General features: G+C 51.1%; 2 protein-coding genes and 2 long non-coding RNA genes across 10 annotated transcripts; all 4 read right to left on the reverse strand.

Moving 5' to 3' along the window:
* Positions 1 to 13794: 13794 nt before the first annotated feature.
* LOC142931008 (uncharacterized) lies at positions 13795 to 24605 on the reverse strand. Its single transcript, XR_012947005.1, has 2 exons — positions 24131 to 24605; positions 13795 to 17277 (listed from the first exon to the last, which is right to left on the reverse strand). It is a non-coding gene; the product is annotated as an uncharacterized LOC142931008 (long non-coding RNA).
* A 36423-nt stretch (positions 24606 to 61028) lies between these two features.
* Positions 61029 to 63711, reverse strand: LOC142931010 (uncharacterized). Its single transcript, XR_012947007.1, has 2 exons — positions 63307 to 63711; positions 61029 to 61246 (listed from the first exon to the last, which is right to left on the reverse strand). It is a non-coding gene; the product is annotated as an uncharacterized LOC142931010 (long non-coding RNA).
* A 4580-nt stretch (positions 63712 to 68291) lies between these two features.
* RPN1 (ribophorin I) lies at positions 68292 to 81887 on the reverse strand. Its single transcript, XM_032971387.2, has 10 exons — positions 81538 to 81887; positions 78224 to 78288; positions 76722 to 77028; positions 75600 to 75809; positions 74185 to 74377; positions 73807 to 73906; positions 73185 to 73323; positions 71855 to 71974; positions 71296 to 71541; positions 68292 to 69150 (listed from the first exon to the last, which is right to left on the reverse strand). The coding sequence occupies exons 1-10, from the start codon at positions 81784 to 81786 to the stop codon at positions 68968 to 68970; spliced, it is 1812 nt and encodes a 603-aa protein (XP_032827278.1). The 5' UTR covers positions 81787 to 81887; the 3' UTR covers positions 68292 to 68967.
* Positions 81888 to 84296: 2409 nt separating this feature from the next.
* Positions 84297 to 199737, reverse strand: LOC116952362 (protein kinase C delta type-like). 7 transcript variants are annotated; one of them, XM_076074243.1, is made up of 20 exons: positions 199572 to 199736; positions 198023 to 198065; positions 184587 to 184641; positions 131036 to 131176; positions 125195 to 125394; positions 124341 to 124401; positions 116581 to 116731; positions 115213 to 115244; positions 114352 to 114437; positions 112079 to 112208; positions 108522 to 108631; positions 105399 to 105486; positions 103404 to 103558; positions 102180 to 102353; positions 100537 to 100628; positions 99434 to 99496; positions 98379 to 98517; positions 95425 to 95613; positions 93032 to 93160; positions 84297 to 91933 (listed from the first exon to the last, which is right to left on the reverse strand). In XM_076074243.1, exons 4-20 carry the CDS (start codon positions 131145 to 131147, stop codon positions 91778 to 91780), a joined length of 2067 nt encoding a protein of 688 aa, XP_075930358.1. In that variant the 5' UTR covers positions 131148 to 131176; positions 184587 to 184641; positions 198023 to 198065; positions 199572 to 199736; the 3' UTR covers positions 84297 to 91777. The 7 variants fall into 7 exon arrangements, with proteins under 7 accessions (XP_075930358.1, XP_032827532.1, XP_032827535.1 ...); XM_032971641.2 differs by lacking the exon at positions 198023 to 198065 and having other exon boundaries at positions 199577 to 199736; XM_032971644.2 differs by lacking the exon at positions 198023 to 198065 and having other exon boundaries at positions 103404 to 103555.
* Between the last annotated feature and the right edge of the window lie 4420 nt (positions 199738 to 204157).

Genomic DNA, 204157 nt, shown 5'->3' on the forward strand with positions numbered 1-204157 from the left:
ACAACAACAACAAAAAAACGCCACTCCCTCGACCATCGAAGGCCGCCCCGGACTTCGGCGAGGGCAAAATCCCGCGCAATGAAAAGAAACACGATGCACGTTGCGGGGAAAATGTGCGCGCTTGAGAAATTCCCAACATCCCGAGCGGAGAGCCGCCCTTTGTTTGGGAGAAGCGGCGTGAACGCCAAAACCCGCGCGCGACAAACGGCGATGCTCAAGAGGCTGAGCACGGAACTCGTCGCCTCGCTTCCCTAGGCAGAGCGGGCGGGGGGATGAAGAGATAATTTTGCTCGTCGCCGCGAGCCACTGGCGCCTCGCTCGTATCAAGTTCCGTCCTTCCTCGGCGCCGTTCGGTGCATTCGCAGGCAGCGGCGGCTGCCTCGAGTGGCCCCGCTGGCTCCAGATCCCGGATTCTAATCCCGGTTCTGGGAGGTAAACCTCGTTCCCGAGTGGCGGTGAGTTGACGTTCGCAGCCCCGGTCACCGATGACCGAACACAAGCAGCAGCGAAAAAACCCACGTCACGTCGATTATGGTCCTACGCTCGCTTTGGCTAAGTTCCAGCGCTCAGTGAAAAATATTGCTCTTGGCGGCAGAGTGTACGAGGCAGCTCTGCACACGACTGTGTTGACCACACGAAGGGTCACTTGAAGGTAGCTCTGCGATATCCACTTCCCGTGGGACGCTGACCGACTGCCGCGCGAGACTTCCCGGACGGATCCTTCATCTCACGGCGCGAGGGTCGACGGCGCAATTCGGGATAATTTGGCGAAATAAAAAGGGGTCCCGCCGGTCAGGAGTTGCACGGCGACACAGCGAGAGCGATAAACAAAAACACGAAGCTCCAAACGGAGGCTTGAACTGCCGCGGCGGTGGCGTGCGCTCCTATTGGTGGAGGTTTGCGAGCGACAGATTAATGCCCAGCGCCAGAGTGCCACACTCATCACGCGGCTCGGAGATGGAGGCTGCTGCTGCTGATGCATTGTGGGAATCCCCACGCATCGCCCCAATGCGGTTAAGAGGTTCCTGTTGCTCTAGCGCGGTGCTTCTCAAAAACGCATTCACTCATCTCTCTCTAAATACACTAAACGATTCGGAATTAACGTGACGTAATATATATTTTTTTTTACTCAGCTATGAGGTGTTTTTTTTTGTTAGGGATGGGCGGGTGGGCATTTAGATCGTAGGGTTAAGGTACTTTAAGGTACTTACCTCACTAAATTTGTTAAATTAAATATCATAAGTAAAGGTATAAATATTGTCATTATTGTGACCCGGGACCACACTCTGAGAATCACCACTTTAGTGTTACATTAAGTCCCCTCGTGTAGCCTGTAACAGACTGTTGGGGCAAGTGCTGTTAGCGAGCGCCTATGAAGGCCGGCACGGCACACGAGGGGGTGGGTGGCCAGCACCACGCCCGGCCGTCTTTGTCTCCCTAGTGGCGATGTTTAGACGCCGTACCAGGTACTCATTTGAGGCGGAGTCCACCTAGGGGAGGCCCAGGACCGGTTCAGATAATCGTCACCGGTGTTGGCCGTGAGCGGGAATCGAACTCGGGTCGCCAGTTTCGTAGCGCAGCGTAGCGCTAACCGCTGCACCACCGCTCCCCACATCACGCGCACACACAAAGACAAAGACAAAGATCCCCCGTATAGCCTTAACAGACTGTAGGGGCAAGTGCTGTTAGCGAGCACCTATGAAGGCCGGAACGGTACACGAGGGGGTGGGTGGCCAGCACCACGCCCGACCGCCTTTGTCTCTCTAGTGGCAATGTTTACACACCGCACCAGGTACTCATTTGAGGCTGAGTCGACCTAGGGGAGGCCCGGGACCGGTTCAGATAATCGTCACTGGTGTTGGCCGTGAGCGGGAATCGAACCCGGGTGGCCAGGTTCATAGCGCAGCGCGCTAACCGCTACACTACCGCTCCCCCACACACAGTCACACACACACACCGCCACATACACTCGCTCACACAAAACAACAACACGAGCGAATACGCTAGAGAGCCAATGCGATACTGACCCCCCCCCCCCCCCCCCGGCCTAACGGGCCACGACAGCTTGATTTATCATAATTTAGACTTTCCCCCCCCCCCCCCCCCAGCAGATCGATACACAAATCGCTGACTTTGCGCAAACGTCGATTTGGCAGCGGCAGATGCTGATGATGAAAACGTTTCACGAGTGCGCACCCACGAGGCACTTGGATCCCTCCCTCTCCATCGCGCGCCAGGCGCTGGGAAGACTGATTTACCGTCACGGCGACAACGGGCCCTTTCGGTTGATAACTGAGAGGATTCCTCCGGCCGAAAGTAAAGAATCTGATTCTCGCGACATCATCCTCGCGGGGTAGACGGAAGAAGTACGGACGAGAGGAGACGCAGTGGCGATAGAGAGAGACCAAGGTAAACTACTATTAAGCTAAATTTGTTTTATTTTACCAGGCAAGGCCAACTGAGCTATGATGGATCTTTTTCAGAAACGACCTGAACACAAATGATAGCTCAATGAAGTGGCTTATCGTGTGGAAATGTATAGCAGCCAAATACTCAAAACGCGTCTTTCTAAATGTGGAGGGAAAAACTGGAAGACCCGGAGAAAATCCACACGACCACGGGGAAAGAGACACGCAAACTCCAAATATACAGGCATCAGGATCAGGATCGAATCCACGACCTCTCCTGCATACCAGGCGAGGGAGATAACATCTGATGGAGAGAGGGTAGAGAGACAGAGATATAAAGATGAGAAATATGAATTGCCCAGTATTTATTCTTCTTTGGTTGATTCATTCGGATTTTTCTAACGGAGGCCAATGTACAACGCCCGATGCCCCTCGAACTGCTCGAGAGGCCTCCACACGCGTGCCCCACGTTTGCTGGCTACCTTGATAGAAACCCATCACCGGTGTTGGTGGTGAGTGAGCGGGAACCCATCCCGGGGCGCAGGGGTTCGTAGCGCAACGCGCTAACCGCTACACCACCGCTCCACGCACGCGCAAACCACACACTCGCACCGCCACTCATACACTCGCTCGCACACAACAACAACAACGCGAGCGAATGCGCTAGAGGGGCAGTGCGTTGCTGGTACTAAAACGAGCGGTGCAAAGATGGGGGGGGAGGGAAAATGGGAGCTCGCCCTTTTTTATTTTTAAATCACCCCAAGAAGATTTATTTTTTAAACCGACGTTCCTCTCTCCGTACCGCATTTTTACGGTTGTCCTGGCACGCAGGCGGTCACGGGATGGCTCTTCTTGTCCTCGTGGAACGTCGGGAAACCTGAACGGCATTCGTTTTTTGGACAGGCAGCACGCTGCCGATGGCGAGCTGAGGGACATGACGGAAGGAAAAAGGCGGGGAGGGGGGAGAGGTCCAAAGTTTCAAAACCCAGCGTAGTTGGAGGCTTCCACGTGCGCAGCGCTCACGAGAACATGTGAGCACAGCGCACGTGTTCCTCATGCGCTGCGCTCACGAGAACACGTGAGCACAGTGCACGTGTTCCTCATGCGCTGCGCTCACGAGAACACGTGAGCACAGCGCACGTGTTCCTCATGCGCTGCGCTCACGAGAACACGTGCGGAAACCTGGGTTCACGCGTCGGCAAGAATCGGACATTTTACTGTACGGCACGTACGGGTTTAAATATAAAAAATATATATATACACTAGAAGGACAAGTTACTATTCCGCAATGAATAATACTTATTGGCTAGTGCATTTTAGATAAGACTCATTCCAAATGCCCATAGAACGATGGACCAAAATATTGTTCTAAAATTGATCCTGATCTTGTTATATTATTAGTATGAATATGATTACCCACAATCCACCTGGGCTGTGCACAATTAATTCCGTACAATGTTGTTGCGCTCTCTCTCTTCGTAAGATGCCCCCCCCCCCACCCCCCCCCCCCCCCATGGTACTCGGGGAGTGCTCTCGCCGAGTGCAAACAGGCGGCTCGGCGGCGTTCGTTCAACAGGCTACAACACCGCTGATGAGACTCAGAGAAGCCGAAGCCGGTCTAGGGATTTGCTTCATAAACCGATGCTGCCGTGAAGCGTGCGTGTGTGAAGCGTGCGTGTGTGAATTACACCGTCTTTGTTTTGTTATACTCAGGGGTGGGGAACGTGTCCGGCCCGCGGGCCGTATGAGGCCCCGCGAAATCATTTGGTCTCTGGCCCTGCCTAGGCAACCGCAGGCGAGACTCGAAATTCAATAAATCTAGGAGAGCAAACCTGGAAAAGCAGTTGCGAGTAGCACAACCATCAATACCAGCTAACATCATCACACGCCTCACCAAAGAGAAGCAGTTCCAGCCATCATCACACTAGGGGTGAGTTAATTACGGTAAATGTTTGACCAAACATAACAGGCTAATTTTGAAGTTGATACTTTTGTACGGCCCGCGAATGCTGTTATAAATATCCAAATGGCCCTTGGCAGGAAAAAAAGGTTCCCCACCCCTGTCTTACAGGGGACGCGTCTTCGCTAACGGTCCGTTTCGCGGACTCGTGCAACAAACACAAGCCAGGTTCCTGCGTAGGTGTCTCGGGGCTTGCGCCGCTGCTGCTGTTGCTCGGCTCTCCGGTACGCCTTCAGGGTTCGTACCACGCGTAGGTTTCGATGCGACGTCCGACGTTTCGCCGCACGTGCGGGCGTCGCGCCGAGCAACCCCGAAGAACGGGGGAGACGCGTCGGAGGGCTGAAAAAAACCGAGTCGGTGGCGGAACGCGTGGAATTCGCGAGGCCCCCAACGCTCTCCCCATCGCTCCCGCCCGCTCGTTCGCTCCCAGACTGCGGCTGCGCCGATAAAAAAATACAATTACCGTCGAGAAATCCAAAATTTGTCGGCCGGTGCTTACAGCTCCGACCTCCACCCCCCCCCCCCCCCCCCCCCCCCCACCATCGCGCTCGTTATTTCCGTTGGCGATTTCGAGCCCGCTTAGATGCAGCGCTTTCGTCTCTTCGTTGAGAGTTGGGGTGAGCCGGAAGCCTGACCGTGCCTGTGGGTGGGGTGGGGGTGGGGTTGCCACCTCCGCAGTAAAACCGGGACGCATCGCGGGGCACGGGAGGGGGATGAGAATATCTCACGACCCTGGAAGAGGGGGGGGGGGAGAACGACGCGTGACTGCGTTGTCGTATGTCGTGAACGTACCCTTATTTTTTACGCAACTGACAGAAAGCGAAGACTTTTAACGTCCCTCGAAGACGATGGCTTTCCCATGACAGCCGCTACCGGAATGAGAGGACCTTCCCGCGGGAGGAAAAAACCTGGGACAGGTGGCCAACCTTGTTGCATGACTCCGGTGCGAAAGTGTTGGTTTGTTGGACTTGTGTTGTAAACAGCTGTTGAACGCGAACGAATGAGGCGAGAACACAACATTTAGTCAAATGAAAATTTCATTGGGCAAGTTCATATATATACACACACGTAAAATACAAAATACAGGCAGAGTGGTGGCGCAGTGGTTAGCGCACTGCGCTGTGATAACCCGGCGACCTGAGTTTGAATCACGGCCGAGGTCGGTGGGGAGGGACACCTGAACTGGTCGTGGCGCGTCCCTTCCCCTCGACAAATCCACCAATCCACGTGCTGACCAGCGCGGTGAAGTATGGTCAAATACGCGAACACAACTCGCCACGACCAGCATCGCGTGGAAGTCTTCGTTGGGCTGTAGATTGTTAAAGGGCTGTAAATTATCATCACGACTCGTAATATTATTTTGAATTACTTTCTAAGAAAACACACATCAAACCCCATCGTCACGTCATTATTTTCATTACGCTGCATGATAGTATGCCACGCGGCTGAGTACTATCTGTATACCTAAAATAAATATATATAATGTACTGTATTATATGAACACGAGCTGCACAACACCGATGTAATATTCAATTGTAAGATGGCATTGACTGATGTGAAACAAGGACTCACAATAAGGTCGATTTGACAATGTTACCGCGTTCGCGTGTCGCTTTCAATGAACAACGTACGTTTTGTGTGTGTGTGTGTGGGGGGAAGCTGCCGAGTGAAACGTGGAACATTGTTGGGCCAACCGACCGGCTAACGTTGAGCCAACGTTGAATCTGCGTGGGGGATCCAACCGTTTCCCAGCCGCGTGCCAACGTTGGCACGCTTACAGCTGTCCCCTTTGGTTATGTATGAACCGTATTTATGTCCATGTACGTACTTCCTTTATGTTGTTGATGGACGTCGCCACCCATGCATTCATTCAAACGGTGGAATTGTAGGCGCGTCGTGTGTGTTTACCGTCCAGAATCGCTGACTGGTACGTTATTTATTTTTTTCCCATTCTTTGTTCGCCTAGATTTAAGAATGAACAAGTACTTTCGATGAGATAATCAAATATGGAAATTATTGATTCGGGATTCGCAATCGCACCCCACTGAAGGAGGACACATATCTTTAGCAAATGAAGAAAGTACTAAAGATGATTTTGAGGTACTTTATGTGCGTGGTAGTATTTCTTTGCAACGCATAAACGCGCCCATTTCACGCCGATCACCATAATTATGTCACTGCCATCAATCACTCTAAATAGAATTTCCATTACCTGTGCTACATTTTTATTGGAAATATTCATCACCATCGTAACGATGTCGCCATGAGAAAAGCGTGCTCATTTATCCATAGCTTTTTTGTTGTTAAATCCTTCACTTTTCATATTTTATTTCCTTAACTTTACACCACAAAGCTTCGGGCCTCAAATTTACGGGAAAAAAGAGGTGGAGACCTAAATGTAAACTCCAAATTCAAATACTAATAAACAAGGCCAATTAATCTTTTTCATCCCGACAAGAAACATAAAAAAAACGTATTTATCAGGTAGTCAACTGAGCTATTAGCTCTTTTTCAGAAGGGACATGACCATAATTATTGCTTAATGAAGTGGCTTATCACCTGTGGCAAGTTATAGTAGCAGCCACATAATCTAAACCCATGCTTCTCTCTTTCCCTCGCTCTGTCTTCTCTAAACCTTGTATTTCACGAGAACGCACCCCTGTCTCGTCTGTATCTCTCATCTCACCGTATATCTTGTTGCTTGTGTTGGCATTCACCTACGCTTCTGCGCACCTGCCATTTGCACGTTTGGCTACGTGTGGTGCGTAAGAAGTTCAACACACACACACACAGATGCATCTCTTCACTCTCAACTCGCTACGTCTCTATCTATTTTCAACATCTTTTTGGTCATCTCACTAGGAGTTTATAAATCGAAAAGGGGTCGCGGGGGGGGGTTGGATGCCAAAATTAATTATGCTTAGGGCCCCCAAATAGATCAGACACCACCACTGATCAACATCACCAAACCCATTGCTCGTTTGAAGCCGGTTGGACGGATTATTTCAATGGGGGGGGGGGGGGGGTGGTGAAACTGGGGGGGCCGATAAATCATCACCGACGTTGCCACCGCCGTCAACACCACCCAGGCGAATCGGAGCGGAGTGTAGTACAGTACAGGGTTTTTGTTTGCTAAGGAATTGTCGCCACCTTTTGTTTGTGTTGCATGCCGATTGCGAATGTATTTATCACAATTACGATCCAATGTCGAGTTTTGTTTTTTTACACTTCCGCACGCACGCACGCAGACACACACGACGTCCTGTTGGTTGTTCGCTTTTAATCCACGTCGGCTCTGTCCAATGTCCCCGTTTCCCCCAACAATTAGCACTGTCGCACTCGATCCCGCGTCCGATGTTCGTGCCGCCGTGTTACTGTGTGTGTGTGTGTTTTTTGACTCCGTAGGCCGAACGTCGCCACTTCTGCACAAACCCCCCCCCACTGCGACGCAGTGGGGAAACTTCGAGCGCTTCAGATAACGCGGCGGTTCCGGGAGGTTGGTCGCCCGACTTTGATGGCGCGCTACGAATGAAGTTTAGCGGTGCACATCGCTGACCGAGACATCCCCACGTAGGCCCCCCCCACTAAAGATCACGCGACCCGCCTTTCACCCACCCGCCCATGCGCGTGAAATATAACATTTATTTTCCAGGATGAATAACTGAAGTCTTGCGGAATTTTCACGAATACCGTTCGATCTGGAATTCTAACTTGAACGGCCTAACGCATTAACCAGAGCCTTACATTTTGCAACTGCAATATAACTTCGAGCTACTGGACTCTCAAAACGCTTGGTCCCAGTAAACGTTTTGCTGACTTTTTGCTCTTGCAAAGCCAAGAAAGTTCCTCAATGTGAATCTTTAAAAAAATTTATTCGTCTTTATTCCAAAATAAACCTAGAGTACGCCGTGTAGTTTAGCGGGGAATGCATTTTTGAATCGTTCGGCCGGTCCATCGCCGCACGTTTCAATTTTTATTTTCCGCCGTGCGGACTCGAACCCAGCGGCAAATTCACCGCACGTATCATCGCTTATTGAACGTATATTTATTATTTTTTATTTAAAGCTTTCGTGACTGCAGGGATTCATATTCTTGGTCCTTTTGGTAAAGTCACGTAGAAGGGAAACAATAAAATAATAAAAATATAAAACAATACAATTCTCACGACGTTTCGACTGCAACACAAGCAATCATCATCAGGTGTGAAAACCACAGCAAGAAATTTTGAAAAAAGTGGCGGGTTTTTTTCCGAACAAACTGTCAAATCGCTCTCCGTGGTGCTAACGTTAAAAAAACCGCCACTTTTTTCAAATTTTCTTGCTGTGGTTTTCACACCTGATGATGATTGCTTGTGTTGCAGTCGAAACGTCGTGAGAATTTTATTTTATATTTTTATTATTTTATTGTTTCCCTTCTAACGTGACTTTACCGAAAGAACCAAGAATATGTATATTTACTAAGCAAATACTTCACGTTATTTACTTTTCTTTGTACTTTTTACGTGTAGAATGTCTCACCTAGGCAAGTGCTGGAGGAACTCGAGCTGCCGTCATTCAGAGACAGACCTGAGCCGTCAACCCATGCGGTTTACCCGTGCTCTTGTACAGAGCAACCGAGTTTCCAGGGCGTACGGACATAGCAAAAATCGTGTCTATTTGTTGGTGTTTCTCCCTTGTTATGAGACTGTGTAGGATGAACGTTGAGATTTGTAAGGGGCACGGGGGTGAGCACTAAGGTCTGAATTGGTCTGTAATAAGGTAGGGCACTGATAAGGGGTTGACAGGTATGCAAAGACTCTCCGAACTCGACTCACCTCGTCAGTAGCCACGAGTGTGTTAGTACACTAACACGTACTCGGTTCTTAAAATATACATCACTGACTCGTGACCAACATTTGAACGTTTTCGTTTTTGTCGTCCGTTCAACGTCCCCTTTGTGACGTCACACCACGTGGTCATCGTCGTCGTCGTTATCTGGAGCGCTGGGTAAAAAAAAAAAACACGATGTGATCGGACCCCGGTATACGGAACGCAATGTGAACTAGCCACCGCATCCCTACTGTGTGTCACACGGCGATACAATTTGCAACGAGCTGATGAGAAATAAACTCTGTAAAATGACACCGTTCATTTTGGAGCGGCGTGTGTGTGTGTGTGCGCGCGTTTGTGTGGTCGTCAAAGTGGACATGGGGAGCGGTAGTGTAGTAGCGGTTAGCGCGCTACGAACCTGGTTACCCGAATTCGATTCCAGCCCCCGGCCGACACCGATGACGATTTATCTGAACCCGTTGCTGGGCCTTTCCTAGGTCGACTCAGCCTCAAATGAGTACTTGGTACAGTGTGTAAACATTCGCCACTGGGAAGACAAAGGTGGTCGGCCGTGGTGCTGGCCACCTATCCTCGTGTGTTGTGCCGGCCTTCGTCGGTGTTCACTAAAAACACTTGCCCCAACAGTCTGTTACGGGCTATACGGGGGATACTATTTGTTACGGGCTATATGGGGGATACTATTTGTTACGGGCTACATGGGGGATACTATTTGTTACGGGCTATACGGGGGATACTCTTTAGTCCTTACGGTAAAGTCACGTAGGTATAAAATAAATCACGACGTTTCGGGCGCAACACAAGCGTCCATCATCAGGTGGGAAAGCATGGCCTGCTGCTGAGGCAGACTGTTTGAAAAGTTTTGAAATGTGTGTAGCCCAAGGGTCATGCAGAAGTGGCCGGGGCTAGTGACGTTAATGCGAGAAATTAGCATGATGGTAATGTGAGAAATTAGAATGTAACTGTAAGATAGGAGAGCGGCCTCCTTGACGAGGGCACGGAAGTGGCTATGTTCATGTGAGGGATAAGCATGTTAATGTCAGATCGAAGATTGGTGCAATCCAAAGGACATGTGAGCATGAGAGTGCAATGCAAAGCACATGTGAGCATGAGAGTGCAATGCAAAGCACATGTGAGCATGAGGGATCTAAGAGAGGAGGCATAGTGATGTTAATGTGAGAAATTAGAATGTAACTGTAAGAACGGAAAGCGCCTCCTAGATTTTTTAATTTATACCTACGTGACTTTGCCGAAAGAACCAAAGAGACTACGAATACCCGCAGTCACGAAAGCTTCAAATCAAGATTGATACGGGGGATCTTTGTCAAAGTGTAAACTTGCGGCGGGTAAAAAAAAATAACAATGATCGGCGATGCAAAGGATCGTCTCGTTATTTTGTAAGGCAAAGGCGCAGCACTGCAATTGCTCTTCTCACGTGCACTGCTGCTGACAGAAGGGGCCCTCCGCTGGAGAAAGCTCAAGAGAGCCCCCCCCCCACTCCTCTCGAGGTTTAATTGGCCTACTCTTCCACGCAGGCCAGCCGTCTAGAGAAGAGGTTGGGAGTACCCACGCTTTGGCCCATCACAAGCGACCCGCCTAACTGCCGCGGCGTTAGCTGCCCAACTGGCACGGCTGGGTTGGCAAAGCCGGGCGAGATCTCAAGAGGTTTTGCCCCGCTGTCACGACAGCCGCGCCGGGAGGAGCTTGAATCGAACCCGGCGAACGCTGGATTTGCAAGTCCGGTGCGCCTGCTAAACGTCTCGAACAATGGCACCGTCCATAATGTTTTGTTAAAAAAAAAAATTCCCAAAAAGAATTTGAACTAAATAACTTTTTTTTTTATTTTACCAGGTAAGGCTGACTGGGCTATGTAGCAAAAACATTTTTCAGAAGCGACCTGGCCATCACAAAGTGTAGCTCAACAAAGTGGCTGATCATGTGAACATTCATAGCAGCCAAATGCTCGAAAACGCGGGGTGATGTTGATTCTAAATGTGGAGGGGAAAAACGGGAGAACACGGAGAAAAAAATCCACGCGACCACGGGGAGAGAGACACGCAAACTCAAAATATACAGCAGGCGTCAGGGTCGGGATCGAACCAACAACCTCTTGTATACTAGGCGAGGTAGTTAACATCTCTGTGACCGTAAACCCAAATCGCCGACGACGAACTGACCCGGACGAACCACACCGATTGTTTGTGTCATACACTTGATGTGCGGCGTGATTTCCTGGTAAGATTTTTATGGTTTTGTGGCGGCACGTTCGTGCTGGTGTTTTGCCCATGGAGATCAGGTGACCTTTGGTTTTTTGTGAGGGGGTGGGGGGCAGAAGGTGGTGGTCGGGGGGGGGGTATCATCAGGGTGGGTGAGTGGTTGTGAGCTGCAGTGTGGTGGGTGGGTGAGTGGTCGTGACCTGCAGTGTGGTGGGTGGGTGAGTGGTTGTGACCTACAGTGTGGTGGGTGGGTGAGTAGTTGTGACCTGCAGTGTGGTGGGTGGGTGAGTAGTTGTGACCTGCAGTGTGGTGGGTGGGTGAGTGGTTGTGAGCTGCAGTGTGGTAGGTGGGTGAGTGGTTGTAAGCTGCAGTGGTGTGGGTGGGTGAGTGGTTGTAAGCTGCAGTGGTGTGGGTGGGTGAGTGGTTGTGACCTGCAGTGTGGTGGGTGGGTAAGTAGTTGTGACCTGCAGTGTGGTGGGTGGGTGAGTGCTTGTGAGCTGCAGTGTGGTGAGTGGGTGAGTGGTCGTGACCTGCAGTGTGGTGGGTGGGTGGCTGAGTGAGTGAATTTCTGTGCCCTGCATTGTGGTTAGCGGTGGTTGAACACATTAAGGATGCTACCGAGTCCTCAACATGGCTGGAGGAATCAACGAGTGAAGTTCACGGGGAACAGTAACCATGGGAGCAGCGATAGAAGAGCGATCGGGAGGCGATTGACTGATTGGTGAGCGAGTGAACGGAGACAATCAGCGAGTGCTGGATCATCGATCGCCCTGACTGGCCCATGTTGAATTCAATAAAGCGAAGTGAGGTAGCAAATGGGAGCCACTCCAGTCATCATCGCAGCAGCAGCGGTAGCGGCTTTTGGCTCGGCCATCGAACAAAGACGGTGGTTACCGCATCGCGCGACGCTTCAGATGCGCCTCTGCGGCCGTCTGGAACGCTCTTCCTTCCGATATTAGGAGGCCACTGGAGCGACGCACTTTTACATCGAAATTGAAAACTCATTTGCTTAGAAATGCTTTTTGCCTTTAGTTCGATGTCCTTCCCCCCGCACCCGCGATTAGCACGGTTGCCTACGTACGTACGGTGCGAAAGAAGTTCAACATACAGACACACATACATTGCAATCATCACACCCTACTGGCAGACTAACGCCCGCTGGCAGGCCAGGTGCTGAGTCACGTTGTCTCACAGCTGCCACCAGGGCGACTCGAGGCTCGACCACGCAGCAATCATCGCAGCCAATTCCCCACTCAGAGGCCAGTTGGCCGAGTCGCCAGGTGCCACACAGGGACAGCTGCCAGCGGGGGGTGCCCTTTAAAATGTTTTGAGTTGAGAGGCGATGTAAAGCACTCGGAGGTGCCTCGGCGTACGGGAGGGTGCGAGCTCAAAACAAATGATTTTTAAAAATATGTTTCTACTTGACGAATGTCCATCACGGGCAGAGGAGAAGAGGAAAGTATGAGAGCGTGGACTAGAAGAGGGCCAACAGGGCGCCGACAGCACAGACGGCTGGGGGAAGGCCGTTCCAGACACCAGGGACAGCAGAGGAAGACGAGCGACCTCCCACGGCGCGGACCTTGATTGGGGGCTTGGGCAGGAGGTTGCTGGAGGGGGAAGTAGAGTGGGAAGAGAGGAGAGTGCGTGGAGGGGGAGTGGAGCGAGATGCGAGGGGAGAGGTAGGAGAGTGCGTGGAGAGAAAGTAGAGAGTGAGAAGAGAGGGGAGGGGTAGGCAGGGCAGAATCCATGCAGGATCTTCAGTTTCTTGTAAGCGTGTATAATTATATGGACACAGGAACTGACACAGGATCCATGTACTCTGTACAGATATATGTTGCATATTAAACGCTGCAAATCACACGCGCGCCTGATGCATGCTGCTGCGACGCGAACAAGTGGATACCGACCTGCGGACACACCACACCCCGCTAATTGATACACGATGCAGTTTACGCAGTGAATAATCTTTTTTTTTTTAAACAGAGAGGCAATCTCATTTTCCAGACGTGCGTTTAAGGAAAAGAATTGAAGATCCAATTTAACGCGACGTTTTCCCGGGAGCCTACAGCGGTCCATTTTCGTGTCTCGTTATATTCACCCAAATTTAATTTCAAAACCCACTTTTTTTACCCCCTTCTCAAATTACGCGGGAGGGATTTTTTATTCTTCTTCCGGGGAAATAAAATGGGAAATTAAATTATACTCGACAACCGCCAATGTGTAAAAGCACTTAAAGTCCACGGTATATTTTTTGTTGTTCTTGCCATCTGTTGTTCAATGCACAACGGGTTTTACAGATCTATACACATACACAGCGTGTACTTCGTATAAGAGGCTTAATGTGCAACAAGTGATGCGATAACACTCACCCACCCCTCTATCGATGTCAGTCATAAAATCCTTTAATGCTTTGGCACTACCACAGACCACTGTCAGCAAAAGCGCTGCGTCGCGATCCGCAGTGGAGGCCATCACCGAGGCCACGCGATCTCGCAACTGGAAGTCAAATTTAATATTTCCTGCCCTCCGCGCTCTCAACAACGCGAGCCGTGTAGGCCGAAACGCCGGACTACGCGCGTGCGTGTGTGTGTGTGTGTCGGACACTTCTTTGGCGGCCGTGCGTTATGAGAATTGCGTTGACGAGCGAGTACGGCGAGCTTAACACGTAGGAGGCTTTCGCGACCAATATCATCCATAATATAGGGGGGGGGGGGGGGTTTGGGTGTTAGAGCGCATAAATATATGTGTCGTTAAACCCGCCACCACCCGACACAGCCAATTAGTAAGGTTTGTCACGTAAACAGAACATGCCAATCCGCTACTAGTACAACACACCGGTGTGCTGTACTAGTAACGAATTGGCATGTAAACAGAACATGCCAATCCACTACTAGTACAACACACCGGTGTGCTGTACTAATAACGAATTGGCATGTAAACAGAACATGACAATCCTCTACTAGTACAACACTCCGGTGTGCTGTACTAGTAACGAATTGGCATGTAAACAGAACATGCCAATCCGCTACTAGTACAACACACCGGTGTGCTGTACTAATAACGAATTGGCATGTAAACAGAACATGCCAATCCGCTACTAGTACAACACTCCGGTGTGCTGTACTAATAACGAATTGGCATGTAAACAGAACATGCCAATTCGCTACTAGTACAACACACCGGTGTGCTGTACTAATAACGAATTGGCATGTAAACGGAACATGCCAATCCTCTACTAGTACAACACACCGGTGTGCTGTACTAGTAACGAATTGGCATGTAAACAGAACATGGCAATCCACTAGTACAACACACCGGTGTGCTGTACTAGTAACGAATTGGCATGTAAACAGAACATGCCAATTCGCTACTAGTGGTGGCGGGTTTAACGACACATTTATAATCACGCGATCCAACCCTAAAAACTTTATTATGGATGAGTAGGGCGAGTTACAATTTTTCCCCGAATTAATTTTGGAAGAAAATCAAGAAACCTTTTCTCGGAGAAATACCGATGAGCTACAAAGCTATCTTTTTTTTTCACCGTCGGTCCAGTTGTGGGCACGGGGTAAAGACGCGACAACAACAACAACCAGTACACAAAGACGCGATCGTAGTCCACAGTGTAAGATAAAGAAATCACCCGAATCAAATGAAGGGGGCGTGCGTGTCAAATCATCACTCGATCCACAGATCGATCGGCAATGAATGGACACGGACATTAACCCGCAAATTTACGATGAACCCGCAACATTTTTTTTGACGTTTGTTTGTTACATATTTTGTACGCCCGTTGATTTTGTTTGTATTAATGACGAACATTGGATCCGTTGTTTTATGGTAAACTTGATTCGACGAATGCACGGTTGGCTACGTACGGTGCGAAAAAAGTTCAACATACATATTTCCACAACACCTCCGATTAATGCGGTTGTCTAGGAGGTGCGGGGCACCTCCTATTAGCATGGTCGGCTATGTACGGTGCGAAAGAAGTTCACACACACATTGCAAAAAAAAACCCTTCAGGTGGCCTCTTTAGTCTTTACCCTTTCCTGGAACACTTCCCCGTGGCTATGAAGTCGCTGTTGCTTCCCTGTTGCTTCCCTGTTGCTTCCCTGTTGCTTCCCTGTTGCTTCCCTGTTGCTTCCCTCGGTGATGCCGATCGTTGCTGCTGCTGCCGCCGCCGCCGCCGCCGCACCGCCCTCGTCTCCATCCCGGCCGATGACGCGGCAGGAGCCGTCTTCCCACCGGACGGCAGCTTCGCAACGAGTCGAGGTCGTCCCCCGCCCGCTCCAACCCACGGGCGATCCTACGTACGTACGTCCGTCCGTACGTACGTACGCAGGCAACGAACGTTGAACTTCTTTCGCACCGTGCGTAGTAGCCAATCGCGCGGATCGGAGGCGCGGGGCGAAGGACAACAAACTACACACGCGCAACAAAAAAAAAAAGCAGTTCTTAAGAAATGATCTTTCAGTCTCGATTATTTGAAAGTGCAGAGCTCCCAGTGGCTTCCTAATATCGGAGGGAAGAGCGTTCCAGACGGCCGCGGAAGCACACCTTAAAGGGCGCGATGCGGTAACCGTTCTTGTTCGATGGCCGAGCCAAAAGCCGCCGCCGCCGCTGCTGCTGCTGCGAGAATGACCGCCGGAGTTCACGTGACAGTTCGTGCTCCTTGGCCGAATCAGCAGCGAGGTGTCGTGGTTCATTGTGCGGCAAGCGCTCTGCGCGTGCACCGAGCGCGACCTTGCAACGACGTATTCGTTCAGCAACCGGAAGCCGATGCAAGCTCGACGAGCACACTTGGACGGCGGCGGTCACGGTCTGGCCTTGTACGGCAACCGTGCGAGCCTCCAGGGTTGGATCCCAGCCCGGTTGGACCGCTGAGTGGCGGGGTAAACAACCCACGAGCGTTGTGGAAGCAGCTCGTACGGCGGAGGTGCCTTTAGAAAAAGAGTAATTAGATTTTATTTTATTTTATAGATGCCTGCAGAACCGTGGAAATCCATTTACTTATTGTGAAGCCACAATTCCAATATCAACTCGATCATGGTATACATCCGAAGCGGGTGGAGTGGTGGCGCAGGGGTTAGCGCGATGCACCACAAGACCCCGAGTTTCGATTGCCGGCCACGACGAACATCGGTGGCGGGCGATGCCCGAGGTGGCGAGCGATGCCCGAGGTGGCGAGCGATGCCCGAGGTGGCGAGCGATGCCCGAGGTGGCGAGCGATGTCTGCTTTGCTCCTGGGCCTCCCGCCTCCTCCCCACACCTTTACCAATACGAACTGACCAGCGTGGTGAAGTATGGACAAACAACCCTCACGACTGACAAGGCGTGGATATGCCTACATCCGCGCATGTGCTGAACTTCGTTGGCACCGTACGTAGCGAACCGTGCTAATTGGAGGTTCGGGGGAGGGACAAGAAACGAAACACATGACAGCAGTTCATCCGACAGCAGATGGAGAATAGTGGGAATTTTATATCACTTTTACCACTCTCCCAATAGGGCAGTGCTGTGGTGCAGTGACAATGCACTGCGCCAAATAATCCTGGTGAAACCCAAGGCTCGATTCCTGACCGTGGCTAACACACACACAGGTGGCAGCAAGCGACGTCTGATCCCCTTCCCACCCCTTCCCACTTCACCGACGAGCGGTGAAGCACGGCCAGTCCAACCTCCACGGCAGACTTTGGGAGGTTGCAGTGGAGGCCTTCATCTCGGGGTCACCGCTCTGGTCGCACGTGCTGCATTTAAAAATGGAGGCTTCCAGCAGGGGCCGAGTGAATGTTGACTCCGGGCTGTCTCCGAGGCCTCGCTCCACCGAACATCCATTTGGTGGAGCGCGACCGAAGCCGAGCGATCTGCCGGAGGCAAACAACAAAAAAGACAGCGGGGAGGGGGGGACGACGACGACTTTCGCCCGTACCGCAGTTTCATCTTCAAAGAGCGAGCGAGAGGAGAGCGAGAGATAGAGGAGTGGAGACTTGAAAGCAAGAGACGGATTTGGGGTGACTCTGACGTGACCTTCACTCGCCCAAACCCCCCCCCCCCCACTCAACCCCCACCCCCAGCTCGTTCGGCGCACTCCGCAAAAACCCATTTTCCGCGTCAATCCCCGCGGGCCGCCCTCACTCCACTTCAATCCCTTTTAATTTATCTCGCTGTAAAGCCGACACCGGAACAAATGTCAATTGGAACGATTTCAAAGTCATCCCCCCCCCCACCCCCCCCTTGAGTCATCAGCGCCGTCACTGCCACCGCCACAGCTGCCAACCACCACCACCGCCACTGCTACCGCTGCCACCACCACCACCACCGCCACCTCATGTAATCATCCTCATCTTCCTCATCATCCTCATGAGCAGCTGTTGCTTGAGTTATGGTGCCTCACACGAGTGCATAGCAAGTCCCGAAGCCTCATTCAAGTCTCACGCTCTCCGTCAGCCCGAAGGCGTCCGCACACCCTCTCTGCTTATGAGGCTTGTTCTGGCCATACTTCACCACACTGGTCAGCGCGAGTTGGTGAAGGGGCCAAGCGGCGGGGGTGGAGGGGGGGGGGGGTGCACGAGCAGGAGGATAGGCCCAGAACGAGTGCAGATATCACTCGCCACCGATGTTTGCCGTGCCTGGGGAATCGAACTCAGAAGGCCGGGCTCGCAGGGCAATGGGCTTGCTGCCAAACAAACACCTCAATTCCCTCTACCGCTTCTGTCTCTTCTGTCTCTTCTGTCTCCTCCACCCCCTCCACCGCCTACAGCCTACAGCCTACAGCCGCCCAACCCTCAAACACGACCATTAAGGTTTCACCTTCACAATGCCGTCTCCCCGAGCCGCAAGGGCACGAACGCAAGGACGGGGGATGGGGATGGGGGCCCCGAGCGTCTCGCTAAACAACAACGAGGCCCCGGTGAACGGGAGCGGTGGCTGCGATGTTAACTACCTCGCCTGGTGCGCAGGAGGTCCGTGGGTTCGGTCCCGAGCCTGACCGCCTGCTTGTTTGGGGTTTGCGGTGTCGTCGTTCTCCCCGCGGTGGTCGCGTGGATTTTTCTCCGGCTCCTCCGGTTGTTTCCCCCCCACCCCCCCTCCACATTTTGGAATCGACATCGCGCTCGGAGTTATTCGGCTGCGGCTGCTATTACGTTTCCACGTGATAGGCCGCTTCATTGATCCATCATTTGTGGCCAGGTCACATTCTGGAAGAGAGCTACGTAGCTCAGTGGGTCTTACGTGGTAAAATAACATAAAGGTTTTTTTAACACGTAGTAGGCTTTCACGACCAATATCATCCATAAGAGGGGTTTTTTGGGGGGGGTCAGATCACGTAAATATATAAATGTTGTGTCGTTAAAACCTGCCACCACCCGACACAGCCAACTAGTAAGGGTTGGCACGTAAACAGAACGACGCCAATTTGTCACTAGTACAGCACTAGTATATAGTGCAATGTATAGTGTAGTATATAGTGTAGTGTATAGTAGTGTATAGTGTAATATATAGTAGTGTATAGTGTAGTGTATAGTGTAGTGTATAGTGTAGTGTATAGTGTAGTGCATAGTGTAGTGTATAGTGTAGTGTATAGTGTAGTGTATAGTAGTATAGTGTAGTGTATAGTGTAGTGTATAGTAGTATAGTGTAGTGTGTAGTATAGTGTAGTGTATAGTGTAGTAGTGTATAGTGTAGTAGTGTATAGTGTAGTAGTGTATAGTGTAGTAGTGTATAGTTAGTGTATAGTGTAGTGTATAGTGTAGTATACTAGTACAGCACACAGGTGTGTTGGAGAGCCAAGCCACAACAATCACAATCCGAGTACGACGTTTCGCCAATAATTACAACTAGCTTCTTCAGGCGACAGCCACATCTAACCCAAAAAAACCCTCTATTATGGAGTCTAATTTTTGGTTTAGACTTCTGCCCATCAAGCAAAAAACCTGCCCCCATCTGCTTCCCGTTCACCGTGTTGTGTCGAGCGCTGCAACGCTCACAACGTGACGCCAGCTCACAAGATTGCTCCCCAACGGGGCCCCACCTGAGTTCAATCCAACATTGACGCCTGTTGTATCTTTGGAGTTTGCATGTTCTCCCCGTGGTCGTGTTTTTTTTTCCTCCGAGTCCTCCGGTTTTCCCCGCCACATTTAGAAACATGCGTTTAGAGTATTTGACTGATATCAATTTCCACACGATAAGCCACTTGGTTGAACGATCATGTGGCCAGGCCGTTTCTGAAGAGCCATATAGCTCAATGGGCCTTACCTTGTAAAATAAAAACACGTTTTTTTTATTCGAAATGTTCCGCAAAGGATGGGGGGGGGGGAGCTGAGATTCAGCACAAATATATAGTTGAGTCCGTGCGTATAACCAGAAAAGTCCAAGTGGCTGGGTGGGTCAAAGGTCAGAGCGCCGATCTGGCATCGTGGAGACCCTGAATTTAAATCCAGGGTGTTGGACACCTGTAATTATATTGGGTTCACAAATGCAGCGAGTCAATGGTCTCAGCCTGGTCTTGTCATGAGTGCACAGAAAAACGATCACGTTATCAGTGTCCTGCACTTAATTTGGCAAAATTCCAGCACCGAGAATGAAAATATCGGGTTGACCGTCATATGAAGAACGTCGCTCTCATACGCAGAGTGGGTGGGAAAGTGCTACCTTCTACCGTGTGTGAATCAGTTTACTTGAAGGGATCTCAGAGGTAGCTCTGTGTTGTCCACCTCTGTGAGCCATTCTATAAGTTTAAGGGTCGCACTGTTCTCCAAGCGGTCCGTGTGAATGCTTCGTGACGTCAATAGTACAATCGATAACAAAGTTGGTCAAATTCCCATTTTATTTTTTACATTTTGGGTATCCAAAAATGTATCATATAATTTTTGTTCGTTTTTAAACCTAGACCTACGAACGCTTGTATCTGAAGGGTTTGAAGGGTGCTGAATCAAAGCATGACATCAGATTTTCTTGTTTTACTTTTAAAAAGTAGCAGTTGGCACTCAACGCTCCGAATCCAGCCACCCCAGTTTGACTCCCGGCCACAGGCAACATCAGCAGCCAGCGACATCCGAACCGGTCCCTTCCCCAACCATGACCAAATCCGCACTTACCAGTGCGGTGAAGTATGGCGCATCAACCTAAACGTGGGCGGAAGCTTTCATTCAGCAGTAGATTGATGAAGTGAAAAAGTGTGACGTTAAAGCTTACACTGTATAAGAACGTTTGCAAAATGGTATATTATTACAAAGCCATAAGTTGACGTGTGCGTGCCGCGTCGCCAAAGGTCACGCAGATGGGGACTTCCAGCGCAGAGACGGGGCGATACAGTCAGCTCGTGTAGCCGTGCTAGATGGATTCTTAACATCGTAGGAGATGGGGCGGCCTTCACCCGACAGCAGATTCATCATGGCTGATGATGATGATCGTGGCGACGGAGGGAGTACATGAAAGTGCTGTATGAAGGGTATTATTTTACAATCAGTTGTAACAACGTTTTGCGAGATTGAATGAATGGGCCACACGATTAGTCACAGCCGAGTTTACGTTAGTGCAGTGCTGCCGGTGGTGTAATGGGGTGGCACAAACGACACCCGCCGCTGTCAACCCAGCGGTTATGAATGCGGGGGGGGGGGGGGGGGTAGCGCGACAATTAGTCGAGGGGCAGGTCGCGTCCGGTGGGTTAAAGTGTGGGTAACTCCCACGTCTTACCAAGATATCTGGCCAACGTAGAAAGGCCAAAATGACCCCAGGAGAGGAGGACCCTTCCACCAGCAGTGGCGTGAGGGGGGCAATTGCAGGGCTGTGCCATCAGCTGTTTCATCAGCCGAGGCCATAAATTAGAATGTTCTAGCGCCGTTCGTGTTATTTTCAATGAGCGTTAGCGGCTAAAAGCTACGTTTGTACACATTACAGGCGTACAAACGTCTATTTTTGTGCCCATTAAAATTATGTATGTTCAGAGTCAATAAATAGAAACGGAGCCACAACAACACACCGTTGCATGAATAAAACACAAAATTTCGCCGTATTCATTGACGCGTTGCCTTTAAAAAAATAAATTTACAAACTGCAGCCGGCGCGGAGGAACGACGGAGTGTTTCATTTTTGCTCATCCGCGAGAAGACACGGGGACAGATGATAATAATAATATATTTATAAACATCCGAATTAATCAACGGGGCCAGATCCATTTAATTGATGGATCAAGGCGTCGCCAATTAGGCCAAAGGAAATCCCTGCGGCCGACAAAAATGGAATCCAGGACACGCACGGAGGGGCCCCCAGCGGCGACGCGGCACCGGCCCAGCCGGCCGGGGCGCTGCGTTCGCCGCTCGTATTCGGAGGGTTCCCGGTTCGAACCCAGCGGCCACCCCATGGTTAATACCGCGGAAATATAACGCGCCCGTCTGCTCGTCCCTAACGGATCCCCCCGGTGGCATCGTTCGCAGCGGTGGGACGTCGCGCGCCACCAGTCTGAACTTGACAAAAAAAATGCATGACCTGCAAATTACTCATTTCAGATTATGGATAGCAACCTTAGCTACATCCCCCCGCCCACCCTGCCTCCTCCTGCGAAAACTTTGCAGGATCCCCCCCCCCATGAAAAAAAGATTGGATTCGAGCGTATCTATTTTTCTATCGATCGGCAAGATAATTATCCGTTAGCCCACCGCATCACCTGCACACAGGGGCGGTGTAATAAACTAGTACAAGCGATTCTGCACGTGGTCGTAGGGTCAGGGCTGAATTTATGCATCTGGGTTTCTCCCAGGACACCGGAGCAGAATAGGCCCCTTCAACCGCCCTCTCCTTGCTCCCCTTACATCAATCAAGGTACTCGAAGGTACAGGCTGTATTGGTTCATAACGTTCTCATTGACTCAAAGTGTTAGCGAGCAGCGCCCCGGGGCAGCCTGTGTCTCTCTCGTGATGCCGTTTTTTTTTTAACCATCCGCACCAGGTACTCATTTAAAAAAGGCGGAGTCGACCTCGGACAGTCCTAGAACCGGCTCAAGATAATCGCCGCTTGGGCGAGTGTCGGTGTCCGTGAGCGGGAAGCGACCTCAGGTGGCCCCGGGGAGGTTTGGAGGCGTCAGCGTGATTAAAAAAAAATCACCACGTCACCACCGCTCCAACCGCTCTCCGCTACACAACGGACGAGCGAGCGAGCGGTGTTAGATTTCGGGGCGTGCGACCGGGCCATATTTGTGCAAGCAGGAGAGCGAGACAAGGTACACAGAGGGCGCGGCCTTAAATCACCGTGGCAGGGGAGGCAACAGGCGACCACGCGGTATCCTGTTACTGCCATCACCGCCGCTGCTGCTGCTGCTTGCTCGCTTGCCGCTGCTGCCCGTTGTCGCACCGACTGGATGGCTACACACCTGAGTAACGCATCTAGCGGGGTGTCCCACAAGACATTGCTGCAGTGGGGGGGGGGGGGGGGGGGGGGGGGGGGGGTTACTCTCCAACACACCGCTGGTGCTGATCCAGTAACGAATTGGCAAGCTCTTTTTTATTTTGTTTTACGCGATAAAACATTACTAATTGTCCGTGTCGGGTGGTGGCGGGTTTGGCGTCGCATTTAGATTTCCGCGATCCAACCTATCCAGAAAGAACTTCGATTATGGAAAATCAAGTTTGTTTCCGGGACCAGCTGCTGCCGTTACTAACTACAGCAATACGGAACGATACTCTACGATAATCGCGATATCTAAATACCGTTCGCTGCGCTACGAACGTAGAGTTCAGGTTGCCCAGCCTGTTGTCGGCCCGCGGCGAGGCCTTCAAATTAGTAAAAAAAACAAATAAAAAGCAGCAACTGTCAACGCGTCCGTCAATAACACTCCGTGTTAAGGTATCGTGCGAGTAATGGTATCATTCCCAGTCTGAGAGCATGCGCATTATAGTCGTCACACGGCTTGATGTAATGATCGCAACGGATAACGAAAACAACTCGGCACACACTGGTCAATAGCACCATAGGCCTTTAAAGGGAAGATATAATAGGCGACGTTTCGAGCAATGGGTCTTCTTCATAGCACGCGATGGACCATTGCCTCGGAAACCTTGCCTAGTACTATATATATATGTCGGCACATGAACAAGGGACATTGCCCAAAACGTTGCCCATTACATATTTTCCCTTTAAAGGCTACAGGGTTATGAGCAAATGTTTATAGAGTTTTTATTATCTGTCCTAATCATTACACATCCTATAACACTTATAATGTATAGGTCATCATAATAATAACGTCACACACCCAATTAGGTGTGTGTTTATATATTTTGTCGAGTTGGTATAGATTGTAATACATGAATCGATGCGTGCCCCGTGTAAAACTCTTGTTTTTAGATATAAAATCTACAGACCAGTGTTGGTCTATCCACTGCTTTTGGTTCTAGCCGACTTCAAGGCTCACCTTTAATTCCGCCACTATTTTTATCTTTAATCAGCCAAGTCACGCGCGTGTATACCGCGGGTCGAGTCTAACCAGAGTGATGGACGTCTACACTGCAGGCGATTTCAGGAGTGTTGGTTTCTTCTTTAAATGTTGACACAAGCTCCCCCGTCTGCCTTCACACCACGGTGCGCTAACACTACACCCCAGGATGCCCCTTTTGTCCCCACACACACACACACACCTGAGGCTACGCTTCCGCGAACACCACACACACACTTAATGCACGTTTAGCCTTAGCTGGCGTTAACCACCCACTGTTTGGCTACATTCACCAGAAAGCCTCGACGTCGCTCGCCCTGGGCCACCCCCGGCCTGCCGCCGTGGGGCCGAAGAAGGGTCCCGGCAGGCCGCTGGCTCCGCTCCACAACAGGGGGGGCAGCGTCAGAGGCAGCCCTCACTGCGCGCTCTTGTGCCCCCGTCCCCTGCTAGCCCCACCGGGCGTCCAAGCTGCGACGCTCGGAGGTTTTCGGGGACCGCTCTCTGTTCCCTGCTGGCCGGCGCTCGCGAGCAGATCGAGCTGGGGTCCTCCTCATCCATTCCGCCTCCGCTATGCGGGTCGCGTGCTGGTCCCTATTTATAGGAAGCCGGCCGCGCTAATGGTGATTGGCACCTTGTTTGCTGCAGGTGTCTCTCCTTTTCATCACCCGCTTTCCCTGTTGCAGGTGGATGCCACAATCCATTGTGATCTTGCCTTTACACTAATTGGTGCCATGTGACACCTTTTTGCAACCATACTTCACCACGCTACTAGACAGCGTGGGTTGGTTCGGCTCGGGCGTCAGCACCGACTGTTGTGGTTATCGTTCGCCGCCGATGTCCGCCGTGTCCGAAAAATCAAACTCAGGTTGCCAAGGTGACATCACAGTTGCCCTAACCACTGTGCCACCACTCCCCCCTTCCCACACAATCACAGTCGCACTGGTTCACCCCAACAGTTGTAGGGAACAAGTAGAAAGGAAATGAATCGATATACTCTTCACTCCAACTTGATCACTATGCAGGGATACGGTCCCTGTGCAGCCACAGTTGCACACGCCTGGAATCGAACACAAGGACATCTCCCGGGGTTACAATCCCTGCCTACACCACACAACTCGCGCGCTTTCCTTCCTCTGCCCACTCTACACATGAGCAATCAACGGATCACACCTCTCTCTCTCTCATCCCCCCACCCCCCTACCCACGTGCGCACACTGAAGACCACGCCACGAGAGTGATGTCTCATTAGTGTCGATCAATCTACGCAAGACAGCAGTAACACAACCGACTGGCATTAAACCACGCGTTTATAATTAGCTCGCCGTCGGGGGGGGGGGGGGAAGGTTAAAAATCTGCGACTGGAGTATCGTAGTCAAGTGATGCATTCTCAACACAGCCACACACATTCTGCACGGGTGACCCATGAATAACCAGGCACCTGGGAGCCGACAAGCGCCCACTGCTGCCCTCTTAGACCGGAGCCTGCATCGCCACCGTCCTAGATCTTTCGCGATTCAACTCACCGCTGATTTATAAACCGGCTTTCCCACTCGCCGGTCATCGCGTTCCACGATGGAAGTGTTTTTGCACGAATGTGTGACCGCGCCGTGTTAAATAAACCGTTCTCGTCAACGCAATTAGCGCCCTGCCTCGGTCTCGTCGTGAGAAAGTCACCCATTAGATCCCCCCTCCGATTCCCATTGATCTGGCTTCAGCCCGGTACAGCAGTCCGTGTATGGGCACTGTACGAGCGAAACACGTGGGATTGATGGCCCTTATTTATGGCCAGCTAAAGAGCCCATTGGATGCTACCGCGTCGCTGTGATGGTCAGCACACAGGACTTGCAATGCAGGGCGGGGGCGGGGGGTGTCGCCGGTTCAACCTCTCGGTGCAGAGGGCCATTGTTGTAAAGCGGCTTACGGTCAAATGCGTCTCTTATTGCCCACGTTCACAAATATAATTACATCAGTTGTTGAAAAAATGGGCCCACCGCGTCCGCGACGAACGCGAAGACCACCGGCACAGCGTGGGTGCACGCCCCAACCCTTCCAAAGACGTCTGGCCGGCGCGGAAGAGTAGGCCAAAACACAGCGGATTTCGAGAGGGTCCTCCACTCGATGCTTCCTCCGGGGGAGAATGCTGCAGCCAGCAGTGGAGCGAAAGAGTACATTGCAGGCCTGCACCAATTTCCCTCTTCCTCGTCTTCTTTAAGATCTTTAAGATCCCCATCCCGCCACTCATGCGTTGACAATCACCATATCGAGTGTCACGCCATAAAGGGTCGTCTCAAAACAAACGCAGCACGTTTTAACACGCAGTGGGCTTTCGAAACCAATATTATTCCTAATAAAGATTTTTGAGGCCTTCATCCAGCAGTGGAATGACCATGGTCGACGAGGGCGACACTGATGAGGATGATAATGACACAAGGATGAATTCATCACGGTGCGTCCAGTCGACACAAACCCTGTCGCGCAGCTCGTGTTGATTTCGATTTTGAAAGCCAGTTTCGGAAATCGACAAGAGTCAATTTGGATGATGAATACTCACTCGGAGTGACCATCTGGCCAAACCCTGGCAGAAAAATATAAATAAATAAAACCTTCTATGTGTACGTTGAACTTCGTTTGCGCCGTACGTAGCCAACCGTGCTAGTCGAAAGTGCAGTGTTGAGTCTATGGGCAGTCTTGAGTCTGTGGACAGTTTGGAGTATATGGGTAATGTTAGTCTATGAGCAGTATGTGTCTGTGGATCTTCTTTCGTGCCGTACGTAGCCAACCGTGCTTACTGGAGGTGCGGTTGATGATCCCAGCCCAGTAACCAATCACTCCGCGTGAAAAAAACACCAACCCATCCCATTACATTTTGTTCTGAACTTATCTTTGGCTACATTCCAGAACGCCGGGAATTAAAACCATCGGCTTTGACTTGTAGGGCGACAATAAATGATTCCCAGCGGAAGGCGAGCAAGTGGCGACCTCAATCGATCAATCTTTACTCTGCGTGGCAATATCGCCTTCAATAAAACGGTGCATCGGTGCACATTACAGCAGAACGGGAACGGTACGGGGGGGGGGGGCACGGAGCAACAGGAATGAGAAGAGGTACCCGTCACGACCTCAGCGGCTAACACCGACTGAGCAGAGTGAATTGCAATTCGCACGCGATATACAGTGCAACCGCGCGCAACGGAGTAGCATAAGGCAACTAGTTAAAAAAAACTAAATAATACGTACATTTACATTATTATTTTAGTTTTTTACGGGCAGGCATGTCTGCATAGCTGCTGAATGTTTGAATAGGGGCCACTTGAAATGGATTTAAGAGGTAGCTCTGTGGGATTCGCTTCTGTGGGCCGTTCTCGAACACAAATGAACATGCCGCTGTGCGAGATGGAATTCTATGCTGTGAAGGGATTTCTCGTGGCAAGACGCCCGCAAGTAAACTAAAAAGAGGCGGCTATCTTTTGAGAAAAAAAATTAATATTGCAGTTGGGCTGCGGATAGGAGAAGGGCAAACGGAGACTCAATTAATGGGGTGGGGGATAGGAGGAGGAGGGGGGGGGGTGGTGGCAGTGTCTCTGCGCTTGAGACACAGCCGCACTTCCGCACTCCCTACGTGGAGGTAATTTCAACGCAGTACCGCCAAGCGCCCAAAAAAGCAGGACACTGCGGAATTCATTCCGCGGGGTTTTTGCGGCCGTGTGTGGAGTCGCGGCCGTGCCGCGACAGCACGGGGGGGGGGGAGGGGGTGAGGGGGGTGCTGCTTTGCTCGTCTTATTTCTTGCTTTGCTTTCTGCAAGCATGGAATGTCACGTGATGTTTTGGAAGTCTCACTCGGGCAGCGTTCGAGTGCACGGCGACGATGTGAATCCATTACGGGCGTCAGTTAATCCGCGGATTGTCGAGTGCGGTCGAAACGATTTTGCCGGATGAATCGACGCAACGTTAGGATGCCGGCTTACATAATGCGCACACGATAACATCCCTCTGGCCAATCCGCTGCTGGATGAAAGCATCAACCCACAATGCCGTGTGGGTCACGAGAGTTGCTTGTTCGTACTTCTCGCTACGCTCGGTAGTGTGACCTTGACATTATTTAAGCATTTTTTATATATTTTTTTTTATTTTACCCACTGAGTTGCGTAGCTCTTTTTTTTCCCAGAAGCGACCTGGCCACAAATGATAGCCCAACGAAGCGGCTTATCACGTGGACATTTACAGCAGCCCAATACTCTAAACGCACGTTCATTCTAAATGTGGAGGGAAAAACCGGGGGACCCGGAGAAAAAATCCACGCGACCGCGAGGAGAGAGACACGCAAACTCCAAATATACAGCAGCAGCAGCAAGCGTCAGGGTTGGGATCGAGCCCACGACCTCCTGTATACCAGGCGCGGTAGTTAACATCTCGCCACCCAAGAACCGCTTTAGATATCACTCGCCACTGATGTTAGCCGTGGCCGAGAATTCAAGTTAGGTCAGCTGGGTTCGTCGCGCAGTGCGCTAATCCACTGTGCCGCCACTCACAGAGTGTTTGAAATGTTCATAGTAAATACGAATTAGTTTTCATTTAGTGGATTTAAATTGTGATTTATTATGATAGCAGATGACTATAATGCTGAAAAACTGTCTGTAATATATTTCACACTGTGAGGTCGGGTGCGGACTAAACTACTCCAACTCCCGCTTCCAAAAATTGGCTCCAAATTAATAATTTATATTATTATTTAATGAGTATTATGAACGAGCCTCTCGAGGTGTTATAACACACGTTGTGCTCTCGCGTCCTGATCTATCACAATTTATGGGTTTATTTTGTTACTCACCTAGGTTATCACTGCAAATTAGCCATGCAGGGTGCATTTAGGGTTGATAAGCATCAATGGCGAGACAATGCGAAGACGTAACGACGTCTGCAATGGGAATTGGGGAAGAAGTGGAAGTGGGAGTTAAGGGGGAATGGGTTCAGCTATCACTAGCCACTGATGTTAGCCATCGCCTGCAATTGAACTCACGTGCCCGGGTTCATAGTGCAACGTCTGAATACTACCACGCCATGTTTCGTTATTATAATGATTATGATTGTTTTGAAAAGCCGTATTTTAAGTAGCGTTAATATATTCCACACTCCGCGGTTCCACTTTATCGTAAGAGTGCGTGGGTTGTTTTCATTCACCTTCGTTATCACGGCAATTAGCCATTAAACACCTTGGCAAGGTGCAATGGGGGTGATAAGCGCGAGCGAGAGAGACAGAGAGAGAGAGGAAGAGAGAGGCGATGACCGAGACGCAGAATCCGCGGTGAACCCGACCGACCGACCAAGAGAGAAAATTCGGGATCGTGCGGTGATAAAAAAATATATATATATTTTTTAAATACCCCCTCCCCCCGCCCTACACCCACCGCAACGCATCTCACAATCCCCCATTCGAGGGGCTCGGAATAGAGGCACCGCCAGACGCGCGTCTTCCGCTGATGTTTAACCAGAAAACAGCCGGGGAACGAATGGGGGAGGGGGGAGGGGGGCAATGCATCTTTGTTTCTGACGTGCGCGTTCTGGCTTCGGGCGTCGTTAACGAGAGTTACCGGCTGCTGCTGCTGCTCAAAATGCACGCGCACGGCGGAGAGAGCGGGGTGGCGGCGTCGGCGGCGGTACATAAAATGAAATGGAACCGTGGGGACGGGGAGGGGAGCCGGGGTTACGATATAAATACTGATGAGTGTGCTAGTTAAGGTCCTTGGGTTTCGGATAATTGGCAAGGGTTAAAAGGAACAGCAAGCGGCCACGGTATAAATGACGGGTAACACTGGCTTATTTTTGGTCATTCGCTGGCATCGGTTGTCCGCTGATGGACGTGCCTGGGGTCGTTTGGTCGAGGCAGCTGAAGCAACGGTCAAAGTTTCTGAAATCAGCCCCGCCGGTTCTGTCCACCCAGCGGAATCAATAAATGGGTGGTACAGCAGTTAGTCGACGGGCAGCAGGGTCGCGTGCGGTGGCATTAAAGTGTGGGTCACCGACAACTTTTTTTTTATTGCTCAGACGTTCTGTCCAGCGTCGTTGATTCGGCAAAACGCGACCCTCTCTCTTTTTTTTTACGATCAGAGGAAACAAGAAGATGCTCGGTGTAGTCGGCACTTTGTTTCGTTCATCATTTCGGTTTTTTTTTCCAATGCTTTGCTTTATGTGCCCCTACCCTGTTTAAACTGATTAAATGAAAGATTTCACGAAATATTTCTACCTCTGCTTTCCTCCTTCTTACCCCTTCCCTCTCTCTCTCTCTAGAACAGTGGTTCTTCTTCTTCTTAACCTGGGGTGCACGCACCCACTGGGGGTGAGAGATGCCCTTTCTGGGGGTGCGAGATGCGGCCAGATTTTTCTTTCGGAAGGTAAATCATCGCAACACAAATAAATCACGGGCACGTAAGTAACAACTACTTTATATTCTTGGTTCTTTCGGTAAAGCACATAGAAGGGAAACAATAAAATAATAAAAATATAAAACAATAAAATTCTCACGACGTTTCGATTGCAACACAAGCAATCATCATCAGGTAAGAAATGTATTGTTTTATATTTTTATTATTTTATTGTTTCCCTTCTACGTGAATTTACCGAAAGGACCAAGAATATGAATCCCTGCAGTCACGAAAGCTTTAAATCAAAATTTAACAACTACTTTGTTTCATAAAACCCTTTGTATTTATTAACATTACAATTTTTGTTTTTACGATTGAGAACCAAAGGGGTGGAAGGCTGTAGTAAAAGTTAAGAGCCACTGGTCTAGAGTTTCTCTCTCGTGGAGGCTCTTCCGCCAGCAAGAAATGTCCGCAGGGCTGCCCCGCTACCTCTCCTCAACGAACGCTCGCACGACGAACCGGCGAGGCAGAGAGAGAGAGAGAACATCTTCAGGGGCTGGTCAAAGTGCTCGTCGGCTACACCAAGCTCGCCATATACAGGGCGATGAAGGTGGCCATGGAGGGGAAACGTCCGGCCAGCAGCCTGGGCATCTTCCACGCTCTGGTCAGAGCCAGGGTGTGTGGGCTGGAGTTCCGCCATGCGCGGCTGACCCACGCCGTGCCGGCCTTCAAGGAGCAGTGGGCGCTGGAGGAGGCCATGTGCTCGGTGACAGAAGACGGAGAGCTCTGCATGCAGATCTGAGCTACCCATCGGAGGCCGTAGGACTGCGAGAAGGGCTGGGTGCAGATGCAGCACTTGTCATAGTAAAAATTTTTTTTACAAATATTATATAGAAAACAGGGGGAACATAGACATCTAGTAGGGAGAGAGGGGGTAGAGAGAGGGGGTAGAGAGAGGGGGTAGAGAGAGGGAGTAGAGAGAGGGGTAGAGAGAGGGAAAGGGTAAGAAGGAGGAGAGCAGAGCGTGAATTTTTTTAATTTAAAAAGGGGGGAGGGGCGTCACATAAAGCAAAGCATTGAAAAAAAACCCGAAATGATGAACGAAGCAAAGTGCCGAGTACACCGAGCATCATCTTTCTTGTTTCCTCTGATCGTAAAAAAGGAAAAAAAAGGAGAGAGACCACCACAGTAGGGAAACCATTTTTCCACCTTCAAGATCCATTCCCCGCACGGCCGCAACCGAATGAATCCGCTTCGGAAAGCAGGCACTAAACCGCGGGCAGCGTCCCTTGATTCGAGTTCATTCGTGGCAGCGGCCCCGGTTTGTTGCCACCGCTCGAATGGCCCCGCTCGCTCGTAAACGTGCATCGATCGACCATCACTGCCGCCGGTACCGGGAATCGCTGACGCATGGCGTTTAGTTGCGCACTCCTCCGCCCCTCTCTTATTTTTGTTTACGATCAGAGGAAACAAGAAGGTGCTCGGTGCAGTCGGCACTTTGCTTCGTTCATCATTTCGGTTTTTTTTAATGATTTGCTGTATGTAAACCCCCCCCCCTTTTTTTAAATGAAAAATTTAACAAAATATTTCTCGCTCTGCTCTCCTTACCCCTTCCCTCTCTCTTTTCCCTTCCTCTCTGCCCCCCCCCCCCCCTCTCTCTACCCCCTCTCTTCCTTCTCCATGTCGCTCTCTCTCTCTCTCGGTCTCTCTCTCTCGCTCTCTCTCTCTTTTTTTTGCACTACGACAAGTGCTGCATCTGCACGCAGCCCTTCCCACAGTCAAACGGCCGCAGACGGGTAGCTCAGATCTGCATGCAGAGCTCTCCGTCATCTGCCACCGAGCATACGGCCTCCTCCAGCGCCCACTGCTCCTTGAAGGCCGGCACGGCGTGAGTCAGCCGCGCATGGCGGAGCTGCAGCCACACCCTGGCTCCGACCAGAGCGCGGAAGAAGCCCAGGCTGCTGGCCGGACATATCTCCTCCAGGGCCACCTTCCTCACCCTGTATATGGCGAGCTTGGCGTAGCCGACGAGCACGTTGACCAGCCCCTGAAGATGTTGGGGTCCGTCGCCTTTCGGGTATCCAAAGATGAGGACCGTCGGGGAGAAGTGGAGGCTGAACCTTAGGAGGATGTTTCTCAGGACCTTGAACAACGAGTCCAGGCTCTTGCACTCCACGTATTGGTGCGCCACCGTCTCCACTTTACCGCAGAACCGGCACTCCGGGGATGTGTCGGTGAAGCGCGCCAGGGAGGCATTGGTGGTGACGGTGCCATGGGCGATGCTCCAACTGAGGTCGCCGATGCGGTTGTACGTCGGGCTGGAGTAGAGTTGCCTCCAGCGAGGCCTCTCTGGAGAGATGCAGGGCAGAGCTTTCCTCCAGGCATGGTCCTTGTGGCTCCTCAGGGTGTCCTGTTGGTGGGACCGGACCATGTAGGAGTAGAGCACCTTCCTCTTTACATTTGCGAAGGCCACCTCTGGCAGGTCTTCCAGCCGGCACAGGTTGTGATCCGCCTTCGTTTGTCGGCATTGGCGATGCAGTGGCATGACTGAGAGCTCCAGTGGAGGGAGACGGAGAAGGGCCTCGTCATCCCCAACGCCGATGGGGGGCGTTCTCCCCGCTGCCTCTGAGAAGGCCCCCTTGGCTTCGGCTAGGATCCGGGCAGCCACCCGGAGCGACTGCAGCCCCCCTGTCTTTGCGGCCATGTCTGCTGGTCCGAGCCACCGGCCCCGTGTTCCAGGCTCCATCATATCTCCCAACTTGGTGAGCCGCGCGTTGGCGGGGCGCCTCCCCATGCCGGGGGTGGTGGTGGTGGTGGATGGCAGCTTTGTCGGTGGGTTCCTGAGGATCGGTTCGAAGACCAGATCCTCGGCCGATCGCGGCTGGTTCAGCCTCCTGACTGCGAGGGAGCTCCATGTCTGCAGGACGCTCCTGTAAAAAGGTGGCAGCTGTCCCAGTTGGAGGCCCTGCAGGTCTATGTAGAATAGTTGTTTGGAGCACTGCAGATCCTCCAGCTGTTCCAGGAGGAAGGAGGCCGTGACGCTCCAGGCCAGTGCAGGGGCAGCGTGCAGGAACTTTTGCGCGGCCTGCAGTCGGAAGGTGGCCAGCTGACTCCGCACGCACTCCAGCCCGTGACCGCCCTCATCCAGTGGCAGGGCCAGGACCCCAGCCGCGACCCGGTGTCCTCCGCCCGACCAGAAGAAGTCGAGGACTCGCTTCTCAAAGTGCGTTGACGAGGCTCATGGGAGGGGTGCAGGTAGAAGAGCCGGTGCCACAGCATGGACGTCACCAGCTGGTTCACCACCAACGTCTTTGTCCTGAAGGTGAGGAACTTGCACAGGCGACTCCAGGTGCCCAGCCGCTCCTTCACCTTTTTCTCCAGCTCGACCCAGTTCCTCTGCGGTGGTTCCTCCTCTGGTCCGAGGAACACCCCCAGGTGGTGCAGCGATGTTGTGCTCCAATTGATGGCTTTTGCCTTCTCGGGACACTTGGTCATATCCCACGCTCCAACCAGCAGGCCGCTGCACTTTTGCCAGTACATTTTTGATGAGGAGGCCTTCGAAAAGACCTCCTGGCACTCGTGCAGCAGGGCAACATCATCCAGGGAACGCGGCATGAGGAGGACGTCGTCTGCATATGCCGTCAGGACCAACTTGACGCTTGGTTCCCTGAGCACCAGGCCGCTGAGTCTCCGCCTTATGAGACTCAGGAAAGGCTCTAATGCCAGGGCATAAAGTTGGCCCGACAATGGGCATCCCTGTCTCACTCCTCGTTCGAATTTGACAGGGGCAGTGAGGGCGCCGTTGATCTTGATCATGCACTCCGCCTTGGTGTAGAGTAGGCAGATTGTTTGGACAAAGGCATCCCCAAAACCAAAGGTCTTGAGGGTTCCCAGCAGGTATTTGTGGTCCACTCTGTCAAAAGCCTTTTCCTGGTCAAGGGCCAGAAACGCGATTGGGATGCCCAACCTCTGGGACACCGCGATTATGTCCCTGACCAGGAAGATGCCGTCGTGGATGGTTCGTCCGTGGATGGTGTAGGACTGGTCCCTGTTTACGACTTGTGCAATCACCCCTTTCAGTCGCAGGGAGAGAGCCTTCTTCAATATTTGTAGTCTGTGTTCAGGAGGGACACCGGACGCCTGTTTTGTAGGTGCCTCAGGTCTCCATTCTTGGGAAGCAGAGTGAGCACCGCCCTCCTCCAAGACTGAGGCATCACCCCGGTGACAGAGGCTTCCTCCAGTACCTCTCTGTAGTCCTCCCGTAGGGATGGCCAAAAAGCGGCGTAAAACTCCCCTGTTAGGCCGTCTGACCCTGGGGATATATTTGGGGCCAGTCCTCTTATAGCTGCGTCAAGGTCATTCCTGGTGAGCTTTTGCTCTAGCAGCTCTTTCCCGTCTTCCCCCAGGGTGGGTAGACCACTCCATGCCTCCGCCTGGGCCGCTCCCAATGGTTCTTCAGGGGAGAACAGGCTGCCGTAGAAGTCTCTGATGGTCGACTTCTGCTGGAGTTCGTGCGCCAGGCCACCGTCACCATCAAAGAGGCACCTCATGGATTTGCGCTTCCTATTCTGCCTCCCGAGGGAGTAGAAAAGCGGGGATCCCGTGTCGAGGTTGGTGATGAGCTTAACTCGGGATTGCACAAACGCCCCCCTCATCTGCTCCTCCTGTAGCCCTTTGAGATGCTCCGTCTTCTCCTCGTATTCTTGGAGAAGAGCAGGGTCGCTGTCCTCGGCAAAGCGACCCTCCAAATCGAGGACTCGGGCTTCCATGTCGGTGATGTCCACGTTCTTTTGTATGGTGCTCCCCCAGGTGTATTGTTGGCACAGCAGCCTGGTGTGCACTTTTACCATATCCCACCACTGGGCCAGAGAGTCGAACTGCGTTTTGGTTTTTCGCCACGCTTCCCAGAAATCCTCGAACATTTCTATGAAGGCGCCATCCTCCAGCAGCGAGTTGTTAAAATGCCAGTGGGACGCGCCCTCGCGGGCCCTCTCCAGCCTGACACGGAGCACGATGAGGTTGTGGTCCGTGAAGGGTACCGCCCTGATGCCAGACGTTATGGAGCACGTCACAAAGCTCTTAGAGATGTAAAATCTGTCGAGCCATCGCGCCTCGTGTACGTGAACTGGCGTGGGCCCGGGTGATGTATGCGCCACACATCCACCAAGGCGGCGTCCTCCAGGAGTCCCTGCATTTCCCTCTTCGGCCCAACTCCACCCGGCTGCCTCCCCGAACGATCCAGGGTGCCGAGTGTGCAGTTGTGGTCGCCACCCACAATCACGCACTCGTCGTCCGGGATCCCGGCCAGGTGCCTCCTTATGAGGTGTAGAAACGGGATCTTCTCCTTGTTGATCACCGGCGCGTACACGTTCAGTAGGTGGGCGGTGACATCGCCCACCCTGACGCTCCCTTCCTCCTTACCCCCCTCGCTCCCTCTCTACCCCCCTCGCTCCCTCACTACCCCCCTCGCTCCCTCCCTACCCCTCTTGCTCCCTCCCTACCCCCCTCGCTCCCTCCCTACCCCCCTCGCTCCCTCCCTACCCCCCTCGCTCCCTCACTACCTTCATCGCTTCCTCCCTACACCTCTCGCTCCCTCACTACCTCCCTCGCTCCCTCACTACCTCGCTCCCTCCCTAACCCCCTCGCTCCCTCCCTACCCCCCTCGCTCGCTCCCTACCCCCCTCGCTCCCTTCCTACCCCCCTCGCTCCCTCCCTACCCCCCTCGCTCCCTCCCTACCCCCCTCGCTCCCTCTCTAGCTCCCTCACTCCCTCCCTACCCCCCTCGCTCCCTCTCTACCCCCCTCGCTCCCTCTCTACCCCCCTCGCTCCCTCCCTACCCCCCTCGCTCCCTTCCTAACCCCCCTCGCTCCCTCCCTACCCCCCTCGCTCCCTCACTACCTCCATCGCTCCCTCCCTACCCCCCTCGCTCCCTCCCTACCCCCCTCGCTCCCTCCCTACCCCCTCGCTCCCTCTCTACCCCCCTTGCTCCCTCCCTACCCCCCTCGCTCCCTCCCTACCCCCCTCGCTCCCTCCCTACCCCCCTCGCTCCCTCTCTAGCTCCCTCACTCCCTCCACCACCGCCATCCCATCTCCACTTCTGCCCGGGATGGCTGATCTTCCTCCGCTCAGAGAGTGCGAGAGGGATAGGCCCAGGTGCATTTCGATCAAAAAATAAAATGAGCAAAATCAATTATTCAGACGCGGGGAGCAGACGGTGGGGGGGGGGGGGTGGAATCGACGGCCTCGCGATATCAACAAGAGAGCGACGCGGGCCCGTTCGGACCGAGTCGATGGTAGTCGGTTGAAGATTGTAATCGGCTACTTTTGTTTTTAATTAAGCAAAATGTTTCACGCGCTGCTGCTGCGTTGGCAGTGGTGCAACAGGCACAGTTAACATTACAAAAAAACTAATTTCAACACATTCGTCAAGAGCACGGTGGTCTTACGAGGGAAAACAATTAATATACAAACATTTGAGGCAATGGCCCTTTTTATCTCAGCGCAGACTGCCTCTACACGCGGGAATACGCTTTACTGTGCTGTTTTGTCCAGCCCATCTGGTATCCGCCACACGAAGCCATTCATAGAATTGACCAAATATCTCAATGGTGAGCAGTGACAAATAAAAGTCCGGAAACTCAGGGAGACTTTTCTGGTTAAATAATAATGGCACTTTTTTGTCAGTTCTACTGCTATTATTATTATAGCTGCGCATGTATGTGTTGGACTTCTTTCAGCCCCGTGCGTAGCCAACCGCGCTAATCGGCGATGCGGAAGCACCAAGTCAACACCCGTGGCACGCTCCACGGCAAAGGGGGGGGACGCATGGGAGTCGAGGATGGCGTTCGTGGGCGAGCAAAAAGGAACGCGGGGAGGAGGGAAAGAGACAAGATAACGCGTGGGGAAAATGCGAGAAAAAGGGATGGGAAAGAAACGAGGGGAAAAAATAGGACCGGGGCGGGGGGGGGGGAGTTGGGGAGTTGGGGAGATGGGGAGATGAGGATAGCAGGAGGCTGCATCTACGCTGCTTGAAGGAAGCCGGCGTTTGTTCTCGCAGGGGGCGGGGTGAGGGGAGGGACTCGGAGTGGGGGAGGGAGGGGCCGGGCCACGGAGACGTCACGTGGTTTACGGAGGGCTTCAGCGGATGATGATTGGCCGGTGGTCAACGTTGACTTTGGGAGTGGCGGCCAAAGGAGGAGGGGGTGGGGTGGGGGGTGGTGACCGAGACTGCATCCATAGCGGAGGACGTGGAGGCATCGTCTACATCGGCGAGTGCGGATTGCCAACGTCGCAGGACCGTGAGAGAGATAGGGTGGTGGTGGTGGTGGTAGGCGTCGGGGGAAGCCTTCAGCCATCCAGCAGTGGAATGATCTTGGCTGCGGAACGACGGTGAATGTTTATTCGGCGCCGGGCCGAAGCGGACCGATGGTCACGATGACGATTATAATCGTTTCATTATAATTATCATTTATTCAGTGCCTCTCCGTCGAGCCGGCGATTAGTTTTGGGTCCGAGGTGACGTTGGGGAGCGGTGGTGCGCCGGTTAGCGCCACGCCGCGCTACCCGCTCACGGCCACCAACATCGGTGACGATTCTCTGAACCGGTCCATCCTGGGCCTCCCCCTAGGTCGACTCGGCCTCAAATGAGTACCTGGCGCCGCGTGTGTTAACATCGCCACTGGGAAGACAAAGGCGGCCGGGCGTGTGTTGCTGGCCGTCCACCCCCTCGTGCGCCGCGCCGGCCTTCACAGGGTGCTCCTCGCTCACGGCACTTGCCCCGACAGCCCTGTTATAAGGCTACACGGGGGATCTTTGTCTTGTTTTGGTGGGGGGGGGAGGGGGCGAGACGAGGCCTTCCCATAAAACCTTCATCGATTTGCCGTCAGCGAGCAGTAGCACGCGGCCGAGTGCCTCGCGGGGCCAGAGAGGAGAGGGGACGTGTAAAGTGGATGCGGCTCTCTTGCAAGGCCCCCCCCCCCCCCCAACAAAACCCCCTCCACAGAACCCCCGGGACGAGAACGCGCGGCACTGCTCGCATTGGTCACTGTCCGGAAGCCTGCAAAAGGTCACGGTCTCTCTGGGGGGGGGGGGGGCGGGCGAATTCCTTCAAAATAGTTGCCCTGCTCAAACGAGCGTGGCACGGCGCTGCTGAAAGCGCCGGTGGTGGAAACTCCACATTCCTGTGGCGGGGGTGGGGGGGGGTTTGCCAGGGTAGGGGGCAGGGCGAGTCCTCATTCCGTAGCAGAGCCGACGACTCGTGACGAAGTGGGACTAAGTGCTTGTTTTTCATTCATTCCGCGGCATTTCGTGCTTCGACGTCGCATCCCACTCTGTGTGGCTCATGAACCCTGGGCCACCTTGCAGAACGGCAGCCGCTCCAAAGGTTCTGCTCCTCCCTGAAGGCGAGAAACCCCCACCCCCCGCCCACCCACCACCGACCCCGCCATACGCGGATTACTTCGCCAAGTCACGGGCCGTGACCTCCCGTCCAGCGGCACACGTGGGAACCGAGCTGAGACTCTGCTACCAAAGTGGCCCAACGCGAGGACGTCACTACTGGTCGCAGGAGTAAGCGAGCAATGACGTGATGTCTGACCGTGCCGTGCCAAAAAGAAGACGTCAATATACAGGGCGCCTCGAAGATTTGTGAACACGTCCGAGAATTTGGCAACAACGCCTTAATAAAGGCGCTTCCCCGGGCACTGGAGACCACCTGGAGAAGGTTCCAGGCCACGCGTCGACAACGATGGCGAGCAAGTGGGAGACTCTTTGACTTGTTGAAGCGATTAACGTTACATTTGTTATAACGTCGTAGTGTGTTATGTTTTTTTATATACATTAAAAACGATAGTCCCATGTAAATGTTTTTTTGAAGCACCTTGTACAGACATTGGCATCTCCTTTAAGTCGTGTGTCTCTGTACGTCTCTAAGTCGTGTGTCTCTAAGTCGTGTGTCTAAGTCGTGTGTCTCTAAGTCGTGTGTCTTTGTACGTCTCTAAGTCGTGTGTCTCTGTACGTCTCTAAGTCGTGTGTCTGTGTACGTCTCTAAGTCGTGTGTCTAAGTCGTGTGTCTCTAAGTCGTGTGTCTAAGTCGTGTGTCTCTAAGTCGTGTGTCTCTAAGTCGTGTGTCTAAGTCGTGTGTCTCTAAGTCGTGTATCTAAGTCGTGTGTCTCTAAGTTGTGTGTCTCTAAGTCGTGTGTCTAAGTCGTGTGTCTAAGTCGTGTATCTAAGTCGTGTGTCTCTGTACGTCTCAAAGTCGTGTGTCTCTGCACGTCTCTAAGTCGTGTGTCTAAGTCGTGTGTCTCTAAGTCGTGTGTCTAAGTCGTGTGTCTAAGTCGTGTGTCTAAGTCGAGTGTCTCTAAGTCGTGTGTCTAAGTCGTGTGTCTAAGTCGTGTGTCTCTATGTCGTGTGTCTCTAAGTCGTGTGTCTAAGTCGCGTGTCTAAGTCGTGTGTCTCTAAGTTGTGTGTATCTAAGTCGTGTGTCTAAGTCGTGTGTCTAAGTCGTGTATCTAAGTCGTGTGTCTCTGTACGTCTCAAAGTCGTGTGTCTCTGCACGTCTCTAAGTCGTGTGTCTAAGTCGTGTGTCTCTAAGTCGTGTGTCTAAGTCGTGTGTCTAAGTCGTGTGTCTAAGTCGAGTGTCTCTAAGTCGTGTGTCTAAGTCGTGTGTCTAAGTCGTGTGTCTCTATGTCGTGTGTCTCTAAGTCGTGTGTCTAAGTCGTGTGTCTAAGTCGTGTGTCTCTAAGTTGTGTGTATCTAAGTCGTGTGTCTAAGTCGTGTGTCTAAGTCGTGTATCTAAGTCGTGTGTCTCTGTACGTCTCAAAGTCGTGTGTCTCTGCACGTCTCTAAGTCGTGTGTCTAAGTCGTGTGTCTCTAAGTCGTGTGTCTAAGTCGAGTGTGTCTAAGTCGTGTGTCTAAGTCGTGTATCTAAGTCGTGTGTCTCTGTACGTCTCAAAGTCGTGTGTCTATGCACGTCTCTAAGTCGTGTGTCTAAGTCGTGTGTCTAAGTCGTGTGTCTAAGTCGTGTGTCTAAGTCGTGTGTCTCTGCACGACCACCAGAGCCGTCCCTAGGGGGCGACCGCCCCAGGCCCCGTGCTTGGAGGGGGGGGGGCGCTTCACGTCACGTTGTCAGATGTAACACTGGCGTTGGGGGGGCCAGCACACCCCCCATGGAAGATCCTGACTACCACTGTTATAACGAACAATAACTTATGTATAAATACACAGCAGCAGATAATAGATTCTCCTAGGAGAAAGGAACGCGGGAGAAGAGAAGAGAGAAGTTCGAATGGGGGGGGGGGGAGGGGGCAAAAAACCGAGAGAAAAAATTATGGGAGATGAACGGAAAAGAATGAGACGGGGGAAGCGATGGGTCGGGAGAGATGAGGGAGAGGTTGCGCATCAGGGCGCTCGAGAGAGAGAGGGTGGGGAGAGAATTCTTCGGCACAAACCGAGCGGGGTTTTTGGGGGAAAAAAGATTAAACAGCCGTTACATGGGTAAGGTTTTGAAAAGCACATTTTTTTTTTGTTTCTCTCTGTTTTAATCTTTCGTCCGCAGGCCGTATATTAAAACAGTTTTTAGTCCTAGGGTGCAAGTCTCGAAACGTCACCCTCTTTCACCCAGCCCGACCCACCCCGCCTCTGTTAAACGATCGCACCACGGTGACCAGCAGTGTGTCTCGTATCGTGGGGGTCAAGCGTGGGTAACTCCCGCCTCTTAACAAAAAATACACGTGCCCAGCATGGAAAAGTAGGCCAAATACCCTCTCCCAAACGAGCTCTCTCTTAAGACTTCACTGGAGTCGAGGTCCATCTGACAGCAGTGGCGTGAGCGAGCAACTTCGGGGCTGCGCCTTTACATTGTTCACGGTTTACTTGACTGCGGGCGTGTGCGCGGTTGGGTTTGGCAGATGCACCCTGAAATTCCGCAGCGCTGGAAATTCCACGTGTCTATGGCGGGCATCGGTATGCACAAGTGACCGCCACCGTTGGCATTTTTCACACAAAGCCGTAGGCGTTTTATCGACCCCCAGAGGGAAGTTAGACTGATTGTACTCCCGATCATTATTGGAACTCATAAATCCTTCGTTGTTTTGGGTCGAATTTTATATTTAAGGGCAGACCACTCTGGCCAGACCGCTACTCGTTTACAGGTAAGTTAATAATATATTTGCTGTACTGTCTCCTAAAAACATAAATATAGAGCACACGTTATATTCCGTGCCATAAAGACAAAGATCCCCCGTAAAGCCTTAAGAAACTGTTAGGGCAAGTGCTGTTAGCAAGCACATATGAAGGCCGGCACAGCACACGAGGGGGTTGGTGGCCAACACCACGCCCGGCCGGCTTTGTGTCCCCGGCGGCGATGTTTACACGTCGCACCAGGTTCTCATTTGAGGCTGAGTCGACCTAGGGGAGGCCCAGGACAGGCTCAGACAATCGTCGCCGGTGTTGGTGGCCGTGAGCGGGAATTGAACTCGGGTCGCCGGGTTCGTAGCGCGGCGTAGCGCTAACCGCTACACTGCTACACACCAACACCACCACCACTCCTTCCGCAAATATCGTCTGGTGCTGTGCGGTTTTTTTGTTTACACCGAGCGAGCGACAACCAACATTCTCAGGGCAGATCTGTGCTGACAGAAGCCTCGAGGCGCACAGGGGATGAGAGAGACTGTGGGGTGGGAGTGAGAGAGAGAGAGAGGCGAGAGAAAGGCAGAGAAGAGAGGACAAGCGGGGAGCAGATAGAGACACAGAACAAGAGAAAGCCACACACACAAAAACAATGCAGCACGGTGCAGGGAGCGGCTACAGACATGGGGAAGGGTGGTGGGAGCAAAGAGGGGGGAAGGGGAAGCAGGAGACGAAGCAAATGTTTATTACCGTAGGGTCATTTCCTTAGAGGTCACCTGAATACAAAAGCAAAGATCCACCTACATAGCCTTAAACAGACTACTCGCGGCAAGTGCTGTTGTTGAACACCGATGAAGGCCGGCACGGCGCACGAGGCGGTGTGGGGTGGCTAGCATCACGCCCGGCCGCCTTTGTCTCCCCAAGCGGTGATGTTTACACACCTGCACCAGGTACTCATTTGAGGCTGAGTCGACCTAGGGGAGGCCTAGGACCTGTTCAGATATTTTACCGCTGTTGGCCGTGAGCTGCGACGAACTCGGCTCGCCGGGTTCGTGACGCAATGCGCTAACCACGACACCGACCGCCACTAACACAACCACACACGCACACAGATTCCCCTTGTTAGCCATGCAGCAAAGATGAGTGCTGTTCATAATTATTAATTGTCAAGATTTACAGCACCTTCATCAATAACCTGCTGGATATGGGCCTCAAGCATGCCAGACCACACTCTCTGGTGCAGCGGCGGTGTAGCGGTGTGCGCGCTGCGCTACGAGCCCGGCGGCCCCAGCTCGATTTCCCGCTCACGGTCAACACCGGTGCTGGGGCTCCCTTAGGTCGACTCAGCCTCGAATGAGTCGCTGGCGCGGCGCGTAAACATCGCCTCTGTGGAAACAAAGGCGGCCGGGCGTGGTGCTGGCCACCCACCCCTTTCGTGCGTTCTGCCGGCCGTCGCAGGTGCTGCTCCCTGGATTGGAAGACGGCAGCAGCCCACAACGCTCTGTTCGGTGACAAATCGCGACGAATGCCGTCAACGCGATGCCCCAACATCGACATTCGATCTCCCCCGGGTCTCCAGAGCGACGCCAACGCCACCCCCCCCCCCCCCTTTTCCTCCCCAAACAACGACAGCGCGCCAGAGAGGCCCCGGGCCCAAGGATCCTCCAACTGAACAATGAGGGGGGCCTTTCGCGGGCGAAGTGCGAGCATCTGGCGATCGTGGCCCAGGTGTCCTGACGCTGACACAAAACCCACGACTTGGATGTCCCCTGCATGCCAGTCGCGACCACATCCATGGATACGACCTCATGACGAAGCCGCTAACACCCGCAATATGGCGCTTTGGCCACGCACGCGAAGAACACCATCACACACGCGTGCCACACCTTCCCACCGACTGATAAAGAAGCCACCTACAAAACAACGAGGAACTGTTGCCCATCACCGACGTGTTACACAGACAACCGACGACCCGGCAAGCTATAGGTCGACATCACTCCTGTGCACAACCTATAAACTCCTGGAACGCATCATTCCGTACAGACCCCAGTGGCCCCACGGCCCTCTGGGAGTAAGTCATTTCGGCAGCATTGATTCAACACAAACAAAACTCTGCACCAGTTTCGACGCGGTTAATAAGATGATTTTGGGTGGCCGCGGGAGATCAATTCCAGTCGACTCCTTATTCACGGATGACTGTGAATCATAGGATTTATGTGCTGCCAATCCTGAGTTCTGTCAAACTTACCCTCAAGTTTGGCAGGAAAATCACAGGAGAAAAAAAAAAACCTCACATGGCACTTTCAGGATTGATCCGAAACAACAATTCTCTTTATAAATAAAGAGCTTAGGAAAACTAAAAAATATCCGCCCACGTTCACACAGCAAAGGGAAACGAGGCGCGAGGAAGACACCGATCGTGCCTGGTGGGGGGACTGGGGGTTCACTCGCGGGATGAGAAAGAAGAATTCGCCAACCTCCGTGGACCGCCGGGAGCGAGGGAGGGAGCGAGGGAGGGAGAGCGCGACCTGGAGCGTCACGGCCTCCTTCCTCCTGAAACAGCTGGGGGGTCTGCAGTGCTCCAAGCAACTATTCTACATGGACCTGCAGGGCCTCCCACTGGGACAGCTGCCACCTTTCTACAGGAGCGTCCTGCAGACATGGAGCTCCCTCGCCGTCAGGAGGCTGAACCAGCCGCGATCGGCCGAGGATCTGGTCTTCGAACCGATCCTCAGGAACCCACAGACAAAGCTGCCATCCACCACCGCCACCCCAGGCATGGAGAAGCGCCTCGCCAACGCGCGGCTCACCAGGAAGGGAGATCTGGTGGAGCCTGAAACACGGGGCCGGTGGCTCGGACCAGCAGACATGGCTACAAAGACAGGGCTGCAGTTGCTCCGGGTGGCTGCCCGGATCCTAGCCGAAGCCAAGGGGGCCTTCTCAGCGGCAGCGGGGAGAACGCCCCCCATCGGCGTTGGGGATGACGAGGCCCCTCTCGTTCCCCCTCCACCGGAGCTCCCAGTCGTGCCACTGCATCGCCAATGCCGACAAACGAAGGTGGATCACAACCTGTGCCGGCTGCAAGACCTACCGGAGGTGGCCTTCGCAAATGTAAAGAGGAAGGTGCTCTACTACAACATGGTCCGGTTCCACCAACAGGACACCCTGAGGAGCCACGAGGACCATGCCTGGAGGAGAGCCCTGCCCTGCGTCTCTCCGGAGAGGCCTCGCTGGAGGCAACTCTACTCCAGCCCGACGTACAACCGCATCGGCGACCTCAGCTGGAGCATCGCCCATGGCACCGTCACCACCAACGCCTCCCTGGCGCGCTTCACCGACACGTCCCCGGAGTGCCGGTTCTGCGGTAAAGTGGAGACGGTGGCGCACCAATACGTGGAGTTCAAGAGCCTGGACTCGTTGTTCAAGGTCCTGAGAAACATCCTCCTAAGGTTCAGCATCCACTTCTCCCCCGACGGTCCTCATCTTTGGATACCCGAAGGGCGACGGACCCCAACATCTTCAGGGGCTGGTCAACGTGCTCGCTGACTATGCCAAGCTCGCCATATACAGGGTGAGGAAGGTGGCCCTGGAGGGGAAACGTCTGGCCAGCAGTCTGGGCATCTTCCGCGCTCTGGTCGGAGCCAGGGTGTGGCTGGAGTTCCGCCATGCGTGGCTGACCCACGCCGTGCCGGCCTTCAAGAATCAGTGGACGCTGGAAGAGGCCGTGTGCTCGGTGGCAGACGACGGAGAGCTCTGCATGCAGATATAAGCTACCCGTCGGAGGCCGATGGACTGCAAGAAGGGCTGGGTGCAGATGCAGCACTTAGTTAACATTTTTTAAAAGAGAGAGAGAGCGAGAGGGAGAGGGAGAGCGAGAGCGCGACATGGAGTAGGAAGAGAGGGGGTAGAGAGAGGGGGGGCAGAGAGGGGGGTAGAGAGAGAGGGAAGGGGTAATGAGAGCAGAGCGAGAAATCTTTGGTGAAATCTTTCATTTAAAAAGGGGGGGGGGGTTTACATAAACCAAAGCATAAAAAAATGATGAACGAAGCAAAGTGCCGACTACACCGAGTATCTTCTTGTTTCCTCTGATCGTAAAAAAGGGAGGGAGGGAGGGAGCGATGAGGGAGCGGGGGAGGTAGGGAGTGGGGGAGCGAGGAAGGGAGCGAGGGAGGGAGCGAGGGAGGTAGCGAGGGAGGGAGCGGGGAAGGGAGCGAGGGAGGTAGCGAGGGAGGGAGCGGGGAAGGGAGCGAGGGAGGTAGGGAGTGGGGGAGCGAGGAAGGGAGCGAGGGAGGGAGCGAAGGAGGGAGCGGGGGAGGGAGCGAGGGAGGTGGGGAGCGAGGGAGGGAGCGAGGGAGGGAGCGAGGGAGGGAGGGAGTGGGGGAGGGAGCGAGGGAGGGAGGGAGCGGGGGAGGGAGCGAGGGAGGGAGCGAGGGAGGGAGCAGGGAAGGGAGCGGGGGAGGGAGGGAGGGGTGCGATCACCCTGTGGTGAATCCAGCGAGGGAGCGTTGCCGTCACATCGAATCAGTCACCGTGCCGCCAAGTTCGTGAAACATTTCCCCACCATCCATTACTCTGCCGTAAAAGAAAATCGCTTGGTCGTAAAAGCGATCGGTCACTCCGTTGCGAGCGATTCAATGCCATTTATTGCCCAGCCACGTTAAGGAACCAGACTTTGTATATATATTTAAAATGTCTAGAGGCATTAAATTGAAGCTGGTTCTGTCACCGGCATTGCTCTATAGAAAACATTACAATCATAAAAGTATCGGCGGAGCCCCGCAAATGCTCGCTCACACCACTGCTGATGGAAGAGGCCCCCACTTGACTGCTTATCTCATCCGCCCTGTGTTCAATGACCGCATTTCAATTCACGACAATACATTCACTCGCTCACTCACAAAACCCACCAGCTCACTCACCCACACATTAACCCACTCGCTAACCCACCCACTCACTCACCCACCCACTCACTCACCCACACATTCACCCACTCACACACACATTCACCCACTCACACACCCACTCACTCACCCACACATTCACTCACCCACACATTCACTCACCCACACATTCACTAACCCCACTCACTCACCCACTCACACAAAGATAAAGACAAAGATCCCCCGTATAGCCTTAACAGACTGTCGGGGCAAGTGCTGTTAGCGAGCACCTATGAAGGCCGGAACGATACACGAGGGGGTGGGTGGCCAGCACTACGCCCGACCGCCTTTGTCTCTCCAGTGGTGATGTTTACACACCGCACCAGGTACTCATTAGAGGCTGAGTCGACGTAGGGGAAGCCCAGGACCGGTTCAGATAAATGCCACTGGTGTTGGCCGTGAGTGGGAATCGCACCCAGTCACCGGGTTCATAGCGCAAAGCGCTAACTGCTACACTACCGCTCCCCACTCACCCACTCACTCACACACACACACATTCACTCACCCACTCACTCACCCACACATTCACTCACCCACTCATTCACCCACTCACACACCCACACATTCACTCATCCACTCACTCACCCACACATTCACTCACCCACTCATTTACCCACTCACACACCCACACATTCACTCACCCACTCACTCACCCACACATTCACTCACCCACTCATTCACCCACTCACACACCCACACATTCACTCACCCACTCACTCACCCACACATTCACTCACCCTCTCACACACCCACACATTCACTCACCCACTCACTCACCCACACATTCACTCACCCACTCATTCACCCACTCACACACCCACACATTCACTCATCCACTCACTCACCCACACATTCACTCACCCACTCATTCACCCACTCACACACCCACACATTCACTCACCCACTCACTCACCCACACATTCACTCACCCACTCATTCACCCACTCACACACCCACACATTCACTCACCCACTCACTCACCCACACATTCACTCACCCTCTCACACACCCACACATTCACTCACCCACTCACACACCCACTCATTCACTCACCCACTCACACACCCACACATTCACTCACCCACTCATTCACCCACTCACTCATCCACACATTCACTCACCCACTAACTCACCCACACATTCACTCACCCACTCATTCACCCACTCACACACCCACTCACTCACCCACACATTCACTCACCCTCTCACACACCCACACATTCACTCACCCACTCATTCACCCACTCACACACCCACACATTCACTCACACACCCACACATTCACTCATCCACTCATGCACCCACTCACTCATCCACACATTCACTCACTCACCCACACATTCACTCACCCACTCATTCACCCACTCACACACCCACTCACTCACCCACACATTCACTCACCCACTCATTCACCCACTCACACATTCACTCACCCACTCACTCACCCACACATTCACTCACCCACTCATTCACCCACTCACACACCCACTCACTCACCCACACATTCACTCACCCACTCATTCACCCACTCACACATTCACTCACCCACTCACTCACCCACACATTCACTCACCCACTCATTCACCCACTCACACACCCACACATTCACTCACCCACTCACTCACCCACACATTCACTCACCCACTCATTCACCCACTCACACACCCACACATTCACTCACCCACTCACTCACCCACACATTCACTCACCCTCTCACACACCCACACATTCACTCACCCACTCACACACCCACTCATTCACTCACCCACTCACACACCCACACATTCACTCACCCACTCATTCACCCACTCACTCATCCACACATTCACTCACCCACTAACTCACCCACACATTCACTCACCCACTCATTCACCCACTCACACACCCACTCACTCACCCACACATTCACTCACCCTCTCACACACCCACACATTCACTCACCCACTCATTCACCCACTCACACACCCACACATTCACTCACACACCCACACATTCACTCATCCACTCATGCACCCACTCACTCATCCACACATTCACTCATTCACCCACACATTCACTCACCCACTCATTCACCCACTCACACACCCACTCACTCACCCACACATTCACTCACCCACTCATTCACCCACTCACACACCCACTCACTCATCCACACATTCACTCACCCACTCACACACCCACACATTCACTCAACCACTCACTCACCCACACATTCACTCACCCACTCATTCACCCACTCACACACCCACTCACTCATCCACACATTCACTGCTCAACTCTGGAATTCGCTTCCATTGTCTCTCATCCCAACGTCTAAACACGAATAACCTTGCTCAGTTCAACTTTGATTCGAGCCGCTTGTTGCTGGCCGCTTGACGTTTTAGGCCTCTTTCTTGAGCCTGTACTGTTTAAATAAAACAAGGCACGCCACTTAACAAGTCCAACCGTGCGATTTTAATGCCATCAAGGTCTGATGAGATTGCAATTCGAGATTGAATTCAGCAAAGGGATTTTCAGAAATTAATCCTTCTCCTGCTGCTACTGCCATTATATTAAAACAAAAAAAATTCGCTCTATTTGCGACAGACGGGTCGGTTTAAAAAAAAAGCAAAATCACGACTGCTCATCGCTGAAAATGTTTGAGGCAGCTTAGCCGTGTGGACTTAGTGTCGGCCCACCAAGGCCCTCGCTTCAAGTTGCGGCTCAGCCTTCATCGGCTTTAGAGGGGATCTAGCCCCGGTGCCACGGTCCCAGCACGCCGGGCTGACGTGGCATGGGGAGACCTTCACACAGCAGTGGATCGACAGAGAGAGCGCTGTGTTATTTCTTGAAACGTAAATGCGGCCAACCCTTCGCTCAACGGTCGCACGTTTGGGCGGTCACCCCGTCGTGCAATTTCCGGACTCGCTTCTGCGACCGTCTGGAACGCTCTTCCTTTCCATATTAAGAAGCCACTGGAGCTACGCACTTTTAAATAATCGAGATTGAAAACTCATTTCTTTAGAACTGCTCTTTAGTGTTTAGTTTGTTGCTCTCCTTCCCCCGCACATCCGATTAGCACGGTCGGCTACGTACGGTGCGAAAGAAGTTCCACATGCATGCGTACATTCTCCTCTGCTGCCCGGTGTCTGGAACTCCCCCCTCCCCCAGCAGTCTATGCTGTCGGCTCCCTTGCCCCTGGTTCAAGTCCAGGCTCTCCACCTTTCTCTTCCGATGACCGCAACCGCCCCCCCCCACCCCCATCTCAATTCCAACATCAATCCTCCACCCCTTCCGCACAGCATCTCGAGACGCAGTCGCAATCAGACGCGACGCGAGTCCAAGCGTCGTGTTGTCACTCAATCAGCTCGCATGCAGGTGCCAGGTGGGGCTTTTGTGCCGCAGGATCGCGAGAGGCGGTGACCGCGTGGGGGAGACGCGGAACGCCGTCATCCAGCAGTGAACTGATCATGCCCAACGACGATTATGATGATCTGCTGCGTTGCGTAACTGTACAACGCCCAACGATGAACGCTGTGCGGCCAGTCCTCGACTTACGCAATTCGTCCCCGAGACCTGTTCGTAAGTCGAAACGTTTTCGTAAGTCGAAACGGGTTCGTAAGTCGGGGCACTACGATGCACCGTATTGAAATTCCCATACAGGGCAGTGTTATGAAGTGTGTTACGGTTCAACAAAAAAGGGCAGCATTGTTAAACTCATAAAAAATAAATATTGTACATGTGCATCTAATACTGCGTGGTAAATAAAACATCAAATAAAGTCACGTAAATTGAAGGGAGAAAAAAAATCTGTTTTATTTTCACTTACCTTGAGTCCTGATGCTGGCTTGCTTGTGAGAAGTGTCGTAATGAGTCACCACAATTGCACACACACAGACACACACACACATACACGGGGCACGCGTGCACGCACAAAGGCACACACACACACACACCAACGATAACGATCCCCTGTATAACCTTAAGAGACTGTTGGGGCAAGTGCTGTTAACGAGCAACGCCTATGAAGGCCGTAACGACAGACGAGGGGGTGGGTGGCCAGCACCACTCCCGGCTGCCTTTGTCTCCCCAGTGGTTTATGTTTACACACCGCACCAGGTACTCATTTGAGGCTGAGTCGACCTAGGGGAGGCTGACTCATTACATCTCACGGAGGATCGCTCTGCTGAACAAAATAGATCCAAGTCCCTACATAGAGACCCACAGACTCACACATGGAGAACCAAGTACCTACATAGAGACCCACAGACCCACACATGGAGACCCGAGTACCTACATAGAGACCCACAGATTCATACATGTACAGTACTGAGTTGTGATTCAACTGGGTTCTCAAGCGTATCGTGAGATTGTTTTTGATAATTTTAATACAAACATTTCATCTGGATAACACCTTGGGGATGGGAAATCTCATTTGCAAGGGTGTCCTGGGTGTTGATTTGACGCACGCATAGCCAACACATAATGGCACGCGTACACACACATTTTCGATCGGTAATGATTTCCACCTGGTCACCGATGACTGCAAAAAAAAAACACCATCATGTTGAGAGTTGGTTCTTCACTTAATATAGCTAAATTTACAGCTCTGAGAATAAAAAAAAATCGGGTTGGCTGTCGTGCAACGGACATGTTGCAGCGCTCATTGTTTTTAAAGATATTGCACTCACCGCAGAGAACTGTCGCGACACCACAGGCGCACTTTATAATAGCTGGCGCCAAACTGTGCCACACGCCCTCCCTGCGTGACCTTTTTCTTTCGACTCCGTTCTGATGATGTACACACACGTCACGTGCACGTACGTCATCGGAACGCATACGTCACGTACGTCATCGGGACGCATGTCATGTACACGTACGTCATCGGAACGGAATCGGAAGAAAAGCTGATGACGTACAAATATGTACGTCGTCGGATTGGGAAAGGTTAATTGGCTGGAGGGGCGGGTGCGGGGGGGGGGGATTTTCTGCAGGCTCAGTGTCTGGCTGCTGCTGCCTTCCTGCCCATTTGGTTCCTCCTCATGCCGCTGAGTCGTCCCCTTCTCGTCGAGGGTGAGCCAATACCACATGGTGCGTTACAAGTCGAACGATTAATATTATTATTCACTTCGACTGAATTGTCATTGAACCAACTAACTGCTGGTTGCCGCTCAGTCGCTAATGACCGCACAGCAACAATAAAAATAGATCATGTTACATCCCATTTTCATCTCAATTTGGAAAACGATTTCAATTATCAGAGGGCAAACATTTGCTTTGACATGTGACGAACGCTATTTCCAGGGCATGTAAAAATATTCTCCTGCGGTGGATAGAGAGCCTCATTGAAGTGGCTTCAAAAGTAGTTCTGCAACATCATCTTCTGGGGGCCATTCTCTCCCAAGTGAAATTGTATTCGTCCCATCGATGCCAAGATGTTCAGAGCGCAGTTTGAACATAATTGGGTTACGAAGATATATTTTTTTAAAAACATAGTACAGACATTGAGTTCTTGTAATTGAGATCTGAGTGGCCCTCAGATGATAAAGTGAGAATATAATTCCGCACTTTATCAATGTTAAAGATAAGAACAATAACTTATATGTACTATTTTATGGACCAGGTGAAGCCCACTGAGCTAATAGCTCGGTTTTTTTCAGAGGTGACCTGGCCACAAGTAATGATGGCTCATCAAAGTGACTTTCATCGCCGCGCGTGGGAATTTAAAGTGGCCGACGCGGAGTTGGGGGGTGGGGCGGGGACAAAAACTGGAGGACTCGGAATAAAAATCCACGCGACCACCACGGGGTCACCTTGGGTCACGATGGATGGTGACAACAACAACAACAATCGATTCCCTGGCTACGCACCGCCTGAGATGTGATTTCAAGCAGTGACGCATCGACGCATCCGCGTGCCCGGCTAAGCGGGCCACCGACGCGCCTGCTTAGCGGCCGAGATATCCAACGACGAGCGACTCGGGTGCACCGTGCCGACAGATTGGTTCGCAGTGGCCGCGATTGGCGCGCGTGCGAAGAGATTTGCGAAAGATCTTTAGTAAATATACAGCGGCGTGTTTACGCGTCACTCCTGAGAGCACTCGATAGCGACGGTGTTTTCCTCGCGTGCTTCGATGCACATTCCTTTTCAGAGGGGAATGAATAAATCGGTGCACGGCTGGAGAGAGGCAGACAAGCGAACGGGCAGACGCAATTACTGTCCCGTCAAATCTTAATTATCCGGAGTAATGCGGGGGGGCGGGGGGGGGGGTAAGGTTGGGTGGCCTGGATAAAAACAAACACACGTACGATACAAAACATAACGATAATTGGGCCGCAGAAAAAAACCTCTCTCCGTTGTTTTGTCCTCCGATGGTCGTCTCTGTGAGACCAACGTGGGGGCACGAAGATGGGGCGACGTGCGCGGCCGTCGCCGTCAATGGCGACCGGCGACGTGAAGAGGAGGAAGAAGAAGAAGAGGAGGAGGAGGAGGAGGGAAGAAGAAGAAGAGGAGGAGGAGGAGGAAGAATAAGAATAAGAAGAAGAAGAAGAGGAGGAGGAGGAGGAGGAGGAGGAGGAGGAGGAGGAGGAGGAGGAGGAAGAAGAAGAAGAAGAAAAATAAGAGGAGGAGGAGGAGGAAAAAGAATAAGAAGAAGAAGAGGAAGAAGAGGAGGAGGAGGAAGAGGAGGAAGAAGAAGAGGAAGAAGAGGAAAAGGAAGAAGAAGACGAAGAAGAAGCAGAAATCGAGGGGGGGGGGTGGAGGTGAAATGAAAGCGGTGCGCGATCATGAATCAATATTAATTAAATAAATATAGCTTCCTTTTTCTTTTAATTTCAGCAATGACAAATGTTGGCTCGGACAAATTACTTTTGAAAAGGGCGTTCAGGAATTATAAGATAAAGTAAAAATGATTCCGTTACCGCAACATCGTCGGGAGATTTCTGGTGGTCGTCGCGTGTAAAACCGAGGCGGACAAATCCTCAAATTATGACAATATAACAAGAGGTGTCTTACCCTTTCTGGTGATGAAACAGGAGGCGTTGAGATGTTCACACGCCAAATAGAAACCTTTTTTTACTGGTAGGAACCTCCTGGTTACACCACCAGCCCACAGGGGATTATTGTGTCCGTCCGTCCGTCGTGCATCCAAAAATGGGAGGGGTGGGGCTGGGTGGAGAGGGGATGGGGAGGGGCTGGGTGGGGAGGGGAGGGTGCAGAGGGGCTGGGTGGGGAGGGGCTGGTCACCCCGTGGTGCCCTTATAAAACTCAACGTTTAACCTACTCACGCCGGCTTGTGCCCACCTTCACAGTCGGGCATATTTGCGGAATACACCACGTGGTGCCGCCATTGACCCTGGCCATTGACCGATTAACCCAACGTTCCTACCAGCTCCCTCCGCAGGAATGTGTCTGTTGCAAAGAATCCAGTTACTGCCTTAACGACACACTGCAATTGTGGTGAACATGCAAACAAAAACGCTCTGATAATATCTGGCACTGTTTTGGCCTCCACCAGACAGCCGACTTCTTTAGGGCCCAGTCTCACCGGCGTCAGGCCAGAGGAAAACGCCAAAAGGCGAACAGTAACAAAGCCATCTTCTTAGTTCTTTCGGTAAAGTCACGTAGAATGAGAATAAAACAAAATAAGACAATAAAATTCTCACGACGTTTCGGCCACAACACAAGTAGCCTTCTTCAGGTGAACTGTCGTCCCGACAGTTCTGTTCCTTCACCTGAAGAAGGCTACTTGTCTTCTTTGGTTCTTTCAGTAAAGTCACGTAGAATGAGAATAAAATAATAAATTGATAAAATAAAATAACACAATAATATTCTCACGACGTTTCGGCCACAACACAAGCGGCCTTCATCAGGTGAAGGGACGAGACTGTCTGGAGGACAGCGCTATTTGATTTTATCAATTTATTATTTTATTCTCATTCTACGTGACTTTACCGAAATAACCAAAGAAGATGAATCCTTGCAGTCACGAAAGCTTTAAATCGAAATTTAAGGCTACTTGTGTTGTGGCCGAAACGTCGTGAGAATTTTATTGTCTTATTTTGTTTTATTGTTTTATTCTCATTCTACGTGACTTTACCGAAATAACCAAGAAGATGCATCCTTGCAGTCACGAAAGCTTTAAATCGAAAAGAAACAAAGACAATCGGACCATCTATAAGCTCAAATCCATTCCTCTCCCGGAGAACGGAAACTGGGAGTAAAGTCGCAGAATGCCACCGACGTTTCTATCGCTTCTGTGACCTCAAATAAACCCACCAGGTAAGGGTCCCGCTGAGCTTTTAAGCTCTTTTTTATTTCAGAACCGATCTGGTCACAAATGATCGTCTCAAACGAAGCAGCTCATCGTCACGTGGACATTTGTAGCAGCCATAAAACACAACCCCTAAACGCGTGGATGTTGATTTCAAATGTGGAGAGGGGCGGGAGAAAAACACCCAGAGGACCCCGGAGAAAAATCCACGCGACCCACGGGGGGAGTGAGAGATGCAGCACTTGTCGTAGTAAAACAAAATAACATAGAAAACAGGGGGAACATAGACACAGAGCAGGGAGAGAGGGGGTAAAAAGAAGAGAGGGGGGGTAGAGAGAGGGGGTCGAGAGAGAGGGAAGGAGTAAGAAAGAGGACAGCAGAGCGTGAAATCTTTCGTGAAATCTTTCATTAAAAAAAGGGGGGGGGGCTAAAAAACCGAAGTGATGAACGAAGCAAAGTGCCGACCACACCGAGAATCTTCTTGTTTCCTCTGATCGTAAAAAAGAAAGAGAGAGAGAGGGGGAGGAGAGAAACGGACGAGACGCAACTGCAGTGCTTGGCGAGCGGAAAATTTGGGAACAATTAATCGGAACGGGCGGGCGGGCGGGCGGGGGGTGGGATCAGACATCTCTGCCGTTGACCGCGGCACATTCGCGGTCATCGTGGTCGTCGTCAGCCATGGTCAATCCACCGCTGGACGAAAAACGCCTCCGCGCGCCGTGCCGTGTCACGGAGGTCGTTTGGCCGTGCGTCGCCCGCAACTCGTCGGCGTGGTGGCGACGGTGAATTTGGAGAGAGCGGGGGGTGGGGTGGGGTGGGGGCAGTCGGTCGTGGTCTGGAATGAAATCGGGGAGAGTGGATTAGTAACTCAGCGCGCTGCGCTGCCGCTCCCCGCCCCACGGCAAAGACAAAGACCCCCCGTGTAGCCTTAACAGATTGTTGGGGCAAGTGGTGTCAGCGAGCAACTACGAAGGGCGGCAAGGCGCACAAGGGGGGGAGGGGGGTGGATGGTCAGCACCACGCCCGGACCGCCTTTGTCTTCCCCCAGTGGCGACGTTTACACACACCGCGCCAGGGTACTCAATTGAGGCTGAGTCGACCTAGGGGAGGCTCATGACCGATTTCAGGTCATCGTCACCGGTGTTGGGTGGCCGTGAGCGGGAGTCGAACTCGGATCGCCGGGTTCGCTACACCACCGCTCCCCGTAACGCACGCAAGCACCGCGCGTCACAGCACCCAGAGACTCAGGGGAGCGAGACGGAGCGCGCGTGCGCGTGTGCACGACTCGCTGGGATGACGTTGGACAGAAAAGGTCACTCGACTATGATCTGTAATTAACGCCATTCCTGACGCCGTCAATCTAACACCCCCCCCCACCCCCGCTCCTCTCTCCATCCCTCCACCGCCCCCTCCTTCCCTCCCACGTTGCTGAGCTCAGCCTCCGTATCCCCTCCCTTGCCTCTCGCCCTGCCTCCCCTCCTCACGCGCTGAATTCCCAACGCTCCCGTACCACCACCACCACCACTCCGATCTCCGCCCTCACCCCCCGCCCCCCGCCGCCTGGGTTGTGCGAGACCACATTAACGAGTTGTCCTGCAGCTCATCTCAAGTGGAAGATGCCATTCCTTCCGAATGGTGTTGCGTAACCGCAAAATTCGCTGCGATTCACAGTGCCGTGTGTGTGCGTACGTGCGCGTGGGGAGCGGTAGTGTAGCGGTTAGCGCGCTGCGCTACGAACCTGGCGACACGGATTCGATTCCCGCTCACGGCCAACAACCTGTTACAATGATCTGAACCGGTCCCGGGCCTCTCCTAGGTCGATTCAGCCTCAAATGAGTACCTGGTGCGATGTGTAAACATCGTCACTAGGGAGACAAAGGCGGTCGGGCGTGGTGTTGGCCACCCACCCCCTCGCGTTGTGCGCCGGTCTTCATCGGTGCTCGCTAACAGCACTTGCCCCTACAGTCTGTTAAGGCTATACGGGGGATCTTTGTCTTTGTGCTAACGCAGCGCGCTGCCGTACGCCGTGGTGTTTAAGGCTCAGCGAGCTGGGACCTTCCGATCCAGAGGGTCGCCGATGAAACAACGGTGCTATTTTCTTAAATTCCTCGTCTCCTTACGGTTGTTGTTTATTTTTTTATGTTTAGTTTTTATATTTGTTAATTTTTTTATTTTATACATTTGTATCCTTATTTTGTATCTTTATTTTTATTATTATTTAATTCCCCGTCTCCTTACGCCCCCCTCCTTCCCCACCACCTCTGTCCCCAACCCAGCAGCATGAATGGGGACAACCACGGGCTCGTCCATCGGCTAGGTCGCGTGTGGTGGGGTATGGAGTGGGCACTCCCACATGTATGTACAATGTATGTTGAACTCCTTTCGCCACGCTCGCTCATCGGAGGTGCGGGGGAAGGACAACAAACTGATCCCAAAAAGCAGTTCTAAAGAAATTAGTTTTCAATCTAGATTATTGAAAAGTGCATCGCTCCAGTGGCTTCCTAATATCGGAAGGAAGAGCGTTCCAGACGGACGTGATAAAAGGGCGCCGAGACAGCGTACCGAGTGAATACGCGGTACGAGCCGAAAACGCATCGGCAAACGTATCGTAACCCTCCACGCTACAAACGCCGATCGTAACCCTCCACGCTACGAACGCCGATCATAACCCTCCACGTTACGAACGCCCATTGTAACCCTCAGTGCTACGAACGCCGATCGTAACGCTCCGTGCTACGAACGTCCATCGAAACCCTCCACGCTACGAACGCCGATCGTCCGTTACCTGCCGCTGGTCTCGGTTCCTCTTAAAATCCCTGAACAATGTTAATTCCCCGCGGTGCAACCGCTCGGCTAAAGAGGATTTCTGGACGATGGCGCGGGAGTTCGTGAGATTGACGACGGACCGAAGGATAAGCCGCGCCGCTGCATTTAATCGGCGGGGCTAAAGCGCCGACTCGCAATTTATTTTCTGACGGGATAGGTTTTTTTCCCCTTCATTTGCACGGGGCTGCAATCGACAACGGACGCTCAAACACGCAGCGCGTAAGTTCAAACAAAAGTAACCTATTTATTTTTATTTTATTTTACCAGGTCAGCCCCACTGAACTGTCTGGCTCTTTTTCAGAAGCGACCTGTGTCAAACGAAGTGGATTATTATTATCATTTGGATAATTTAAAGCAGCCAAATACTCGAAACGCGTGATGTTCATTCTAAATGTGGAGAGAAAACCCAGGAGGACCGGGAGAAAAATCCACGCGACCATGGGGAGAGAGACACGCAAACTCCAAATACACAGCAGGTGTCAGGGTCGGGATCGAACCGACGACCTCCTGCATACCGGGCGAGGTAGTTAACATCTCCTAGCCACCGTGATGATGATGATGAGAGAGAGACACGCAAACTCCAAATATAGAGCAGCAGGCGTCAGGGTCTGGATAAAACCCCCGACCTCCTGTATACCAGGCGAGGTAGTTAACATCTCACATTTGCCGTGCGGCGTAGCAGTCGGTCGAACGCGGTTGCTTGAGAATTCGAGACAACAGCTCTCAACAGCACGCTGCCAAATCCACCTCAAATCTTGTAACTCAATTTTAACCGATTTCCCAATGCGCTATCGACCGCAAACTTGGTATACGTATGTCATACTGGTGACAATACTATATTCTATTGGGTCTAATTGTCCACGCTCAACTAACGTTGGCTGTAAATCACCAGTCCCTTACGTTGTGGCAAGCTTCGGGGCCACTTCCTGGAGTCGTGGAGTTCTGCCATTACTCGTATGGTACATTTCATTAAAGCGTGTTTTTTAAAAGTATTTTTAAATATTACTTGTTGTTGTTACTCACAGCCAGCTGTTGTGACACACGCAAAACACGTTTTCAGTATGTTACCGTATTACATGCATGTGACGGGAAAGCCTCATTAAATGTCGCTGCCATGTGGCGATTCGCATGTTAGTTGGGACAAGAGGTTTTAGACATTCCAGTTCACGTTCTTTTGCATGTTCCGCGAACACAGGTGAGCAACGATCTCATTACATTAGCAGCTGCCTCGTCGATAATGTGATCAGGACCTATCTTCACGTTTTCCCAGTCGCCTTTCCCCAATCGCATGCCCGATGTACGATCGGCGTCGAGTTACGAGACAGAGAATCCATTCGGAAATCTTCCGGCAGCAACGAGATTCTTCCCCCCACGTCTCCCAAGAACGGCCGCTCGACAATAATTCAGTTGGCGACGATTTCGGGCAACGCACGTGGTGTGCTGTGACGAAGCACCATCGTCCGAAACGTCGCATTTGATCATTTTAAGGCCACAGTGTTAATGACGAATGTGTTGTGTTTTTGTTGTTGCTGTAGTTGTTGTTATTTGTGTTTGTGCACCACTGCTAATGGAGGAGCATCATCAAATGATTTGTTATATTTATAATTTGTTAGATTTATAATTTGTAAGATTTATAATTTGTTAGATTCATACTTTGTTGGATAATTTGTAAGATTTATAATGAGTTAGATTTATAATTTGTTAGATTTATAATTTGTTAGATAATTTGTAAGATTTATAATTTGTTAGATTCACAATTTGTTGGATAATTTGTAAGATTTATAATTAGTTAGATTAATAATTTGTTAGATTTATAATTTGTTAGATAATTTGTAAGATTTATAATTAGTTAGATTAATAATTTGTTAGATTTAGAATTTGTTAGATTCAGAATTTGTTAGATTTATAATTTTTAAGATAATTTGTAAGATTTATAATTTGTTATATTTATAATTTGTTGGATAATTTGTAAGATTTATAATTAGTTAGATCCATAATTTGTTAGATTTAAAATTTTGTTAGATCATTTGTAATATTTATAATTAGTTAGATTAATAATTTGTTAGATTAATCATTTGTTAGATTCATCATTTGTTAGATTCATAATTTGTTCGATTTATAATTTGTTGGATAATTTGTAAGATTTCTAATTTGTAAGATTTCTAATTTGTTAAGATTAATAATTTGTTAAATTTATAATTTGTTAGATTTTTCACTGAATTTCTTCAAAAGACTCTGCCGCCACCCGCTATGCCAAAGTTGTTTGTCACGTGACAACATGATCTTATTTACTGCTGGACTACAGCAAAAATTTAAATTAATTATGATCGGGGTTTTTTTATTTTATTTTGTGCAGTTATCGTTGACCGGGCTCAGACCATCAACACTGTGTCCACACACCACACTGCAGGTCACGACCGCACACTCGCTCACCCACTTACACAAAGATCCCCCGTGTAGCCTTAACATGCTATTGGGGCAAGTGCTGTTAGCGAGCACTTATGAAGGCCGTCACGGTACACGAGGGGATGGGTGGCCAGCACCACGCCCGGCCCTCCCCAGTGGCGATGTTTACACACCGCATAAGGTAAACATTTGAGGCTGAGTCGACCTAGGGGAGGCCCAGGACCGGTTCAGATAATCGACACCGGTGTTGGCCGTGAGCGGGAATCGAACTCGGGTCACCGGGTTCGTAGTACAGCGCACTAACCGTGACACAACCGCTCCCCCACATGCACGTTCACTCACACACACAGACACACACACACATCCACTCATCCACTTACTCCCTCCTACATTCTCATCTCTTAGGTTAATACAACTTTTATCAATTCAAGAAACGTATTTACCCTTATCCATTAACCCCTCTAATCGTCCAATCGTGGCCGTTTGTTGCTAGCCGCTTGGTGTTTTTTTTACCTTTGGGGGCCTGTGCTCAGTAATCCTGATGATAATAACAATCATCATTCAAAGACCCAAACATCATCACGCCTCCTGACTTTGACATTCCTCGAAGACACCCTGCTGGTGTAGCCATCGACCGCATCAGAACATCAACATTGTCCGATGTGCACGCAACATCTTCTTCATCAAATGGAAATGTTAAGGAAGCCAGACAGTTGTGCGACTGTGAAAAACTGCAGTGGTTTCTGGGCTCCTACGATGGGAGGAGGCGGAAACAGCAAAACGACACGAACATGAAGCCCTCTCTGGTCGTGGCGAGCGGACCTCGACATTTGATTAGCACGGTCGGCAACCCAGTGCCGGATTAAGCTAGTGTGGGGGCCTGTAGCATATGTTATAAAGGGGCCCTAATAAAAAAAAACCCCATCAATATTAAAACACGCAAATGTTTAACTTGTACAGTAAAGTAATTGCATTTTTGCATTAGCTATACAGCCAGATAATACGACAAATCGCTAACCTTAAACACAAAGTCGTTCATAAAAGTTTAAGGCAGTATAGTACTATAGTAATAGAGCAAGTGCAGAATCATTGAACCGAAATTGATAGCTTGAAAATATTTAGCACGGGGCCCTTGAAAGTGCGGGGCCCGTAGCATATGTAGCTACTTGTACTACTGGAATAATCCGGCACTGCATATACCTACGGTGTGAAAGAAGTTTAAAGTACGCACTTTTAACATTGGCATTTAGCGCCCATAACATACAGCTGCCATACGCAAGAATACAATTTTCGTGTTTAATATATACGTTGATAAGTGCAAAGTGGGATATAATTTAGGGGGAAAAGAACAAAATAAATAAATGAGACGACAAATTTCGCTGTTAGCCGAGGCCGCTCAGCACAGAATCGTCAGGGGAGCCTCCGTCAGCGGTCCGCTCGCTTTCTGTCCTCCGCTCTCTCCCCGTCCCTCCGCTCTCTCCTCCGCCCCTCTCTTTTTTTCTACGATCAGAGGAAACAAGAAGATGCTCGGTGTAGTCGGCACTTTGCTTCGTTCATCATTTCGGGTTTTTTTTTTCCCCCAATGCTTTGCTTTATGCGTCGAAGGCTCTCGCTGCTGACAGGAGGAGGTCACGGCACAGACCCAGGTTGGCCATGGGTTGGCTGACTGAGATCCCCTTGACATGGGGACTTTGTAGGATGGACGTTGAGATTTATAAGGGGCACGGGGTGACCATCAAGGTCTGATATCGGTCTGTAATAAGGTAGGGCACTGATAAGGGGTTGACGGGCATGAAAACATTGCAAACAAACATGCTGTATGAAAATAAAAGGCGTTTTGCCCTTTCTGGTAATAAAACACGTGTTAAGATGTTCAAACACCAGGTAAGATACCCTTTTTGCAAGGAAACCCCCTTATCTACGTGAACCTGAGGTCACTTAAAATGACATTTCACAAGCAGCTCCGTGATGTCCACTTGTGCGGGCCGGTCGCCAACACAACAGGGGGTGGGGTGAGTGGACAACTCCCATCTCGTGACACCATCGCCAAACTGACTGCGATCGCTCGCCACTTATCATTGTCCACGAGACACAAACAACAACAACAACACACAACCCGGCACGCGGTGGTACGACCGAGCTCGACGGCAGTGCACTACCGCGAAGACAGAGAGAAACATTTTTAAAATAAAACAAATCGCTGCCAAACGAACGAACGCAGTCGCCAGTTCGCGGGACTGTAGCACAATGCGGGGGATAAATAACGCTGATTGATCCGTAATACAACAACGGGGGTTTTTTTGCGTGGGTGATATCGGTCGCGAAAGCCTACGCGTGAAACGCTGATTGAGTAAATAACACTTGAGATCAAAACATTCTTAAGAGAAACAAAGACATAGCGACACGGCTATTGTAAACAACAGCGCGCGTCAACAGCACGTGACGGGCGTTTAGGGGTGGGGGGGGGTGGGGAAGAACGTCGATTCGTTTGATCCTCGCGACCAACGGTGCTGACAGTCCTGTCGTCAAGGCAACGGGGCTAAGAGTCTTGTCGTCAACGGCAACGGGGTGGGTGGGGTCGAGGGAGGTGGGGGAGTGGGTAGGGGAACCCAGAGGGCGTCATGGCAACGGGGTGGGTGGAGGGAGGGGGGGAACCCAGCGGGCGTCATGGCAACGACGCGGCGTTTCCTCCCCGCCGGAAGCATTCCCCACCCCCCACGACCCTCCCTGGGGACCTGCCCCGGAGTCCGGGGGGTGGAGACACAACAGCAGCGAGTGCTCAACGCGCTCTCTCTCTCGCTCTCTCGCTCGCTCGCTCGCTCCCACCGATTCACAACGCCGCCGTCCCCACGGCGCTCCGCTCGCCGGACGCGGGCAGCCCTTCGGATGCGCCGGACCCGCGGCTGCGTCGGCAGCTGGCGATCTCTCGGCACGGCGCTGCGCTGCGCGGATCCCCTTGGCGACGAGCCGAGTGTCGTTTCCCGCTCGAGGTCATACACCGGTTGACGATTGTCTGAAGTTGTCCTGGGCTTTCCCCTAAGACTCAGCGGCGGGGGAACCTTTTTTTTCTGCCAAGGGCCATTTGGATATTTATAACATCGTTCGCGGGCCGTACACAATTATCAACTTAAAAATGTGCCTGTTATATATTTGGTCAAACATTTAATTAACTCGCCCCTAATGCGATGGCTGGAACTGCTTCTCTTTGGCGATGCGTGTGGTGATGTTAGCCGGTATTGACGATGATGTTGCTACTCGCAACTGCTTTTCCAGGTTTGCTCCTAGATTTGTTGAATTTCGAGTCCCGCCTGCGGTTGCCTTGGCAGGGCCAGAGACCAAATGATTTCGCGGGCCTTATACGGCCCGCGGGCCGGACACGTTCCCCACCTCTGATCTAAGTCGACTCAGTCTCGAATGATGGGGGGGGGGGGGGTCCTCCTGGCCACGGACTCACGGAGTGTGCTGTGCCAGCCTTCATAGGTGCTCGCTGACAGCACTTGTCCCAACGGTCTATTAAGGACATACGGGGAGGGGGGGGAATCTTTATCTTTGTTACTTACCACATCCGGCAGTCATCTCAGGCAAGCCAAAACACCTGCGTCTGCCCCGTGATCTCCTGTCAGCAGAGAGCCTTCGGTGGTCCACGTGGCCTCAAAGTGCACCCTGCCTGGCACATCGCTGTGGTGGCGTCACCGCCACCGAGTGGAAGACGGCGGTTGTCATTAATGCGGCAAAGACAAAGATCCCCCGTGTAGCCTCAACAGACCGTTGGGGCAAGTGCCGTTAGCGAGCACCTATCAAGGCCGGATTAAGCCACGGCCTCCTGTACACCGGGCGAGGTAGTCAACATTTCGCCCAGGGCTTTCCAGAAGGCGATACAGCTAAATGTGGACCCCCACCTGTTCCCGTCTGTATGGGATGTGGGGGTGCTTCCCCCACGTACGCGTGCCCCCCCCCCCCCAGATGTGAACACATACTTGATACATCTCAATATGTAGAGGCCCGCGGAGCTTGGCTAATTATTGCCGTCCGGCTTGCCGCTCGTTCCGTGCCTTCCTCCTCGCGCCTCCCGAGTCGTTACAGGCTGTAATTGTTATTTCAACCGGCATTGGATCAATAAAAATATTTAATATATTTACCGTGTACTGTGTAAATAATATCAGCACTATACAGGGTGGTGCCGATGTCTTGTGACCCCCCCCCCCCCAAATTAATTGGACCCCTAAACAAATTTTTTTCCCATCGCGTATTTGTTTTTTTTTAAACCTACCTTACTTTAAATACATATATTACGTTTTAAAGGAATTAAATGTAGGGTCACAAGACATCTGGACCACCCTGTCGACAGCCAAGGTTCATCAATCACTGCACGTTGTACATATGTCGTAATGCGGCGGCCAGCGCAAAAGGTTTACCCTCGTAGAAGGGGTGTCTGTAAGGGGAGGAGGGATCAGGGGTTGGGGGTAGGGTGGGGGCGAGTTGATTTTATTTTATTTTTTACCATTAAAAAAACCTCATTAATCTTGGCGGGAAGCGTTGCTCAAGTGGTTTTCCCACCCAGAGTGCGTCGATTTAAATTGTGCCCAATGTGCGATTGATGGTTTAATTGGGACACAACGCCGCAACTGATTTAACACCGCACTAATGAAATTGGACAAATCCCGCCCACCCCCGCCGCCGCCCTACAGCCGAGTCTGAACGCGTGCCAGCAACTGCGTCATAGGGGACCCCCAGAGGGCCCCGTTAAAAAAAAAAACACAAAGAGATGATCCAATTGTGAATACGAGACTCTGGTGTTAAGCTATGGTAAACAATGACGCGTGTAACTAATTATACGGCGATGCTGCTGCTGGGTTTTGCAGTGGTGCACAATGCACAAATAATAAAGCGAAATTAAAACTCGAGATGTTTGTTTTACTGAAACCAGGTAAAGCCCAATAAGCAATTACCTCTTTTTCAGAAGCGACCTGGCCACAAATGATAGCTCAACGAAGCGGCTCATGTGGGAATGTCTAGCAGCCAAATACTCGAAACGCGTGATGTTGATTCTAAATGTGGACGGAAATACCGGACGACCCGGAGAAAAAAATCCACGCGATCACGGGGAGAGATACACACATGCGCGCGCGAACTCCAAATATACAGCAGGCGTCAGGGTCGAGATCTAACCCATGGCATCCCGCATAGCAGGTGATTGCTATGGTGAGCATCAGCATCGTGCACCTGTCTTGAACCCAGGATATGCGAAACAGAGCTTCTGTCGTCTCTGCAAAAAGACACCGCAGGACACTTCTCCCGTCGCACGATGCGGTGCAATTCAGAGATTCATTTCGCAAAAGCCATCACCGTGGCGGTCATGAATCGCCACGCGATGCCTGCCGGGATATTTTTTTTTATTAAAACGCATTACCACGTCGCTCCAGGTAGCGGAGACGCGAGAGCACCGCAATATCCCCATCTGCAGCATTTACGACGTCTTCAAACCACTTGCCTGCAGACTCCTCTGGCTAGGAACCCCTGCACGGCAGTCCATAAGGCACGAGTCTGTGTCTATGAGCGAGAAACGCACGCGATATCAGGCGCCGACCTTTTCATTTGTTTACGTAAGACCTCCCACCCCCGACTTCAATTCCATAAAATTGACAACGGAACAGACAACAAAAGTATCATTGGGATGAACGATGGTGATACGGACGTTTGGCAGGAAACAACCTCTGTTGGGTTTAAATGTTCTTCTCCACGTGGGGTAAAGGGAACACTCAATGATCGGCAACTGGTGAACGATCGATGCCCAAATCTTGACTTCAAAGCAGCCTCGCAACGAAACGCAATGCAGATAAAATGGGCCGCGGTCAGCTGACGGCGGAGTCACACCACTGGTTGAGTATGGGTCCTGATAAAAATACTGGGTGAAAAAAAATATCCGTCTTAACCCATCCTTTGTAATTAAACCGGGCTCTCGAGTGGAGAGTTGGTGGTCTCGGCCTCGTCACCGATGGCCGCGCGCGAAAAAAAAAGCATCATTATATTTGGATTTTCAGTGAATGCATGAAAATTCCAGCTGTGATGATGGATATATACAAATTTCAGTTCGACTTCCACGTGACGAACATCTACAGGGCAGGGGGTGTGTCGGAAAGTGCAGCGCCCCCTCCCTCGTGTGGAGATGATCCGTCGAGTGCATCTCAGATGTAGTTGTGACAGCTCCTTCCGGAAGCCCTTCTGGATTACGGGAGTGGAGGCACTGCTCTGCTCGAGTGCCGAATTGAGGTATTTTTTTCGTTCCAATGACGTGATGCCAACAAACTGCACAATTGGAAGAGAACTGGGGAAAATACAAAAAAATCAAGACGTCCAATCGGGCATGGGACAGTCACGATCACAAGAGTTTTGGTTAATAAACATTCACACTTTGGTTAAGAATTCCAAAAACGAATTTAACAAAAAAAACACAAAAATTATTTTGAAAAATCTGTAGCTGCATACACAGCGCAGTTGAAATGGTGCAGTGAAAAATAATAAAAACTAGTAAAAGCTGAACTACACACGTTTTAAATTGAAGGAGCCCGTATCGGCGGGATGCGAAGTACTTTTGATTGTAGCAAGTCAAGAAACGGCTTTCAATAGTTCGTCTATCAGCTGTTTATTTAGAAAAATTTAGCCCGAATTGTCGGGAGAGAACGCTGCGTTGAGACGAGTGCTTTAAACGATGCGAACGCAACACCAACGTTTAATTCCCGCGACAACAAAACATCTACGGAAATTTCTCCTCGTGAGCCACCTCGTTATTGTGCATGCACTTGGCAAGCGGGGGACAAAGCGGTGCTTTGGTAATGACCAGGGGGGGGTCGCGGCAACCTGCGGATCCGGAGCTGTATGCGGCGGCGCTTTAAAAGGCCTGCTGCTTCGCGACATCATTTAGAAAGGAGCCACCGTTTCGTATTTACCACACACTGCATCGCCGGCGCAACGCGTTAGCTCAGCACGTACAAAAGAAAAGAGACCAACATCCAATATTGTGCTCGCGATACGTGCGAGAACTCTTCCCCGCACCATGGGGGTGGAGTGGTGGTGCAGTCGTTAGCCCACTGTGCTACGGACCTGGCAACCCAAGTTCGAATCCCACCCAGCCTATGGCTGTGTTGGAGAGCCAAGCCACAACACACCGGTGTGCTGAACTCGTGCCGAATTGGCCACGTTCTGTTTACGTGACAACCCTCACTAGTTGGCAATGTCGGGTGGTGGCGGGTTTAACGACACATTAATATATTACGCGCTCTAACTCAAAAATATTCTTATGGATATTGGTCGTGTTAAAACTGGTGTATGGTCAATCGGCCCCTCCTGGCCCGACACGGCATTTGACTGCCTCCATTCACACCAAGGGCTGGTCACGAGGGTATTTTTGGGTTAGATCGGGTAAATATGAATGTCGTTAAACCCACCACCACCACCCGACACAAGACAATTAAATAAGGTTTGTCACGTAAACAAAACATGGACAATTCGTTACTAATTCGGCACTAACCGGTGTTTTTGAAAAAAAAACTATTATCTCTATTATGGATGTTGGTCGCTAAAGCCTACATATGTTAACGGGCTGGTCATCGTCTAAAACAGGCTGCGCGACTGAAACATGTGAACCCTGCAGCCAATAGGAGGGCTTGTGTACACACACACGCGCACAATGACAATAAGAATCGATTCTTTAATCCAATTGTGACAATACCTTGACAAATCATCGAGTCGCTGAAGTGGTGGTGTGGGAGGGGGTAAAGGAAGGGGGGGGGGGGCGCGCTGCAACCAACACACACCTGTTACACCGCTCGCCGCCTCGCACGAGAAAAACTTGGGCGTGTGCGACATTCACCGCGAAGACCGTAACGCCGTGGCGCGCCCGGGTAACGAGACGAAAACGACTCTCGTGGCAAGTGAAAAGTGCGGCTCTACGAGACCCCGTCGCTCGTGCGGCAGCGCACAACGACGGCCGGCGGCGGCAGCGTTGTTGTTTTCCCCGGGCGGTGGACGTCAAACGAAAGGGCGATGATTTTTTTTTGGTTTCTTTTTCAAACGGTACCTTTTGTGCGCATTCGAAAAAGGCGAGAAAGCGAGGAGGTAACGGCGTCGACGGCCAACGGTGGTTCGGTCAACAGGGCGTGGTTGAGCTGGAGCACTGAGGCACAACTGCTGGCTCCACGTGTTTTAGTTTGGGGGGGGGGGGGCGGGGGGAAGCGAAAGGTGAGTTATGGAAAGATACAGTGAGAAACTTCACACGTGACCAATATAGAAACAAGCACGCACGCCTCTGTTGCAGGAGTCCGAAAAAAAATATTCCGCCGTGCCACTAGTTAACTCGCGCAAACGAGACGCACCCTGGTCTCGAGTTCACTCGATCAAGCAAGACTAAACGTGAGTGAACGTGGATAAAAAAAAGAGCTTAATAAACAGAAGTTCTCCGACGTCATCTTGCGGGGCGGGGTAGGGGGGGGGGTCATTCTCTGACACAGGGTGATGCACCGCTCGCTGCAAGAGATCAGAACGGATATTTCTTGGTATCGTTACAAGGTTTATTCGTCTCGTGGTTACGATGCCAACGGCACAATCATAACACAATTGTGGGAAAGGATACAAAAAAAATATTTTCAAGAAAACTAAAATAAAAAAAAACAAATCCAGAATCACGCCCCCACACGCTCACCATCTCGTCACTGCACCTCGTGACGACTTAACCGGCCTTCGACGCAGAGATGGGCAACGTACATTCAAACCGCAAATGAGCGAAGTACCTCATCGTGGACTCAAACGACCGATGAAACTGCGCCTCGTGCAATTTGGATACGAATTTCACCACGTTAAAATAATCGCTCGCAAAGGAAAGAACGTAACGACATCGCAAATTTAAAGCGCTCGCAATTCAGACGCCTGGCCCCCATTCCCCCCCCCACACGCCCGCGTAAAGAAACGTTCCCCTTGTGTACGCCGCCGTTTCGGAGAAAGCCGGCAGGCAAGCGGTGCGACGCTCTGCCAAAACGAGGGACCTCTGAACAAAACACACCCACGCCCCCCTCCCCCCCCGTTAACCATGAGCACCGCGTCGACCGGCAAGCGAGCGAGCGAGCGAGCGGGCGAGCAAAGAGACGCGAGGACTTGAGGGCCGGACCGGCTCCCGCGAGTCAAGCGAGAGGTGGGGTGGGGGGTGGGGGGAAAGCGGAGTGACATCATCACAGCGCGTCCAGGATTCCGTCGATTTTGAGCACCACCTCCTGGCGCTTGGCCGTGTTCAGCTTCTCGGCCTCCAGGTACGGCTGCTTTGCGAGCTTGGACTGCACGAGGCGCTCTGCGTCCTGGCCCGCTTTGTTGACGAGCTCGCGCAAGCTCGAGTCCAAGCGCTGCAGCTCCGCCACCTGGGGGGTGGGCGGGGAGGTAACGCGCCGGGCAAATGTTACGTCCGATGTCACCCTCGCCTCCCCCCCCCACCTCGCTCGTGCGATCTCGCTTACCATACGGGGCAAGACCTCTGTCTACCCACCAAACAAAATGGCGATATTATGCGGTTTGAATTCACTCTACGTGCAGTTATGAGGTAGGGACGCGGAACAATGTTGTGTGTGCGTGTACCGTGTGCGCGTGTACCGTGTGCGCGTGTACCGTGTGTGCGTGTGTACCGTGTGTGCGCGTGTACCGTGTGTGCGCGCATGTACCGTGTGTGCGTGTACCGTGTGTGCGTGTGTACCGTGTGCGCGCGTGTACCGTGTGTGCGCGTGTACCGTGTGTGCGTGTGTACCGTGTGTGCGTGTGTACCGTGTGTGCGCGTGTACCGTGTGTGCGTGTGTACTGTGTGTGCGCGTGTACCGTGTGTGCGTGTGTACCGTGTGTACCATGTGTGCGTGTGTACCGTGTGTGCGTGTGTACCGTGTGTGCGTGTGTACCGTGTGTGCGTGTGTACCGTGTGTACCGTGTGTGCGTGTGCACCGTGTGCGCGTGTACCGTGTGTGCGTGTGTACTGTGTGTGCGTGTGTACTGTGCGCGCTACTCAGCAGGCAGCCGTCACTCTGTGCGGTTTCGCTTTGTGCGTTCGTTTTTTTTGGAACTCATCTACAACCACTGCCACCACCACCGCCGCCGCATAGAGCGGTGCTATGAAGAAGCTCCATCGCCCAAAACCGTCACCGACTTCCACACGGTTTTCCTTGAAAGCCGCGTTCGCGACGAATGCGTCGCGTTTTGTTGTCGCCGTTGTGAACCGCGCGCCACCGACAGCGGTAGCGCCGCCACGTGACTCACAAAGCCGGGTTGAGATCGAATTCCTACAACGTCGCGAAACAACCCGAATTAACAACAACCCCGCGCTATCAAACACACCGCCGGGTGGACGCCTAATCACCGCTCTGGATTCTGTTCCCTTTAAAAAAAAAAAATCACCCGACTGTTACGAGCAATTACTCACTCAAAAGGTCCTTGTCTAATTAAAGCACCAAAACCTGTACACTCTCTTCATACGCACACACGCAAGGGGTAGGGGGGGTCCCCTAGTGTCGAGGCACAGAGGGCCCATCTCCATGGTCTAATTACGCGAAGACCTTTTCAACGCTCCGCACGATTACCCATTACACATCGGCCGGGTGGCTCTCCGAAAGCGGTGCGGGGTGGTGGTGGGTGGGGGTGGGAAGAATCTCAGCACGATTCACGTAAAGAGAGAGCAACGCGGCTGCCGAGGAAACACTCCAGAGAGGTTTCCTCTCCATCTCTCTCTCTCGATGCCAGTCGAACCGCATGCGCACGCAGATGTGGAGCGCCTTCACATACGAATCGAAAAAACTTCCAACTGAAACCAGGCGAGAGCCCCCATTTTAACCGACTCCTTTTCTTGCCAAGGGAGACCCTGGGGAGAATAAAGGATTAAGATTCGAATAACAATAATTTGTCATCCTTTGTAATAAGGTGCTTAGTTTCTTGGGGTAAACATCGCCAAGGTCAGAACAGGCCTCCATTCGTGTGTGTTCGAATTCGTGCAATGTGAATGTTGTCATTCTCTAGGACAACTTTGCATAGATTTGACATGTATCCTTGCTTGTGTACACACATCAGAAACATAGCACGTTGGGGATGGCCCCCATCTAGCGGCGGATCGACTCAAAGGGCTGTCCATGAACAACACCAACTATCGACCTACCTAACCCACAACAAGGTGACGAAGAGCCACTCAAGCGTTGCGCTTCTTACAGGAAGACTAATGGCATCGCTGCCGGCGCAGTGCTGTGACCCAGAGTCTGTTATAGGGGGGGGGGCTTGGGTCATCCCGGCGGTCAGGCGGAAAAAAAAAACTATCGATACTCGTACTATTTTAGACAGGTCCACCGTAGCCCGACGGCATAACGACGTTCAACTCGGCGCGCTCACTCAGCGAAGCTTTCGGTCGCGTGGGACTGCGGGGCATCGTCACCACCCGCCGGCAACGCGTCGATCGTGGCGGGGAGGCGGGGGGGTGGTGGGGGTGGCGGTGGGGGTGCAAGTCGCTCGTCCGTATTTCGCCGCGCGGGCCGACGCACCTTTTCGGCGGCGTCGGAGCCCTCGGTCTTGAGGCGGGACTGCAGGCCGGCGATCTCGTTGGTGAGCGAGCGGTGCTCGGCGTCCAGCTGCTTGCGCGCGGCCGCCAGCACGGCCGTCTCCTTGGCCGACTTGTAGCGGCTCACGGCCTCGTCGAAGGTGCGGTAGGCGGCGAGGCGGCGCGACACCAGCCCCACCGTCTGCTCCACGATCGACGCCACCTTCATGCGCGTCTCCACCGCCGGGTCCTGCGCGGCAGCGCCGTTGGGGGGTGGTGGGGGGTGGTGGGGGTGGTGGAGGGGGGGGGAGCGGGAAGGCCGGAAATAAACAAGAAAAAAAGAACATTGACGGATGACGAAGCAGGAGCCGGCCAGCCCCCTATACGTTAAAAAAGGTCAAGGTGCAGCCCGGCAAGTGCTTGGCTGGCACCACTCCGGGCGCAACGGCCTCCACTGTTGGGTGCTCGAGATCCTCTCTAAGAGAGGGCGGGCGGGGTAGCGGGGGGCAGGTAGCCCACCCCTGCCTCCCCCCCCCGTGGCACTGGGGCATTTGGGCCGTCACCTTGGTGATGGAGAAGTCGAGACGCACGTAGACGATGACCGTGAAGAAGAGGATGTAGAACGCGGCGACGACTAGCAGTGGCTCCTGCAGCATGAGCACCTTGTTGAAGGTGTAGTAGAGCTGTGGACACGCAGGGAGGGACGGGCACACGCCAGCACCACCGCCGTGTTGGTTCGATCGGCGGTTTAGACGACCGGGCTAAATCAAAACTATTTTTTCAGAACCAGACTCTTTTATTTATCCTGGAGAAATCCGACGAGCTATGAAGCTCTTTTTCACAGATGTCCGGTAGAAGCGGGTCAGACTGTTACAAGAAACAATACAACAAAATTATACGAGTACAGGAAAGGAAAACAAATCACAAAACCTAAACTAATTTTTACTTTACCAGGTAAGGCCCATTTAGCTATATAGCTATTTTTCAGAACCAACCTGGCCACAAATGATTGCTCAAAGTTGATTATCACGTGGAAATGTATAGCAGCCAAATGATCTAAACGCGTGATGTTGATTCTAAACGGGGAGGGGAAAACCCGGGGGACCCGGAGAAAAATCCACGCGACCACGGGGAGAACATGCACACTCCAAATATACGGGATTTAAGCCACGATCTCCTGTACAGCAGGCGAGGCAGTTAAGCTGAAAATATCCTACGGAAGTTTAAGTCAACGTCCAAGCCTGCCGATTCCACAATGAGGCCTGTTATCCTTAGCCACGCACACGGTCAGGCTCATGCCTGGCTCTCGGACTAAAGGCTGAAAGCCACCATGCCGAACCGGAGCCGACCCTCTGAGCGTGGTGCCAGCCCCGGTCAAGATTTACGTGACGCCGAGCTGCTGCTCATTCTTGACATCTTTGGGAGCAAACCTGGCGGCTCAAGACTGAGCTCAGCCCGAGTGGTGGAGGCTCGGCCTCCACCATTCTGAAACACTGAAAAGTGTGCGACGTTGTCATTTGACTTGACCGACATTAAGTGTTTGACCTGCGGTGTGGTCAGTGGGTGGGCGAGCAGGCGGTTGAGTGAGCGGATGATCAAGTGAGTGAAGGGGTGGGTGAGTGGGTGGGTCACAGTGTGTGAGCGAGCTGTTGTGGGCGTGCAGCGTGGTGGTGGTGGTTGAACGCAGCATGGACGAGATGAAAGAGCCGGTCTAGCATACCGAGTCTGCAACGTGTTCGTACGTTGAACTTCTTTCGTACCGTACGTAGCCAACCGCAAGTGAAGTTCACGGTAACGGTAAGCACGGCCACAAATCCGGATAACATTCGCAGACTGATGATTTTTTTATTTTTACAAAAAAAAAAAGGGTGGACCCGGGCAGGCGTAACGCACCACAAAGTCCTGGATGTGGTTCTCCACCAGATTGCTCTTGTGGGCCACGATGACGGGCCGCCCGAACGTGTCCAGGTAGGTGAAGTGCTGCTCGTCGGGCGAGCGCGACACGGCGTACGGCGGCTGCACCTCGATGTTCCTGCGCGCCCCACGGTGCGGACGTGATGCGCGCGTTTCACGCGGCGCGCCCCTCCTCTCCCTCGGCGAGGCATCGATCCCCTCGATCATCATTCGCAACTCCAAATAAACATCAGGCGTCAGGGTCGGGATCGAACCCGCGGCTTCCAGTAATACCAGGCGAGGTAGTTAACATCTCCCAGCCGTCGGCGGCACCCAGACGGAAAAGACTGGCGGAGCCCCCACGGAGTTTGAACCGTAGCGGCGACCTCGGGATTCGCAAGTCGAGCGTGCCGTCCGTTAACATCACACGGGGCAGCGGCAGCAACCCTCCATGTCCTGGAGGGGGCTCTAGCTAACTGCTGCCCGCATGCGTGATGGGGGAGGGGGGGGGGGGAGTCTCGTAGCAGCTGCGCTCGCGGAGGAAAACGACGGGCGCATGCGACTTTGACGGACACAGAGAGAGAGAGAGAGAAATATATATTAAATATCAAACGCAACGTACTTGGCCCCCTCGGGCAGGATGATCTTGACCGTCAGATCATCGATCACTTGGTCGTCGAAGACGTGGTCGACAAAGCGCATCTTGAGCGCGTACTGCTCGCCTGGGGGACGAGCAGAGGGGGGGGGGGGGTGGTGGGGGGTGTGTGGGCGGTAAGTGGGGGGGGGGGAGATGACGATGAGCGGTCGTTACAGACGGGGAGGGGGCAGTGGAGAGGGGGGGGGGGGGTACCCGCCAGCCCGCTGGTATTTTACCGATCCCGTGACGTTGCTCAAAAAGGGGTAGGCCACGCGTGTGTGGGGCCACAAGTGTGGCGAACCCCATTTTCGTGCTAGGGAGTGGGTTGCCGGGGGGGGGGGGGGGTTGTGGGCACCATCGTACCGTGGTGGAAGAGGTACTCGTAGCTGGGCAGGTTGTAACCGATGTAGTAGTGAGTCTTCCAGCCGCCGAACAGCGGGAAGCGAGGCCGCACCTCCATCTCCACCGAATCGTCCAGCACCAGCAGGTTGCTCGTCGAGATGTTTCCGATCTCGTCGCGGTAGTAGACGTCTTGGGCAGCCGCGGGGAGGATCGTCTGCCAAGGCAACGGCGGTCGTCATCATCGTCGTCGTCATCGTCGCCTTCTTCAAATCCAGAAGCCCGATTGTTACATGCTCATTCTCTCTCTCCATGTACTTCTATTCCACACCACTTGCCTAGTCACAACCACTGTCTTCACACAGAAACTTCACAGGCCAACGTAGAGACCCACAGATTCGCGTTCGCTTACATGATCCACAGGCTAACACATCTCGGTTTAATGTGGATTTCTACGCGAGTCTATGGGTCTCTAATCTCCATAGCCCCCCTCATTGGATCTTCTTAATCTCTTCTCAAAACAATCCCAAACCATCTAAGTTTAACCTCCCTTACCTTCTGGACATTATTAGTAACTTCAACGACGAGTCTTAACGTCTTCATTGCCTCTCCTCCTTTCCCTAAAAAGAGATTTCCCAACATCCACCTTTGGCGTTCTCATCTCCGCCCTTTCCAACACCTCGTTCTTCTCGCCTCCTTCTCCGATAGTTCCCACATCTCCGCTCACCATCACTGAATGTCAACACCGAGCCTCCCGTGCAGTACATGTTGGGACGCCCAATGGCAGTCTAACCAAGGGGCACTCGCCGGTGGAAGCGGACATTATTTCCGCGCTGTCCGATTTAGTCGAGTAACCAAACCGATGACCGGTAGAGTGATCGATAACCATTACAACACGGAACGGACACTGGTGCAATGCGGAACAGGCACCGTTACAATGCGGAACAGGCACAATTACAACGCAGAATGGGCACTGTTACAATCCAGAACGGGCACCGGTAGAGCGCCGAACAGGCGCTGTTACATCGCGGAATGGTCGCCGTTACATCGCGGAATGGGAACCGTTACAACGTGGAATGCGCGCCGTTACAACCCGTCGTTACAACGCGGTTTCTGAGCGGCCAACAACAAACTACTTTCTTGAGCGGTGCGACCGAGTGGCACAGTGATACAGTAACGCAGAATGATACAGTAATGCGGAGGGGCGTATACGGCATTATTTGTCCCGCCATCTTACGGCGTGTGCGTAGTAGTACACCGTATGTCGCTAAACTTTACCGTTAACGTTATTTACGGTTAAAATGTTTCTGCCCAACGCGCTGTTCGCCCAACGCGGCGTCTCCACTACTAACGCGTTAAAACGGGATCCTTCTTGTAATCAGGAAGGCCCAACTCTACTCCGTCCCACGCGTCGTAACTTGAATGCGTGGGGGCGGCACCTTGAAGGACTTGATGGAGGAGACGCCGCTGTCGGGCTGCCGCTGGTAGTCGTAGCGGGAGAAGGGCCCCTGCAGGACGGCGCCCGAGTGGCGCAGGTCGAGCGTCTCCTCCACGGCGATGTTGCCCCAGTGCGACACCTCAATGACGCGCGTCAGCCGCGTCACCGTCAGGAAGGGAGAGTTGTTCTCGTAGTGCACGCGCAGCGGGTCCTGTCGCGATCGCGGGGGCAAGACAACCGGGGTCGGGGCGGTGACCGTAAACGTTTAGAGCAGTGGTTCTTAACCTGGGGTGCGCGCACCCCCTGGGGGTGCGAGATTCCCTTTCTGGGCACGTAAGTAACAACATACATCGTTTCATTAAAGCTACGTATTTATTGATATTGTAAAAAAAAAAAATTGTTACAATTGATAACCAAAGGCGTGCAAGGCTGCAGAAAATGTTAAGAACCACTGGATTAGAGCAACGTTGATTTGGCGGTAGCGCTGCTGCTGCTACTACCGCTGGGTTGGCAGTGGCGCACAAGGGCAAGTGACAACGCAAAGCGTTCGTCATTGACACTGTGGCCTTGACGGGCGACGTATCGAGCAGTGTGGCACTTCTTCACAGCAAATAAGATTTCGCATGGAGGGGATAATGAGTTGGGAGACTGCACTTCCTACCATGGGGCCTGAGGAGAATTACATTTCTATAAATGCTGGAGAGCAGAGAAAGAATGACGGCAGGCGTGTAACAATTGGGAGACTTGCAAATAACAACAATCCTACGTTCACAATACAAACGTTGGAATCGCCCATTGAGATACATATTCCTTCAAATCGCGCAAGCACTGTCTTCAGTTTAGTAACGTTGCAACCAAGAATCTCCAGGGAAGTTAAAACACTCACAACGCAAAACCTTCCCTTCCCTTCCCCCCCCAACCCCTACACCCACGTTCCCAAAAAAACCACCCGGTCCGCCAAATGCCAACACGCAGCTTTAGCCTCCCCTTCTCACGACCCGCCGGACCGCACTCCGCCTCCGAAACCGTGGACTACGATGCCCAGTGCAGGGGTCATGGTGGGGGCGTGGAAGTGAGAGGGGGGGGGGCGTCAGTTGGTGAGGCCAAGGGAAGTGCGACTCACGTGGCTGAAGGGCGGCACGTCGGTGTAGGGCCCGTACTCGATGCTGTCGTCCGTCTTGGTGGTGGTCTGCAGCTTGGAGTAGGATTCGACGGTCTTGGAGGCGAGACGCACGCGCGTGTTCTGCGTGAGCGTCGGGTAGGGCGAGTAGAAGTAGTGGTTGCCCTCGAAGACGACCAGCTGGCGCTCGGTCTGCGCGATCTTCGACGGAAACGGGGAGAGCGAGTGCGAGAACACGGTCTCCGTCGCCACGGTCACGCGCTCGCCGGGGGCCAGCGGAGACGCCAGGTGAACCTTGTACGCCGAGCCACTGTGGGCGAGACAAAGATCCCCCTTCGTACAGCTTCACCAGACATTTGGGGCAAGTGCTGTTAAGCGGGCACCTACGAAGGGACGGTACGGCATACGAGGGGGTGGGTGGATAGCACCACGCGATGGAGAGAGACGCACACGTAATAATAATTACATCTGTATATCGCTTTTCATCAAGGATCTCAAAGCGCCGTGCAGGACGCAGCAGCAGCAGACACTCGGCATCAAAATTAGTAAAAATATTTTTTAAGGATACATTTACTAAGTGAACATACGCATGTCGTTTCATTCCCTCTTTGATGCATTCGGTAAAAAGAGCAAGCATGTAACAAGTTCGCTTGCCGCGATATTGCTCGTCATCATACGATTCCATTTCAAATTTCACCACTTGACAATTATCGCGATATATATTCTTGGTTCTTTCGGTAAAGTCACGTAGAAGGGAAACAATAAAATAATAAAAATATAAAACAACATATTTTATTGTTTCCCTTCTACGTGACTTTACCGAAAGAACCAAGAATATGAATCCCTGCAGTCACGAAAGCTTTAAATAAAAAAATCATCGCGATATAAATTTTCCACAACTTAACGATTGCATTTCACATTACCGTTGTATTGTTTTTCCACCTTGCTGTACTCTAAGAGCCCCTTGCAGTGACAGAAGTGACGGGAGGTCTGGGGGTTAATGGGTGGCCCCACAAATGGCGCCTTAAGGACCCGTTTGGCCCAAGGAAATGAACGGTCTCACACCTCTGGCGAATTCACAGGGACAGAAATCCGTGATCGTAGTAGCAATAGAAGAGTGATGAGGAGGCGACTGACCACCAGTGTGAAAGTGACGGGAGTGAATTGAATATGGAATATTCAAAGGAAAGTACCGATATTTGTTTAATCTGGTGAGAACTCAAAGAGGGACCAGGATATAGCTCGCAATTTGCAATCGCGCCCTTGGCCACCAAAAATTACGAAGGCAACACAAATAAAATTACGTACAGCAATGAGGCAAATAGAAATAAGAACAAAGGCAACCGCAACATAAAAAAATTAATTATTTCACAAACTTAAATATGTTAAATAATAAATCCATTGTCACAAAGTGACTTGCAGAACACATTGAACAGATATACAGGGGGTGTGCCTTTGTACTCATGAAAAACATACGGGGGGCTATGGGTGACCTGCACGGTTACCTGTGTCCCTTGATGGTCGTTTGCGAGATTAGGAGAGAGGGGTCATCATCGTCACTGGCTTTTAACTGTAAAAGACAAGCGTGTCAAGAAAGAATTAACAAGCGCGTCAACGAATTCGACATGCACAACCTTTCATTCTTGCAGCTTTGTAACAGTATGCCAAGACATTATTTTTTTCTACACAAAGCATTTTCAGATAAACCAGCGACGTGCACATCCTTTGGACGTGGCTATCCATCCGTCTTGTCCCAGCCAGCAAAACTTTTAGTTATCATTTATGCAGCGAAATGCTTTGCAAAAAAAAGTACACGTTTCTCCAAATGACTCCGGTTTCCAATGCACTTGTCGCACTTTGTGGAAACCGAGATGAGTGCGCTGGATGAAAATTTTTGCCAATGGGGAAAAAAAACACGCTGTCGAGTTCCCGACTGAGGGTCTGCCATTGGAAAAAAAAAACCGTGATAAAACCATAGAAGGTCCTTGCGGAGTGTAAGCGGTTGCAGCGAGTGATTTTTATCGTTATCAAATTCATTGCACGCTCAGCAAAATCTATCTAAAGGGGACTACCACCAAGTGTTTAAACGAGGGCAGCACGGGTTATTATTTCAGTGAAATGGCCAAAAAAATATCCGCTGCTTGGTCCAATTTGCATTGAGCCAATGCTCATCTGAACCAGTCTCATAAATTCTACATTCTTATGGCCATCCCCACAAAGTGGTACTGGTACCTACTTTATCTCTCCATGCAGTGCGCATCATTTGACCATGCTTCACCACGCTGGTCCGTAGGGGTTTGTGAAGGCGGGGGGGTGGGGGGGAGTACATGCAGGAACATACAAGTTACCTGAATTCTGACTCGGGCACGCAATTTGCGAATATAACAGGCCATGAGAGAGTTTTTTTTCGGGTTAGATGGTATAAATATAAATCGGACCCTGTAGGCCTATCAGGTGCGAAGACTAGAGGGGGGGGGGGTTATAATAACAAGCCAGTTCGTGGGTAGCTAACGTAGAAATTGGTGAGGTTAATAAAGGAGGGGAGTGGGCGGAGCGGTGGCAGAGTGGTTAGCACACTAGTGCTACCAAACCCAGATATCCACGCTCGATTCCACGGCCTACATCAGTGGCGAGCGATTATTAAAAAAAAATGTGCCACCCGCGATCACCGTTCAGTAAAATCACCGCACTCTTCCTCTTTCGTGCGGATTAATAGTGCAAGGTTAAAGTTGTAAGTTTATATGCTGTTATCCACGCAATTGTCTGGTCAGAAGCAAGAGTGGATGGAATCTCGCCCGTTCCCTCCTTTGAAAGAGTGAAGACAGGAGCAGCATCAGCGGCGGAGTGTTTACGATGTGGCTCGATGGTTTGGGATTCATTGCCGCACTTTTGATGCCCCATTTGTGGCATCGCCTGGCCGCATCGGCCACATGACCCGGTCCTGATTTTTGACGCGTGCGAATTATTATTGGAAGTTTTTTTTTGTTTTGCCCAAGTCAATTATGACTCTGGCGTGCGATTACAGCTGGCCTCTTAAAGAGGCCTCCCTAAACAGGCCAGCTAGAGCTTTCGGCCTTCATCGAGCGGTGGTGGATCGAGCGTGGCCGCCAGCGAGAGCTTAAGGCCTTTGCATCCCTGTCAACCCCTCATCAGTGCCCTAGCTTATTACAGACCAACTCAGGCCTTATTAGTCACAACGTGCCCTTGTAAATCTCAACGTTCATCCTATAAAGTCCCATCACAAGGGAGAAACTCAAACAAATAGACAATAACCACTACTACACTCACCACGAATACACTTACCACTACACTCACCACTACAAACCTGTCAACCCCTTATCAGTGCCCATCTTATTACAGACCAATTCAGACCTTATTGGTCACACCGTGCCCCTTATAAATCTCAACGTTCATCCTACAAAGTCCCATCACAACAGAGAATACACAGACAAGACACTTTTTGCCCGTATTGAAACGGCTGTTGCGCCGTATGGACGTGAAACTCAATTTTCCCTGCACAAGAACACGGGCTGAAGAAGCGTATGGGTCGACAGCGATTTCATCCATCGAGCAGTGGATCGAGCGTGACGCTGCCTACGTGTCACACTCGGGCTCCGGCGCAATTCCCTACAACGCATAGGCACCCACGTGAAAGGGAGGGGGGGGGGGGTTAAGGCAGCCATCCCATTGGCCGAGACCGCGACGATTGCGCGGCTTTCCCATTGGTGGAGACGCATCCGGGGGGCGGGGGGATGAGGGAGAGGGGGGGAAAGAGCGGGAGGGAGAGGAGGGGGGGCAGGGGTGGGGAGAGGAGGGGAGGGGGGAGAGGAACGGGGGAGTGAGGGAGGAGGGGTTCGAGGCAGCCCAGCCAATGGGAGCGCGGCACCGCGCCACCCGACTCCTATCCGCGCTACCAAATCTACACCGCGGCCTCCCCCGAGGAAGTTGCAAATCGAAAGCCTTGGCGGGCCAGCAGCAGCGAGGCAATGAATGGGAGGGAGGGGGCGATACGGAGTTATGGGATTTATAACAAAGTCTCGCGTTCTACAGCCTTACGAATCGCCCTGCGCGTGGTTTAGTATCCACCGTTAAGACGAGTGAGAGAACGGAAGGCACCCACAATACGGGGCCAGGTACAAGACGCAGCAGACTTGCAATGTCCACAGAGGATCAACGCCCAGGGCCGGTCCACTGCTCGATGAAGACGTCACCTGCGACGTGTCTAGCGTGTCAAATTATTGGGCGATGCGCAAGGGCCATTGCCCGAAACGTCGCTTTCATTTACCCCCCCCCCCCCACCCCCCGAAGGCAGTGTTATTGATTTTTTTGTATTGTGTATCTTATGGGTTGTATGATCATACTTCGCCACGCGCCACGTTGGTCAATGCGAGCTGAAGGGGAGGCCCGGGAGCGGACGAGCTTTGTTAACCACTACCTCGGCATCGCAAATCAGGCGATCGAGGTCAAAGTTCAGTGAGCTAACGCGCTCCACCAACCTAGGTATAAGCAAGGCTATATGACTCGAACCCACGGGCAGAAAATACACAGGACATCACACAGAACGACGTGGAAAGACACGGAACACGCCAAGCAGAGGAGCCCGATCACCTCCCCACTCTCCTCCCCCCAAAAACTTTGCGGCCTTTTTTTCGAGTTGCAAATTCATTCATGGCTGTCATCGACAACACACAGTCGACCTCCTCGCTCCCCGCTCCCGACTTGAATTCTCCGACCCCGCGAGAGACACCGGGGAGGTGGGGGGTGGGTGTGTGAGCGGCAGACAGGAGAGAGACACAGACACACAGCCCCGCGCCCGTGCCTTGGCGCCCACGAAGGCGAGATGCGGGGCGATTTCGGCGTCGAAGACGAGGAAGAAATGAGACGCCGCCTCCCCGCCTCGGTTCAGCAAAGTCACGTCCGCCGTCGACTTGGCCACGTGCGTGGACAGGTCGAGCAGCCTGCGCACCTCCTCGTTCACCAGCGTCTCCTCGGCCCGACCGGCGGCGGCCAGGAGGAGAGCCCAGGAGCAGAGCACGAAGGCTCGCGTCGTCAGTGTCGCTGTAGCCATTGTCGCAGCTTCCACTGTCGCCGCTTGTTGCTCGTGAAGCTCCCTCAGCCACTCACGACCGCCCACGTGGCGACGTCGACACGTGGGGCGGGGGCAAGTTCCGGGAGACCACGTGACTAGGCTCCGGACCAATGGGAGCGCACGACTGAGGTGCGTTGGGGGTGGGGTGAGCGCGGGGGTGGGGTGGGTGGGAGCGGCAAGGGCGCAGCTTAAGTTTTGTATCGATAACCCGGATTGATTCGAATTGATCGATTATTTGAAGAAGAAAAAAAAGTTTCGAAAAATTATCGAAGTTTCTATTTACACAGGGGCGGTGACGTTGGCCGAGCGGTAGCGCGTTCACCATCCCACGTGCTGCCTACAGAGAGTTACGGGTTCGAACATTTCCAGCGGCCGCCCTGGTTATTTACTACTGAGGACGTATTGACACAACCACACAAAAACACCAACAGAACGTGGCGTCTTGTTTTATAGTGGACGTAATAGCAAGCAACGTGAGAGTAGGCCATTGCGTGCCAGGTGTCACGGTCCAAATTTGAAATTCGCAAATTATCCCCCATACATTTCAATCAATGCACCACCCCACTCCTGAAAGCAGTGTCGGATTAAGCGAGCGCGGGGCCTGTAGCACATGTTATAAAGGTGGCCCTAAATAAACAAAAATACATGTTAAAACATTTTTTTATTTGCATAGTATGTTTTCATTTGCTATACATCCAGATAATACGACAAATCGCTAACCTTAAAACACCCAGTCGTCCATTAATGTTGAAGGCGGTATTGTACTATAGTGATTGAGCAAGTGCAGAATCACTGAACTGGAATTGATAGCTTGAAAGTATGTAGCTACTTGTGCTACTGGGATAATCCGGCACTGCCTGAGAAAGTAGTGAGACTGGGGGAGTCTTTTCTGGGTAAAACCGAGGAGAATGATCGAGAACCACCCGCGCGTGTTGTGCATTTTGAATATCGCGTGCAATCTAATGGCTAAACCAGTGGTTCTTTTTAACCCTGGGGGTGCGAGATGCCCTTTCTGGGGGTGCGAGACATGGCCAGATTTTTTTTGTGAAGGTAAATCATCACGACACAAATCAAGCACGGGCACGTAACAACTTAGTTTCATAAAACCCCATGTTATTTATTAACTTTATAAATGTTTTTTTACGATTGAGTACCAAAGGGGTGCAAGGCTGCAATAAAGGTTAAGAACCACTGGCGTCAAAAAATTCGACTGATCCACGGTTGCAGTCAGTAGCACGAACCGTGGGGGGGTTTCGTTAGATGATGAAAATTATTAATTGGAATCAATTTTTTTTTCTTCACATATTTCTGTTGTCCTTCCCCCTTGATGTATTTTCTCTCTCTCCCTCTTCAGTGCTTTCAGTCACCTAACGAGACGAAGTACCCACTCGAAAATCTCACAGAGAAGTCGTTTAAGAATGGTATTTACGCGCACTGCAAACTCCTTCCCATTCAATCGACGTCACGTCACGAGGTTTAAGTATTCTTGCGGGTCCCTTGCAGAACAGTGGCAACCCTTTTCGTCTGCAGAATAGCGCACGTAAGTTGATATCACAGAGCTACCCCCCAGGTCAATTCAAGTGACATTCTGGTCCACGCAGTAAAGAGCAGCAGCACCTTCCCCAACCGCTCTACTGCAGAGATAAATATTTGCCACGTGACAGTACCACCAAGACAATATTCTATTTAGATTCTCGTAAGAGCAGGAATTTAGCCACACTAAGTGCAGAGCCAAAATTCATGTGATGGGGAGTATTTTTTTTGGCAGGCAGTCATTTCCATAATCGAGGGTTTCGGGTTAGATCGCGTAAATATAGATGCGTCGGTAAACCCGCCACGGCCAATTAGTAAGGTTTGTCACGTAAACACAAGCTAATTCGTTACTAGTTCAGCACACTGGTGTCTTGGAGAGTAAACCCACATCTATAATTCGAGTTTTGCCGGTAATTACAACCAGCATCATCAGGCGGCAGCCAGAGTTCTGGAGAAATGCTCCTCCATGGGTCTTAACGAGAGGGGTAAATGTGACGTTGTCACTCGTGAGCCAATCAGGTGCGAAGACCAGAGGGGTGGGGGGGGGTTAATGTATTCATATAAATGACAACGGATATCCATTACCGGTGGGGTTATTGGGTAATCAACATACATAATGTGCATTATGTATATTATCAACATACATAATGTGCATTACGTTATGTGCATTATGTACCGTTAATTATGCGGTCTAACTCAAAAAGCTATATTGTGGATAATATTGCTCGCAGAAGCCTCCGTGTTAACCAGGCAGTCGTGTACGACCGGGCTGAGACGATCGACTGACCGCACAGGGGAACCCAGTTTTATCACGGGCGGTGGCTTCCACGGTTCGAACCCAGGACTCATCTGGCACCAGCCTCGGCGCCTCTTGACCCCGACCCGACCTCCGCGCTAAATGAAAATACTTGAATACAACTTTTGCGAATGAATTAACGCATTCAGAGAACGGCAAGTAAAGTTGTACATTCATTTAATAGAACTTGTATATCTACGTTATAAAAACGGATACATTTTGACATCACTGTACCATGACAATCCCAATTACACCACCACAAACAACGTAACTGCGTATTTACACGGGCATGAAAGCTGCGTCACCGGACAATGCGCACGCAATCCGATTATTATTTTACTATTGTAGATGATAATGGAGGGCTTCAATATCCCAACGAAGTACGCGTTAACATAAAGCACCTTGTCCCAGCCACCATATAGAAAATATAATGCCAAAAACACACACGGACACAGGCCTCGATGCAAAAGCCGAAGGAGCAACATGCAATGAATGCCACGGCTAAACATTACAGCAGATTTAGTTCCCCCCCCCTCCCCCCCAAAAAATTATCGCCCCACATTCACCACGAAAAAAAGCCAAGCCCCTCGAGTCAACTACACACATTCTCGTTCCGTGTAGCTTTGCTTTTTGCCAATATCTCAACGGGCGCCACCTGCTTCGTTACAATCTACCACCACCAGGCGTCGCGATGCTGGACTGAAGGTCGGAGGTTACGCTCACTGCCCGCCAATGTGCTGGGGGGGGGGGCTTCCCCACTAGAGGGAGCTCTAGAGCTTAGAGCTGTCAGAACCAGGAGGGGCATGTGTATACAGGAACTCCTCTACTTACGAACTAGCGAGGTTCCAGAGGTCTGTTCCTAAGTCCAACTTTACTCCTGTCGATTTCAAACATTGTGTACGGCATGTATACTAAACATGGTGGAATGGTTTTAAAAAAATATATATATCATGGATATCCAGATGCCACCGGTTTTTCACGTTCTGCAAATATAGATCCCAGCACAGCGGCGGTTAAACTTACGACTCTCGTTCCGAACGGACAGGTTTTTTCGCATCTCTGAAAGTTCATAAGTCGAATGCTCGTATGTAAAGGAGTCCCTGGATACACTTTGAAAATCCGCCGCTATATTCGTTGTGGTGGGTTTTTTTTGGCTGGGGAGAGAGCAGACGCCTCACAGCACGGATACACCGCACCAACAATGGGATTTTCCGCACCGGTCTCTCTGTTACCCACAGCATACCTCCGCCCGCAGCACCACGACAAAAATTTGTCGCGATTTTCAAGCGACCATCCAAGGGCTCACCGCCCGCCGAGCCTTCAGGATCTGACAAAGAGATCGGGTGCGTTCTTGGTGGTGACAGACACCACAGCGCCACCTCTTGTAAATATAACCTCCCCTTTTGGTCTGTCACGTAAACGCAGTTAACAGTTCGCGACAAAGGCAACGCGAGTCGCTCGCGACATGTTGCGTGCAACCGACGACTTGGAGTGGGGGGGGGGGTGCTGACACACGGAATCGTTCCGGCAGAACGGATGCATCCCAAGTCCCGTCACGGTAAGCACGTTTTTTTCTTATTTTCCTTAAGACGATACACATGAACGTACTTTTGATGCCTAACGAAGATCAAGTACAACAATGGCTAAAAAAGCACGAGAAATACATTCAACCCCACCACCACCACCACTAAACTGGCCTTAGATAACCAACAAGTGTGAAAATCCAAATGGTATAATTATAATACACGCGCGTACAGCATAACGCAGCCACTAAAAGCCACGGGGACACCATGGGACAGCTCTGCTACAATTCCGTACCCGGGTGGAGTGACATGACGCATCCATCGTAAAAGCTTGCACACGAAACGGCACTTCACTGACGATGGACACAAGTCTCTTGCACGTGGTGGCAAGCGCTGGGGAGATTACCGTATTCTCCAAACTATACAACAAAACATTTGAAAGTACAGTGACGTTGTATTGCCGTGTCTCATTAACCGGTAGGTATATTGGTACCAAATTTGTATAACTTTGTGCATTGACACACGGGCACAAGATTTGGGTGCGTCTTTCCAGCGGGTCTTATTATCCATCCAGAGAATACGGTAATGGTTTCATAAAGGATCATGGGGAAGGGTGACATTTCAGGCAAGAAAACACGCGAGTTTCCCTATTTGACGTGACTAATTCGTTAAAATGCCACATTTTTGTTATTTCTAAAAACTCGGGTAAGAGTTTGCACATTTTGGTATTTAGTTTTCATTTCAAAGACCCCTACGTTATATACATGTGGAATTTGACAGAATATTAATCGGATTTTATAAATTTGACAGGAATAACATCAGAATAGTTCTGAGTGTGGCCAAAAACGTCCACACTTTCATTTGATGTTGCAATAATAATTTCCAGATTTGCAAAAAAAAAGTATATTCTGGCATTTCTTGGCCCTCAGTGGTGAAACGGTGAAGCGAGTAGTAATAAAAACATTGGTAAAACACTAACCTCTGAAAATATCTCAGCTTCGTAAAACTTTTTTGGTTGAGGGGCGGAATATTTAACACAAGTACGACACGAGGAATCCTAAGTAAAATGTTTGTACCTGCTTTCGTCCAAGATATTCGTCTACATAACACACCGACACCAAAACATTTCCCGCCCCTTGGTTCTCTCCATCCTGAGATTTATAAATTCTCCCACCGCGAATGGCGCCCCAACTACGAGAGGGCGACCGATAAGCTCATCGCTTGTTTATCCAACACCGTACCGATAAACTTCAGACTTTAATGCTATAAACGTTCTAAAAAAAAAAACCGCACACACATTTGTGTTCGGATGCAATTCACAACGGCTGCTAGACGTGAATATTTTCCGTTTAAATCAGGCAACGTTAGTTACGCACAAAGTCCCCCCCCCCCCCCGTACAATTAAAAAACAGCGTGTGATTTTTCAAACATTGCGAATAGTAACAGACTGAAAGTGTTACAAAATACAATGGTCCACAAAGCAATAATAACATGACTCAAAAGTGATCCATTGAGTGGGACTGCACTGTGAGAATAAAATAAGAGGATTTAATAGACAGTGTTTAATGACTATTACCTTACATCTCACAAACACGTACACCAAATCACCAAAGCACATTAAACATATCAAGGGGCACACTTACACAAGCTATCCAAAAAACCCACTATAACCTACCACAGTTTTCACTTGCATACCTCACGGGAGATACAATTCCCAAGTACGTTTATCATAACAACAATAAAACTAATCATTGTACAATGTGTGCCATTTGTGGCTCGAGTGTGTACGGTGTAAAACGTGGGAGCACCAAAAAAAATAATCCATTCCTGCTTTTTTTTCCTCCCAAACCATCACACGAGGCGGCGCTATCCTACAAATAATGTGAACCGATGCCATTCGTGTTACATTCGGTTCCTATTGTTGCATGAACAGCTGCTGTTTGCTCACCACCGACGTCTAAGTGCCCACGTGCTTTTCGTTCATTAACGATCGGGATAGAGCGAGCATCTGTTCCTGGTCAAGGTAAAAGGTGCAGGCCCAGCAATTCCAATATTCCCTTGTTATTCGCGGACTTGCCATTCTCGATTTTGGCTATCCACGAATCGCATCTGGAACTCTCTACACGAGAGAAAGAGTGATGGGAAAGTGATGAGATATGTGATGGGAGAGAACGTGACGAAAGAGCAAGTGGAGATAAAAGTGATGAGAAAATGATGACAGAAAAAGGGATGAGATAAAGAGATGAGAGAGACAGGGGGAACTTCTCGAAGCTTTAACAGGTAGGTGGTTTTGTAGGCCAATATCATTCGCGAAATTTCCTATTCACGAGCATCTCTGAAAGGTATCCCTCGCGAATAAAGAGGGAATACTGCACTTGCTCACGCCTCTGCCGCATTGCCAGAAGCGGTTAAAAGGAGATTTAAGAAGCTAGCCCATTGTTTCAACTGCCACGCCGGCAGATCAAACTCGGGGCGCGTGGCGTTCGCTCATTTCTTTATTTTGTATGGCCGATGTAGATGCAAAGCAATAATTACAATTTCCCATTCAGGTGGTCAAGCCAGATAACCGCGTCGGGAGTAGTGTATCATCGCTGTGATGTCTCCTTCGTATTTGTGGATTGGGCCATTGCGTCGTTATACGTTGTACTACGGCCTGTTCTGGATGACCACAGTCGCACACTACTACTGGACAGTTTAAACATTTTCCATTTGTGCGTCAGGCGTCCCAATCTGCCATGATTTGTGCGGTGGATGCGGTTTAGGGTGGACTGTGAGCTTTGTGGATGATCAAACCCAGGCATCTTCTGCGTTGGGTCTTCCACAAGCTTTCGCTCTTGCATCGGCTCCCACTGACAACACCCGACTGCAGAGGGAATTCCACAGCGTGGAGATCTTCACTGGGCATGTGACAAATCAATCTCCCACTCTCTACCGCTCCATCTCGTCTGCAAAGTCTCTCTTTGGTTGATATTACATCTGATGTTACTGCGTAGGGTTTTCAGGGCTGTATTGTACAAGCTCTCCGACGTGCTTTCTAAGTGTGTGGGCATGCCCTTCAGCGTTGTCTTGGCGTGGTCTGAGACTGTTTTTGCTGTTAGCCCATTTCCAAACTTGGGAACTTATGATGCAATTTTTACTTGTATTTTTTAGGAATTAACTATTTAAGGGGCGCTACTGTGGTGAGATGTCATCTTCCTCGCCTGGTATGCAGGAGGTCGGGGGTTCGATCCCGACCCTGACGCCTGCTTAATTTGGAGTTTGCGGTGTCTCTCTCTCATCATCATCACGGTGGCTAGATGTTAACAACCTCGCCAGGTATACAGGCGGTCGTGGGTCCGATCCCGACCCCGATGCCTGTCTCTCGCTCCCCGTGGTCAAGTGGATTTTTTTTCTCCGGGTCCTCTGGTTTTTCCCTCCACGTTTAAAATCATCGATTCAGATTACTTCGATTATTTTGCCGCTATGAATGTCCAAATGATGGGGCCACTTTGTTGAGCTATCATTTGTGGCCAGGTCACGTCTGAAAAATAAGTTAATACCTCAGTTGGTTTTGCCTGCTAGAATGGGGATGGTTTAGTTTTATTTGTACGTGTTTGGGTGATTCATTTACGCGTTTTGTACTTTACACTACTATCGTGTTTTTGTATCGTTTGCTGTTGTAACGTTCTTACCCGCCCCTACTGAACATCTGTGAAAAAAAAGCTTTATAGCTCATCGGATTCCTCCAGTAGAGATAAAGATTCCGATTATGATCATGCCAAAACAACCCGCACTACAAGCCGAAAACACATCGGAGAGCCTAACCATTCTTTTTATTTTTGCTCTTGTTAAGTTGCCTCTCATTCGTCGTAACGTTTGGTCTAAACGGAAAGTGTGTGTAAAATCGACGTGAATGGATGAAGACGGAATGCTACCCTCGCTCCGTTCGACACGTGTAGCACAAGCACAAGATTCGATTTGAGCCGAAGAATCCACTAATCGCCACACGACTACTTTTAAACGTGCACTGGAGCATCGTGAACACACTGAGATCCTCCTCCGGTGGGCTTTCTTGGAGCAAAGTTTGTTCTATCACTGGGAGCATCCGTTCGTAATTAAGCAAATGAGTAAATCTGTTATAAATCATCATCATCATCATCGTTGCAATCCATACAGCAACTACTGCCACCTTGGATTGGTTGAAGGACCTTGACATTCCACTATGATATCTGTACAAACTGTTGCTAACATGCCATATAAAATAATTTCATCATCATCGTCGCTGTCAACATAATTACGTTATAATTATCCTCATAATACAATGACCAGCCAAAACAGTTAGAAAACCACACTTAACTCTTTTCTGGAATTAAATGCCCCTCTCGTCTGTCTATTTGAGGTGGTAAAACACCTCAAATACTTCTGACTTGCCTGTTTGTAAGTTTGCTGTTACGCGATTTTTTACTTCTCTTCCGAGTCAGGATTTCATCACGACGCCGGCGCCGACACCGATACGGCAAAAATAAAAACACAATCGTTCCCGTCGAACGTTTTTACCCATTCGTTATGATTTAAAAAAAAAATTTCCCCGCTCCGAGGAACGAAGCGAGGAAAAAGCGTGAACTGTGCCTCTGGCGACGACCCCCGTATACCCTGGTGTACACATTCCCGCGTGTTCTGTCCGTACCAACTTCACTTCTCTCTCGGGCTACTTCCGCGACGAGCCTCTATCAATAAGACACAAAACGTCGACTTGCGAAACGTATTAAAAACAAAAAGGCCGCAAATTTAAAAGCTCTTCTACTGCCATGGAGTTTTTGTTGTTGTTGTTGTTGTATTTTCTGTACCAATGTCAGGACCCGTGCATTGACAGCCGTAACATTGAAACGTTTTTCACGACCATCATGACGATACCTCGCCGAGTGGGGCGTTACATGCCACTTGGGATAAGCCGCACATTTCCCAATTTCGCGCGAAACAAGAAAACCTTTAGAATAATATGGCCCCGATGGTTCTGAAACCACAACACGGCAACGTTTTAAAACATTTTTTGCTAAGTAATGCGATTTCACAAAATGAGCCCATTGTAAAACAGCTGCCGGCCCCAGCTTTTACCCATCCTCGATGGGGGTCCCTCCTCTTTTGTCGCAAACTTTTTTTTAAAGCCGACAAAAAAGTAAATACCTGCAGAACAAACACAAAATTCACGCGTTTCTTATGATGATCATTTCATATTAATAATAATTACGCCATAGCTGAACGGGTTGGGTTTGATGGAACAAAACTCCAGGGACTATGGTGAATTCCACTATTTAAAAAAAAACAGTTCCAACTGCATTCTTTTTTAAGCCGTCAACATTTAAGAAACCGAGAAGGGTACCTGGGCTACAGAGGAATATAAAATGTTATCCATCGCCGATATAAATGTTAAAACGAGAACAATTTTTTTTTTAATCTTTCGTGGAGCAGAGGGCTTCACTGGGTGTTTTTTTCCAAGAGGTTCTCCCCCCTTTTGTGACCCTTTGGACAATTTAATATTTTTGAGTTCGGGGCAGAAAGGCGCACGATCAAGCACAGGACAACACTCAAACTCCACGCGCAAAAGAATCTGCTGTCGAACAGACTTTGCTGCAGCGCCTTTACACACGCACGCATGCACACACGCACGCACGCAGCACCACCTTGTGAGCGACGCACAGGCACACCATGCCTCACACCTCTGAAAATCCACCGACCCTGCCTCCGAGTGGGCCGGATCGCGAGCGTGTGGCATCGCAGCCACCTTATTATAGGAATCGCACAGAATGTCGAAATAATGCCCCCCCCCCCCACACACACACACGTACGTTTATTTTGAAAAACGAGGTTTGCCCCAATTGTGTATGACGTGCCAATATCAAGGGGGATGCCAATGTGGGCATCCGATTAAAAATTCAGGAGGGTAACCCCGTAGTCGCATGGACAAACCACCTCTCGCATTTCCACGCCTCCTGCCCTCCCCCCTCCCCTACTCCCTTCCACCACAACCCCCCCACCCCCGCCCCCGAAAGCCTTCCCCGAGCGTGAACGTCGGCGTCAAGCCAGCGGGTTAAACGATCGGCCGGGCGGTGGGACCCTCCCCCCAAGGACGGTCACGCTGCTACTTGAGCAGGCGACTGAACTCCGGGTTGATGAAGGTGAACTCGCTGAACACCGACTGGTCCATGGACTGCACGAGGCGCTTCTCGTCCAGGGACAGCCTGGCCTTCTCGCTGATGAACTCCTTGTCGAAGTTGCTGTAGTCGCCCGCAGATTTCTGCGCGGGGGAGGCAAAGGGGGTCAACGGTCGAGCGAGGGTGGGGGGCGGGGGGCGGGGGGCGGGGGGCGCGGATCGGCCGACGAGCGGCGGTGGCAGCAGACAAAGTAAGGCGCAGTTGCGCGCTTGCGCGTGCTTGTGCTTGTGCTTGTGCGTGCAGGCTACGTCCGTGAAGTGCGCGGCGCCCTTCGCGAGAGGTCTGCGCTGCGCGAGCGGCGTGACCGACGGGGGCAATGTCGATGTTTGAACGCGAGTTGTCCTATTTTTGTGACCTTTTTTTATTTATTTGGTCCAACTGGGCCTTTTCGACAGCGGCTCTCGCTTGGGAATAAGAGATCTTTACTCTCCCGCACCTCCGATTAACACGGTTGGCGACGTACGGTGCAAACCAAGTTCAACAAACGTACATTCTCAATGGGCTCTCGCCTGGTTATAAAGATTTACCTGTGTCTGCCACTCATATGCCGTGGTGGTGTAACGGGCAGCACGCTGGAATTGCAATCTGGAGGTCGCCGGTTCGATTCCATCTCCCGGCGAGGCAGTTAAAACAACGGTGCGAGCTTCTAAAATCGCTCCCCCACCCCCAAACACCGTCTGCCTCTGTGTAAATGTGTCCAACCACAGTTAACGAAGTCGGCAGGTTGCGTGTTGTGGCATAAAGTGTGTGTACGCCCACCACATCCCACACGTCCGGCCAGCATGGAAGAATAGACCAAATACCCTCGAGAATGCGGTGTGTAAGCCATCAGCGACGACAAGGTCGGCCGGGCGTGGTGCTGGCTACCCACCCCCCTTCATGCACCGTTCCGGCCTTCATAGCTAACAGCACTTGCCCCAAACAGTCTGTTGAAGGATTTACGGAGGATCTTTGAATGCAGTTGCTCGCGCAGTTGCGCGAGCGAACGAATATCAGTGCCATTGTACAAGCTCCGTGCCCTGGGTGGTTAACCCGATCGATCGCTCTTTTAGCCGGCTTTGCCGGGAAAACGAGCCGGCGACCTCTGTACGGCATGTACACAACGGACAGAATAAAGAATGATAGTGGCACAGCGATCAAAGGACGTGCCTCGATGCCTCCGTTTAATCCACGACACTCACCACTTTCGGCTTGAACGGAGGAGTGATCTGTTTCTTTTCCAGGGCGGTCCAGTCGATGGTCTTGAAGAAAGGTTGCGCGCGGATGTCTCCGACGATTCCCAGTCGCTTCTGAGGGTCCCTCTCGAACAGCTGTCGGTTTCAACGTTCGGTGGAGGTGGGGAGGGGGGTAAGCGGGGAGTGGCAGGAGGAGGAATCGCACAGAAGGGAGAAAGGATGGAGTCAGCCACGGGGTTCTTACTTAATTACACCTTGGCGATATGTTAACTACCTCGCCTGGTATACAGGAGGTCGTGGGTTCGATCCCAACCCTGACGCCTGCTGTATATTTGGAGTTTGCGTGTTCTCCCCATGGTCGTGTGGATTTTTCTCCGGGTCCTCCAGTTTTCCTCTCCATATTTATAAACGTGCATTTTGAGTATTTGGCTGCGACGATAAATCTCCACGTGATAAGCCACTTCGTTGAACTATCATGTGGCCAGGTTGCTTCTGAAAAAGAGCCATATGACTCAGTGGGCCTAACCTGGTGAAATAAAATCAGTTTTGTTTTTAGTTTCATAGGTGCTGCTCGTGAGAGCACTTGCCTCAACAGTCCGTTACAGGCTATGCGGGGGATCTTTATCTTTGTATGTGCCTGTGACCAAATTACCCTGATCTCGTTTGATCTCAATAGCCAGGCCGTGCGGAGCCTGGATAAAGCGTTGGGGGTTGGCGGACCAAAGACAAAGATCCCCGTAGAGCCTGTAACAAACTGTTGGGGCAAGTGCTGTTAGCGAGCACCTATGAAGGTCGGAACGGAACGCGAAGGGGTGGGTGGCCAGCACCACGCCCAGCCGCCTTTGTCTCCCCAGTGGGGATGTTTACACACCGCATCAGGTAATCATTCGAGGCTGAGTCGACCTAAGGGAGACCCAGGACCGGTTCAGATAATCGTCACTGGGTGTTGGCCGTGAGCAGGAATCGAACCCGTGTCGCTGGGTTCGTAGCGCAGCGTAGCGCTAACCGCTGCGCCACCACTCCCCCCCCCACCACGCACGACACAGGCATTGTCGGCTGCTGGGGGCGGCAGAAGGGCAGCGCAGAAACACCCCCGTTTGTGGACTCGGACTTCTATGCTCCGACATCACTGGCACATTTCGACCACTGGGAGAGAGACACACAAAGCTTACGGATGCAAATGCCCGTAATGTTCTTGGCCCATGAAGACACTCATTTGCACTCCGATCGTCCCAACGTGATTTCCACAGAGACGCTCGTCTTCGCTTCGGCAAGTAAGACACGTTCATCCCTTTCATTAAAAAAATAACAACCTTTTTAGCTTCCAATTCCCCAAATTATATTAAAATTCACGCTACATTTCCATTTGGAACTCCCACAGTGAGCAGCGTATCACCGTCTGTGTCAGCGAATGGCTCGGGAAAACTCCCTCCCTCGACACCCCTCTTCGTGTACCCTCTCATTCTGTCCCGTCTCCCACTCTTCATCTTTCTCGCTATTCCTTTGTCTTTCTCACTTTTAGCTCCCCTCTTCCTTCCTCCCTCGCCTCTCTCTCTCTCTTCGGCTCGCTGTCCTGCGTGGCAGATCGTAGTTAGGAGGAAGAAGCAGAAGTAGCTGTACCGTTCTGCAGAACTGTTGTTTCGAAGAGTCACTTTAATAGCCGTGTGATTCGTGGTATAACCCAGGCCCATTCCTGCAAATGAGACTCATCCTGGTCTCTTCAGAGCTCTCACCTGGTTAAACAAATTAAACAGGACCTGCCTCGATACATGATTTATCTTTAAGAGTCGCAGTTGGCCAAAGTGACAAACTAAATTAGGTAGGTAAAAAAAAAATGTTAATCTCTCCCTCAACAACTTTATCCCGAATGTGCCAGCGGCATCACGAAGCAAGGGCTTGTCGGGGAGGTTTCCCGCCTTCTGGAGGCAGGCGGGACATTGTTTGTTTATTTTATCAGGTAAGAGGCCCAACTGAGCTACAAAACTATTTTTCAGAAGCGACCTGGCCACAAATGATAGCTCAACGAAGTGGCGGCCTTATCAGGTGGAAATTGAAAGCAGCCAAAATACTCTGAGCGCGTGTCGATTCTAAAAAGTGGACGGAAAAATCCACGCGACCACGAGGGAAAACATAAAAAAAAAACCTCCAAATATACAGCAGGCGTCAGAGTCGGGATCGGACATCGAGGCGGCCGTGTCATTTTGAATGAGGCTCGAGCGATCGGCCACAAAAAGAATAGGCGTCGTTCACAACTCGTCCGTCGGGCCTCAATCAAGTGACAACCCCCCCAAGGGTGCTCCCGCTGTACGAGCGCAAGCGTGCGCGCGTGCGTACACGCTTGCGTGCGTACGTGCGTACGTGCGTACGTGCGTGCGTGCGTGCGTGCGTACGTGCCCCACCTTCTCAAGGATGCCGCGTGAGTCGCTGGTGATCCAGCGCGGGTAGTGTGGCACGTCGGTGCGGATCGATTCGAACAGCTCGTCCTCGTCGTCGCCGTGGAAGGGCGACTGCCCGATGAGCATCTCAAAGAGCAGCACGCCAAACGACCACCAGTCCACCGACGTGCCGTACTTATTCCCCGCCAGGATCTGTCGCCCACGGCAGCGAGAGAGAGAGAGAGAGAAAGAGAGAAGTCATGAGAACTAGGAGACGGGGGGGGGGGGGAGGTGAGGGGAGGGAGAAGACACAGAGGGGACATCTCCGAATGATCCATAAAAGAGGTTTTTGGGTGGGATCGCGTAAATATAAATGTGTCGTTAAACCTGCCACCACCCGACAGCCAAATAGTAAGGTTTGTCACGTAAACAAAACATGCCAAATCGTTACTAGTACAGCACACCGGTGCTGGAGAATAAACCAACAACATTGACAATTCGTGTACGGGTGACGTTTCACCGGTAATCACAACAACCAGCATCATCAGGCGACAGCCACAGAGTTGTGGAGAAATCCTCCTCCTCTTTCGGTCTTAAATAGAGGGGGTGGTCAATGTGATGTCGTCACTTGTGAGTAAATCAGGTGCGAAGGCCGGGGGGGGAGGGAGGGGGGAGCGGTTAATATATGGATATACTTTTTTTATTGGATGCAAACGCCTACGTATTAAACTGACCTCCGAGTGAGCTACATGCCCTGAAAATGTCGGATACGAACACCACCTCCGGCCAACAAAGTGCACAAACAGCAACGCTAACGTTGCCGGAATTGGCCCTCCCCAAACAACAGAGGTACGGCGTTTGATTTGTGCTCGAACACATCCCACGCTTCAGGCGGATTCGCCCGCATTGCGCCCGATCTCATCGCACCTTCCGAAGCTAAAAGGCAGGGGCCGAGTCTGGATATTGCTCGGATGGGTGACCACCAGGCTGCTTTGGGGCTACACTGTGGGAACACGTACTGCGTTATTGCCACTGCTGGATGGGGGGGGTGGCCGGGGGAGGGCGAGGGGGCCCCCTCCCCATGCTGTGTGGATCATGGAAGCAACGTGACCATACTTCACCATGCTGGTCAATTGCAGTTTGGTGAAGGCGGCGGGGGGGGGGGTGGGGAGCTTCGAATTCATTGTGAACGCGAGTCGCCGAATCCATCCGACGGTGTTGTTTTGGCGTTAAGCGGCGGCGTCACGGCGAGTGGACGAGTGGCGTCTGCGCTGTACAGTGCGATTCGGCCGGTGGCAAAGGTCAAAGGTTGCGGTCGGGCGACGGCAAACGCCTGGCACGGGACCGCGGTGCGGAAGTGAGAGCGGACCACGAGAGATAAGCCCCAAAACAGACAGCGCAAGCGGCAGCTGCCGCCGTTCCGCTGCTCGCCCACGGGACTCGTGCGGTCCGTGCGCACGCGGAATTTGTAAAATAAACAAGCCCGTACATTTTCCAACGGATGGATTCGAAAATCGCGTGGAGAGAATGCTGCCGTGCAAATAGATGTCGCGCTACCTACGCATTGTTTCGCTTATAATATGGCAAGCACTTTGTGAAATTAACCGCAATACCCTCGCTCATCTCGTCAAGGGGCATCAAAACGTCAAGCGAACTCCGCTCCATCCTCGCAGCGGCTTTTGGGATAACCATCGAACAAAGACTGTGGTCACCGCATCGCGCGCTCTCAGATGCGCTTCTGCGGCCGTCTGGAATGCTCTTCCTTCCGATATGAGGAAGCCACTGGAGCTATGCACTTATAAATCATCTAGATTGAAAACTCATTTCTTAAGAACTGCTTCTTGTTTTTAGTTCATTGTCCTTTCCTCCCGCACCTCCGATTAGCACGGTTGGCTACGTACGCGTAGTGCGAAAAAAGTTCAACATACACACACAATGCCTCCGTAGTGAGATTTCACAAGCTCGCCCAAGCTTCTTACGGTTTAGAATCGAGTCTTCCAACAACTCTGTGTTGTAGTAATTTGTGCATGCAAGTTTGTGGGGGGGGGGGGGTGGGGATTACTTGACAAAAACTCCCCTCTGCTGACAAAGTAGTCCCCGAAGCATGGGCCGAACTACGTTGTGGTTGCCCATCCAAGGCTTTCGCAGAAGGAGTTCTCTATCTGCATTGCATTCGCGATTGGGGGGTGGAGAGGGGGGCACTCAAAGGTGCGCTGAGGCTCTTCGGTTAATGTCCACGTCAGAAAATTATAAGAATTTGTGAAAGGTTTCCCCATTGAAAACGGAAAAATGCAAATAATTGTCGCTGCCTCTAATTTTTTTTTTATATTTTGCTCTTATTGTTTCTTCACAATCAAGGTTTTTTTTTTGGGTTAAATCGCGTAAGGTTTAAAACCCAAAAAACAGCCGGTAAGGTTTGTCACGTAAACAACGCGCAAACAGCACTTGCCCCAACAGTCTATTAAAGGCTACACGGGGGGACCTCTGTCGTGTGTGGGAGTGAGGAGGCAGAGCGCTAGCGGTGACAGCGCTGCGCTATAAACCCGCTGATCCTAGATCGATTCTCGCTCACGTCCGACACCGGTGACGATTAACTGAAGCCAGTCCTGGGTCTCCCCTAGGCCGCCTCCGCCTCAAGTGAGTACCTGGTGTGGTGTGTGAACATCGCCATTGGGGAGACAAAGGCGGCCGGGAATGGTGCCGGCCACCCACCCCCTCGTGTACCGTGCCGGCCTTAATAGCTGCTACTCGCCAACAGCACTTGCCCTAAACAGTCCGTTTAGGCTACACGGGGGATCTTCGTCTTTTCGGTGGTGATGATGTTGACCAGCGGCCGTTATCGTTGGGCCAATACGAGCGATGCTGGTGGTTGTGGCGATCATTCCGGTGGCGGTGTGGGTGGCAGCTGCGGTGGTCACGCTGGCGGTGCTGGTGGTTGTGCCGGTGTGTCGTGCAGCCAACGCTGGAGAGCTCGGCACCTCGGGGGCGATGTAGTCCGGCGTCCCACAGAACGTGCCCGTCTTGAGGTCTCCGCTGATGTTCTCCTTGCACATGCCGAAGTCGGCGATCTTCACGTGGCCGTCTCGGTCCAGCAGAATGTTGTCGAGCTTCAGGTCGCTGTGGGATAGGGGGACGCATTGGCATCAAACGTTCACGAGCCTTCACCGAGTCACCACCCCACCCAAGCAGTCACGAGTCACCCCAAGCAGTCACGAGCCTTCACGAGTCACCCCAAGCAGTCACGAGCTTTCACAAGTCATTCATGAACAACCACAAGCTGTCATGGACAGTTAACCCACCACGAGCAGTCCCGAGTAAAGCTACGGTGGTCGTGAGAATCGCGAAATGGAATAAAATCAGTGAAATCTTGCAAATTTAGTCGGTAAGAGTAAGTAAGAACATTGGTTATTGCGCACTCTTATGGAGTCCAGTGCATCAGGAATGCGCAAATGGCTTCCGAAACATTGTATTGGGCGCTTCATTGATTTTCTTCAAAAGAGAATGTGAGGACGGTGCGTTGGTGCCGTGGGGGGGGGGGGGTAGGCATTTGGTGGTGCTAATGCAAAGTGGTCACCTCGTACTGGATTCAGATTCAATTTGTAAGAGAATTACTTCAATCACCCGGATTGGTTTTCATCGCTTCTTTTTTTCTTTGTTTAGTGGGACTTTTAAAAGGTTATTTTAACACTTTTTTTGTCCTTCTCACATATATTTTTTTAAAATATAAATTCGAACCTATTTTTAGGCGGGGCAACGTTCCATCATCGTTCTGTCAACTGTCGTTTTTTTTCTTCCCCCCCCCCCTCCCCGCCCGTAGCCTCGGCCGTGAATTTTGCAATAAATGACGACGACGATATGAGCTGTCACGAGCCACCATCGCGCCGACGCAAATCGTCCAAACTGACGGCTGTACATCGATCACAGCGTCCCGGGCTAGCCGACGCAGCGATCGTTCCGCGCCGCTTTAAACCTACGCGGCGGCGTACGCCCGTGGCGTCACTACTGCAGGGCGGAGGAACATTCTGTGCTTTACCGATAGATCACGCGATGCATGTGCAGGAACTGGAGCCCCGACACGATCTCCGCTCCATAGAAGCTGCAAGCGGAGAGAAAGCGGAAAGCAATTATGACGCCTTCCGTAGGGTGACGAGATGCGCGCACGCGCGTCACCGTACGGAACGGGATCGGACTCGCAACGCGCACGAGCGAGGGGGCGAATTCACAGACGCACACACGGGTAATTTGAAGAGACGGTGAGAGGCACAACAGGAACTGACGGCTCACCCGCCGCCACCACCCCCCCCCATGCCTTGAGATTCACGTGTCTCACCGAGCTATATAGCTCTTATTCTCTCCCCGTGTGTCTCCCATGTGTCTCCCCCCCATGTGTCTCCCAACCTCTGATTAGCACGGTTGGTCATATACGGTGCGAAAGAAGTTCAACAGGCACACATTATTATTATTGTCATACGAGCTCATTAAAAGAGCTGAGCAGCATCTGTTTTAAGACAGACCTGTTGTGTATAGGGGTAGGTAACCAATGATGCGTCGTTTAAAATTGTTTCTAAATCTCACAGTACAAGTATCAAACAGCTCATGTGTGAGAATCGACTTTCGAATTCGTAGTTGCTACTTCGTAAACAGCACTTGCCCTAACGGTCTTTTGAAGGCTACACGGGGGCATCCATAAAACAAGTGACCTCATCACATCTCTCCCTCTATCTAAGGAACAAAACTGAAGGATTTCTCCACAAATCTGGCTGTCGCCTGATGAAGCTGGTTGCGATTACTGGCAAAACATCATACTCAGATTGTAAATGTTGTGGCTTTGCTCTCCAACACACCGGTTAGTGCTGTACCAGTAACCAATTGCCACGTTCTGGAGGCTTCCACGTTCCACCGCGGCGCCAGCAAAAAAGCAAAGCGATTGTGAAGCCCGACTCTCGCCACACACACACACACACACCACACACACAACACACACACACACACCACACACACACACACCACACACACACCACACACACACACCACACACACACACAACACACACACAACACACACACACACCACACACACCACACACACACACCACACACACCACACACACAACACACACAAGGCAACCGCACGTACGTGGCTCGGGCGATGTCAAATCTACCCTTCTCCTGAATGTGGAACATCAAGTCTCCTCCGTTCAGGAACTCCATCACGAAGAACAGGTGCTCCTACACACACGGCACGCAACGCACAGTGAGGTCACAGTCGTTTAGAAACCAAACTAAAGTTAACTATTTTTTATTTTATTTTACCAGGTAAAGCCCAACGAAGTGGCCCATCGTGTGAGAATGTACGGCAGCCAAATACTCTAAGCGCAGGTTGGTTTCTAAATACGGAGGGACAAACTGGATAACCCAGAGAAAAATCCACGAGAACGACGGGGAAGAACACGAAAAACTCCAAATATACAGCAGCAGGCGTCAGGGTCGGGATCAAATCCACGACCTCCTGTACACCAGGCGAGGGAATCAACATCCCCCAGCCACCGTGGCGGCCCACAGCACACGTGTGTCGATCCTAGTTATATGTCCCACGCGTGGGTTTCCTCCGGGGGCCCCGATTTCCTGCCAAGATAACTGGAAAAATAAACTGGCCCTGAAGTAGCTCTTGGCGGTTCACGCGGCTTTGACCGTGTCGGAGCCCCAGGCCCCGACCGCCGACATCCTGGGTTCATATCTGGGTTTGGGCCGCCTGCGATTCAAATCAGATTTTTTTTTTTAATGGTGACCCAAATTCTAGAGAAATAAACCACCTCAAGTTAAACCGAGGGCTGCCGCGGTTTAATGGTTAGCGCATTCGACTTGTAATGCGGTGGTCGCTGCTGCGATTCCATCTTCCAACGGGTTAAAATTAAATCACGGGGCAAGTTTCGTGCGCCGTGCCGGCCTTCACCGGTGCCCGCTAACAGCGCTCGCCCCAACAGTCTATATATAGCCATGTAAGGATTCTTTGTCTTTGTATGTGGCTGCATGTGTATAGATGCGGCTGTATTGGTGTCTGTATGTGGCAATGAAACCACGTGTGTCTCGTCCATATGTTTCCACGTGTCTTTGTGATTTGTTTACCTTTCCTATACTTTGCACTCCTATCGTGTTTGTTGCTGTAACGTTCTGACCCCCGCCCCCTCTTACTGGACGTCTGTGAAGAAGAGCTTCATAGCTCATCGGATTCCTCTTTCAGTATGAATAAAGATTCTTAATCTGTGGCTACATGCGTCTATAGATGGCTGTACGTGTGCCGTGCCGGCCTTCACAGGCACTCGGCCCAACAGGGAAAGGCTACACGGGGGATCTTGTGTCTTTTGTACGCATGGAAGTATGCTGAACTTCTTTCGCACCATACGTAGCCAACCGTGCTAATCGGAGGTGCGGCTATCCGTGTCTGTGGGTGCATGTGGGTGGCGGAGGGAACGGTAGTGTGGCGTTTAGCGCGTTGCGCTACAAACCCGGGGACACGAGATTGATTCCTGCTCACGGTAAACACCACTCACGGTCCTGGGCCTTCCCTAGGTCAACCCAGCCTCAAATGAGTATCTGGTGCGCCGTGTAAACATCGCCACCGGTGAGACAAAGGCGGCCGGGCGTGGTGCTGGCCACCCCACCCCCTCGCACGCCGTTCCGGGCCTTCACACAGCACTCGCCCCAACAGTCTGTTACAGGCAGTACGGGAGAAGTCTTTGTCTTTGTGGTGGGGGGGGGTGGGTGGGAGACACCTCGCACCTCGCTCTGGAAGGCGCAGAAGAGGTGCGTGAGGAAGGGGTGAGACCAGGCCAAGGAGAGGACGCGCTTCTCCACCATGGTGCACTCCACGTCGTCGTCCATCAGCACCACCGCCTTCTTGAGCGCCTTCACTGCGAAGTACTGCTGGCGGCCCTTCAGCTCCGCCAGCATCACCTTGCACGGAACGAAGGCAAGGGGGGGGGGCCCACACCAGACGGTTGTTCGGGGGAGTGCCGTTTGGCGAGTGTACGCGCATGTACGTACGTACATACATACAAAACAAACATACAAGATTTTCAAGTGTCCATACGCACGCGAAGACTAATATTCCCCCGTATAGCCTCAACAGACCGTCGGGGCAAGTGCCGTTAGCGAGTAGCACTTTGTGAAGGCCGGCACGGCGCACGAGAGGGTGGGCGAGTGGCCAGCACCACGGCCGGCCGCCTTTGTCTCCCTTCGTGGCGATGTTTGCACACCGCACCAGGTACTCATTGGAGAACCTGGCGCGGGCGTGTAGTCGATCAAGGGGACGGCCCAAGACCGGTTCAGTTAATCGTCACGGGTGTTGGTCGGCGGGTTCGGAGTGCAGTGATGTCCGCTAGCCGCTGCACCACCGCTCCCCACAACTGGAACGTACAATGTGCAAAATGGCACATAAGCAAGCGTATGCACATCAACAGAGATGCATGCACGCACGCGCACACACGCACACACATTCAAGGGTCTACACTCAGCCCATCATCACCACCACCACCACGCCAGTGTAATAAATCAGACACCGCCCAGTGAGGCTGTATCGATCGCTGCAGTTGCGTGGCGCATCGTCGTTTGCAGCGATAGGGGCAGGGGCCTGGAGCGGCATTGACGTGACGTGCGAGTGGCGGGGCTAGCAGAGCGAGGCATCAGCAGCGGTGTGGGGGACTGGCGTGGCAAGCGAGCGGTGCGGCCCGCGCAGCATTGGATCGCGAGCGGTGTGGTGTGTGGTGTCCGATGCGTGAATCTGCACGGCATGTTAATGGTGTGGGCTGGCAGCATTGGGTTTCAACCGGGAAAGCGGAGGGGGAGTGGAGCGGTGGCGTGAAAACGGCGTGGCGAGCGAGCGGTGCGTGGGATTCTGCGTGGGCTATCAGGAGGCGGTGGAGTGGCACGCACGTGGTGTGGCCGGGAGCAGGGGGGGGGGGTGCAAATAATGAGGCAGTATAGACGCCACGGGGGTCCACACACCTTGCCGAAGCTGCCCTTGCCCAGGACCTTGAGCATCACAAAGTCGTTGAGGGTGACCCTGCGCAGGTCCTTGCGGAGGCTCGCGACGCGGCTGGGCGGCACGGGGGCGCGCGGGTCAGTGTGCGAGTCCCACGCCTTCTCGTAGTGCCCATCTACTAATCACAGGAAATGCACGCACGCATTTAGCGATGGGTTCCCCATTTCCTCGCTCACGCCGCTCACGCCAGTGCCGTCCATTCAATTCTATTTCGTCCGTCCCGACGTATTTCCAAGTCGCGCGCGTCCTTCAGGAACCCAACGGAAGCTCCCGGGGGGCACGCGGAGCGAAAAAAGAGTCGGGCGCCGTGCCCGAAAACTGCGACGACGCCGACGAGCTGCGCGGTTTTATTTTTGGATGCTCGTCAACCACCCCCCCCCGCCCCCCGCCGGATTTGCTCAGATTGCTCAGCGTCAGCGGAACACCGCGGTCGCGTCAATTAAAAGAGAAACAAAGGCGCCATGCGCGCGTGATGGATGAACCGTTTGGATTGCACCCTTCTGACGATTTTCAGGAGAAAAATGACCGGAACCGGCAGCAAAGAGCAGCGATACGGAGGAGCCTCCTCTGAAAAAACAGAAATGCATTTCCACGAATACGCGAATCGATTGTTGGACGGGCACAAGTGGAACGTACAATGTTGTATTTGCCAGTTGATTAAACTATTGAGGGCAATTGATTAGAGTACAGAGGGCGATTGATTAGAGTACAGAGGGCATTGCTTGAATGAAAACTGTAATCAACGGGACTCGATGAACGAGTGAGTGAGCGGGCACAGCAGTGTCAAGCGCTGCCTGGGAAAAGGAATTTGAGAATTTAAGCGCAAAGACACCGAGAAAGTTGCAATCATCTCTTCCCATCTGCCACGCCACGCAGATCGCAAAACACGGCCTAGGAGAAAGGACGCACGGCACCGCAGTTGATTATAAAAAAGGCGTGGCGGAGACGCCCGCGCTGCGAATTACACTGAGAATCAGAACGGGGAAAGCACACGGAATCGGAGAACAAAAGAAAAAACTTTTAATTTTTTAACTAAACTATTTTTAGTTGTACCAGGTAAGGCCCCACTTGAGCTGTATAGCTCTTTTTCGGAAGTGACCCCCTGCTATCACGAACAATAGCTCAACGAAGTGGCTTCACCACGTGAACATTTATAGCAGCCAAAAAAACTCTGATCGCATGTCGATTCGAAATGTGGGCGGAGAAAAAAAACCGCGGAGGACCCGGAGAAAAATCCACGTGACCAAGGTGAGAGAGAGAGAGTGAGACGCGCAAACCTCCTGCACACACAAGCGAGGTAGCTAACCAGAGACTTCGTGTCGACTGTCGTTGATCAACGGTTAAACGGGCATGGCCAGGAGGACCAATTGCTGGTGGAGATAGTGGCCGACGCACGAGACTGGCGAAAGGGAATTGGCAGCCAGAAGCTTTGAGGGCGCCCGCCAGGAGGATGGCCGCAACTGACGACGCCAACAATGGCGGCGACGAGGAAGCGCGGCAACGAGGAAGCGTGGCGACGAGGAAGCGTGGCGACGAGGAAGCGTGGTGACGAGGTCGTCTCGCGCGGGCAAGGAGGGAGACGGATCGTGCCGTCCCGCGACAGCCAGGAACGGTGAACAACAACACGGGGGCGGGGGCCTCTCTCGATGATAGATGATAATAACGATGCTGCTGATGATATCCCTCCTACGTGTTAAAATGCTGCTGATGATAATACCCGTTGCTGCTGCTGCTGTTGTTAACAATGATATCTCTGTTACTGCTTCTATTAATGATGATACTGTTGTGGCTGCTGATGCTTCTGCTGATGGATGATGATACTTATGTTTCTGCTGCTGATGATCATGATTGACATAGTTGGCTACATACGGTGCGCGAAAGCAGTTCAACATAGGCACGTGACGACAGAGGTACACTGCTCAAAGTTCCAATAGGAGACTCTGCCCCCCCACACTCACCCGCACTGAGGCGTTTGGTTTCCGTGCCCTGGTAAATATCCACAGTGGGATCCCGGGCCGTCTTCTCTCTGTCCCTTTGTGAGCGGACCTTTGGGAAAGAGTGGAGATTAAGTTTCAGTTTCATTTATTTGGTATAGCCCTGTGAGCCATTCGGCTCTTGAATCGGGTGCAACCGCAACAAACAAAAATAAAAACATGAACAAGAAAACATCTTAAAGTGACTACAGTGAGGGAAAAAAGCATTTGATCCCCTGCTGATTTTGTACGTTTGCCCACTGACAAAGAAATGATCGGTCTATAATTTTAATGGTAGGTTTATTTGAACAGTGAGAGACAGAATAACAACAAAAACAAACCGGAAAAACGCATGTCAAAAATGTTATAAATTGATTTGCATTTTAATGAGGGAAATAATTATTTGACCCCTCTGCAAAACATGACTTAGTACTTGGTGGCAAAACTCTTGTTGGCAATCACAGAGGTCAGACGTTTCTTGTAGTTGGCCACCAGGTTTGCACACATCTCAGGAGGGATTTTGTCTCACTCCTCTTTGCAAATCTTCTCCAAGTCATTAAGGTTTCGAGGCTGACGTTTGGCAACTCGAACCTTCAGCTCCCTCCACATATTTTCTATGGGATTAAGGTCTGGAGACTGGCTAGGCCACTCCAGGACCTTAATGTGCTTCTTCTTGAGCCACTCCTTTATTGCCTTGGCCGTGTGTTTTGGGTCATTGTCATGCTGGAATACCCATCCACGACCCATTTTCAATGTCCTGGCTGAGGGAAGGAGATTCTCACCCAAGATTTGACGGTACATGGCCCCGTCCATCGTCCCTTTGATGCAGTGAAGTTGTCCTGTCCCCTTAGCAGAAAAACACCCCCAAAGTATGTTTTCACCTCCATGTTTGACGGTGGGGATGGTGTTCTTGGGGTCATAGGCAGCATTCCTCCTCCTGCAAACACGGCGAGTTGAGCTGATGCCAAAGAACTCCATTTTGGTCTCATCTGATCACAACACTTTCACCCAGTTGTCCTCTGAATCATTCAGATGTTCATTGGCAAACTTCAGACGGGCATGTATATGTGCTTTCTTGAGCAGGGGGACCTTGCGAGTGCTGCAGGATTTCAGTCCTTCACGGCGTAGTGTGTTACCAATTGTTTTCTTGGTAACTATGGTCCCAGCTGCCTTGAGATCATTGACAAGATCCTCCCGTGTAGTTCTGGGCTGATTCCTCACCGTTCTCATGATCATTGCAACTCCACGAGGTGAGATCTTGCATGGAGCCCCAGGCCGAGGGAGATTGACAGTTCTTTTGTGTTTCTTCCATTTGCGAATAATCGCACCAACTGTTGTCACCTTCTCACCAAGCTGCTTGGCAATGGTCTTGTAGCCCATTCCAGCCTTGTGTAGGTCTACAATCTTGTCCCTGACATCCTTGGAGAGCTCTTTGGTCTTGGCCATGGTGGAGAGTTTGGAATCTGATTGATTGCTTCTGTGGACAGGTGCCTTTTATACAGGTAACAAGCTCAGATTAGGAGCCCTCCCTTTAAAATGCAAATCAATTTGTAACATTTTTGACATGCGTTTTCCTGGATTGTTTGTGTTGTTATTCTGTCTCTCACTGTTCAAATAAACCTACCATTAAAATTATAGACTGATCATTTCTTTGTCAGTAGGCAAACGTACAAAATCAGCAGGAGATCAAATACTTTTTTTCCCTCACTGTATGTGACTTTGCAAACAGAAAATCCAGGAAAAAACAGTAAAATATTCCAGAAAAAGCAACGATAATTCAGATTTAAAATGCGCATTCCATCCTAGGATCCCAATTCACTTTGTTGAACCGGATGAGAACTCAAAGAGACCGGAACGAGCCTCGTTTGCCGGCAGGGGTGGCAGTTGCCGCCACATGTCGTGCCAATGGAGTAAGTTGCGGTGTACAATTTTTATGGAATTTTCGTAAGTTTTCGAGCCCGACGCCGGCACACAATGGGCCTGCTGTCGCGAACGACCTCAAGGGGACTGTGAACGTCCACTCCGAGCGAAGAGCGGCGCCGAGTATCATCACGGGCTACGACACCCGCAGCGTTAACAAGGGCGGCCCCCCGTGTACCGATTCGAAACCGCGAGGCCTCTGCGACGAGAGGCGCTGGGGGGGGGGGGGGGGGGGCCACGTCGCTGACGAGGCACGTTAGGGGGAGCTGGCAGTGGATACAAAAAACTTCCACGCCTTCCAAGACGTCTGGCCGTCGTGGAAGGGTACGGCTAGTATACCCTCCAGGAGGGACTCGCTCTCTCTCTCTCTCTCTCAGGGCGACCTGCAGCGGGAGGACTTTCCGCCAACGGTGGCGCGAGGGAGAAATTTCAGGGTTGCACTTTTTTTACATTGGACAACCGCGGAACCCGGCGACCTGAGATTCGTCTCAAGCCGTGCAAAAATCGCCACGCGTCACCCCGGCGTGTCTCGTTATTCGATTTCGTTTATCCTCGTAGGAGCGACTCAAACCAAGTCGCCCCGATCTCGTAACGTCGCAGAATCTAAGCAGGCTTGAGCCTGGATAATGCTTCGGTGGGTGGCCACCACCGCACGTAAAATAGGTGCTGTAGGCCACTGTAGACATACGTTGTCAGCAGAGGGTATTGCAAGACAAAAAAAAATCGCTGTACTCTCCTATTCTCCTTCGTCTATCAACCAGTACTGACCAGTCTGGCGAAGTATGGTCGAATAGCTGGCACAACGCCTACGGTGTGAGGAGAATCTCATCCAGCAGTGGTTTGACAAAAGGGCCAAATATGCGAACATACATAATCTTTCATATGTCCATACAAACACCAAGACAAAGATTCCCCGTATAGCCTTAACAGACTGTTGGGGCAAGTGCTGTTAGCCAGCACCTATGAAGGCCGGCACAGTACACTCGGGGGTGGGTGGCCAGCACCACGCCTTCGTCTCCCCAGTGGCGATGGGAAGGCCCAGGATCGGTTCAGATAATCGTCACCGGGTTCGTAGCACAGCGTGCTAACCGCTACACTTCCCGCTCCCCGATACATATTCACAACACGTGTGTCCGTTCACGCGTATACACGTGCATACACGCACACACACATTACCGAAATATTTACCGAATGAGCGCTCTCAATCTGAGCCAACGCTTCAGCCATGAGCTTCTGGTTGATGCCACACAGGTTGGCCACCTTCTTCTGACACTTGTGGTGAACATTCATGGAGCACTCTGCAGGGCACAGCGACGCAGCGACGTTTACACAGGGGCGCCGTGGCCACGACGCAGGCAACGGAAGACAAAGATCCCCCGTGTAGACTTAACGGACTGTTGGGGGCAAGTGCTGTTAGAGAGGGCCTATGAAGGCCGGCACAGCACACGAGGGGGTTGGTGGCCAGCGCCACGCCCGGCCGCCTTTTATCTCCCTAGTGGCGATGTTTATACACCGCAGCAGGAACTCGAATGAGGCCGAGTCGAGCTAGGGGAGGCCCATGAACAGGAATCGAACCTGGGTCGCCGGGTTTGTCGTGCAGCTCGCTAACTGCTACACTACCACTGCCCACGATGCGGGCAGCGCACACACACATCGAAACCAATCCCTCTCCTCCCCACTGATCGTGGCCCCCTCTCGTCAGACCTCATAAGCCAAGCAAAGGGTTGATAGAACATGACGGTTCTCGCGCTTGGATGGCAGACTGCCCGGGATTAACAAGGAGATGTCGTAGGCCCAGGCTGCAAAGTGCCCAGTAGATGGCAGTACAACATCGCTTGCAGTGGCGAGATGTTAACTACCCTGCCTGGTATACAGGAGGTTCTGGGTTCAATTCCGACCCTAGCGCCTGCTGTATATGTGGCGTTTGCATCTCTCTCTCTCGCGGTGGTCGCTTGGATTTTTCTCTAGGTCCTCCGCTTTTTCCCCTCCACATTGAGAACCATGCACTTAAGATTATTTGGCTGCGATGCATTTTTACACATGATAAGCCACTTCGTTGAGCAATCATTTGTGGCCAGGTCGCTTCTGAAAAAGAGCTATACAGCTCAGTGGGCCTTACCTGGTAAAATAAAAACAGTTTTGCTTGAAATAGTTTAGGTATTTAAAATACAGAACTCCTCTTATCTGCGGTAATATTACGGGCAACCGCGATTATCCGTGGAAGCTGTAGGGTCCACCAAAACGCCACGGTTCTATTTAGTCTGACTATCCACGGCTATCCACGATTTCACCCACAATGCACAGCAAGAGGGCTTCCTCACAAATCGCCATTATTCCCACGGATAAGAGCAGTGACCCCCGTGAACAAGAGGAGTAAACTTGTGGATAACGCCACGGGTAATAGGATGCGCGATATCCGTCCCCATAGCAAAGCGGATGAGAGGAATTCTCCTGCGTAACCTTGTCAGTTTACGTACGAGTTCAATGATCACCATAAACCTATGATGATGGTGATTCTTTAATAACATTTTACACTAATGTTTTTTTAAAAGTTATTTATCCAAGCTAACTTTTTGGTTTTGGGAATTTATTATTGCTTACGTGCGTGCACTATTCCCTATTTCTTCTATCACGTAGTTGTTTTTGCTCCAATTTCTGTTTGGTTCATTGCTGTGCTCTATTTTAGTTTGTTTTGCCTGCTTCATTTCGGTGACACAGGGTGCCGCCTCTCTTGCAGATGAGACCACTATCCTGGTATCTCGAGTTCTCGCCCTGGTTTGACAAAATAAAACTTGAAACGGAAATGAATTCACCAATATATCTGAGATTTGAGAAGTCTGGGTGCTGAAGATTTCCTCCCAGAAGCTGAACATCCCATAAGCAGGACCCTCGTGAACACATTTTGAGACTCGGTGAGAGGCTTTTGTCTGAGAGATGCAGGGGCATTACATTGTTGTAATGTAATGAGAACGAATGTTCAAGGGGCATTTATAAAATTAAATAATTCTTATTGGAGTGGACCAAGTTGCACAGTGATTAGCCATTTGCCGCTATCAAAACAGCTACCATCCCGTTCCTGGCTAACATCAGTGGCCAGTGATTTTATGAAGCAGTCGTTCCCCACCCCCGCACTGACCAGCGTGGTGAAGTATGGTCAAACAACCTCAATCACTGACACTGCGTGCGATGCGCAATGATGGGCTGTAAATCCATTAAAATATTTCCTTTTCATTATTTCACTGGGCTTTCAAAGGTTTTGCATCCTAAGCCATTACTCGCGAATAATAATAACAACAACACACACAACAACAACAACAACATATTCACATGGTAATGATGCAATATGAATGCAAGGCTGTCTATATGCATTGACCAAAGTTGCCTTGCTGTAATGCGAGATCATTTTATCCATTCATTTCCTTCCAGCTGTGAGTCGCGGTGGCAAGCACTCCGTGCCGATCAACGCAGCGCAAAGCGAAAAAAAAGTCACCAACAAAAAAAGCGAGATGACAACGGGGGGAGGGGGCAGCCGCCAGGAGAGAGCCCGAGCCAGTCCCCGGATCCCACATCGCGTTCGTCTGCCGGGGTCACGTCTAGAGGGCACGGAGACCGTGGCTCTCTGGGTGCTTGGGTACTTAACACCACCGCTACCCCCCCCGCCACCGCTACGCCTTTGCTATAAATAAAATAAAAACGCGGATAATTTAATCGCATGGCTCTGGGTTAAATTCCCCCGGGGGAGAAGAAAGAAAATGATCTCATGGCCCTCGCGTGACCGGTTTGACTCTGAGCCCAGGCGACTGAAAGTTATGACTGCACTGTGCTCCCATCAGTCGAAAAGTGCTCTGCTCAAGCCCACTTGCGCGACGGCCAATTCGTTATTTGACATCGATTTGCATTTTCGTGATGTTTTCAACTCCTCTCTCTCTCTCTCACGTGACACCGTCGTTTCTTTTGTTTTTTGCCTTAATATAAAAGTGTCGTTAAACCCGCCACCGCCAATTGGTAAGGTTTGTCACGTAAACAAAACATGCCAATTCGTTACTTAGTTCAGCACACCGGTTGTGTGTTGTGAGGGTAAACCCACAATAACATTGACAATTCGGGTACGGTGACGTTTCGCCGATAATTACAACAACAACCAGCCTCATCAGGCGACAGCCAGAGTCGTTGAGAAATCCTCCTCCCGTATCGGTCTTAAATAGAGCGCGGTAAACGTGATGTCATCACTTGTGGGCCAATCAGGTGCGAAAGACTCCATCGCTATATTTTATTTAATTTTTGTAATTTTAGCGAACCAGGTCAGTCACTCTTGCATGCGAGCGCCCCTCTAGCCAGACATCTGCCGAGAGAGGGGGGGGGGGCTCTTCGCTCCAGCTCGCAGTCATGGGGGCCCTTCCTCGGGCAGTGGCATGAGCAGGCAATTGCGGGGGCCGCCCCTTTACCTCCCTTTACGTACAAATCTGCGATGTCGGGAGGGGGTGGGGGTGGAAAGGAGGGGGACATCGCTCGCGAGGAATGACTAAATCTTCTTCAGAAGGGAAGGGAGGTCGACACCGTGGATGGTTTGGGGGCAAGCACAGAAGAAGGCCCCTTTCTCAGCACGGCCAGCGGCACGAGAGAGAAACCACAGGACTGAACCTTAACACCCTTGCGCGCTTTCGCCCTAAGTGCCATCCGGCTACGGTGGGACCCCTTTGTCGAGCGAGCCCGCGGACCCCGGGTGACCCCAGGGGCCGTCTGACCTGCGCACTGCAGGCCCTGCCGGACGAGTCCCCACAGCAGCGTTCCGCAGTGGTCGCAGAACGTGGGGCTCATGTAGTTCTTCACATCAAAGCGGTGCGGCATGTCGATCTTGAACCGCTCCTTGTGGAACTGCGGGAGGCCGCGGGGAAGGAAAGGTTACTGCGGACGGAGCTGGTTCTGGGGCACGCCTCGCACGAGCGCAGTTCCGGTGCAAAGCAGCGCAACGCTTGCATCATCGCCCTGCTCGGGGCAGAAGGCGATGGGAAACTTTCGATACGAGCGCACTGCTGCGGATATAAATCGCACCTGCACCCCCCTTGCTCCATACGGGACTTTGTGACACTTGACAACGTGGATTAAGCGGTCGCCTGGATTCCAAACAGGATCTCAGCTGCACCAGCTCGGTGCTCCGACCTCCGCGGCACCCGGCCACCCAATTTATTTCTCATTCTTAGGATAAAAGAGATTTCAAACATTTACAATATTTGAACGCAACATTAGAGTGATTTTTCAACTTTAAACGTGTTTATTTCATGATATGTTCCATTTTTTTTTTACCAGGTAAGGCCCAATGAGCTGAGTAGCTCTTTTTCAGAAGCGACCTGGCCACAAATGATAGCTCAACGAAGTGGCTTATCACGTGGAAATGTATAGCAGCCAAATACTCTTAAACACCGTGATGTTGTCTACATCATTAGACCTCTTTTGCCAGTACCAAAATGTAATAATAGGGTTTTTACCCTTTTTTCTGGCAACAAAACTGAATATTTTTTTTTACAAGGATTCATGTCTGCATTAACCACAATACCTGCAGTCAAAATGCAAACAAAAAACATACTATGATAATATATGCATTGTCCTTGAAACTGATTGGTCCACACCAAGGGTCGGCGTTCTTTTGAGCCTCGACCCAATTGGTGGTCGACCAATTGGCGTCATCTGGTCGAGCACCAATTGGGTTGAGGCTCAAAAGAACGCCGACCCTTGGTGTGGACCAATCAGTTTCAAAGACAATGCATATATTATCATAGTATGTTTTTTGTTGCATTTTGACTGCAAGTATTGTGGTTAATGCAGACATGAATCCTTGTAAAAAATGCTTCAGTTTTGTTGCCAGAAAAAAGGGTAAAAACCCTATTATTACCGTGATGTTGATTCTAAATGTAGAGGGAAAAACTGGAGGACCCGCAGAAAAATCCACGTGACCACAGGGAGAACACACAAACTCCAAATATACAGCAGGCATCAGGGTCGAGATCGAACCCACGACCTCCTGTATACCAGGCGAGGTAGTCAACATCTCGCCCCACATAGAGTCTAAACGTCAATCTGATTTCCTGCTCAAACGAGCATCAAGGTGTTGCGCGTATCCCGTTCACAGCCATGCAGAGCCAATGGTTGAAATTCCAAATTCCTATGACGAGCCAAGTAAATCCCAGAAACTACCATTGTTGATTTCCCCCACCAAGTGATACTTAGTTTATGGACCCCCCCGTGAGAATGATTGACCGAGTCAACCGCCCAACCAGGATTTGAACTCACGCCCTTCCGATGGCGAACCGCTCGCCCTCCCGCTGAGGACACCTGGCCGGATACTTGTTTTTGCAAAACTGGTTTCAAATGAGCAACCCGGCAATTTCAATGGTGAGAAATTACCTGAAACAGCGCAGCACGATAATCATAGTTTCCGATCGGGCCGAGAACATCCACTTGTCACACCTGGGAGCCCAAGTTTAATTACACAGGTGGCTGATCGCTGGGGCTCAAAGCCAAGGATTCTCACGGCAACTGTCGGCCGAGAGCCACGGGAGTTCTCAGCCACCTGGGCCCTCCTCTCGAGAAATAACTGGCACTCAAACGAATCGCTCAAGGAGTTCTGAGCAACACGCCGCGCAGCTAGCGCGCAAATCGCCACGCTCATTACCGTGGAATAAATTGGCGGCATCAGCACACGTAAGGAACAGCGAGCTATTAAAATGAGAGAGACAGGTCCGTCCAAATATGGTCGGTGCGAGCGTGAGGCTGCTACGAAGGGCAGGCAAAGCCGGCGGTGGCTCCCAACCCTTTCTTGGACCTGCGGACCAAAACCTCAACATTGTTCGGCGGACAACCATGCAGTATAACATTTTTTTTTAAACGATGGTGTTGCGGGCCACAAGTTTGGAACCACCGGGGGTTCAAGTCAAAACAAAGTGACGACATCCCTTATGAAGGATCGTGCCACGTATACGTGGGCACAAAGGAAAAGCGCGTGCGAACGCGTAACACGTACCAGAGTGTCGCGGCTGTTCTTGGCCGAGCCAGTGCACTTTGCGATGACAAGGTCGATGCACTTCTTGTGAATGACGGCATTGCACTCTGCACACAAAGATAACAAAAACACAACACTAACACCATCTTTAAATCGAAACACTAACACAACCGACCGTCTTAACAGACGTATCAAATCGTGACGGAGGAACAACGAGCGTAACTTTCAAGGGGTGCCAACGTCGTCAAAGTTGAGGGTGAGCTGCCCCTGCCCTAAGAAACGTGGAAATCCCGGCAATGGCTCAAGTTCTTCAATAAAGCTGAGGATGTCTCAACACTCGCATATTTAGGGGAATGCCCTGAGACTTGTGTAAAATATCTGTGGCGATAATAATGACAATGTATTCAAGAATAATCATTTACAGCCCCTTTTCAATTTGGCCACGTGGGTTGCTTGACCATACTTCACAGAGCTGGGCTGTCAGACTCGCCGCTCACATGAGCCGTGGCTGGGAATCGAACACAGGTTGTATGTATGTTGAACTTCTTTCGCAACGTACGTAGCCAAACGTGCAAATCGGAGGTGCGGGGGATGGATAACAAACTATACACAAAAAGCAGTTTTAAATAAATTAGTTTTCAATATAGATGATTTAAAAGTGCATCATTCCAGTGGCTTCCTAACATCGGAAGATGTTAGGAAGCCACTGGAAGCACATCTGAAAGCTCGCGATGCAGTGACCGTCTTTGTTCGATGATTAACCAAAATCCGTTGCGAGCATGATCGGAGTTCATAGTGCAGTGCGCTAGCCACAGCACTGCCGCTCAACTCCTCATAACAACTTAAAGATAGCAACTATAATTGTGGATTACAGCTACTTACGCCGACACTGGTAGCCTTGTTTGTTGAGTCCCCTACGCAACACAACAACAAACAACAACAAACACAAGAGGTTAATTGTGTAAAAAAATGTATTCAAAACTTTCGTGACTGCAGGAAATTCATATTCTTTGATTCTTTCGGTAAAGTCACGTAGATCGAAAAAAATATATATATATTTTTATATATATAGAAACCAAAAACTGACGACGTTTCGATAGCAACACAAGCAGTCGTCATCAGGTGGAGAGATCTAGACGTCGTGAGTTTTTGGTTTTTATTTTATTATTTTCGATCTATGTGACTTTACCGAAAGAACCAAAGAAGAGGTTAATTGTGTGTATCGTGAACCCACATAAGTGGCATAGCGAGGTTGGAATGGTCCCTGGTGAATGAATAAAAAAAAAGGTGGTTAGGCGTGGGTGGTGTTCACCCCTATCACTCATTCATAAGCAATGCATCTCGCAAAATAGGTGCTTGCAAACAATATCTTATCCACAAGACATTGTAAGCTGCAAACACATGTCATAGATTTCCTGCAACGTTCGTGAAAGAGCTTCATGGCTCATCGTATTCCTCCAGTCTAAGCAGAGATTCTGATAATAGATTCCGTTTCTGTTGCTGTTGTACGTGGGTTTGCGACTCTGAGAAACCAATTTGTTGTTCTCACATGCAACAGTTGCTGCGATTGGTTGGATGAGGTCACATGGGTGTCCGTAATACCACAAAAGTACACACACATTGTGAAATGCTCTGGTAGTACATGCATTGCCGTTGTCCTCTGGTCTAACACTGTTAGTGAGACAAGGCTCTAAAAAATGCTGTCTCTGGTGTGGACCAATCAGTTTCAAAGACAATGCATCATCATCATCATATACTACCAGAGCATGTTTTTGTTGTGTTTGCATGTTCACCACAAGTATATGTGGTGAATGCAGACATGACCTCCTTGCAAAAGGTTTCAGTTGGGTGTTTTAACATCTTAACACAACTGTTTTATTGCCAGAAAGGGTTCAACCTCTTCTTACATTTTGATACTGGCAAGGGAGGGTCCAATGACACACACACAAACACACTCCCAAACAAACACACACACATACATACACACGCCCACGTAACTCGTGTCCACATCCAGGACTTTTTCTCTCTTATCGCCAAGCCAAACCCTCCGGCGGCACACAGATACACGTCACGTGCACGCGTCCAGGAATCCTCATGGCTAGCCCTTAACCGTCACCACCATTCCTTCTCGCTTGATATAGCCCTGTACACGTCTGTACGTTACGCACGCACGCATGCATGCACGCGTGAGAATGATGTGGGGGGCGGCGGGGGGGGGGAGGGGGTGCTGGGGGGTGGGAGCGTACGCACCACACAAAGTCGCGACACACGGAGCAGAACGTCGGCTGGCGGAAGAACGTGGCCACGAATTCGTGGCCCTTGATCTCGTGCACCTTGGGCAGCTTGAAGGCCCCGCGCCTCTTGTTCAGTGTCGCCAACTCGGCCATGGGGGACATCAGGTCTGCGGGAGGAAGGGGGTGGGGGGTTAAGGGTTCGTGAACGACACGAGAGAGAGAGAGACACATGGGGGGGAGGGGGGGGGGGGGAGGTGAGACACTTCACGAGCGAGGACGTCGCACGACCCCCGGTCGTGTACCAACGTGCCGCCGTACTTCCGTCCGATTTGATGGGCCGGGTGTTTTGTCGGTCCCACTGGATTGACGGATGAAAGGCCATGTGCCGTGTCCGTCGCTTCTTCCTTCGTGGTGCCGTCGTGAGTACGACAGGTTCGCTCGCTCGATTTCGCCGCCGCTGCCTGTACGTAGAACTTCTTTCGCACCGCACGTAGCCAACGGTGCTAATCGGAGGTGCGCGGGAAGGACAACAAACCAAACAGAAAAAGCACTAATACCGGAAAGAAGAGCGCTCCAGACGGCCCATCTGAATGTGCACGATGCGGTGACCACCGTCTTTGTTCGACAGCCAGCTAAAAAGCCGCTGCCGCTGCGAGGCTGACCAGAGTTCGCGCGATGGTTTACGCTCCTCCCAGAGTTCGGCAAGGTACCGCGTTTAATTTGTGGCTAGCACTTTGCGTGTCACGAGTGCGACCTTTCCAACGCATTCACACGCGCGGCCGGACGCAACGGTCCTCGTCGACCTTGCGATTCTAATGGAGATGACGACGGGGCCACGTGACAGCATGCACCTTGGCACGTACATGTGAATCCCTAACTAGATACAGAGACTCTCCCCCCCCCCCACCCCCGGCACTGTGTTAAGTCGTAGGGCTTGTTTGACCAGTGAAGTATACAAGCACTTAAGCGCACGCTTATTTGCGAGTACGTAACTGCACTCGCAAAGAAGCGTGCGCTTACCAGGCACGTAACAATTATCCCTGCCCCAGCCTCGCGGTGGCAAGATGTTAACTACCTCGCCTGGTAAACAGGAGGTCGTGGGTTCGATCCCGACACCGACGCCTGCTCTATATTTAGAGTTTGCGTGTTTTCCCCGTGGTCGCGTGAATTTTTCTCCGTGCCATTTAATTTTTCCCTCCAATGTGCATGACATTGCCACGTGATGAGCCACTTCATTGAGCTTTCATTTGTGGCCAGGTCGCTTATTGAAAAAGAGCTATCTAGCTCATTGGGCCTTACCTGGTAAAATAAAAATAAAAACAGTTTATAGTTTTAATGATTTTTTATGAGGTGTCACAATTTGGCATCACGATTCAATTCTGGCAACCGTTTTTTTCCCTTCTCTTTTATACAATTGCTATTCAAACCAACAGGTTGTCAGGGTATGTCTCAGGACGGATGGAAAGTCGGTTCGTTCTATAATGTTGCTCAACATTAAAACGGTGGCGGGTTTAACGACACATTTTTATTGCCGCGATCCAACCCAAATAAACCTGTATTATAGGGATTAAAACGACATCTCCCTGAGTCACCAAAGAAGACAAACAGGGTTTTCCAGTTCGCCAGCAGCGGGTGTGTTCAGAACGGGTTCGGGCAAATAGTTGGGCACGTTGCATTATTCAATCAAACTGCATCAGCCACGCCCAGAACTGTAGAGGATTACTAATGCGGGTCGCTTTTGTTCATCTGCGTCTTTTTGTATGTATATAACAACAGCCGCCATTCAGCACTAAGTGGCGGTGACATCACCATGGCGCCGACGCCTGTGCCAGGCCAGGTGCACTTTAAGGCCACGTGAATTGTCAAAGGCTTGCCGGTAGGTTACGGGACAGACCCAGGTGCCATGGGTTGACTGACTGAGATGACTGGCAGATGCACCAGCTGTGCCCCCCTACGATGCAACTTGCTGCATTTTAGCCACCCGACACTACTCGTTGGTGTTGTGAGCAGTCGCTCCTCTGCGCTCCGCTGTTTTTGCTGAAGGGCAACAGCCTCCAACTGACCACGAGCCTCCTCCAAAGAGGCGAATCTTGACACCGCCGGTACCAGTCTTTGGAAAGTCCACTCAGCTTCACATCCTCCTGTACCGCATCAGTCCATCTCTTCTCCAGCCCATGTTGTTCCCGTTTAGCCCCCTCTATCTGGTCAAACAAAAGCTGCTCTCGGGCATGAGGTGGCTGGTCACGTGGGCTACATGACTCAGCCAACGCAGCTTTACCTGCCAGAGGAGTTCACGGATGGAAATTTCCAGATGTTTCAAGAATTTGTAAACCCCTCCCACAATCCAGCCTAGATGGGTCGTAGGAAGGCTAGCCTGAACGTTTCTAACCGGCGCAGATGTTCCATGAGAGGGGTCCACGTTCCAGAAGCATAGAGAAGAAAGGGCATGACTGTGGCCGAGAATATCCAAAGCTTCGTGTGGAGCGACAGACCAGGTACCTTCCACACAAAATTACACAGCCGATGAAAATATAATGCCACCCGACTGATTCAGAGTGAGACCTCTGCTGTAAAACCGGAGCAGGTCATAAGCACACTGCCTAAGTATTGAACACTCTCCACAATTGCTCCATCACCAATGGGGAGTTGAGGGGGTGGAGTGTTTAATGACACAAAATATCCAGACAGGTGCTTAGTTTTAGTGCGGCTAATGGTAAGACCCCGCATCTTAGTGGCATTCTCCAAGTTCATCAACAGCGCCTTCAACTCCTCCTTTGAGTGAGCAGCAATCACCAGATCATCGGCATCCATAACATGGTTGACCAATAGGGAGCCATCCCTTGTCCACACCTGGACATCGATCAGCCTTCCATTGTACTTGTACCAGATCAAAATTCCTCCAGTATAGCCATTGAAAGCTTCTCAAACTTCATGGTTAAAGATGTTCTTAAATAATGTGGGAGCCAGCTGACATCCCCTGTCGCACTCCAAGGTGAACAGGAAATGGGTCTGACTCCTGGCCATGTAGCTTTACCCGTGCCTGCTCACCATCATGACGTCTCTTAATGATTCTGAGCAGTGTCAGGGACCCCCGAAAGCACGACAAACAGCCCAGATCCCTGGCATGTTGATGGTATCATAGGCCTTGACCAGGTCAATAGAGCAGATATGTAGATTTTGTTGGAATTCCTTACACCACTGCTGTAGCAGATGGACAGAGGACCACCCTGCTCTGAAACCAAATTGGGGCTCCGCAAGCCTCTCCTCAGCGTGCCTGGCGAGGCAATGTTGAATAATCCTTGGTAGGACCTTTCCTGGCACACTGAGGACAGAGATGCCCCTGCAGTTGTTACAGTCTGTGCGGTCTCCCCTCTTAAAGAGGGGCAACCACCAGGGCATTCTTCCAATCCTGTGGAACCCGTCCTGTCGTCCAGACAGTTGTGATGGTGTCATGTGGGGCAGTCTGCACACAAACGCCACGCTCCCTCAGCGGGGCGCTTTTCCTGGCCTCAGACTCTGGATCACCCCTCATACTTCCTCCACAGATGGAACTCAGCAGGGGTGGCTACTTCTGCCAATATTTGAGGCACAGCAGCCCCAAGCAGGGTCATCCTCACCTTGCCCATGATGTTGTCTGGGCTGAGGGAATTCCCCTCCTCCAAGACCTCATAGACATGCTCTGCAAACCTGCAGATGAGTTCCTAGGGGTCGGAGGTCAGATCACCGTTTTTTCCCTAAAAGATGGTGATAGGCGAGGCGCTGCAAGTTACTTTTGGGATGGAATTAAAGAGTGAAACGTGATTGCGGGCAACTGAGGCAGCTTCCATCTCCTCAGCAACCCACGCCCACCACTTATCCTTACAGCGCCGCATGGCTCTCCGAACCTCCGAGCGAAGGCTGCGATAAACCTCCTCATTTTCCGATGTTGGATGTTGTTGACGGAACTCCTCTTCCTTCAGCCAGGGTCTCTGGGGAAGGGCGTTCTGGACTGCATACCCAATGCAGCCATTGGAGCTGCATGAGCCACAGTCCTGAACCTCACCCACTTATCTATGTATATAAAGACAAAGATCCCCTGTATAGTCTTAATGGAGTGTTGGGGTAAGTGCTGTTAGCGAGCACCTACGAAGGCCGGAATGGCACACGAGGGGATGGGTGGCCAGCACAACGCCCGGCCGCCTTTGTCTCCCTAGTGGCAATGTTTACTACACACCGCACCAAGTTCTCATTTGAGGATGAGTCGCCCTAAGGGGAGGCCCAGGACCGGTTCAGATAATCGTCACCGATGTTGGCCGTGAGCGGGAATCGAACTCGGGTCGCCAGGTTCGTAGCGCAGCGCTCACCGCTACACTCCCTTGTGTCTTCACGTATATATCAGGTTACTTAACGTACCCAAACCACCCCCACCGGCCTTAGAACCGCGCAACCAACCACACGGGCCGCCCGCTGCGTCTGCCCTCTCCCGTCGTCCGTTTGCCCGCCCGCCGATGGTTCCCGGCGTTAACGCGACTCAAAGTCGCCCCCCCCTGCCCCCCACAGGAACCCGGGCGCCCCCAGCCGGCACCCTCGAAGGGCCGCGCCGCCACCACCCCAGGCACTTTGATCGTGCAGGTGCACACGCTCGCCGCCGCAATCATGGCGGGCGGGCGGGCCCCCCCACCCCCCCCCCCCACCGCCACCTCCCGACACTGAAAGAACGCCGATTTGAAGGCAATTGGAAATTGATTATAATTAGCGGCGGGAACCGCATGCGAGCTTGAATGCTGCCCCCCCCCATCCCACCATCCGCGCGATGGCTAAGGGGCGGGGGGGGGGGGCACGGCTGCCATCTCCGATGTGCACACACGGCCGCGTAGCCAGCGACGTTCTCGCGGCAACGATTGTGCAGAGTTTATTTTTTGTCCCCCCCCTCTCCCTCCCTCTCTACGCACTTCAGAAGCCCTTGCTGCGTTCGTTCGTTGGTTCCTTTTTCTCCGTCCGCTTGTCCTGGTGAGGGTTGCGACGTGTTGATTAGTGGCGGTCCAGACCCTCCCTTTTTCTCTGGCGACAGACACCAGCACGACTACACTACACACTACTGCACAACACCACTATACATTACTATACGCATTCTCTCGCTCTTCCTTGGGAATTCTCGGGCGTTCCCAGGCCAGCCGAGCGACACAGTTCCGCCAGCGTGTCCTGGGCCGTGCCCCGGGGGGTCTTCGCCCAGTGCTACGTCACTATCCGTAACGTCAAGTTGCAGCCCCCTTGCTCGTCAGGTCGCTGGGGTCATGGAGCCGGTGCACAACGCTAATTAATTACTCCGTGTCGCCGCGACACTCAGAGCAGCCCAACGCGTCATCACGGCACTTACAGCGGCCCAAATGAGGGATTGCAATCCGAGGAAAAGATACGAAAAGAAATATATATTTGCGCAACGAAAGATTTCTGCCCCAACTCGAGCCCACCGCGAGTTGACCGTTTTAACCAGCGTGAACCCCCGCACGGCAACACGGCCACCCACCGCAGCGGCCAGGCGGTGGGTGGATGGGTAGGGGGGTGCCAACGCCGCCCCGCTCTGGCCCCCCTCCCGCTCGCGCGCCCTGCGGGACGCGGTGACCTAGCCCAAGCCACGCTATTGCCGTTCCACCCTGCCGAGTCAGTCGAGGGGCCAAGGAGAAAGGGAGAAAAACGCCCAACGACGGGGCAAACAAGCGCAATCCGTGGCCGGGAGCGGCAAATTAACTCGGCTTAAAGAGGGCAGCGTCGGCCGGCACGGCAGAGAGATTATCTCCCTCGGGCCTGCTAAGCTGGAGGTTCCTGGGTTCGATCCCGGACCCTGGTGACGCCTGTTGTTTTAGTATATGTGGAGTCTGCGTATTTTCTCTCTCTCTCTCTCTCCCCGTGGTGGTAGCGTGGATTATTCTCCTGGTTCCTCCGGTTTTGTTCGCCACCCATCCCCACCCCCCCCCCCTCCACATTTATAAACAACACCTCGCTTAAGATTATTTCGCCGCCGATATAAATTCCCCACGTGTGATGACATAAGCCGCTTTGACGAGCCATTGTCACGTGTGGGCCAGGTTTGAGGGTCGACGGACGCCCCGGTAAATTTTCCGCGGCCGTGAAGTAACGTGTAAAACAAACCGCGCCATCTGCTGTGCAGTGGGGTGTGAAGGATTCCGTGCCGTGTTTTCCCGAAACGAGCATTGCCAAGTGTTGCCCAAGACCACGGTCCCCGAAATTTGACAAATTGGAAAATAATTACTTCGCAAATTCACTTCATTTGGTGAAAACTCCGCAGCCAGGCTGTGAAACGGCGCCTTCATCATCGCCTTCGCGCGAGAAGAGCAGCGATTTCACTTGATTGACGGGAGTGAGGGGAAAACGGGTGCCCTGAGAGGGCGGAGAGAGAGAGAGAGAGAGAGCGCGAGCGAAAGAACAGCTCCTGCGGTTTAAATTGCTCTCTCTCTCTCTCTCCGCGGTAATCGTTTCGCCCGAGCCGCAGGTGCGAGCCATTTGACCGCGGGAACACTCGAGCGATGCCAGCGGAGCGGCCGAGAGCGCGTGGCCGCCACTTCACACGGCCCCCGCCGCCGCACGACAGCGAGCACGGCGACACGGCGCTCACCCGTCACCGCCGCACTCATCGGCCCGCAATCTGGCAGCAACGCCGCGATTCGGCACCTTTTTAGCGCCACGCTCGGTCGCGTCCGTCACCGTCTTGACACTCGGTCGACGTGCAACGTTGCGTCTTCGCGAGAATTATTGGATAACGCGAGGTGCGTGCGCACGTGTGTGTGTGTGAGTGTTAGGCACAAGCGTCGTGGTGACGTCACCGCTGCTTAGTGGCGAATGGCGGTTGTTGTTGTTGTTGTTGTTGGTGCTCGTGAACAGCACTTGCCTCAACAGTCTGTTCAAGCTGTGTGTTAACGTGGAGACAAGCGCCATTCAACAACAGCGGAGGGCAGAGGAGCGACGCTCACAACAACGAGCGGAGCGCGGGGTGGCTAAAACACAGCAGGTTAGCATAGTAGGGGGCACAGCTGGGTGCATCAGCCAGTCATCTCACGTCAGTCAACCCACGGCACCTGGGTCTGTCCCGTGACCTCCTGTCAGTGAGCCTTCGACACTTCACGTAGCATGAAAGGGCACATAGCCTGGCACAAGTGCCGTGGTGAGGTCACCGCCACCTAATGGAGAATGGCGGTTGTTGTTGTTGTTGTTGTTAATGTGTGGTTGCCTGCCAAAGGGTATTTCGAAGTTCAATTTGGCTCTCGGTAAGGGACAGGTTCCGCACTCTCGGCTCAAGGGAACATTGATCCCAATCAGAGGCTGCCAAAGCCGTTCACAAGCGAGGTCCATTGACACTCTCCATGCTGCTGCTGCAGCGTGCGCGTGGGTTGAAGCGGTTGTATGTGTGTATGTTGAACTTCTTTCGCGCCGCACGTAGCCATCCGTGCCAATGTCGTCTGCCTGCCGAGTCGCCTTTGAAAAAAAAAAAGATCTTCTTAAGCTCAATGGCCTTTACTCGGGAATCAAACTTCACATTCTTCACTTTTTTCTCCCTATATTCGGAAGCCGCTGGGGCTACACACTTTTCAATCTAGATTGAAAACTCAGTTCTTTAGAAATGCTCTTCGTGTTTAGCTTGTTGTCCTTCCCCGCCCGCGCACACCTCCGATTAGCACGTTTGGCTACGTACCGTGCGAAAGAAGTTCAACGTACGTACGTACGTACACACACATACATTGTGGTAGAAATGGTTTAGAGGCTCGCAAACGTTCGGCTCACCTGCTTCTTCCACAAAGTACTTGACGACGAGGTAGATCCTGCCCTGCGGCTTTAGGTCCAGCTGGGGGAAATAAAAAAAACGGCACGCTCAGCATAGCCGGGCGGCAGCGGCGGTTACACTGCACGTGGTTACACTGCGCAGGGGACGTTTGCGCCACACAAAAGGCATGGCTTTTCTACCCGTCCCGGATGACTTCTGCTTATCCACGAAGAGAGCCGGTGGATAACAGGATGAATTCAGTGCTTGTGGAAGCCTACTTTTCGGGGCAACTCATCTCATCTACAAATAAACAAGTTTGTTTGTTTTTTACCTCCTAAACCTCTCCCCGAATGTACCATCGCTAGCGCGCCACGAGACGAAATATCCAGTCGCAATCTCACAAAAGCAGTGGGGACGTCACAGAGCTACCTCCGAGCATCCTCCAAAGTCGGCGCAGGAGCGGTGCTTTCGCACCCACACTGCCACGTGACGGTACTGTTCGACGCACAACAGTCGAACCGAAACAGTTCCCAGCGCGAGCATTCGGCTAAATTACGTTCAAATTTGATGCGGTGGTTTTTTTTTTTTTGGTGCAGTAATTAAATATGACTCTAAGAAACACTGAACTGGCTTGGCACTCGAGAGCCCGGATTAAATCACGGGCTGTGGCTGAAATCCAGATTAGAACCCAGAACGCTCAGCGGTGCCACGGCTCAGGGCTCCGACCTTAAGAGCCATCCGGTCAACCTCAGATCCTAGAGGATCATTTCGCAAGCCGCGAGCGGCCGCGGGCAACACGAGACGGCGGCTCGCGAGGAGACGTCGCGACGGAGCGCCGCCCCGCGTTCGCCGCCCCACCGCACCGAAGCCTTACCCAGAATTCCGTTCGGCCGCTGCCCTTCTTGCACTTCTCGGCGAGCGAGGCGACGCCCAGGGTGGTGTCGGAGAGCGCCCTCTCGGGCGTCACCATGAGCACGAACTGCATCACGCGCCCGTCGTAGATGTGGGCGTCGAAGCTGCTGTTCCACTCGGGGTGCATCGTGGGTTTCTTCTGCACCAGAGTCTTCCCGCGATCTGCCATGGGGGGGGGGGGGGGGGGGGGGGGGGGTTGGGCGAGAAATATATGAAGGGCGAAAACTAAATTTTCCATGCACGTGCGGGCCTGCCCGTTTGTTGTTGTTATGGTTGTTGTGGTTGTGGTTGTAGTTGCTGCTGTTGTTCCGTGACGGTAAGTGTCAAGGTTAGAGATAAAAACGAATTACGTTCCGGGCCGTGCGACGAGGAGATGCAAGTACGTTGAACTTCTTTTCGCACCGTACGTGGCCACCCGTGGCTAACCGGAGGTGCGGGCAAAGAGATGGTGTCGCACGTGGATGACGCAGGGTGGCGTCGCACGCAATGTGTCACCGTCACTGCGAGCAAGGCTCGTTCCCCCTTTAAGCGTCGGTTTTGGGCGACCCTTTTCGACCAATTCGGCCAGTTTTTTTCGTTTTAACAAAAGGGCACCGCCCCGAATAGCCACGCAACAGACGGACGGTCGGGATATCACGCGAGTGCACGTTACCGTTATTCGACCGTAGTTGGAGGGCAATGAAAAACTAAAATCCCAACGGACTAACTGGAGAATTCTACGTCGTTTCAGTTTGGCCTCGTGATCGGGTGGCTTGACGGCCCAATTCGTTTCCAGACAGGAAAGCCATTCGTAATAACAATAAAAAAATAATAATAATTATTATTATTATGATTTACATGTGCTTCTGAAAAGTCTGCAGAAGAATGTGACGCGCAAAGTTTTTTCGCACGGAAGCGCCGGGGAAACCACGAAGCGGTGGAGGCAGCCGGAACCGGCGCCACCAAATAAAACGTTGCCCAAGCTCTGCGGTCCGACATTGGGACGCTTGGCCAACATTTTTCAAACACGACTCCTTCACCATAGAATGGAGAATGAAGGAGGAGCGCATTGCAAATTGATTCACTGGTGGGCGTAAGTAAACTTGTCGTTGTCACACGTGACTCGGTTCTACCTTGTACTGTCACGCGGCTTTGCTCTTTATAATGGTGATTGTTTTGTCTCCAATGCAGTGCAAAGCATGGCTTTGAATCATCGCGGACTTTTAATTTGTTGCAAGTGTGGTGGTGGTATTGACACGCGCGCACACCAACGCCGGCTAACTCCCATTACTTACCTGTACGGGGCGGTTATGACACACCCCTAGCCGGGGCCCCTCTCGAGGGGAGGGGGTTATGGTGCTGTGATCCCATAGAACCCCCCGCCCCTCTTGAGGGGAGGGGGATGTGGTGCTGGGATCCCACAGAACCCCTCCCCTCTAGAGGGGAGGTGGATGTGGTGCTGGGATCCCACAGAAATCGTATAAAAGACGGGAGCTCGAGAGCGAGAGGCAGTTGGGAACGAGTCAAGAAGAAGAACCAGTTGAAGACTGAAGACCAGCTAGCCAGACCCTGGGACTCCTCTGGATCGCTGCCCTTCTAAGAGCCGGCCAGAGCGAGCCAGTGGTGCGGCCCCAGAGCCGCGAAGGTCGATGTCCTTCTAAGGGCCGAATTTGTGTGGCTGGTGGTCGGGATCTGTGCCTTGGCTGGGCCAGGTCAGATAGTCTCCTTGAGAGGAGGGGTGTGAAGATAGGTGGGAACTAGCTTGGGAATACTTCCCTTTAGAGAACGGGTGAAAGGGCCGCTTACCTCTTCGAGTATAAGCTGTATATCCTTAAGTGTAAATAAACGTGTGTTGCCTCAAGTCCGACCGTCCCTGTCGTCACTACATAAGTAATGAGTTAACTGAAGGAATGAATGCTTTCTTCAGCCGCCAGCACCACGACTTGACTACTTGGATGGAAAACGAGGGCACAAAGAGGGCCTGGCCAAACAACCCAAGCAAAACATCTCAAAAGTCAGGACATCCTAAACACATTCCTGATCATGATCATCAGTGCACCGTTTCACACTATACATACGTGGATCATCAATACATATAAATAATATTTCATCCGTCAGACAAGTTCGATCCACTGCTGGATGAAGACCTGTCCAAGCCGTTGCCATCTACCCAGGGGCCTGTGAAGCTACAATCCATCTACAGCTTCTGCAATAAAGCTGATATTATCACGCAATCTCTGTGGTGAATATTCTCGTGAACTTGCTTCCTCCTTTATACTCTTACACGCTGCACTATTTATAATTTACCAAGTAAAGCCCAACCGAGCTATGGAGCCCTTTTTCAGAAGCCACCTGGCTATCACAAGTGATAGATCAGCGAAGCGGCTCATCATGTGGAAATGTATTGCAGACAAATAATCTAAACGCATGTTGATTCTCAATGTAGAGTGAAAAACCAGAAGACCAGGAGAAAATGTACGCGACCACGGGGTGAATATGCAAACTGCAAATATACATCAGGCCTAAGGGATCGAACCCACGACCTCCGGTATGCCAGGCGAGGTAGTTAACATCTCCTAGCCACCGCGATGCCTAAGATCTTGTCGGACCTTGGAAGCTAAGCCGGCTGGAGCCTGGTTAGTTTCTCAGACAAGAGGCTTCCTGGGAATAGTGAATGCTGTGGGCTTGGGCCGAGGTAGCCAGAAGTTGGCAGCAATGCGACACATGCTTGGGGTTTTGATTTATGAGTCACGGTTGCTTGTGGGAACACGGCAGTCCCAAAATATAATTGGGAGAAGAAAAGCGTGTCCGTTGCATTAAAAGGACTCGCAGAGGGTGGGGGAATGCGTTGGCCGGGCGGCGAGATGACAACTTGAGCTTGGTCTCGATCGAGCAAGCGAAACGCACGCACTTTGCACGGCACGCAAAGAGCATCGTCTTACTCGAGCCCACATTTGTTTGAGCGAGGAAGGTCGCGGCAGCAACGTGGGAGGGTGTTCCCCCCCGTCACTTGAAAGCTCGTTGACTAAGCACCCACCCCACCCCCGACGTGGGGGGCAGTGATCGTCCCGCGACCACCCAATGCGTGCGCTCGCCGCCCCTCTTGTTGTGCGCGATCCGACAAAGCGTCGGCGCGTCACGCGGTGATCAAGCGTGCCCAATGGGCGGTTCAGACGGCCCACCCCACATCTGGCAGCTCGAGTCACTGGGACCCTCCCCCCCACCTCGTGCACCCCGCCACCCCGCGTGAGTAAGAATCGTACATTTTAAACAAAAGGCGACGAATGTCAGCGAACGGACGGCAGCAGATAATGCCGCGTTCCCACGAGCGCTACGGGCGCACGAACCGGGCTGGCAGGCTTTGGTCCGAGGTACATAAAAAGCCATCCCAACCGGGGTCAGCCTGGCACCACGTTAACCCCTTTACCGCTGACACATCCGAGCCGTGCCAGGCATGGTGGGGGGGTGGAGAGGGCGCTCCTTCGTGGTGTGTGGGTGGTTTTCCACCGACTATTTGCCAAGCCGAGCCAGAAGCCACCCGTGCGACGACGGCCTCACGAGCAATCGGCATCCGGCTCGGGGGGCAAAGCAGGGGCCGGGGGCCGAGTCAATCCACGCCGTTCGACTTGATGTGTGTGGGGGGTGCGATGCCGGCAGCACGGCTCGGTTTCTGCAGTGGAAAAAACCCAAGCTGGTGCTGCCCTCCCAGACTTGCGCCGGACTGGCTCGGTACAGCACTCGGCGCGCGGTTCGGCGTGCATGGTGGAAAAAGTGGTAAGTAAAAAAAAAGAAAGGTTGCCTGGTGTCAGGCGCACTTTTATTTTTATATCAGACAACTGCACGCTTGCACGCTTTCACCCAGGCTAGCCTCGGTAGCAGTCGTGAAGTCAATGAGTTGACGTGAGCCGGAGTGAGCCACACTGTATCCTGGGTCTGGTAGTGGTGCTGCTGTCCCTGTGCTACCGGGCCCACTTGCCAATTTGCCATGGAACTGTAGGGCAAAAGAGTCTTGCTCTCCGCATGCTCGAGTAATACGGCAAAACCGAATGACCAGACATGTTTAAAGAAGCAAAAACTAAAAAAATCAATCATTAAATAAGTGCGTTAAGGTTGTCTAGACTAGTATGTACTCACTGCCCTCTACATTTCAGACCCTAAACACACAGTCAGACGTGTCTATAAAGGTCAATACCAGCCGGGTACAAATTATTTTCCGTTTGCACACCGACAGCCCAATGCGACAGTCATTTGCGGAAAAAGGGACCCACTTAAATTCTGATTTTGTCGGTGCCGATGGCTGTCGAGAATAGCGATTGCTGTAATACAGTCACTCTTCTCACTGTAAAACATCCAGGAGTGGCTCGTTTCACGCGGAACGAATTCACTGGGGAAAACTACAGGCGTTGTCACGTGACCAAGGCCGAGCCTCGCTTAGTTCGCCCAGCAAAACAAAAAAGCAGAGGGGCGGTGCACTTACATTCAGAAATGACTCCCTACCATCGCAAAGCAGATGTGGGAGCTCTTAAGCCTAGAAGGCACTGCCCGAAATCTGAAAACGCAATGTAATTGGTCTAGGTCATAGAGGTCACCATGTCCAGTGCCACCACACCCCACAACCATTGCTTGCTCCCTTCAGCTCGACGCCGCACTTGTTGCAAAGGCGACACTCGATTTCGGAGGGCCTCTCGCAGCCTCGCGTCATTCCCACCGGAAAGTCGTACGGTGAATTGAATCGAATGGCGGTGACCCGGGTCACCATCGTGACCCGGGGGTGCCAAAACCTCCGTAACTCCGAAACCAGAAGGCCTATGAAGACGGGAGATGGCACTGAGCCCGATACGCAACGCCAAATATGGAAATAAAAAACAAACGCAAAACACCCATAAAAAATGGGGGCTGCTGGGGATTTGTGCGTGGCAACGGCTGTTTATTGCTTGTTTTGAAAGTACATCAGGATGCAGGTCTGGTCATTCCCCAGCACGTTCTGCTTCTTACGGGGGCGGCCACCCCCTTTGTCTTTGGGAGCGAGACCACTTGGAGGCAATGGCGCACCGGGCGCTCTCTCGGTACGGCCGGCGGTCATGGTCGTGCTGGCGGGATGGACATCGTCGTCATCATCGCTCCCGGCGTCGCCCTCCGGCAGGACAGGGTAGTACCAGTGACGCTCCCAGAAAAAAAACATAAACTATGCCCGGCCCACCAATATTTGACCCGGGCTACCGCCAATCGATTCAATTATCTAAATCTGTGGAATTGCAAGGCCAACTGAAAGCTAAAGAGTAGTCCTTTATCTGGAAGCTGGGGAACTTGTACAAAAAATACTTTGTGTTGAATTTCGATTTAAAGCTTTCGTGACTGCAGGGATTCATCTTCTTGGTTCTTTCGCTAAAGTCACGTGACTTTACCGAAATAACCAAGAAGAATCTTTGTGTTGGTTCCCTTTTGGCCTGCACTATTTTTTTCTGTTAAGAGGTTTAACCCCCTTCCCCCCACCCCCCTACTGCAAAAAGCCCCAGTTGGAGAGTCCTATAAAAAAAAAAATACTACTCGAGGGGTCCAGCCTCGAAAAAAAACCCCACGTGGCACTGAGCTCAGATGGCGGAGGGACCACGTGGTAGTGGTGGGGCCTCCCCAGCCCCTCCCCCGTCCCTCCCCCCCCCCTGCTCCCTGGGGGCAAGAGCCCCCCAAAAGTGTGAATAACTATCGTTGTGTGCGTTTTTTTTCCGGGCCCGCACCGTTTCTCCGTTCACGATTGGCTTTTCCTCATCTCCATAAGATTTGAAAGCCGGAGGACTGTCAAGTGCGCACACACACACACATGCACCTGTGTCCAATGACTCCTTGATGTTGACCGAGCAGAAAGGCTGTCCTCCATCCTCTTGGGTGGCAGTGCCCAGGTCGTACTTGGACAGGGTTATCCTCAGGAAGGGCGCCATGGCCTCCGCTCGCGACCGATGGCCTGTCTCTGCAAGACACGAGAACGACGCAGGACACAGGGCCGTCGCGTTACGAACCCAAGATCCTCCAAGCCTCAACTGCCCGCGCGCTCGCGGCTCCCGCCGTCGATCCACTGCCTCCCACTCCACGCCGTGCGGGTCGTGGCGGTTATTTTAACCGTACGGGGCAGTCCTCGACGTACGGACACACTTCGTTCCCGAGGCCCCGTTCGTAAGTCGTAACACAACGATGCACCGTATTTTAAATGCCCGTATGGGGCGGTGCTATGACGTGTGTAATTGTTCAACAAAAAAATGGCAGCTTTGTTAAACTGATAATTTCTAAGAAATATGATACATTTGCATGTAATGCAAATATAAATTTACATGATATGCAAATTGTACTCTAGCCCTTTGCACATGCGCAACGTCAAATGCAGTCCAACATTCAAGAAACATCTCATGGCCTCTTTATCTGCGTTGGGTCAGGACTTTTCGAGCAGCCATGAGCTTTGGCTCCACGCCTCCGAGTTGTTAACTTGTCTGCAAAATTTGGCGCGTTATAAATGCCATCATCATTATAATTAATACCGTTATACCCAGGACCGGTTCAGATGTCGCTCACCACTCGTGTTATCGGCTGGGAACCAAACTTGGGTCACCACCGCAGTTGACAGCGCCAGTGTGCTACATTTTTTTTTTACCATGTAAGGCCCCACTGAGCTGTATAGCCTTTTATTCATCAGCGACCTGGCGGCCAAACATGATAGCCCAAAGAAGTGGCTTATCATCATCTCGTAGAAATTTCTAGCAGCAGCCAAATACTCTGAATGCACGTCCATTCTGAATGTGGCAGGGAAAAACCGGAGGACCCGGAGAAAAATCCACGCTTCCGCGAGATGAAAGACACCGCAAACTCGAAATATACAGCAGGCGTCAAGGGGTCGGGGATCGGACCCCACGACCGCCTGCATACCAGGTGATGCAGTTAGCATCTCATAGCCACCGCTGAGCCGCTGCCCGCCGAGGGAGCCAACCCCGTTCACCTCCTTCCGGACGCCAGCGGCACAAACAGAAACACGCTGCGGCGGAAGGCGGCGATGGCTTCGGGACACCGCACATTTGCCCAAACCTAACTGCGGCAATGGCAGGGTACTGGCTGGAAAATTGTGCATCAGGGACAAGCGGCAAATGGGCCCCCCCCCCCCCATCCTCACCCTCCCGCCGTTCCCAATATTACATCATCATCATCTTTACCCCGCTGCGTGTTTATTTTTCATTTTGGCTCTTTGCACTTTTATCACCCCCCGTCCCCCCAACCCCTTACTTACTTTGGTCCCATTTTCTTTGGTACTCCACCTCCACGGTAAATGGCGGGTCAAATTGGCCGCACGCATCTCGCTACGCTGAGAGTGTGGTTGCCATGGCTATTGGCAATTGTATGGAAGTGCTCGAACGCAACCGTTGCCGGGCCCGCCCCCACCCTCACCTCGAGCAGGGTCAGATACGGAAACACCACGGCGAGCCAGCTGTGTGCGTCTGTCGCTCGTCCGCCCGTACGCACGTCACACACACCCCCACCCATCCATTCATCCACCCAACCACCCACCGCGCCCAGTCCATGGCAAAAACAATAGTACGGTTACACACGCACCTCCGATTGGCACGGTTGGCTACGTACGGTGCAAAATAAGCTCAACGTGCAAAAGAAGACAAAAACAAAAATCTCCCCCGTATAGCCTTAGCAGACTGTCGGGGCAAGTGCTATTAGCGAGCACCTATGAAGGGTGACACGGCACATGAGGGGGTGGTTGGCCAGCACCAGCCTCCTTTGTCTCCCCAGTGCTGATGGTTACACACCACACCAGGCACCCATAGGGGAGACCCAGGACCGGGGTGAAATAATCGCCGCTGGCGTTGGCCGCGGGCGGGAATCGAGCTCGGGCCGCTGGGTTCGTAGCGCAGCGCGCTAAGCGCGACACTACAGCTCCCCGTGAAAGAAGCTCAGCGTACGTACATGCAAAAACACGCACCGTCCTTTTGTCAATCCGCTTCTGGATGAGGGCCTCCCCATACCACGCACCATGCGGGTGTCACAGGGGCTATTTGACCGCATTGGAGCGCGCTGGCGAGAGTGGGGGAGCAGGCTCGTTGGAGCATAGTGCAGTGCAGTAATCGCGCGGTAGTAGATGCATTCCTGAAAAGTGTCGCGTTCAGCGAAAACCGCGTGCAGCGAGGAATTACCGAGCTGCTGAATCGCAGCTTGCGCCTCAAACTCGACCTGCAAGTCGCCGCGTGGCGGGACAGAAAACCGAGATGAGGGTACACCTCCGAGTTACTGTAAGATTCCGTTCAGCCACGCAGCTCAAGAAAGCAGTCCCGTCGTCGACCGCATTCCGCGCTGTCAGAAAAGCGTTCCCGAATGGAAGAGCCAACACTATAGAGAAAATGCGCCGTGTGAACACCACGCGTTTAAGCGAGGACTTACCGTACAATGGTGTATATTTCTGCTTCTGCCCTGTGCTAACCACGTAGCCCTGCAGCAGCAGCAGCAACCTACGACGGACGACACCCTGTTTATGCATGGTGCTGACCCATACTCACACTACGCAGGCTTGAGCCATGATCAATTTCTGAGAACTGCTGGCGAGAGTGGGCGCAATCTGAATGAATCGGTTTAAGGATTTTTTTTAACAAAAAGTTCCTTTTTGATTTTCGCCCAAGAGATCTTCAATTTGCACTCCTCGTGCCAAATCGAAAAGTCAAGCAATAATCCATTGGGGCTATCGCAGCGACCAGTGCACCGGCCAGTGCCAGGACGGCAAACGAAAGACGACTTCACGGAACTACTTTCGCCGTCGCCCCTTTATCCACACTGGAGGTGGCAACTTTGACGCTCACACTGGGTAGAGGGGGAGGGAGTTTCGCGAATTTGCGTGACCCACTGAGCCCTCGCTGTCTCCAACAAGTGCGCAAACGATTTTGCTTTGGCGGAACCACGAGCATCTGAGTACCCTCACACGCTTGCGTGGAAACTACAAACGGAGTTTTGCAGGAGGTTAAAGGTTGCAAACCGTTGCACAACTCTGCCGCTTAAAGTACCAGTCACACAGCAAGGACCACGAAGCCAATTTACCTTTTGGACCAGAATTCTTTGCCAGCTGACGCACACGACTCTGAATGAATATGCAAATTACGCTCCCATTGCACTCAAAGAAGTAATTACTTAAGAGCTATCGCGAATGTCATCGCGGTGTTATAACGAAACACCCTACACACCCGTAGAGATAATGCGGTTTGAAGTCTGAATGCAGCACTAACTTTTTTTTTGCATGACAGCCCTTTTGTTAATCCATTTCTGGATGAAGGTCTCGCCACGCCAGTCATTTTACTCGTTTCATCATGCTTCACCACGCTGGTCAGTGTGTTCGTGAAGGAGGGGGTGGGGTTGGTTGGGTGGGTTTGGTGGGTGGGTTCCCAGGAGAAGTTTCAGATACCCGCTCGCGTCAGCCACGGCCGGGAATCGAACTCGCTGGGTTCGTATCGAAGCACGCCAACTGCTGCGAAAAAAAAGCCAAAATCAACCGCCGTTATACCGAAACGGAGGCTTAAATATTCACGATTGTGCAACATTTTTCCCATTATCTTCAGCGGCTGCAGTTGACGGGGACTTCCGTAATTTGAGCAGCAACTGGGGGACAACCACCAACGCAGGGAAGAGGAAACGAACCTCCGCGGGGTCCCTGTCGCGGTCCCGTTTCGACTCTCCGCCACAAAATTTACCAATGCCCAACAATGGGCGGCTATTGTCGCCCCGAAGCGTAATTAACGGCGACCTCGTGGGTCGCTTGGCAACGCACGTCTTGCACACGTGCACGCACGTACGCACAAAGCATAATCGCCCAAACTAACCTCCCCGAGTTAATCTAGGCAGCCTCAGGCTTCCATGGAAATGACATTATTCCCCTCTGGCTCGCAGTCACAATGAACATTATTATTATTTTTTTACCACTGACATTTAATTTCACGATATCAAAAATTAAACAACGGCCAAAGGCTATCGGCCCGCAAATGTATTCTACCGCTGATACAAGCACACGGTGGTCTTCGGCGTGCGGAGAAGAATCGAACTTCGAAGTGTCGTGATGCCGTGACGAGCCGACCTTAATTGGAATGTCTATCAGCATGAAAACACTCTGGAGGCTTAATTGCGTCGATAGCGGAGCGCCACAGGACCACCGGAGCATTCTCTAAATGGCGCGCGAAGCGCATCCCCCGCCCGTCCACACACAATTTTGGTGAACCGCTTTTACTACGGCGTTTTAAAATGTTTCACTCAAATGTCACCGGCGCATCGGGGGGGGGGGGGCCTTTTGGTGGAGAGCTATCAAAAGAGCGGATCGGCGGCGCTGCGGTCGGCGCTGCGCTGCGGTATGTACGGATCCCCCAAATCGCAGCGCACGCACCGCTCTCGTGTGAAGCTGTGTTGCGAATGATGGGACCAACCCCCATTGAAAAGTGGAAAAAAATTGATCAGAGGAGTTGTTAAACAAAAAGACACACTATGGGATACGCAAAATCCGCGGAAAAAAAATTGCACTCGTTTGCAAGCAATAACAGACGCGCTTTGCCCCGACAGCTTCCGGCGCCCGCTAAATATTTTAATCCCCGAGACCACACATGCGTTGGATAGCGTTAATGCACGCAATCCGTACGTGTGCGTCATTTTTGTTTCCAACTTGCTTTGCCTTGCGCGTCAGCTGTTGCAGTACGCAAGCCTCAACTCCATGGCAAAAACACAAAACATTATTCTTTTTTCCTGTTCCAGAGCGCCTGTATAACGTTCTGGCAGCGCTCACGAGAGTAAATGTTCGGCAGTAGCTTACAGGGAAAGAAGGAGAAAGAAAAAAATCCACTACACCTGGCTAAGAAAATCGAAAAAAAGCAACAACAAAAAAAACACCCGCGCACAAAGAAACATGGACGCAGCTGCACGCTCGGTATCACGGCCCAGCGGTTGACTTCTTCTCAGCGCAACTCAACTCCTGAGGGCCTTACTGGCTGACAACTCGGTGTTACTGTTTACCAGCTTTTGGTCAATCCACCGCTGGATCAAGGCCCCCCCCCCCCCCCCCCCCGTGCACGCCACGTCAGTCGCAGGGATTGTTCGACCACACCTCATAATGCCGTTCCGTTACACAGGTCCGGGAACCATTGGGGATGTCGACGACCCGCCACTCACGAATGGCTACGGGCCCAGGAATCGAACCCAGGTTTCGTTAGCGTTTAACGGCGTGACGTGCTAACAGGCTGCGTAACCGCGCAATGAATAATGCACGGTATTCTACGGTGATTGTTAACTAATGGCATTATTAAATCCACATGATTGAGTCAACCAACACTGCGGGAAAGGTTAATTACCATCACCGCTCTCTTTGTGCTGTAAATCTGGGCGGGTGCGATATTAATAATAATAATAACGCCGGCTCACAAATATGACTCCCGAGCCCACCCCCCCGTTCATGCTCCGAGTATCTCGGCAGCCTGAGTTCGCCGTCCGACGGTCGCAAGATCACAGCCGCGCGGTGGACGTTAAACTTCTACCGAGAGAAGGAGACAAAGGGCAGGCGGGGATGGCGGGAAACAATAAAGCATCAATAAGAAAAATCAGGGTCACGTGTGAATAACGCGGCGCTTTCCCGCACGTGCCTGTCCAAGGAAGTGATGCATTGGCGATGATAATAATGAAGGCGGTGCCAGGCAGCGGTGCGGCCCATAGGCCGCGATGAGACCAGGGGGCTGACCTAGCGGCTCTGCCCGCGAGGACACACCTCGGCAGACAGGACCGGGATGCTGAGGGGGGCGGGGGGGATACCTTTTAGCGCTGGTCTGTGGGTAAAGCCTTTGGTCAGAGTTGACAGATTTTTTTTTTATCGCAAAAAAAAAAACGCATCAATAACAGTGACCTTACGAGGAAATGTACAGAAGAGGCAACGTTTGGGGCAATGGTCCTCCTCCAGGGCACACGAGTGAGATTTTCCATAGGGCGAGTCTCTGATATGGTGCTTTACTCGACCTGCAATGGCTCATCTTTATGAGACAGCCAGATGGACGGCCACACAGGACGGACGAAACATCAACAGGCCGATGCTCACATCTCCTTCATAAATGGAAAATTACAGACAAGCCACAGTAGTACGACTATGGCCAAGCAACCAAAACCATGGACCGTATAAGTAAACCCATAGAGACCCATAGAGACCCATAGAGATACAAAGAGGCCCACAGAGATAGAAACCCACTTGAGGTCACTCGCCGATTTCGCCTGCAGGCCTGCACTTCCCGTGTATGACCAGTGGACAATCTGTCGTATTCATATTTCCTATCTTCGTGCATGGCGCACCGAGATCTCTGGACGAACTTGGCCTTGTAAAAAAAAGGTATATCATTGTAATTATAATTACAACCGTCCAAAACCAGGTACGTGCCACTTTTTTGCATTCATCCATTTGGACGCTAATTTCCACTTCCATCGGACGGCCAATTAAAATGTTGGTCACTTAAGTGCCGCAAAGTGCGTTTTTTGTTTACCCATTAATGAGAGGTAAAACACAGCAGCAGCACCACTCAACCGAGCCGCGGCATCTCAATTTGCTTGCAAATTAAAAAATGTACTCTGAAAACACGGCGCGCGCCTGGCAACCGGGCAAAACAATTTGTCGTCAAAATTCGGTGCACGCTGGCGGCTTGTGCCTGCGGACCACTGGGGCCCGGCCGGCTAAGCAGGCCCCGGTTTGCGCAGCCATCGGGTGCTGTTGTTTCAAGGCTGCGCAAATGCAACGGAAAAGTCCATAGGGCAGGGGGGGAGCTCAGACGCATGAAGAGTGGGAGAGGGTAAATTGAAAGGGGAGGGAGTAGGATGCAGGTACCAGGGCCCCATACCAACAGCTGCCATTCGCCACGAAGTGGCAGGTGACAGTCACCACAGCACCTGTGCCAGGCACGGTGCGCTTTGAGGCCACGTGAAGTGCCGAATGCTCTCTCACAGGAGGTCACGAGACAGACCCAATGTGCCATGGGTTGACCGACTGAGGTGACTGGCGGATGCACCGTATGTGCCCCCTACTGCGCCAACTTGCTGCATTTTAGCCGCCCGGCACTCCGCTCGTTGTTGTTGTTGTCGGGAGGGCGTCCTTCACGAGCCTCCCCCATACCGGCAGTACGTGACCGATTTGGAATCCGAAATGAACACAAATAACATCACGTGTTTGTTATTGTGTTGATCGGGGGAAACTCAACAAACAAGGCGGCCGGGCATTTGCATTTTCACACTTTATGGTCGTTTTCTTTGGTTCTTTCGGTAAAGTCACGTAGAATGAGAATAAAATAATAAAATGATACAATTAAATAACACAATAAAATTCTCACGACGTTTCGGCCACAACACAAGCAGCCTTCTTCAGGTGAAAGAACAGAACTGTCGAGACGACAGAGCTTCAATTAACGCTGCTAAGATTCGCAGCGTCTTTTTAAGCTCGGTGAGAGGCGCGGCGAGCCTTGAAAAAGGAGTTTACATATCAGAGCAGGAGAATTTAGCATTGAAATAGTCGAGGGATTAGCTTGTGACAGAAATAGCTGTGTTAAAGTCAAAGTTTACATATAGACAAGAAGCATTTAGTATATGGACGCTAAAGGCCTCCAATTACCAACTATTATAAAGTAAACCAGAGCGTCTTTTAAGCTCGGTGAGAAGCGTGAAGAGCCTTGACAAAGGAGTTTACATATCAGAGCAGGATAATTTAGCATTGAAATAGTCGAGGGATTAGCTTGTGACAGAAATAGCTGTGTTAAAGTCAAAGTTTACATATCAACAGAGGCATTTAGTATATGGACGCTAAAGGACTACACTGACAACTGGTCGTTGTCAGTGTTGTTCTTGATGATTTTCCACTGAGAGCACCACTGCTGCAGGGCGCAGAGGGGCTTTTTAAAAGCTCGACTCCGCGAAGCGAATACACCAACACCCCCACCCCCGCCGCGGACACCGCCTGACCCGTGTGCGGAGGACCGGCGGCAGCGGCCGTAGTTAAAAATCGGTCGTTGATCGTGAAGCAAATCCGTGCCGAAGCGCTCCCCCCCCACCACCAAAACGCTCGAACCGCTCTCTTCCCCAGACCGCCTCCCCAGTATCCTCGACCGCGCGATTGCCGGAGGCGTCCCCTTTTTTATTATTATTATTACACGCTTTTATTAAACTCTGTCTATTGTTGTTGTCGTATCCTCAAATCTTGTAACTCAATTTTAACCCACTTCCCAATGTGGTATCGACTGCAAACTTGGTATACTGATGTCATACTGATGACAATACTATATTATATCATACTGGTAGGAACCTCCTGGTTACACCACCAGCCCACAGGGGATTATTGTGTCCGTCCGTCGTGCATCCAAAAATGGGAGGGGTGGGGCTGGGTGGAGAGGGGAGGGTGGGGAGGGGCTGGGTGGGGAGGGGATGGTCACCCCGTGGTGCCCTTATAAAACTCAACGTTTAACCTACTCACGCCGGCTTGTGCTCGCCCTCACAGTCGGGCATATTTGCGGAATACACCACGTGGTGCCGCCGTTGACCCTGGCCATTGACCGAGCAACCCAACGTTCTTACCAGCTCCCTCCGCAGGAATGTGTTTAAAAATAAAAAATAAATATTTTTAAACAATATTTTTCATATGTTATGTTTTCGGCTTGGGTCTAATTGTCTACGCTCAACTGACGTTGGCTGTAAATCACCACGGCCCCCTTACATTATGGTAGGCCTCGGGCGCCCACTTCCTGGAGTCGTGGAGTTCTCTCCATTACGAGTACGGTACATTTCATTAAAGCGTGTTTTTAAAAAAGTATTTTTTAAAATATTACTTTATTTTTTATTTTATTTTTTGCCATTCCGCTCGCCAGCTTCCCTCGGTCACTGTCGCAGGCAGAAGTGGGCTGGGGCGGGATGGGTGCGGGGCGGTGGGGGGAAGCGTGCTCACAACCGGCACGGGTTGTCCTGGCCACTTCGTTCGGGGCGGCGAAGCGAAGCGGGTGTTGGGGTGGGGGGAGGGAGGCCGCCCCGTTCTGCCACCCGTGCGTGCCGCTTTTTCCAACCGTGCAACAGAGGAGCCGTGGCTAGGCTTGGTCCGTGGGCCAGAGCAGATATCGGTGCCAGCTAAGGTGGCAAAGGTCAGCGATGCTCCAACACATATTAGCGTGGTTGGCTACGTACGGTGCGAAAGAAGTTCAACGTATTTACATACACATCTAGCGGTAATGATTTAATGATGTGCATGTTGAACTTTGCACCGTACGTAGCCAACCGTGCTAATTGGAGGTGCGGGGGGAAGGACAACAAACTAAAACACAAAATCTTGACCAAAAGCTTTCGTGACTGCAGGAATTCATATTCTTTGGGTCTTTCGGTAAAGTCCCGTAGATAGAAAAATAATAACAATAAAATTAAAAAATGAACATAAAGTGAATAAAAATAACAAAAAATAAAATAATAATAAATAATAAATGTTGCCATTTTTTTCACTTTATTTTAATTTTACATTTTTATTTTTATATTGTTATTATTTTCCTATCTACGTGACTTTACCGAAAGACCCAAAGAATATAAAACACAAAAGTCAGTTTAAAAAAAAAAAAATTTCAGTGGCTTCCTGATGGCTGATATCCCACTCATTCAACATAGTAAAAAAACAAATCACAAAATTCACCGGTATTGGCCACAAGGAAATCATAACCACGAAAGTGAAAACACCTTAGGTGGTACTGACGAGTGAAATGTCTGGTCTGGGTCCATGGGCTGACGAGCTCTCTGACCGAACATGGCCCCTGTCACTGTCCAGCAGATGCCAGGTTGCTTTTCCACTGGAGAAGCAGAGCCGCGCCACGGTCGACACGCGCACCGAAATAATCGCGACGCGTGGAGATGATGCGGCTACAGCTGTGCCCTCGCACAATGAGTGTCATTAGCCCGGCCCTACCTGGACACCAAGCCAGATTCAGATTAAAGCTATAGACTTTTTATGTTACCAGGTAAGGCCCACTGAGCTATATAGCTCTTTTTCAGAAGCGACCTGGCCACAAATGATAGCTCCACGAAGTGGCTTACCGTGTGGAAATTTATAGCACGGCGTTACAGGCTGCGGTGGGGAGCGCGGTGAAGTATGGTCAATCAACTCCGACGACCCGCACGGCATGAGGGGGGGGGGGTCGCTCAACCAGCGGTGGATTGACAAGGGGTGGGGGGGGGGGCTTGCTAGCACGTGTGTGGACGCGTACCACCGCAGGGTGTGTTCGTGCACGAAGATGACGGACAGAGGGTACATCGCAACGTCTGTGGCAAGCGCGGTCCACTGGGGGGGGGAGGCAGCGATGGGTGGTGCCGTGGTGTCCCCATTTACTTGCACACGAAGACGACGTTTATCTGCTGCTGCTGTTGCCGCCGCCGCCGCCGACAGTAACGGGCAAAGGCGCAGGACTGCAATTCCCCCCCCAGTCACTGCTCTGCTGGCGGAAGGGCCTCCCCTCTACGTGTGGCTCCCCCCGTGTAGCCGTTAGCAGACTGTTGGGGCAAGTTCCGTTAGCGGGGAGCACCTATGAAGGCCGGCACGGCACACGAGGGGGTGGGTGGCCAGCACCACGCCCGGCCGCCTTTGTCTCCCGAGTGCCAATGTTTACACGTCGCACCAGGTACTTCATTTGAGGCCGAGCTAGGGGAGGCCCGTGACCGGTTCAGATATTCGTCACCGGCGTTGGCCGTGAGCGGGGATCAAACTTGGCTCGCCGGGTTCGCAGCGCAGCGCAGCGCTAATCGCCGCGCACTACCGCTCCCCACACTCGCACGGGCACACTTCTCACTTGGCCATGGCAAATCGCTGCAGCGGGCATACAAGGCGCAGGAGTGAAAAACGGGCGCAAGGAAGAGACCCGTACAAGGTCGCTCTCCGTCACGCGCGTCTTGCGACCCTCGGGGTTGGCGATTGTGCGCACACGCACGTACACGCACGTACACGTACGTGTACGTGTGCGGACGTGCGAGGCGGTGACTAATACCGCCCCCACCACGAGCGGCAGCGTGGGGGGCGGCGGGGCGGGGGCCGGGCGACTTTGCGCAGCAAAAAAAAAACGACACAATTCATCCTCCCGTTGCTTCGTGCGCATTAACAGGGACACTCACCACGTGACCACGTGACTTCTCTACCCCCTCTTGATGCACACAAGGGGGGTGCGTTCCGTTCCCCACCGGGGAGGGAGGCGGGGGGCACCTTTGTCTGGATACAACGCCGTGCGACGGCACACGTACGCGTATGCGCACGCACGGCGCGGCGCGCGTGTTTTTGCTTTGGTCGAATCCACCGCCCGGGATCGGGGGCCTCGACCGCCCGGGATCGGGGGGGCCTCGACCGCGCCGATCCGTACTTCACCACGCTCGGTCGGCGGCGGGTTCCGCTTTGGCCGAAGACGGGGGGAGCGTGCGAGAGCGTGGAAAGCGTGGAAGTCCAGGGCGCTCTACGCGCACGCGCTGCCCGAGGCACAAGCCCGCTTAGCTTCCGAGGCAGGCCGTGTGGATAACCGTGGGGGAAAACCTACATGTATTTTTTGTTATAGTTAGTTTTCATTCCACGTGCTTTGCCAGGCTGGTCACCGAACACCGGTGTCTGCGATGGCCAAGGCTCGCAAGCATTACCAAGGGGCTGTTGTGGATACACGGTTGACTCCTGCCAAAACGGGAAATAAATACGGGTGACGGTTACGTCGGCGTCCGCGGTAAATGTGTTTACAGTAATTTACTCAGCAAAGCCTCAGCCAAGCCTCTTTCGACACGGTCCCGCTCAAGTTATCTTGGCCAATTCCTACGTCAGTAACTTTTTTGTTGTTGCGTGCGGAGAGCCGTCCGGGAGTGCCCGGGAGAAAATCAACACCGCGATCAAGGGGATAGATAACCCTTAAAAAAACAAAAACGGATTATTACATTACAATTACATTTGAGTCGTGGCTCATGAGGTCTCTGATGCGAAGTCGGCTCCCGAAGACGTTCCCGGCACGCGGGAGCGAAACGTCGCGCATCGTGCCGAACGAGGGCACGCGGTTACGACCCCCAAAACACACAGGAGAGAGCTTCGCGGTAGCGGCAGGAGCCGGTGCACGACCGCGGAAAGACCGAGGGACAAGCTACGTTCGCCATTCGCTCTTCGCGGAAAACACGCGCTAGCCCCAGCTGGGTGAAATGTGTAACACCCACCAAACCGACGTTCGCTGGGGGCAGGGTTACGTCAGACGCGGACGGCAATCAGTGTTACCGTTGCCGGATATTATGAAACCGTCGCATTCTTTACGCAATCGCCCAAGTGCGACAGTGTGCCACGACAAGAGTCGCGGAACAAAAACGGAGTTTCCGTAAGCCCCCTGGTTTCATCACAGGTACGCGCGCGTGCGCGCTTAAGTTCATACGCACTCCAAATCTAAAATTAAAACGCGTCGATCGAGAGACAATCGATGCGAGCCCCGCAATGTTGCCGACCAAGATAGCGATAAGCCGCGTCGTCCCATTGTTCGCTTTTCAGCGAGCAGAGTTTAAACTAAATAAATATACATGGGTTTCACCAGGAATTTTAGGGTTTCTTTGTTGTGGTGCGAAGGGAAGTTCTTGACATTTTGGTAAAGTTACCACATACCTATTGCAAAATAGATATAGTTAGTGCTCCAGGTAAGATTTGTCTGTTTGAGTAAATTGCACTAAAATTTAGATGCAAAACACAAATCCCAGCCATTCTCAATCCACCAACAGATGAAACCTCCATAATACAGGTTGTTTTTTGGGTTCGATCGCGTAAATACAAATGTGCCGTTAAACCCGCCACAGCCAATTAGTATGGTTTGTCACGTAAAAAACAGAACGTGCCAATTCGTTACAAGTACAGCACGCCGGCACGTTGGAGAGCAAATCCACAACATTTACAATTAGAGTGCAACGTTGGGTCTAACGACGCATTCATATTTACGACATCTAAACCTGCATTATGAATAATATTGGTCGCGAAAGCCCTACTAGGTGTTAAACAGATGAAGCCTTCCCCTCCAACGCCATGCATTCTAAAGTGATAAACACACAGCAGCAGCAGCAGCACACTGCGCAACAGCCCAATGGATCCAACATGGTAAGGACGTTATTCCCGACTGCCGGACAACATTATGACGCACCCACTTGAGATGCACCCTACAAAACCCTCCGGGCGATGCTATATTTACTCATGTGCATGCACTCACGAGCAGAAGAGGGGAAACGTTTTCCTCCGTTTCATTGTGCGCCGTTGAATCTCGATTTGTAGCGATGATGGTTCTCCTGCACGGTCCCCCAACCCCTCCTCCGTACCACCGATCAATGTGGTTGGCTACGCATAACGCAAAAAAAGTTCAACATACATACATGTCTGGATGCATGTTGAACTTTTTTCGCACCGTACGTAGCCAACCGTGCTAATCGGAGGGTAAGGACAAGAAACTAAACACAAAAAACGGTTCCAAGGATATGAGTTTTCAATAGACGATTTAAAAGTGTACAGCTTTCATTACTGGAAGGAAGAGCGTTCCAGATGGCCGCAGAAGCACATCCCAAAGCACGCGATGCCGGCAATCCGTCTTTGCTCAACGGGGGTTTGCGTGATGGCGAGCGTCAGTGGTAGCAGCTCGGCCACCACGAACCCAATGACCCCCCCCCCCGCCCCCGTTCATCGTGTGCCGTGTTCATTTTGCACAACAAAAGTGGAAGGATTGATAGAGGGGCAGAGGAGGAAGAGACAGAGAGCCAGGCGGAGAGATGGCGTCGGAGCAAGGGAAGGATGAGAGCGAGGAGCGAGGGAGAACGGAAGCAGGAACGCGGGCTCAGGAAAGAGACACAGAGGCGGAAGTTCACCGAAACCCATCATCGCTGATGAGCCGACGCAGCGGACAAACGATTGCGAATCCAGCGCTGTTCGCCGCTCAGCCACTTCAACCCAACCAGCTCTCGGCCCCGGTGGCCTCGACTTCAATTCCCCCAGCCACGGCTCACGTCGGCGGCGAGTGACGTGAGAAGCGATATTCCTGGCCACTGCGCCTCGAACCTTTAACCCCCGCCCACAACTGACCATTACGATGAAGTATGGTCAACCGCCACCCCCCCCCCCCCAACCCACGTATGACTGAAACAGGAGAGCGAAAGAGGCCGTCATCCAGCAGCAGTGAATGGAACGGATTGTCGCAGCGGAATTGGAAGAATAAAAATGCGGAGCAACCAGAATTAATGAATGAATTTATAAAGGCACACACACACACATAATCCGAATCCATTGACAGGTCAGATTAACGGGATGCTCTATGACAAACCCAGCTTCAAGTTGGACCAGACTCTTTGTAAATGTGAATAATCCGACATTTACCCCAACAAAATAACTTTTGTTTAACGTCTGCCCCACTCTTATTAACCACAGGTAAACGGGCGCGGGTGTGAGGGAGCGGTGGCGCAGTGGTTCAGCGCACAGAGCTATGAATCCGGTGACCCGAGTTCGATTTCTAGCCACGGATGACAGAAGTGGCGAGTGATCTCTGGACCGTTCCTTTGTCTTCCCCTCCCCAACCGACGAGCACGATTAAGTATCGTCACACAGCACCCCATGACTGGCAAGGCTTGACGGAGTGCTCATCCAGCAGTGGATTGACAAAGGACTATTAATAATTACAGATATGGTGAACGACGTCAAAAATGTGGCCTCTTATTTGGGAAATTAGTGAGACGTCATCGACGCCATAAGGAACAGCATTCCCTCCTGTTTATACTTTCCTATTTTTATTTTACCAGATAAGGTCCACTGAGCTACGGGACTATTTTTCAGAAGCGACCTGGCCACGAACGATGGCTCAACGAAGTGGCATTATCACCCGGAAATTTTATAGCGGCCAAATTATTATAATTATTATTCGGTGATGGCTCCCACAGCGCGAGGGTTATCACACCACAAGGATTTGGAAATCCCCAAAATTGCCTACTCCATTCCACCTTCTATCGTCCAGCGTGCCCCGCCGAATCAACGTGGCACGCCTCCTCGATTCCTGCTCCGCACTCGGCAGCATAAATGCGTAACACCGTGGTCAGCAGGTGGCCGTGCGGTGGGGTAAAGCGTGGGTGCGTGCACAACACGCACCCACGCTCTTTCCAACGCGTCCCGGCTAGCGTGGAAGAGTTTGTCCAAAAATATCCAATCTCGTGGGGGGTTGTGGAGGCCTTTGCGGGGAAAGGAGGGCAGGCTGCCGGGCATGGACCCCCATGCAGGAGGAACCTCATCACGACAACAATAGGAGATTCTCAAGTGCTATCGGTGGGCACAGTTGATAGCCACTGCTCCAGTTGGGGGGGGGGGGGGGGCACTCTCCAGAACTCCCTCTCGTGGAGGCCCTTCCGCTGGCAGTGGGTGCGAGCTGAGCAAATTGCAGGGCTGCGCCTTTACCGAGTTGAGAACGTCGTGTGTCAGCCCAGCTCTGCCGCGGCGAAATCGCGGGGTCCCTCCCGCCTACCACGGGATCGCGCGGAATAATCAAAGTTCACAAGGGAGCATGGAGAACATTGGCTTTTAATTAATGTTGCGCTCACGCACGCGAAAAAAAATATCTTCCCGATGGAAATGCGGGGCGAGGGAATATCCCCTCGAGTGAGAGGTTGGGGGTTCGCTGAGCAAGCTGGAAAAAAACGGATTAAAAAAAACGTAGCAGCGCATTGGCGGGACAATTATACAATGATAGAGAACGCCTCCGCTGTAAAGAGCAACAGTCGCAGGACGAGATTCACGCGCCGCTCCAAAGTGACCCTCTCCCCCCACCCCACCACCGCCCTGTTGAAACAGGAATCCCGAAATTGCTCAACTCCTCCTCGCGTCGGCAGCGCTTAAGTGTTTTGAAGCGAGCCGTGTCTCAAGAATAACTTCCTTCCACGCAGGGCACTGTGAAGCAAGAGGCGTAATGTTTGAGATGCCAACGTGACACGGCATTGCCTGCAACAGCTAGAATTTTCTTTTCAGTATAAATAGATAAAAAGCCCCGTTGTGTTTGTTTAAAGGTCAGGAGGCATGCCTCTGCGTTCTCCCATCTGGCATTATTTCCTTAAAATCGTACTTCACATCCTCCCCAAAGGCCAAACAGGCTCGCGCATTGGCTTTCAAATCAAAGGCCGAAGCCGTTCATTTAAAGGACCTGAGGTTTTGGCGATGCGAAGGCTTCGGACCTTAACAGTACAATACAATGTGCATGCGTGCAGCAAAACCAAATAAAGAGGATTTGACCCGAGACTCAACTTGAACGGTGGGGGCAGGGATCCGACTGCATGGATGGCGGGGGGAGAAGGGAGTTCCAAATTACGGGAGGCGGCAGAGGAGGAATGAGCGTTGCCTGGGGGCCTCGACAGAAAGCCTTTGGTCGTCACAGCGTACAGCGCACAGCGCCGTGAACCCGACGACCAGAGTTAGACTTCTGGCCGTGGCCAACATGAGTACCAAACATTGTCGATTTCAATCTCGATAGAAAACTCATTTCTTTAAAACTGCTTTTTGGGTGTTCAGTTTTGTTGTCCTTCCCCAGCACCTCCGATTAGCGCGGTTGGCTACGTACGGTGCGAAAGAAGTTCAACATGCATCCGTACATGTATATATGTTGAACTTCTTTCGTGCCGTACTTAGCCCACCGCGCTGAATCGGCGGTGCGGGCGGATACCGCGCAGGAGAACTTTCGTCACACAAGTAGGGATTCGCAGGTTCCATCAGTGGGTCACGGTGGGTGGGAGGGGGTGAAGCGGGCACAGTTGATAGCCAATACGCAAGCCCACCACCTTCACGAGCCCGCATCGAGCGGTACACGCCATCAAATAATCCACGCAATAAATCGACAAGGAGCTCGGAGGAGGCCACATCCAGCAGGCGACGGGGGGCTGTGCACGTATACACGCTCTCCTCCGTTGAGAGCTGGTGAGTCACATCCGACTGCCCCCCCTGACCCCGCCTCAACAGGAGCACGGATTCATTCATCCACCGTCTCTCTGCTGTGGCTAAGCCTCCCACAGCGCGCGGTTTCTCCGCGATCGCGTAAGTGCTCTCGCAAACGGGGGGGGGAGGGGGAGGCACTCTTCACTCGTCGGCGTGTCCACTCGTCACATTTTGCACTCGCACCCTCCGTTTATATAAAAAAAAAACGTTGAGCAAACAAAAAAACGCCAGGGCGGTGAAAAATAAATATTGTCGTGGTAAATTTCACTCTTGTTTTCATCTCGAATATCGTCCAGGGAATTTCAGACAAATAGGGTGACAGGTGCGTTCATTTGACGGTGGACTGACAGAGAGCGGTCTCCGATGGGGTCCTTAGACAACACGACTGTCAGGATGGGTCTCTGACGGGAGTCTCTGGACAATAAAGACCGAAAGACCAATTGGAGAAGCGACGGCGGCTGACAGTCGGGTCACTTTAGAAAATTAATCGTAAGCAGCATAGAGCATTAATCAATGACGTAAACAGCGAGACGGACCCTCGAAAGTTATATATTTTTTTTAAGTCTCCGGCATTATTGGATTGAATTTCCGGCGGCTTTTGTCAATTTTCCTTTGCCCCAAATAAATGAACGTTCATCTCGCAATGGAAATGGAGAGAGGGGAAAAAAAAGCAATTTCCCCTTAGCTTGATTTTGCTAAAGATCGGCTCCCTCCTTCCAAACCACAAACGACGACGACAATTCCTGAAACACAAACCAGCACAGATAGCCCCGTTCGTAATTTGTTTTTTTTTTATCCAATTCTATTGAAGCCTAAATGGAGTAAATATGAATTCAGTGTCGGTTTGTGTTTTTGCGCGGGCCAATTGTCCAGTGGCCCCAGCGCTTACATTCGAGCAACGCATTCATATGCGAGTTGTTTACATATTTTTTGTATTTATTGTTGTTTTTTATCTCAACGACTTGCACTGTGTACACAGCGCCAAATTTACACGCGCCGATATTAGATCTCGATCTGTGACATTTAATTATTTCATAGTTCAGCCATCCACCCCCACCACCCACCACTCACTCACTCCCACCACTCACCTACCCACCCACCCCCACCACTCACCCACCCACCCCCACCAACTCCACTTCTACCTCCCTTGACCCCCCACCCGCTCCACGTGTGGAGACATACGAATTCACAATGATCACACACTAATTGTGAGTGCTCGCTCGCCCGACCGACCGCGCGCCCGCACGAGAATCCCAATGTGGACAGAGACGAAACTGAGTGCACCAAACGTCGCACGCGAGCACGCCTTGTCCAAGGCTCGGCTTCTCGTGCGACGTACCAACGTGGCTCACGCATTACACGTGTGGGTGAAGGCAAAAAGGTGGTAAAATTGATGGTACGAGCATACTTATACTCTCAAGTTGTCTTGCTCACAAGGGGGTGTTTGTGGTGTCCCAATATCAGGCTTCTGCCCTACCAGCTTTAAAACCCTTATCTGAATAAGAAATATCACGTGGGATTGTTCCTTTTTAACCATCGCCAGCCATGGTCCATCCACTGCTGGATGAAGGCCACCTCGCTCCGGCACGTGCGAGCCGATCTCGTCACACACGCGCCAGAGTGGTGGAGTGCGGGCAGAGGCCTTCATCCAGCAGCCGATTCAAATAGTGTAAAAAAAATGACGTTTACAATTCATCAATAGATTTTTTTGGGGCCGGATCACCGTGCCAGTAAAAATACACAACGTGTGTCGCAACACCCTCCACCACCCGACACAACCGAGCAAGGTTGCCACGTCAACGGCCCGCACTTGGGGCATTTTACAGTACCTCGCTCGAAACGACGCGAAAAAAACACAAATAATTAAATCGTGACCATGGCCGAGAAAGCCGAAGCATTCAACTGACCGCATTTTACACCTCCACTCCAAATTTTGATTTAAAGCTTTCGTGACTGCAGAGATTCATATTCTTGGTTCAATTCTCATTTAATTGTTTTATATTTTTATTATTTTATTGTTTCCCTTCTACGTGACTTTACCGAAAGAACCAAGAATATAAACCTCCACTCCAGTTGTACTTCCCGCGGCTGTTTTCCCCATTCTCTCCCACGGAGAAAGCCCAAGTGGAAGGGATTTGGTAAAGATGTGGGCTTCCTCTGCGGCCAGCCTAAACTTACCTCTAGAGCCATATTTTGATTGATATTGCCAATAAAATAAAATAAAACCTACGTGTCAAACTGTAAACACACGATCAAACTTTGGCGGAGATGAGGAGAGGGGGGCGGCATCATTAATCATGATGACAAAAGCCGCTTTTTTCCCTTGGCTGGCGCTCACCTTTTTCCGAAATCCCTTTTTCCCCCCTCTTATGAAAACGAATCAACTTGGAAGCTCGCACGGCCCCTCGCGTCACAGGCGCATTGCCTGGGCGACGTAACACGGTTTACGAAATGTGCCGCAGGTTGGAATTAAGTTGCGTCCCGGGCCAGAGCGCGCGAGCGCGCTCGCTCGTAACGACACCGCGGCGGCCAGCGGGCGAGCGGACGTGGGCGGCACGCGGCAACGAGATGAGCGGGGCCCGGATCGAGAGAAAACGTTTAACGGCGAGCTCGTTTCCGCGGCGGGAGGCGTGAAACGACGCACCGGTTCGCGCCGAAACCCCCCCCGAACTGAACGATTTGCACGACGCAGGCGCGCGCCCGAGGATCGCCCCCCGCTTGTCGACCGGTGGGGCAGACAGAGGGCAGCGCGGCGGTGTCCGTCGTTGTACTGTGCTTCCCACGGTCCCGCGTCTACGCTCCGAGGCTCCAGCGACCCGTGCTGTGGTGCCCTCGAATAACGCACGTCCGGCAGCGGATGTCACAAAGTGCCGTACGTGTTTATGTTGTATGCGATGGGTTTAATATCACACGTGCGGCCAACGGTGGCTGCTACATTCACCAATTTTTTTTTTTAAAGAGGAACGGATCCTCGAATCGAACCGTCACCCGCAATCGTGGCAATTCGTAAAATCTCCACAACTTCTCACTCGGTGAGCAAAGTGCAAATGAACACGCAATGTCAATACAAACGCATGACGTGTCCTAAAGTGTCTAGAACATTACGAATCATCAAGTGTAAACGGATATATAACCGATGAACATTTAATTAACAAGTGTTGCAAAACTGGTCTGGATATACAGCTCAGGTTACAGGGCTCCAAGGTTCACAATTTGCTCGCTCCACCCACTTCGTATATGGCCACGCCCACATCCAAAGGCTGCCGACATGAGGACCCGCCTACTCACCTGTCAGCCCCTCCTACTACTTGGGTAGACCCACCTACTACTCGGGTAGCCCCACCTACTACTTGGGTAGATCCGCCTACTACTTGGGTAGATCCGCCTACTACTCGGGTAGATCCGCCTACTACTCGGGTAGATCCGCCTACTACTCGGGTAGATCCGCCTACTACTCGGGTAGACCCGCCCACTACTCGGGAAGCCCCGCCACTTGGCGCGTGTCGAGCATGTGACCACGAAATGTTCAAAGGCCTGAGGAAATTAATTCAGATTTCATTGGGGGGTTTTTTTCCGCAAAAAAAACATTTTGGAGGAGTCTTTCAGGAAAACGAGAACAGTCCCAGGCCAAACCAGCAGATGATAACTCCTGCATCCCTTCCACTTAGAAACATCTACAGGAGACGTCTCTCCATTCTTGCCTGCCTACTTACTGCAATGCGTCGCGCGCGCTCACACCCACACCAATGTTAAACCATCGCCAAACACTGCAGGACACCAAACTTCTCTCTCTCTCTCTGCATCTTCTCTCGAGCAATGCTCAGGGGGTTTTGAATGTCCCCCGATTCCGGGCCTCTTCTAACCTTGCTCGTTTCAAGAAAGGCGTCAACTCTTAGCCGTCACAACTCGTGTTGCTGGCCGCGAGACGAATCGGAGCTTTTTGGGCCTGTGCTCAACAACCACAACAACAACAAAAAGCCACACAATAATGTCGGTCTACGCTTTTTGTTGTTGCTGTTGTTGTTGACCTCACGTCTCCCCTTTTCGTTTTTGCTCCACAGTCTATCCCAGCAGTTGTTCACGGGCGCGGGGCAGAGAGGTCTCGAGAGACAGAGAGACGTCTTCGCGTTCCGTTTGCGGCTTCAAACGACGTTGCCACGCACCGTCAAATTTGCGTTGGTTTAAATAATAAAAAAAAATATTGCTGCGGTTTTCCCACCTGATGACGATTGCTTGTGTTGCGATCGAAACGTCGCGATTTTAATGTTTTTTTTTAATATATATACCTACGCGACTTTAACGAAAGAACCAAAAAGAGTATGGGGGATCCCTGCAGTCACGAAAACTTCAAATCTAGATTAAATTCAAATAGATTTGTTTATCTCCCCCCACAATCGAGATTGTAGATCCATCGACATTGAGAAGCAGCCGCGCCTTGTGGCTGAAGCGAGCGTTCGTAGATCGCACAACGACCACAACATCTGTGCTGCTTTACTAAAGCCTTCCGTGACTTTTGATCGGTGTCAGAATTCCTCACGTTTGCAAGCACCACCACAAACATGTACGAATATATAGAACTTATTTCGCATTCGAGCGTAGCCAACCGTGCTAAATGGGAGGTTGCGTGTCGTGGCACCACTTGAGCGGTTTTCAATTTTCTGATGCGGCCTACAGAAGCGAATTATGCGATAACCAAATGAAATGAAGTGGGGGTTATCAAATAATAGACTTTTTTTTTGGCCGTATAAATAAAGCCGGTACGAGTTTTAAAAAAATGTGCTAATCGGAGGCGCGTACGTCAGATGCTGACGAGTTTTTAGCACGGTTAGTCTCCGAACGGGGCGAAAGAAGTTCAACGTACGCTTTGTTTACGCTTTGTTTACCCGGGAAAGTCTCGCTGTGTTTCATTATGCTGTTTTTCAGGAGGGTCCTGCCACATTTTCGCAGGTGGGGGGGGGGGGGGCAGGTTTTATCTAAACAAAAAAACTAAAGTATTTTAATTTTAACCAGGTAAAGGCTCACTGAACTTTATAGTTATTTTTCAATAAACGACCTGGCCACTAAACGATAGCTCAACGAAGTGGCTTATCACGTGGAATTGTATATCGGTCAAATACTCTACGAAAGCACGTCGGTTCTAAAATGTGGAGGGAGGACCCGGATAAAAATCCACGCGACCACGGGAAGGGAGGGAGAGAGAGAGAGACGCAAATAATTGGTTCTGTGTAGTACTGCATCTGGAAAGCCAAGGTTGATGGACTAAACATTTATTTTATTTGTACGTGAAGGCTGAGGAAGTGGTTCTTTATATTTGTTGTGCCAAAAAACACAATGCAATCTCCTAGTGCGCCAAACGTGGTTTGGCCAACACCGCAAACGCTTTGGCTCGGCAGAAACCGTTTGATGACAAATGTGGCAACGTAAAACCAACAACAACAAAAATCCCACATTCCGAAGAAAGCGATCAACATTTGGGAGTTCAACACGTAGTAGTAGGGCTTTCGTGACCAATATTATCCACAAAAGGATTTTGAGTGAGATCGCGTAAATAGAAATGTCTTTAAATCTGCCACCACCCGACAGAGCCACTTAGTAAGGTTTGTCATGTAGACAAACTAATTGGCACGGTTTTGTTTACGTGACAAACCTTACTTATTGATTATGTTGGGTGGTGGCAGGTTTAACGACACATTTACACGATCTAACCCAAATTACCCCTCTACTATGGATGATTTACAACTTCCTTTCTGAAGCAATTCTTTGAAACTGCTCACAACAGGCGACTTAATAACGTTGTATTTGTTCTGTCCAATAAACCTGAAAATCACCGCCCCCTCTCCCCCCCTCCCTGTTGCATTCAATTAAAGCAATTTTCAGAATTACCATTCTAAAAGGATGCATTCTTTCTCAGACAATTAGTGATCATTTTACAGCTCTCTTCTTTGTCCATTACTCAATGAAGATGTCCTCCACCCACCCATGGCACGTCTTTCATGGGCGGGTTTGTTCGATCATGCTTCCCCGCGCTGGTCATTGCGGGTTTGGTGAAGAGAGCCCGGAGACCGGTAAACGCTACCGCTCGCCACCGGTGCCAGACATTGGGTCTACTAGCCCAGATCCGACACTTCACTTGTCGGTACCACCTTACGTATATGTCTGTACGTATGACGAATTTATATTTTCGCACCGTACATAACCAACGATGCTACATCGGAGGTGTGGGTCGCGGCTCCACTTGAGCGGTTTCAACTTCCTGATGTGGCCTACAACTGCATTATGCCGTACGAATGAAGCCGGTACGAGTGAAGTTTATGCTACCGTGTGTGGGGCCAATTCCCCTCCTGACCCACTGACTACGTGGCCGGAAATCAAACTCGGGTGTGCCTCCCGGGTTCGTAGTGCAGTGCGGCACACCAGGTCGCGCTCATTACACACAAAGTGCTCGCCACAAATTAACCGCAATACCTTGCCGATGTCGTCAAGGAGCAGAAAAATCACGCGCACTCCGGTGGTCATCCTCGCACCGGCGGCGTTTGGCTCGCCATCGAACAAAGACGGTCACCGCATCGCGCGCTTTCGGATGCGCTTCTGCGGCCGTCTGGAACGCTCTTCCTTCCGAAGTTAGGCCACCGGGAGCTGTTGCACTTTTAAATCATCTAGAATGAAAACTAATTTCTTTAAAACTACTTTTTGTGTTTAGTTTATTGTTCTTCCCCCCGCACCTACGATTAGCACGGTTAGCTACGTACGGTGCGAAAGGAGTTCAACATACACACGTACACAGTGATACCAGTGGCAAGCGATATCACAAAGCTGCAATGACCAGCGTGATGAAGTATGGCCAAACAAACCCTCATGACTGACATGGCATGGGGAGGCGTTCATGCAGCATTGAGGGGTGTTATGAATCACTTTTTAATCATTATGCAAGACAGAACTCAGAGCTGTTTGTTCAGGCTGCTACTGTACGTGCGTACGTTGAACTTCTTCATCGTACATAACCAACCGCGCTAATCGGAGGTGCGCGAGGAAGGGAAAAGACAATAAAATAAACGCAAAAAGCAGCTCTAAAGAAATGGATTTAAAAGCGCGCAGCTCCAACGGCATTCCGAACATCGGCAGGAAGAGCGTTCCAGACGGCCGCAGAAGCAGCAAACTGAAAGCGCGCGACGCGTTGACCCGACTGTGAACTCGCTGGGGACGAGAGATCAAAGTCTCCTTTTCGGAAAGGTTGCCCCCGTGTCGTCGAGGAGTGACAGCACAACTACAATTTTTTTCTGCGGCGCTGCACCGCTCTCCGAACGAAGTGGGGAGTGCACACGGAAGGGGATGGGGGGGGAGGCCGAACCACAAAACGTTACACCACAACCCGGAGGATGAAACAGCGACAGCCGTGCATAATGGAGTACGGTACTCGGAAGGAGGGCGGACTGCGTGCACGCGCGCGGGAAATGATGCGCCCCAAGGTCTCTCGTGAAATGCGACCGCCTTGTAAGACGAACCGCACGGCGGCAGCCCGAACCGTCGCGGGTGGCACCGCGACAAAATTTCGGCTGGCTCAGCGCGCGGACGGCACGCGCACACGCGCGCACGTTCCCCCGACACCACAAGCGCAACGCAGCGCAGCGCGGCAAAAAGGGAGAAGCCGTCACCAAAGCGAGGGGCGCTTTGGTGACGTGGCACGTGTTGCCGTCGATTCGCGAACGGCCAACAATCGGGACGCTTCCGCCAACTTACATATTCCTTTTTGTTTGACTCAAGGGGGAAGGGAGGCGGGGTGTCAAAATGACTGGGCGGCGCCCACGTGAATTATTCACGCGAAACAGCTGTTGAGCCTGTTTAAGGACCTTTAACGTCCGTGGCAACCCCCCCCCCCGCCACCACCTCCATGTGTGCGTGCGTGCGTGCTCTCTACTGTGGGGGTACCATAGTGGCTAGGAGATGTTATCTCCCTCGCGTGGTATGGAGGGGGTCGTGGGTTCCATCCCGACCGTGACGCCCGCTGTATATTTGGAGTTTGCGGTGTCTCTCCCACGTGGTCGCGTGGATTTTTCTCTGGGTCCTCCGTTTTTTTTCCCCTCCACATTTTAGAATCGACGTGCGCTCAGAGCATTTGGCTGCTATACATTTCCACGTAATTATAAGCCCACTTCGCTGAGCAATAATTCGTGATAGCCAGGTCGCTTTTGAAAAAGGAGCTATATAGCTCCTTGGGCCTTACCTGGTAAATAAAAAAAAATTGGGGGTTGCACCAACATCTGCGACCATTCAACACTGTACAGTTTTGCAAATTGGCAGGAAGCCACAAACGTGGGGGAACACACTTGCACATTCACACGCCACAAAGATCCTCCAGTATAGCTGTTAGTGAGCACCTCTGAAGGGCCTGAAGGGCATGCGAGGGGGGTGGGTGGCCAGCACAATCGTCACTGGCAGTCGGCCGTGAGCGGGAATCGAACTGGGGTCGCCGGGTTCGTAGCGCAGCGTAGCGCTAACCCGCCAATGCACCAGTGCTCCCCGCAGCACCACACGCTCGCGCGCTCCCCCACCGATTGAAGATAAACAACAGCGGCGTTGTGTTGCTTTCAGCCGTTTGGGCGGTTGTCACTGCACAGTCAAACGTGCCTCCCTAGGCTCGGCCGGAAAGTTACAACGGTGGCGGGCGGAGGAGGAGGAGGAGGGAAAAAAGCAAAAAAAATAACTTAATGACATGCCGCTGCTGATGCCGCCACCGCCGCAGCCGCCGGCAGTGCTGCAAAAACAACAACAACAACAGTAAAAAACTCCACCACATTCGCCAATGACACCCACTGTGTGTGCGTGTGGCATCGAGAGCCAACGTACAGTAGGCTCTCGATTATCCGCGTGCGGTTTATCCGATTTGCGGATTAACCGTGCACCTGAGATTTTGACACCAATTAACAACTCGTGGATTTTCCCTTAAGCCCAAATTAATAATCTACAAATGGTCACAGATTGTTATTCTTGCAAACGTTTATGACAAGTTGCGCGCTTAAAGCGAACACACATGCGCTTCAGTTAATCGGAAATCCACGTGATCCGCTCTACAGCACAGTCGTTGCCATATCTTTACAACAGTGGGCGGAGTTTGATTGATGTCGACTGGTGTGCTTATGTAATAAATAAGATCAATACATTCTTTACTACAAATTTTTGTTTCATTCATTGGCAAAACTCCATTTTATTTGCTTAAAACAATATTTATACACCGATATTTGGCGTAGAGAATCCGCGGGAAATGGTTACATTTTTGGATTATCCGCAATTTATAATTGTCCGCGGCCGTCCTCCCCGTCATCAGCGTGGATATTCGAGAGTCTGCTGCAGTAGTTGGCGACGTTTTGTTGGGCAAAGGCACGCCGTAAGGCAGCAGAGGGCGGTGCGGAAAATTGGACTGCTGCACTTGTACTTTGCTCCAACGTCTTGGGCGTTTCACCAGAATCCCTTACCAGCCAGCTTGGGAAAATCCACGGTCAAATAACCTCCAGCCCCCCCCACCACCACCACACCGATCCGCATGGCATGGAGGGGACCCCCCTCATCCCAGCAGTGGATCGCGTCGCGATTGCCAGATTGCGCATTCCCTCCACTCCCAACCTGCGCAGGGGGGCTCCTGCAAGTACCGCCGCCACTTGCCGGACGGCCTTCGGGGCCTGTGGCCTTCCTCCACCAGCCACGGAGGGTCCCCGCCAGCCGGACTCGAGCGCGATTAACGACAATTAGGTCTCGGCACAGATTCGTGGGTGCCGCCTAGGCGCCGAACGAAACCCTCGGCGCCATAAACCCGCCGTGCAAAAACGACGCTCGACAATCCCGAATGGCGCGTGCAGCATTTTTTTTCCCCCCCCCCCCCACTTTTACACTCGCGACCGTCGGCAAGTGCGTCCGGCGCTGCTGTTAATCCGCCAAAACCGTGGAACGGACTCTGCACTGAAAGCTGCGCCCTACCGAGCGCCGCGTATACAGTGCCACGGCTGAGCTCGTGTTTGCGTGGGGGGCGGGGGGGGGGGCACCTTAAAACGCTCCGACCGCAAAAGACATTTGTCAAAAAAAACTGGTTCAGCACTTCCTCCCCCCCCATCACCCCCCGGCCAATGCCGAGCCGCCCGCCGACGCATTTCTCAACAACGTTAACCGTGTCTGGGTGGCGGGGTGACGGAGCAAAACAGCAGAGCAATCTCAAGTGGAAGTGGTGGTGGTGGTGGGGGGGGGCTGCCACAGGCCCGGTTGCTCAAAGTGCGAAACCAAACGAGGAAGCATCCCGTTTGAAGTCGACGACGCCTTTTCGCGTGGGGACACCAAAGTGCAGACAAACAAAAAAAATTCTACGCTCGTGACGACGACGACGACGAGGACTGCCCCGAGCTATTTTTTTTCCCCCCCGGCGGGGCCAGTGCAGAAATTGGGAGCACTTAAGGAATTACAAAAAAACACTTAAGCTTGCGCCGATCTGTTTCGTTCGGCTAATTTGAGCGAATTAGTTGGATAGCGCCCACTCGCTCGTTTCGAACGGTTGTCGCATATCACCACCCGACCATTGGCACGTCAAGAAACTGGAACCACGAAAAAGCTATGCCACATATTGCTGCGAGGTACTCCCGGCAAAATGAAATATCTGCTCTGGGCTCACGGACTTAAATAAGTAATATTTATTTTTAAAAAAACTTCTTTTTAAACATGCTTTTATGAAATGTACTAGTAATGGAAGAACTCCACGACTCCAGGAAGTGGCCCCGAAGCTTCCATAGCGTAAGGGGCCGTGGTCATTTACAGTCAACGTTAGTTGACCGTGGACAATTAGACCAAAGCCAAAACATAACATAAAAAATAATGTTGAAAAATATATGTTTTATTTTTTACGATAGAATATAGTATTGTCATCAGAATGCCATAAGTATACCAAGTTTGCAGTCGATACCACAGTGGGAAGTGGGTTAAAATGGAGTTACAAGATTTGAGGATACAATAACGACAACAACAGACAGAGCGAGTTAAATGAAAGTGTAGAAAAAAAGAGGAGACCAAAAAGCATGACACGGATTCTCGACGCAGAGTCTGGAATGAAGACGCAGGCCAAGATTATTCAGCAACGCTATTTCGAGACCCACAGTGTGCACACCGAGGGAAGACCAAAGGTGGTAATCGGCCAGTTCCTACTCTCCGTGCACCATACACAAAGAGAGATACTGAAGTTACCGATTGGCTGACGGGATGATAATGGGGGCGCGGGGGGGGGCAGGGGGAAATTGCCACGCACCACACCACAATATTTAACAACAAATAAACGTTATAATTAACTTATTTATAACTAAATAGATTGTCCTAAATGTTTAAACTAAAACCAAATAATTCTTTATTTTACCAGGTAAGGCCCACCGAGCTATACAGTTCGTTTTCAGAAGCGACCTGGCCACAAATCATAGCCCAATGAAGTGGCTTATATAACGCGGAAATTTATAGTAGCAGCCAAACACTCTAAACGCATGATGTTGAATCTAAATGTGGAGGGAAAAACCAAAGGACCCGGAGAAAAAATCCACGCGACCACGAGGAGAACAAGCAAACTCCAAAAATACAGCAGCAGTCCTCAGGGTCGGGATCATACACACAGCCTCCTGTATACCAGGGGAGGTAGTCGACATCTCTCCAACGCAGTGCGTTGACTGCTTCAGCAGACGGTATTAGGATGGCCAACAGCAGAAAAATGACAAGCGCGTTGTTCGGGGAAAAAAATGGAAGTAGGCGGAGAGAGAGGGGAAGGCCAAACGGAGGATGACTTACTCTTTGGTTCTATTGGGTAAAGTCACGTAGGTGAAGTCACCTACGTGACTTTACCCAATAGAACCAAAGAGTATGGATCCTAGCAGTCACGAAAGCTTTAAATCTAGAAGAGGATGACTTGGCAAACGGCATCGAGAGATCGGTGGCAGAGACACGTGGCCACTTACTTGAGCATGTTGGCACAAGAGGAAAGTGAAAAAAAATGACGAAATGTGCTCATTTCGTCCATCGTGAAGGTGATGACTTGAAAAAAGATCCCCGTATGGCCTTAAAACTTTCGGGGCAAGTGCTGTTAAGCGTGGGGCACCTGTTCAGGCCGGCACGGCGCACAAAGGAGGTCGGTGGCCAACACCACGCCCGGCCGCCTTAGTCTCCCCAGCGGTGATGTTTACACACCACACCAGGTACTCGTTTGAGGCAGAGTCGACCTAGAGGAGGCCCAGGACCTGTCCAGATAATCGTCACCGGTGTTGGTGGCCATGAGCGGGAATCGAACTCGGGCACGCAGGGTTCGTGGCGCAGCGTAGCGTTAACCGCTACACCGCCGCTCCTCACCGGTACACACACACACACATTCACACACACATTCACACACACACAAAGACAAAAATCCCCCGTATAGCCTTAACAAACTGTAGGGGCAAGTGCTGTTAGCGAGCACCTATAAAGGCCGGTACGGCACACGAGGGGGTGGGTGGCCAACACCACGCCCGGCCGCCTTTGTCTCCCTAGCGGCGATGTTTATACATCGCACCAGGTACTCATTTGAGGCTGAGTCGACCTAGCGGAGGCCCATAACCGGTTCAGATAATTGTCACTGGTATTCGCCGTGAGCAGGAATCGAACCCGGGTCGCCAGGTTCGTAGCGCAGCGCGCTAACCCCACTACACCCCACTACACACACACATGTACACATACACACACACATACACGTACACATTCACACACACACACGTGCACAAACACAGCGTGGGTCGCACACACAGAAGGAACTACAATGAAAGAAAAAATATACACGCACACAAAGAGCGTTTAATTCTATTGCGTTATTATACGGGGTGACTCGAAAGTCAGGGCACGTAGGGTTATTTAATTTTAACGGCGGCGTTAAAACATTTTGATCGTCTTATTATTTAAGTCGGTATTGCATCTCTTATCATTATTCATATATTTCTATTTTTCCTGTGGGCCCACCTCAGATCCGTCGTTTTAATAACCCCACCCCCCCCCCCGGGGTGAATGAATTAAGACGGCAAAACAGAAATTGATGGAATGTGCAAAGATTACGCCCCGGCAATCTTCAGAAGAAAAAAAAAAGTCCCGAATTAATTTCAAATGACAATTCAGGCATCAAGCATGACCGTGTGATGAAAGTTCGTCAAAATAGCTAATTAAACAGCCCTAATTGATTTGTTGAAGTCAATATAACAACCCTCTGGGCCACCCTGTACACCGCATGCAGAACGCGTACACAGCTTCCCCGAGCGCATTTAATTTCCACCGCTTGCTTCGTCAGCAAAGGATCACCTGGAATGCGCTCCGCCCCTTCAGAAGCTCAGGAGCTAAGCGAGGTTGGTGGGGGGGGGGATGCGCCTGGCAAGCGCTTGCGTGGGCGACCGCCAAACGCACATAGTTCATAGTTAGTTCATTTATTTGGTATAGCCCAGTGAGCCATTCGGCTCTTGAATCGGGTGCAACCGCAACAAACAAAAACATGAACAAGAAAACATCTTAAAGTGATTATGTGACTGTGCAAACATAAAATCCAGGAAAAAAATATCAAAATATTCCTGAAATAGCACCGTACACCAACGTTGTGTGCAAAAAATCCCAGTGGGATGCAAGTCAAATAACAACAACAACAACCACAAGTCAACTAAGATTAAGGCCATCAGTCTAACTCCGTACTACAATAAACAAAAACATGGCCAAAACAAAAAAAACGTTTTCGAAATCACCAAAATAAAAGCCATGAATGCAATGTAACCGTGATCATAGGGACTGTGACCGAATTTTTTACAATAAACTACATAAATTATAACACCAAAATCTAGAGCCATATTTTAGGCCACTGAATAGCAGTGGCAGCTAGGGGTGTACAACTCCTCTAGAGCAGTTTTGAGTGAAGATCTCATAGGTAGTGATTCAAGTTGCAGTTTATTGGCAATTGCATTCCAGACCCTGGGGGCATCAATAGCGTGACGTCGTCAATATTTCTCATCGCGGCATGTACATCGGGCGCATATCACCACCCCCCCCCACCCCACCATCTCAACCGCTAATGCACGCAGCGCGAATTAAAACATCGGCGAAGGTAATGCCGCGAACGCGAGACCACATTTACGGCAAGGACCAGGAGGCGTAACGCCCCGCACGTCACCGTGGGAATCCACGACGCTACATTCTTACCGTGGCTGGTAAGAATATGTATTTAGATTGCAGGAGGAATCCGATGAGCTATGAAGCTCTTCATCACAGACGTCCAGTTAAGGGGCGGGGGTCAGAACGTTACAGCAACAAACAGTACAAAAACACGACTGGGAGTGTAACATATAGGAAAGGTAAACAAATCGATAGATTTTGTTTAACCAGGTAAAACCCACCGAGCTATTAGCTTCTTTTTTTTAGAAGCGACCTGGCCACATATAATAAGTTCAACGATGTGGCTTAGAAAAAAAAAACTAAACCATAAACTAAACTATTTTTTATTTTACCAGGCAAGGTTCACCGAGCTACAGAGCCCTTTTTCAGAAGCTACCTGGCCACAAATGATTGCTCAACGAAGTGGCTTATCCCCCACGTGACCACAGGAAGAGAAGCACAAACTCCAAATATACAGGCGTCACGGCCACGTTCGGGATCGAACCCAGAAGCGACCTGGCCGCCTCCCGCATTACCACACTGGCGGCGCTCATCACGTGATGAGGGTTATTCCCTGGGAAAGCCGCGAGCCAGCGAGGGTGGTCGCAAGCCTCGAATGCAGGGTCCAAGGGACGCTGCATCCGCATCGCCGTCATGATCACGTCTTTGCATGCCTGCCAACCCCAGCAATTTAAGCGACGCACCCTGCAGGGTTTGTTAGCGCAGGGGTTCGTAACCCCGGAGGGTTTTTAGCCGTCATCACGAACCACTCCTCTCTCCGCGTCTCTTCCCACGCACTGTTCGGCTTTCCAAGTCTGTCCAGTGACCTCCGTTCCCAGGGTTCTCATAACAACTTTGCTCATTTCAGGAAGTGCACAGTATTAACTGTAACCTCTGAACTCTAATAGTGCCGCTTGTTGCTGCCCGCTTGTCGTTTTGGGCCGGTACTCGGAAAATATGACAGCCAACAATATATATTTTTTCAAAAAGATAATCATGCAGATTAACAAAAAAATAACTGGGAAATGTTTATTGTTCATGAATATTTGCTTAAAAAAATGTTTTTATATCGCAATAGGGTTAGCAAGTGAAGTCTGCGGTATACACGTTACGGGCTCTAGCATGAACCCGACGCAAATTTAGTTTTTTAATACACACACTTTTATTGACACGCAAAAGTACCAAATAAATTATTTTGCCCCCAGAATTAATCGCATTTGATGTAGTTGCCCAGCCATACTTCACGAGGGAGATCCGCGGTGCCATCGGCGCAGAACGAGAGCAACAACGACAACATCCGAAGGATTCCGCACGGCGGAAAACGGAGATCGGCGGAACGCGTCCGCGGTGCGCGCGAAACACGGAGCTTGAAGAAGAGCAACAGCCGACGGCGACATTGGGACAGAATAAACCGGCGTATCGCATCAACAAAAACAAGGGGCGAGTTGATGAACAGAACGAGCGGGAGGCGGAGGGAACGCGGTCGAGGGGAACAAAGCAAAAAAAAGCCGAGGACTGTCTAGGGAACACGAAGAGTAAAACAAGCACACGGTGGGGGCTGGGTGGGGGTGCAAGCAGCGGAACGGTGCATTCTGAGTCGGGAGACATTTGAAACGTAGAGGGGGAGAGGTGAGGCGAGGCGAGGGGGCGAGGCGGTATAACGCGGGCAGCAACGGTCGGGCACAACGGCGAACGACGCGCACTTCAACCCGACAACGGCATCAGGGAGGGTTAACCACGCACGCGGTGGCGGGCGAGCCTTCCATAAAGCGGCCGAGCGGTGGTGTCTCGCGAGCTGTGCCCCCCCCCCCCCCCGTGGAACCGCTGGTGGCCAACGAGGGATTGTTGGGAAGTTGTCCGCGGAACTGTTTACAGATTAGTCGATTTTCTCGGGTTTTTTTTACTCCCATTGAACAAATATTTAGATTCTGTGTGCGACCCGCTTTGGGCTAATGACTCACAGAGCTTTCAAAGTAATCTAAACTATATATATTTTACTCATTGTTTTTTTTTTTCGGTAAAGTCACGTATGTAGTAAAATTATATTAAAATAAATCAATCACGACGTTTCTTGTATTTACCTCCGTGCAGTTTAACGCTCTCTATGTGTTGCGTTGATGTCACCCTATGTGCCATTTGTTTTTTTACACCTGATGAAGATCGCTTGTGTTGCGGTCGAAACGTCGTGATTGATTTATTTTAATATAATTTTATTACGTACGTGACTTTACCGAAAAAAACAATGAGTCATTCATGCAGTCACGAAAGCTTTAATTCTTTATATATATTTTTTACCAGGTACGGCCCACTGAGCTGTGTAGCTCTTTTTCAGAAGCGACCTGGACACAAATGATAGCTCAACGAAGTGGCTTATCATCATCACGTGGAAATTTATAGCAGCCAAATACTCTAAACGCGTGTTTTTTTAAATGTGGGGGTGAAAACCCAGAGGAACTGGATACAAAATCCAAGTGACCACGGGGAGAACGCGCAAACTCCAAATATACAGGCGTCATGGTCGGGATCGAACCCACGACCTTCTGTATACCGAGCGAGGTAGTCAACATCTCAGTTTTTTCACTTGGGGGGGAAAAAATATGTGAAATGGTGCACGGTGACCCACGCAAAAAATATTTCGAGGGTCGACAGGAAAACAGCGGCGTCGAACATTTTTTTAAGGCCAGAATCCTCGGGGGATCAAGTGTCAAAAGTCGCGCGTAGATACGCAACGTACGCCGAGGTAGCAACGCAGTTTTGGGGTCGGCGCGCGGGGAGAAAACACAAAAAAAAAGGCCGCGTGGCGAGTGCTCCGCCCGGCGAGAGAGGCCTCCGCCTCTGCTGGACGCGAGGCCACACGGCGGGGCGGGCGGGCGGGCGGGCTTGTAACACGCTCCCCTAAAAGCCCCGCTCACCCATCCGCCCCCTGCAGACGCGGGAATGAAAAGAGTCACGGGGCAGGCTGCCGGGTTTTCTCTCCTCGTAGCCATCCCTCAAGAGCAAACCGGGGGGCAGGTGTCACTGCCCCACTATCTCGACAATCGTATAAAAGGATACCTATGACCCCACCCGCCCACAAAAACAAAGATCCCCCGTATAGCCTTAACAGACTCTAGGGGCAAGTGCTGTTAGCGAGCACCTATGAAGGCACACGAGGAGGTGGGTGGCCAGCACCACGCCCGGCCGCCTTTGTCTCCCTTCGTGGCAATGTTTACACACCGCACCAGGTACTCATTTGAGGCTGAGTCGACCTAGGGGAGGGCCCAGGACCGGTTCAGATAATCGTCACCGGCGTTGGCCGTGGGCGGGAATCGAACTCGTGTCACCAGGTTCGTCGCGCAGTGTAGCGCTAACTGCTACGCCACCGCTCCCCCACGACCCACCCAACCCACCCACCGTAGCTAAGGAATGGGGGGGGGGCCCCCTCGCCCCCCCTCCCCACCGGTTCATTTTGTTGAACCAGGCAAGAAGCCAAAGACAACCGGGGAAGGTTGGGGGGGGGGGGGATGAGTCTCATTTGCAAGAACCCCAGGGAGTCACCAAAATCACACAAAAAGCAAAATAAATAACGACGAAGCGTAGCAAATGAAGCAAATGGAAGATCTGGGAACAACACAAAAAAAACACGGGGACAACTCCGGGTGGGGGTGGTGGTGGTGGTGGTGATAGGGGTGGGGGGGGAACTCCGGGTACTCCCGGGGCCAGATGAAAGGAGACCCATACCGGCCACGCTACACCACTGCGCCCTGGCATCTAAAAAAAAACCGAGACTTCTACCCCACCAAGCCAGCTGCTCTCTTTTCCCAGCATGAAGACACGGCGCGTAGTCCCGGCCGATAGCATGCCACGATTTGTTGCCTGCAAACAGCTGCGCGCGGTCGCGCATGGATTGCGGCGGCACTTCGGCACCGGCCGATACAGAAGAGGCGGAAGACGAAGGAGAGAAGAAGGAGTCGCGGCTTAAGATTCCGTCTTTCAAAGCGTGGCAGTTGAAAAACAACAACGGGGCGAAGTTTCTTAAAATCCCACAATGCCCTCTCTGCTCCACCCAAGCAGTTTGGGGGGCGGGGGGGGGGTGTGGAGGTTCGTCCCGCAGGTCAGTCGGTCATCGGGTCGCGTGTGGCGGTCGGGTAGTGTTGGTTCGACGTACGTCTTACAAGACGTGTGACGACCCGCGTGGCAGAAGAGTACTGTTGATGTATTATTATTTTTCTCCCCAACTATTAACTCGTTTTTGTTTTACCAGGTGAGGCCCTCACTGAGCTGCTCATTTTCAGAAGCAAACCCCGGGCTGCCACAAACGGAGGGAAAAAACCAGAGGAACCCGGAGAAAAATGTCACCAACACCACCACCACCGTGTCGCCACCACAACCACCACCGTGTCGGTACCACAACCACCACCACCACCGTGTCGCTACCACAACCACCACCGTGTCACCACCACCACCGTGTCGCCACCACAACCACCACCACCACCGTGTCGGTACCACCGCCACCACCACCACCGTGTCGCTACCACAACCACCACCACCACCGTGTCGCCACCACAACCACCACCACCACCGTGTCGGTACCGCCGCCACCACCACAACCGTGTCGCCCCCTGCTATTTATCGAGGCAGGGTGGAGCCTACGCAGACATTCCCAGGTGCACAGTGAAGGCGCGAGATCACCCCTCGGGGAGGGCCGGGGGTGGGCCCCAAACTCGGCGGACCGGTCACACGAGCAGACACCGGCACGCGGGCTGCAGCAGCAGCGGCGGCGGCGAGAGACGTGCCCAGCCATCTCGACTGCGCGGCCGCCGTGAACAATAAGAACATTCATCCCTTACACACTCACCCACACATCCACCCACACCCACCCACACACACCCCACACACACCCCCCTACAACCGCTTTCCAGTAAAAGTTCACCACTTCAAACCGCAACAATCAGCACCGTTCGTGCAGTACGAGTGAACTACTGGTATTGTGGTGTCCAACACGTCCGCTCGCCTACTTATATCCACCCACAACACTCGCCTACTGAGAGCCATCCACCCCACTCTCCGAACAATATCCACCCACCCCACTCACTTCCCTGCTCAGCCACCCAACCAGCCACCCGCTCCACTCGCACGTTCCACGACCGACCACCTCCGCCCCCCACCACGCGCTCACCCTCGCTGATCCTCGTCCCATCCTACGTGGAACTCGTAGCCGGTCACCTGTCCACGATTGAAATCGCCGTAAAAGCCAGTTCCGTAAAAGCCGCAGCAGGCTCGGGTCGGGAAATGTTCTTCAAAGCCTGCGGGGGTTGTACGAATGTCGAATGTGCTCCCAGCCGTAATTTTTATAATCAGAGTTCTCCGCGCGAAAAGAAGCTCTGGGAATGTGAGATGCACCCCAAATTTCCGGCCTTGTCACGTGCACCCACCCAATGATGATAAGGACTCACTCCCCAACCTTCGCTTTAAATACGAGGGGGGAGGAGGGGGGTGGTGGCTATGCACGTGGTCTGTAATCCAGCATTGTGGAGGCATCGAAGGTTGGCGAATCACCGCACCGATTTTGCCAAAAACTCCCTTCCCATGTATTATGATGGGTGCCTTCTCCTGGCTCGCCAGGAGAAGGCCGGCAACAGCAGAGTGCGGACAAATATCATCGGCCCCTTCTCTATGGGATATCGAGCGTTGCCCCCTTGCACCACATGTAGAAAACACTCGTTAATTTGTTTATATATGTTTAGGACCCCAGAGCTGGGGCAAACGTTGGTAACGACGGCCGGCCCACCACCTGGCTGTTGCCTTCTGGCTTGCTTGTGGCACGCCTCCGTGATTGCGGGACGCATTCCGAGTGGAACTATGGCGGTATGTTATTTACAGTACGGCAGTGCAATAAGAACTTCCCCACGATAGCGCTTTGGGTTACAATTGGTGTTTACTCTCCACCACACCACCGGCGTGCTGGACTAGTAATGATTTGGCTTCGTTTTGTACACGTGACAAACCTTACCGATTTGCCGTGTCGGGCGGTGGCGGGTTTAACGACACATTTAAATTCACGCGATCTAATCCAAAAAAAAACCTCCATCATGGATAAATTGGTCGCGAAAGCCTTACTACTACTACTACTACGAGGTGTTAATAAGGACTTCTCACGGTAAGCCTCGCCGTTATACATTTCATATTTCCCAAGACGCCGATGCTGCTGCAGCACGTCGGTCGGTTTTGACGAACAATGACGGCGGGGGGGGGGGGGGGGGGTGGCCCAACACCAGAAAACACCATCAGCAGATCAGAACACGTATTGAGACTGGAGGAATCCGGTGAGCTGTAAAGATTTTTTTTTTAACAGACGTTCGTTTCACGGATTTCCTAGCTCCGCGTTTTTTTTGCCAATCGAGACTCCGTTTGCACGCAATTCACACGGGAGCCTGGATGCACGCATCGAGAGAGAGAGAGAGACTTGATACAGAATCAGAATATGTGTTTGTACTGCAGGAGGAATCTGAAGAGCTACAAAGCTCTTTTCCACGGATGTCCAGTCGGGGCACGGGGCCAGAACGTGATAACAAAACAGCACAAAAAAGCACGATATGAGTGCAAAGTTCAAGAAATATAAATAAATCACCCCAACACACAGAGATACAATTGAACCATCCCCCCCATCCTACCCAGACAAACCCTCGCCCTTAGAGCAAGCCGTGGATCCTGTAACGACCGCTTTATATATGGCAATCAAAAATTCACGCCCCACAATTTTGTCAACATCGACATCATCGTCGTCGTCGGCCGATGTTCACGAGCGGCTTGACGGAAAGATCGACGGCGTTTGGAATCCGCAGCCGACCAGTGCCCGCCCGAGTAAAGACCTCAACGTGCAACAGTCAACATCGGCACCGAAGGAGAGACAAAGGCGGCAGGGACGGGGGGGGGTGAATGGCTCTCTTTTGTTGTGCCGTTTTGCCTGTTTAAACAAATGCTGGCCGGATGTTGTTGGTCTGGAGAGCCCACGGAATGATTGAAATGAAAGGCGAAACAATATTACTTTGCACGTGCGGGGACAAAACCAGGGGTCATTGCTTTTTTTATATATAATATTTATTTTTGCTCAGCATAGGGTGACCCCTACCTGTCATGCAGATAAAGAGTGCTTTTAGCTAACATCGAAACCGGTGGAGAGTTTGCTTGTACGTATAAACAAATGTAGCTCGATTATCATCGGTCTATGGCCTAAAGATTTTTGTTGTTGTTAATTTTTAACGCCAAGCGGACGAATGGAAGCCTGTCGATTTTGTTTTTATGCACAATGCTCCACAGTGGGTTTAGTGCTCCGAACCCTGGCGATCCCCAGTTCGATTCCCAGCCATGGATCGCACAAAGTGGCCGAGTGATGTAGCGTGTACAAAATTCTGTGGCACGTGTCGTGCCGGGTACCGCAACATCCGACCGTGTCCGTCCAGTGCATGCTATGCTCCATTGGCTTCCGGTTGCTGAACAAATACATTAAAAGGTCGCACTCATTACACACACACACACACGAAGTGCTTGCCAGCGTCAAGGCACACGCGCGGAAACGAGCCGAGCGCAACCCTTGCACGGCGATCGTCACCGCGGAAGGGCCTCACCGTCAGCATCGTCACCACTGTCATCATCGTCATCACCATCGTCGTCATCCCCCAAAGCAGCCAACATCTCGCAGGATCCGGCCGAGCCCTCGAGAATCCAAAAGAGCAGAGTTTTGTCGCTTGCGTCTTCTCTGCGGTGGATGTCCCCCTCTCAGATAAACTAGGAACCATTTCTTTTTTTATTTTACAAGGTAAGGCCCACCCGAGCTATACACAGCTCTTTTTCAGAAGTGACCCTGCCACAAATGACAGCGCAACGAAGCAGCTCATCACGTGGAAATGTATGGCAGCCAAATGTTCTAAACGGGTGAAGTTCATTCTAAACGTGGAAGGAACAACCGGAGGACCCGGAGAAAAAAATCCACGCGACCACGGGGAGAGAAAGAGACGATGCAAACTCAATATATACGGCAGGCGTCAGGGTCTGGATGGAATCCACGACCTCCTGCATACCAGGCGAGGTCGTAAACATCTCGCCACCGCCGACTGAGCGAACGCCGATCGTCCCAAGTTTTTTTGCCGCGAGGCTGCGATGCCGCAACACCCGAGGAGGGGGGGGGGGGGAGGCGAGCGGATGGAGACCACCGTCCAAAGGACGCCTCAAATCGATATCTCGGCACAGTGCTTGGTCTCTCTGTTCGTCATTACCCATCATAATACTTTTTTTTTACAAACCTTGGGAGAGAGGAGGGTACGGGGGAGAACGCATGCTTGGTAAAGTGCATGCTACCTGCTATTAAATAGTTCGGAAACGGGGCACATGTAAAGAAAAAATAAAAAATGAAAAAGTGCACAGACAAGCCTGGAGCGATGCGTGCTCGGAATTACATTGAGGGACACGGTGGGGGCACGACGCACGGATTAGAGAACGGACGCAGGTCAAAGCCATTCATTCAGACTGTAAAGAAACGCAAGTTGGCAAGTTGCCCTTGGGCAGCACACGTCTCTAGAAGGGACGATGGCGGTAGACGGTCACAAGAACGACGACCACTGACGGAGCCAATGGGGGGGGGGGTGGCACATTGCCCCCCTCAATGATCCGATCGAAATCCCTCATTTAGATCGGATAATTTGGGGTTTATTAGTAATAAATCGGCATTTTGCAACCCCCACTGCCACTGTGTAGCATATTATTACGTGCCAGGGACTCTATGAGAAGAAAGGACAATAGTCCGAGTCCATAATTGGCAATAAGTAACGGCAAAGCGGTTATGAGTGACTCACAGAATTGTGCACAGTTGCGTATAGAGTCTACGACTTCCCTGAAGGCATCGACACCTTCAGCGAGCGCGATGCCGATCACACAACGCGGTTCCAATTCGACCCTCGATCGATGGCTGCGTCATCACCGCACACGCGTCGAATAACAAGCAATGGACAAGTCCTTACTTACTAACAACTCCTTACTTTCTAACAACTCCTTACTCACTAACTCCTTACTTACTAACAACTCCTTACTCACTAACTCCTTACTCACTAACTCCTACTCACTAACAACTCCTTACCTACTAACAACTCCTTACCTACTAACAACTCCTTACTTACTAACAACTCCTTACCTACTAACAACTCCTTACTTTCTAACAACTCCTTACCTACTAACAACTCCTTACCTACTAACAACTCCTTACCTACTAACAACTCCTTACCTACTAACAACTCCTTACTTACTAACAACTCCTTACCTACTAACAACTCCTTACCTACTAACAACTCCTTACTTACTAACAACTCCTTACTAACAACTCCTTACTCACTAACAACTCCTTACCTACTAACAACTCCTTACTTACTAACAACTATTATTATTTTTCATTGCTGGAGGGGTTGCACCCTCCCACCTGAAAATCCTGGCTCCGCCATTGACGACGACGACGGGAGTGGCAGCTGAGGGATGGAACACATTGATCGCGAGATGTTAACCACCTCGCCTGATATGCAGGAGGTCGTGAGTGGCAGCCGGGGGACGGAGCGCATCCGAGAGGAAAACATCTACGGCAGAGAAGACACGAGCGACAAAATTTGTCGATTATCGAGGGCTCGGATCCCGCGAGAGGTCGTGGGTTCGATCCCAACCCTGTCGCCTGCTGTATATTTGGAGTTTGCGCATTTTCCCCGTGGTCACGTGGATTTTTCTCCGGTGCCCACCGGTTCCCCCCCCCCCCCACACATTCAGAATGAACGTCACACGTCGAGACTCTTTGGCTGCTATGAATTTCCACGCGACGATAGGCCACTCCGTTGAGCTATCATTTGCGATGGCCAGGTCGCTTCTGAAAAAGCACTACATAGCTCAGTGGGCCTTACCTGGTAAAATTTAAATAGCTTTTTATATATAGTTTTAGTTTTCCCATTCGAGCGCCCGCGCACGGTTTAACCGGCCCCGACAGGCACCTCCCACCACCGAGCAGCAATAACAATAACACCCGGCAGCGCACACTGACCAAACGCGTTCCTCAGCACTGCTACAACTAAACTGTTCAGGTTTTTTTTTTAAACCAGGCAAGGCCCACTGAGCTACAACTGCACAGCTCTTTTTAAGGGGCCACCTGGCTATCGCAAATGGTAACTCGAAGAAAAAGGCTTATCATCATCATCAGCACGTGGACGTTTATAGCATGCCAAGTAACTCTAAAATGCGCGACGTCGATTCTCAATGTGGAGGGAGGGGGGGGTGGGGAACCGGAGAATCCGGAGAAAAATCCACACAACCACCACGGGTCGGTGGGGAGGGGGGGGGAAGGAGAGAGAAACACGTAAAGTTCAAATATACAGCAGGTGTCAGGGCTGGTATTGAACCCACGACCTCCTGTATACCAGGCGAGGGAGTTAACATCTCCTAGCCACCGCGATGATGATGAGAGAGACACCGCAAACTCCAAATATACAGCAGCAGGCATCGTCAGGGTCGGGATCGAACCCACGACCTCCTGTACACCAGGCGAGGTAGGCGACATCTCACCACCGTGGCGTGTTGACTGCTTTAGCAGTCGGTATTAGGATGGCCAAAGCAGGAAAATGACAAGCGCGTTGTTCGGGGGAAAATGGAAGTAAGCGGAGAGAGAGGAAGATCTAACAGAGGATGACTTGACGATGGCATAGAGAGATTGGCGGCAAAAACACGTGGCCACTTACTTGGCCATGTTGGCACGAGAAGAAAGTGGGGAAAAACATGACGAAATGTGCTAAGGACACTTCCATGGTAAACAGGACTCTCATTAAATTTCGATTTAAAGCTTTCGTGACTGCAGGGATTCATCTTCTTGGTTCTTTCGGTAAAGTCACATAGAATGGAAATAAAATAATAAATAATCAAACGTGATCAAATTAAATTCTCACGACGCTTCGGCCACAACACAAGTAGCCTTCTTCCAAGAAGAGGACTCTCATTGTGAATTGGACTCTCATGGTGAACTGGACCTCCATGGTGAACTGGATTCTCATGGTGAACTTGGACTTCCAAGGTCAGGGGTCGGCAACCATAATAACAAGAAGAGCGAATTTCAAGAGCCGAGCGCTGCAATTCTGAAAGGGCCACCGCACGCAGCTCCGTAGCTGCAGGCTTGGCGACCCCTGTGCTAGTCTATTCAATAAACACAAACATATCTGACCACTTCAATATCCACACATTGAGCAGTTCCCCCCCCCCCCCACCTCTCTCCTCAACCTCCTTCTGTTCCTCTCTCAAAGCCTCTCCCTCCTCTTCTCCATCGCCCATTCCCTTCGTCTTCCCTCCCCTCGCCCCCTCCACTCGGTCCCATCCCTCCCCGGTAGCCCTTCCGTGAACCCCACGCGCGCCCTCTCTAACGGGTCACTCATCCGTCGGCCCGTTGCGCTGCCCCTTGCCCTCTAAATCACTCTTAACGTCGTAACGCTTTTAATACTACGTAAAGCGCTTGAGCTAAGGATGAGATTTAAATTTTTTTTAATAAGGTCCGCTTTGAGGTTGGGTTGGGCGGGGATCGATGTCGTCATCGTCGTCGTAATCATCGGCATCGCAAATTATTGCTCATTGTCGCCGTGTCACCACCATCCCTTGCGGGCAGCACTCAGCATGACGAGTCACCATGGGGTCAACATCGAAGACAGAAGAATAAATAAAACCTTGTCTACGTTTAATCACGCTTCTGTTCCCGGGAAAGCCTCACCGAGTCTCCAGACTCTTTTGCGGGAGGGTTCCTGCCAACTTCTCAGGGCGGGAGGGGAGGGGAGCGGCGGGGGACGACATTGCGTTGCCGAATCCCGATCGAGTGATTTCGCAGGTCATGTTTCTTCAGCACTGGGATGTTTTTGGGCAATACCAGTCACAGTGTACGTGTGCCTTTTTATTTTCTCAATATATGGGAGGGGCGGGGGGGGGAAACTGGAGAAGCCACCAGGACACCCATTGCAGGTGCGGGGTGGGCGGGGGGGGAGAGAATGCAGAATAACGACGACAAACGCCGCACACGACCACAAACGCCGCACGCAGAAAGGCGCCCGACCTCGGGTGGATTGAACCCAGACCCCGTCTTGCCGCGAGGCCGCGAGCATTCCCACAGCGTCCACGCCAGCCGTCGCCAAATCTCACGCCGCAAACTGCACGGCGACAATAAGCGCCGGGCGTGGTAATCGTGCAAAAACACACGCGGCGCGCAACGAGGGAAAACCCGTTCACTTTCACGCAAAGGGCCGACGAGCTGTATACGACACATTAACTCCGCGTGTAAAGATTAACCACCGCTCCCCGCAACACCATTCCCGCGTCGGTTTGACGGGCCGTCACGACGATCCAGGGGTCGCGATTCGACTCAGGAACCGGCTATTTATATTCGGAACCCGTTTCCACTCTTCCCTTCCGTGGTTGTGGCTGTTTTGGTTTGGTTTGTTTTTTTTCGAAATTGCCCAAACGTACCGCAAACATAAGTCGTCACACGCGCGATTTTTTTTATTGCCAGAATGGGGTAAAAGCCATTCTTATTTTTCATACTTTGACACCGGCAAAAAACGTATCCCACAGTACAGCTGCTCGCCCCGAGCTATAAGCGCTCTGATGCGTGCATTGTCCTTGTGCTGCTCACCTTTTGGGCCGTAAAAAAAGGCTAACCCAAATAACCTGTTTAACACGTAGGCTTTCGCGACCAACACTCGAGGTTTTTGGGTGTAGATCGGGTAAATATATAAATGCGTCGTTCAAACCCGCCACAGCCAACGAGTCAGGGTTGTCACGTAAACAGAGCATGCCAATTCGTCACTAGCACAGCTGTAAACACAACTAGCACAGCTGTAAACGGAACATGCCAATTCGTCACTAGTACGAATTGGCCACGCTCTGTTTACGTGACAACCCTTACTAGTTGCCTGTGTCGGGTGGTGGTGGCGAGTTTAACGACGCATTTTACGAGCGCTGCAGAGATGGAGCGATGAAAGAGGCCTTGTGTGCGGCAGGAGCCAGACGAAATGTTGCATCACGATACCTCGAGGAACAGCGGCTAAACAAAGCCGTTCATATTTTATTTCACCGGGTAAGGCCCCGACTGAACTTACCCAGCTCTTTTTCAGAAGCGTCCCGACTATCGCAAATGGTAGTTCAAGGAAGCGGCTAATCAAGGGTTGGCTATGCACGGTCGGCTATGTACCGTGCAAAAAAGAGAAGTTGAACGTCCATGCACATGCTTCCCCCGCACCTACGATTAGCACGGTTGGCCACGTACGGCGCGTGAAAGAAGTTCAACGTAGGCGTACGGACGTTGCCAATGGTTTACCTCTACTCTCTCCGGCCCCCCGCTTAGCTCTCAGTGCCCACCCCCCCGCCCTCCCACATACACACACAATGTCTCACCTACAGCCGACCACTAAGTCTGCGCTTGCCTCTTACAGCGAGACCGCTCCAGCAGCCACCCCCGTGCGGTGTAAATGAATAAAGGTCAACTTATCGACCAAATACTTCCAATAATTTTATCAATTCCCACACACACACAGCCCCCCCCCCCCCCCCCGCCGGCCGATGAATTGGATATTTTTACAGTGTCTATTTCACCTTGAAAAGGTGATTTTTAAATTAACCGTGAATCTGTAATGTAGCATGGCAACACGTGGGTTACTTTACCCCACAACCCATGCATTGGAAAGGGCTCTACATATGCGTACATACATTTATCTATCATTTATATATATATTTATATATACATTATGTCTATACAATGTATGTTAAACTTCTTTCGCACCCTACGTAGCCAACCGTGCTAATCGGAGGTACGGGGGGGGGGGGGGAAGGACAACAAACTAAACACAAAAAGCTGTTTCAAAGAAACGAGTTTCCAATCTAGACGATTTAAAAGTGCATTGCTCCAGCAGCTTTCAAATATCGGAAGAGCGTTCCAGACGGCCGCAGGAAGGCATCTGAAAACGCCGTGCGATGCAGTGACCGTCTTTGTTGGATGGCCAGCCAAAGATCAATTAACAATGTACAGCCATTTGTCAATCCACTGTCGAATTATGGCCTCCCCACGGGCTGCCATCGTCATGGAAGTTGTCTGACCATACTTCACCAATCAGGTCAATGGCGGTTGGTGAAGACGGTTGCCCCCCAGGACTGACTGCGGACGTGACCCAAGCCAGTGGGCTGGAAATCGAACTCGGGTGAGTGCAGCGCGCTAACCGCTGCACCGCCACTCCTAACGAAACTCACCTCACAGGTGACTTCCATATTGTGTGGATTATAAAGACCCTTCGGAAAAAAAGTGAGACAGACTCCAAAAAAACGTGCGTCTGGTGCCAGTAAATGTAAACAGATCTCATCTCGCTCACAACAGCAACAACGGCCGCCATTCACCACGAAGTGGCGGTGATGTCACCACATCGGCTGTGCCAGGCTAGGTGCACCTGTAGGCCGTCACGTGACGTGTGGCAGGAGGTTATGGGGGGACAGACCCAAGCGTTGTGGGGTGACTGGCTCACAAAACAAAGACAAAGATCCCCCATATGGCCTTAACATACTTTTGGGGCAAGTGCTGTTAGCGAGCACCCACGAAGGGTGGCACGGTACACGAGGGGGAGGGTGGTCAGCACCACTCCCGGCCGCCTTTGTCTCCCCCAGTGGCGACGTTTAGACATCGCACCAGGCACTAATTTTTGAGGCCGAGTCGACCTGGGGGAGGCCCAGGGGCGGTTCGGATAATCGTCACTGTTGTTGGCGGTGAGCAGGAATCGAACTCGGGTCACCGGGTTCGTAGCAAAGAGCGCCGACCCGCTACTACACTGCCGCTCGCAAAGCACAAAGACACAATGCGAGCGCTGCCCAACTTTTGATTTTAAAATACAAAGAGGAGAAAACACAGTGCGTGTGCGCGCTCTCGTGTGTCAATACAACACAGAGAATACGGCGGATGCACTTTCCGCGGAGAGAAATCATTGCAGGTATTCAAATGAAAATACAACCGGAACAGAGGATAAAGGAGAGCAACTGGGACACGTGCATTTACAAAACAAGCCCCAGCCTGGCAGGGAATAAACATCACTCCAATCTGAGCTTGTCATCAAGCGAGCACACTCGCTGCACACGGGGGAATATTTGTTTTTGTTGTCGTTACAATTCAGGCCCGAAAACCTGTTTCAAGAGTCGAGGAGCAAAAAAAAACGGGAAATACAGTGTTGGAGCGATAACCGAAACGCGATGAGACACAGGACCTGCTGGGGTTTAAAAAAAAAAAGTTTCGATTTGAAAGCAAAACAAATAATCTGTCGAACCTGTAATCTCTCCACCAGATATCCCGCGTCTGCCCATCGTTATGCCGCTGCTGGCGGCGCCGGTGCTGTTACAAATCTCCGCAAGTGGATTGGGAAAGAAGCGATTGCAATGGAAATCCGTAACCGGCGTACGGCCTGAGCCACACTGCGCGAAAGTTGTCATATACGCTGCGGCATTAGCCGCTCGGAATTTAATGTTCGAGGCATTTATAATGACGCGTTGGGATACACGGATAAAACATTTTTTTTTACATATATAAAACGTTCCCGATAACAGGCGGTGCATCGAACAGCAGCTGAGCGTGCGAGACTCGATTATTTACAATGATTGTTCGTTGCGTGACAATGACATGCGAGGGTTAGGACCTGGCGCGCGTCTGGTGGGACGGAAACTGTGCACATGAGACGGTACAAAATTCGAGAAAAACATTGATTTCTTACGTGGTAAAAACACAGTGATGATGATGATAATAAACACAACAACCAAATAGATTACAGATTGTATGATCTTCTGTCACCTCCGATGCCTGTCTGGAGTGTAATGTATAAGCCACTGGACCCTTTCCAAGAAGCTATTCCACACGAGCCGTTGATTCATTATTCCGAATCCAAGAGATCCCTTGGGAAAACATTATTAAAGTAGCTTCCATAGTCATTAAAACAAAAACACACACAGATCCCTACATGCAGGAGTATCATAGAGCGGGTGCTGCAAGTGCAGTTAGCGAGCACCTATTAAGGCTAGAATGGTGAACAAAGAGGTTTGTATGACCAACAGCACGTCGCACCACTGCATAATCACACGTACACGAGGCGTTTCTTTATGGCTGAGCAGACGTAGAGAGGGAGGTCCCAGAACAGCTTCGGATCCCACGCGCCTGCGACTGTGATGATATCTCGTGGCTGCCGGGAATCGAACCCAGCTATCCGGGTTTGTAGCACCGCACACAAAACACCGCACCGAGTTTAAAAAGACTCGATTCTTTAGGATACCCCTCTTCGTGTTTAGTTTGTTGTCCGTCCGCCCCTGCACCTCCGATTAGCACGGTTGGCTGCGTACTGTGCGAAAGAAGCTCAACATACGTACATACGTTACCCAACGAACAACTCCGTTTGGCCAAGGAAAGGCCCAGGGCACGGTTACGAGACATTTTTCCACCGACGGCAGCCGTGACCAAAAATCGCCGTTTTTGCACCGCAGTACTCCAACCACTGCGCCACCGCTCCTGGCCGCAGGCCTGCACAAAGACAAAGGTCCCCTGCACAACCTACAGGGGATAACCGCTTGAGGCAAGTGCCGCTAGCGGGCAACTACAAAGCCAACGGCAGTGCACGGAGGATGCGTTGTGGCCAGATGCCACGGTGCTGCCTTTGTCTCCCTTGTGGTGGTCTTTACACACCGCGCAAAAAAATCATTGAAAGCCGAGTCACGCTCGGCGATGGGGGGCGGTGCGGGGGGGGGAGAGGGAAAGAACCAGTTCTGATATCACTCGCAGCCGGGGCCAGGAATCGAACCCATGACAGCCCGGTTTCAAAATGCAGGGTACTAACCATTACACACCGCACGCACGCACACACACACACAAAGAATCCCAGCGTAGCCTTTAACAGGCTTTTGGCAGCAATGTGCCTGCTAGCGAGTAGCACCTATGAAGGTCAGCATGGCGCACGAGGGAGTGGGTTGGCCAACGCCACACCCGGCCGCCTTTATCTCCCCCCGTGCTTATATCTCAGCACAGCAGATACGCTCATTTAAAGCCTGTGGGCGGGGGTGGGGAGGGCGGGGAGAGGCCCAGGAGCGGTGCAAATATTCGCCACCTGTCATTGGCCACGAGCGCGGAATTTGAACTCGCGTCGCTGACTTCGCACCGCGGTGCACCCGCTAACCACGGCAAGGTGCCACCGCGCAGCAAACGGCCACGCATCACCTGTCGCTCGCTCGCCAGCCGCGTGCTGACAAGTCAGCAAACGGCACTCGAACGGATAACCGAAAGAAAAAAATAATGACGTTCGCTAAATAAAAATTGGCCTTCGATCGGGGAAAAAAAGACGCGGGACTTCGAGGAAAGCGCGCCGGAAAGCGGCTTCGGCGAACGGCAGCGAAGCGGACGCCGCCGAAGCGGACCCCGTCTTCTTGGCATTGTCATTCGGTTTGTCACGCGTCGCACAGCCCTCGCATCCGACAGCGTCACAACCCCGGGCCAGAAGGTGTACGATAATGACAGCGGCCGCCCCCTCCGACGATCTCCCCGACAAACAATTTCCCTCCGATACGCATCGACGATGCTCTACAATTGTGCGCGAAGAGAGCGAAGGCCCGTCTCTCGGGGTGTGCACGCGCGCACAACGCGGCAGGGACTGTACTTGCCAGATTGACACGATAATAATAATAATATATTACGATTCGAATTTCCACTTTGCAAAGCGCCAAACAGGTAATCGTGCACGTCACAAATGCGGAGGACGACTCGGGAGGGGCGAGGAGGAACCGCAGATGCGAAGGACGACTCAAGACGGACGATGAAGACTACACAGGAAAGGCAGGAGTCAGGCAGTGAACCGGCACCAAATTCCACACCAACCCCCTCACCCCTAAGCTCTGCGATCCTCTATATATGAAGATGTTGGTCAATTAATGGCCATTTATACGTAAGGGAAAATTTCAGTACTTGAAGCTTGGGCTTCGCGAGCTCAAGAAGGCCGTGAATGACAGCTCAACGAAGTGCCTTATCACGTGGGAAATGTATTGCAGCCAATTATTCTAAACGCGTGATGTTGATTCTAAACGCGAGTGAACAACCGGAGGACCCGGAGAAAAATGCACACGACCATAAGGAGAACACGCAGACTCCAAATATAAAAGCGTACGGGTTGGTGATCGAATCCACATCCTCCTGTATACCAGGCGAGGTAGTGAACATCTCACCAATGTGGCGAGCCCATTACCTGTGTCTATATGATCGAGCATTGATCAAGCAGCGATCGAGCTGTGATTTTTAATAATTGTGTCTGTGATCAAGCAGAGGCGATTTAGAATCAACGCGTGACGGCGATTCCAAACGTGGGGGGAACAACCGGAGGACACCGGAGAAAAATCCACGCGGCCACCGCTGACAGAGAAAGAGAGACGCCAACTCAAATTATACAGCAGGCACCAGGGTCGGGATTGAACCCATGACCTCCTGCGTACCCAAAGGTGTATATAAATACAAGCCTGCGGAGATGATGCCTGCCCCCTCTCGCAAAGGCCTTCATCACCGTGTCCTAGAGCACTTATTGCAATCTAACTGGAACACGGTCGAAGAGCGAGGGAGAGATCCGGTGAATTATTCACGGCTAACGAAAACAGTATCCCTTTCCCACCGTGCAAAGTCCTCGACCGAGCGACGTCTAACGGCACCGTCGTGTTGCGAGCAATAACGGCACTGTGCTGTCGCGTCGTAACCTTGCACCTCGTGGACTCTTCCCAGGTCTCCCTCGGTCATCCTCGCAGCAACAGCGGCGGCGGCGGCTCTTGGCCGGCCCATCGAACACAGGCGGTCACTGCATCGCACGCTTCTGCGGCCGTCTGGGAACGCTCGTCCTTCCGATATTAGGAAGCCACCGGAGCTGTGCACTTTTGAATCATCTAGATTGAAAATGGCATTTCTTTAGAACTGCCTTTCAATTAGCACGGTTGGCTACGTAGGCTGCGAAATAAGTTCAACACGCATACATTACGAAGAGGTGCAACTTCTCAAGTGGCCCATGGGGCACTGTAATCGATTAAATAAATGTTGCCATTATGATTATGATTAGGCGATAACCAAATCACCCGAAAATGCACCCAATATTTGTCAGATGTCGGAAGCTAAGGGCAGGGTTGCATGGGTGACCACAATGCGCAAACTGGGAGGCACGGGGCTGCCTTGTTGATCGACTAAAGTGCAGCAACATCAATCGTTGTACTGTACTGCATTCCAAGGTCTATGCTCTCCACCTTCATGGCATAGCATGGTCAACCCCCCTTCCCCCAAGACCGATGATAGTGTGGTGATGCCCTCATCCACCAATATAATGAAAAGACGGTTGTGTTGATTGTATATATCTCTATATACACACACACATTACCAAGTTGTTGTTATGATCATAAGCAGAAGTGCAGGTGGCAGTGTAGGAACCATAATGCACAGCAGTTTTATAATCCGTCTTGATGCGATTTCAGATCCGTGAACCTTATGGCAAATAATGAACTCAACTTTAATACAGATTTTTTTTTGTTGGGTTAGATCGCGGAAATATAAAATGTGTCGTGAAACCCGCCACCCGACAAAGCCAATTAATGTTTGCCACGTCAACAAGACATGCAAATTCGTTACTAGTACAGCAACACGGGGGTGTGATGGAGAGCAAAGCCACACCATTTACAATCAGAGTACCATGACGTTTCACCAATAATTACAACCGGCATCATCAGGCGACAGCCAGATTTGTGGAGAAATCCTCCTCCCGTTCGTTCCTTAATAATCAAATCAGGAAATAATCAAATCAGAATATTGGCTATCCCCCAGCACCTCTGTAACCATTGTTTTTCACGGAGACACAGATCCCTCCCGCGTAGCCTTTTTTCCAGACTGGTTCAGGAAGCGCTGTAACTGAGAACTTATTCAGGCCGGGACTGCGCACGGTGGGATGGGTGGGGGCGCGCGGTCGGCAAAAAAACTCTCCCGGCCACCGTTGATCTCCTCAGTATCTAATGTTTACGCACCGCACGAGGTACTCGTTCAAAGCATGAGTCGACCTAGGGCCAGGGACCCAGGACCGGTTCGGATCTTCGGCCACCGACGTTGGGTCGCGAGAGAAAGGTCAACTCGGCGAAGTTGCGTTCGACAGAGGGCAGCGCGCTAAACCAGCACAGCACCGCTCCCCCCCCCCCCCCGGCACAACATTCCTGCTGCCATCTCTTTCTGTTTACCACCCCGTGGCACCGTGAAAGCGCGCGCCAAAACGCAAGCCGCCCCCCCGCCCCCCTACCCCCCCGCCGTGCATTCCCGGTGCCGTTACGGTCACCTTCCCATCGGCCCATGCCGGCAAAGTGCGCGCTAATGTCACCAATTGACAAGCAGCACTTTGGAAGGCAGAAATTACGAATAAGCCAAGGTCACTTAATAGGGACACGTTGACATCCTTTCAGTCAGCCAGGATATGCATTTTAGATTGCCCGCGTGCCCCCCTCCTACAATGCATTATCGAGTGAATGTGTTAATGGTTGATTATTATTGTTTAACATTCTCCCAGCTAAAGCTGAAAAGCGTTCATGCGCGAGCTCCAATCGTCTGTCCGTGTGTAACAAGGAGGGGGGGGGGGCGGGGAGGAGTTCATCATAACACTCCTGGAAGCATGATCCAATCCAACCGAAATTTTGAGTCGCTTTTACTATTAGGTGCTTACACCGTAAGAAAAAAAACACACGGACAAATTGATAAAAGGGTTGTCCAAAAAAAAAATACGTGTACCTTGAAACCCAAGGCACAAAATCCACTTGGCAATGCACTGCTGGGCCCAAGTACTACGTCACCGTGCGTGTGTGCGTGCGCCATCTCGTTTTTTGCCAATCGAAAGCTCACGGAATCGTCAATTAAAAGAATGCACACGCGTGATTTTTATTCCTTGTTTAAAATTCCATTGACTCAGACCCACCCAACCACCGACCCACCCACCCACCCACCGGGGCGCATTCCAGAGATCTGTGACGATTTAGGGCTGCAGTTCGATTTCAGGATGGATTTTTTAAAGATAAAAATTGTTTACGGTCAATGTAGGGGGTCAGACGAACCCGCTGGATTGATTTACGAATTTGGAAAAAAAAAACGCCGACTCTTACACATGCAATTCAATGCGATGCATGTTATTGTGAGCTTAGGAATCATTAGCAACCAATTTATGTATTGAACCAACGGAGAGCACGGTAAGTGTCGAGCGTTCTTAAACCGAACAAAAATAATAAAAATCAAATGCCACCTCTGACAATGACAACAACAACAACGTCGTCATCGAACACAACGGAAATAATAAATTAACTGACAAAACATAAAAAGCCTTACACGTATTAATATCTAAAATGCTGACTAAAGTGTTTGGCGGTGGCAGTGGCGGTAGCGCTCACTCGGTGGCTAGCGCACACTGCGAACGAGGCCACATGAGTTCAATTCAGGGCCATGTGAACGTCCGCAGCGCGTGACATCTGAACTCAGTTCAGTTTAGTTCCAAATAACCCTGGTTCCAAATAACCCTGTGAGCTTAGAAGCTCTTAAGTGCGGGTTTCATCAATAACAACCGCACGCCGTTTCCGCGACAGACGTAACACATCAGAGAAAAATTAATTAAGAATACAAGGGTATTAAATTAAGGAATCAAAAATCTCAAGAGTGCACGGTTAGATGTAAAAAGTGCCCGTGGCATAACACAGTTTCCCAAGAAACACTGAATTTAAATCTCCAATTAATGTTTTTAATCAAGTCAAAAAGCGCCAATCAATCAACGACGACATTGCACCGAGCAAAGCGCAGCATCTTTATAAAAAATATAAGAGAAAGTAGTGCAGACGCGGCACAAGACAACAAAAGAATTCGCCTACAGGCAAACGATGAGCACACCTCGTCAAACTCGTGTTTGACTCCACCCCCCCAGCCCCCTCACTCAACCAACCGGCATGGTGAAGTATGGGCGAGGGGGGAAAAGCCATCATCCTGGAGTGGATCGGCAGCATTTGAATTATCCAGCACTTAACAATCAGCGCGAACTTCAAAGAACGCAAAAAAACACACACCACATTTAATCCGTAGGCTTTCGCGACCAATATCATCCACACGAGGTTATTTTTTTGTTTAAACACATACATAGGTACTTACATGCAACTTTTTGTCTGCCTTCGACGAGATTGACCCTCTTCAGCACGGTTATAGCCTGTTGGGGCAGGGGGGGGTAAACAAAACAAATAGTTTTGCTACAACAGAAGAATGATGCTCACGCTACAAATATATGAGCAATGCACAAATGCAATAGAGGTGACGTGCATTTTTATTTTTCACGGACAAAAAAACGAATCCGTAGCAAGTAAAAAAACAAAAAGGCACGAAAATATACAACGGGGGGGGGGGGGGGGGGAGGGCTAACTGAAGTCAAGACTTTAAATTTAAATTACAGCCTGAACAGTCAAAATATCTAACTCGACAGGCGCAGACCGGTGGGATAAAAAAAGGCCCGTCCGATATACGCGAACAGACAGACATTTTGATTTAAAGCTTTCGTGACTGCAGTAATTCATATTCTTAGCTCTTTCGGTAAAGTCACGTTTGAAGGGAAACAATAAAACAATAAAATATATATAAAACAATAAAAATTCTCACGACGTTTCGACCATAACGCAAAACGGTCGTCATCAGGTGTGTCGGTTTGGTAATAATGCAAACCGACACACCTGATGACGACCGTTTGCGTTACGGTCGAAACGTCGTGAGAATTTTTATTTTTTATATATATTTTTTATTATTTTATTGCTTCCCTTCAAACGTGACTTCACCGAAAGAGCTAAGAATACAGACAGACATTGACAATTTCACAGCGCACAAACACCGCAATGGGGGCGAGGGCAGCTAATAATATAACGCGAGGGTGGATACGCGACGTTCAGACGTGCGACGTTGTGATTGAATTTCCATAGTTAAGCGCGCGTGCGTGCGTGCGTGGTGTTGGCGGTAGTGGGGAGCGGCAGCGTAGCAGTTTAGCGCTACGCTGCACTACGAACGCCGGTGACCCGAGTTCGATTCCCGCTCACGGCCAACACCAGTGACGATTGTCCGAGCCGGTCCTGGGCCTCCCCCCTAGGTCGGCTCAGCCTCAAATGAGTACACTTGGCGCGATGTGTAAAATAACATCGCCACTGGGGAGACGAGGTGTTGACTGACCACCCACCACATCGTGTGCCGTGCCGGCCTTCATAGGTGCTACTCGCTAACAGCACTTGCCCCAACAGTCTGTTAGGGCTATACGGGGGATCTTTGCTTGAGACCGCTTCTGCCGAGTCTTTTAAAACTTTCAAAAGCTGGAATCTTTTGTTATTGTTAAGGAGCATTTCAGCCGTTTGCAAGCAAGCCCCCGCGCGTGTGGCTATAACAGACATCGTGTATAAGAATATGTTTACAATATGTTTACCCTTTCTGGCAATGAAACAGGAGGTTGTGTTTAAGGCGTTCAAACAGCAAACAGAAACCTTTGTGCAAGAAATCGTGTCCGCATTAACCACACGCAAACTTGTGGTGGTGAACAAGCAAACATGCTCTGGTAATAAACACCTTGGATTGCGAGTAACTTGGTCTGCGAGTGTTTTGCAAGACGAGCGAACATTTTAAATGATTAATTTGATAAACGAGCGACGGTCTTGCAATACGAGTGGCACGTATACGCTATGTACTGCCGAGCGTCACGTGATCACAACTGATAAACGAGTGCTTTGATATATGAGTGCTTCGGATTACAAACACGTTTCCAGAACGAATTATGCTCGCAATCCAACGTTTTACTGTACTTGCATTGTCTTTGAAACGGATTGGTCTACGCCTTCTATAGGGCCTCGTCTCACCACCAGTGTCAGACCAGAGAACAACGCCAAAAGGCGACCAGTACAAGGACAATGCACGCGTCGGAACATTTATAGCTCGGGGTGAGCAGCAGCTACGCCGTGGGAGCGGCATAACCACAGCAGAGGCAGCCCACTTCGTGTGCTCGTCGTGCAACTCCCAACGCGGTGTGTGTGGGGTGGGGAGGGTAAGCGCATACGGAAGGTGCCCCACACACACACACAAATCCCCTATCTACAGAACCACGTGCCACGCTCCACCGCCACTCGCTGCACCGTCACAGTTTTCTCACTCTGGTACGAGACATGTTTGAGGCTAGCGATGGTTTTGGCTAGAATAGCGCGAGATTTTAAAAAAAAATCCCCACATATAGCTATAAAAACGGAAATTAAGGTGGGCGAATTTGGGATCTAATTATACTGCAGTCCATACGTATATACAGGGAAGTCCCAGATGTTAAAAAATATATATATAAAGTTTTAGCGAATTAAAACAGGGGTCACAAAACACGGTGGCGAGATGTTAACTACCTCGCCTGGTATACAGGAGGTCGTGGGTGCAATCTCGACCCCCGACGCCTGCTGTATGTTGAGAGTTTGCGGTTGCGTAATTTTTTTTTCCTCCGGGTCCTCCGGTTTTTATCCCCTCCACATTTAGAATCAACGTTACCGTGTTTAAGATTATTTGACTGCTATAAATGTCCACGTGATAAGCCACTTTGTTGAGCCGCCATTTGTGGGCAGGTCGCTTCTGAAAAAGACCTCTCGATAGCTCAGTGGGCCTTACCTAGTGAAATACCAAATAGATATATTAGTTTAACAGTTTTAATCTGGAACACCCTGTACAATGAGTGCACATACATAAGGCCCTTTTGTGAAATCCACTAGCGGATGAGGAGGGCCTCTCCGTGTCGAGCGGACCGCGAGGGTCGTTTGACCATACTTCACCATGCTGGTCAGTCGACCCGTGGCACCTGGGTCTGCGCCGTGACATCCTGCCAGCGGGCGTTCGACACTTCACGTGGCCTCAGGGTGCACGTAGCCTGGCACAGGCGTCGTGGTGACATCACCGCCACGTAGTGGCGACATCACCGCCACGTAGTGGCGAATGGCGGTTGTTATATTATGTCGCAGAGGGGGCAGTGCAGCAAAATGATTTTGTTGGACTGTACGATGTGCCCACGTCTGTGTCTCCCGGCGGTCAGCCACCCGTACGTACAATGGCAAGTAGGAATATATACGTATGTTCAACTTAACTCGCACCGTGCTAATCACTGAGGTATGACAAACTACCTGACACCAGAGAGTCAACAGAACCCTTTCCTGCTCAAACAAGCCTGGGGTGGAACTTTATCTGCTGTTTGGAGCCCCGAGGCAGCGGTGGAAATTCCACATTCCTGTGGACAGAACAGGTTTATGCACAAGAGAACCACTCGGGACTTGCATGATAACATTTGCATTTATATAGTCGAAGTGCAACCACAGCTCAAGATGCTTTGCATTTAAAATGGGAATGTTTACTTTATAGGGAGAACTGCAGGCAGTCATCTCTCTGAGTTTTGAATCTGCGCTTGAATGGAGGTGGGGGGGGGGGAGCCAGGGCGGGGGAGCCAGGGCGGGGGAAATTAAGGGACCGAGTTGGACTCCTAACTGGGATTTCAAACTGCAAGCCTTACAAATCGCTAACCAGCCACGCGGCTTAGAGGTGGAGCGAGCGGCTCGCAAACTGAAGGCCGCCGAGTTGAACTCCTGGGGGACTGGGGGATGACCCGGCCCCTCTTCATCTCTCCGGGGGGTGGGGGGGGTTGATACCAAAAATAAGCACCGCTTTACGGGAAAGCAAACAGCAGATTTTCCTGCTCCAGTTAAACGTGGAATTTCCACCACGGGTGCATCGGCTGTGGCAGTGATCGAGCACCATCAACAATGCTCATTCGAGCGGGAAAAACACTTGGACTTTGAAATCGCGAAGCGCAAACCACGACAATTATTTTAAGGCACCTTTAGGAATTTAAAGGCCGCGACGGTGGCACACGTGCGTGACCCGGCACGTCGAGGCCACGGGTTGGTGATTCGCATCTTGGTGACTTGCTCGCAGAAAAATAACTGAATGTTTATCCTGGAGGAATCCGACGAGCTACGAAGCTCTTTTTCACACGTGTCCAGTCGGGACGGGTCACTGGGCTGCTGCACGTAGGCCGTGCAATGGCATACAGCAAGTGGGTCCCTTGAATCTGTCTGTGCCAATGTTTGCATGTTATCCGCTCATACGTTGGTGTGGATTTGTTGACTTCCAGGTCATCCAGTATTCTTGAACGTGCGTAACACGCTCCGTAAAAATTGGATTTGGCAAGGCATCCCCAAATGCAATGCCTTCATTAAAACTCGGCAAGACTTTCCAAGATAAATATCGTACTTTATCACATGGTCAAGAGCGCGCAGCGCCGATTGAACACGATTCAAGTTGTTGTTGGAAATATGTGCGTGAACGCAGGCCAGCTTAACCTCTCGCAGAATGTATCCACAATTAGTTGACGAGTGATCGTGATGCTCTTGCGGCAGGCGCAATTAAAATTCGTTTCTACGTCCCAATAATGGATTGTTTTGGTGCCGTAGGCCGTCGTCATTTTACTGGCAGCCGTGGAAATGACTGCAAGTTGCAACACAAAAGTTTAACTCGGAGGATAAGCTACACATTTTGCATGCGGGTAGGACTATGCCCGAAGAGGGAAATGTACAATCAGCTATAAAATCACAATAAGTTACGGCCCTCGCCCTTCTAGATTTGAAGCTTTCGTGACTGCAAGGATCCATACTCTTTGGTTCTATTCGGTAAAGTCACGTAGGTAAAAATAGGTCGCATCTTCACTCCAGCGCTGTCCTCTGGACAGTCCAGTCCCTTCACCTGATGAAGGCCGCTTGTGTTGTGGCCGAAACGTAGTGATTTTTTGTTATTTTATTTTTACCTACGTGACTTTACCGAATAGAACCAAAGAGTATGGCCCTCACCCTGCTGCGCGAGTCATCGGGGGGGTTTTTGCTTGACCATACTTCACCGTGCTGGTATGGTCAGCATGAGTTGGTGGTGAAGGCGGTGGAGGGCAGGGGGGGGGCCCAAGGACCGGTTCACGTATCACTCACCACAAATGTTAACCGTGGTCATGAATTGAACTCGGGTCATGGAGTTCACAGCGCAGCGCGCTAACCACCGCCACCCTAAGGGTCACTTCCCAACAAAAGGTTGGAAACTAATACAAATGCCCAAAAACTATCTAAATCATCAATCAAACATTAGAGCAGTTCAAACACACACTGTATGTACAGTTACGAGCACTGCGAATGAGGAACTAGAATCAAACACATTCGTGAGAAGACACGAGTGGCATTATTCCACCCATTTCTGTGAAAGCCGTAATAACAGGCACCGAAGCTGGGGCGATTTGATAGATGTATTATCGCAAACCCTAAAGCCACCTCCTGCTGTCCTTGGGGTGTAAGGATTCACCACATATAGTGAAGCATAAAGGTCATTATTTTTTTAATAAGCAAACAGCTCTCCAACACACAACCCGTGTGCTGTACTAGTAACGAATTGGCATGTTCTGTTTACGTGACAAACCTTACTAATTTGGCTGTTTCGGGTGGTGGCGGGTTTAACGACACATTTATATATTTCCGCGCTCCAACCCAACAAAAACTTACATTATGGAGGATAACAAAATGTGCTTATAGACGTCAAAATTGCACGAATTAATGAACGAAAGGATTAGATCTGAAGTTCCACGATCATAACACCGTATCGTACCACAGCGCGCGTACAGCTCCTTCGTGAAAACTACACAACGGGGTCGTCGGGATTATTTGACCATACTCCACCGCAACGTAGCCCAGCAGCAGTGCCGGAATAAGCTAGTGCGGTGCCTGTAGCAAATGTTATAAAGGGGCTCTAAATTAATTAATAAAAACACATAAATATTAAAACACAAATTTTTTTACTTGCATTGTAAAGTAACTGAATTTTTTTATTTGCTATACAGCCAGATAATACGACAAATCGCTAACCTTAAACACCTAGCCGTTCATAAAAGTTGAAGGCAGTATAGTACTATACTAATAGAGCAAGTGCAGAATCACTGAACCGGAATTGATAGCTTAGAAGCAATTTAGCGCGGGGCCCTTGAAAGTGCGGGGTCCTTGAAAATGCGGGGCCCGTGGCATCTGCTACTTTTGCTATTAGGATAATCCGGCACCGCCCAGCAGCAGCCTATAACACCTGTTATGCACATGCTGGTCACCAACCCACGCATGATCCAGGCTGAGCTTCCGAGATCTGATAAGTTCACCGAGGAATCCGGGCGACTTGGCCAAAGGGTTACCAACAGAGTGCACCTTAAAGGTTATTTTTTTATCCTATACTTCAGCTGAATGTAAATATATTTTTGGATGTATCATGTTTGTGTGGATAAAAAAAGATTCTAACTCTAGTATTTTTGTTTAAAGGTCAATATTATCACACGTGGTGGGTTGTCCATTAATGCACGTAAAAGGCGGTATAGGCTTCTGCGGGAACGACACTGTGGACAGCAGAGGACAGGGAAACAACATCCGTTGTTGTGCTATACTACGATCCCATTTCTATGCTCCCCACCTTTACCAAACCACACTGACGAACGTGGTAAAGTGTGGTCAAACAGACTCCCCCAGACACACGCACAACCCACGCGGTGCGGTTAAGGCGATCAACCAGCAGGAAAGTGAATAAAAAGGGTCTGCGTACGTAAATAATAACAAAATTAGTTCTGGCACATTTTTTACAGCCCGTCCACTGTGGTGGTTTCGTTTCTTTTAATAATCACTCGTATCGGGGGGGTCGTCAGATTTCCTCATCTACGAAAGTATTTTTCTGCTGCTCATACAATACGATAAAAAAAAATACTTATTCGTGTTACGCAGCGCCTACTATTATGTGACTCATTCGGAGTGATGACCTTTGTCATCATAGCAGATCTGGCTTGCTATGGGGGGGGGGGAGGAGGGGGAACACACCTAAGACAAAATATGTTCCTTAGCGGCGCTGAAGGGGTGCGTGGCGTGGTTTGATAACCGTAGTTAGCACATTGCACTATGAACCCGGAGACCTTAATTCAATTGCCAATGGCGGCTAACATCGGTGGCTGGGTGATGTCCGAACCAGTCCCTGCATCCACCAATGCCTCGCTCACCCCCCCCCCCCCCACCACCTTTCCACCTCCCGCACCGATTCACACCGACCAGCGTGGTGAAGTACGGTCCGGTCAAACTATCCCCATGACCAACACGGCATGGGGGAGGGCCTTCATCCAGCAGCAGCGAATTGACAAACGCAGAAAAGAACCATGATTATTTTTGTCTCGTCTTCGGCCACCCTCGATCTGAAGGTTGGCTGCACCATGGGCAATCCTTTGCCACGGACTTCTGTCTTCTGCGATCTTCTTGTTCGATGTTATCTATCTGTGTCATCCCTGGTCTTCCTTGTTCACGTGAAGCTATTGTGCCTTGCATAATCTGCTTTTCCAAACAGGTTTTTTTTTTCTCATGACATGACCATGGCAGGCTAGCTTTCATAGATATTATCACCTCCAACAACTATCAGCTAAAGATTTAAAGTTTCTGCAGCCCCGATTAAAAATTCACACCTCAACTTCATGCGGGTGCAAATGTGTGTATCACTTTGGGTCAACAATTGTCGATTAAAGTTGCACCCCCCCCCCTTTCCATCCCTGTGCTCCACGAAGACCGGGCAGTAGAAGGGCGCCGTGAACAACAACTGCTGTTGAGAAGTCCCCCACGCGCAGACATACACCAAGCCAAAATATGTTTAATCACCATTATTATTATTACTCTTATTATTAAATTTCGATTTAAAGCTTTCGTGACTGCAAGGATTCATCTTCTTGGTTCTTTCGGTAAAGTCACGTAGAATGAGAATAAAATAATAAAAATAAAATAAAAGAACACAATAAAATTCTCACGACGTTTCGGCCACAACACAAGTGGCGTTCATCACCTGATGAAGGCCACTTTTATTATTTTATTCTCATTCTACGTGACTTTACCGAAAGAACCAAGAAGATTACTCTTATTATTGTGATGAACTATTGGGAGCTGTCATGGGGTATCGCGTAGCACACTTATTTATTGAAACTGGAGAAAATCCCATGAGCTATAAAGCTCTTTTTGAAAGTTACACAAACACGATAAAAGTGCAAAGCATAGGAATAGTAAGTAAGCAAAGCACTAACATTTTAAATAAAACTAAACTATTTTTTTTTTATTTTACCAGGTAAACCCCACGTGGCTATTAGCTTATTTTTTCAGAAGCGACCTGGCCACAAACGACAGCTCAATGAAGTGGCTCACGTGGAAATTTATAGCAGCCGAATAATCGAAAATAATCTCAACGCATGTTCATTTTAAATGTGGAAGGAACAACCGGAGGACCTGGAGAAAAAAAAATCCACGTGACCACGGCGAGAGAAACGTGCAAGCTCAAAATACACAGCAGGCATCTGCGTCGGGGTCGAGATCGCAACCCACGACCTCCCCCGCCCCCCCCCCCCCTCTTCCTACACGCCCAGTCAGAGTGGAAGAGGAGGCCAAGCACCATCTAGGCACAGCTCCCCCAAGTGGAGGCCGGCAGAAGCCAGCAGTGGAGTGAGCAAACCAATTGCCGGGGCTGCTGTTAACTTTACCATTTTAAATGATGGGATACGTAGAATAATCATCTCTGGAGCAGTTCTTTGCAAACAGCTAAAAAAGGTGTTCACACACCTGTCAACAGGGCCATAACACAATAACACTATTATTACTCTATAGGCATTTCTGCAAAGACACGGACAAAGATCCCCCGTATAGCTTTAACAGACTGTTGGGGCAAGTGCTGTTGGAGAGTAGCAGCACCTATGACGGCCGGCACGGCACACGAGGGGCTGGGGTGGGTGGCCAGCACTATACCCAGACCGAAACTATCACCACCACCATCACCAAAGACAAAGATCCCCCGTGTAGCTTTAACAGACTGTTGGGGCAAGTGCTGTTAGCGAGTAGCAGCACCTATGAAAGCCGGCACAGCACACGAGGGGGTGGGTGGCCAGCACCAGGCCCATCAGCCCTTGCACACGTACAGTACTGCAAAGACAAAGACAACACACACCTACCTACCTGTACATATGCACAGTGACGTGTACATGTACAGACAGGCCCTTTTGTTACTCAACTGCTGGATGAACGCCTCCCCACACAGCGCTAGCAGTGGGATGTTGGTGAAGGGCCGGGAGAAGGGGGGAAGCATAGAAGTTCAGTCCAACATAGCTGAGGTTAGTGTAACGTGATACACAAGTGTTGTTGTACCGTAACAAGGCACGGGAGCCCTCTGTAAGGGCACACAAGGTGACATCAAATGCTTTGGTGGTGCTGCTGGGTTTACAGTCAGTCGTACACCGGCGTAAATAACAACAACCACAACTCCCCCCCCCCCAACACATTCGTCGTCGACAACACTGCGGCCGTAAAAAAAGGAGACACTAAATAAACAGGTGACGTTTCGGGCAATGGCCCTTCCTCGTTGCACTATGCAAATATCGCTGTGTGTGTGTGTAACTTACAGTGCCCGAAGCACTCTTATAGTACACGCGGTGACAGGGATGGAACTTTACGAGTGGATAAGGAAGTGAAGGAGTAAGTTCAACACGCGTGCATCCGATGGTGCTGTGAGCAAAGGCCGTAACATTGGAGAGGGGACAAAATCTTTCAGGGGGTGTGGGGGTGCCCCCCCCCCCCAGAAAAAAATCTAAATTTGAAAACGAATTTCCTGCTTAAAATATTACAAAATTCACCAACTTATAGGATGGACTTTTGTTGCCAGATAAAAGAGTAAAAAAAAACAATTATCATATTTTGCTACTGGCAAAGGAGGTTCCAATGGAACAACACCACACTTTGACTGGTAGTAAAGTATTATGTAGACCTACCTACATTGTACAATGCACATACGACCCACAGCCCCGCATAGAGTTGTACAGACTGCACGGCAAACATCAACTACAGGCCTCTGCTGCGTAAACATTACACAATGTTTACTGAACTACCTGTTGGGGCATTGTAAAGCATGCGGATATGCTATGTGGACTGCAGACACCCTACGCAGTGACTGTACAATGTCTTAAACATATCTGTTGACCATCGGTATACAATGGTGTAAGTTTATAGTCTGTATAGGCGTTAAGACTTGCAGTGCATGCCGTAGGTAAAATACCACTACTATAGGCGTGCACCATACTTGTCACATATTACCAAAGGTGCATTTAACAGGATCGTCACTCTGACCCTATAACAGCGTCGTGGTGATACATCCACATTGCTGCAACACGGAATACGGAATGTCACGATGATCGATGTACCGCTAACCTAATGGGGGAGAGACTACGCCGCTTATATAATAAGTAATATTTAAAAAATACTTTTTTTTAAAACAAGCTTTAATTAAATGTACCGTGCTAGTAATGGAAAAACTCCACGACTCTAGGAAGTGGCCCCGATGCTTGCCATAACGTAAAGGACCGTGGCCAATTACAGCCAACGTCAGTTGAGCGTGGACAATTAGACCCAAGCAGACACATAACATATAAGATTGTTTAAAAATATATTTTCATTTTTTATGATAGAATATAGTATTGTCATCAGTATGACATCAGTATACCAAGTTTGCAGTCGATACCACATTGGGAAGTGGGTTAAAATTGAGTTACAAGATTTGAGGATATGACAACAACAACAACAGACAGAGTGAGTTAAGAGAAAGCGTGTGTAAAGATTGTTTAGAAATATTTTTATTTTTATATGATAGAATATAGTATTGTCATCAGTATGACATCAGTATACCAAGTTTGCAGTCGATACCACATTGGGAAGTGGGTTAAAATTGAGTTACAAGATTTGAGGATATGACAACAACAACAGACAGAGTGAGTTAAGAGAAAGCGTGTGTAAAGATTGTTTAGAAATATTTTTATTTTTATATGATAGAATATAGTATTGTCATCAGTATGACATCAGTATACCAAGTTTGCAGTCGATACCACATTGGGAAGTGGGTTAATATTGAGTTAAAAGATTTGAGGATATGACAACAACAACAGACAGAGTGAGTTAATAGAAAGCGTGTGAAAAGATTGTTTAGAAATATTTATTTTTCTACGATAGAATATAGTATTGTCATCAGTAAGACATCAGTATACCAAGTTTGCAGTCGATACCACATTGGGAAGTGGGTTAATATTGAGTTACAAGATTTGAGAATATGACGACAACAACAGACCGAGTTAAATAATAATAAAATCGTGTAATAAATTATATAAAATCTCGCAGCATTCTACCACCTCTATAAGATTGCGTGCCTCCAATCACCTGTAGGAGTGTGTAGCTAGCCCTTGGCGAGTCATTAGAATTCAATTGGTGGTGCTGGGTAAGCTACGAATGGATCGCCCCTACTACTGGAACGTGGAAAATGTGAACAAAACCGCATTCGCTTACACGTGTGCTTTTACGTTAACAACAAGCAGGGGTAAATTTTGATTTAAATTTTGATTTAAAGCTTTCGTGACTGCAGCAATTCATATTCTTAGCTCTTTCGGTAAAGTCACGTTGAAGGGAAACAATAAAATAATATTGTTTAGTAAGATCGCGTAAATATATAAATGTGTCGTTTCACCCACCACCACCACACGGCCCAGATAATTAGTAAGGTGTTTTGTTGGAGAGCAAATACCCACATTTAAAATGTTGGATTTCAAACACCCACAACATTTTAAATGTGGTGGGTGTTTGAAATCCACAACGTTTACTTTTGCAATGTTGTGGGATTTGCAATGTTGTGGGATTTGCAATGTTGTGGGATTTGCAATGTTGTGGGATTTGCAATGTTATGGGATTTGCAATGTTGTGGGATTTGCAATGTTGTGGGATTTGCAATGTTGTGGGATTTGCAATGTTGTGGGATTTGCAATGTTGTGGGATTTGCAATGTTGTGGGATTTACAATGTTGTGGGATTTGCAATGTTGTGGGATTTGCAATGTTGTGGGATTTGCAATGTTGTGGGATTTGCAATGTTGTGGGATTTACAATGTTGTGGGATTTGCAACGTTGTGGGATTTACAATGTTGTGGGATTTGCAATGTTGTGGGATTTGCAATGTTGTGGGATTTGCAATGTTGTGGGATTTGCTCTCCAACAAACCTCACTAATTGGCTGTGCCGGGTGGTGGCGGATTTAACGACACATTTGTATATTTACGTAATCCAACCCCTCCAAAATAAACCCCAATAAATTATGGATATTGTTCGCTAAAGCCTACGTGTTTAACACCAAGGGTATAAAGTACATTCATTTCTGTAATGTCATATTGTGTATGCATGTGAGATACTCAGTTACAGCACCCCCACCTGTGTGACACAGGTGAAACTACACACACACACACAGGTGAGACTACACACACATTACGGAAGTCTACAGTCTTTGATGATATCATTATTATACCGTATACACAAAGACTGACAGTGTACATCTTTCTCACCTGAAGATGGTTGCTTGTATTGCGATCGAAACGTCGTCATCTATTATTTTTTTCTACCTACGTGACTTTACCGAAAGAACCAAAGCGTACTTGACAGTAACCATTATTACGCACAAGTATATTACATAATTGTGCTTATCTTTATTTTACAGAGGCACAGGAAGTAATAAACACACACACACACAGGGACACACACAGGACAACGCTGGAGACTACGTCATACAAATGTACCCATAATTGTTGCTATAAGAACATATACTTGCTCATGTTTATACACGTACAAACACCATAGCATTGCTATTGATTCTTAGCACTTGTAAACAATGTGCAGGGTATAACAAGCTCTGTGCAGGACAATGTACAAGTTTATATACTGCCAGGGACAGCTGTTGTACCCGTGTCTCCGTAGGAGGCTGTGTGTGAACACGTGTACACACACAGCACCCCCACAAACAGCCCTGTAAGAGACACACCACAGGCTGTTGGTAACCTGTGTCTCTGTGTCTGTGAATACTAAAAGCTGTGTGTGAACAGGTGTACACACACAGCACCCCACACTATAGTATACACAGAATACAAACAGCCCTGTAAGACACACTTCATAGACTTTATGAAGGTGTATGTACTGCCAGGCTCACCAGAGTACAAGAACAGCTGTTGTACCCGTGTCCCTGTGTCTGTGAATAAAAAAAGGCTGTGTGTGAACACGTGTACACACACAGCACCCCCACACTATAGTACACACAGAATACAAACAGCCTTGTAAGAGACACACTTCATAGACTTCATATATGTAGATGTACTGCCAGGCTCACCAGAGTACAACAGCTGCTGTACCCGTGTCTCTGTGTGTCCGTGAATACTAAAAGGCTGTGTGTGAACACGTGTACACACATAGCACCCCCACGAACAGCCCTGTAAGAGACACACCACAGGCTGTTGGTAACCCGTGTCTCTGTGTCTGTGAATACTAAAAGGCTGTGTGTGAACACGTGTACACACACAGCACCCCCACACTATAGTACACACAGAATACAAACAGCCTTGTAAGAGACACACTTCATAGACTTCATACATGTGGATGTACTGCCAGGCTCACCAGAGTACAAGAACAGCTGCTGTATCCGTGTCTCCGTAGGAGGCTGTGTGAACACGTGTACACACACAGCACCCCACACTATAGTACACACAGAATACAAACAGCCCTGTAAAACACACTTCTTAGACTTGATGAAGGTGGATGTACTGCCAAGCTCACCAGAGTACAAGAACAGCTGCTGTACCCGTGTCTCCGTAGGAGGCTGTGTGTGAACAGGTATAAACACAGAGCACCCCACAATATAGTACACACAGAATACAAATAGCCCTGTAAGAGACACACTTCATAGACTTGATGAAGGTGGATGTACTGCCAAGCTCACCAGAGTACAAGAACAGCTGTTGTACCCGTGTCTGTGTGTCTGTGAATACTAAAAGGCTGTGTGAACACGTGTACACACACAGCATCCCCCACACTATACTACGTACACACATAATACAAACAGCCCTGTAAGACACACTTCATAGACTTCATACATGTGGATGTACTGCCAAGCTCACCAGAGTACAAGAACAGCTGTTGTACCCGTGTCTCTGTGTCTGTGAATAGTAAAAGGCTGTGTGTGAACACGTGTACACACATAGCACCCGCACAAACAGCCCTGTAAGAGACACACCACAGGCTGTTGGTAACCTGTCTCTGTCTGTAGGAGGCCGATGTCTACTTGTGAACACGCGCACAGTACCCCGCCCGCTACAGCGTGTACACACAGCCATGTAGGTGTGTGTAGGTGTTGGTGTATGTTGGTGTCTGTGTGTAGGTGCGTGTTGGTGTGTGTGTAGGTGTGTGTTAGTGGTGGTGTGTGTGTAGGTGTGTGTGCAGGTGTGTGTGCAGGTGTGTAGGTGTGTAAGTGTTGATGTGTGTAGGTGTGTGTGTGGGTAGGTGTGTGTGAGTGTTGGTGTGTGTAGGTGTGTGTGTGTGTAGGTGTGTGTAGGTGTTGGTGTGTGTGTAGGTGTGTGTAGTCGCTAACAGCACTTGCCCCTACAGTCTGTTAAGGCTATACGGGGAATCTTTGTCTTTGTAGGTGTGTGTAGGTGTGTGTAGGTAGGTGTAGGTGTTGGTCTGTGTGTGTTGGTGTGTGTGTTGGTGTTGGTGTGTGTGTTGGTGTGTGTAGGTGTTAGTGTGTGTGTAGGTGTGTGTAGGTGTGTGTAGGTGTTGGTGTGTGTGTAGGTGTGTGTGGGGAGCGATAGTGTAGCGGTAGCGCTACGCCGCGCTATGAACCTGGCGACCCGGGTTCGATTCCCGCTCACGGCCAACACCGGGCCTCCCCTAGGTCGACTCAGCCTCAAATGAGTACCTGGTGCGGTGTAGTAAACATCGCCACTGGGGAGACAAAGGCGGTCGGGCGTGGTGTTGGCCACCCACCCCCTCGTGTACCGTTCCGGCCTTCATAGCTGCTCGCTAACAGCACTTGCCCCTACAGTCTGTTACAGGCTACACGGGGGATCTTTGTAGGTGTGTGTAGGTGTGTGTAGGTAGGTGTAGGTGTTGGTCTGTGTGTGTGTTGGTGTTGGTGTTGGTGTGTTGGTGTGAGTGTTTCTCGGCTCACCACACCGTGCAGGGGGTCCAGCTGGGTCGAGTTATCCGCGTCTCCCTCCGTGTCTCGCCGCCTGCTGCTACTGCCGCCTCCCCTTGCGGGGCTCTAAAAGTAACTTTCCTGCAGGGACACGCGACGCCTCTTCACCGCCACGCGCCACCAACGGCGGGTGGGTGGGGGGGCTGTGCAGGCGGGTCGCTCCCGCGGAGGGATACAACACAGAGGCCCCGCCCCCCCACGTCGCGGCGCGCGCACGCCCCCTGCCTGCACGAACGACGCATTGACCCGAGTGGTGAAGTATGGTCAAATTTTGATTTGAAGCTTTCGTGACTGCAGGAATCCATCCTCTTTGGTTCTTTACCGAAATTAAATAACGGAATCCCCACCCCCCACGCCCCCCGAGCCAGGAATTGCTACGGCGTAGGGAGGCCAATCACTTTTTTAAAAAAACACATACAAACAACAACAACCGCCATTCGCCACTAAGTGGAGGTGACGTCACCACGACGCTTGTGCCAGGCCATGTGCACCTTGAGGCCACGTGAAGTGTCGAACGCCCGCTGGCAGGAGGTCACGGGGCAGACCCAGGTGCCACGGGTCGACTGACTGAGATGACTGGCTGATGCACCACCTGTGCCCCCTACTGTGCCAACCTGCTGTGCTTTAGCCACCCGGCGCTCCGCTCGTTGTTGTGAGCGTCGCTCCTCCGCCCTCCGTTGTTGTTGGAGGGCGACTACCTCCAACTGCCCAGTAGCGTCCTTCACGAGCCTCCTCCACAGAGGCCGATCTTGACACCGCTGGTACCAGTCATCGGCAAGTCCACTCAGCTCCACGTCCTCCTGTACCACATCACTCCATCTCTTCTCTAGCCCCGTGCCTCCTGTACCACATCACTCCATCTCTTCTCTAGCCCGTGCCTCCTGTACCACATCACTCCATCTCTTCTCTAGCCCGTGCCTCCTGTACCACATCACTCCATCTCTTCTCTAGCCCGTGCCTCCTGTACCACATCACTCCATCTCTTCTCTAGCCCGTGCCTCCTGTACCACGTCACTCCATCTCTTCTCTAGCCCGTGCCTCCTGTACCACATCACTCCATCTCTTCTCTAGCCCGTGCCTCCTGTACCACATCACTCCATCTCTTCTCTAGCCCCGTGCCTCCTGTACCACATCACTCCATCTCTTCTCTAGCCCGTGCCTCCTGTACCACATCACTCCATCTCTTCTCTAGCCCGTGCCTCCTGTACCACATCACTCCATCTCTTCTCTAGCCCGTGCCTCCTGTACCACATCACTCCATCTCTTCTCTAGCCCGTGCCTCCTGTACCACATCACTCCATCTCTTCTCTAGCCCGTGCCTCCTGTACCACATCACTCCATCTCTTCTCTAGCCCGTGCCTCCTGTACCACGTCACTCCATCTCTTCTCTAGCCTGTGCCGCGCCCGTTTAGCCTCCTCGATCCGGCCGAACAAAAGCTGTTTCGGCATGCGGTGGCTGGGCATGCGGGCTATATGACCCAGCCAGGGACTCCAAAAGCACGAAGAACAACCCAGAGCCCAGGCCGACTGAAATATGTAGCCAGACACACACATACACACACGTACACACACACGCAGCCACACACACACAGACACGCAAACACACACACATACACACATACATACGCAGACACACATACACATACACACACACAGACACACACACGCAGACACATACACAGAAAGATCCCCCGTGTAGCCTGTAACAGACTGTAGGGGCAAGTGGTGTTAGCGACCACCTATGAAGGCCGGCTCGGCACACGAGGGGGTGGGTGGCCAGCACCACGCCCGGCCGCCTTTGTCTCCCCGGTGGCGATGTTTACACATCGCACCAGGTACTCATTTGAGGCTGAATCGACCGAGGGGAGGCCCAGGACCGGTTTAGGGGCCATCCATAAATGACGTCACGCGATTTTGGACGATTTTTGACCCCCCCCCCTCGTCGCACGGCGTCACAAAAAGTCAGACCCCCCCTCAAATATGACGTCACAAAGCTCTGCTCCCCCCCCCCCCAAAAAAAAAACATGCTTCAAATCGCTTTAAACTATTGTCATTGTAGTGCGTAATTAATGTGGCGCTGCACTCTGATGTTGTAGGAGAAAACATTTATTAAAAATTATATTTAATTAAGTAGAACGTGTTGTCTATATTTATTTAAAGTTGCGCATTTTGATGTGACGTCACATTTCTCACCCCCCTCCCCCTCCTCGTCACACATCGTCACAGCCGCCGCTTCCCCGTGACTTTCTTCATCCGCGGATGAAATGTTGCCTATCACGGGACTGTTTCTCCTGGACATGACCACGCTCAAGTCGGATTGCGTTCCCAAGGGGCATCCAATTACTCAAATCATTCCACGTCTAAGAAACGTAGCCCTGCTCTTCCTCTAATGTATTCTTATACATGGGTATAAATGTTGTTGTTGCTGTTGTTGTGTACCCTTACTGCTAACCGTAACAGGTTTGTGATTCTCATCTCGTTCGGCCGTGAAATGTCTCACGTGCTCCTCCCTTAAACGCCACATTTCTGATGCTTCTAGTTCGTTTTTAAGAGCCTTTATAATTGTCCATACACAGTGAAGTGCGTGACAACACACACGGACGTGAACGCATTGTCTTCAAAGTGTCTACCGTGTCCTCTTAAAATGCGCATCACATACGCCTCCCGTTGCCTCGGTGCGGCGTTTCCTCCTTTCCTGTTGGCATTTAAGAGACGCCGTGGCATTTAAGATATTAATAAATGCCGAGTCCTTATCTGCAACGTTCCACTCCATCGAAATAATATGGGACCTGGAGAACACTGGAGCCAGCGATGTTTGTGTTGAGATTTATTTTATTTGATCAATTTACAGCCGTGATGTGTAAGAAGACGCATCGTGACGGCCGTTGACGTCAGAGAGCTCAGCTGCAAAAAAAAATCCATTTGTTGTACTGTGCTTTCTATGCTCCCCGCCGTCACCAACCCCTCGCCCGACCAGCAACCATTCAACAGTGGATCGACAGGGCGGGCTGTAGCTGCGCATGTGCGTTCGTGAAAAAAGGGCCAAAAGTTGCAACAGTTCACAAAAAGGGGCCCTCGGTATGAAAGCAACTCCTGTAGATGGTATTATTATCCAGGGTTTGCCACCTGCAAAGGGCTTCACCCGGACAGTTCACCAATTGGCGTTTGCGGTGTTCGGGTGGCAGTAATTGATTTGTGGCGAGATCCAATAGCGATCTTTGTGTGGCACTTCATGACGGTACAGCGTCGAGTAAACTGTTTTGACAGATCATAGGCTGACCGAAGAATATGTCTGAGGGTTTTGGGCTACAGTGGAAAAATGTGGTAAAACATTCTTGCAAATGACGAAAGAAACAACATCATCTTCACAGAACAAATAGTGCCGGCCGGAAAAAAAAATCCCGTGATTTGCGAAACAACGTGCATAATAACACGTGCAAAAGGACCGCTCAGCCTTTCTCGAATTATGCAAATATTCCACAAGAGGTGCATTGTGACCCTCGTATCTAAGTTCAGCATCAAGGTAATGCGTTTTACGCAGCAGCGATGCACCGATCGACAACTGTAGGACCGGTTTAGCCCCGATTAGGACTCGTCAATGTGGAAACGTCACCGTCAGTGCAGCGTGGCAAGAGCAGCCCCAGGAAAACGTTTGTGCCTCCCTTTGGCACCACGGTGGCTAGGAGATGTTAACTCCCTCGCCTGGTTTACAGGAGGTCGTGGGTTCGATCCAGACCCTGACGCCTGCTGTATATTTGGAGTTTGCGGCGTCTCTCATCATCATCATCACAGTGGCTAGATGTTAACTCCCCCGCCAGGTATACAGGAGGTCGTGGGATCGACCCCGACCTTTACGCCTAGTGCTGTATATTTGGAGTTTGCAGTGTCTCCCCGTGGTCTCGCGGATTTTTCTCTGGGCCCTCCGGTTTATTCCCTCCACATTTACAATCAACATCACCCCGCGTTTAGAGTAATTGGCTGCTGCATTAAAATCCCACGTGATGATGATGATGATAAGCTACTTCGTTGAGCTATCAGTTGTGATAGCCAGGTCGCTTCTGGAAAAAATAACTGTATAAGCTCAGTGGGGCCTTACTGGGGTAAAATATAACGTTGGTTATTCATAATAAAGGTTTTTGGGTTAGATCGCGTTATTTATAAATGTGTCGTAACCCTCCACCACCCGACACGGCCAATCAGCAAAAAACGTGTCACGTTGACAAAAGACAAAGAGTTCACTACTTTAGCCCACCGGTGTGTTGAAGAGTGAATCCACAACATTTACAGTTTGAGTCCCACGTTTCGCTGGTAATTACATCCAGCATCATCGGGCAATTCGCCAGACTGGTAAAGCCCTCGCTTGCTCCCGGTCTTAAATAGAGCAGCAGGGTGACGTCATCATTTAACTCATTTCAGGTGCAGTGAATTGAGGCGGAGGGGGGGGGTATTATAATTATATAACCGATTGGGAATCAGTCAATGGTTATGATTAGTAATGAGTTGTAGATTAGTCATTAGTTGCAATGTGTGTTATTTATAAATAACGCGATCTAACCCAA

This window comes from Petromyzon marinus, chromosome 46 (genome assembly GCF_048934315.1).
Source record: "Petromyzon marinus isolate PM22_M1 ecotype Great Lakes invasive population chromosome 46, UKy_Petmar_22M1.pri1.0, whole genome shotgun sequence".
NCBI classification, from domain to species: domain Eukaryota; kingdom Metazoa; phylum Chordata; class Hyperoartia; order Petromyzontiformes; family Petromyzontidae; genus Petromyzon; species Petromyzon marinus.

Bases quoted from the DNA above. Each gene is read 5' to 3' on its own strand.
- LOC116952362 (XM_032971642.2), bottom strand. From the start codon at position 131,147: ATGGCGCCCTTCCTGAGGATAACCCTGTCCAAGTACGACCTGGGCACT. The intron at 103,559-105,398 runs GTGAGTGTGGGG...TCCTGTGATTAG, and splicing joins AACCAAACGCCTCAGTGCGG to TAGATGGGCACTACGAGAAG. The intron at 100,629-102,179 runs GTGCGAGGTGTC...CCGTGTGTGTAG, and splicing joins TCTGCGCCTTCCAGAGCGAG to GAGCACCTGTTCTTCGTGAT.
- RPN1 (XM_032971387.2), bottom strand. From the start codon at position 81,786: ATGGCTACAGCGACACTGACGACGCGAGCCTTCGTGCTCTGCTCCTGG. The intron at 75,810-76,721 runs GTGAGTCGCACT...CGATCGCGACAG, and splicing joins ACGTGCCGCCCTTCAGCCAC to GACCCGCTGCGCGTGCACTA. The intron at 74,378-75,599 runs GTGCCGCCCCCA...TTGCCTTGGCAG, and splicing joins CCTCCATCAAGTCCTTCAAG to ACGATCCTCCCCGCGGCTGC.